At 38.1% G+C, this 288,358-nt stretch overlaps 3 protein-coding genes and 1 non-coding gene across 6 annotated transcripts; 2 read left to right on the top strand and 2 right to left on the bottom strand.

Moving 5' to 3' along the window:
• Positions 1 to 87,776: 87,776 nt before the first annotated feature.
• rspo3 (R-spondin 3) lies at positions 87,777 to 139,818 on the top strand. Of its 2 annotated transcripts, none has more exons than XM_028797680.2 (5): positions 87,777 to 88,610; positions 96,505 to 96,696; positions 104,696 to 104,842; positions 110,774 to 110,965; positions 138,674 to 139,818. In XM_028797680.2, exons 1-5 carry the CDS (start codon positions 88,514 to 88,516, stop codon positions 138,865 to 138,867), a joined length of 822 nt encoding a protein of 273 aa, XP_028653513.1. In that variant the 5' UTR covers positions 87,777 to 88,513; the 3' UTR covers positions 138,868 to 139,818. The 2 variants fall into 2 exon arrangements, with proteins under 2 accessions (XP_028653513.1, XP_028653515.1); XM_028797682.2 differs by lacking the exon at positions 87,777 to 88,610 and adding an exon at positions 89,490 to 89,651.
• A 21,717-nt stretch (positions 139,819 to 161,535) lies between these two features.
• Positions 161,536 to 161,607, bottom strand: trnae-cuc (transfer RNA glutamic acid (anticodon CUC)). The gene has a single exon. It is a non-coding gene; the product is annotated as a tRNA-Glu (tRNA).
• A 558-nt stretch (positions 161,608 to 162,165) lies between these two features.
• Positions 162,166 to 178,998, top strand: rnf146 (ring finger protein 146). Its single transcript, XM_028797676.1, has 2 exons — positions 162,166 to 162,280; positions 177,188 to 178,998. The coding sequence occupies exon 2, from the start codon at positions 177,189 to 177,191 to the stop codon at positions 178,266 to 178,268; it is 1,080 nt and encodes a 359-aa protein (XP_028653509.1). The 5' UTR covers positions 162,166 to 162,280; position 177,188; the 3' UTR covers positions 178,269 to 178,998.
• A 15,212-nt stretch (positions 178,999 to 194,210) lies between these two features.
• Positions 194,211 to 226,070, bottom strand: echdc1 (enoyl CoA hydratase domain containing 1). 2 transcript variants are annotated; one of them, XM_028797675.2, is made up of 6 exons: positions 225,981 to 226,070; positions 220,571 to 220,797; positions 215,310 to 215,452; positions 211,906 to 211,958; positions 211,281 to 211,361; positions 194,211 to 198,064 (listed from the first exon to the last, which is right to left on the bottom strand). In XM_028797675.2, the coding sequence occupies exons 2-6, from the start codon at positions 220,794 to 220,796 to the stop codon at positions 197,659 to 197,661; spliced, it is 909 nt and encodes a 302-aa protein (XP_028653508.2). In that variant the 5' UTR covers position 220,797; positions 225,981 to 226,070; the 3' UTR covers positions 194,211 to 197,658. The 2 variants fall into 2 exon arrangements, with proteins under 2 accessions (XP_028653508.2, XP_051780509.1); XM_051924549.1 differs by having other exon boundaries at positions 225,886 to 226,022.
• Between the last annotated feature and the right edge of the window lie 62,288 nt (positions 226,071 to 288,358).

The raw sequence follows: 288,358 nt of genomic DNA, 5'->3' as shown, positions 1-288,358 counted from the left end.
GTCCAAAGAGTGTAGTGCTCCAGAAGTCAATCCATAAAATCAAGGTGCTGGTGGAGGTTAAAACCATCCATTAAAATAATCCAATAAAATCAATGAGACACTCCATGAAGACAATGAGCCTCAATGCTTCCTTCTCAAATCTGATGTCTCCTCCCCTTATCCTGTTTGGACCTTGCAGAAAGAGGAGACATCCACCCACAGGTTCAGTCAACCTTCATACAGTGTATCCCAGCTCAGGTCCCCATTCCCTGGCCTTCAGCAAACCTAGAGTGCCACGCTCAGCCACACACATCTCCCACTGCCAGTGCCTGCGTATCCACGGAAACACCGCATTTTGGGCCACTCCTACTTCCAGGTAAACACTCAGTAAGAGCGCCCTTTCCGTATCCTCTGACTCCTACAGCCCCGAGACTCACACTCAATCACCTGCCTCACTCCATGCTCTCTCTCTCTCTCTCTCTCTCTGCTTCCTTTTTATTTTCCTCCTATTCTTTTAACCCTGTTCGTGTTTCTTTTCTCCCTTCTCTCTTCCTGGCCTCTCTCAACGGCCAGTCTATTGTCTCCCCTTTCTCTGTGCCGGCTCCCCCTTAAATGCCTTTCATGGGCGCAACATCTCAAGTGCGTACCACAGAAAGCCGATGATGCAGTTAAGACAGAACAGACCCTCACGTACAGGTGAGTCTCACCCCAATTACCTCACGAACCTCCCGCACCTGCATGTGCACGCACACACATGGAGATCGAGCCGGCTATTCAGTGATTTATTTATTTAAAAACGGACCACTAAACTGTTAGCCTGCACACCTGCTATACCACATATAGGCATTTTATCTTTGCTATTGCCTTGCTGGCTATACAGTTGGAGCATTGTTGATGCTTTTTTATAACATATGAAGTTACAGTATCTGTTAGTTTGCCCTCTGATGTGCAGAAGGATGTTCCTTGTCTCTGAACTCTCACAGTTCCAATATATTGAGGATTCCATCTGGGACATTTTAAGCTTCCAACAAGGTGAATATTGTCCTCACTTTCACCATTGTAGGCCACTGTCTAGTACTGTGCCATCCTGGCCAGGCCTTTGTTTTTGGTGAACCCTTTACATTATACAGTAGCAGAGAGGATGTGAAAGGTGACCATCTGAGAAGAAAATGGAGTAAGATTTAAAGATTAGTGAGTTACTCATGGCTTCTTATAGAAGAGTGAGTAATAAAAACACATTAAATTGAGACAAAGTGCCTAGAGGAAACTCATAAGGAAATGGGAAAACGTGTAAACTCACACAAATGGTGAAAGTGTTCCCAGGTCTATGGATAACACAATCAGCATTGCACTCTGCTGTCATGCTGCCCATGTGATACTGTCCCATCCTGTGGTGCAGTACAAAATAAAAAATTAAACTATGTCAAGTCAGTACTTGGGAAAATATAGTAAGAGAGAAATAAACATGTCTAGCTTCTGTTGTAATTCTCTGATAAGTGCCTTTGAAATCTTTTTGACTAGAGACAAACATGCCATGATCAAGAGGTATGAAATCTACCATAGTAGGCCCAGAGGGGTCTATGATTCTAATGGCTGTAATATTAAGCCTGTTTAAATTGCTGGACAAGTGTAGTGCACAAAATACAGTAAACAAGATTACTGGCCCCTTGAGTGTAAAGTAGATGGACTTGTTACACAGTATCCATATGGTTGGAAGAGGAATTGTAGCCATAAATTATAAAATGAGAGGTGCTCAAGAGGTTAGGCGGTTAACAGTAGGAGACAGCACTAGAAAAAAAAGCCCCCTGTGATTAGACTGGCAATGTAATGTAATTCACAAAACTCATTTTGTGTAATAGTGTAGCATACTGTATATTAAATCATAAGATGCAACACCAACAGGCTGATCTTTTTGAAATACTTTCTGTTCGATTTGTGCACCAGAACCTAACCATGTCCTTAATAAACTTAAATTCTTGCTTATTTATCATGTGCGTCTTATAACTGTAATAAATCTGCTTTGGTTTAATGTAAAATGACATTTTCTTACCCACTTAATACAGAACATACTGTAGGTTGCAAGGCAGGAACAAAGCCAGTCCATTGTAGGACGAACAGACACACATACAATAAACACACACTAAGGACAAATTGCCATCACCAATTCACTATTCACTGTCTTTGGACAGTGGGAGGAAACCCACGCAGACATGGGGAGGACATGCAAATTCCATGCAGGGAGGACCTGGGACACAAACCCCGATCTCTTTACTGCACCACCCTGCTGCCTTTAATGTAATATGTAATATAATATTAATTAGAGATGACTTGAGTTATTGAGTTATGCAAAAAATTACTTTTAAAATACTTCTTTTTATAACAATTTGGATTGTTTGAAATATTAATATTTAATACAATTTCGTATTTTTACAATATGACTGCAAACAGCAAATTTGGTTCCAGTTGCTATTGTCTTCTGGGTCTAATCTCACCCTTATTTGTCCTGCAGTGTTTCACTGCTTCACCTCTGCAATGGGTCTCCCTCTGGGGCTCTTAAATTTCCATGTATTGGAGGTTACCCACCCAGGGCTTCACCTCTTGAATATAGCTTTAGTATTAGTCTAAGGAGGACCCCAGGGCCAAAAAGTACATTAAAAACTAAATCCGTAATTTTCTATGTTCTTTTGAGACCTCTGAACATCTAAGATTAACAAGAGAGTGATACTTTGAAAGCAAAAGACTGGCTTAGTAATTTCTGTAAAGAGTCTTGTCATGGAAAGAAATCTGCCTAAAGTGCTGAAGCCCTTTGGCTATTTTCCCAGGTCTTGAAATAAAAAAAAAACATTAATTAAATTTTAACTTTCGATCATAATTTTATTACTGTATCTGCCTTCAACATATCTACTAAAATGTCACATTTATAACAATATATTTTCTGTACCCACTGATTTTAACTAGGCACAATATAAATTCACATGGAGTGGATCACCCAGTTGTCCACCTCAATATTCCTCAAAAACACAATGACACTCGCCCATCTCTTCTTTATAACTTTTGCTCCTCTAATTTCCAGTTGTCCTCCCTTGCAAATATCTCGCTGTACATGGAGCAATGGGATTACTCTGCGGCAAGAGATGGAAACCCAACAGTCATGAGGAACCAAAGAAGAAAGTTGGTGTCACATCCTAACAGAACTCTGTTTACTTCTACAAAAAGACTCCTATACTCTGTCTCATCCCCTTTATCAATACACCCCAAGAGTGCAGAATCATCAGAGAATTTCTGCAAGTGACACAACCTGGTGTTATATTTATAGTCTGAGATGTACAGAGTGAAGAGAAAAGGAGACAGGACTATTCTTTGTGATGCTCAAGTTGTTGCTCACATCTGTATCAGAAACACAGTCCATTATTTAGGACACCATAGGTCCATCCACCTGTTACAATGAATCATTTATTTACTATGAAAGTTTCAGTACTATATGGTGGTGGTAGTAGAAGTAGTAGTAGTGCTAGTAATGTCACAATGAAATTCTCACATGTAAACCAACATACAACACATCTTAACTGTCCGGCATTATAAATAAAAAAGAATGTGAGCCTATAAGAGTTTACTTCATCTATCCAGCAAAACCAACAACAAATACAGTAGCTCATGCAAGAACAAGAAAGTAATGGAATTGAAAGACACAAAAATGAAGGCACAAGTTCAAGCTATAATGGTACACAAAACCAAAAGAGTAACAAGCGACAATATGTTTCTGTTTCCACAACCAAATAATTCTTTACTGCTTACCTTGTGACAAAATCCTATTTATCCAAACATCATTCTCAACCAAATACACAGGCACATGCTTGTGCCACTGAAGTTGCACAGTTGTATAAAGCAGAAAGTGTCAAAATAATTGTCACCAGCTGCAATCATACAAAGCACGGAATAGCTGCATAGGGAACTCAATTACACAGCGACCATAAAAGATGAAATGTACCACTAACAGAATCAATTAACATGAAAAAAATAACAAGAAAACTGAATGTGATTCCAGCACGGGACTTATATAAATTCCTGGAGCTACTGAGCTGTGATCTTATAATTTCTGATTCCACTTCATCCATGAAATATGTCTTGTAGTTCATAGGACAAGGACTTACAATTGCTTCAAGACCACTGGCCCTCTATTACTGAAATGTAACCCTGACTCTTTTTTGCTGGACATATAGCAGTTTCAGGAAACAAAAATAGATAATGGTGATAATAAAAATAATGGTGGCATGGATCGTGGACTATCTTACAGACAGACCTCAGTATGTGCGTCTTGGGAACTGCAGGTCTGACATTGTGGTCAGCAACACAGGTGCGCCGCTAGGGGACTGTACTTTCTCCGGTCCTGTTCAGCCTATATACATCGGACTTCCAATACAACTCGGAGTCATGCCACGTGCAAAAGTTCGCTGACAACACTGCTATCGTGGGCTGCATCAGGAGTGGGCAGGAGGAGGAGTATAGGAACCTAATCAAGGACTCAAACCACCTACAGCTGAACACCAGCAAAATCAAAGAGCTGGTGGTGGATTTTAGGAGGACCAGGCCCCTCATGGACTCTGTGATCATCAGAGGTGACTGTGTGCAGAGGGTACAGACCTATAAATACCTGGGAGTGCAACTGGATGATAAATTGGACTGGATTGCCAATATTGATGCTCTGTGCAAGAGAGAAAAGATACCTCCTTAGAAGGCTGGTGTCTTTCAACATCTGCAATAAGTAGCAGTTCTATCAGACGATTGTGGCGAGTGCCCTCTTCTACGGAGTGGTGTGCTGGGGAGGCAGCATAAAGAAGAAGACGCCTCACGCCTGGGCAAACTGGTAAGGAAGGCAGGCTCTATTGTAGGCATGGAGCTGGACAGTTTGACATCCGTGGCAGAGCGACGGGCGCTGAGCAGGCTCCTGTCAATCATGGAGAATCCACCACATCCACTAAACAGTATATCTCCAGACAGAGGAGAAGCTTCAGCGACAGACTGTTGTCACTGTCCTGCTCCACTGACAGACTAAGGAGATCATTCCTCCCCCACACTATGACTCTTCAATTCCACCTGGGGGTGGGTAAACGTTAACATTATACAAAGTTATTGTCTGTTTTACCTGCATTTTTATCACTCTTTAATTTAATATTGTTTTTTATCAGTATGCTGCTGCTGGAGTATGTGAATTTCCCCTTGGGGATTAATAAAGTATCTATCTATCTATCTATCTATCTATCTATCTATCTATCTATCTATCTATCTATCTATCTATCTATCTATCTATCTATCTATCTATAGATTCCTGCAAGTTCCTCACAGCAATGCACTTAATGTGGCATTTTTAGGGAATTTTCTTTCAGTACACACTTTAGCATATTATTATTATTATTATTATTATTATTATTATTGATGGCAGCACAGCCCTGTTACTGTTAGTGTGGAATTTATACATTCTTCCTCTGTTTCCTTGGGTTTTATTCAGGTACCCAAGTTACCTCTCAAATGGCAATGACACGCAAGTTAAATTAATTAGCAATTCTGAACAGGTTCTTTGGTAGCGTGTATTGGTGTATGCACAAGTGTGTATGTGATGGACTGTTGTTTCAGCCTTTTTCCTAAAGCAGTCAGCGTAGTCTTTGGTCTCTCATGACCCTGATTTAAACAATATTCATATTGGAAATGATCAATGTGATGCTATTTGTAATACTATCATTACCACCTTCAGGCATATGTTTACCATCACAATTTTTCAGAAAGTTTTTTCTTCACCACATTAAAACTTATTTTCTTTTATACTCCTTTGCCATAAATGTGACACATTTATCTAATTTATTTCTATTAAAAAGTTGTCAGGCCAGACAATCAACAGTATATATATATGTATTGTTGTGGGTGGCCAGGACTTTTGCCCTGCTGGGAAGCAAAGATTACAAAGGACCAGGGGAGAGAGAGCTAGATGAAAGCACCCCAAGCTTGCAGTGGTGACTGAGACTCCCACATGGCCCTAAGGGAGGTGGAGTTTGGACTTTGGGGTCTAGGGGGTGCTGCAGAAATGGCAGAGCACTTTGTGGCAGCACTCCCACCACAGCCAGAAGTGCTGCCTGAAGAAGATCACCAGATGCCTGGAGCACTTACGGGCACTCTATGAAAGGAGCCAGCCACAACTACTTGGGAAGTTGGGAGGAAGGTGGACAAAGTGTTCTGGAGAAGGAGTGGAGGTAAAAGAGAGAGAGAGAGAGAACAAAAAGAAGAAAGCAAAGAAAGTAGTTTGAGACTGTGCATTTGGTGCTTTGTACTGTGTTGCTGTGGGGAGTGAGGGAAAGCATTTCTGCACGTGAATAAAAACGTGTGCTGTGCTGGAACTTGTGCCCTGGCATCTGCTTGTGTCGGGTTTGGGTAGCTGGAGCATTATATATAGTGGCGGACGACTGGGCCAAAACCCTAGTCGGGATGCCTGGAGGATGGAAGAAGGGACTGAGCAATAGTGTTGGTAGTTTGTGCACTGTGTGGGCTTTGCAGAAAAAAAGAAAAATAAACGTGTGTGCTTTGAACTTGAGTGTCCTGTGTCTGTCTGTAGCCGGACTGATCTTCCACTATACTACAAATAACAAAATCAAGCTTTCACCAATTTTCTTTTGCTAGAGCCACATACATATTCAGAAACTCATTCTTGCCTTATCAATGTTTATCAAGACTTGTCCCTTTGCGGTAGAATTCTGTTGTGGCTTTATGCCTTTCAAAGATAAATTGTGCCTTTTCTTTGACATCGATGATAGAAGAAAATGTCTCTATCATGGGATGAATTGTACAGCAAAATCAAAGAATTGCATTGTGTCACATAGTGATAACTATAGGGATAGTTATAGGCATTCATGTATAATTAAACATGAGCAATGTTTGCACAATGGTTTGCAGGGGATCTCCAATGATGAAGATATCAAGTGAGCTACAAAAGAGTGGTTGAAGAAGTCAGACAAGATGGCTTATTGAAGTGGCACTGAAGAGCTTTATGAATGTTATAACAAGATAGTATAGTACAGTGCAAGAAATAATTGCTTAACTGTTTCCTTTTCAAAAGATTTACATGTTCTTCTGACAAAGAAAAATCCATTAACTTAGTTAAACGTACACTGGTATTGTCAATAAAAGTACTTGGTGGCATAGCCTTACTTGAATACCAAATTCCATAATTCAGTTTCCATCTGTAGTAGCACCCACTTGAAACTTGTTTGCATCTCTTCCCCCTGCAGGTTCAGTTTAGCATTTTCAAGTCCAATACTTCCAACATGAAGATGGGCCTGGTATACCTGTAGTCAAGAGTATATGCTTTTTACATGTGTACAGTAGGGGTGAGTGGTTAAAACTTCAGGAAATCCCAAAAACAGAAAGAGCACAGGCAGTTTGGGTTGAAAGGCAGATTTTCTTCATGCGTGCTTTAAATGACAAGAAAAACAAGACCTCCTCCATCACCACTGTGGCATTCATGCTTTCCACTATATTCCATCCATTAAAGAATTTCTTGCAATGCAGACCTGCATTAAACCCAGTTCAGTTTATTGTCCATCTGGTCTGACTTTTCCAAAGCATGTGTTTGCCACAGCACGGGGTATTTAATACCTGCGGGGGTATGTTCCAGACAGTTTACAATGATTGTCCAATTATATTTCTTAGCGCTTCAACTAAATCAGGCATATTTTCTTTTCAGAATATTGTCAGCAGTATTTTTCTTACAACATATAGTTTTATGATGTGTCTCCGTCTTATAGAAAGAAAAAAAAACCCCTTGAGAATTGAGTGCACTCTTAACAAAAGCCCTTCGGCACTTGGTGAACTGCAGCCCCACGCTGCAGTCAGGTGAGTTTAATTGCAGGTCACTTTGTCTCTAATTACGTTTTTCTTGATCTTGGAGTTACTGAGGCCAATTAAGGGCGTCTAAATACCACCTGTTAGTACAAAGAGGCTATCAGGAAAATCTTGCTTTACAGGGTTTAGGATATAAACTACATTAAATGTAATTATTTGTACAAGTATGATAAGAAGAAATACAATATCTTTTTTTTTTCCAGACCACCCCTCTCTATTCCTTCATACTGCAAGTGGAATTTTCATTATCAATTTTACTGAGAGAAAAGTAAACCAGATGTGTTTGAAATACAATGAAGAGGTAGCTTCTATAGGCACCTACAACCCAGCCAGTACTTATTCGAGCATAGCTTTCCATTCTATCTAAGCATACTTCATCATTTTTATTAGTTCTGTGGTTTACATGAAGAAGTTCCCCAAAGTTGCATTCTTTTTCAAGAAGTTCCTTTGGTACTGTGCTGCACTCCTCTTATTGTCCGGCTAGCTTCTCCAGTCTGCAGTTTCCACTGAAGCCTTTTCTCTCAATTTGGAACATGCACACGTACGAGTATCCATTACAGTCAAATTATCAGTGACAAATTAACATATGGTGTATACACATATAAATAATCTTTAAGGGTTACTTTAACACTATAAATGTGTATTTAATGTAAGCGATTTTGCTTTTGCTCCATTTCTGTCTCTTCACAGCAATACAGGATCCAGTGCCATGTGGGACAACCTGAGCACACACACTAACAAGCATTTAATAAATGTTGATGCTGAATTGCCAGTTAGCCTCACATGTTCTTGGAATTTTTGGGAACCCTGAATAAACATATGTGAGAGAGGAGAGGTTAGGAGCACGTGCTGATACAGCACATTGCCGCACCCACCACATGACAAATCAACTCAGGATCCCGAGTGCAGCCATGCAACAAGTGACACCTCAGCACCACACTAGTTCAGATGGAATGGAACCAGTGTGAGGTTTTTATGGTGGCTGGAGTGCCAATTCTATCACCAACCCCCAGGTTTTTCCCTGCAGGTTTTAGGACATACATACAGGGCTGGATGCAGATTAACGTCATACCCAGGATGGAGCAATTGCAGGTTAAGGGCCTTGCTCAGGGGCTCAACAGAGTAGAGTCACTTCTGGCGTTTACGGGATTTGAACCTTCCGATTCCCAGTGCAGATCCCTACCTCTGAGCCACCACTCCACCCTATATGTGAACACATGGAAAATGTGCAAAGTTCACATGCAAAGTGAAATCCGGGTTCCTGAAGCATTGACGTAGCATCTCAGTGTCAGTAAAATGTTCAGCAAAATGATTTTAATTATTTGTGATGAGTAAAATCAGTTGTGCATACTATATTATTTACTTGGATTGATATAAAAAGGATAGATTTATTTGAGGTAAAAGAAAATTTGTTAGCAAAAATTAATGATACCCAAGGAAGAATGAATTATGAAATTTCATTATCATGAGGGATAAAGGCAGGCTGTTTAAATGCACCATATAGCTGGCAAGATTTGACTTTTTTTTTTTATGTTTTTCTTGACCTCAGTACACTTCATTTTTGGGAGTCTGAGTTAGGTCAATGAATCCTGTGGTCATATTTGTTTTGCAGTTTTAACATTTTTATATTAAAAAACAGTTCTCTGCAACACCATTTTGAAACAGTTGACGGAAGTTTTGACGGCTGCTTGCCGTTGTTAGACAGGACAGTTATTTTTTATGCATCATTTTGATTCTTGGTTCTGTAGTCTTTGCTGCCTGTTTCACCATGTCTTTTGGCTCACGTTTTGGCTCACTTTACGTGCATAACCTGGTTTTTGACTCTCTTGTTACACCCAATAATTACTTTTCTGTTTTTGCAAACTGAGTTTGTTTTCTAAATTTTCAGTCTCTTGGTAGTTGACCTTGACTACTTTATACTTTTTTCTACAGATTCTATTTCCTTTCAAAACTGTCCAATAGTAAAACTACCCAATCTGCCCACAATAAAGTAATTTGACTAGTGGATGTTTAGAATGAGATAAAATTACAAATCATTGCCATTGGTCAACATATCTGTGTATTGTAGAGGTCATAGAATGTTGTGAAATTTTACATTACTGAATTTCCTACGGAGATGTATTATCTATCTATCTATCTATCTATCTATCTATCTATCTATCTATCTATCTATCTATCTATCTATCTAGACTAATAATTTTATTTTTATGATGATTAATGACACAAAACAAGCCATATTTTTCAACTTTCCAAATAGGATCATGGACTTTCAATACAATTAGATAAAGAAAAATGTCAGAGGGAATCTATATTTGCAATACATTTAAATTCTTACTTTCCTGATGAAAAAAAAAATAACTTCGCAGATTGAATCTAGTCAAACCATTTTCAGTTTCTATATTCCTCTTTAGTACTTTAACTTAGTATGTATTAAGCATTACATAACATTTTGAAGCCCACTTAATTCATTTGAGGATCACAGGCAATATTAATTCATTTGTTAAAAAAATGAATAAAAAAAAGACGAATGTATCTTCTAGTGCATAATATGGACAATTGTATGCCTGTCAGTAAGCTTGAAAGTAATGTTGACATCAAAGATTACTTAATGTGTTACATCCTTCCTTAAATGTGTGGGTGTTCTTTTTTTAAACTTGATGCATTTTATTTTTTTTTATTTTGCATTAATTATTTGTGAAATTACCGACCAAATAGAAACAAATTAACAATGATCAGTGATTTGAGGATATTGATATTTATAATGTAACTTTCTCTTGAGTAATTTTAATGATATTATGACCTCTCTATTGCAAATAATGTCATATCATGTTTTTGTGTATCCTATGACTAGATAGATAGATAGATAGATAGATAGATAGATAGATAGATAGATAGATAGATAGATAGATAGATAGATAGATAGATAGATAGATAGATAGATAGATAGATAGATAGATAGATATGGAGTATTTTGATATTTTATTATGACAGTTTTAAAAGTTGTTTACATCCACTTTTACAGTCCTGTAGTCACAGGTCTTTGAACTTAGAGATCTTTATCTCGCTGGAATTCTCTTGTTCTTTTTACTTCCAAAAAAGCAAAGAAAACACACACTCTTAACATAATGACATGAGAGAAGGGTTTGTCCTAAAAACAGAGGAAATCAGTATAAGTTGTAAAAATGCTAAACCCTTAAAGTGAAATAGTTCCTTTTCATCATGGGTGCCATTCCCTGTTTGTATTTTTTTTCTTTGTCTGCAGTATCACTCTCAGCTGCAAATCTTTGTTTGAGGTTTTTGTAACCTATGGCTTGTGAATCTGAACACATGAGTGAAGTCATAGCAATATGTAAGGGATATTGGACTGAATGAAATGTCAACAGAAATGTTAATGCAAAAAAACATTCTTTTTCTACAGTTAAAATCTCCACATAGACATGGAGCCTAGTCAGTGTTTTCCCCATGATCACGTAGGTTTATCCCAAGAACATATGAATATAAGATTAAATATTTACTGAGTTATCAAAGTGTTTTTGATGGTGTTTGACAATCTGAGTACATCCTTGAACCTCATTCATTTGTGGCTCCTGGCCTTGTACCAGATCCTGTAATGGGCACAACATTTGGATATCAAAACGACCTGGCAAATGTTTAGAGAATAAAAGAAATGTCTAAAATGCCAGTGCTGATCCACTTAAAATGGAACTATTATCTCCATGATAACGACTTTAGTATTCACTCAGTTAAATGAACCAATACTTCCAAAAGATCACATATTCTTGAATATTTTTGTGAAGATTTCCACCCGGGGTTGTCTTTCCATGGCAGCAGCTTGAAAAACACAGGCTTGTTTTCTGTTGTTCTGTTGTTTTAATGTACTTGCACAACTTTCACTGTCAAAGGACACTTGGGAGTTCATGTACCATGAAAACACTTAAAACAACTGGCCAAGGAATCAGGAAACTTCCATTGTTCTGGACTCTGCAGTCTAAAGTTATATATAACAAAATCAACATCAAGTTACCATGGTATGAAAATCTACTGAGGAGTGGAGATTGATGGGGCATTGCAAGTTGAACATGTCGGATGTTGTTACTGGTACTGGGAAAGTTGATGATTTCCTCTATTGTTAAAAAATGAAAAATGGGCTTACAAACAAATACAACAAATTTTTTGACTCCCCGACCACTTAATTTTGAAAAATTCTTCCAAAAATTAAAATTAAAATCTCTTTGCCACAGATGGCAAAATCTTTCCCAGTGGTAAAAGTAAAATGATGGCAGACTGGAAGTAGTTAGAAAAAAAAATCAATAAAATGCAATTGATGAAGTTTTATAATCAATTAATTGACCCAGTTCTCAGGTTATCCATATCACACACACACACACACACAGAGAAAAAGGGTCAACTTGTTTCCAGGGATGTCTAAATTAAATTTCCATTCAAATTTTACCTCCTTATAATATTTTCTCCAACACTTTGAAGAAAATAAAAATGAATGGGCAGACAACAAAACCAGGGGGTGACTTTTTAAACTTTCCATGTAGAGTAAAGGGATGCTATGGTACAATCCTAGAGACGTTGATACACAACCATCTGAATTTAGGTTTCTTTCAGACAAAATCTGTGAAACAAACAAGCTCACAAAAAAAAACCTACAGGCTTACAATTTCATTCTCTGGTGTCAGAGGGCAGAACTTCATGAGAAACATGAAACCCTGAAAATACAGTGTTAGCCAAAAAATGCTTACTTAACCTGTCAAATGATAGATGAGAACTGTACCTCAATGAAAGATAGAACACCTTTAACCTCCCAGAAAAAAAAAAATTCTTTACTTGTATCATCATATACAGTAAGTGAATGTCTAGAACACTGGACTCTTCTTCTTCTTTCATTTCGTCTTTTCCTACTTCAATGTGGGGTTGATGTACTTGATCAATCTTATCCAAACAGCTCAGTGCTCCGCCTCCTCGCCAGACAAGCCCTTTTTCTTTAGATCTTTTACTTTATTCATCCACCTCTTTGGCATCCCTCACTTTCTGTTACTCTGTACTTTCATTCTCATCTCTCTTTTGCCCATGTATTCATTGTTTCACTTCATCACATGTCCATACCACTTCAGCCTCCTTTCCTGTGCTTTCTTAGATGTCTCTGCAATTTTGTTGTACCTCTGATTGTCTCATTTCTTATTCTATCCTTTTTTGTAACTCCGTACATCCATCTTCACAATCTCTTATATACTACATATCTAACTTCTTCTCGTGTGCTCCCTTTACTGGCTCTGTCTCAGCTCCTTACATCATTGCTGGTCTTACCACTATCTTAAAAACCCTATCTTTAACCTTCACCTTAATTCTTCTCCTGGTACCCCATTGGACTGTTATACAAGATTATGGCGATGATCTTCATGATACACATCAGTAGACTGAATGTGATCAGTAATGCCTGCTTCTACCTATATTTATTAATACTGGTTTAGATAATACCATAACAGCATAGAAAAAGGGGCTAGAGGGCGACCTCCTTCTCTTTCTTGTTGCTCACCGTATAGCTATAAAAGCAATACTTTATTTTAAATGCTTTTAGCAATTAACAAACAACTAGGAGTGCATAATTATGACTTTAAACAAAAAATGCCAAAAAATGGGCAAATGCATTCTTTTAAATAAGTCACTTGAAATCTACACTGCTAATTCAACCCAGATCCTAAACTAGTGGTAATATTACAGCCTAAACAGAGTAAACAGATTTCTGTCAGACCCAGGATGTTCTTATGACCTCCGAGTAATGAACATTTTATTTCCAGTTATTTAATTTGTCCAATTACTTTTGAGCCCCTGAAATAAAGGGATTGTGTTAAAAAAATGCTTTAGTTGCCTCACATTTTTATGCAATCATTTTGTTCACCCCACTGAATTAAAGCTGAAAGTCTGCATTTCAGCTGCATCTGAGTTGTTTCATTTAAAATTCATTGTGGTAATGTACAGAACCAAAATTAGAAAAAAGTTGTCTCTGTCCAAATATGTATGGACCTAACTGTATATATACTTACTTCCACCCATCCATCCATCAAGTCTGCTTATTCCTTGTTTCACAGAAGTGGAATCAAGGAGTACTGAATCAAGGGGTACAAGACTGGGGCTAGCCCATGATAGGATATCTGTCCATAAGGTAAAGTTGAGTCTGTAGGAGTCTTGATAGAAAACACCAGGAAGTACTTGGAAAACCTGAAAGCAATACAGAAGGTATATGGCACCAACTCTGAATCAGGGAATCTGAATAGAGCTATTTACTACAAAAACTTAATGTACAAAAGATAAAATTATTTAATATCATATAAGGAACAGGAACCCACCCTTTTGAGTTACGTTCCCCCATTGGTTGCTAACCTCCCCCTCTCCCTCTCTCTCTCCCTCTCTCTGACTCTCCTAGGTCATGAAGTGGAAGTGGATTTTTTTTCCAGTGCACAAGTACAGGATATTACAAAAAGAGCCCAGACTATCATCGAGAAGCACAAGGACAGGTCTGTTTTAGAATATTGTATTCCATGGAGGCATAAATTACATTTGATATTGACAGTTGAGGTTCTAAAGATGGACTTTGCAGCACTAATTTAAGCCACGAAGGAGAGGACCCTGGCTGTGATAATCATCATTTTGGGTCCCTTACCATTGGTTAGAAGGTCGGATGAATCCTATAGTAAAGCGCTGGCATTGAACAATTTGTTGAGAGGCTTCTGTAAGAGACAAAACATTGGTTTCATAAACAACACAGATCTTTTCTGCGAGATACCATGTTTCTTCAGGTGAGATGGCCTGCATCCAAGCAGATTCAGTGTCTGGGTCCTCTCCAGCAATATCTCAAAAGTAATCTGTGTTTCTTAACTACATAATTTTAGTCCTAATGTTTTTTATAATACCATGTGAGGATCTGATAATTCTGTAGTGAGTTCAAATATAGATGTACACTGTATTAGCACTATAATAACAAATCCATAGTCTAAATGAGAAACACAGACAATTCAGTATAAATGAAAATAATTTAATTACCATTTCACCTATAGATATGAACTGTATTAGAACTATAAGAACAGATTATAGATTAAATAAAAAATTTGCAAAAAGCAGCATAAACACAAATAACTTAATTACTATTTCAAGCTGCTATAACACTCCAATTCAGCTCTGCTCTTCTGAGACCTTAAATATGGCTTTACTAAATATTAGAGCATTAACCAGGACACTTTTTACATTAACGATCTTATCAGTGATAGGAAAATCGACTTTCTTACATTAACTGAAACGTGGCTTAGCTCTGAGTGTTAATTGAAGCAGCATCCGAATTACAGCTTTGCTCATTCAGTTCACAAAGGCAAAATAAACAGTGCTTTGGCAATTACTTACTTATGATTTATTTATTTATGATTAAACTGTAAAGATGGCTGTGTTGGTACTTTCTTGTCATTCAAGTATCTTGCCATGATTATTCAAGTAGTTCTGCAGTCTCTTTCGTATTGACCATTTAAAGACATCCAAAATGTAAAGCATCTTGTTTTTGAAGAATTCTCAGACTTGGTATCTATCATAATAACTAACTATGACAGGTTCCTAATTGTAGGTGATTTCAGTTTTCATGTGGATAACCAATGTGACCCAAAAGCAAGGGAATTCATGAACTTACTGCACTCTTTTGATTTTTGTCAGCATGTCAGCCAGCCCAGGACACACGCTGGATTTAGTGATTTCAAAAGGATTTAAAGTTGAAATGATACAGGATGTGGATTTCAGTATATCAGACTATTTTTGCATATTATTTGATGTACAAATACTGATGACTGTTTGGTAATATTTTACACTAAATAATGCTAATAGTATATAACTAGTAAGATAGAAAATTTTAATGCTAAGGTGAGAGCTGCAGCTGAAATAGTGGCCCCTGAAAAGACTTAAGAAATCCTCCAGCATTATTATACCTTAGAAGAACCAAAGGGTGTCTGATTTAAGCGAACATGCCAGAGAGCTGAGCATAAATGGAGAAAAAATTAAACTGATAGTTCAGTATGAAGAAGTGAAGACAAAAAACCTGTGACCTTGGCCCAGTACCAACAGGCTTTTTCAAAGAAGTCTCTGATGTCCTAATTGACAGTGTATTTCACATAGTGAACTCCTATTTAGATATGGGGGTCTTACGTGACTGTTTAAAGACTGCAGTTGTTAAACCCCTGCACGAGAAAAATAATCTCAACTCCTCTGTCTTCAACTACTTTAGACCAATTGCTAACCTGCCTTTCTTAAGTAAGGCAGTTTTAAGCAGCTAAATTATTACTTTCAGTCAGGTTTTAGAGCAAATCATAGTACAGAAACTGCACTGGTTAAAGTAGCAAATGATTTGCAGGTTAATGTGGACAGGCAATAGATCTGTTCTTGCTCTCCTAGACCTGAGTGCAGCATTTTACACCACAGACCACAGTATTCTTATAAATCACTTTAGATAATGGGTGGTCCTCTCGGCAGTGTCTTAAATTGGTTTCAGTCTTACTTAACAGGTAGAATATTCTTTGTTAGTTGTGATGATTGTACTTCGTGATCCATGGTATTGTAAATGGTGTATCACAATAATCTATTTTGGTTCCTTTGCTTTTTTCAATCGACAAGCTTCCATTAGGCTAGATTACGGTATCTCAAAGCACAAGGTGAGTTACCACAGCTGTGCAGATGACACATAGCTTTATTTATCGATAGCGCCTGATGACCCTGATGCTCTTGGCTCTATGATCCAATTTCTTAGAAGTATTTTGGATTGGATGAGTAGAAACTTTCTCAAATTAAATAAGGAAAAAAACAAGTCTTAGTGACTGGTAAATATGGAAATAGTGAGAGGTATTAGAAGTAAACTTGATGCCTTAGGTTTAAAAGTCAATGCGGAAGTAAGGAATTTAGGAGTATTCATTGACTCTGATCTCAACTTTAAATCATGTATAAACCAGATTATTAGGACGGCATTTTTTCACTTAAGGAATAAAGAAAAAGTTAGACCTCTTATAACTTTACAAGATGCTGAAATATTAGTTCACGCTTTGTTTTTAGTCAACTAGATTACTGTAATGCATTCTAAGAAAGACATCAAATAGTTTCAATTAGTGCAGAATGCAGCAGCCAGAATCTTAACTAGAAAAAAGAAAATCTGAGCACATCTCACAAGTTTAGCATCATTACATTGGTTACCCGTGTCATTCAAAATTGACTTTAGAATACTAATAATTGTTTATAAGGCCTTAAATAATCTTGCTAAGTCATATATTTTAGAATGCCTACACTCCAAGTCGTAGCCTTAGATCTTCTAAAGATGGTCCGCTTATAATTACGAGAGCCAAGTTTAAAAGAAGTGGTGAGGCAGCCATTTGCTGTTATGCACCTAAAATCCGGAATACTTTGCCAATAGAAATTCACCAGACAAATACAATGGAACACTTTAAAAAAACTGCTAAAAACCCATTATTTTAATTTGATTTTTTCATAGCTACATTTTTGTTGTATTTCTAATGGACTAGATGGGCATATAATTATCATATTCTTCAGGGACCTGCAATCTTTACTAATCTTAAATCTTCTTTGCTATCTTTTCTGGTTCTTCTGTGGTAGCGACCTACACCACCTGTTCAAGGCACCATGCAGCCACCTGTAATGATGTAATGAAGGCAGGTGTCCCAGCTGTCCATGAGACCAACTTCATCAAACTCAATCTCATGAAACCTAAAAACAAAGAGGAATGAATTGGTTAGAATGCCTAGTGGGAGCTGGGCGGGTTTTTTGGCCTTTAGTATCCCTGCAGATTTTGTTTTTTTTTCTCCAGGCTAACTGGAGTTTTTTTTTTTTTTGTTTTTTCTGTCCTTGTGGCCATCTGACCTTATCATCAACTCATATATTTAAGTATATAAGAACAGTACTCTTCTGCTTGATATTTACCTGTTATAATATTGTTAGGGTTCATTTGTTTGTTTCTTTTTTCTTTAATATTATTGCCTTAACTTAATTGTATTTCTTTCTTGTAACTTTCTCTTTGACATCATGTAAATCACTTAGAGCTAATTTGTATGAAAATGTGCTATATAAATAAATGTTGTTATTAGGTTTAATTATAATAACACTGGCCACACTATCTTCTCCTGAAAATTATTTTTAACTTTAAGTACGCAGAGGTGTATGAGCATATCACAGCCCTCATATTGTGCTTCATCTCCCTCATTTAGCTCCTGAGTAGTGAACTCTGATTTTATAATTTGATTTGCACACTTGTAACTCTCAGAAGGTACTGCTTTGGGATATAATGTTCCATTAGAAAGCGGGCTACACATTTACTCTTAAATTAATGAGTGCTTACATAATTTTTATCTGTTCAGGGTGTACAAAAATCAGAGTACAGAATTAGGAATATAACAAAAGAGAGGCACACTGACAGCTGTTGTTATTATTATGGGTACTCAACTGACAGCAACACAGTTTGGCAATATCTTCATAAAAATGAAGGTTATGGCCAACAAAGAAAGCTTTTAAATTGTACTTCTGCTTATCAGATCTTCTACATGTTCAAAACCATGAGAGTGGATTAGCACAGCATTAATCATACTGTCAAAATATTGACAGTAGTAGACAAAACGGATTAAGTGGCTAATGTCGACCTGCAAGCCAAGTAAGATAAACAGCAGCACTTATTGCAAAACAACAATTAATTTGCAGAAGGGGGCAGGTGTGAAGAAAGTCATTGCTTCATGTTCTTCTGTTGGTAGGCTCCTTTTTCCCATAAACATCACTTTTTAAACCTATATGAAACTAGCAATAGCCGCAGCACAATGTGCAAAGTGCTTGAAAAGTTACTGAAAAGTCAGAGGGAGCTGGAACCTACAGTATATATAAGGTTGCATTGGATATAAGGAAGCCACCCTGCATTGGATGCCAGTCTATCACAGGTCAATGTGGCACACACTCTCACAGCCACTCACACCAGGCCAGTTTAGAGGGAACAGTTAATCTCACCTCCATGTTTAGGATGTGCAAAGATACCAGAGAATGGATACCTGCTTGATCAGGGTGTTCTCCAGTGTGTTCCTCGTTTCCAATTTGACCTGCATCAGACCAAGGAGATTTATTATTTTATCCCCAGGACAGACAGTATTTCTCTACTAGTTGTTGATTACAGAAATGGGCCAAAAGGGTTCACATCTACCCATAAAACAAAGGTTCATAATAAGTTGTATTCTGAGCATAGTCTGATCAGACTGAAGATTATTGGTCAGAACAATAACGCCACCTGTTGCAGTTTGGTTTTTACTCATCATAACTGGCAGGGTAGGCCTGTCCTAAAGGCAGAGCAAAAGTGACAACCAGAATTAATGGAAGTGATCAGGAAAGGTAGCAAGCAACAAATTCATAACCATAAGTGAATGCTATTGATCATCAAAACTAAATTTGAATCCATTAAATTGTAGTCTTAATTCAGAAACAGGAAGCAGAAACCAGGAAACCGAGAAATTTAAAGAACCCTGAAGTGCACACATGCATGAAATTTTTTTCTTGGAATATCCGCAGACTTGGATAGTGGTAAATCTGAAGTGGTGATCCTTATAACATCGCACTAGAGACATCAAACACGTGACTTCTGGAGACATACTCCATAACAGCCAATGTCACTTCATGACGATGCTGACCCAAATGGCGAATAAAATGGTGACCAAAACGACACAAATAATTAACAATTTCCAGGTAGAAAGTGAATGCGGAAATTGGATTGAAAACTCATATATTGGAAATAGCACTTAGAAAAGAAATTTACAATAAACGTTCAACAAAAACAAACATTCAGAAATCATAGCTGGGCTATCTTCTAGGCATTGTTTTTCCAGACTAATCAGAGAAATGGAAAATCACATTAATAGCAGTTCCATAATCTGACTTTGCCCCAGTGTACTGTCCCTGTAAGAGACTCACAGTGCTAAAGTGTTCGACACGTGGAGTAAGTGCCAGTGGTAGTCTAGGGCAGTTGTCTGAATTTAGTAAATGGGAGACAAGGATGTGAGTTTCAGTTACTGAATGATGTCACTTCTCATTTTCCTTGGGAAGTCTATGTCAGGACACTGGAACTGAGACGCTGACAGAAATCAAACATCTTATGCAGGACAATTTTGACACAGAATACTATTCCAAATCTTTTGCAGACATGGTTGAGGCATTGTGCAAGTTTGTCAAAAAATATAATATATATGTATTATATTATATTTTAAATATATTAATTTAAATTAAATCATATTATTTTAAACAAGCATCTACACAAGTTGTATGCAAGCCAAATCATAATTAATGTTTGCCAACAGCAGTAATAAAGTTTATCACTGCCCTTTGAAGAAAAAGCATAATTTGCCCAGTCTTTCAATGTACATGTGTCTAGCGCTCTTGTCAAGGTTATCTCATACTTTGTTTTCGGTTTTTACTTAATGGTTCATGGCAGATAAATTGAGTATGTTCAGGGATGGATTGAGTGCTACGTCCAGAGTTGGAACAAGCCCTGCTCCCAATGCTGAGGGATTCTGAGTGTGAATTAGGTAAATATAAAAAGTCGATAGAACGATGAATGAATGTATTAAAATAAATTACATTTTTTGCTACTTGAGTATGCAAATTTTGTTATCTGAGACTAGCTGCCTGAGCCACCCTACATTGTGATCACACTCTGATCAATCTGTTATACATTGTTGTTAGTGTCCTCATCCACACTTCTATTTCCATTGTGAATTGTCCTACACCCACTTACAAGTTCACTTGATCTGTTTTGATTTTGTCACCACCACCCACACTTCACCTTGTATATGGTGAAGCACTACACATCACTATTACCACTGGCTCTGGCTAGCCAAAGGCAACTCATCCCTGTCAGCATAGGGCAGAGATATAAATGGAAAAGGTGCTTTATAAATTATTCCAATGCCTGGAAAGGAAGGGGATCCTCATGGTTAATGGGCATTGCGGCTTTCCTTCACACTCCGTTCATTTTCACTGCAAATAGTAAAAACAAAAAGAAATATTTCTGAGTTACCTGCCTGCTTTATGATGAGGTAAGAAATTCTGGCAGGATGTTGGCCTTTTCTGCTTTAAGTTAAAATTACAGGTTAGAGGCATAGTAACAGCTGGGACTGCACAAAAAAAGTAAAAGACCCTCTCATGGAATTAGGTATATCAAAGCCTACCCCAAGAGCCAGACCTGGAGTTGGTGTTTGTCAATGATCACCTGACCCATGGAGACCAGTGTAACTGAGCCTGAAAAAGTCATGTCATGTCCCCATGTGAGCTCACCACCCACATCGTGAAGGGTGGGAGCTAAACGTGATGGAATTAGCGGGACAGTTATGAGTGATTTGATGGACTACAGCAGGGGTCGGCAACCTTTCAGCAGTGTTGTGCAGAACCTATATTACAAAGTTATTCCGCGTGCCAACATCATTCTACCAATTTTGTATATATAGTACCAAAATTGGTCCAGTTATAATGGGCTTCAAAAGTATATACTTTTGAAGCCCATTTTAACCAGATCTCATATTATTGGTCATTTAATATTTTAAAATTCTTAGGATCATATGTGAAAAGAACATTTTGTCAATTTTTTTATAACTACATTCAGTGGCTTTATTTATGGTTCCAATTATTTGACTAAAATAAGTAGTTTGTTTCTTAAAGCCAGAAACAGCCCTTTTCATAGCTTCACTTTTCTCATCAGAGTTTTTAAACATGGACTGATGTTTAGTTTGCTAATGTCTTTGTACACTTGACATATGACACACGACACTCTCACAGCATAACGCACGTACAGCACAATCCTTTTGTTATACAAATTGATCTTCAATCATCCAAGAGTCTTCAAAAGAGTGAACATCAAGCTTTTGTCTTTTATGAGTCATTTTAGGGCAGTATATTACTTAATAATAACAAGAGGTTTGTTTTAACATACCACGGCCTGCACTGAACACATGGTTTCCCTTTACATGTGAGTCGCATCCGCAAAACGTAGGTGGGGATGAGGAGCGCGAACGCATGCGCTATTATTAAAATATAATAACAAGAGGTTTGTTTTAATGTACCACGGCCTGCACTGAACACATGGTTTCCATTTACATGTGAGTCACATATGCAAAACGTAGGTGAGGGCACGAATGCATGCTCTGTAATTAACATAATTTTTTACTATGTTTCAATTCAATCAGAGTGCCATTGAAAATTGTTCTGTGTGCCGTAAGTTGCCGACCCCTGGACTACAGCATTGGAAATGGAAGTAAGCACTTGTAAGAAAGGAATGACCTTACTCCGGGAGGAAAGAGCTGGAGCCCAGACATAAAGAAGAAAATTGCAGATACTGCATGTATATTTATGTAACTGTCTGTGCATGGTGGATTGGGTTAAGTTGGTGGCACATTTCTTGATTTCTAGTCAGACAGCATGTCAAAATGAACAACTGCACGTGATGGATATCATTGTATGGAAGATGTCAAATTACATGGCAGAATCACTGTTGATCACATGACTATCTCATGATTTCTCAGCACTGTTTCAAAGTATCACAAGCTTACCACATTCTGGCAGCCGATTAATGTGCTGCTCAACAGCGCAGTCCAAATCTTTTCCAGGTCTGCCAAGTTCAGCCACAATCTCTGCCTTTTTGTTCCTTTCTTCATTCTGTTGTATCACGGCATACATTACACGTCAGACAGGCAAGCCCCTTTGCTGTTTGCATGGTTGAAAATGACCATTTTCTGTGCGGCTCGATTATATGCATTATCCATTATACTTCCAAGTGAACACCCATTTGCTGTCAGCTCTCACGCACACACATTTGCCTGCCCCTGGTTGCGTAAATGACATCTACAAATGAAAACCACTGGAAAAGTCATGTTGTTTAATGGGGCTTTAATTGCTGATACTACATTGGCTTCATGTTAGTATGAGTGTGTATATGACTGGGAGCTAAAATGGACTAGTGCCATGCCCAGGGCTGTTTCTACCTTGCTTACAATGCTGCCAGGATAGGTTGCAGCCTCCCACAGTCTGAAAGTACATTTAGTGGGTTAGATAATGTTATGCTATTTTATGTGCATGCATGGTATTGGTCCTGAAGCTTTATTTTTTAATCAAGAGATGGGTCTCTAAACTCAGGAGCTACCACACTGTATTTACATTAGTTTATTTAAAAGCCCAAAATTTGCTTTAACTGCATGCTGTCAATGTTTCACTTCCCTATTCACTTAAGTACAGCATTTCTTTGTTTTAGCAAAAAAAAAAATACACACTCACTTGGGCTTCATTTTTTTCATCTTTATACAACTCCATGTGATGTCCATACCGTTGTTAAAACTCTGTTACACCTAAAACACACAGAAATTATAACCGCAGACATTGCCCACTCAAGGAAGTCTACCAAGCTTATCAAAGCAAATATTACCAGCACAACCATCCAAAACAAAATGCTACCCACTCCTGAATTAACAGAATGACTTGCAATGAAGCCTCCCAGCCTCCCACACCAGATTTCACAAGTGCATAGGCCTGAATTTAAAGCAACCCAAATGTCTTGAAAAGAAAAAGACAGATGCTGTCTTCCAGACCTGAGACCGATGTCTTTGGGCTTCATCACAATTATCTCCATCACTTGCCCTCTTTGACAGAGGGTACTAAAAATGAAATAAAGAATTCCTTTAGGCATTATTTCTAGCCCCATAATTCTGATTTATTTGATCTGCAAAAGGTAATTTATCCTTAGTAAAATAAACACTTTGCTTAAATTGCTTTTCCTTTCCTGGCCTAAGGAATGCAACCGCCTTAGCTTGATTCATGCCCTTTTGTTCAGAAGTTAATTACTATGGGTGTCCCTTTCCAGACTTTATCTAGAACTCTCCTGCAAGATGAAAACTAAAAAAGGTGCAGTGGCTCTTTGTGTCACTGGAGAAAAGCAAAGAAATTGGGACTTACATTAAAAGAGAAACATCTTTGCAGGGAGGGAATTTTCAAATTTACAACCAATCTGGGGTCACTCCAAGTTCACATTTTATAATGTTAGGAGCCTAAAAGTTTAGATAGATAGATAGATAGATAGATAGATAGATAGATAGATAGATAGATAGATAGATAGATAGATAGATAGATAGATAGATAGATAGATAGATAGATAGATAGATAGATAGATAGAAATATTGTCTGTTCACTTTAGAAACAATGAGGAGGACATACCATGAAATCCTTTATCTAGCATTATTCTGCTGCCTGGGAAGTTTGCCAGGTCCACTCAGACTTTTGCTTCATAAGTATTACTGGGACCTGTTCAGCTGTACCAGACCTTGGCAATGAAAACTAGCTCCTGCCATGTTTAAACAATTGCATCAAAACCAAACTGCACAAATGAGAATATTGGGTAACAGGAGGTACACAAAACATCAGAACCCTCATATAAAGTGCCAAATGTTGTTGCAATTACCACTTCAAGTGTTTTTTGTGCATAAACTCAGATTTTATTTGGGATTCTAACTGAGATCAGAATCACGCTAAGTTCCCGTTGAGGCTGGTGCCCCATCTGGGTTTGAAATCAGAGTCTTCTGCTAATAGTCCCATCATGAGTAAGACAAGCAGTTTTTGTGGACGATGGGGCAGTCTCAGATTTGAACCCTGAGGACAAAAGACTCTGTAATTATGTTAAAAAAACCTTTTCCAGGACAAGCTTTCTTCAGAAACCAGTAACTTTCTAATATACACAAGAATCTTCATCTTTACTCTTCTCCATGCCATTTGAACTTTGTGCTGCTCTACTCTAATCTTGATTCTGACTGACATGGCTGAGGATGGTTGGGCTTCTTTCGAAGGTATACCATAAGCATTTCCCAGAGGCACCTTAGAACACTAACAGTGTTTGCCTGTTGGAGCTACCACATCTCATGCAGTCCTGTGGGTGTCCTAACAAGAACAACACCAGAGAAGGACTATCACCCAGCAGACTCCCACTGTCTTTTCATTCCTGTAGCCTTCAAAGGTACCACCAAACAGGTCTGCCAGAATGTCAGCCCATCTGCATACTTCTTTAAATCAGATTGATAGATAAAACCAAAGAGTGAAAAACTGCAAAAGTGCAACACCCAAAAGTTTACACACAGTTTATCAAGTGTGCCTTTAATATATGTAATGTCCCTAAAGGAATATTTTAATGTGCATAATTTAATGGCACAATAATAAGGAGGCACCATAGAGATTGTTGGTTGTTGGCAAAAATAACAACCTGGAATCAGTCTTCGGAAATTTTGAAACGTATTACATTAATTTATGGTAAACCCACATCTGATGTTTTGTTTGATAAAATGTATAGGAGAATCTAATATATATTAGATGATTATAAATTAATATATATATATATATATATATATATATATATATATATATATATATATATATATATATATATATATAATTAAAGTAATATTTATCTTTGGTCTTTCCTTATTTTTCATTAGTCACCATATAAATCCTAAGTTCAGAAAAAAGACAACTATCATATCTATGTGCTATGTATTTATTTTTAAACAGCAAGTTTAGTACTTCTTTTTTAAGTTAGTAATAGGAACAATAATTGAAACAACACAAACTGGTAAATGTTTACAGTAGCTTTCCTCTTGCTGTATGTTTAGCACAGATTCCACCAAATTAAGTCTGAAGGGTTCATCTGTTTACTCAACCTGCATGCAACTGCACTGAGCTCTTGATTGCTTAAAGATTTGTTCTAATATTCTAAGTTCAGTATATTCTGTTTGAAAGTGTGAGAGAAAACATAAATAGTATCCCCATCTAGTGGAAATAATATGATTTTTTTTCTGTCTTGCAGATTTTTTCCAGCTCCCGACTGGGATATTAAAGCACTGGTTCCCTACCCTGTGGCTTACATAATATGTCTGGTATTTACAGCTTTTTCAAATGAAAAGTGCACTTGTGTGTTATTGTTTAGAATCAAATTTGTTGTTAATTATAAATTTATACCCATGTTAAAAAATGTTTATTGTGCATATATTCACAGCTGTGTGGGCAATACTCAGCTCTGTAAGAAGCTGTTCCCACACTTCCAAAATGTGCTTAACAAATTTCCAGTTCTCATTCTAATTGGCAAACTCTGCATTTTATTATCAGGGCCAAACCACTATCTGCAAGCCATGCTGAAAATTAGTCCAACTTGTCAGAGTCAATCTTGCATTTTTATACTATATTTAATATACTAGCAGGGGTTCCCTATCTCAATTCCAGGATACATTTGGCATGGTGAGGTGGTTGCTGTGCCTATTAATTTTTATTTCAGTCAATTTCTAAATCAACAGCCAACACCCACCTCTCTTTTCCCTCGTGTTATGCCAACATGCTGTTTCATCTTCTTGCAGTAAGAATCATACCAGAGAAAATGCTATAAGAAAGGACTTTTCACATTGGGAAGCTTCCAAAACTCCTTACATGAAAAATTCCTACAGAGAAGCCACAAAATACCAAAGTGTTATGTTCTGGTAATGGCAGTGTACTGTAAGTCACCATGCTATTGCAAATAGATGGACAATGCCAGAGTGTGATATACCCTGTGTATGTGTGAGTGGTACATCAAATAATTTCAAGTAAGGGTACAAACATCCAAGATAGATTAAGTCTTCATTGGGGTGAAATATGCAATGCTCCTTCAGATGACACATAACGTGATGGAGATGACAAGAAAAGTCATATTTTGGCCCTTTAAGACTTAAAGAAGGCTTGGGGTTTAAAGATCCTAGGGTCAATATAAAGTAACTCTTGTCTGATCTCCATACAAATGTGGAGTTTCTGCTCACCCAAGAAGTAATTCCAGGACTTGCCTAATGTGACCCCGGAATGGGATTCTCAACTCTTTGGGTTTGAATTCAAGAGGAAGAGAATGACAAATACTTACCTGGCAGGTGAAATCAATGGCAAATTTTAGAGAGAGATTGGAGGTAATATGGAGTTTTGTGAAGAGGTCATTTGAAGTAAGTCAAACCATTTGCTAAACATGGGTTCAATACCCATTCAGGTAGGCTCAGGGAGGTAGTAGGGCTTCGTTTCCTTTTGGTGTATTAAAGTATTTTGTGTTAAATCTTTGCTGATAACACCTTGTTAGTTACTAGTTTCGTTAAACAAATCTTGGCATTTGGCCTCCTTGGCATTATTTTGTGGTTTGACGATGCCATGAGGGACATGACTATCATGCATAGTCTAAAAATATACAGCTAGTTTCAATTTACTTTTGTAAGGATTTTACTGTAGGTGTGTAACACACAATAATGAACTTGTTTTCCTAAGTTTACTGGATAAGATTTTTGTGGTATTTTTTAAAATAAACATCCAGCCATCCATCCATCCATTATCCAACCCGCTATATCCTAACTACAGGGTCATGGGGGTCTGCTGGAGTCAATCCCAGCCAACACGTGGCGCAAGGCAGGAAACAAACCCCGGGCAGGGCACCAGCCCACCACAGTTAAAATAAACATTTGTATTTTAAAGCAACCATTTAATGATGAATGAACTGCTACATTTTATTTAGAATTATTAAATGCATGCTGAATAAATATCGGCATACACATTGGTATAACATCATATGCTGGGTATACTAGAATTTGCCTCAGGTCCTTGGATCACCATTTCACTTTTAGAGGTCTGACAAATTCCATAATTCTGAGCTGAGTTAAATTGGCCACAATCTTGTGAAAGTCCTATGGGTTTGGATTTAGCCTTTGGCGGTTACCACTCACTCCAAAATATTTTGCCAAAGCACCATTTAGTGAGGTCATTGCATGTAGATTTATGTGGAATAATTGATAGTTGAGTTGAATGGAGGACAACTCAAGCCAAATAAGTTTCATCTATTTAACATCTTCATAATATCCTTTCATCGGGCCCAATTACTGCCCTTTTTAGTAGAGGCTGGTCCAAAAAGAGTTTCTGATAAAAAATTAAATGAGTCTCCACCTCCTCATACAGAGTCCATTATCTATGTTCTGAACTTATTAAACATTCAGTACTTTGTCATTTGCATTTGAGTCTGTTTTTGCTATTTCTAAGTAAAGGAGAAAACTTGAATCAAGAACATAGATTAAAATTACAGTGAACATAAACAAAGCCAGAAGAGTAGACATTAGTACATGTCTAGAGCGCCACAGTTGAGTCCTAAATTTGAAAAATTTGCATGTAAGCTTAATTGAGACTCCATATTGGCCCATGCGAGTGCTGGTGTAGATGTAACCTGCAGTGGCCTGTTGTCCCACCCAGCATTGGTTCCCACCAATGTTTCAGGGACAGCCTGCTCCTTCCCATAAACCTATATAGGGAAAAGTAACTAGCAACTAATGAATGAATAAAGAGACTGAATACATACTATCCATCCATCCATCCATTTTCCAAACCCACTGAATCCGAAGACAGGGTCACAGGGGTCTGCTGGAGCCAATCCCAGCCAACACAGGGCACAAGGCAGGAACCAATCCCAGGCGGGGTGCCAACCCACCGCAGGACACACACACACACACCAAGCACACGCTAGGGCCAATTTAGAATCGCCAATCCACCTAACCTGCATGTCTTTGGGCGGAAATCGGAGTGCCCGGAGGAAACCCACGCAGACACGGGGAGAACATGCAAACTCCACGCAGGGAGGACCCGGGAAACAATCCCAGATCTCCTAACTGCGGGGCAGCAGCGCTACCAATGCGCCACCGTGCCACCCGAATACATACTAAGAATCACAAAATATCTGTTACTTCTTAATTCCCATAAAAGTAGCTCCTATGAGTCTTTCTCAGTCTACTCACTGAAAGCAGAAATAAATAAATTCCACATGTAATTCACATCCATTCATTAAGAAATTTACTTGGGCAAACTAAAACAATTTCCCAGTCACACCATGCTCAAGGATGGTGACCCCATAATGTACAGAATTTACTTTTAATTAATATCAACAAAATGCGTGTATGCTTCAAAAAAAGGTAGGTGCTCTTTTTCTCACATTTACTGCACGTGCTGTGTTTGTAATATTATATAGTGTTCTGCTAGAGCTTTTGGAAAATTGGAAGGCCATTGGAGCAAACGAGAAAAAAGGATCGGGAGATTTATCTTAACCTAAATAATAACGAGGGTTGTGACCTGAAAGTTAAAACTACCACATGACGATCCAAATCTCTATATATATAAAATGCAACGTCTGTCTGTCTTTATATCTGTCCGCTTTTCGCAAGAGAACTACTTAATGGATTTAGATTGTTTTTTTTTTCTATAATTTGTTTGAACATTCCAGTTGATTTTGTGACTACTCTCATCGCGCTAAGTATTATAGTTAGCTTGCAGTACCGATTATTTGCACGAATCCGAGAGAGCGGCTGCGGGCTCACTCTTCGAGTCGGTCTGCCTCTCACCACGTGTTGGAGCGTACCTTGCGTCTGCTCAGCAAGCAATACCTGTTTGTTCAACAGACATTATCATCTATAGATTGTTAAGAAGTAACGCTTGATGTTTTTGAGAGGGAGTTCAGAGCTACGTGTATTTTAGAGGGTAGCTGTTGGTTGCAAGAGTTATGGCTGCCATGTGCTTTTCTCCCCACACGGGGACGCTCTCCCATCGGAGCTGAACACGATCAGATACAGTGCCAATGTTTGATGTTGGACCGTACCTATCTTCCGCTTGGCCAGAATTACATTTTTTACACTTTTTTTATTGATTTTTAAAGTTTGTCCTGTTTCACTACTATGTGGGCGGAGTATTGGGAGACAGCTAGTTTCAGATAAAAGAATCAAAGTCTAAGAATCACAACAGATAGGTCTAAATAGCAGTTTGAAATGAAAAGTAAAGGTTTTTATATGAAGAATGGCTGGTGACATCGGCTTTAAATAACGTTATACTGATGACCTGATGCTTCTAGGGGGGTCAGGGTACTGGATGTCCTTGACACCAAGTGACCACATCTTAGCAAAGGGAACACACAATGGTGATGCCTACTAAATAATTAGATGGTGTCACAGTAAAACTACAGGTTCCAGATCAAAATGAAACTAAATGCAAGTATTTTGACATCGGTATAGTTTAGCACCTAGAAAAAAATACAAAACTCCAAAGAAAAATTTAAAGAACCAAGGAAATAATTACAAAGATAAAGAGGATCATAACATACAGGAACTCAGGATGAGATCCCATCAATTGCCATTATCTTGTTGTGTGGATTTTGTACTTTTTGAGTTTCTGTCAGTCGTTACACCTTGAAACTCAAAACTTTACAGGCGAATGAGCGACAGTCATTAGTCACTGTAGCTTAAAAATAAAAAAAAACCTGAAATATTTCTTTCAAAAAGAAAAAAATCATTCTAGCAGTCTCTGAGGGGCTGATCAACAGGATCAGGGTTACACGTGCTAACATTTTTTGATTAATTCACCAAAACACCTCTCTTGTGTTCTGCTCTCCATATTTATGTGTTTAAACGATGTGGTGACTGTGCCTCAATTTTGCAAGGCTTTTGATTGAAAACATGCCACCACCAGCATATGTGTAAATAAAATACTTTTTAATCATATGCTAAACCATAAAACAACAGATATGGTGCCAACCCTTATGAAAATGTGTCACTTTACAACTTAAAGGGTAAGAAAAAGAAAAGAATTAGGAACAAAGAGAACATACATCTAATGTGGACCGCATGGTCCATCAGGCAGAAATAATGTTACAAATGTGCAAGTTACAGAGATTATTAATGAATTAGTGATTATTTTGATGTCGATTATAGCAGTAAAAAATAATACATAGATAGTGTGAAATTTAATGACATGCAGTAGTATTGATAAAATAAACTGTGAAATAGTGTGCCAGTGTTCAACATGTGTGCCCATTATGGTGCAGTGTGGGTGTCTCTCCCACAGATACCAACAGTGTTAGCTGCCTGATCTACAAAAGTTCTTCATTAGCTCAGCAGGTTGAGTTGCTTGCCTCACTCATGGTGGGACTATTAGCAGAAGACTCAGATTTCAAACCCAGATGGGGCACCAGCCTCAACGGGAGCTTAGCGTGATTCTGATTTCAGTTAGAATCACAAATAAAATCTCAGTTTATGCACAAAAAACACTTGAAGTGGTAATTGTGACAACATTTGGCACTTCATATGAGGGTTCTGATGTCTTCTGTACCTCCTGTTACCCAATATTCTCATTTGTGAAGTTTGGTTTTGATGCAATTGTTTAAACATGGCGAGAGCTACTTTCCATTGCCAAGGTCTGGTACAGCTGAACAGGTCCCAGTAATACTTATGAAGCAAAAGTCTGAGTGCACCTGGCAAACTTCCCAGGCAGCAGAATAATGCTAGATAAAGGATTTCATGGTATGTCCTCCTCATTGTTTCTGAAGTGAAGAGAAAATATTTGTACATTCTATCTATCTATCTATCTATCTATCTATCTATCTATCTATCTATCTATCTATCTATCTATCTATCTATCTATCTATCTATCTATCATTTTCAAACCCATTAGTTATATGTGTCTACAATAAAGATCTTTTTAAAATTCAAAATGAAGAACAATCCAAAAAAGTAGGAAATGTTTTTAATCTGTGAACAGTATGGGGCGCCACTGAGCCCCCAAACCCCAGACATACATGACCCATTACTACTCCAGTTCTAAAATAAAGGACTCTTAAACCATTCAGCTGAATAGAATTACAATTACAGCCAATATACAGACTTTTAAATTCCCTCTTCTCCTCTCCTCCAATGAGTGTCATTCACTGCCTCCCAAATCTGACTTCTCCATGTGTGACATTGGGCTACTTTTATGCTGGACATGGGAGCACTTCCAGTGATGTGACGTGGCCATTTCAGAGTACTTCTGGGTCATGAGAAAGCCAGGGAGGTCGTCACCTAGCAGCAACCAGGGATCCCCACAGGACTACACTTCCGGACTCCAACTCCCACGCAGTCCTCTGGGTGTCCAAACTGGGACTCTGCATGAGGGACACTGCCACTTAGTATAGTGGGAGTTGAACTGCTCCCTGCTGTCCTCTCTTACTGGTTCCTGTAGCTTTTGGCCATCCCACTCAGGACAGGAATCATAAGGTGTCCCGGCTGGGTATTGCCCACACTTAATCCATCCTTCCATTATAGGCATCCTGGACGGGTAACGGATCCATCTCCATCTTATATGAAGTGTTTAAATGAATAGAAAAAAACACAAAAAAAAACAAATACAATACTAGCAGTTGAAGGATAACTTTGATTTTTTTTTTTGCTAATTGTAAAGAAATAACTTTGACTTGACTTTATCCTTTCATAAATGCATATGAACTTCATCTCAGTCCAAACTATCAATATAATATAAAATGTCAGCAATCACAACTAAATAATGAATAATATACAAAAATTAAAAATCAATAAGAAGAAATAATAGTTTGTTATCCATAACATGTAAAAAAAGGTTATATTTATATACACACACATAGTTCTGTTTTTTTCTGTAATGTATGATGTTTTCATTTAGTAACAGAATTGTATTCTAATATCACATTTGCTTAGTCCCTTAACTGTATTACCTTTTCACAAATTCAAATGTTTCACCTAATTTCTTTTAAATTTTGGGGTTATTCTATTTAAATTAAAAAATATCCTTTTGCTCCCCTGTCTTAAGCTACATAGGCTCAGTTCCCAACAGCCCTCAAAAGGATTAATGGAAGAATGGACACATGGATGGATAAGGTACTGTAGGTATATTCTAGTTGAGGATATGTTTTCTGTTCTGCAAATAACTGGAAACAAGGGTGGCAGTGACCAGAAAGCAGGAGACAGAGCTGGAGGTAGCAGAGTTAAAGATGCTAAGATTTGCATTTGGTGTGATGAGGATGGATAGGATTAGAAATGAGTACATTAGAGGGTCAGCTCAAGTTGGACGGTTGGGAGACAAACTCAGAGAGACGAGATTGCGTTGGTTTGGACATGTGCAGAGGAGAGATGCTGGGTATATTGGGAGAAAGATGCTAAGGATAGAGCTACCGGGTAAGAGGAAAAGAGGAAGGCCTAAGCGAAGGTTTATGGATGGGGTGAGAGAGAACATGCAAGTGATGGGTGTAACAGAATAAGATGCAGAGGACAGAAAGATATGGAAGAAGATGATCTGCTGTGACGACCCCTAACGGGAGCAGCCGAAAGAAGAAGAAGAAGGTATGTTCTGTCATCTTTCCCTTTTTCATTTTCTGTTTAAGTCCTTTCTGTTGCCAGTTAAATGACATGTATTTATAAGTTTGATGACACAATAGTTAGCAATGATGTCTCACAGATCCAGTGTCCTGGGTTTGGATTCCATCCCCAGTCATTTAGTATGTTTACATGTGCTTCAATAACCCAATGATTCATAGAAACCTGATTTTTAAAATTACAAGTAAACCCTTTTTCTGATTAGAGAAATCAGATTATGGCTGCTGGTTAACAGAGGAAGATCTTGCCACAAATAACCCAATTATGTGGCTATGTAAACCTTTAACTTGGTTATCATTAAGGATTTTGTAGTCTGCCTGTCCATTGCACTTGGTCAGCCTGTGCATGCATTTGCTTCACACACACTTTCAACAGCCACAGGTCATACTAGGGTGTTGTACTGTGTTAGCCCTTATGGATGTAATGAGAAGTAAAGTAAAATGACAACTTTTATTGGCTAACTAGAAAGATTACAATATGCAAGCTTTCAGGGCAACTCAAACCCCTTTTTGCTTCGAAAGCTTGCATATTGTTATCTTTCTAGTTAGCCAATAAAAGGTATCATTTTGCTTGACTTCTCATAACAGCCACAGGTAGAAGTATCCGCAAAATAAATTTCCAAAAGCAAATGTTTGGGCAATCGCATAATTCTTTCTTGGCAATCGCAAGAGCAGTGGCTTAACACGGTAAAAATATCGTGCATTAAGTAGTCTGATTACTATTTAAAGTTTTGAGTAACCTAATGCAGTATTTGAAGTAAAAATACCAGTATGAATATTCCAGCAGCAGTCGGTGTAAGGCAAGAAGTACACATATTGGATCCTTAGCAGGGCTTAGTCACACAGTCATGCATAAAAGAGTGTGCTGTGTGCAATCCAGTAACAGAAACACATACAGTAAATAATTTGTCAATTTGACAAATTTGACATATTTCTAAAACACAAGAACATTATCACAGGTGTCATGCTTATTTTGAGATTCACAGTAACCAATGACGATGACATTTTAACTCTTTTTTGTGCAGTTTAATGCCGTTGGTGTATTTTATCAAAGAAGATAAAACAGGAACCAGACTTAACTGGGATATTCCCCCTAACCTGATTATGTGTATGCATGTAAATGCACTGACTGTCTTTGTGCAGTCTGCCTGTTCTTCTTAGTACTCCAGTTTTTCTCTCACGTTCCGAAAGCTTGTGTGTTGAGTTAGCTAGATTGAACACAAGTCTGGGAGTGTGTAAGATTGGGTCTTCCAATGGACTGACACCCAGTCTAAAGTTGGTTCTTTACTTGCACATTAAGTTGCTCGTATTGGCTCTGGCCACGTGAGAGTCTGAATTGGATTAAACTAGTTTGGGGAAAATATAACCTGCTAAAAATGATTTATAGACCTCCCGCCAAAAACCACAATTTTCACCAGCAGACATCAACAAAGCAAGAGACCATTTGCAGAGAGGTTTTATCTGCATTACAAGTCAAAAACATTTCAGAATATTTCATTTTCATCCATTTTTATGTTAGCATTTTCATATCACAAATCACAGTAAACTGATACGGGATAAAGCCTTGATTGATAGGCTTCTTATTTTTGGCATAGTATAAAATCAGATTTATTGTGAAAGTGATAAATGAAGATAAATGTTATCTGCCTTAAAAATCAAACTCTACATCCGCTTGGGAAACCGGCACTTTGATTAACTGGTTTGATGTGCACGACAGTGCAAGAAATGTACAAAATCTTTGGACTTCTTCATTTACAGACAATAACAAATTTATAAATGGTAATCTTTATATCAAATGTCACAGAGTGGCATCATACCATGTACACATACGGGTGTTTACTGTATTTGCCTTCTTGATTGTGACCTGCCAAAAGTGCATTCCACTTTTAGTTTAATCTGTTAGGTGAGGAGTAGCCAACAGAGGATATTCATAATTTCTTTGTGTCATCATATTCAGCTTGGGTTGCATAAAGGGTGAGGCGTTCTTTATCATTAGAGAGAGACAGAGGTGTTGGGGTAATGTGAATACGGCTCAAAGAAGACATTCAGCCAGGCAGTTGTGTCCCAGCTTAATTTTGATTAGTCTCATATTGTGTTACCTGAACAGCGCATGCAGAATTTAAACAATCTTCAGCCTACAGATGGACTGACATAAGGGGGCGATTTTTTACTAACAATATGTCATCATAAAAATGAAAGAACAATAAACTGGGAGAGAGAATTATGTGAAAATCAGCAAGAAATGTATTTATTTTTTTATTTATTTGCTCTTTGGCATATGAACAGAACCCATGGTGTTATTATAAAGTCAGCCTGTATTTCAAAACATTCTTTATGGCTGTTCCTTTCAGCAGAATTGTAAATCTCTTTAAAACTGGAAACAAATTATTACATTAAAGGAAAGTAAGTTGAGATGGCAGGCGTGAGACTACATTAAAGAAAGTCGCAATGAAGCTGCCTGGGCCTGTAGATTTCATCAAGTACAGATTTCTCATTTACACGATGACACAATCAATGACCACAGTTTTTTTTCTGCACAATGACTCTGATTTAATCTTCTTAATTTTTCCAGTGATCTTCAGTTGATGACTTAATTTACATAATCTTAGCAAGTTAGAGACATTTGCAGCACACTCTCATGAATGACATTCGTGTACTTTGACATTTCTGAAGGCTCAGTCCAACCAGTCTGCAACTCGTTACGACAAAATCAAATAGGTTGGACTTTGTCTTATGTTGTACAGGCAGGCTATGTGTATGTGATGTTGACAATCCGTGAGCAATCACCTGGACGTACAATGCATGCAATGCATCCACAAGAAAAACAGCATCTAAAAAACAGAAGAGAGGTGTACCATGAAAAAAGGAAACAAAGGACAGAGATTGCAATACTTTGGAAATATAAAGCTGTGCTGGAAAATCGTCATGGAGTCAGGTAGTGTGTCATGTCTTATGATTCCTAGTCATGGAATTCGATATCCTCAGGCAGTCAGCAACTGCAGTTGTCAAGTTTGACATCCCTACCAACTAGAAATCGTGTAATGTCACTGCACCACCACAAGAGTCCTGATCCAAGGCATGCATTACATAGTACAGCAGCAAAATTCCACTGATGATTACAGGGAGCTTTGGTGAAAAAAAACACAATGGAAAACGGAAACAGTGTGGTGCTCGTGTGAGTACTAATAGACAGTTTTCTAGGACAACATGGCAGAGGTCAGTTCAGGTCTCTCTTTCTTCTAGGGATTTTCAAGAGAACAGTCAGGCACAATAGCAATGGTCTAAAAACACAAGTCGACAGGTTGTTTACAAATATTCAAAGGCACAAGTTGAAACATAACAAAAGTCATAATCCAAACTCTGTTCCTAAATAATCTCTTGGCTACCATTAAATCTTAAAGTCAAGATTCTTCTCACAGCCTTCTTGTATAATTTAGCCATGATAACTTTATAAAATAGGACACCCATTAAAACACGTTATCCACACTTTCAAAAAATGATCACTCAAAAATTATGTCAACGAAGAAATAATAAACATGTAAAACAAAAATGAATATAGTGCATAAAGTCAATGCAAAGGTAAGTCAACAAAATATCTTCAGACTGAATGAAAACCTGCTTAATTCACCATTTAATCTTCAGATATATTTTTGCTCTATGGAATTTGTAACATTGAAACAGCGGAGCTGTTCAGGAGCCACTGAGAAAGCTTGGCAGACTGATACATGTTGCTACTTCATCTCACCTGTCTCCATTTCTCCTTTTCATTTGCTTATACAATATTAAGTGCTCATGAATGCTGGGGCACACAATGACCAACATGTCTGACTCTTATTTACTTGCTTATACAGTCTTCATTCTGACTATGACATTTAAGTGCTAATAATAAGTGAAATGCTTAACTCTTATAATAATAATTTACCTGCTACGCCTCAGGCAAAGCTATACCAAGACCCCTATCCCAGGTCACTTTTCTGTAAGTATTTATTTCTTCTTTCTTTTTTGAAGCCTTTCTTATTCTATTGAGGGCACCAGCTGTACTCATAAAACAGAAACTGGTCATCACAACTGAAAATCCAATCCATTTTCAACTTTGTCTAAACAGAACCTACTCCTCACCTCTTCCCTAATTCTATTCCTGAAGAAATCTTGTTCAGTCTTGAAGACTCAGATAGCATCTCTACAATATATAAAAACATTTTCAAGTCCCTCCCTTTCAAAAATCCCAGAGTACATTGGGACAAGGATATTCCATCTACTATCTCAGAAAAGGAAAGAATGGCAGCCATGCACAGAATACACTCTAGCTCCATATACACAAAGCATTCAATCATCTTATTGAGCATATCTATTTCATATTGTTCTTTATCAGTATGCTGCTGCTGGAGTATGTGAATTTCCCCTTGGGATTAATGAAGTATCTATCTATCTATCTATCTATCTATCTATCTATCTATCTATCTATCTATCTATCTATCTATCTATCTATCTATCTATCTATCTATCTATCTATCTATCATTTAAAATTATCCAAAATGTATTCAGGCCAAGATTCAAAATGTGAATGTTGCAATTTAGCTCCAATCTCACTGGGCCACATGTTTTGGACGTGCACCAAAGTAACATCTTTCTGGTCAAAAATCTTTGAATGGCTATCAGACAGCCTTGATGTCACAATCACTTATGATCCATTAACAGCTGTGTTTGGTGGACTTAAAATGGAGAAGGACAAACGAATCATAATTGCCTGGACCTCACTACTAGCATGTAGACTTATGTTGCTCAATTGGAAGAATCTCACCCAACTTCTTTTAAGTCAGTGGGTAACTGATGTTCTATACTATTTGAAATTGGAAAAAATCATATTCTCACTTAGAAGATCTGTTCAAAACTTTTTAAAAATATGGCAGGAACAAATCAATAACATTTTAGAATAAGCCTTCATATTATATTGTGAATTTCCCATTGGGATTAATAAAGTATCTATCTATCTATCTATCTATCTATCTATCTATTAGGGAAAACGATACTCTTCCTTCCTTGCTGCTTTTAAAGATTTGCTCTGGTTGTTGGCTCGCCTGTCTTTCTCTTGGTTGTGGGCTGAATTTTGGTTGAAGTTTAACTTCATTGTATGGAGTGTTATTTGCTTCAAACTAAAATCAATTAAAATATTTTTAAAAAAGAGAATCAAATCCAATGATGTGTACAAACACTTGAACACACTGAGGCAATTTTGTCCTGCCAATCAACTTAACAACATGTCCTTATATTGTGAGAGAAAGATGGAGTCCCTGAGGAAATGTATTTGACCTCAGACAGCAAATGCGTACTCAACATGTTTTGATTCACATTTTTTATTCATTTTAATGTTTAAAATAAACTTTGAACCTGATTTGCTCAATATGAATGCTTCTAGGCTGACTTGCAGCCAACTGAGAAATTTCTGTGCAGCACAGATGGAGTTGTATGAGGCACCTTTTAAAAGAATGATTGTCATGAAGATATTCAGGAGCAGTTTGTGATGAGAAAACATTTTGGAGGAAAAGAAAACGAGTCACCAACCTAAAGCCTGATCAGTCTTAAGACTGGCAGAGCCAACAAGATCAAACATTTGAATGGGGTACTTGAACTGGCCATAGGTTGTTAAATGACTTGTGAGTTCTAAAGAAGAAAGCAAGAAATGAAGAAGAGGAAGAAAATGCCGTGAGGGAAAAGGAAAAAGTTAAGGGGACTACAAATAGGGCCTACCTTCTTTACTGGATCTGCTGCATATCCACAGAGGCTTCACAAAGAAAACCTGCAGTCGCGGAAGCGCCTCTCTATAAATTGCACATAAATTCATTCACAGTGCTTTGCAATAAATTGAAAGATAGATGCTTCACCAAGATCTAAGCTTTCTTACAGTAAAAAAAAAATTAATGATAATTTTCTTGCACCTTCTTATCCTTCAGTCAGTTGCTCACTAGCAACTTCCTGATATACAAGCTTACACAATCTATATTGTTTGACTTCCTTTTTCCTACCCCTCTATTGAATTTGAAATGCATTTTAGACCAAACACTTACCTTTTCCTTTTCCTTATCCTTCTGTTAGGCTCTTTTTTGATCACGTGGAACTGCTATTAGGACCAGTCCTCTTACTGGAGATAATAACCAGAACAGAGCTATTTAAGACTGCATTTGCTTCAGCTTAGTGTTGTGGCTTCAGTTGGCTTTAGCACTTGCCCCCTGCTCTTGAGTAAGTCCTTGATTGGTGTATATTTAAATGAATGTACAAAATAATGTTTTCTATGTTACTCCATGTAGTCTGTACTGATGGCCAACAACAATTTTTTTATGGATAACGGACATATAAACATTTCTGATTGAATAGGTGCCAATGTTGACCATCACTAGAAAATAGTAAACAACTATAAAAATATCCTTTAAAAATGTTCCATAATCCATTTGTCAACTCATCCAATCATATGCTCACAACATGCAAAATGTATGTATTTTTTACAAAAATGTTGTTAAATTAATCACTCAGGAAAATGAATGTAGTCCATAAACAGGAAGCTTTCAAATGGGTTTTCACTTTTCAATTGAATAGCTGGCCTCTTCACTTATTGATTGGTCAAGAGCCCTGTCTTTCAATTCAAAGGCATAACTCCATATGATTGAATGACTTGACATTTGGACATTTTGCAACAAGAGTAAAGTGTGATTTTTTTAATAAATGTTTTTATATTGTTTACTGTTGTTCAGCTTTGGTCACCATGGGCTCCTGTTCTACCAGAATCGTTGGTACGCCCTTTCTCTGCAAAAACACGAGATAAATATTTTTTCAGTAATCACTACAAACTACATGGTGTAATTATCATGTTAATAAATTACCATTTTTGCATGTCGTTGAGCTGAGGTTTCGACTTTTTGACATTTAGTTCACATTTTTTTGTATTTTGCATCGTGGATCTTATTTTTGGTTCAGTTAATTAATTGCTTTCATTTTGTTTATTCTTTCCTTTTTCTTTTGTCTGGTTATTAGTTCATTTTTAATTTTCTTTAAATTTTATTTAGTTAATTAGAATTAAGTTAACTAATGTAGTTAATTAATTAAGAATTTTGGGAGGGTTTTATGGTATTGGCTTAATTTAAACCCATTTTAGGGTTAAATCATAACAGAAATATTTAAGAATTTCAAGAGAACATTGAATATACAATTTTTGCAAGACTCTAGATGTATGTCCAAGCCTATATTTCATTCTAAATTTATTATTTTAGAAACCTTTTAGTCATGGAAAGTAACTCTGAATCACTGGCCTGCTGGCAGCTTGCCAGCTGCTGTACCCTTTAACTACTTTTCTTGGTTGCTTATCTTACTGATTCGTAATGCTTCTTCAACCATTTTTTTTATCACGCTAGTGTCCACACAAATTTAATTTGAGCTTCTGCTAACCCTTCATGGCAGTAAAAATGTCTGAAATGAAATCTTTATACTGACTTACATTCGGCTAGTTTGAGAACCAATAAAGAAATAAATCTCCAAAAATATTTTCCCTCCTCAGATAAGCTATTAGGTCCCAAGAATAATTGCAAATAAAGTTTTGGATAAAATAGATTTTTAAATACTGTTATTTCATGAACTTGTTTGCATTTACAGTACGAATGACAGTAATTATGATAACATTTGCAACTGTTTTCCATTAATTAATGAAAACAAGACCCATATGTAATCGGGTTGATTGTCAGCGTAAAACTCAACTGCTTTCAAAATGCTTGGCATCATAACCATCTCATGGCACAGGAGTTATGGGTCTACATCACATTTCTGTGTGATTGATGATCTAAAAGGCCACATCCATTTTGATTGTGAAAGACTGAGATTGATGATGAGACCACCGAATTGGGATGGCTGCCTACAGAGATATCTGTCCTTAATTTGGTCATGCATTACATTTCCATTATGTTTATCCAGCATGTGTTTTTCAAAGCAACATTCAATTTAAAACATCATTATTTATTAGTGCACTTCCAAATTTGTGAGTCATTGATGGATTTTAAACAAACTGTTTCTATGATTTGTAATCAAGCACCTTAACCATTAAACCACCATTTTAAACTGTCTATTAAAGACATTTTGTATTGTCTTTACATTTAGTATACTGTATATATAAAGTGGCATAAGGAACAATTTGGTCTCATGCTACTATACTTTATATGGTGACATTGAGGAGAGTCCTTAAAACCAGAATGAGCATTAAGGAGACCAAATTGCTATAAAAAAGTGACAGAAGTGGATAAACGAGAAAGAGGAGGATAATGATAACAAACAAACAGACGGAACAATACCTTTTCCACTAAGCATTACTGTGGGTGAAAACACCTTTTTAATGACAGCGGTTAGAGGAGAATGTCCACTCGTTCATGCAAACAAGTCTCAAGTACTTGAATTACAGCTCTTTATAGCAATGATGTGCAGGAATGTGACCGGCCTTAAGGCGGATGGGCTACAGCAGCAGGAGGCTCTTCTAAACTGAGAACAGGAAGATGAGGCTGCAGTTGACATAAAATCACTAAAACTAAACAACTGAAGACTGGAAAAAAATTCATGAATTTTATCTTAATCTTAAATAAGCAAATTATTATATGTATCCATCAAACCTTGTGTCACAGTACAAACAGATGGTGCTTGTGTAAATGTATTGATATTTTTTTTTGGTTTATGTTAGGCATCTTAAAAAAATTGAATGTGATTTGCCCGCCTCATCATACCTAATCATTGTTATCAATAAAAGTAAGCATTGTTGCTGATCATGTGCATCATTTTATGACCACAGTCCAAGTTGTTTCGAGTGGATGCTTCCAGTAGGTTAAAGCACCATGTCACTATCTATCTCAAGCTCATTCCATGGACACTTCAGTTTGCTCCAATGGCTGGCGCAGTCCCAAGATCTCAATCCAATAGAGTTAAGGTGGAAAGGAGGTTCTGTTGAGTCAGCATAGACCAAAATTTCTAAGGAATGTTGCCATGTTGTTTAATCCATGTGACAAAGGACCAAGGCTGTTGTGGCCAAATGGATGCTCTATCATGTACTATACAGATATACCTAAAAGGTAAATATATGTATTATATGTTATATAAAAGCAAAAAAAAATTCTGGTGTTGTTGTGCCTTTGTGACATATGAAAGCAATTCACCTAAATCTAAGCATCTTTAGTAAAAAAAAAAGAATTAAAAAAGTATTACATGGACTTCTACCCACCATTCTGCAGTGGTTGAAGTTGTATAGAATTGCTCAACTCAAAAATGATAAGAAAATGAAACCTCCATGGTGTTGAACTCAGAAGACTATATGAGATTAAGGTCTTCAAAATTCTCAAAGCCACTGATTCAGCAGAATTCCTTCTGTCAAATAGATAATATGTGAGGACTCTAGCTGGAAATAGTACAAGTTCCTTTTCACACACTGGATCAAAATACTAAAGTAATATTGCTGAAGCAAAGACCATCAGAGCATTTCTTATAAATACCGAATGAGATATTGGGATATCTGACAGCTAAGCAAACTAGCCAGATGGACTCAAGGTGCTCTTCATATTTTTAAAATTACATAAGTTTTTGAATCATTCTCAATGCAAAAACAATGCCCTACCATAACTTAGCTGAGGTCATGGCACACTGATTCTAAATTACTAAGGCAGTCATCTGCCAGAACATCAGTTTTCTCCTTTCTTTCTTGTCATTTACACTGTGAATAGTATATCTTAAAAAAGTTACAAATAAAGGTAAATGAATATTGTGCAAAGTTCACAAATACACTAAAATTAATAGGGTGAAACTTATTGGTCAGCTTTCATTTCAGTAAGAAAAAAATTCCCAAGCAATTGTTTAGCCACAGCTATTAATAATTGTCAGCATCACATTTTTAAATTAACATATTATAAAAGAACTCTTAGTAATGTACAATCGTCACCTTATGCCTTAGAGAGTCATTTAAAAAAATCTGAATTTCAAAATGGTAAAAGAATAATAATATTACCATAACAATCAGTAGGAAAAGAAGGGTGACCAACATCAAGGTAAACCTGAACATTTCAGGAAACAAATAGCATGGAGATACACCTGAAGGCAGATTTGTGAACGAGCAAACCATTCTGCTTTCATTTGCACATGTTTGAGAAAGGCCTTTCAGTCATACTTTATTACCCCACTTAACCAGAGAAGTTAACCTTTTTCTTTCTTAACCATGTTAATTAAAATGCATGAACAAAAGAAAGGATGTATACTACCTGTTGTGGGTGAAATGTGCACATCAAACAAACGAGCTGAGAATGTGAGAAAGCGACTGAGTGACTGAGACCCGATGCATTCAACCACCCATTTGCAATAAACAACCCAGTTAATCAAAGCAAAGGAAGACTGAACCCATCAGCAAGGCTACCCAAGCCACTAAAGCTTTCCTCTTTAATGTAGAATAACTGCCACCAGCGTTATAAATCTATAGAAGCTCAGCATGCATTTGAAGCCAATAGTTCAGAATGCTGCTGCACCTTCTCGTTGCCAAGCGACAAATGGTTGAAATGAATTGTAGAGCTCAGATGATTAAACGGTTGAGGCCAACTGCATAAAGGTTATCCCAAAGATCCCCTGCCATTCTTAATCCAGCCTTCCCAATACATTCACATATGTTGGGGCCAAGAGGGATAAAGCAAAACATTTTTTAGTACCTCTACCACATAAAGCTGTTGAAAGCATTAGAAGAGCGTGTAATATGCTAAAATAATTGGAACTTTTTCAGATCTTTACAAGCAATAAGAGCCTCATTAAGTTATGGTGATTTTCAGGAAAAAATGCAGCGAAGCGGATGCTTCATTGGTACGTTGTGTCAGGCGTTTAACTTTTACAAGGAACTGTCTGGAGTAATTTCAAAATGTTTGGGTTTCCATTGTCCATTTTTCCAATTTCTTCTTTTTATAACATTGAGATGATGTGGAAGACTTGTGGAAAGTTTACCAGATGTTTATTGGGCTTTATGTGCATGAGTCTTTTAACGCAGTGAGATTCTCAAACAAAAAAATGCCATTCATTAGTACATCCATCCCATTTTTTGCCTTTCCTGCTGCCATCAATCTGAGTAAGATTTATGATAAAGAAAGCACAAGTAGAAACATCAGAATTGTATTGTTTTAAGCACAAGTAGGATGTTAAATAAGGGAAGTTATCTATATACTGTATAATTACTTTTGAAGAAGCATCATCAATAACTGCCAGTGGAGTGAGAATGTCTTCTTTCCTGTACTGTTACACAGCAGGTACACAGTCATAGTGCCAAGTTACACTGTAATTAAGTGAGTAAGCAGAGTGTGATAAGAGATGTATAATATGTATTACATTTGAACATTCCATCCATTAAAACATTGCGTCATAGGAAAGGAAGTTAGAGCAATGAAGGTCACATAAATAAATATACAATACTAGTTGTGTAAGGCTGTGCTGTAAAAAGCTTGGGGTCCTAGAAACTATTGAAATCGTCAGAAAAAAAAATTGAAATGTCAGGTAATTGAAAGGAACTATTCTGGGCGTCTCTCTCCTAGGAGGTTTCGTTCTGCCGACGTGCTCACATCGCTTGTGTATTAGTGGCGGGAGGAAATGTAAAAGGGATACCGTTTTGCCGATGTGCTCGCCTGGCTTCTGTATTAGCGGCTAAGTGACTTTGTCATTCTTCGAAGATTTTGTTTTGCCGACATGCTCCTCTTGCTTCTGTATTAGCAGCAAGAAGAAAAGTAAAAGGGATACCGTTTTGCCGATGTGCTCGCTTTGCTTCTGTATTAGCGGCTAAGCAATTTATTTTCTTCTGAGGTTTTGTTTTGCTGACATGCTGGCCTCACTTGCGTATCCTTGGAGATGGAGCCCTTAGCCCGACTCCACCTTTCACTTCTGGGCCGGACAGACACACACATTTCCACACGTAGACGTTTATATACAAGATTAGGACAACAGTAATCACCTTCCCCAACAGGCTGCAAATCACCAGTTAACAAAAACACACTTGGACAGAAGAATACATTCAAATGTAGGTCAGTATAAAGTTTTCATGTTTTACCTATATCCTCATGGATGTTCTCTTCCTACTCCCATTTTCATCCCAAAAAGATTGGCAGATGAGTTTCAATTGGTCCACTATAAATGAATGTGTTCTCTGATGATCTGGTGCCCCATCCAGAGTCGGCTCCTGCTTTGGCTGGATAGAAATTCAAGAGAGGACCCACAATAACAATGGTGTAGTTATCAAATATCATGCTAGGTATCATATGCCTACATTCTGGCATGAGTTGATCGAGTGCGTATTTCTGGTAATCTTGCAAGTACTTGGACGATTTTTTTCCCTACAAGCTACCATGGCATGTTTTCAAGAGACAGTGATGATCGTGTTCTTTTGATGCTGACAGGCTTCTTTATAAAGAGTTTTTTTCCTTGCATACAGATGGTTAATCATTGACATTGCTTACAACTGCAGAGGTGTCTACAGGAAAGCTTAGGGAAAAAAAATTTGGAGAAATGGCACACCCAAAACTGAATTTTGCACCTTGCACACACCGAAATGTCAGTTAAAGAGTGTTTCACCAAAAGAAATGGAGTTGTTCCTTTACACCCACTATATTCTCTAGATCTCACTTCCTGGGACCTTTTTGATCCAGAATTTAAAATTGAGACTGAAGGAAAGACCATTTGCTACCATGGAAGAAAACTAGAAAATAAATGCTTTCCTCACACATTCAAAACATTTCCATTTCATTTTAAATGGTATGAGAGAGTTTAGCTGGCTTTGTGAATGTGCCCTAAAATAATGTGCAGGGTTGCTTCCTGCCTTGGAGCTTATACTTCAGAGATATGTTTAAGCTTTCCACTGTTCTGGAATGATTTCAGAAAATAGATCAACTGATGCATGATTGTTTAAATTTTTTGCATAAATCAATTACTTGATCTTTAGTGAAGGTAAGTCAAACTGTATTTATAAACCACATTTAAAACAGCCTTAGCTGAAACCAAAGTGTGTACAGAACAAACTAGAAAAAGAATAATTAAAATATATAAACACAAAATAACCAAATCACATCCAACGATACCTAAAAATATACTCACAATAGTCACACACCGCCATATACACTGAAATCATGAATGTAGGCAATATATACAACATAATATTAAAATAATATTAGGCCAGCAAGAATAATAATGACCTAAAAGTGGCCAATGTGAGAGCAGACTTGATATAATAAGGTAAACGATTCCAAACGTAGGGAGCGGCCATGACAAAACCCCAAGCTAAATGTCTTCAAATTTGAAAAGGCTGGAAAAAATCACAGCTAAATTCCTAACTGAGGATTTATGATGTATGGCAAGAGACCCAAGAGCAACGTTGGGGTTGCTTGAAATTTCTGAGCTTTATATTATATAATGCCTTCTTCTCCAGAAGTGAACAAATCAAAAAATGACCCATAAAACAATTTCAAACAGATTTCATGATATAAGGTAAAAGTAAGGGCAAAGCATGTAACATAACATAAAACTCTCAAATTCAAGAATTAATGAATCCATGTCCTAGCAAAACTAGCAGACATCTTCTGGTCTCCATTGCTCTTGGAAAAACATAGAAGTTGTCGTTTCAGGACTGTCATTCACTTTCAGCTAATCATTCAGTTCTCTGTTTACAGTTCCTGTGTTTTTCTTCTACAGCTGTGTAATGCAAGTAATTGCCCGAAGAGCAGAGCAGTAAAATCAGTAGTATTTATGTCTCTCATTCACATCGCATTTTTTAAAAATGTCACATGCAGCACATTTTAAACACAAAGACACAGCAAAATGCACCATCATCTATTCTAGCTACAGGGGAACTCATTACATGAAACCTGCTTGCTTCCCCTCCAGCTGTAGCCTAACAATTGCCCTTTCCTGCTTCTTGATTCCTACAGATGAGAGATCACATTCTTCATATACCATGCAGCTTCCAGTTTCATTTCTGTCTCTGATGTATTATTAGGATTTTGATCGCCAAAATTGTAATCATAATTGGCAATATTACATAAGAAACGTAAGTAGTTTATTCCAGAGTCCCACAGCTCTTTGTATAGAGAAGTGCTTCCTGGCTTGAGTCTTAAATGCACTTTCCCTTAATGTCCACAAGTGTCAAGTATGTGATTCACCCTAAAACAGAAAGAAAATTGCAAGACCAACTTTATCAATGCCTTTGAGGATTTTAAATACCTGGATTAGATCCCCACGTGGTCTCCTCTGCTCAAGATTAAACCATTTTAATTTTTTAAGTCCATCAGAGTAGGACATGTTATTAAGTCCCGGGATGCACCTGGTTGTTCTCCTCTGCACATCTTCAAGTGCTGCTATGCCTGTGTTGTACCATGGTGACCAGAACTGCACAGAATACTTCAGATGTGGTCTTACTAACACGCTATATATTTTAAACAAAATGTCCCTTGACTTATATTCAACAGTTTTTATGATACTGTATTACCTAACATTTTATTTGCCTTTATAATTGCTTCTGCATATTTCTAAGCTGATGAAAATATTGTGTCAACATGTACCCTCAAATCCTTTTCAGAGGTTGCTTCCTGCAGGGCAGTGTCCCATCTTGTATTTGTAATTGATGTTCCTTTTGCCCACGTGTGGCACTTTGAATGTTTCTACATTAAACTGCATTTTCCAAGTATTCACCCAGTTCAGAAGCTTGTCCAGGGGCCTCATGTATAACGCTGTGTGTAGAATTCACACTAAAACATGGCGTAAGGACAAAAGCGGAAATGCGTGTACGCACAAAAAAATCCAGATGCATAAATCTGTGCGTTCGCCAACTTCCACATTCTTCCGCTCCATAAATCCCAGTCAGCGTGAAAAGTAACACATGTGCACCTCCCTGCTGCCACTTCCCAAACTCTTCCCAGAATTACACCTCTTTGAATATGCAAATCAATATAAATAGCCGTTAAGCTCAGCATTCTGTGAAAAGGCAATGGCAAAAGCACAGGGGAAAATAAAAGAATTTCAGCGAATACCAAGTGGAGGCAAGGAAAAACTTACTATTTGTTGGTTTAAACAGTGATATAAACAACAAAAGGAAGTTGATCGAGTGACATAGAGCAGGGGTCCCCAACCCCCGGTCCGCGGCCCACTACCGGGCCGCAGCCGTCTGACAGCCGGGCCGCGAGAGAACTGCCAGCAACGGAGACTCACTCAGACTTTTCAGAATGCTTGGCGGGCGGGGCTTTGCAGCGGCGCAGAGAGAGGAGAGAGACCGAGGTGAGAGAGTATTACAACAAAGTTATTTTTATGGTCCCAACAGTTTCCCCATATGACGCGAGTCTATAGAAATCGCGTTACTACGAAGTACATTCAGCAGATGCTTTCATTACAACGAAGTGACCTTGAAATGCTTGAACGAATCATCCACAGAGCAGTTAGATCTGTGGTCACAGCTCAGTTGTGCACGTTTGCACAACGATCCCCAAACAGAAACATTGTAAAAAAAAAAACTCTTTCTTTGAACTTTCCTCGTACTGGTTTTTTTTTTTTTTTTTTTTTTGCTGTTTTTGTATTCTGTGGTTTTCAGTGATACCTTTTGCTTATTGCTTGTCAACATCTGAAAAACATCCATTGGAATTTAACTCATTGTCACCCTCCTATAGAAACGGCAGACACGAAAAAATGATAGCAGTGTTAATGTTTGTGATGTGCAATCTGTTGGAATGGCAAATGCAAAGCATATGTCTTTGTTATATGCAAAAAAAGAAGAAAAATCTCGGGTTGCAAATGTATGCGAACTGCTTAATAACTTAATAATAATAGAAATGTTATGTAAATTGTGTATAAAACTGCCCCCCCCACCCCCCACCGACTGGTCCGTGGAAAAATTTGCATCTAATAAAGTGGTTCTTGCTGTCAAAAAGGTTGGGGACCACTGACATAGAGTGTCGGAAAAACCCGAAAGCTCAAGTTCACAAAGTCGCACAGTGCCTGAAAAAAAAAGAAGTTGTCAGATATCAAAGTCTCCGTGAAAAGGCGAGTCATAGCCCACCGTCTGAGTGTCATATGAAAGCTTATTAGGGTACAGAGAAAAAAAAATAGGCACACAGCGGGAAAAAAGCACAAGATGTAAACTTTAATCTCAAAATCTCCACTTTAATCACATAGTTTATTTTGTCATTAAAGTAGAACATCATAAACTTCATTTTAAAATCGTTTAATTTCACTAGTTTCTCAAATCCCATCGTAACTAAAGTAGCACGTTAAATGTTTTGTTTTGTATTTGATCTTCTAAGTGCTCTATGTGTGTGAATCACTATGTGTTTCTTAAACAGGCTTTCTCTTCCTCCGACAGGACACATTCGTGATATTACAGCTCTCTCAATAATTAAAATATTGAGATGTATACTTGATATCATTTTCATGATGATAGGAGTGTTATTAAACATGGGAACATGGTGGCGCAGTGATTGTTCCTGCCTCATGCAAGATGCTTGCTGTGCTGTGTGCGACCTTCGATGAAATAATTTATTGCAGCAGTACTGTCTCTTTCAAACGTACTAACCCCCAATTCCTGTCCTTACTTTTCTTTCTCCAAATACCCAATCGCCACACAATCAGCTCTGTATTAGACATTAAGCCATCTGTAAGCTTAGAACACAGACTCTTCAAAATTTTTAAGGAACATTGAAATATCTTCATAAGTACATGTTTAATTATTCTATCTATCTTTCCTTCCAGTGTCGCACCAGCCCCAGCAAGAATACAGCGCAAGGCAGGAACAATCCATGCACGGAGCTGCTGCAGCACCGTGTCCTTACATATTTAATTATTAACAATATAGATTATTTAAATTAAGTTAAAGTTTTATCTGTATAATATAATAAACATATTTTGCTGCATTTCATCTTAAAAATGATATTGTCATCATATGTAAATACACGCTTTATAAAGTGCCGCAAGTTGTGCAATATTATAACTGTATCGCAAGTTTACAGTGAGGTAATTGTACTTATAAGTACAAACAGTTCTACAAGGAGCACTTGATGGACTGATTGAGTGCATTTATAGTTCTTGGGATGAAACTCTTTCTGAAATGTGAGGTCTGTACAGGAAAAGCTCTGAAGCGTTTGCCGTATGAGAGCAGTTCAATAGACGGAATGGCTGAGGCAGCGTGTGCTTGATGCTGTATACCGATAATCTCTTTCCAATCATCTGCTGTAGAGCTGTGATTCCCCACTCAGATACAGTGATATAAATACTCCAAGTGGTGCAGTGAGAGTAATAACGCTAAAGCAGTTATGGTATTGGTAATATGGTAATAGTTTGACCATTCTGTGGACCATTATATTGTTACAGGTTAATTACAATCAGATGCTTTAAACTAATAAACAATATACGGTTAATTCCAGTGTATTTGTAAAGCCACGTCAGGGTTGTGGATCTAAAAAAGAAAGGGAAACCACACTGGAACAGTAGCACTCCTTTGACGCTGGGTGCCGCCAGTTTGCAAAACCAAGCAGAGAACTTGCGTACACCAAGCATTTAGCTACGGTGAAAATGTGCGTGGCTTTACGCCAAGTTTAGGTTTCATACATCGCGATTTGAGCGTGGAAATGGGCTTACGCAACATTTTTGTGCATACTCACCATTTATACATGATGCCCCAGGTCTTTTTAAAATTCTCCTTATTATCGGCCATCCCTCTAGTTTTAGCTTTACCAGGCAAATTTATATTGATATCCTCTTGCCAGGACAAACACACGTCTGCTGACTCAGCAAAATGTCTACAGATCTCTGTTTATAAAGTAAATGACAGGTAGGCGTATGCTGAGTTAATGCATGACAATGCTACCTGGCACATACTAAATAATAATATTATAATTAATTACATTTATATAGAGCTTTTATGAATACTCAGAGTGAGTTTACATAGAGAGAGCAGAACCACTTCAACCATGACCAATGTGTACCACCCACCCGGATGATGTGATAGCAGCCATTATTGCGCCAGTACTCTGACCACACATTAATTATTGAGTGGTGAAGGGGTGAGGAGAATTTGCCAATTAGAGACAAAGGATGATTAGAAGGTCAGATTGATGGACTATGATGGGCAATTTAGTCAGGACATCAGAATAAGCACTTCTCTTTTTCAAAGATGCCCAGGGATTTTTAATGACCACAGAAAGTCTGGACTTCGGTTTTACATCTCATCCGAAAGACAGCACCAGTTTCACAGCAGTGTCCCCATCACTGCACTCTGGCATTGGGATCCACACACACACCACAGGGTAAGGCCCCCCTGATGTCTTCACCAACACCTCTTCGAAACAGCAACCCAAGGTTTTCCTAGATGGTCTCCCTTACAAGTAACTTCAGGTGGTTAATCTGTTCTAAAGGACAGGTGGTATGGCTGCAGACTTTTCTTCTTGTGTTAATGGCACACATTTCACTGGAAGTAAAACACCATTTGTTTCATTAATCTTTTGAGAAGAGAAACATTGAGTTTTGCTGCAAATTCAGTTACCAATTTGGCTAACCTGCATGTTTTTGGAGATGTGAGATGAAAGCCAGAGAGCCCAGAAGAGAATCCACACAGAATCAGGGAGTTAAACTTCACACAGACAACATCTGGGCAAGATATTAATCCTAGGATTCTATATACTTGATGCAGAAGCAACACCCACCATACTACCCACAATGCATGTATCTAAAAGTAAATATAAAAATCACAGGTAGAACACAACAGTAATTCAGCATTATATGTAGGCAGCTCAGTGTTGCCATAATTAGCATTGCTGCATAACAGCTACAGAAGAGTTTAAATCCCAAGATTCGTGTTGAGTTTTTCCTCAGGTACTTCCCTACATGTGCAGGTTAAATGAATAGGTGGGACTGATGGGAGTGGTTGTGTGTGAGAGTGCCTTGCAAAGGTCCACTCGGCCCATCCTGGGCTTGCTTCAGCTTTGTGTCTGAGGCTTCCTCCTCATGTCTCTGCAAACAACTAAACAGATGGACATTAAAGCAGGAAGTTCAGTGTTTTAAAGGTGAAATTGTAACCCTTTTACACATTCATTTTACTGAAATTCAATGGAAGAAACATAAATTCAAAGTTGTCCTCCAATTGTAAACAGTGTTTTTCAACATATTACATAGATAGATAGATAGATAGATAGATAGATAGATAGATAGATAGATAGATAGATAGATAGATAGATAGATAGATAGATAGATAGATAGATAGATAGATAGAGATCTATCTGAGAACACAATACAATATAGTATTGCATTATCTGAAAACCTCTATTCTTTAAAAGTGCAACGAAATTTTAAAAAGAGTTAGATCATTTCCATTGCCAATTTCTTGATGCAAAAAGCTTATGTAGCATACAGAGAATTTTGAAAATCTATTGGCAAAAGATAAAGTAGCAGGTGCAAAGATCTTAGCCTGTTTAGTTGGAGCTGATCCAAGCTTATGACATAAAAATCAATATGCATAGGCAGTCTTGTGCAGCTGACACAACCTCTGAATTGTCTGTTTTTAATGAGTTGCAGACTCCAATCAGATATGCCTTTGCATGCGTGATAAATGCAACTGGTATATTAATACAAGTGTTTGTCCAAACATATGAAGGAGACCGGTCTTCCTTATTTTCACAGTACTCGTTTTTTTTTTTTTCGCTTACATAAAAGATTTCAGGCTGACTCACACATTTTCCAAACATGATCTCCTTAAGTCAGGCTGATCAATAATAACATTCAGACCACATCTTTCCAGCTGATGCACCTGTTTTAATGGGAAATGAGAGACATCAAAAAGCAGCTCCATACTGTAGAAAGCAAGCGGATACCACACAATGTTATAATGTGTGAAACACTGAGCTTTAGCTTGCAAAATGTACAGATGCATAACAAATATTAGAGCAAGACTTTGTTTTTATTTATTCCATTTTGGTGGCCATTAGTCACCACTGCTTTTTTAATCAGTTCTAAAGCTAAAAAGTGGTGTCTAATTTTTTAAAAGAGTTTTCTAAAACAGCGCTTCATAGTCTTCCTACATTGAATGTGCTGTTTAAATCTATGTAAATAAAATTGTAATAGTTTGTCTGTTTTCTTGTTTGCCTATCACACAAAAACAGCTAAAACTGATTTTCACAAAATTTTATGTATGCATTGCTTTTGGTCCATCTTATAATATACTCTATATCAAGTATCAAAGACAGAGGCTGTAATGGGGTGAACAACCCAAAACCACATTTATCTCTCAGGAGATACGAGGACACTGTCATGAGCACACCCAAAGTTTTCTACAGGCCAAGTCAGTTTCTAAGACCTGCAGTACAGAATTTTCTTCTCAACTCATTTGGATAACAATTTTATTGTTTTGCTGAATTACAGTTTTTGTCAAAGAGTACGGCATTTTGTTTCAGTGCTGAAAATTTACAGCCCCCCCCCCCCCAAAAAAAATATCTGAGTTGAGGACCCCTATCTGAAAAAAAACATTTCCAATGGAACACCAATTTAATGTCTCAATATTTAGCGCTTTCACATTTTCTGGATGCTGTTGTTAAACATGAAACAACCATTGACTGAAGAAGCTTGACTTGTTTAAGGCTAAGTTCACAATGCAAAAGCAAACTCCACTGTAATTTTTGCCATGTACCTTTTTTTGGACTGCTCAAATGAATATGAGTACAGATGTCCATTATCCATTATCCAACCCGCTGAATCCGAACACAGGGTCACGGGGGTCTGCTGGAGCCAATCCCAGCCAACACAGGGCACAAGGCAGGAACCAATCCCGGGCAGGGTGCCAACCCACCGCAGGAGTACAGATGTCTTATAATAAAAAAATGCTCTACCTGCACAAAATGAATGAAACAATTTTGTCAGACAGATACTAATTGCTGTGCTACTTTATGTAACAATAACAACAATAACATTTATTTATATAGCACGTTTTCATACAAATGATGTAGCTCAAAGTATTTTACAAGATGAAGAAAGAAAAAAAGAAAAAATATATAAAAATTAGGCAATACTAATTAACAAAGAATAAAGTAAGGTCCGATGCCCAGGAAGGACAGGAAAAAAAAACAAAAAACAAAACTCCAGGGGCTGGAGAAAAAAAAAACAAAATCTGCAGGGGTTCCAAGGAAGGCCATGAGACCACCCAACCCCCACTGGGCATTCTACCTAACATCAATGATCTCAATCAGTCCTCATGGTTTTCAGGCTTCACGTGGAAGAATTAGATGATGATGGTCATGTGGACATCTGGCCTTCAATCCATCAATTTAGGGACTGCATGGTGCTTTGATCAGGTGGTGGTGGCGACAGAAAACCGGAAAGGGAATAGCAGAGAAAGTAGGAGTTAGTACAGATTTTGAGGCTGTTCCCGATTCTAGGTGCATAACAGCAGAAGGCTGCCTCACCACTTCTTTTAAGTTTAGCTCTTGGAATTCTAAGCAGACACTCATTTGAAGATCTAAGGTTACGATTTGGAGTGTAAGGTGTCAGACATTCTGAAATATAGGATGGAGCGAGATTATTTAAGACTTTGTAAACCATAAGCAGTATTTTAAAGTCAATTCTAAATGGCACAGGTAACCAGTGTAGTGACATCAGAACTGGAGAGATGTTATCAGATTTTCTTTTCCTAGTTAAGATTCTAGCAGCTGCATTCTGCACTAGTTGCAATCGATTTATGTCTTTTTTGGGTACTCCTGAGAGGAGTGCGTTACAGTAAGCTAGTCGACTAAAAACAAAAGTGTGAACTAATTTTTCTTGCAAAGTTCTAAGGGGTCTAATTTTTGTTATATTTCTTAAGTGAAAAAATTCTGTCCTATTAATTTGATTAATATGTGATTTAAAATTTAGGTCAGAGTCAATCATTACCCCTAGTTATAGTATAATTGCTCCTAGTCAATAATTACCACGTAGTTTTAGTACAGAATGTCTACAGATTTGTAAGCTCATGATGACAAAGAACAGAAACAGGAAACAAAAGATCAGAGCTGTTGGTTTGTAAGCATTTATTAGTGCCGGTTTTCTGTACATAGAAGCTATTCGCCCAAAGGACAGGTTAAAGTGCCATGGGATAGGTCTGAATGCAAAACAGTTGTTACACAGAAATGTAAATCCTTTCTGAAATGTTTCAATTCTGTCTTTTTTTGCTAATCACACTTCTCTAAAAACATCACATATATGAGTGAAGAAATAGTAATTGAGCTGCAGTGATGATGTAGCTTTTTTATGATTTCAAAAGTCAAATGTGATTGGTTGTAAGCAGCAGTTAAACAACAGTGCAGTTGCTATCAACAACATGACAGCGTTCAAGAAAATGATCTGAAATGACAAAAATGACAATAATAATTTACAAATTGAATTGACCAAATCAGGACTTTTCAGACTTGATCATAACTATTATTCATTGTAAAATTAACAGTGAAAATATAAAAAAAATTACACAGTAAACCCAGACCTGTACTAATGGGATTCTGAGAAATCATTGACAATTTTTTTTTTTGTAAAAAAATGTTACATGGATGTTCTTTCATTCTTTAAACTCGCCTGCCACTTTTCTGAAGTCAGCAGCTATTGAAACAAGCATTTTCTCGCATATCAAATTAAGTTAACCCAGTGCTCTGCCTGGCTAGTTTGGTACAGTTTGAATGGAATTAACATGTGAAACATTTTGACAACCTAATGTTATTATTTGCTTATTTCTATTAACTGCATAATGTTACTTCTACCAGGATCTGTGGATGTCAAGGTGCTCTGCATGTCTTTATTAAGAGGCTCATGGTCATTGACAATGAAAAGAGATCGATCAGGAGGACAAGGAGAAAAAGACTATTCTGTTGAGCTCACCATGATGCTCAATTTGCATTTTGCCAATTCTGTCTTCCACTGATGATTTAAGCAATGATGCTATCATAGATATAGTTTGACAATGGCTTATTAGCCAATTTTTTGCTTTGAGAAGCACTTAGTTATTCCATTTTTTTATGATGATGTAAACTCTATCTTGTCTACTCGCAGATTTTAAGTATTACCATGCCCACCCACCAGCTAGTACTGGAAAAGTATCGAAAAACCCAAATTATAAAATGGTACAATACCAGCATTTTGGGGTTTTCAGTACCAGAAATAAAAGTCAGTTTTCCTCTCAATCCGATCCAACATTAGATGGGACAGTTGCATTTCAGCCAGTGTTGACAAAAGGGTCAAAATTTAAAAAACACATATACATTTTCTTTCTTACCTTAACCCATTACAGAAATATATGTGGGCAGCACCTGGTACTTTGGGTAGTATTAAATAAATAAATACATAATGGTTATAGGTAACCAAATAGTATGCTTTTCTGGTATATTGGTCTACCAAGAACAAGTAAAGGATACTATCTACCTGTGGGATTGCTGGCCCAGTTTCATAAACCCTTCAGTATAAGCAAACTTTACTTCCTACCTCTCATACTTTCCACTATTAAGGCCAGGAGACCTATCTAGGTCTGATCTCCTAATCACATCAGGAGTCATTTCCCATTGAGCAAGAAAATACTTCATAGCCAGATGTAATCATCTCACAAGGATTCCCCTTTAGCCCTAGGTATCCTGCAATAAACCAGACATGCTTAGTAGTAAGAGCCTAGACTACCTTGTAGGAGTCTGAATAAAATAGGCATTAGCATGCCAGGCATATGAAAATATACTAACCCAATGGCACCTCTTAGTGTGGAGAACTTGAAAGCTATTTAGTGTTTTCCTCTCCTGTCCTTTCCACACACAATTATCCTCGGAATCATTATTGTTGGGGGTCCTCCCATTATTTATATTGCTGGCAGCCCTGCCAGGGCTAATTATAATCCATGTCCTGCCCTGTACCACCTCACACACGCTAAACCTGGCCCTGGCCATGACTACTTTTATATTGTGTATATGATATTAGTCAGAAACGTAAGCTGCTGACTGTGAAGACACCAAAACTATGAATATGTTTTGACAAGAAGAGGTCATGCAGCATAACAGCTCATTGATTCCTATTCACCCAGCACTTCCCAAATATTACTGACCCCAACGTGCTGCTTGGAACAGCAGTGCAGAGCAACTATAAATGTTTAAAAATTCTCTGTGTGAGAATAAATTTTTTAATATTTCTATTAAATTTTCCTTTTGTTGGATTCCCATAATGCTCACATTTCCTAACTGAAAAGTGTTTTTAAAGGTAACAGTTAACACTAACTTTATTGACTTCCTTTTGGTTTTGAATGTTTTTTCCTGGTCTCCATTTAATTTTCATTTGCTCAGACAGAATGGAACTGTTTCCTTCAGCATTATAGCAGATATGTTGCAGATGTAGACTTAAACTTTTTTCTCATTTCAGAGATATCTTGAACAATTTTTCTGGAACATAGATACCATACCTATATATTTAATTTCATTTGGAGTATTAAATGTCTTTCATATGGCTTAAGTATACATTTTAAAATTATACTCCCACATTGAGATTTGAAGTACAGTATTTCATTTGACTCATTTTTCTTCATTGTCTGTTCAAGACATTGATAAGTCCACTTATATAGGTCTAGTGTGTTTCATTTCTACCTGTAAAAAATCACCTTTATTAACATTAATTTTATTTTCACATCTGCTCAAAAACTTTTAATTCTTCAGTGAAAAGTAACGCATGTATTCAGAGATGATTCTATATACTCTGGGGTCCCCAGGTACAATATTCTATGGGCCCTCCAAATTACTTTCCCCCATCCCAACTTGATAAGATTATTTACCATTATTTTAGTGCAGTCTAAACTACTAAGATCTATAGAGAGCATTTTATAGATACAAATCATTTATTTCAATTTTGTAAACAAAAGATTATATTAATAAAACAACACAATAAATACATTTGTATCGAAAATAGAAAATCTAAGTAAAAAAGTAAATAAAATGCAAAATAAAAGTAAAGCACATATCCATCCCTGCCTGGGGTTTGTTTCCTGCCTTGCGCCCTATGTTGGCTGGGATTGGCTCCAGCAGACCCCCGTGACCCTGTAGTTAAGATATAGCGGGTTGGATAATGAATGGATAGATGGATAAAGGCTCATATGTAATTTTCAAAATCTCTGTTGGCAGACTTCAGTTCCAGCAAATGCGAACACTATGTCCTCCAAAGACCTGCGAACATCATGCTCTGTTATTAAAGTTATGGCTGAAAGTCTCTTGGCACATGGTAGATCTCACACAACAAATAAGAGTGCCCTCATCAGGCAGTGTACAAATTGAATTTACATTTACCTCCAAGTTCACCATTGTCTCGATCAGGGGCATCCAACTCCAGTCCTGGGGCCTCATACATAACGCTGTGCATAGAATTCACACTAAAACATGGCGTATGGACAAAAGCTGAAATGCTCATACGCACAAAAAAATCCAGATGCATAAATCTGTGCATTCGCCAACTTTCACGTTCTTCTGCTACATAAATCCCGGTCAGCGTGAAAAGTAACGCATGTGCACGCGCCTGCTGCCACTCCCCAACTCCTCCCAGAATTATGCCTCTTTGAATATGCAAATCAATATAAATAGCCCTTAAGCTCAGCGTTCTGTGAAAAGGCAATGGCAAAAGCAAGAGGGAAAATAGAAGAATTTCAGTGAATACCAATTGGAGGCAAGGGAAAACATACTATTTGTTGGTTTAAACAGTGGTATAAACAACAAAAGGAACTTGATCGAGTGACATAGCATGTTGGAGAAACTCGAAAGCTCAAGTTCACAAAGTCGCACAGTGCCCGAAATAAAAAAGAAGTTGTCAGATATCAAAGTCGCCATGAAAAGGTGAGTTGTAGCCCACCATCTGAGTGTCATATGAAAGCTTATTAGGGTACAGAGAAAAGAAAAAAAAATAGGGACACAGTGGGAAAATAGCTTGAAATGTCAACTTTAATCTCGAAATTTCCACTTTAATCATGTAGTTTATTTTGTCATTAAAGTAGAACATCATAAGCTTCATCTTAAAATCATTTAATTTACTAGTTTTTCAAATTCCATCTTAACTAAAGTAGCATGTTAAATGCTTTTTGTATGTGTTCTTCTATGTGTTCTATGTGTGTGAATCTCTACGTGCATCTTAAACGGGCTTTCTCTTCCTCCAACAGGACACTTAATATTACAGTTCTCTGAATAATTTAAATACTGAGATGTATACTTGATATCATTTCAGTATTCATATCATATCAATTAAAGCATGTATTAAACATGGGAACATGGTGGCGCAGTGATAGTGACAAACTGGCACCCCGTCTCTGAGATTGTTCCTGCCTCATGTAAGATGCTTGCTGCACCGTGCGTGACCTTCGATGAAATAATTTATTGCCGTACTACTGTCTCTTTCAAATGTTCTAACCCCCAATTCCTCTCCTTCCTTTTCTTTCTCCAAATACCCAATTACCACACAATCAGCTCAGTAATAGACGTTAAGCCATCTGTAAGCTTAGAACTCCAATTCTTCAAAACTTTTAAGGAAACATTGAAATATCTTCATAGTACATGTTTACTTATTCTAACCATCTATCCTTCCAGTGTTGCACCAGCCCCAGCGAGAATACAGCGCGAGGCAGGAACAATCCCTGAACAGGGCGCCAGCTCCTTGCTAGCACTCCGAAACCGTGTCCTCACATGTTTAATTATTAAAAATAGAGATTATTTAAATGATGTTAACATTTTATCTGTGTAATGTAATAAACATATTTTGCTGCATTTCATCTTAAAAATGATATCGTCATCATATGTAAATGCGTGCTTTATAAAATGGCTCAGGTTGTGCAATATTATAACTGTATCGCAAGTTTACAGTGAGGTGATTGTAATTATAAGTACAGCTGTTCTACAAGGACCACTTGATGGACTGATTGATTGCGTTTATAGTCCTTGCGATGAAACTGTTTCTGAACCGCGATTTCAGTACAGGAAAGGCTCTGAAGCGTTTGCCGTATAGGAGGAGTTCAAATAGGCAGCATGGCTGAGGCAGCGTGTGCTAGATGCTGTATACCGATAATTCTCTTTCCGATCAGTTGCTGTAGAGCTGTGATTCCATACTCAGATACAGTGATATAAATACTCCCGAGTGGTGCAGTGTGAGTAATTTGGAAAAAGATGAACTGCTGTGGCAACCCCTAACAGGAGCAGATGAAAGAAGAAGAAGAAGGTGCAGTGAGAGTAACAACGCTAAAGCAGCTATGGTATTTGGAATAGTTTGGCAGTTCCGTGGACCCATTATATTGTTATGGGTTAATTACAATCAGATGTCTTAAACTAATAAACAATATGCAGTTAATTTCAGTGTATATGATAAAGCTGCATCAGGGATGTGGATCTAAAAAAGAAAACTACACTGGAACAAAAGCATTGCTTTGATGCTGGGTGCCGCCAGTTTGCAAAACCTAGCGGAGAACTTGCGTACGCCAGGGTTTGAGATGGCGTGAAAATGTGTGTGGCTTTATGCCAAGTTTAGGTTTTATACATCGTGCTTTGAGCGTGGAAACGGGCATACGCAACATTTTTGTGCATATGCACCGTTTATACATGAGGCCCCTGGAGGGCCACAGTGGCTGCAGGTTTTCATTCTAACTCTTTTCCTAATCAGTGAGCACTGCTAATTAACTCCTTTTCCCTTCACTTTAATAGCCCTATTTTTAAGGATTCAGTCCTCTGAATTGACATAACATAAATGGCAGCCAAACAGAAATGAGTTGTGCCAAACTGGAACATCAAACTCCGGCCAATTTCACCCCAACCAATTTCTTAATGAGAAGCCAGTTCTTGCTGTTAATTAAAGCCGTTGTTGAATATCATGACTTGTTGCTGCTCTCATTCTGCCACAGAAGACTGTTGAGTTTCTGTTTTTTCTAAGACCACCATCAAGATATTTTTGTGATCTGAGCAGACCAACAGGACCGAGACCTTCACCTTTCTTTATTTTCAGGTTAGCTGGTCATGTGGTGGCTTGTTTTGTGTCTCATTATTGTTTGGCTGCTCATTAAGGAAAAAGAAACAGCTTAGGGGTCTGAGTCTTGTAAATTAAAACTAAGGTAAAACGTGTTATTCAGCAGCAAAAATGGCTCACTGATTAAGAAGATGGTTAGAATGAAAATCTGCAGCTAGTGCGGTCCACCAGGACTGGAGTTGGATACCCCTGGTCATGATGTTTCCAGCTGCTCCTGTGCCTTTGGAGTTTAGCTGGTTCACTGAGAGACACTCGTCTTCAAGCTTTCACTGCCAGCTGAATGATCAACTTCAGGCCATTGGTTTCTTCTCCTAGTCAGATGTTGGTTTTAATTGTAAGTGAAAGTTTTCTTTTACTGAAAGATTCAATGTTTTTTTGCTCCTGGTTAGTTATCAGCTATTCTCCTCTGCTGCTGTAAAACATTCCATTCTTTCTTTTCCAGTGTGTGAGGCGCTCCTGTGCTTCTACTTCCGCAGTTCAGCTCTAGCCCCCTCCAATTAAGCATGTCCATATTATTATGGATAGAAATATTTGAATCAACATTATAGATTCTTACCACCTTTCTGCTTTCCTCTTCATTTCTTTTGGCTTTTTGCATCCAGACATGTAAATTGTTTTCCTGATTTATCAAAAGACTCTAATCACTTTTAACATTGCCAAAAAAGGTAACGTTGATCACAAACACAATCCCCACAGAGGTTGCTCCCTCCCCCCCACCTTACAAGGGTTTTTGAGTATGCAGAGTATTGTGCTATGCAGATTTGTCATTGCAATGAGCGCCTATGTAAACTGATGAACGGAGGCAATTATGTGTCTTTTCTGTCCTATTGCTACGCTTCTGTATATATTAATCAACTTAACTTTGTACATTGTGCAAAATTATCTCTCTTCTTTCTTGAAATGCTAACTTAATTATGTATATAAACCTAAAACAGTGGTATTATTAAGTGTATCTTCCAGTATGCCATCAGTCTCAGCAACCTTTTTTAAACAACTTATCTCACATATGGCACCGTATGAATCGTTTTGCTAAAGTTATGTTTATCCATAAAGAATATAAAATATGTCTGACTTTTGTTGCTTATTTTGAAAATTCTAGTATATTACTTAAATGTTATTGTTCTGACTTAAATTTATGCTGTCTCCTAACATATCTTGACTTGATCGCTGATTCTTGTTTTATTTTATAATTAGTTCTATCACTTTTGACATTGAGAACATAAGTTAAGTTATTTTTCCTGTAATTTTAGTAGATACAGGTAACAGATTAATTACAGAATCTCTAAGTGTTTAGGTGTTTTGCTGTTGCCTGATAAATTCAGCATCCTGAGTTTGAATGTTGGATTTTATATATAGAGACATATTTATATATAATATAATTAAATGATGAATGTTAAATATAATTGGAAACAGTACTAGATATACCCTGTTTTCTTAATGTGACACACATTTCCAAGGCATGGACAATGAAGCCCCCAGATGTCATTTGGCCCAAAAGTTCCCGCCTTTTCCGCCCTGCAGGAAATTTAAAAAGAAAACACACTGGAAGTCAGCATTCAATCTCAAAATGACAGGATAAAGAATGGAGCACCGAGAATGGGAGAAAGAAGGCCTAGGGAGAGACAGTACCAGTATTTTAAATTTTTATTTTCTCCTTTTACTTCATCATATTAAATAACCCTTCATCATCTCCTTTTGTTTCCTTCATATTGCAGAACTCATAGCTCAAAATGTTCTAAATGCCTGCTTAGTGCTGTTAAAATACAATTTAGAAAGTTAGAATACAGTATATATCGTTAAGGTATAACAATATGCCTGCTTGAAAATCTGGCTTGGCTGATTGTTGTTGTTTCACTGATCATCACATTGCTTCTCAAAACCAAAAAGCACATTAGTAAGGTGGCACCTGGGCAAACAAATGATAAAAGTTTGCAATTTGGCCCTTAACATTGATTCCAATAAGTGTTTGTAGAAGGGGTGGACTTGATGTTTTCCAATATTGTCCAGAGATATAATTATGTTATAATTTTATGGTTTAGCATAAAGTATACAAAACACTTACATTGCTTAGAAAAAAAACACTATAATAGTTAAGTAACTGAGAGAACTTAACCAAAGAGATTGTACATGTAAGTTCTTTCACCTTCTTCAGTAAATCTTACATTTATTTCGGTGTAAAGATTATTCTAAATGTTCAACTGCATAGCCACCAATGACATCTGTTTTTATTTAGTAACCTTAAAATACAGCACTGTATAAGCTACAGATTTTTTGGGTTGCCAGTTGGGCCAAACATTACTGAGCTCTTTCTGCAGATAACAACTCAGGAAGTCCCTTTACAGGCCTTCATGGTGTTTTACACCGATAATGTTTTAAGAAAAGAGCGGCTTTTGCGTCAAACTTACTGGAGATAAGGACCTAGGTGGGACTGGAAATCTCTATGCTGTTTCTTAAGCTTTTAAGCTGTGACACATGTGGCATAAGGCACCATCTGCTAATGTATATGCAGTATATCAAAATACAATACAGCAAAGGCAGGCAAGGAACAAGAGCAGAGTTGCCATTTACAGTACTTGATCTTTAGTCAAGGTTTTTTTATTTTCAAATAAGTGAGATTCCTTTTAATGTGATGGATGCCATATCCAACCACATTTCCTACACCCCCAGCCATCCCACTCCATTTCAGCTGAGCTCTTTTTTGTTCCCATTACACACATAAAAAGAACACAGTCACCCTCCTGGATTGCAGACTGGCATCAAGATCCCAAACTGAGCTATTATCATTAGAGCCCAGATTTCTACTTTGACTGCATGATCAGACTATCAAGCTGTTTGCCAGCTGCTTGGGCACCACATGTTTAGTAATCATTCGAAAAGTGAGGGGTTACAGATAATCTGTGTAAAGCATAAGACAGCAGAGAGTGACAGGTGATTTAGTTCATTGCTAAGGCACTGGTCAGTATGACAAACATATAGATGAAAAGGTGAATTACTCACAATTGCAAGCTTTCTTTATAAGAATAGGTGGCACACATCTAAAAGTACAATATGAAAGAGTATTCAACCTTCTCAGCACCTACCTTGCTCTCTTATTTTAATGTGCAAAGCTAACAATACGCTTTCCTCTACCTCTATAACCGTATGGAACATATAGTTGATGAAGATGAACAGTTAGGAGCCAAAGCTTTGCCAAATTGCTATTCAGAATTTCAAAGCAACAAATATATATTAAATACATGGAGCATCAGGTTGGTGTACCTGGTAGGTCCCATGGAAAGATGCCTTCTGCATGGAGCTAATATTTTCTCCTAAGTATTATCACTATTTTTACCCCTCTCACTACATTTGAGGTCAATGGAAAATTTTACTGTCAGCAACCTGCAGTAGGCTTCCAGTTTTGTGCTTATGTCAGCTTTGTTACCTTCTTCATATTGTTACTTGGAATTAAATGAACATATTGATATACAATGGCATGTGCCAGTCTGAACAAGCCCCAGAATTTTCTGCCTACTGTATAACCACAATAGTGCAACAGTACAGCACATTTAGCATTTATGACAGATTATTTAATTGGAGGGAGAAACTTATTCTACTGAAATATTTACTGTATGTATCAGATGCTTTTATGCAAAGAAAAGTAAATGAAAGTAGAAGTGAGGGAACCAAATAGCTCACAATTTTATTATTTTATTTCCAATGAATGTGCAGGTTTGCTGACAAAAATGTAAAAAAAAAATAATAATAACAATAAAGGATATTTAGATACTATTTCTTAACATACTGGCTTTTTACAGCGGCACAAGAAAGATTAATAATGGAAACGTTTAGCTGCTGTTTATCTTTTTCTGTACTGTATACTGTTCACATCACATGTACCACCATGAGGGTGCCTCTTGAAAGCTACTCCTGCCCACAGCTTTGTTCTATCCAGGTGTTGGAAAAAAAAGTGAATTCCGCTAACAACCTGCAGTGTCTGGCAACGATCCTAAAATGCCAAGAGAGGAGCATCTGGGGGAAGGGCAGCATGACTTTATGACAGCAAATGCTAGCTTAGCTTTAAATGTTTCATTGGCTAGTTAATAATTTCTTCTGTTCATCATCAAGCGCATATAATCCAGCTCAAAATCAGTGGCCAACAAACTTCAATTCAGTTCAATTGCATTCAGTTCAGTTCAAAGCCAAATTATTTTTATAAAGCACTCTTCCACTAAAAAACTTTTAGAAACATTTAAATCCTAGAGCACTATAAACTACTTTTATATGTATGTATTGTTATATGTATTATATATATATTATTATTTTTCTTCTGCACAGCACACAGTGCACCAGTTACCCATAAGGCTCAGTCCTTTTCTGCTTCTCTTTTACTTCACTGCTGCCTCCACTCCCCTCTTGTAATATCCGTCCTCTTCCACCCAACTCCGGCTCCCCGAATGGAGTGAGGCGGTCCCTTTTATAGGGCACCCGGAAGAGCTCCAGTGCTCCCTGATTAACCTCTGGCAGCACTTTGGTGTGGCGAAAGCGCTGCTCGTGAATCCAGCTCCTCTTCAGGCAGCACTTCCGGGTGTGGCAGAAGTGCTGCAGATCTTGTTTACGGTGCTGTCCAGGTGCCCCCTGGCAGTTGTCACGGACCCCAACAGGTTTGAGCTTCTAATCCCCAAGCCTGTGGCCCCAATACAACTCAGGGGGACTGCCCTGTCATATCCCACGGTAAAAATTGCCCTTCTCCTGGTCCTATGGTCCTCCATGGCTCCCGGTGCGGGCACAATCCCCGGTCATCCATCACAATATATTTATATATATAATAATAATAATAATTCTTTGCATTTATATAGCACTTTTCTCACTACTCAAAGCACTCAGCAATTGCAGGTTAAGGGCCTTGCTCAAGGGGCCAACAAAGCAGAGTCCCTATTGGCATTTACGGGATTCGAACCGGCAACCTTCCGATTGCCAGTGCAGATCCCTGGCCTTAGAGCCACCACTCCGCCTATATATATATTATATATATATATATTTCTGCGGTGGGTTGGCACCCTGCCCGGGATTGGTTCCTGCCTTGTGCCCTGTGTTGGCTGGGATTGGCTCCAGCAGACCCCCGTGACCCTGTGTTCGGATTCAGCGGGTTGGAAAATGGATGGATGGATGAATATATATATATTTTGTCACACACAAGCGATTTGGGGTCAGCTAAAGGACCCGACGAGCCATGCGAAACCACAAGACGGGGGACTAAGCACAACGCGTTAACACCTCTCTCTTTGTTTTAACAAGAACGATGAACAACAAAAACCCACGGCACCTTGAATGTCTGTCAATAGCCTCATCCAGACATCCGAGCTGCTTCCGTATTACAGTACAGTAATCCCTTGCTATATCGCGCTTCGCCTTTCGCGGCTTCACTCCATTGCGGATTTTATATGTAAGCATATTTAAATATATATCGCTGATTTTTTGCTGGTTCGCGGATTTCTGCGGACAATGGGTCTTTTAATTTCTGGTACATGCTTCCTCAGTTGGGTTTGCCCAGTTGATTTCATACAAGGGACGCTATTGGCAGATGGCTGAGAAGCTACCCGGCTTACTTTTCTGTCTCTCTTGCACTGACTTTCTCTGATCCTGACGTAGGGGGATTGAGCAGGAGGGCTGTTCGCACACCTAGACGATACGGACGCTCGTCTAAAAATGCTGAAAGATTATCTTCACGTTGCTATTTTTTGTGCAGCTGCTTCCTGAAATGACATGCTACACGGTGCTTCGCATACTTAAAAGCTTGAAGGGCACGTATTGATTTTTGATTGAAAAACAAACTCTCTCTCTCTCTCTCTCTCTTCCTGCTCCTGACGGAGGGGGTGTGAGCTGCCGCCTTCAACAGCTTTGTGCCGCGGTGCTTCGCATACTTAAAAGCAAACAGCCCTATTGATTTGTTTGCTTTTTTTCTCTATCTCTCTGACATCTGCTCCTGACTTGAAGAGGAAGATATGTTTGCATTCTTTTAATTGTCAGACTGAACTGTCATCTCTGTCTTGTCATGGAGCACAGTTTAAACTTTTGAAAAAGAGACAAATGTTTGTTTGCAGTGTTTGAATAACGTTCCTGTCTCTCTACAACCTCCTGTGTTTCTGCACAAATCTGTGACCCAAGCATGACAATATAAAAATAACCATATAAACATATGGTTTCTACTTCGCGGATTTTCTTATTTCGCGGGTGGCTCTGGAACGCAACCCCCGCGATGGAGGAGGGATTACTGTATTTCTAAAACCCCCTGATGATGTCACCACCATCCCAAGATCCTCCAGGTCATCCTCCCATCATTCCTACTTCCGTTCTCCATCACGTAAATTCTTCTATATTACTGCCATTCTCTGTCAATTGTATGTTACAAACCTGACTGTTATAGTATAGACCATATACTGTGGTTTACAGTATATGGGGCAGGAATCCCCAACTCTTAAACTGTGTTTCTGTGCTTTCTTCACAGATTGGCGTAGTCGGCAGGATTTATTGTCTGGAAAATGTCAGGAGGACAGGACCTGAATACTGTGCTGAGCACATTTATGACAGTACTCCAAAATGTGAAGGTCGAGCTGGCGGCTACATGGACCGAGCTCATAGAAACAAAGAGTCTGTCAGGTCCTTTAGCTGCCCCCTAATCGCTCATGTGTGACCATATAAATATATATATATATATATATATATATATATATATATATATATATATATATATATATATATATATATATATATATATATATATATACAGTGCATCTGGAAAGTATTCACAGCGCATCACTTTTTCCACATTTTGTTATGTTACAGCCTTATTCCAAAATGGATTAAATTCATTTTTTTCCTCAGAATTCTAAACACAACACCCCATAATGACAACGTGAAAAAAGTTTACTTGAGAAAACCTGGCACCATCCCTACAGTGAAGCATGGTGGTGGCAGCATCATGCTGTGGGGATGTATTTCAGCGGCAGGAACTGGGAGACTAGTCAGGATAAAGGGAAAGATGACTGCAGCAATGTACAGAGACATCCTGGATGAAAACCTGCTCCAGAGCGCTCTTGACCTCAGACTGGGGCGACGGTTCACCTTTCAGCAGGACAACGACCCTAAGCACATAGCCAAGATATCAAAGGAGTGGCTTCAGGACAACTCTGTGAATGTCCTTGAGTGGCCCAGCCAGAGCCCAGACTTGAATCCGATTGAACATCTCTGGAGAGATCTTAAAATGGCTGTGCACCGACGCTTCCCATCCAACCTGATGGAGCTTGAGAGGTGCTGCAAAGAGGAATGGGCGAAACTGGCCACGGATAGGTGTGCCAAGCTTGTGGCATCGTATTCAAAAAGACTTGAGGCTGTAATTGCTGCCAAAGGTGAATCGACAAAGTATTGAGCAAAGGCTGTGAATACTTATGTACATGTGATTTCTCAGTTTTTTTATTTTTAATAAATTTGCAAAAACCTCAAGTAAACTTTTTTCATGTTGTCATTATGGGGTGTTGTGTGCAGAATTCTGAGGAAAAAAATGAATTTAATCCATTTAGGAATAAGGCTGTAACATAACAAAAGGTGGAAAAAGTGATGCGCTGTGAATACTTTCTGGATGCACTGTATATATATATATATATATATATATATATATATATATATATATATATATATATATATATATTTGACAGTAAACTATTTCAACCATTCTATGATCTGCTTCTCACAACTGAGGGCATCGTGACGGATTTTAGCAGGCTTGCTGGCCAACCACAAGCGTTACCTGGTAGGTAACCACCCATATAATCAGATTGTGACACAGACTACGAATGCCGTGAATATATATATATATATATATATATATATATATATATATATATATATATATATATATATATATATATATATATATTTATATTCAGTATGTGTGTGTGTGTATTGTTGAGGGCATGAATAAGGACACACACTAACCCCCAGGAACTAAGCTAAGCAGCATCATATAGAAGGTTCTAAAGAGGCAAGGAGATTCATGTATTTGTGTTCTTCCTTTAAAGCCCAAAAGTTGCAAATGCAGAAGAAGAAGGTACCTGACTTATTACTTTACACCTCTAAACTTGCTACTACTCTCACTATAAGATTCTTTAAAATATCCCTACAATGTGATCACAGATGACCATGTCTACTTCCAGAATTCATTTTGAACTCTGTGAAATAGGTAATGCCATTGTTTGTCTTTCTCCATTATATTAAAAGAGGTTTACCCTAACATCCTAATCATTTTTCATGCTGTCTTGTGTGTTATTTTTATAATATGTAAACATCTACATGATATATGACAAGTCAGACCTGGGGAGTATGTGCAGACTATATAATGACAGTGCTTGGAATGAGGATTCAAATCCAGACTGCTGCAAATTCAAGGCATCAACACTCACCACTGCACCTGTATGCTTTTCTTTCTTTCTTTCTTTCTTTCTTTCTTTCTTTCTTTCTTTCTTTCTTTCTTTCTTTCTTTCTTTCTTTCTTTCTTTCTTTCTTTCTTTCTTTCTTTCTTTCTTTCTTTCTCTATTTATTTATTCTATTATTTACTGCATTAATAATTTGTCAAGAGGTTTACTTACCTCGGCAGTGACATTCATGTCTCCGGTGACTCTTCCTATGAAGTCAGTAGACAGATTGGGAGAGCATTGGGAGTCATGAAGTCGCTGAAAAGGGGTGCGTGGTGCTCCCGATATCTATGCAAAAAGACGAAGGTCCAAGTCTTTAGAGTCCTGGTGCTGCCTGTTTTGCTATATGGTTGCAAGACATGGATCCTATCCAGTGACCTGAGACGAAGACTGGACTCCTTGGGTACTGTGTCTCTTTGGAGAATCCTTGGGTACCGCTGGTTTGAGTTTGTGTCAAATGAGCCATTTCTCACGGAGTCCCGAATGAGGCACATTACCTGCATTGTGAGGGAGCGTCAGTTACAGCACTACAGCCATGTGGCACGATTCCCTGAAGGTGATCCAACTTACACAATCCTCATTGCTATAGACATGAGTGGCTGGACCAGACCAAGGGGATGCCCACATAACACCTGGCTGAGGCAGATAGAGAGTCATTTTTCGGAGAGTGGGACTGGACCGCGTGTCTGCCTGGGTGGCTGCCAACCTGGATCCTGAGCTTTTTTCGTCGTGTGGTGGGTGCGGCAACATGCTGTACCAGTACATGCTCCCCAACCTGACCTGACCTGACCTGACCTGACCTGATTAATTATTTGAGATGCCTGTTTCAAAATACAAGCAAGTTCAAAATATTATTCTCAGATTGCTTTTTTCTCACAGAAGTTGAAATAGTTCAATAATGATTTTGAGTATGAATAGGTGCTGAATATTGACAAGATATGGCACCTACTTTAAAATACACGAATTGTACATATGCACCTATCAGGCATGGATCTCAAACTTAGCAGTCTGCTGTTTGGAACTTTCAGATAAATTCAGTTTGAAGGCGAACTATTATTACAAACTTTACTAATTACATAATGCACATAAAGACAAACAGTAAAACAAAGCCGCTCCAAACTGATTAACATAAACAAATCTTAACAATATATGTCCATTAATAGTATTATTGTGCTTTGGCAAGAAGATTGCAGTCAGGAGCATCCCTGGAGAAAACTTTCACAATTTATATATTTTTCAGAATTTTATGACTGTCCAACTATTTGTACAACCCTGTTACCAGCAATTAAATCTGCAAACTAAGGACACGTTTTTAAGGGGGATTTATTCATATTTTCTCATCTATTCAATGTGCTTATATTAACATCACCCATTCTCTTTATAGTAAATAGACTTCCAGTTGGCATTATAGTCTGCAAACAACAGTCAATAACATGGTATGTGTAGATTTGTATATTTATTAAGTAAATGCCTTCCCAAGGCTCTTTCCAAACAAAATTCTAAAGCAGAAATATTAAGATATTTTGCAGTAGACATGCAGGTAGGTAGAGAGACATCCATGAGATGACACGGTGAGTGAGAGCCACAGATTAAATTGAAAACCTTTTTGGCTTAAAGTCTAATGCTATAATCACTAGGCAACACTGTGCCTAACACAGAGTTCATTTTGTAGAAGTTATGCTAGTGAAAATGGAGGTAAAGAGAAGAGCAGTAATACTAGTATTGTCACGTTTACAGAGTGCTGTAAAATTCTTACTTGCATGTCATACACACAGGCGACCTGTTACCATACTCCAGCAATATAATGATATGATCTTAATTCGATCCATCTACTGATCAAAACGTTATGAAGCAATTATGAAGTTACTGGCAGATTATATTTTTAACATTTACTTTGATCAGAGCTGTGTAAAAAACATTTAGAAAGCATTTACTGTCATACCATAATAGTACTTTTTGCAGAGACAAAAACTCTTTATAACTGGGTTCATTTTCAGAACAGCACAGTTTTGTGATGGACTGGAATGATATGGACCTAGAACCTCTCAGGATCCTTTAGAAAAGAATAATGAGACTGTCTTTGTGTGGTTTCTCAAATTCTGACTGCTCTCTCTCTTTTCCCTCTTTCTCTCCTAGTACACAATTAGGAATATGTGATACCTTTTTTACCCCCCATTCAGCCATGATTTAGGGTAACACCAGCCACAGAAGAAGTGAGCAGACATACAGCTCTGGATAAGGTTATTAAGGTGAGTCTCCGTCCCTTCTGATCTTACATTTAATTCCTTTGCCATTGGTATGTACTACAGGTTATACCAATGACTAGTATTATTATTATTAATAATATAAATAATATATGTACCATATGGATTGGCTTATAGATATACTGCATTCTGATCTGCTTATCATTCATTACCCAGATACAGTATGTGCACCTTTTGATCATCATGCACATTATTACAACAGTCAAATGCTAAATATTAGAAAAAAAGTTTACATGAAGTTTTACATTTCATGGTTACTTTTGCTTCCGCACATACAGTTGTGCTCATAAATTTACATACCCTGGCAGAATGTGTAACATACAGTGGTGTGAAAAACTATTTGCCCCTTCCTGATTTCTTATTCTTTTGCATGTTTGTCACACAAAATGTTTCTGATCATCAAACACATTTAACCATTAGTCAAATATAACACAAGTAAACACAAAATGCAGTTTTTAAATGATGGTGTTTATTATTTAGGGAGAAAAAAAATCCAAACCTACATGGCCCTGTGTGAAAAAGTAATTGCCCCCTTGTTAAAAAATACCCTAACTGTGGTGTATCACACCTGAGTTCAATTTCCGTAGCCACCCCCAGGCCTGATTACTGCCACACCTGTTTCAATCAAGAAATCACTTAAATAGGAGCTGCCTGACACAGAGAAGTAGACCAAAAGCACCTCAAAAGCTAGACATCATGCCAAGATCCAAAGAAATTCAGGAACAAATGAGAACAGAAGTAATTGAGATCTATCAGTCTGGTAAAGGTTATAAAGCCATTTCTAAAGCTTTGGGACTCCAGCAAACCACAGTGAGAGCCATTATCCACAAATGGCAAAAACATGGAACAGTGGTGAACCTTCCCAGGAGTGGCCGGCCGACCAAAATTACCCCAAGAGCGCAGAGACGACTCATCCAAGAGGTCACAAAAGACCCCAGGACAACGTCTAAAGAACTACAGGCCTCACTTGCCTCAATTAAGGTCAGTGTTCATGACTCCACCATAAGAAAGAGACTGGGCAAAAACGGCCTGCATGGCAGATTTCCAAGACACAAACCACTGTTAAGCAAAAAGAACATTAGGGCTCGTCTCAATTTTGCTAAGAAACATCTCAATGATTGCCAAGACTTTTGGGAAAATACCTTGTGGACTGATGAGACAAAAGTTGAACTTTTTGGAAGGCAAATGTCCCGTTACATCTGGCGTAAAAGGAACACAGCATTTCAGAAAAAGAACATCATACCAACAGTAAAATATGGTGGTGGTAGTGTGATGGTCTGGGGTTGTTTTGCTGCTTCAGGACCTGGAAGGCTTGCTGTGATAGATGGAACCATGAATTCTACTGTCTACCAAAAAATCCTGAAGGAGAATGTCCGGCCATCTGTTCGTCAACTCAAGCTGAAGCGATCTTGGGTGCTGCAACAGGACAATGACCCAAAACACACCAGCAAATCCACCTCTGAATGGCTGAAGAAAAACAAAATGAAGACTTTGGAGTGGCCTAGTCAAAGTCCTGACCTGAATCCAATTGAGATGCTATGGCATGACCTTAAAAAGGCGGTTCATGCTAGAAAACCCTCAAATAAAGCTGAATTACAACAATTTTGCAAAGATGAGTGGGCCAAAATTCCTCCAGAGCGCTGTAAAAGACTCATTGCAAGTTATCGCAAACGCTTGATTGCAGTTATTGCTGCTAAGGGTGGCCCAACCAGTTATTAGGTTCAGGGGGCAATTACTTTTTCACACAGGGCCATGTAGGTTTGGATTTTTTTTTCTCCCTAAATAATAAAAACCACCATTTACAAACTGCATTTTGTGTTTACTTGTGTTATATTTGACTAACGGTTAAATGTGTTTGATGATCAGAAACATTTTGTGTGACAAACATGCAAAAGAATAAGAAATCAGGAAGGGGGCAAATAGTTTTTCACACCACTGTATGTACCACACTTTAGTTAAAAGAGGACTGATCAGGCAAAAGACATTTTATTTACTTTTAATAGAATCCAAGTTAAACTATAAGGCATCACAGAACAGCACAACCATTAAACAAAACATAGCAATAAGGAAAATAATGAGATGGTCCCTGTTCAAAAGTTTGCATACCCTTAGTTCTTACTATTATTTGTTGCCCCCTTAGCATCAATAATGGCATGCTGTCTTGTGGGTAAGGCCCTTGACAAAAAGCATCCAGGTCCAGTAAATTCTTGTGTTGCCTTACATGAACTGCACGTTTGAGATCTCCCCAAAGAGGCTCAATGAAACTGATGTCAGAAGACTGTGATGGCCACTCCAGTACCTCCACTTTTTCTGTTGTAGCCACACAAGGGTCAACTTTGCCTTGTGTTTTGGATCATTGTCATGTTAGAAGATCTAACTGCATCCCTGATGAATGCAAGTTGTCCTCCAATATTTTCTGGTAACATGCTGCATTCATCTTGCCATCAATTTTCACTAAGTGGCCTGTGCCGCTGTAGCTCACACACACCGAGATCCACCTCCATGTTTCATAGTAGGAGTGGTGTGCTTTTAATTACGGACCTTGCTGCATCCTCTCCAAACACAGCGTTTATGGTTGTGACCATAAACTTCAATTTTGGGTCTCATCACTCCAATGGACTTTGTTCCAGAAGTTTTGACGCTTGTCTAGATGTTGTTTGGCATATTGCAAGTGGGCTGCTTTGTGGCGGTGGCACAATAAAGGCTTTTTTTCTTGCAACTCGACCGTGCAACCCATTTTTTTGCTCAAGTACCTCCTTATTGTGCATCTTGAAACACCAACACCACTTGTTTGCAGAGAAGCCCATATCTCAGCTGAAGTGGCTTGTCAGCTCGACAAATGATCCTGGCAATTGTGGCTGAAATCTTGGTTGGTCTACCTGATTGTGGCCTGGTAGAAACAGAATCCGAAACTTACCCTAACTTAATCAGAGTCTGAACACTACCAACAGGCATTTTTAGATCTCTGGATATAATTTTTTATTTTTTTACTGATTTTATACAAATCAACAACCTTTTCTCACAGGTCCTTTGACAGTTCTTTTGATTTCCCCATGGCTTGGTATCCAGCAAAGTCAGTGCAGCTCTGCATAAATTTAAATGGACTTTTTATACACAAACACTGATTACAATCAAAGAGGTTACATGTGTCTCCATTAATTACCCATAATTTTAACCTGTGTCTGTCAACTTGTGTTTTTATTATCAGTCCCAACCTTCAAGGGTATGTAAACTTTTGATCAGGCCCATTTGGGTGGTTTCAGCTGTCACTGTTTTAAAAGGGCACACACAATTATGTTATAATAAATTGCCTCACCTGAGCATACTCCTTAATTAAAAGGAAAGCTTTCTGACTGATTTCTTATATTTTCCAAACAATGGCCAACAATTCAAAAACTTCTGCCAGGGTATGTAAACTTATGATCACAATTGCATTCAACATCCTGGATTTAAATCCTGCAGTGATGTCTATGTGCAGTTGGCACGTTCTCCCCAAGTCTGCTTGAGGCCATGTCACATTTTCCATCAATTTTTAGTTATGCCTTCATTTACATAATCATAGTGAGGTTGAGGCATTTGTCGGCACGTTCCTGTGGAGGACGGTCATGTATTGTGACATTCCCAATGACTCATTCCAACCAGTCCATGACTCACCCTGACTTGTTTGAATTTGTTGCCTTTGGTCGAAGAGGTGGGCTGTGTGTGCATGAGAGCTGACAAGCAATGCATGTTCATCTGGAAGTACAATGCATACAATGTAGCAATAAGGAATAAGGAATGTGGATGTTTTGAATCACACAAGCATAAGAAAGCCTTGTCTGTCGAATGTCTCATGTTTAACTTACCATGTTAAAATTGAAAAAAGAAAAAAAACAGGCTAAGATTGTGGGTGAACTTGCCTATGAACCCTTCATACAGCATTGGGTCTATCAGGCAGCTTTCTATCATCAAATGCAGTCAGCAAGTCTGACTTATCCCACAACTATCCATCCATCCATCCATTTTCCAACCCGCTGAACCCGAACACAGGGTCACGGGGGTCTGCTGGAGCCAATCCCAGCCAACACAGGGCACAAGGCAGGAACCAATCCCGGGCAGGGTGCCAACCCACCGCAGGACACACACAAGCACACCCACACACCAAGCACACACTAGGGCCAATTTAGAATCGCCAATATCCCACAACTAGAACTCTCCTAATGTGACATTGAATTTAGACATTCCATTTGTTTTATTATTATTTTTAAATATCAGAATTGAACTTTGCATTGCTTTTGTGTAGCCATTACTTATAATGAAATGCTAATTGGCTTACGGCCAAGTGTCAGAAGTCTTACAGACAGAAGCAAAGCAATAATAATACAATACAATACAATTTATTTTTATATAGCCCAAAATCACTTCTTGTGTGATTTCGGGCTATATAAAAATAAATTGTATTGTATAAGCGGACATTGCATGTTAATGTTAAAAAGTATAACAATTCGGAATGTGGAATTCATTAATATGATGAATCTTGTTAGCACTCTGCAATTGCTATCCCTTGGTTTCTTGTGGATGGTTTAAGCTTAGCTCCCACTGTAACAATAGATATTGTCATGATTACTGTATGCATAAGTAAAACAAAAACATGAGTACAATTTAAAATATAACAAGCTAATGGTTTAAATTGTCTATTTGAAGTCTGATAGCTAACAACAGGGATATATTCAGATACTTACTGTATATGAGTATTTTCAGCTAAGATTGTATGCTTTTACTAACCCCAAGAGATGTTGATTCTTCATGACAATGTTCAATTTTCTGCCCTCTGGTAAAACAGAGTTTACTCTTTTTGTTTATTTAAACCAGTTGCTGCTGTTTTGATTCTGGTTGTAATCAACCAATCATCCAGCCATTCATTTCAAATGTACTGAGTATCTGAGTTGGAGGTCATGGGAGAGGCAGCGGCTGATGTGACAGCAGTGGAAGCATAATAGAAATACTCCCTGAATGAGACACCAATCCATCACAGGCCACCCATGAATACATCAACATTAACACTCATATCAGAATAATTTGGAAATATCTAATGACAGGTCTTTGTTGTGTGGAAAGAATTTGGAATCGCAGTAAGAAACAAAAAAGCAAGCTGTAGATAGAAGGCACCCCAGCCCACAAGAAAACAAGAACTCCAAGTGATGTTATAATTTGATATTTATTTTCAACATTCCCTTTCATAGACAAGGCATTTGGAAATTGTTTCACAAAGAAAGTAACCACAATTTTACTAAAATTATTATTAACAGCACATTCATTTAAGCTGTGTGGAATTACTAAATGCAGAGCAGTCAATCAAATACTATATAACATTCATTCAAGAGTCTGACATATCTGTATTTTCCACTACAGGGTTTGATGTTGCCTGAGCTTATGCCATCAGTATTCTGTATTCAGCTGAATAGCATGCTGAATGGGATGTCAGTCCATTGCAGAGCACACCCACTTACACACACACACACACACACACATATATTCCACACTCACTCAAAAAGAGACAATTAAACTAACATGCACATACTTTGGATTTGGGAGAAAACCTAGAAAACCTGGAGGGAACTAAAATGGACCCTGGGAGAACATTTATATTGCACACGCAGCCATGAATCGAATATAGATCTTGTAGCTGTGACCCATCGGTGTTAACTACTGCACCACCATGCATGAAACTAAATGTAACATTAAGTTTCTTGAGCCTGATTTTTTTAGAGCAGTAACCCATTCAAGCAGCAAGATAGGAATAAACACTGGATGGGATACTGTACATTACAGCTATTCAAATTCGCCACTAAATAAAAGCCAAATGCAAATACACATGTATTATATGCATGAGACTAAAAAAAAACTAATAAATATTAACAAAAATAGTTAATTTGGCAAAATCAGATATACTCATTTGCAATAAGAAGTATTTATCTCTCTGTCTGTTTACTGGTTTGATAAAGCCGTACAGGACATGAATTACTCTGTTTAAGTGTAGGAGCCACATTGTATAAATCTAGTAAGAGTCAACAAAACTATAGCCCTAGCCAATTGTAAAGGGGGGAAAGATAGTGCTTTTACAGTTTGTTCAACAAGACGTGTGATATTTGTTTTCTGTGATGTCTTAATACAGTAATGTAGGATTATTTAGATAAGATGCTGCTTTCAAGTGAATACAACTGTAGAGCTTACAGAAAAAAGTTAAAGAATTTAAAATGGCTGGGATGAGTAAGTGTTTTCCAGGAAGAAAGCAAGTTGAGGGCTGATGAAACGTATTCAGAAAGAGCAATGAATAGGCTAATGGAATATTGTAAAAAACATCCTCAAGTATCCCCATACAAAGGCTGTGGTTAATAGATTGTTCGACTTTAAATTTAAGATAAAATCGAGTGTATAGGCTTGTAGAAGATATGAGATAAGCAACTGAGACGTTTTCAGTTAGTATATCATTGTATTGGCTAAGTGGCAATGTTTGATAAGAAAAACAAAACCACTGATAAGTTAACATTTTTATTATTATGCAACTATTGCTTTGTTTCTGTAAATTGTATGGGACCAGCCATCAATGCATTGTACAAGTGAGAGAGTGTGAAAGCAGTCCAGGGTCTTGAAATTTTTCCAGGTTCTTTAGGATCTCTCTCTCGCTCTCTCTGAGCTGCTTTTGGTTCTCCTGACATGGGTTTCACTGTGTGATTCTTTCAAGTTCCCTCTCCTTCTGAAACTTGCCACCTGCAAAGGCTCATCTGCTCTTCTGGTTTATGCAACCTGCAACACTCACTGACTCTGTAACTGCTCAAGGTGAACTACCTGATACAAAACTAACTGTGTGACATTGATTTGAAACACTCAGTTTGTATGTTTTCACTCGTTTTAACTTGTTTTTTGATATGTCTGGTTTCTCTGCAAATAAACATAGGTTTTGATAAAGTTTATTATGTCAGTGAAACCTGCTTGTTTTTTTCTGACACGAGTAATCACTGAGGAGTTAGTGGATGTTCATGCCTAACCCAGATCCTACAGGAAGGTGGGGTGATGTCCTTGTTAGTCCTCTTAGTAGAAGAAAACTAGGAGCAGACCATGAGCTATGGTCCTAGCACGATGCACTCTGCCATTGTTGATGTTTCCAGGGGTGAATATTGCATATATGGAGTATTTCTTCTTGTTCATCAATGAAAAAGAACCTAAGAGGCTGGTGTAGTGCATTTTGTGACAATGTGACAGTTTTCATCATAAAACATATTTTATATGGATACTGTAAAATACAACAATTTCCATATTACAGTACAATTGATATTTTCAGTTTATGGTGTAATTTGCTCTATTATATGGTGGCACAGTGGTAGCATTACTGCCTTGCTATAAGGAGATTTTTGCTGACGTCCCAGGTGTTCCTTGGGTGGAGTTTGCATATTGTCTGCATGGGTTTCTCGCAGGCACTCCAGTTTCCTTACACAGTCCAAAGAAATGCAGATTAAGTGAATTAGCATTGTTAAATTGGTGTGTGTTTGCTGTGTGATGGACTGGTGCCCTGTCCAGGTGTTGATCCTGCAATGCGCGCAATGATTGCTGGGAGAGGCTGCAGCTGTCCCGTGCCCCTGCTCTGGATAAACAATTTATTATATTGGATGGATGTAATCTACATATGTAAATTACTGTGTTGTTTTCTCACTGTGTTATCATCTATTATATTCATAGTGAGCTCTCATTTACAAGTTTATATACAGCGAATTTCAACATTACCCAGTCCGTGATCACTTTCAGTTTCATTGCCTGGTTTAATAGTCTGACAAACCAAAACTCAAAAAAGCTCCAGCAGATTACGAAGTATGCAGCTAAAGTTATTGGGGCTGATGTAGATGATTTGACTAGTGTGTGTCAGAGGGCAATGCTAAAGAAACTGGAAATCATCTCAACTGATGACAGACATCCATTACATGTAGAACTAAACTTCAGTAAATCAGGAAGGATAGTTGCTTTGAAAACCCACACAAATCGCTCCAGAAACTCCTTTCTTCCTAGTGCCATATGACTTTTCAATAAGAAATATCGGAGATAATGTTTAAGGTTTTGATATATATCCTGTTACTTTTTTTTTTTTTTTTGGTATAAATATGTTTTATCTAACTGCCTTACCTTAACCTTTCTTATTTCTATTTGTCTGTTTTATTTCATTCTGTCTGTTACCTGTTATTAGATGCAACTGAGAAGGCAAATTTCATGTTTTCCTGTGTAAACATGACTAAATAAAGAAACCTAAACCTAAACCTAAACCTATATGTTGAGGCCTTCATCGTAAATTGCAAGCCTCACAAATACTCAGGTACTCAACTAACTTTTTCACCTGCCTTGTTCTGATTATTTAACTTTGGTTTTAATTTTCAGGAGCTAAATAAAATATATAAATACTGTTTGATTGTATTTTATATTAGCTTTAGTATTTATGCAGGCTAAGATGTGCAATAACATAGCTGAAGATATCATATTTCTATGAAATTTCCACCAAAATAGGAATTATAGAAAAGCTGTTTCAAAGTACATCTACAGATGGAAAATATAAAATCAATTGGATACTAGTTTTTTATTAATAGTACAATCAAGACAATACATTTCGAATTATGAACCACAAAACATTCTTAAATGACGATTTCATTTTACGACAATTATAGTAATGAAACTTACAAAATGAGCAATTATTCAATCTGAAGCATAGAAGTCATTACATAGTGTCTGCAGTGCGCACCTAAAATAGACTCCAGTGTAAGCAAGAAGATTTATACTAATTGGAAACAACTCCTCAACTTCTCTCTAATTTGTGCTTAGCACTGACTCCCTCTACAGTTGATTTGCTGAAAGAATCTTCTTTCTTTCTTTTACTTTGTTTAACATTCTGTAGACTAAATTTTAATGCAGTTTCTTGCAGACACAAAGCAGGAATGACTTTTTGTCAAGAGTTGTTCAGTACCCATTCTGTCACAGTGAAGGTGAAATCATATAAATTGTTCAAGGGGAGAACATAAAAAGTCAGGTTCTAGCTGTTTCAGAAGCTGCATATGTCCTACTTGACAAATTGTTAGATATACATTCTTGTACTATAATAATGACTAGAGAAGGGGCGCAGGCCTTGTAATTTGCAGTGCCTTTGAAGACAACTAAGGGAGTAATTAGTCAGAGACCTTTAGCTTCTGCTGCTCAGCTAGTTTCTATCCTCATCTTTTCCTTATAGGGTTTATTATCTGTGATTTATGCCATCACAAACATTAACGGATGCTCTCCTGCCATTCGAAGGTTGGCAGAGCCCCAGAACAAACGTGAAAAGGCAGCGCAAAGTAGTAATAAATTATCTGTTGGTCCTGTATCATACCAAAGTTGGCCTCATTCATTATAGCTCCCAAACTTTGCACACTCTAATGAAGTAAAATGTCCAGTCTTCAAGAAACACATCATCATAGTCTCAAGAAATGCATACTCAGAGTCCAACAACTGTGATTTAGAGAGCAATAGAGATTGTGGCAACAGTGTCACTATGAATAGGCTTGTGGACATAGTTCATTTGTGGAGTACAGGTGTAAAATATGAGAACATGCTCAACTTGATGATGTTTGCCTATTACAAAGGAATATCGTTCCTAAGCAGAAACCATTAAGAGCACTGCTATCCGTTTGCTTCTTGATCAGGGTTTTGGGTGGCTATCACTTACCTCAATAGAAATGGATGAAAGACATCTTCAAACTTTGCTCCTTTACAGGTCACATTCACACACATTTACACACTTGGGTCAGTTTAGAGTGGCCAACCAACCAACAGTTGTAGGACACTTGGGCTCCAGATGAAAACTTAGAAGAACCCAGTGGCCAATATACACACAGCTAAAAAGTGAACTGGGGTTGAACATGTTTTGCCACCAGTACAATAGCAGTAATTAAAAAAAAGTTTAAATCAAAGAGCAAGTCAATATTTTACACAACAGCATTCAGAGGTGATCCATACCATTCAGGCATATCTGTTCCCCCAAAACTCTACTCCCTAATCAATGCTGAGATTGAATCGTTATGTGTGTGTAACATCTAAGTGCATCATCTTAATAGGTAATTGCCACAGAGATCCAGAATTCCACATTCTCTGTATGGAATTTTCCTATGTTCCCCTTGCTTGTGTAGTTTCCTTAGGTCTTCCATTCACATCCCATAAATCTGCTTTATATTAATTGGTGATTCCAAAGCGCAAAGTGTATATGGGTGACTGAGGCATAAAAAGGAACTATCTGGCTCCTGCATTGCACACACAGCTGCCAATACAGGCCTCAGGCCCTGACGCTGAGCTGGATGAAGTGGGTTTGAGGATATTATGTTATCATCATAGCATTGGTCAGAAAAATCTTGAAGCTCCAACTGTAAAAGCAGTAAGAGAGCCGAGTGAATCTCAGCAAAAGAATCAAGTTCTTTTCTTATACTTAAGCCGTTGACTTTCTCTGCAGTTGTTGTTAACATATCAGTGACTGACAGTCATCAATATCTGGAACGCATTAGCTAGTCATGCAATGGGGGCAGACGCTCTGGACATTTTTAAGAAGAAGGCAGGAGTTAATCCTGAGGATAAACAATTTCCCACATGGAAGAGGGTTGTCTTGCTAGTCTTGGACTCAAGAGAGATTTTATTTTGCTCCCTGTTCAGACAACACTCTGAAGTGCCTGCTCTTTTGTCTCTTTGCATGCTGGAACTTGTGTAAATAACAGATCTCCAAAAAAAGTGTTTAGCAAACCCTTTGGTTGATTGAATGTTTTAATGCTATATAAAAAGACACTTATTAAACAAGCCGGTTTGAATTAAAGGAATGGTCACTGTAATGAGATGTTGAATGTAACTGGAAATGTTTGTAATGAATTATACAGTGCTATTAATATGGTAAACTTCAGGACAAACATTTCAGGGTCACATTTAAAAGGTGCTAATCAGATAGTCTTTCCTTAACTCCCTTGAGCCCCTTTAGGTTTAGAAGTAAAACAGGATTAACTCCTGATTGTGGCTGATGGACTCAACTGAGTCTACATTCCCATTGTATTATCTTACAAACTGACACATGCCAATGCATGTCTGTTATGTGGGGAAAAAAAATAAAATCAAATAATAAGAGAATAAATGTAAATAATATAGGATGCAGTGTAAACTTCATTCACTCTTCGTTGTTTCTCATTTATTGTATACTAAGATCATTTTTATCAAGTAATATGAAAGATGGAGTTATATGCAACACTTATGCTAGAAAGTCAGCCATGTTTTAAAGAATACTTTGAGAAGTACCCCCTTTGGGTATTTCATCACTGCAAAAATTTATTTCTTCATTTAATCATATAAAGTCTTAGTTTTAAAAACACCAAATTTAAAGTTTAACTGAAAATGTAAAAGCATGTAACAGCAGCCTGAAACTGTATGCCTAGAATGTAGGTGAGGAAATGGAACGAGGGATTTGAAAATTACAAAATATATAAAAATGGGCAATGAAGTATAAAAACAGTTTGAAATATGAAAATCATGTATTTGACTCCTTTATGGGCTCTGTTGGGTGAGAGGGGTTTCTATCGCAGCCCCGAGAAACCGCCAAGTGAGGGCACCTGACTCCACCCATTCTGGTCACCTGTTCATAAGAATCCCAGATTCCTGGAAGGAGGCATCATTTGATACAAGGACACACGTTAGACAGAGCTCCTGATAGAAAGTGATCTTACAAACTGAATAACATTTTGTTGATTTTTGGTCCAAAATCCAGCATGATACATTTGTTTACTTTTCTTTAAATTTAAATGGGACGACCCAGTTGGCGCCCCAAATTTTGATCATGCAGTCTGTTGTTCCCGCACCTGGCCAAAATATATATGCATATATAGATTTGTATCTCAGGTTGTAAACTATGTAGGATGTGTATGTGTGTGTGTGTATGTACAGTATGTGTAAATTCATCTGTAGTGCAATGAAACTGTAAAATTGACCCCTACCTTGCTGAAGGGGTACCATCTACTCCCTGTACTGCATAGGCATGATTCAGAGAATAGACTGATGAATAAAAAGGTACAGTGTGAAATTGTGAAATTTTCAGCTCTTAAAGTCCAATATTTTCAATGTGTGTACAACAAAAACTGCTCTATACTCTACTTTTGAAAACATGAGACTTTTCAAAATAAAAGGATCTGTCCTTTTGTTACTTTTTAAAGCCTATGCTAAAAACTAATTGTTAGGTCTTCCAAAGGAAAATAATTGTTTAATTTATTACATAATAATTTGGGGTATCTTTTAAATAGACTGTTGAAAATAAGGAAGCAAATTCATGATCTTTATTATATATCTTCTGCATTGTACTTTTGCCTCTTAACATATCAGCGAAGAATGAAAAGGAGTGCTATTCTAGTGACTGTAAATCATAACTCAGTGCCTTAATAGCTGGTTTTGTCCTGAAGTTTCAAATAAAATAATGAGCTCCTCCACCTGGTATAAAGTGGTAGTGCTCTGGAAAAGACAGCTTGAGCATCTCGAACAAGATCTGCTCATGAAAGCAGCAGGTTTGTTTGAATGTTTTTTTTCCTTAATTTAACTTAAACACATTAACTTTTTTCGTCAGATTGAATTAGATTAGAGGGGCATTAAAAACTTTAATAATTCTATTAGATAAACACAATATTTACTTTCAATTTCTACCAAAATGTATTTTATTAAACTACTAAACTACTAAAAATCTGGAGTTTTCTTACATATCCCAAAGATGTGTGTAGTAGTGTTACTCGGCTACTCTGTATTGGCCTGGCATGTATAACTGCCCAAGACAGATAGATAGATAGATAGATAGATAGATAGATAGATAGATAGATAGATAGATAGATAGATAGATAGATAGATAGATAGATAGATAGATAGATAGATAGATAGATAGATAGATAGATAGATAGATAGATAGATAGATAGATAGATAGATAGATAGATGTACTTTACTGATTCCCAAAATTGCTGGGAATTGCAGAATTGCAGAGCTGCATTATTGCTGCAGCAGTAACACATCAAGTCCTAGTTCAAAACAGTAAAAAAAAAATAAGTGCAAAATATTACAAAATACCAAGACTCAGACCTCCCTATAATCATGATGTTAAAATAATATGTAGTGTTGACTCTATGTCAGTGTGTATATCGAGCAGACGATGGGCACAGTGGAAGGAGACATTACTGATGGTTTTGGGCAAGAAGAGCACCTCTTAGCCCTACATGGACTCGGTGTCTAAATGTCCTCCAACACTCCAATACTTCTTCAATGGCATTTTATGGTTCTTTACTGGGTTGTATTGTTCCTTGTAGAACTATTGCTTAACAAAGCACAATTTCATTCTGGGAAAGGTTCTTTGCATATGAAGTTGGTTCTTTGTGCTTTGAAAAACTTACTAATATGTAGAAAAACAAAAAAATGTCTTTAATGTATAATGGAGTGCCTAGTATATATATAGATATATATGTATATAGAATAGTACCTATTCTCTCTTCTGTTTCCTTTTCCGGTGTCCTTTTGGTAGCCACCATCTACTCTAAGTACCATGATGTTCCAAAAATGATGGATGGATTAAAAGCCAGAAGTCTGTATGACCATCAGCATCAAGTGACTCCGTGAGAATCCTAACTACAAAGAGGACTATTTCATTTATGTTAGGTGGAATGCCCAGAGGGGACTGGGCGGTCTCGTACCCTGGAACCCCTACAGATTTTATTTTTTTCTCCAGCTTTCTGGAGTTTTTTTTTGTTTTTTCTGTCCACCCTGGCCACCGGACCTTACTCCTTTTCTATGTTAACTAATGTTGCCTTATTTTAATTTCTTTTTTTGTCTTTTATTTTTCTTTTCTTCATTATGTAAAGCACTTTGAGCTACTTTTTGTATGAAAATGTGCTATATAAATAAATGTTGTTGTTGTTGTAGCAAGACACAAGCAAAGTAAGAAACTTAGCATGTGTTAATTATTGTATGCAGCAAAAGTCCTTTTAAAATCATGACCCATTGGTATTTTATATGTCAGTTACCATCTATTAATTGTTATTTACTCTATGGAGCCTGTTATGGATCTAAATAAACAAAGTTTCTTTCTGGGACCTTCATGTTGATGGGCCATTTGGGAACCCAAATTGGTTCTCCTATGGCATTGCTTCGAAGAACTATTCTGGTATCTTTTATTTTTTAAAGAGAATGCAACCTGTCATGGAGAGGATGGCTAGTATTTCAATATAAGCTGTATATGTGTTTTTGAGTTTTGAATTTATTTTTTTTTAATCCCAAGCTATACCATTCTAAAAGAATAACACAGTTTACATAGTGGTGTACTATTTCATGTTCTAATTTGTAAAGCTATGTTGCCCCTTAAAATATTATTAAAATGTCATTTGTATGTAATTCTTCCCTTTAATTCCTTGTTCAATATAAATTTTATAGGCAAAAGAGGAATAATACTGGTTAGAATGCTATACTTGACAGTACATAAATAATAATGATTTTGCCTGAATACTGTTGCTTTTGTTTTTTACATTTATTTTCATATGCCTGTAAGTATGTATTTTCACTTCTTGTTAATTGTGGTCATTTCTCTTGCCTATTACGCATGCACATTCTGTAGTTATCTGAATCCCTGCATGCATCGTGAAAAGTCTTCTAATATTTTTTTTTTTTGTTATTTGTTTTGTTTAACTAATTTTTTTATGGTTTTTAAAAGTACTGACTCATTCTTTGAAGTAAGGCACCTGACAGTTTACTGTTTCCACAGATGTTTAATATGATGGGTGAAATACAACTAGCTGTTGAGTGACTGAAAAGCTGAGTGAGCTCCCCCCCCCACCCCCCCCACCCCCAATTTAACTTCAAATTGAAGGTATTATATTCAGTCTAAATGATTCAAATGAGAAATTTGCCTGTTTCAAATGTGAATTGATAAATTAATGGCCGGCTGAGTCATTGATAAATACAACAGGGTTTCAAAACATTTTGGGGAAAAAAACAGCTAAAGTGAATGGTATGGTAGCAAAGTGTGTAGTGTTGGGTTTGATTCTTCACTTGTGAGCTGCCAGTGTGAAGTCTGCAAGGTCTTCCTGGGCTTCCCTGTAGTGATGACAATACCCTGACAGTCCAAACACGCAATGCTCCGTGAGAGCTACAGTATATAGATCCGGTGTGATGCCCTTTCCCTGTCAGTACCACAACAGGCTTCATTTACAACCACCTTTTTTCCTTCAGTGTTGATTTTGAGAGGCAAGGGTACACAGACAGATAGATAGATAGATAGATAGATAGATAGATAGATAGATAGATAGATAGATAGATAGATAGATAGATAGATAGATAGATAGATAGATAGATAGATAGAAATGAAAGGCAAGACATCATAGATAGATAGATAGATAGATAGATAGATAGATAGATAGATAGATAGATAGATAGATAGATAGATAGATAGATAGATAGATAGATAGATAGATAGATAGATAGATAGATAGATAGATGTTTGTTTGATGACCAAACTAAAAAAAACAATGCCACTTGACAGATACAAAGGTTAACTGCTACAGATCACTTCTCATAAGCCTTGAAGGTTAAAATGTAAGGGTGATGATTTTCGTCTAAGCAAACGGGAAAGCGTGTCTAACACCACCGTGGGCAGAATTAATACACGTCGCCGGGAAAGAGAACGGCATATGTAACTGTTTTCCCTTAATGGCCATTTAAAAGTAAGTGAACTTCTCAGAAGGAGCGGAGCTCTTCTGGAGATGTGGATGAGCTCTGGGAGATGTGGGTGTAGGTCTAAATGACGTGATGGTCTCGCCCTCCGAATAAACTTTGGATTGTCGGAGGGGAGAATGACTTCTCGTGCAGCAGCCAGTTTCTTCAGACCGCTGAGTCCGAGAGGATCAGAGAGAGAGAGAGAGAGAGAGCGCACATCAAATTCTTTGCACGGAAGGGAGACCCTCACATAGATCTGCAGAAAGGCGTGTTGGGCAATAACTGACACTTTCTATTAAATATGATCTGCTGCACTTTTTCTTTGACCCTGCTGATATATTCTTTTTGAGATCTAAGTTCACATCCGAGACACGCATGCTCATTACCGGATGATAAATTATTAAATTCCATATCATTTAAAAAAAAATATATATATATATATTTGCTCAACAGGAAAAAAATATGCACAGAATGGTGCGTTGCTTTAGCCTCAATACGACTTCTTCATTCTTGCTGATGTAAGTCTGGTTGGAAAAGACCTGGTAAAATCTCACCTTGGATGTCTAAGTTAAGTCGCATTACCTCTCCGGCACTTCAAGAAAGAACCGTATTTAATGGAGCACAACAAATCCTGAGGGATAATCTCTCATGCTCTTCTACATTACCTGGCCGTGGATTTTCAGACTTTTGACTGCAAGATGTTACCAGGAAAAGGACCCGTTTATTGCGGGGTGCTTTCTCTCAGAGTTGCAAAATCATCGGGCACTTTGCACATGTGCTCTTATTTTAGATAAATAAATAGAAATATATTTGTACTTTAGTCGTTGCCGAGGACATTGTTGTAAAGAAGAAACAACCTGTGGTTACTATGCAATTGCGACTACTCTCCTTGGTTTTAATCTTTGTGCACTTTATGGAGTATAGTGACAGTCAACACGCCTCCAGGAGCAGGCGGCAAAGACGGAGTGAGTAGCTGGATGCTTGTTGGATTACTCAGTTATTTCACTTTTTAAGTATTGTGTGGGGTTATGTTCTAAATATCTAGTACTGATGTGTCTAAAGTGTTTGCGTGCTGCAAATCTCACCTTATTATAATTTATTTTTTAAGTAATCATGTCCTTAAAATGATATATCTATTAAAATATTATACTGTTTAGTTCTAATTCCCTCTCTTATAAATACACGCAATTCACTGGCTGTGCTGAGCCGCAACTGCGGGCTGCTTATACCGCGCGCTGCCCCTCCGGCAGCACACGCAGTGTCGCTGCTGTCACTTAAAAAACATTTTGCTATTCTTCAGTAAACTGCCGCGTTTCGATCGGCTAACTTCGACTAACACGTGATTTTAGGAAACTTCACGAGTGTCTGTCTATACGAATAAATCATAAGATGTATGTATGTATGTATGTATGTATGTATGTATGTATGTATGTATGTATGTATGTATGTATGTATCGAAGTGCTAGTGCTTGTAACGCGTAAAATCGGAACAAGCCGGTTATTCAGCGTGTAAGAATGTAATTAGTAAGGATTCACTTTTTCTTAATATCTCATCTGATTACTGTTGAATGGCTAGCCCATTGCTTCGGAGAGGCGCACGTTATTAGTCGTTGAAAATCGTGGTGGGTGTTAAGAAGCGCGTTATTCACCAGGTATCGCTCCAGTACAAGAAAGTGCGCTTTTAACAAACTAATTATAGGCAATCCAGGGTAACTAAGAAATTAGATCTGAAGCAACAATCAAGGAAATTACAGACTCGGGGAAATCGAAGCAGGTGTTCTTCAAGTTTAACTTAAGACATCATTTAAAACATCATTTAGCGTTTCTACGTGAAATGTCGGCATGTATAACCGCTATTATAACCATTTTTTTCGGGGAGCAAAATACATGTTTTCCCCACACACTCATTGATCTGTGGCATTTACAGAACCCTTCCATCAATCCACTGAACCCTTTTAATCTGGTGGCTGAAAGACGGAGCCTTTGCCGGTAAAATCGACCTTAAGGTGGGTGCTAACCGTGGACAGAGATTAAGTCTGTGCCGTATAATGGTAGTTTAAGAGTTTTACTTGCTGTATAAACAGAGCACCTAAACCACTTGGATGATCAGATAATAATAAAGTAGTTAATAAACGTACATTTAACTTATAGAAACTGGCATTAAACTTAGTAGATGGTACCGTTAGTTATCACTGTATAAAAACCCGTTTTAGTTTGCAGCCATATGCAGACTCGATACAGTCTGCATAGTTACCACAGCCGATAATAATGTATTTTAATACAACAACAGATCTAAATGCAAATCCGTCAAGCGATTTTTTGTTCTTGTCTGATATAATTGCAACGCGGACTCATCACTCCGAACGAGAGACCGACTACTGCTTTAGACTGTTCGCGTCTTTGGTGGACTGCAACACGCAGTGCCACGATTCGGTAAGAAACTAAATGAATTGGCCACAAGACTAACAGACAAGGATCGAGAGAAAAAAACACGCTGCAAATGAAGCGAAAGACTATAAAATGAATATAGGGCCAGTGGAAGGGAATAAATTATAGCGCGGGAAAAGGAAAACAAGAGATGCTCGTCAGCACACTTTTTTCCAGACCACGAACTTTCGACGTCTGTTTCTGAGACATTTAAATAATATAATATAATACGACAATCACAGAAATGTGTATCCACTGTCATAATGCATACTAACTACATAGATAGATAGATAGATAGATAGATAGATAGATAGATAGATAGATAGATAGATAGATAGATAGATAGGATCAGACCCGTTATTGTCTGCAAAAATGTGAATCAAATTAAAGTGCTTTTGGATTTGGCATATAACTGCTAATGCGCTTTCGTAATGGGAAGTGATTTTAGCTTCTGGACCAAGACATCATGATGCAGGATGTAGCAGCATAACGTGATGTTTGAGTACGTGTAATTTTACACTGTAGTTAAAATGTGATCTCACTTGAGCAAGTGGTTATGCGAGTTTTATAAATGCGCTTACTTTAACAACCTCGCTTTTAGTCGCCAATTCCACGGCGAATCCCCCTTTTCCATTTGTTTGCATAAGGCGACATCTATCGGTCACCTGCAGCAACGCATTTCACAAAACAGCTCAATCACTTCTCCGAACTTTCCATCACCGTATGTGGAATGGAGAGGGTGAGGGGGGTCTTGGATCCGGTGACTTTTGAGCACTCAGTGATAGCGATGTAACGTTTGTCATTCCACTAATTAGACTCTCCGAATATGATCACCAGTATACGTAGCACGCAAAATTATCAGAAGAATTAGTGTCAAACGCTGATAATTTTAAATTAAAGGGGACTTGATTGATACTGTATGACTATTTTTTTTTTCATATAAAGGTACCACCATTTTTAGTTGCGATGTGTTAAATTATACGCTCTACAACACCGGGACAGATTCATTAATTGGAATACGTTGGTTCAGAAAAAATTCTCTGTTAAGAATCACGGTGACAACAAAACTTAAATATGATGATAATGATGATCAGTATTATTAGGGCCTGGCCTGGTAAATGTAAGTGCGAGTGTGTGAAAGTAACTGCGCCCAATTTGAAATTTGCGCCCGCCGCTTCGAGTAAAAGTTCAGACCTAGCGCGAACGGTAATGGAATAAATCGGATTAAGTTTTATTATTCAGTATTCAACCTACCGTTCTTTCTTAAACTCTGTGAAGTGCCTTGAGCATGGGAAAGGCGCTATATAAATAAAATGTATTAGTATTATCAATCATTTTGTATTAAATCAGTTGTGCTCGTTTGATAACTAAATGTGGCGCAGTGATTAGCGCTACTGGCTCATGACAGCAGTCTTTGTAAGATTTTTTTTTTTTTGCTTTATCCACGATGTCTGCTTTTCCTGCCCAATTCGAAAGTCGTGTATTGAGGTTAATTTGGTGGTTGTAAACCGACCCATTATGTTTCAGAATGTATACGTACGTGACTGTGCCCTGCGATGTTTCTGGCATAATGACCAGCCAAACCCCCCAGAGAACCTGGATTAGATTATGCGGGTTCGAAAAAGGACCTATTCATTTGGCTACTGAAATTTAAACTTCCCATTTTACAGAGATACCGCTATGTAGCAATATAACACAATATATATTTTGTTGGGGAATTAACATTCATTGAACTCTCAGCAGGAAATCTATTTCATTTCTTCAATTTTTTTTATAATAAAAATAATTCTGGTTTTGCGACTTCCTCTCTCCTAGATGAGTTCCAGACGCCCGGTGCACCACATCATAGAATAAAGAGCTTCCTCTACTTTAATTTGGGTGGGGTGGTTGCGGGGAGGTGGGTCTCTAACAGGCTGAGTAAAGCAATATATTCCCTCCTCTACCAGCCCACTCCCCAGCTTTTTTTTTTTTAGATTTTAACTTCCATTGCAGTTTTAGATGTTAATTGTACTATTTCGCGCTCCTCTTATCATGTACTAGAACCGTTATACTATTTCTAGACTGTCAAAGGACGATTGTGGTGAATAGTATTAACAAAAAGCTATTAGCATACAGATGAGTGACTGTTCCTAATACTTAACGAGCGGTTACTTAAGACCTACTGAGACTGCTGGAATTGGAATCTCAAAAAAAAAAAAAAAAACGAAACAAAAAAAAAACGGATGAATAAGACATAAACACCGCATTTTTTTATAATAGCGTAGTTTAATATTACAATATAGTTTAAATTCTTTTGGACGAGGTGTTCAAAATAATGTCAAAAGCATCAGCACGCGAGTGCTCCTTAGCCGGAGCCTATTATCTAAATACGCTTTACAGACTTGAGACAGAAGTGCGCATCCATCCAGGAATGGGAACGCGTCCATCACGAGGGCACAGCTCGGAGATGAGGGCAGGGCACGTCATTACTCGCCTTGTGCTTAAGGTCACGACCAGTTTGGTATGAAAACACTGTAAACGAAAAAAAAGTCGTGTGTGAAATATAGCAGGGCCTATCATGCACTCTACTCCTTTGCTAGAAATGATTTTTGAAATGTTCATGACTTAAAAACATGTCAACCGCTCGTGATTAAGCAATTCGTTGACAGAGAGTCTCTGCACTCGAGATAAGCGGAACAGACTGCAGTGAAAGATTTTCGATAAAACGGAAAAGTACAAGAGCTAAGGCGTGTTCCGTCGTAAATCGAATTTTAGTGCGCCGTTTCTTCACGGAAATCCTGCAATCTGAATATGTGTGTTCAATTCCTTGTGCAAAATCAAGTCCTTGAAGCGTTCAGACCAGACGACATTTTTCAGTTTACATGGTTATGTGAAGTAAGGCCCGCTCTCACAGGTTACATTTCCTTAAGGAAGTACGATTGTCATTTTCGATTCTTCCTAGTAACTATAAACTTCATTCCAAAAGGTTTGCCAACACTCTTAAAAATAATGGCTCTTGAATGGCACTTTATGGTTCTTTACTGGGTCTTGTGGTTCCTCAAAGAACTATTGCTTGACAAAGAACCATTTCATACTAGGAAGGGTTCTTTGCATATCAACTTGGCTCTTTGTGCTTTGAAAAACGTAATATCAATAAAGAAAAACATCACAAAACTTTCATGTAGAACACTAACAGACTCAAAAAAATGGACTTAGCCATAGTATTTCACAAATTTATTACCATCTTTTAATGATTATTTACTATCTGGAGCCAGTTACGGATCTCAATAAATAAAGGTTCTTTCTGGAACCTTCATGTGGATGTGTGTTTTGGGAACCAAAAATTGTTCCCCTATGGCATAGATTTGAAGAACCACTCTGGTACCTTTATTTTTACGACTGAAAGGTATCTATCTATCTATCTATCTATCTATCTATCTATCTATCTATCTATCTATCTATCTATCTATCTATCTATCTATCCAATTTTATTTAAAGCTCTGTCCAGACCAGTGGTGCTTTCATTCTGCAATAAATCCTCTGCTGCCCTTTCATTCCTAGGTTTGTGTGAGTTCAGAATTTAACTAGGGACTAATGCCAACATTTGGACTCCAGTTGTAAAAGTGTCTGTGCACCACACACAAATATGTCAAAGCGGCTTGGAAATGATTTGTTTCAAATTGTGAAATGAAGTACAGTATCAAAAGACCTTTCTGTATTTGAACAAAATGAAAAAAAAAAACAGAGACTAAAAGGTCTTTTGAGCATTTGTTTTATCCTACTATGTTATTATTACTTTTATTTTAATCTGTACTCTCTTCAACGGCCTTCATGATAAACATTCAATTTAAATATTTCACACTGAACACTATTAGACCCAAACATCAATCCTTAATTTCAGTGAAGCAGGCCATGATCATAGTAAATTTTTAGTAGTACTAATTTAAACTCTTACAGAATAACTGTGATGCCTTTTTCAATGAGTGCTATAGCGTTTGTAGTATGTAATAACAACCCCTAACCTCTGACTTCAATGATTTCACATTAAATAACATAGCATAACATATCAAAAACAGATATGGACTTCAGAGCCTGTTCTAGCAGCACTGGGCGCAAAGCTGGAACCAATCTGGATGTGGTGGTAGTCCATCTCAGGGCCCACTCCCAGACTCACACCATTCATTTAAGAAAATCCAGTGGATATACAAAATCTTTTTCTACTTAAACAATATGTGACTGTTTGTTATGAAAGGTTATTTGTGCCAAAATTAAATACAATCCAACTTATTAACTACATTGCAATGTACATACACGTGGTATATTTAATTTTGTGTCATAATTAAAAACATCAACCAAATGATCATTTGCTTTTCACCCTAGCATGCAATTTTTGTCAGTTTAAAATTCAATGCAAAAGCTTACTGTGTTTTAATTCATGTGCATACATCGCATTTTGTAACTAAAAACAAAGCAATTGCATTTCACTTAGTGGTTTCTCTGAGTGTATTGCATTTCGATTCAAGACCATGCATTAAGAATTGAATGTAATCAAATGACCAATCAGCATCAAAGGGTGGGGCAAGGGGGGTAAAGATTTGGGGTACGAGACATTCCACTGCTAAATAGGCCTCTGTTCTGGCAGCAATCATACCTTTTTTTAACGTGAAATGATTAAACGAAAAAGTGAGAAGTGTGTTTTGTGTCTCGCTGAAAAAGTTTACTCTCCTGTTAAGTTGTCTAAATAATGTGTCATGCTTGCCTACTATCATATTGTTACATTCTTCTTATGATAGTCCTGACCAACATCTCAAGAAAGTTAGCAATAGCTGGTACGATCACCAACAGCTACAGGTACTGTATCTGGAAACCATATTTAGGAGAATATTAAGGTACGGATACCTCAGTTCATGATCTACATAATTGTATGGTATAGCTCTTGAATGCATTCTAAGAATGTTACTATAGCACTTAGAAATTCTTCTCATGTTATAAAATCATCAATTACACTGCCAGCTTCCACATGTTCACTGAGATGGCAGATCTCCTGCCTTATCAACTCCCTGTTCACCATCTATGGCACTCGTTGAACACACTCGTGATTGAACGCCAAACTGTTGACTCACTTCTTAATGCTGATTGGTCATTTGATTACATCCAATTTTGGCATGACTAATGTATATCTTAAATCGAAATGCGATCCATTTGGAGCAGTCATTTAGCAAAATGCAGCACGGTTGCATTGCTTTCAGTTATGACATGTGATCTGTGGACATGAATTAAAATGAAATATGCTTTGGTATTGCATTTTGAACTGTCACAAAAATTGTGTGCTGTAATAAAAAGCAAGCAACCATTTGGTTGATGTGTTTTTAATTGTGACACAGTAAAACTGTGCCAAAATTAAATGCACCACATGCATTTGCATTACATTGCAATGTAGTTAACGCATTGTATTGCATTTAATTTTGGCATGAATAATATTTCATGGTTTATAAGCATAAATGTTATCATAAAACTGTCACTATGTGTACTTTTAATTTTACTCAGTTTGCAGACTGAAAATTAGCTTGATCTGATAACATTTTACAATATCACATGAATTTATTTTGAAATGTTATGAATTAAGGCAGTGATTTGACTTTGACATGCATTTAGAACATTTATCTTCTGCTTAAGAATTAAGCTTAATCTGTTATTTTTCATAAAACCAGGATTTGAATTTTTATTGCATTAACATATCTACTTAAAAGCAAAGAGCAGGATATGAAATCTATCTATCTATCTATCTATCTATCTATCTATCTATCTATCTATCTATCTATCTATCTATCTATCTATCTATCTATCTATCTATTGTATAGTGCCTTTCATATCTATCTATCTATCTATCTATCTATCTATCTATCTATCTATCTATCTATCTATCTACAGTTCATATATATACAGCAGTATGTACATTAAATACAGTGTTATTAAACAGACCCAGAAATGTAATAGGAGAACAATACAAAACTATAATGTGTATCATAAACTCGAAAAAATGTGTACAACAGAATCCATGTTTTACCTCTCAGTGTCCTAAAGAAGTGCTTATAATGGTCCTACTAAACTTGAAATGCCACAATGCTTACCTCTATAGCTGGATCATCCTCTTGCTGTTTAGGTCACAAATCAAACTAAAACCAGCTGAGGGGAGAAAAAAAGAAAACTTTGAAACATCTTTTGAACTGGTAATAGCCCTTATTCTAAGCATAAAAGCCCCTCCAGGCTTGGCAGTATATTGCACAGATTCCAGCTGCCCTGTCAGATGTTATTACTTGCTAGATAAATGCTCTTTTTTCTACATTTGCTAATTAAAATGCTTCTTGAAATATGAAAATTATGGTTCTCATGTAGAAAAGTGGGAAAGACATTCCCAAAATTTAGAATAATCTTGCTTGTTTTTACTTCCAGCACACCCTGGAGTAAGTCACGGTTGCCAAGGGGGATGTGCGACGTGTTCTGACTACAATGGGTGTTTGTCCTGTAAACCGAGAATGTTTTTCTTCTTGGAGAGGAATGGAATGAAGCAGATTGGAGTGTGTCTGCCCGCATGCCCAAGTGGCTACTATGGGACGAGATCGCCAGAAATTAACAAATGTCAAAGTAAGTTTTATTGAAAGGTGAAAGACTGATGGACTCTCCTGGAAAAATGAGCTTAGGTAAACAGAGAGGTTGAGACAGGCTGTTTTTGCATTAAAAAGTGGTCATAAAAATGGACAAAGCAATAACATTTATTTTGCCTTCCTTGGAGCCTTCTTTTGGGATTTCAATGTTTGGTTTTCTGATATGAAGCACATGCACCCCTGTAAGCAAAAAAAAATAAATGTTTTAAAGCAATAAACATGCTGAATTATAAAGTTAAACACTTTTGATCATTCGTAAAAAGGCAGATTAAAAAAAAGAAACGTATATCATGTTGATCTATACTTCAAAACACACTTGGGAGAAATATCCATCAACTTTTTACTTTAGTAGTTTGTCTGTCAATGCACATGCAGAGACACACAGGAAAGAAGTCAATGTAACCATATCAGCCTCCTCTTAATACCACTGACTGTTTTCCTTTGTCTTCTTTTCTTTCTTGTCACCCACCTTGCAATTACACCCTCACAGAGTGTGGCCCAGAGCTAAGGTGCTGAACTCTAAGCTATAGGGATGCTAGTCCAGTCCTCACTAGTGACTTAGTATATGACCCCTGAGCAAGGCCCATAATCTGCCTGTGCTCCATCTGTGGAAAAATAAATGCAAGCAATTATATGGTTTTGTACAGACCTTGGAAGTGTGTACACTTGAGATTTTTTTCTCACTTTTGCTAGAAAGCACCTTGTCTTCTTCAGAATTCGGGTCTTGCTACCTTCTTCTAAGTGAGTCAGACCAACTTCTCAGTGAAGTTTGTTATATTGACACCAGTAGAACTGCATGACTGGTTATATTTTTTGCATATGACTAATGTAAAATTCTAAAAATTGCCATGGGGCACTGCTAGTTGGTGGCTTTACCCATTACTTTACTAAAGAGTACCTTCTGCCACCTCTTCTATTCTATTGTCAGTGGGAACCCATTAAATTTCAGAATGACATAATCACTTTCACCTAAACATGTCTTAAGTCGAGTTCTGTTACTCCAACATTGTTTCAAACACCTAGCATTTCCCCTCAAGTCTACATCTCGGCCTTCCATTATCTTAACTGTTAGCAAAAATAGGCTTAATTTTGGTGTCGCATAGTGATTGTCACCTGCATACTAAGAACAAACAGCATGTACACTGAAGAGTGCCTTTCTGGTTTCCTTATGGCAAGAAGAGGAGTAAAATGTTGCTCATCATACTGAACTGTTTGTCTTTATTGAATATCATGCTAGCTTTTGATAACAGGAAATTTAGATTTGGAATTACAAAAATATTGACCTATCATTACATGGAAATTTGTGCATTTGAATTACAGCTGTCTACTCCAGATATTATTGACCTATTCTAACATACAACCACTCATACAAATAAATGTAATCAAATAAATAAATACATTCAATGCTATCATATTTAATGAAATGAATGTTTGCCAAACGTCTCCTGCATATCTTAAGAACATTGTCTCCCTTTATTCCCATTTTTTGTTATCAGCAATCCTCCCATATCCTCTTTTATTACCATGACCTGATGTGGCATCAGGGAACTCGGGTGGAATAAGTATTATGGATTTGGTATGGAATTTTCCTTTTTCAAATAACAGGTTGCTTCACTACCCACAACTTCAAGTAATATACGTGTAATTCTTACATGATCACTCATTGGATGGAGAGATAATTCAATTTTGACTTTGTAATTCTTTTTGACAGCTTTTTAATGTATGGACCACCTAGATGTAAGTATGCATTAAGAGGAAGGGCTATAAAATAATTGGTGTTAGTGCACAGTTTGAGGTTCTTTGTAAGCTCATATTCACTCCTTTGGACTGTTTATAAAATTTTTAATGATAATTCTATAGCCTCTATTTGATTTCTAACATGTTTTCATTCTGATAGTAAAAAAATATTAGCCTATAGAAGAGTAACTTTATATAATGCACTAACTTAATGGAAAGATAATTCTCCTTCCATTATCAAAAGATTCACACAACTCTTGATGATTAACTCCCATATTAAAACAGTGGCTATTGAACTCCAGCTAATTATTGGGGTTGCCGAAAACAGTCTGCAACACTTTCTAAAACTCATTAAATAAAGAATAAGAAATTTGTGCAGCTTATTCCATGCTGAGTTTTAAAATGTCCCTCTTGTTGCTGTGGCACCGTTTCCTTGCACAGGCACATTTGGCCCTCAAAATGGCATTATACAGAGTTATGGTTGAAAAAAATTGACTTATTGAATTTCTTGCAGCAGAGTAGGCAAAGGTAGCAAGAAGTCAGACGTTTGGAGTCCTTAAAGATTCCATCTGTGAGAACAGTTAGACTCTTGGGGGTTGATAATGAGATCATTGAAAAAGTGAGGAAATGGCTGTGAGTTCAGGATTTAGACTGGTATAAGAAGTGAATAAATTCTCTTTATTTCCTGCTGTTGATGTTGATGGAGATTATACAGAAGAAAGGTGTTTAGCAAATGCATTTAGTTACTGTATATTATGCTTATACTAGCTGTGCTGCTAGTCTGAGATGGTTTGAAATCTAAGTAATCAACAGAGATCACAATGTTGCAATACACCATGCGTTGCATACAGTATGTCTCTGTTATATGCTATTTGGTGTGGGATTCGCAAAAACAGTGTTCATGTTTGTGATGCTCCGTCTATTAGAATGACAAATGCAATGTATTTAACAAAAAATGTCTGTGAGCAACCAAATGGACACACAGACATAATAATAATTCATTACATTTATATAGCGTTTTTCTCAGTACTCAAAGCACTATCCACACAGGGAGGAACCAGGAGGCGAACCCACAATCTTCCACAGTTTCCTTACTGCAAAGCAGCAGCACTACCACTGCGCCACGATCCTTTTGTAGCTCTGTAGTGAATTATTAGAAGGAAAAATAATGTTCCAAAACTTTCTGTCCAAACCTACTGTTATTTAAAACTTTAAAGTCATATTGGCCATATGTGTGGCTTTGTGGGTATGGAATGTCTGATGAACAAAGACAAGACATACAAAGAGAGGGGAACATAAGGCAACGGTGATGGTGAACAGGGGTTCCTAAATGCACAAGGTGATCAAAAAACAGAAGGACTTATTGTATCACAGTGTTCATTGTACTGAACAGGCATTTTGCTGTGCTAGTAGTATAATAACCTCAGTCAACATAGCATTTTCTTTTAAATCTTTTTGATTATTTCTTGGCTATTAAAAATAATTAATCCAGCTCAAGATTGCAGCATCAAACGCTAGCGGGGACACCAATCCATCATAGGGCAAACTCATCCACATACCTACACTCATTTCAGTGAGTGCAAATACCTAACATGTCTGTCTTCGAGATGTGTGAGGAAAGCTGGAATAGAACAGCAATAAGTCCCACACAAACACTGGGAGAACATATAAACTCCATACAGGCAGTGACCTGGCTAGGATTGGAACAGAACAACCCACTTTGCTACTGTGTAATATGTGAAATATTTTTTTTTTCCAACTGAGAATCATTTTTTATTTTTCTGTCGGCAATTAGTACTAGATTGCTTCTTTAGCACTAAGTTCTAAAACGCCATCATGTTTTTTTGCGCTGTGTTGCATGGGTAGTTGTTATGTACTTCAGATGAGAATGAATGTGTATTGAGGGACGCATAATTATCTTGATTAATATTATAGCCTAGGCTTCTGGAATGGTTGTATTTTTGTGTCGAATGAAAGATGTGAGGGAGACATTGTAAAGTGGGGATAATGATAGGGTTAAACAATTTAGATGGCTAAATGCTGTGCTTCTCCCCCCTACACATTTTCCCATTTGTCTAAATGCTTTCATGGGGGAAGGCTGACTGCCATGTGGTTCAAAGGAGCGGCATGAGTATTTCAGTAAATAGTGAAACAAACAAGCCAAAGAAAAAGTTATCGTGAATGGATGTAATTAGTCTAGACTAGGTCAGGAAACCATGACAAATCAAAAGAAGGTGACAAAAGTGTGAAAAGGTCTGACACCGCTGAAGTGCAGGGAAATCTGCTGTTATGATGGAAGCTGAGTCTAGCTTAAAGAAGATTTCCAGTTCTAACAGTTTTAGAAATTTTGTGCAACTAAAAAAAAAACAATGAATGAGATCTAATATCAGACCACTAAAGCTTTGTGATGATAAAATGAAAGAAACATGACAAGGGGATTGTTTAAGACTGTGTGTTGATATACAATTAGAAAAGAAGGCATTTTCCTCTTTATGCATAACCACTACTTAGCTGATTTCTTTTTAAACCATGACAAAATGATGAATAACTTCACTGGATCCGTACCAGCTTACCACTGAAGGAGACCGATTCTACTTCTATATTTAAAGTGTATTATTTTATTTGCATATATTTGAATTTACCTGTTGCGTTTGTGGTTGATAATTATGGTATTAGTATTGAGATGTTGAAAGGGCAATTATTTTTGCTTACAGAGTATCTTCTTTTTATTATTATAATTAATAATAATAATAATCATAATCATACATTACCAATCCTGCATAATACATCACCAACTTGTTGGAATCCCAGGTAATCCTAGAATTATAAGGCAAAAGGTAGAACTCAGTCATAGATAAGGCACAAGTCCACCATAGTCAACATGCATCCACACACCAACACTCACATAAAAACAGCCAATTTCATTGTAGGCAATAAGTTATGTATTATGATTTTGGTTAAAAATTTTACTACCGAGAGAAAAACTCATACTGACACAGGGGGAACAAGCAAACTCCTCATAAGCAATGACTAGGCTAGGATCTGGATCCAGTATCCTGAGGCTATGAGGCAACAATGCTAGTTACTGTGCCATCAGTTATTATTATCTGTAACCGACTCATCCATTTCATGGTTGTCCATCATAGGTCACACTCACCACTCATTCTGGGCCAAATCAGAGTTACCAATTAACCCAACCTGCATGTCTGTGAAATGTAGGAGGAACACAAGAAAACCTAAATCCATGCAAACATGCACACAGGGGAGGCAGTGTCCAGACAGCCAGGATTTGAATCTAGGAGTTATGAGGCACCAGTGCCAGCCACTGTACCACTTTCCCATGCCTGGGTTTAATTGATACATTTAATAATGCAGTAACTTCTTCAGTCATCTGGCTAGCCCGCTGGGACTGGCAAAGCTCCCTAATTCTTTCAGTGTTTTGAAAATGATGTGCTGATTTTGATCTACCATACATCCATGTATAGGAAAAAAAATACATCAAAAAAGGGAATAATGCAAAAAAACATCAAGACACTATTGTGCACTGTTCTTGTAAACCTTTGTTAGCTTTCCCTTGTTCAGCTAATCACAAGCCTTTTAGGCCCTCAGATGTAACACCTATCCCTTTGGTTCCTGTTAAAGTCAGTTTTCAGAAGGTTTACAGGATTGCTTTAATAAAAAGGAGAGAAGGTGTAAAGTGTTTTATTTTCTGGTTTCAGTAATCCTTATTATATAATGATACACCTTTGACATTCTATCACTGTTGTTTTGTGGTGATGCAAATAAAACAAGTTAATTATTAAAACATATTCAAGTTAAATATACCTCCAGAGACCTATTTCTTTTATATATGTGAGTGTGAGGTGAGTTCCCAACATCACTCTGGTTATGACCTCCCTCAGATTAGCACCACCTTTGCCTTATCACCTCACATTTGCTCCAAGCACAGATATCAGTAACACTGAAGGGTGTTAGGATCCAGTGGTGATTGAGACTTGTTCCACTATATTTTTTTCATAATTTCTTTATAATAGGAATGATACATCTTTAAATATGTTACCTATTCTATCCCAGAACCTAATGTACCAATGGCATCATTTGCAGAGCCAAAAGTTGGCTTGTTGCTGGGCTATACACACCATCAGTAGACACTAGGCACTTCCAAGTGTGTGCCAGCATGTAACACCAATTTGTGTGCATTCTGTACTAAAATAATAGATCTGTAATAGCATTTTATGACTATTTTCTGGGTTATGTGGTTCATCATTGAACCATTGCTTGACAAATCACCATTTCATTCTGGGAACAGTTCTTTGCATATGAAGTTTTTTTTTGTGCTTTGAAAAACTTCCTAATATATGTAGAAAAAAAATAACGGAAATCTTTAATGTATAGTAGGCTAAATAGTTTGACACTAACAGATTAAGAAAACCTTGGACTTAGACTGTGTTATTGTATGTAGCAAGAGTCATTTTAAAATCATAATTTACAAGTATCTCACAAATCTGTTACCATCTAGTCATGTTTATTTACTGTAAGGGGCCTATTATGGATTTTGGGACTTTCATGTGGTCGGGTCTTTTGGGAGCCAAAAATGGTTCCCCATATGACATCGCTCTAAAGAACCAGTTTGGCACATTTATTTTTAAGAGTGTAGTTAGCACCTGTTCAGGTTTATATACAGAGGAGGTCAAAAAATTTTATACACACTTCAACAAAAGAAAAACCTGTATTAAAGTTGCGATATTAAATTTATAGAGATATAAACGGATGAATTTAAGTCACTTTTGAGTTCTACATTTCCAACAGGTGGTAGAAGTCCAGCGGTGTCAAATCAGAGAACAAGAAGGTGCACCACCACAATACCACTGAGACATGAGAGCTTACCTTGATGAGAATTTGCCAGGACAATGGAGAATGGATAGAATGAAGAGGAGCAGACGAGTTTCCTCCACACTCTACTGATTTAACACCACTGGACCTTTATCTATGGAGGACCATAAAGGATGTTGTGTATCGTAGAAAACCTGATACCCTGGTCGCACTTCGAGAATAAATTGAAAAAGCATGTGCATCAATCTCATTGGGCACGTTGGCCAATGTTGTTCAGGCAGCAGTTCGCCATAATTAGAAGTGTCTGGACGCTCAGGGTAACCATTCTGAGCACTTGTTGCAAATGTAGAAGTCAAAAGTGACTTAAATTAATCCCTTTATCTGTATACATTTAATATCACAACTTTAATACTGGGCTTTCTTTTGTTGAAATGTGTATACATTGTTTTGCCCCACTCTGTAGACAAGTTAATGATAAGAAAGATGAAGGCCAGCTTATGGTCTAGCCAGCGTTTCTTACGCTATTGTGCACAGCTTGTGTTTCCAACCTTCTTTATTTTCTTGCATGCAAACCACAATATTCTGTATGTATGCTAGAGGAAGTAGCACCCCACAGATAATAAAGTAGCATTTAAACAGATTTAAGATCAGCCACACAATATTGGAACTCAGTCACTCATTTGTCAGATTATATATATTTGGTGCCAGGAGACAGAAAAACACACCATAGCAGCAACACTCATATGGGTGAAGTTCAGCTCAAACAGAACACATGTCCATCCCAGGCAACACATCAAAATAATAAGAGCAAGCTTGGGCCTGGGACCCATGAGGCTATTCACTAAACCATCCTTCACACTTCAGGGTTGTGTTTTTACCTATGGAATGTTTTTTACATTAACATATTATGGTGGCTCCATGCCTTTATTTGCTGCAAGTCTGAATATTACACATCCATTGTAGAAACTAATTCTGCACTATCAAGATGGAGCATTACAATGTGGAAGGAAAACTGGAATACCTGGAGAAAATCGCACACTGACAGAGGAAGACTCCTGACCTGTGTTAACTGGGATTTGAACCCAGCGCTCCAGACTTGTTCTAATTACAGCACCCAAATCTGAAATCCATTATGCAAAATTATTTCTATGTATATAAGAAGGGGACAGTGTTATAAGGAAATGTACCTTCTATACTTTACAAGTTAAAGATTCATTAGTGCATTTGCTGCAGTTTCTTTTTCTCTCAAAGAAAATGGGAAGAAGTTCAAGGTTCTGCTGTGATGACCACTTTCTCACATTTTCAAAGTTATTTTTGACCAAATGTATAATTATTTTCTATTTTTGTCACCATTCTGGTGTACTTTATAGAATCATTAACTGTACATATTTTTTTGCTATTTCTTTCAGAGTGTAAAGCTGACTGTGATGCCTGCTTCAACAAAAATTTCTGCACCAAATGTAAAGCTGGGTTTTACTTACATAAGGGAAGATGTCTTGAAATCTGCCCAGAGGAGTTTGAGCCTAATGATCAATTAATGGAATGCATCCCTGTGGGTGAGTTACAGTTCACTGTCTTGTACGTGTTCCTATGAAATGTCATTTTTGGGGCAGAATGCTTTACACAGCTGACTCACATTTCTTTGTTTTCCTTATTTAAACACAAATATACTTTCTGGAGTGAAAACGTTTCTTAGGAAAAAGAATTTTACAGCTGACCTAGGTATCTTTAGCTGAATGTGCAATTGCATATAAGTTCCTTTTTGATATATGCTACATTTTCAAAAAACAGTTAAAGTGATGGGAGGGCTAAGGCTAAGATTAGTTAAAAAAACCTTCTTATATACAGTAGAAGAGTAATTATCAAAAAGTACAGTGCTTATGTTTATATTTCTACAAAAATATAAGCCCCCATCACACTGCATGACTTTCCCAGCTTTCATTTACATAACCTTAGAGAAAGACATAACCAGCTATCGTGAAGTGTGATATCCCCCAGCAACTCAGTCATGGTGGTCTGTAACAAGCCAGAATAAAATCAGACCTGTCTTAAGTTGTAAGGGCGCATTCCTGTGTGTGTGTGAGTTGACAACCAATGAGGGTTCAACCAGACGAAGATGGCGCCAACAGGAAGGAAGAAAAACGTGTGTCACAAACTGCACAAACAGTTGTCAGGCTTGTTTGCCTAATGTCTTGTGTTTATTGTACCATGGCAGAATATAAAAAAAGGCAGAAACCATGGCTAAGTTCACCATACCTTGAAAACATTAGAACAGCTGCCAGCAGTGTCCAGCAGTGTGTCAGTTGCATGTCAAAACGTGTTAGGCTTGTGATATTCTGGAAGTTTAAAACTGTGCTGAGAAATCATGAGGTAGTCATGTAATCTGTCATCCACTGTGTTTAAAAATCTGACATCCTCTAGGTCAGGGGTGGGCAGATTCAGTTCTGGAGGGCCGCAGTGGCTGCATATTTTTGTTCCAACCCAGTTGCTTAATAAGAAGCATTTATTGCTCAAGTAACACTTCTGCTTCACTTTAGTTGTCTCGTTCGTTAAGATTTTGAACCCTTATTGCTTATTTTAGTCTTAAACAGCTGTATTCTTGGTTTTTAATTGCTCCTAATTAGCAATAACATGCAAATGACAAAAGAGACCAGCATTTCTCCATTTAGCTTGTTTTCATTTACACCTGTGTGTATTTATCAGGCACTATTGGGTTTAATTAAATACTTTAAAGGACAGTGAAGAGAAAAAAAGTAAAGCACTGAGAATTACTCATCTGTTTTAGACTTCAAATCATTTGGATGATATCCTTAGAAAGGAAAATAAATCTAGGATATGAGAATGACCTGACATGGCAGAGTTAAAGCACTAGCATGCCATGCTATTAAATAATTGACAAGGATTGGTTTTTAATTAAGCAACTGGGTTGGAACAAAAACCTGCAACCACTGCGGCCCTCCAGGACTGAATCTGCCCACCCCTGCTCTAGGTGATGAGATCCAGTAACAGCAGTTGTTACATTTGACATGCGTAATTTAATGTGTCATTGGTTTAAATCCTGGCTCAGGCACTGTTTATGGGTTCATTGAATATTTTGGTTCCATCTTCATGAGTATTCTTATTACCTCCAACATTCTAAGGTTAATCAGATTTTTTTTTTCTTTTTTCTTTATTTCGCCTTATACAATTTGTTGTATTAGGAATTTGTTAGTTTTCGCATACCCCTTGGGGTCAGAGCGCAGGGTTAGCCATTGTACAGCGCCCCCTGAGCAATTACAGGTTAAGGGTCTTGCTCAAGGGCCCAGCAGAGTAGGATCTCATTTGACAGTGGACGGGGATTCGAACCGGCAACCTTCTGGATACTAGCGCAGATCATTAGCCTCAGAGCCACCACTCCTCCCCAAATTAGGTAGACTGGCAGCTCTAAATCTGGTCCATGTAGGAATGAGTGTTGGTGGAAGGTTCTGCTATGGACTGGTGCCCCATACAGAGCTGATCCCTCCCTTGCATCTAATGGTGCCATAATAGGTCCCTGAATTGGAGTTAGCATGTTTGGAAAATGGACGATTAATGAACCACCTAAACCTACCTGTACGTACCTAATTGTCCAATGGAATGGGACTCACATAAACTGGCAAGGTTTTATATAAAAAAATAGTTGGTAAGGTTGAATTAAAACTTAATGAAAAGTTAAACCTATTGCTTGCATTCAGTATCAAGTTAGTATACTATAAGTGTTAATAAGACATTTTGTAGGTCTTATTAACCTTTGACACGTCTTTGGAGATTTGGCTAATCCCTCGATTTCATTAAAATGCATTGGATAAGGCCATGGGGATAGGATGGGATTCACTCCCCCTGTGATCCAGAATTGACCCTGCTTACTTACCGATTTTGAAGAAGTTGATGGACAATGAGAAGTGATTCTTTTCTTCGTTTTTAGTTTTAAGATTATTGGTTTAAACCTTCAAGTGGTCTTTTCCAATGGCGTATCAGGAAAGGATGTTCATTTTCTTTCTGATCTTACCGAGTCAATGACTTAGACAATTTACAGAAGATAAAGTGCAGAAAGAAAAAGAATGGATAGATTTAACATTAAACACAGAAAATTTTATTTTACTGCATACTGTATTAAAGAATCACACTGTACAGTATGTATTTTGAGTGACTGCAGTTGCCTGTATGCTGCACAAGTGACTTGAGCAGGCTCAGTGCTTTATAGTGGGAAGGTTCTCATGAAGCATTTCTGGATTCTAGATAGATAGGTAGATTGATAGATAGATATGAAAGACTATATGACCAGATAGAGAGAAATGAAAGACTATATGACCAGATAGATAGATAGATAGATAGATAGATAGATAGATAGATAGATAGATAGATAGATAGATAGATAGATAGATAGATAGATAGATAGATAGATAGATAGATAGATAGATAGATAGATAGATAGAAAGATAGAGAGAATTACTTGTCCCCAGTAGGAAATTTGGCTTTTTACAGAGGGTCTTTAAATAAGTAAATACATAAATAAATAGAAAAATAAAAAAGCTTGTATACACACACACACTATGGGTTTGGACACACACCAGAATGACTTGGCAGTCACGGTTATAGTGAGGCATTTTATTTTATGATGAAAAGGTTTGTTATTGTTTTTTAAGTCAATATTAAACTATGACTAGTCAAAACATTCATGAGAATTAATAATAATCTACCAAGGAAAACTTGCAAAAGCAATAGGCTTTCAGCCAACATTCAGTGTGACAGTTTTTGCTTTCTGTTTTTTATCAAAAACCTTTTATTTCTGTGGCAAGTTTGAATTGCATTTAATTTAATTTCTGCCTTGGAGTCAGTTTATTATTTATTTATTCCTCTATGCTTACTATACTGTACATCTAAGTTATTATACTGTACATCATATTAAGGGTTACAGTACTGTTTTCTGCAAACAGTTCTTACAGAAAGCAATCTTTCACTTAATTATTATATTTTATTTTTCTAACCAACTTTCAATCAGATTTTCTATTAGTTTAATGACAGTTATCCAAACCTGATAAAAGATAACAAACGGCAAGAGGCTATCATCAGTCCTCAATGGGGCGTCAGGCCCTTTTAAGACACATTCACTTGGATCTGGGTGACCAGTAAACCTCCCCGTCTTTGTGATGCTGCAGGAAACTTACTTCTCAAACAATATCTGTAAAAATATGGGTGGAAAGTGCAGACTTCACACAGACAGGAGACATGAGACTTTGGAGGTATAAGGCAATAGTGCTTTCTTCTGTGCCACCATATCACTATAACTTTAATATAATTGGATTATGAGAAATATTATAGGTGATACCATTACAAGTCATTTATAATGTCAATAAAATCTATATACAATTTAAGGACAAGTTATGCGTTTTTTAATATGTTATCTATCTATCTATCTATGAGACACAATGTATGTACAGTGCCAGAATGTTTTCAACTATCCATCCATTTTCCAACCCGCTGAATCCGAACACAGGGTCACGAGGGGTCTGCTGGAGCCAATCCCATCCAACACAGGGCACAAGGCAGGAACCAATCCTGGGCAGGGTGCCAACCCACCGCAGGACACACACAAACACACCCACACACCAAGCACACACTAGGGCCAATATAGAATCGCCAATCCACCTAACCAGCATGTCTTTGGACTGTGTGAGGAAACCGGAGCGCCCGGAGGAAACCCACGTGGAGAACATGCAAACTCCACGCAGGGAGGACCTGGGAAGCAAACCCAGGTCTCCCAACTGCAAGGCAGCAGCACTACCCACTGCGCCACCGTGCCGCCCATGTTTTCAACTAGTGTCACTTAATTGTTGATCATTTATCCTGAATTAATATTAATAAACAGTATAATAAATATTGAAAAATAAAGAAACAAATACATTTTAAACTTGTAGCATATTGAAAGTAACATTAATTTTGACCTACATGCATGTATGCTTGGATTTGTGTAGAGTAAATTTGTGTGTTATTTTACCGTAATCTTCATATGAGCTTTAACATTTACATTTATTCACTTAGCAAATGTCCAAACTGACTTCCAAAAGAGGTCAACATTATTGAGTAAACATAAGTCAGGGAGACTGTTTGGGAACAAATGTTACAGAACAGATTACAAAATTGATCAGCACAACTACAAAACAAAATACAGGCTAGTTACAGTTCTTAGGGTACAAAACCTAACAGTTAGACAGAAATTCAACAAACAAGAGAGTCTTCAGATGCTACTTAAACATAGTCAGGAGGTCAGAATTTCTAATGGAGGTGGGCAGCCTGTCCCACCAGTCAGGAGCTACACATGAAATGAGTCTGAAGTCAGATATGATGCCGAGCAAAGGTGGCTTCACCAGATGCCATTGATCAGTAGACCTGAGTGGTTGAAAAGGAGTGTAGAACATCACAGGTGTCTCCATATATATACAGGGAGCAAATGTAGTGATCTGAAGAGAGGAGTGACATGTGCCTGCCTCAGTTGGTTGAACAAATGAGAGAAGACCTTTCAGTCCATCAAACTAATTTGATTAGCCACTAGCTATGGACTCCCCATATCTTATCCAGATACTTTTAAAAACTTCTCAACGTTTCTTCTTCAACTATAGATGTTGGTTTGAAATTTTTGTAACTATTTCTATAAAGAAATAGTTTTGGCTTTAGTCTAAAATGCTGAGGTTTCCTTGAGTTTGTAATTCACTATTTCATGGAAAGAATTCAACTGAATCAACTTTATCAATTTTCACTAGTATTGTATGTTCAGTGTTTGTGTTTTTATGAGTTCTCTCGTTTTTCTCCCACAGGTTATTCTGATTAGGCTGTTTAATAGAGAGTGTGAATGGATAGAACCCATCCTCTGTAAACTCCATGACCCTCAAATCAGTTCAAGCTATTTCATTTTTTTTAGTTTAAAAGTGTAAAAACGGACTTCAAAAAAGTAGAAAATAAGCAGTATTAAATCAAATTACAGTAGTTTAAGCCTAGCCTAACACAGAAAGTCCACAAAAGATGCAATGTGCTTTTTCCAACAGAAGGTTATTTTGTCTGCTGAATAACTGAAGGACATAATAACATAGAACACAACAATATAATACAGCTGGACATGGTGGGATAAATCAGTGGGTCTGTCCCAAATATTATGGCAGAGGAAAAAAAACATTAAACCTAATAAGACAGCCAAATGAATTAATTTAATTAATTATTTTGAAACTTTCGCCCTTTTAGCTTATGGTGTGTGATTGATTTTACTTTGCTTATTTTTGCTGTGCCTAAAAGAATGATTTAATTTTCATCATATTTTAAGTATGGAAAACATTTCTCCCTCACTTTTCATGTATCCTATGGGACTCTTTAGTTTTAAATGTAGAAGATATCCCAATGTACTCTTTTAAAATGTATATTTTTCTGTCGTCCCATTGTTTATGTCTAAATTCTTCTTCTTTTTCTCTTGCTAACAGTGCACTGTATAGTGGGAGAATGGAGTCAGTGGACTCCGTGTTCAAAGAGAGGGAAGACTTGTGGCTTCAAAAGAGGGGAGGAATCGAGGAGTCGGGAGGTGGTCCAGCAGCCTTCAGCACGTGGAGACACTTGCCCTGTTACCACTGAGAAAAGGACATGCGTCGTAAAGAGGAAAAAATGCCGCAAAGCAGGTAAAGGAGATATTTGGTTAACATTCATATCTCAGAGCTATTCAAAATGAACTTAGATCAAGGAAAGTGTTCAATGTCACAAGTTAATGTTAAAGAAGGTTTGAAAATGTTAAAGTTTATTTTAAATTTAAAGAAAATTTATTAAAGAATTCTTGGTGGAGGAATATAAATATATATTTACAGCAACTCTGACCCATGTGTACGCAACATTTCGGAGAAACTGGGAAGTGAAGACACCCCTGACCAATCAGGGAAATGGAGGCAAACCAGATAAACTAAAGCATAATAATTCATATCAATGAGCTGTTTATTATGATGTGCACCGACGTGACATATTAAAGTTCAAATGTGATGAATATGATATACAGACTGTATTTTTTGTCTGTTTAGACTACCTGTTGATACTTCTCAAGGAACTCACCGACAGGTTGGAAATATCTCAGCCAACCTTCATACCGTCATGCCTGTTCTGCTAGAAGTCATTAACCTCCCACAGTCCAAAGACATGCAGGTTAGGTGCATTGGCAATCCTAAATTGTCCCTTGTGTCTGCTTGGCGCGTGGGTGTGTGTGTACGTGTGCCTTGCGGTGGGCTGGCACCCTGCCCGGGATTTGTTCCCTGCCTTGCGTCCTGTGTTGGCTGGGATTGGCTCTAGCAGACCCCCGTGACCCTGTGTTAGGATATAGCGGGTTGAATACTGACTGTTGTTACATAAAACAAAAAGACAATTTGCAGCATTGTCTGTTTTTCTTAACCTAATTGGAGCACTTTAATGCACTCATGTTGCTATAATGTGAGAGAATGAAACTGCTTTCATTAACCAAAAGTTGTTACATTCTACTAACATACAAGTCATCTGTGATGACTGTTGGGACTGCTCTAGCGTAAAACTGCATAAAAAGGCATCTCCAATTGCAGATGCCACTTGCAGACTGAAATCAGAGAGTGTAGATGTGTTATTTCCTCCTCCAACTTCAACTCCAGAGATCAGATCTTTTTTGTTTTTATTTGAGGCATGGTGTGGCTGGAGCTCATGGCATTTACAGCTGCAGTAACATGGTGCCATTCAAAATATTTGCGCTTGTTGCTGATACCTGCACTTAGGTGTAAATAAAGGTTCCTGTAATTTAGAGACAAGAAATTCTATATCATGCTATGGGATGTGTCATGTGGCTGCACTACCAGCCAATGAAGGTCTGCAGCATTGTGATTGCATATGTATGAGGTTAATTAGCATGGTTCATCTACGGTTGTTTCAGGGTAGAACTGGGCCGGGTTTGAGGCACATTCATGAATGCACATTTACAAGATGATTGTCATTTCTAAAGGGTAAATTGTATAGAAATGAGCATACACCAGGTTTTATAAGTCTGATTTTTTTTTTTTTGGTGTACGCATTTTCCTGTTTTTTATCATACACATATTTTCATGCTTCAGATCACGCAAAGTTTTATAAATGATGCCCCTGGAACCCTCAAATCGGAAACAAGCACATATGGGACAATGACCAGTACTCTCATTTACTTTGCTCAATATCACCAATTCACCAATTTAAATAAATAAATTTTTTGAAATACAATGCTTTCCAAAAAGACCAAATCAAGGTAAAGGGTGCTGTAGTGTTTAAAGAAATCACCAAGAGGACACGTATGGCTATCTGTATTATCCTTAAGTAAAGGTGTTGGAGGTAACATGATCTAGAAGATAAAGGGACACTCTTTGCAGAGGCCAGAGGACTGAAACTGGTTTGGCAACCTGTGTATGCAAAGGAGTGATGGATGGAAAAACTTTGGGGTTTTTCAGTGGGTGAGCAATCAGCCAAAAGTATTTAACAAGCAAATATTGTAGTTTTAATGTTTCATTTGTCTTGTTCTTGGTGCACTGGGTTGTGCTTTTTGACTTTTTACTATTTTACTGATATAGCTAAGCTGCAATTAATTTGTAAAGTGAAAAAATCCTAAAAAGACATCCTCTGTTGGAACCCCCTTGCCTAGATAAAGTGTACAAGAAGCTAGAGTCCATCCTGGCAGCATTGGCCACAAAGCAGGAGCAAATCCTGATTGGGGCCACTGTCTGTTTCACATGCACACTTGCCTCACAATTCCCATACTAACATCTCCCAGACAAATGCAGAATTACTAATTAACCAAACAGGTATGTATGAGGTGGGAAAGATCACACATAAACAGGGAGAACATACAACCTCCACACACAGTGACAGGAGCATGAAGTTCTCTAAAATGCTGCTACCATATTTTCTTATGAATAATTAGGGAATTTACCTCTAGGAGACTAGTTGTGAAGTAGAGCACTTTAAAGTTTGGTGAATTAGGGTAAGGAAACAGTATGTGAGTCACTGCAAGAATAACATTTGAAGGGTATGTTGATTGTTATCCTTGTTTCAGTATTTAGGGAGCATGATACTGAGAAGAATCTTACAGGCAGTTCATTTATATAAACTTATAATTAAAAAAATAACTAAAAATGTTTTAAAAACAACACATACACTATATTGACCGATGTCTTTATCCAAGGTGGTTTACAATGTTTGTGATAAAATTGGTTATGTTTTTCATGCTTTTCCAATTGGAGCACAGGCAGATGAAGCAGATGAATAAGCTACCAAGTAGCTTGGTAGACAGTAAGACTTTAGGGACTTTCAAAACTCTGCTTGATGTTTTTTAGAAGAATTAAGTTGATAGGACTGACAAGCTTTGTTGGGCTGAATGGCCTGTTCTCATGTAGATTGTTCTGTTGTTCTAGTGACTTGCTCATAGTCGGACAGTGTCAGTAGTAAGATTTGAACACAAAACCTTGGAGTTTGTAGTCTAAAACATTAACCACTACACCACACTGCCTACCAATAATACTTTCCTTTGATAAAAACTCTACAAATATTGTATACAGAAAAGTATGTGTTACATAATACTTCAAATGTACCTCATTAAACAATGGTACTATAACTGAAGCTGATTATCTTACAAAATGTCTTGGGCAAAGCCAGGAAACACAGCTAGTATATACTAATATATATATATATATATATATATATATATATATATATATAATATAATATACAGGGTGTCCCAAAAACTGTATACATACTTTGAATGATTGATTGATTATATTGCAAATGAAGAGATTGTTTGGAGATATGAGGCCTCATTTAAGTTAAACAACTCAATTAATCACCACAGTTGCAGCTACTGGGCAACTTAGAATCCACATTTTACAAAGGGAAACCATGTGAACTTAGACGGGGGTTACAGTGTGGTCTGAATTGTCATCATCCACACTTACTTGGACTATTCTTTTTTGACAACAGTGTAACTGGTGTCATTTATTTGAAATTGCTGCAGGAATCTGTCATGATAATTTGTAATAAAAAAAAACTCAGCTCTAGCTTATAAACATTTTATTTATAATCATTCAAAGAAATTTTTTCGGACACCCAGTATTTTGTGAAGGGCGAGGGGTACCTTTACTGACCATGGAAGAATGCTACAATTACAGCAGGAGGTCATTCATGACCCAGTAGGTCATAATATCAGCTGTTATACAAGGTTTGAAGTTCACCAGACTGCTAGGAGGATATGTATTTTAACCTCACATACTGACAAACTGTGAAAGACACCTAGTCTGGCCCTCTCCAGTATACATTAGAGGCTAATGATGCAAGAATGTCTGATCATATGATATCAGAGATTGATGATGTCGGCCAGCACCCCAGAAGTGCTTACTGCTGGGTACCCTGAAAGGTGGTTGTGGCACAGTATAAAAGGGCCTTGCTTCCTTTGATCAGAGAGCTTAGAGTTTGGATGCAGCTGGTGACAAGGGCTTAGCTAGTCAGAGGGAGGAAGGAGAGCCACAGTAGTAGAAGGTGAGCAGGGTGAACCTATAACAGAATAGCCAGGGGTTACTGCTTTTTAGTTAGATCCTTGGGGCGGATGTGTTTATTTTTTTCTGTCTTTTGTTGTACTTTGCTGCTCCCCCTAATACTCACGTCTTTGGGGACATGGCAGTAAAATCAGAGTACCCAGAGGAAAACTAATACAGACATGTGGAAAACAGACAATGATCTGTGAGACAGCAACTTTAACTGCAGTGGCATTTTAACATCCTTAGGAGTGTTAACAACAAGGATAAATCACTATAAACATAAGTCACTATAAGGGTTTGAAGTAGGAATTATGGTAATGGTAAGAATTATTTTGTATTGCACAATACAAAAGGGTCATCAGTAAGATATAAATTAAATTAAAAGTGCATCAAAATTGTACATTTATAGTATTAGAAGTTCAAAGTTCAATTTTAATAACAACCATCAGAAAAGACCAGTGTGGTGTTTTATGAGAATCAGTAGAAAAGGCACAACTTAGTATCCAGATTCAAATTCCACAACAATTGCAATGATGTGGTCATATATGCTACAAAATTTAGGCTAATTTTATTTTCTTATAAAAGTCTGTAGGCCTATGTTATATTCCTGTTCTGAATTAATCAAAAATGACCAGCTAGATCTTTTTGTAGAGTGTGGAGCGTGGTGTTATAGCGAGACAGATATTAATAAATTCTAATTTTTTATGACATTGTTCACTGTAGGATGCCGTACTATTGAGATTAGTATTTCCTGCCTTACAGCTCCAAGATACTGGGCTCAAATTTCAGACCTGTCAATTTCTGTGTGTTTTCTCATATTTAAAGAAGAGACCTTCTCCATACCCACTATCAATTTATTTGCATCTTAACCCCTTTCTAGTGGGTAAAAATGAGTACCTCCTGTTCCATAAGTAAACTGTGACAATGGTTAAGTTGAACAACATAGCATGACTTTCTCAAACCCACTTGATCCAAATCAGCATCACAGGGGCAGCATGCAAGGAAGGAAGGAATCCTACATAGGGTGCCAGTCCATCACTCATATAGAATTGTTATGATCCGATTATTTCAACCTCTTATGTGGCAAAGAAGTACAGCAAAGATAAGTAAGGTGTGCTGTTTAGCCTTAAGGATCAGAAAGTGATGGGTTAAGGAATAATGTAATTCATTGTGAAGAAATGGTGATGCAGTGGTTAGTGCTGCTCCCTCGCAGGTCAAGGACACTGGGTTCATATTCCAGCCCTGTCACCATCTGTGTGGAGCTTAAACATCCCTCCTCAATTTGCTTTGGTTTTCCTCCACATTGTTCCAGTTTTCTTCTAGTGTGCAGATTAGTTTGATTGGTGGCTCTAATTTGGCCCAGTATGAGAGTGTGTAATTCTAAGTGTACCACTGATGAATCTGATCCCCTTCCAGGGGTTGGTTACTGCCTTGTTCCCAATGGAGCTAGACTAGCCTCCAGCTAACCCCAACCTTGAGCTGAAATAAATAGATTTGGTAAAGAGATAGTAACTAATTCAAGACTGTGAGCAACCTTAATGTAATTCAGTGCTTCTCAAACTATTTTCTTCCAAAATCCCCTAAGCCAAAATCAGGATTCTCCCAATAAATTTAACCTAAAAGAAAACAAAATTGTAATGAAAATTCTTTGGGAGTGACAATCAGCCTTGGGTACTGCCTGGTGTAGAACTAATCCTCTCCAAATGGGGCTTTAACTACACACATTATTTTACTTTTTTAGTGAGACTAAGCTCTTGAACTGTGAACTGAAAAACTAAAGAGCACTTTCCTCCACAAAAAAAAGCGAGGGAACCACAGACATGAAAAAGGGGGACACTACTAGAAAAGGAAATTAAAGAGTAGCTTTTTCTGGGCTTCAAGGAATGCAATGTCCTCATATTATTCAAGACTATCAGATCCTAGAAGTTTCTAATCAAGCAACTTATTCTGTGGCCCATATGGTAGGTTTCTGAGGTTCCCCCAGGGAGCTACAGGCCCACAGTTTGTGGAGCACTGGTTTAACCCATCAAAAACTAGAGAATGGCTAGAACATTTCCATGATGGGACAGAAGTGTATAATGTCAAATTATTTACAAATGATCCATCCTCTGTCCATTTACTATACCTGTTTTCTTGAGTTTTAAGCATTCGTGTGCAACTAGGCTGCATATCGGCAACATGAGAGCCAAACCTGTAATGGAAAGACTTGGTGATGAGAAAGAAATGCAACAATAATGTTTAGTCATTTCCTGAAAGACAGAAGAGTATACACTTGAAAGTAAAAACGACTGGGCAGTGTTCTCTGGACTCCCACTACTTTCATGTAAACAAGCACTTCCTGTTTTCAACCTTAACTACCTTCCCTTGAGTTCTCATTGGTCACTTCAAGTGCTTTTTTTCAATGTTAAAAATTATCTAAATCAATAATATCCTACTGCTGCGGTGGGCTGGCGCCCTGCCCGGGGTTTGTTTCCTGCCTTGCGCCCTGTGTTGGCTGGGATTGGCTCCAGCAGACCCCCGTGACCCTGTACTTAGGATATAGCGGGTTGGATAATGGATGGATGGAATAATATCCTACTGTCTATATAGTATGTGGTTAAACATTTTTGGACTATAATACAGGAAATACTTTTGTGTAAATGTGTTTGGTCATATATGTTCCTTCAGAAACTTTTTGGAGAGTATCAATATCAGACACTCAAGCTGTAAAGTCCACCTTACCTTTATTTCGCTCAAGATTTCCATTAACATCCATACTTCAAAAAGCACAATAGTAACGTTTTTATCACCTAGGGCTAAAGGACAGCCTAATGCTACCAGGTAATCCTTCCAAGGTAAAGGTAGCCCAGGGGCACAGAAGCCAGACCTACAGCGAGAAGTTTAATGTTTTCCTGACAGGTGGATTTTAGACATAATTGAGAAATGTTAAAGGAAGCTGAGAATGCGGACAATGAAGAGCTTTGCTGTTCAAATGTCTGACAATGCAAGTTTTAATAACAGGTACAATCTCCTTCCAGGCAGAAATAATTGTTTAAATGTGATGCCTTTAAAATGCTGAAGGGTCAGTCAGGTCTAATTGGACTGCGTTTTAGTGTCATGCTAGCCCATTGTTTGAACAGCTTATTCATGCTCTGTGTGTTATTTATCTCCAATTAAGTGTTGTCCCAGGTTTCTTATACAGGTCTGAAGGCCGTTCATTGAGGGATTTTACGTTCATGAGGGAGGTTGTAATATGAGGCTGTTTTTGTCTGCTTAATTTCTCAATATCCTGAGTAATCAACTTCTATTTGTCTGGCACTGTCCAAAAATTCTGAGTGTATATTTTGTTTTGAAAGTGTCCCGTTGTTTTACCATTAACAATATAGAGACCTTTAGTAATCTTTCAGACAGAAGATTTCTCTTTTCTTTATTTCCTGCATACCATGGAGTACAGTGGTGAATCACTCTGTGACTTTTTCATGGTTTACTCAAGAGCCTTTGAGACATTACAGAAGAATAGCAATAATATTAAGCATGTAGTTTTTTGTTACTGGTTCATTATTGAAGAATAACCATTTTTATGTCATGCATAATCTTCTTATAGCATTCATACTACACATGCTAAATTTAAATGTATAAAGTTCATAATATTAAAAGAAAGGACCTCATTTGTAATGCTTCTTTATGTTTACATACATGTCAGACACAGGGAACCCCATACACTGTATATTTAGCATAACATTCTCAAATTTATTTAATACAATTATAGGTCTCAATGGGCCTGAGATTATCCCAGCTGCACTAGGCATAAGGTGGACAAAGAATTGGACAGAGTGCCAGAACATTATGACACCCACTCATTCAAACACCTACATTCACACAGGGCCAAGTTGGAATTGCCAGTTAACTTAATAGAGATATCTTTGAATATTATGGAAGAAATTTGGATTACCTATAGAAAAACTCATGGAGACTCCATAAAACAACATCCTGACTTGGGATGCGGGATCTGAGAGTCAGGAATATAATGATTGTGCAAAGAAATATTACAGTTGATTTTCTATCTTTTATTTACACATATTGACACAATGTTGCAAACTGAGATGCAGACATGGCTACGGCCTGTGGAATGATTTCTGTACCAGCAGATCTTCTATGGGGTGTAGGTAGTAATTTCACATAACAGATTTAAGGTGACTCCAGAGGAAATAAGAGAGTGAGGTGTAATGTCTAAGGGTCTCACTTAGGTGGTCCTTTTTGCCAGTCCATCAGCTGAGAAGAATGTCATTCAAAAAGCTCTGATCTCCTGGCTGAAGTCAGCTGATGCTTTGACTAAATGCTGAAAGCAAAATGTTAATAAAGTTTTACAGTTGTCTATCATTGATAGAGGTCAGAGGCATGCAAAAGTTCATTAAGTGTTATCTGGCAAAAAGGTAAAAAAGGAAACATATTCATACACAGACATGCTGTACTGTATTATATAGCATCTTTGAGATATATTGGATAGAGAAGGTATCTCAGAACCAGCCTGGAATCGTGGCCCTTTAAATAAGTGTGCTGGAGTTCAGAGATATTGTTCACTCAAGGACCCCCAGGAGTTAGTGTAGGCATAACACTTTGAAAGTGACTTTTGACTGTGGAAATAACACCTTCATTGACCTGAATGACTGCCTCCTGAAAATGAGCTTATGGATAAGAGTTGGTACACAATGGCTCACTGGCATGGAAGCAGGGTGAACAGTGCCTGAATGTCAGACGGAAAGAGCTTTAAAACTGTATAGGAGTTGAACAAACACTCTGAGAAGAACGCATATATTACAGGTTTTCATTCTAACACCAGTTCGAGAGCAGGCATTTATTGATTTCAGAGTACGCTGCACACCATAAGTACTAGAATAATGCAGTTAAAATTGATATTTTTGTTGTACATTTCAAGCTTTTCAGATATGAAATTAAAAAAAAAGATGAATGTAGGATCAAACTTTAAGAATGTTGCTATAAACTTCCAGATACTTTTCCCATGTACGAGTGCATTAATACTTCAGCATATTACCACCTTTTGAGTTTCTGTCTTGAATTCAAAATATTCAATTCATATAAAAGAATATCTAGGAATCTGTTACAGGGTGACCTGGCCAGAATGAGAAAGTGAGATTCTGACAACAAATAAAGAGGAAAGGACTATCAGAGTAGATACACATAGACAAAAATAGATAGATAGATAGATAGATAGATAGATAGATAGATAGATAGATAGATAGATAGATAGATAGATAGATAGATAGATAGATAGATAGATAGATAGATAGATAGATAGATAGATAGATAGATAGATAGATAGATATGAAAGGCACTATATAGATAGACTGACAGCATATATATATATAGGCTTACTAAACTCTATAATAGGATGTACAACTGCAGGACAAAAGCCAACTATGCTGATCTGGCCAGTCTAGAATCAAATATCAGACAAATCCAAAAACACAAAATCCACACAAACCACACTGCAGCCACAATTCCATTTAGAATGTTATGGTAAAATTAATATTCAGGTTTAAACATTAGTTATTATGAAAAGAAAAGTTATTTTTTTCACAGTTCTTCCATGTGTAATAAACCTTAATAAAGGGATAAGTGTCTGTGTGTCCGTCTGGTTGTCTTTGTCATTCCAATAGATGGAGCATCACAGACATTTTTAGTAATAAAATTCATTGTATTTGTCATTCCAATAGATGGCACATCTCAAACATTCACACAGCTTTTATGAATCTCATACCAAATGGCATATAACAGAGACATATGCAATGCATGGTGCACTACAAACATTAACAATGACATCTATATTGATTACTAAGTTTTTCAAACTTGTCTTAGATGGGTTGCACAGCTCATTTTAACATAGTTTAATTGAATTGACGTATGTAGTTTTGTGGCACGACAGATCTAACAGTGAATTTCTCATCTGAATTCTTTTCATGAGTGTTTCACTATGCAATGATAACATGATTGCTCAAATGCTTCCCAACAATACTTTCACTTCCTATATGTGGTGCAAGCTGCACTGATCCAAGAGTGTAACTTGCGTGTCCATTTTTTAAGATACAAGATCAACAATGCCCATTTGATAAATGTACTCTTGGCTTTCATTTTTAGTGATTCATCAAATGCTTATGGGAGGTCCATAAACAGTCAGCCAAATCCCCAAAGTTTCCCAAGTCTTACATTAATGATAAAATGGCTGTTGTTCAGCCAGAGACAATGTAATTCAATACCATGGCTCCGCAATCAAAATGTATTCTTATTATTTCTTTAAACAGTTCGGATAAACTGCAGATGAAGTAAAAACAGCTACCAGCACAGCACTGCCAGCTTATTTCCCAGAGGTGCACAAGAGAAAGTCAATAATTGTGCAGCTGCTGGACGCCTCATTTTAGCCTTGCGCTGTGGAGCAATGGGCAGCGATTTGTAAAGAAATACCACAGGATGTTTTATGTCTGCAGTTTAGCCCCACTGAAAGTTAGCTCTTGCCTTACATTTCCCCCCTCCCTCGCCTTACACAAAAGAAAACATTTTCCAGCTCCCAGTGGGTTCTCTGGATTATATTTGAGAGTCGAGACGTTCTGCTGGCGGTACACTGGTTTGCAGCTGTGAGTGCGTGTTTAAGACATCAGTGTTGGTTAATGACCTTCCTTGTGTGATTATCCAGCAGGCTGCTATTCTTTAACATGAACTGTAAACTAATTACTATATCCTCTGGACCTGGAGGGGGGAGTTGTGTTTATGTTCTGCAGTACGCCATGAGGTCGAAAGAGTGACCTCAGAAAAAATCGCCTCCTATTTGTCCAGAGCTCTTTTTTTTTTGTGGCTGTCAGTCTCTCGTGTTTATTTGTTATTTGCTTTTGCCAAACAGCTCTTGAGTTTTTTTGTCAGCAGTTGGGTGCGTATCTGAGAGTTTAAATATTAAATTATTTGATACCATCAACAGATTCCAAGTTTTCTCCATTTCTAACCACATGTAATCCACAATCAAATGTTATCAGACTGCTGATCCTGGAGTGCTGTTTATGCAGGACCTTTTTTAGCCAAGTGCTTTAAAATAGACTGGTTGGAGCAAAAGCAGTGAACTTCAGCCAAACTGCAACAGCTAAGAAGAAAAAAAAAAAAACTTTCTAAAGCCTCATCCGAAAAAGCAGGGGCAGCGCACATCCTGTAAAAAAGGGCTGAAACCCAAAGAACAGAGGAGCTATAAATATTTACACTTGTGTGTCTTGTAGCTGCTTTGCTTGCATGTTTATATTACATTTCCTAATTTGTCCTACAAAGTGTCATTTTCCTATCAGCCTCCGATGGCTTTAGTTTAAAAGAAAGCAGGCTTTCAATAGCATTGCAATGCCACGGCATCACTCAGACATGACAAGCTAAAGCCTTTAATCTTTGTGTGGCTCCTGAGGAGCAGAGAGATGACACCAAGTCTGCCCTGAGGATGTTACCCTTTGTCATTGGCCTAATTGTGCTCCACAGCATGGAAAGTGCCAATAATTGGGGCCTCACCACGGTTGCAGGCACCTTATTCTGATTTCCGCCAAGCTACATTTGTTGTCGACTATCCAAAGGAGCCCATAACTCTTTTTTATGCAAACTATAAACAGGTCAGAATTGGAAGGACCCCAGCTGCTATAGTAGCATGCCAACCTGTCTTCATAATTAATATTAATTAATACCAGATGACAGCTGTTTATTGGCTGTGGAAAAGCGACTATTCTCAAATCAGAAGCAGTTTACTTCAGCTGTTGAAATCATAAAAATGTTTCCTTAGGCAGGCGACGTCCCTGAGAGCTCATTCGTCGTGACTAGAGTTCTTCCTCACGTTTTAGCACATCGTTAGCACTGAAATGTCGACAGAACTCTCCAGTGGATTTATTTATCTACTGTGTGGTCATTGTTGTGTGTGCTTGTTTTGTATATACGTAGCTACTGAATATTCCAAAATAAGGCTGGCCTTTAAAAGTTGTGACCCTGAGTCTTTTTTGGAAATAAATTATTTAGCGGGATATACTCTGGTCATGCTATTGCATCTGGAGTTCATTTAGAAACCTCTCAGAGCATTTAAATCTGTCACTCTGTTCAATAATCAGTGTTATTTGTAGTTTTATAAACTTGCTCTTACTTTTGGAAGCAGAGTTCTAAACAGGAGAGCTTTTAGTAGCAGCAGGTTCATATTGACATTGGGGTTTTGCTGACATCCATCTATCCATCCATAGCCAGTAAATTCCCTTATTGTCAGGTTAAGAATTTATACCAACACATCTCATATTAAGACTCAGCAGAACTTTACATAAATCACAAACTAAGAGTCCAGCTTTATTTGCTTTTGTTTCTTTATTTTTCTGATCTCATCAGGATCACATAGTTTGGTCGCTGGTCACTGTCCATGGTGAGTGTGCATATTCTAACCTTAGCTTGTAAAGATGTGTGAGTGCGGCCATCCACTGTTGTTTCTGATCTTGAACCCAATATTTCTGTATAGACGTTGCCTCCTAAATTCTAGAAAACAGGGGTTCCGAAAATGTATACATTTTATGGCTTCCAGTTCCTTCTCTATTTCTTTCACTTACTTAAATTTGTATTCTGCCCATTTTTATTGTAAGATTCTTTTCCTTTGTTGCAGTGATTTGCAACAGGACCATCTATGAAGGCTTCTGAATGGTAGACAGATATGTCCTGCATCACAAAAGTTGGCTTCCAAATTTGGATATAAGCTAGAATTCCTCATGTGAGGAGTTTGCTGGTTTGCTTTTGTTTTCTCTGATGACTTCACCTTCCTCACACATACAAAACACGTTTCATTAAACACATTGCGCTGCTACTATGGAGGCTCAAACACACCCTCACAGACAGGCGGCTACATTCCAGATAGTTTCTAGCAAGAAAACACGTATGCATGTAACCAACTAATAAACCAGAAATCCTGAAAAAGTTTTTAAAAGCCATTCCAGAATGTAATAATGTTTCCTTGATATTCCTTGAATTTAGAAGTTTGTGCTCTCTATAGAGAGAGAAAGAAAAAACAGTCAATTTAAATTTCTGTTTTGTTCTTTGGTTATTGTCCTGTGTCTGTATATTTTCATTAAGTCTTGTTTAACATGGTGCTGGAGAGTGGCGACATATTGCATATTGATTGCACATGCTAGTAAGAATTTACCAGTATTCTGTACACGTAACAATACTACTACTACTACTACTACTACTACTACTACTACTACTACTACTACTACTACTAATAATAATAATAATAATAATAATAATATTACAACTACTACAAGACTGTTTACCAACATAGCTACAGCAGACTTGAAATTTGGTACACCAGTACTTCTTACCATAAGTCAGGTTTCTGACATATAATGTTTGGTGTTGTCCACTTGGCTCAGGATTGTAGCAAGTGCCAAAAAATAGTACAGTGTGATCTGTTAACAGAGAAATAGTGGTGTGATGGTGTGATGGGTAGCAGACGTGCCTTTCAACTAAGAAATTCAAGTTTGATCCCTCATTGTTTGTGTCATAGCTCTAAATCATCCAAGGTAAGGCCATATTATCTATGTATTATAGTTTGGGGTCTCAAGTGTAACATCTCACCATTAGACCACCGTTGCTATCTGACCAACACAGTTTGTCTGTCATATTTGATGCTGCAGTAGTCAGGTTTGTAATATAAAAACCTTTGGCCTTGACTCGTGGTCAAACCAAGTGGTCATTAAGCAGAGCTGACTGAAGTCTCATAAATATTTGACGTTATAGTCAGGTTCAGTGTAAACACAATGCATTTTTTTATTTTAAATTAACAGTGAAGCTTGTAAGTAATACACAGGTAAAGCCAGGAAAGAGAGCTACAGTTTCTGAATTGTGAGTGGCATGAAATACTACAGTGTGATCTATCAATACATTAATTGCACCATGTATGGTGTGGTGTGGTGTGGTGCGGTGCTATATGATGCAGTGTGAGTTCCTGCCCATTAAATTTAACATTCTCTTTAATCATGCATTTCCATCCCTTTCTTTGTCGTGGTTTCAAGCCATCGTCTCTGGACTTATTAACTACAAAGTGGTATTCTTTGCATCAGAAGGATAAATGTACAATATTGTATACAAAGGAAGATGATTTATAATACTAACAACAGCTATGTACTAAATTCAGTAATATATTTTGATAATATATAATTCATAATTACTTTTTCCATTTACAAGTTTTCACCTTCTTACTTGGGCAACAACACATAGCTAGTGCAATTCTAACATTGTGAATAGTCTCAGCATAAAATATCAAAAGTCGTCAACAATAGATTCACTGGTCATGAATTAAGTTATTTTTAGTATAAATTAGCCGATTTCTATTTGTATAGTGTCCAGTGAGTGCCAACTACATGTTATTTCTGATTTACTATCAAAACTACTGATATTGATGCCAATATTGATACCAATATAGTAAAGAAGCTTTTCTGATGAACCATTGTTTCAGAGAGTGGTGATGTCTTGCATGTTAATTAGCATTGTGCAAGTAAGAATTTTATTGTACATGTGACAATAATGACTATATAAACCTAAAATTTAACACCAGCAAAACCAAAAGAAACCCTTTTACATCAACTGTTAATGTAATAAAGCTACTCTAAGGCTATAGAAAATCACTAATATCTTTGTCATAAAGCAAGTTATTTTCAAAAACTACTAAATTGCCACTAATACATATTATGCGCAAGATTTTTTTTTCACTGAGGACAGTGAACTGAGCTAAGTATCCGTGTGTGTGTCAGGCTGTTTCTATCATTCCAAAAGATGGCGCCTCACAAACATTTTTTGCAATAAAATGCATTGCATTTGTCATTCCAATAGATGGCACATTACAAACATTAACACTGCTTTTACAAATTCCATACTAAATGGCATATAAACATATGCATTGCATTTGTCACTCCAAGAGATGGTGCATCACAAACATTTGTAGTAATGCATTTTATTTCCACATGCATTACAAAATACATTTCACTAGATGGTGCACTGCAAACTTTAAAGCTGAGGTCTACTATGATTGCTTAGATTTCCACCCATCTTAGATGTGTAGCACAGGTACTAATATTCTAAACCAGTAGTTCTTAAATTTGGAGAGGCTCCTCATTCTTCTCTGTGACTATTACATTAGTGTGGGCATTTCTTTTTTTCATTGTTGACAAAGCAAGTTCACAATTATAAATTATTTTATATAGTGTCTTTAATAGAATACAACATCACAAGCTGAAACTCCAGAGAAAAGAGATTTTAGTCAGTGGAAGTAGCTGTATATGTTGGTGTAAAAACTGCCAAGCCATTTAGAAAAGTACTTAAGCCTGGTCAAAACTAGGAAAATCACCAAAACCAGTATGGTTTGGCAGAATTAAAACTGATTTACAATATCTCCTTCCCATACAAATGTTATAAGGCATAGCAAATATGCGTGCATTTATTAAAGAGTAGTGCTTAATGAACATTTCATATTTCTCGTTACAAAGCAGTATGTACAGCACTGTATGTGTATGAGTGTAAGGATAATAGTAACAGGCGTGTTGCCTGGGGTGAGGACACCAAGTAAATTACAGAATGAAACCTAGCCTATTGTTTTTACCTGTACAGATTGGTAATCTGTGCATAGTCTGAGATTAGAGAGGTGCAATAGTATGGATCAGTATACCATACAAACAACACATACAAACACACATTCAGTTTACTGTATATATTATACTAGCCATCCCCCATGGCTTCACCCGTGTATAAGTGAAACAGGACAGACAGGAGGGCTCTACGCAACTCCCCATTCCTGACGTCACGTTTCATCCTCTCCTTGGCCCACAGCCTCTGTCTCAGGTTAGCGTGAATATACTGCTCCTGCAAGCGAACTATGATTCTTAGCGTAGTGAGAGAAGTTGCAAAATCAACCGGAATGTTCAAGCAAATTCTAGAAAAAAGCCTGATCTAAATCCATTAAGTAGTTCTCTCATTCACTAGCTAAGCTGATGTAAGATTTGCCCTAAGACTGGCACGTGAGTAAGGAGGGTCATGCACCCCTCCCCTTGGCCTGCTGCGTCTCTCTCAGATTTGTGAAAATAAATTGGTACCACAAGCGAACTATGATACTTAGTGCGACGAGAGAGATCACAAAATCAACCGGAATGTTCAAGCAAATTACAGAAAAAAACCCAATCTAAATCCGTTAAGTAGTTCTCTTGTGAAAAGCGGACAGACAGACAAACAGACAGATGATGGATTTTATATATAGAGAGAGAGTCCTGATTATGTTTTTAATTGGTCTATGTTTCATTTACTGTAAAATTATTTAGAAATTCAATAAAATATTGAAAAAAAGAAAACTGAATTTAGATTCAATCCCGCCATATCCAAAATGAGCCACAGTAGGTATTTAAAATACATTAAATTTTAATTTTGTACCACTGCATTCATACAACACATGTACCATTGTGGGAGAGCTGAAAATAACATCCCACCTGCATCTTGTTGGATAAGCAGTAGAATGCAGTAAGAATGTGAGAAGTTAAAGCCAACAGTGAAGGACCATCTCCAATACATGATCACAAGAACACTAAGAAAAATTAATATTATTTTTCAGCTTGTACTTGTTCCTAGCCTAGTTTATGACATGCTGTGGCTTAGGCACCTGACTTATTTTTTATTTATACACTAGAAGTCTTATTTCTTTTTATTATATGTGATGGGAAGTGGCTGCTCTCTTCTCTAAATTAAAGCTGGGACATTTTTTCAGCTGCATAAGTGAGACAAACTAAAACAGTGACTTTAATTTGACTTACTGGGTGAATATGAAAAGAGATTTACTGTATCTTCTGACTTAATGTATATGTATTGAAATACACAATATATAAAATACAAATATTGTAATAAATAAAAATAAATACACACACACACACACACATATATATATATATATATATATATATATATATATATATATATATATAAAAATATAAAATCGTTTTTGTCCTACATGCAGTATGTTGGACATTGAGGTTATCAGCATAATAGTTCAATGAAAAGCACTGTCAGTGTGAAGTTTGCATGCCCAGGTTTGCCCATATACACCAAATGTCCTCCTACATCTTAGTGAAACGGACGTTGGGATGATTAGCATGAGATGTGCATGTAGTAAATCCACATTTTCTTTACTTACACAGTATTCCTCTTTTTTTCTTATTTATTCTTCCATTTGAGCTCTGGTAATATCTGAAGAATAATTTTCATGTGTGAGTATCAATGTATAAATAACATCACATTAATTCCTTAAGCAGGTGTTTTCACCCAAACCCTGATCTACTGGAACTGCTGTTTTGGCATTTTGTAAAAGACTTGATTGACACTAATGTGTAACTAAATATCACATTTTAAGAAATAAATCCACTAAGTATCGCAGCAATAGAAAATGGCAGGTCCTGCTTAAAAGAAGAGAGGAATTGGCAAATCTAATATCATATCTTTTTAAATAAATTACCGAATAATTTTAGAAATATCTGCTAAACACTAATTTCATTAATAAAGCATTGATACTTATTACCATTTGGAAAAAAAACATAATAATAAAGACTAGTTATATTATTTTATATATTTCATGTGTAGTGTAATGGGTATACTTTTTTGCTGGAATCAGCAGTACACATTTATATGATTATTTCAAAATAGTATATTTCAAAGTATTTGTGTAATTCTGGTTTTGCAATTCATAACTATATTCAGTGCTCAAGCTTCATATTAAACTCGTTTATCTACACAAATATAAACAGAAACTACAGAGGTGCAAGTAACTTTGACCACTGTCATGCAGATTATGAAAACATGGTTAGTTTATCCATCCATCCATTATCCAACCCATTATATCCTAACTACAGGATCACGGGGGTCTGCTGGAGCCAATCCCAGCCAACACAGGGTGCAAAGCAGGAAACAAACCCCGGGCAGGTCGCCAGCCCACTGCAGGGCACACACACATACACAACCACACACCAAGCACACACGAGGGACAAATTGGAATCGCCAGTCCACCTAACCTGCATGTCTTTGGACTGTGGGAGGAAACACCCGGAGGAACCCCACACAGACACAGGGAGAACATGCAAACTCCGTGCAGGGAGGACCCGGGAAGCAAACCCAGGTCTCCTAACTGCGAGGCAGCAGCGCTACCCACAGCGCCACCGTGCCGCTCAATGGTTAGTTTATTATTTTTAGAATTCAGCATTCAAGATTTTAAAATGCTAAGAGTAAAAAATAATGTATATTTAATAATATTTAAATATATAATTAAATAATTTACCTGTTAAGGGTAACATTTTCTCACTTTTGTGTTATTATTTGTCATTGCCAGTTAATTAATAACTTTACAGATGACTAAATGAAAAGGATTATTTCTTATGTCACTCATTCATGGCAATCAACCAACTGTATTAATAAATAGAAAATATTTTAAAATATATCAAAAAAAGGTTTGTTTTTTTCAGATCAAGGGATGTCCTATGACCCTAATATCCTCCATTCATCCATGTTCTGCAACATGGTCCTAAATCCTGGAATCCATCATGGAACACACTGTGTTGTATTGTGCCAATTTATAGTTGTTAGTTCACCTAACGTGCAAATCTTATAGCAGAAATCCCAGACAAAACCTCACATACATACAATGAAAACATGTAAACAGCATACAGACAGCGACTAGCCTGGCATCTGAAAGTCTGAGCCTTGGATGTGTGAGGCGGCAGCAGCAACCTATGCACAACAAAGTGACCCATCAGGCTAACAGTTTGTGATTTTTGTTTTCTTTTTTGTTATTAATAATTACCCACAATACAAAACTAGTTTGAAATGTCTCATTTGGAAGTAATCAATATTTCAAATAAAACACATTTTTTTAAATATATTGTTTTTATTAAATTTATATTTACTAGCCAACCCGCTGCATAGCATACGCCGCATAATTATGTATTGATGGGTGAACACTTCCTGAAAGACACAGTTGTCCAAATGGGGTGGGTTTGAGGATACGACTGTAATTGAATGAAAAGATGGAACTCTGGAGAGAGCAACATACAATTGTCCGTGACTGAAAACTGGGTTTGGCAGACACAGGCATATCGTTTTGAAAGTTTGTCCCTGCGCCTTATTAATTGTCATTGCAAAGGCCAAACTAACAGGAAATTGTCTGCGTGTAAACGTAAAAGGCAAATTTGTATCTGATGGGGTCAGGAATTCTCTCTCTCGCGCCTGTGTGTGTGTCTCTCTCTCTCGCGCGCGTGTACCTGTGTGTGTGTGTATGTGTCTCTCTGTCGCGCGCCTGTGTGTGTGTGTCTCTCTCTCGCGTGCCTGTCTGTGTGTGTCTCTCTGCCTCGCGTGAGCCTGTATATGTGTGTGTGTCTCTCGCGCGCGCGCCTGTGTGCTGTAAGTGAATGAAAAGATGGAACTCTGGAGAGAGCAACATACAATTGTCTGTGACTGAAAATTGGTTTTGGCAGATACAGGCATATCTTTTTGAAAGTTTGTCCCTGCGCCTTATTAATTGCCATTGCAAAGGCCAATCTAACAGGAAATTTTCTGCATGTAAAAGTAAAAGGCAAATTTGAATCTGATGGGGTCAGGGAAATCCGGGGAATATGGACAGTTTGTGAGGTAGGATCTGCGATTGTTTTACACTCCAGTATATTGCAGTGAATGCTGAGAACAGTCAGTCTAGTGCCTTTACAGAGACTTCTTGCTGGCATGAGGTTTCTGAGAAGCATGACGACTGAACCACTTTTAAGCTTGACTTTATGCGGAGGCATGCCAGTGGGAGTAATGGCTGCCCGGCAGATCATGGGAATAACGCTGCCGGATTGCCAGTCTGCATCATTTATGGTCGGAACTACTACGGTATGTGATCTTCTTCGAACCTCCAACTTTCGTTCTTGATTAATGAAAACATTATTGGGAAATGCTTTCGCTCTCGCGCGTATTGTTGGCTCTGTAGTGCTTGTGCCATGGTCGGCTGCTTAGTGAATTGTTGGTGGGCGGGGCTCGGTCTTGCGTGCGTCTTGCTTGCCATGGACTTAGTGAATTATATATATAGATATAGTCTCACAGTAAGGAGACCAAGGTTCGTGTCCCAGGTCCTCACTGTATGGAGTATGTATATTCTCCTCATGTCTGCATTGGTTTCCTCCTACTGTCCAAAGACTTGCAGGTTAGGTGAGTTGTTTAGCAATGCTAAATTGGCTAAATTGGCCCTAGTGTGTGTTTGTGTGTGGGAGGGTGTGTGTGTTTGCCCTCCAATGGCTTGGCACCCTGTCCAGAGTTTGATCCTGTCTTGCACTCTATGACAGCTGAGATTAGCCTTTTTCCATGACCCTGGCTGGTTTAAGAGAGTTAGAAAATAATATGACATATTAATATTTTATTGTTTTACAAAAATGTATTTTACTTTGTTTCATCTTATGTGGCTTAGTATTGCCTCGGTGGCGTAGCTAGCTTGCTGAAGGCTCCTGTGCAGTGCCCTGAGGTGGGCCCATCCTGTTTAGCATAACTGTTAGAAATTTATTTGCAACTAGATCTTAGGGGCCGGCTGCACAGTGGTGTCCACGACCACGACACTATCAGATCACATGCTGGTGACAAACAAACTGGCTCTCTAAATGGAATTTGTAATAACCTTTTTAATCAATTTATTAGGGCAGCTGTAAGTTAGCAAAAATAAAATAAATTGTGGGAATGGAATGTGGGAGGTGTGGGTAGTAGTAGTAGTAGTAGTAGTAGTAGTAGTACATAAATATACAGTATGTAAGATGTGGAGCCGATTGCTTTTCCAAGACAACTTTGTGAAGGAAGATGATTAAAATGTAACGTCAGCTAGAAAGTAGAAACTGTTCTGTGCTATAAAATGAAGCCATTTCAATTCGTAACAAATTAAAATGACAACACCGGCTGACAGGATACTACTACACAATGGACCTGTTTTACACAAGTTCTGAGAAAATAGACATCATAAAGTGAGGTGTCAATGGTTCCAGGAAATTTGCCTTGTTGGCAGGAAATTGCTTGGTCATATATATTGCTTGTTTGTCTTTAGTAGTTTCTCCATTTTTAGTCGGTTCTACCAGAGAGCACCTGATTTGAACCCGTTGTATCGCTACTTCCAGACTCGGTAGTTGCAACCATTTCACTCAATGCACTGACTGTATAACCTGCTTGCGACAGTTGCAATGATTCACCAGCATCAGCATTCTCAGTTACCATCGCTGGCCCTCGCTCAGTTTTGAGGAAGGTAGAAATCTTGGTAAGCTTGGCGTTTTTCAATTCCTGTTGCAGGCGTGCCTTACGTTTAGCAGCACCACTCTTGTAATGTTTGCTGGATCCGCTGCTACTGGCTGTCATGGTGTTGTTTTGCAAGAGTATAAAAAGCGTCAAATTGTTCTAATATTCGGTGTTTGCCAACTAACGGGGACCATAACTTAACAACAGAATTGCTATGATTTACTGTTTCCGAGTTTGAATTTCGAAAACTGTTGACATCAAATCAGAGTACAAAAGTAACAATTATTTACGATAATGTATTTTTACATTATTCATGTGACGTCATTCAAAACTTCTTCTGTTCACATCTGCTATGGCACGCCAAAGGTCGCCAAATTTGGGAATGTGCACTTCTCTGTAAGGCGGACTAGTAGGCCTGCCGAATATGTAATATCATCATGGATTGGATTGGACTTGCCTGGCGATGGTGCAAACATGTCACTGAAACAGTGAATTATTAACACAATGAACTGTGCAAGTGATTTTAAGTCATTCAATTTTTTTAAAATCTATACGGCCCCAAGTGGGCCCCTCAAGCTTGTAGGCCCTTGTGCTTTGCACAATCTGCTCAGTCCATTGCTGCGCCACAGTATTGCCTATTGACCAGTCAGGGGCATGTAGAACAAGATTTCTGGCCAATGTCCTGCAGACAGACCAAGCAAAATTTAAGGTTATTTATATTTCTATACAACTAAACTATATTGGGGGGGGACCAGAAACTGCCATTAAGGAGAAGATCCTTCAAGTGGTGTGACTCTTGTGGTGGCAGAAATAGGTGGTCAGAAATGAGATCATGGGTTAAATGCAGAATGTAGACTTATAGCTGGAGCCCAATAAAGGCATTAGTTCCCTATATAGTAATGTAAGAGCAATGTAAGAATTCAAATTAGCCATGTGCCTTAGTGGCTAATGTGTTGGACCATTTGTCACACTGTTGCCAGTTCAGTCCTAAGCACGGTCTCAGCGAGTGACCTTGAGAAAGACTTTTCATCGTGGCAGTTCTCTTTTCATTTACACTGTGTAACTGTGATTTGTAAATCACTTTGATGCACATGTTAGTTAAATAAATCAATTAGCACTGTAATCATAAGCAAAGGCACAAAAGGTACAAAGGTTGCCTTGTGCTGTTGCATTACTCAGCTTCATTGCCCATTTTCTCTATTAGCCTAAGTTTCCTAGTTTGCTAAAGTAAATTTCTCATTTTTTATTATTTCCTGCTGTTCAGTTCTTGTTCATTTTTAGTGTATATTTTTCCAGCACACTTAAAAAGTACATTAAGTTGACCTTGTGACACATTGTCAAGAAGCTGCAGCCATTGTTCATCATGTGACACTAGAAGGAGAAAAAAACACAAAAAAATTAAACATAGATCTATAAATTGTCAAGTTTAGTCAGGTGGTGCAGGGAACACTTTCTTTGGAATGCAATTTTATTTGCTTTTTTTTGCAATTGAGGATTTGGGTTTCCTCACGTTCACCCCACTCCTTGTGTGCTTCTGTATGTCTTAAACAAATAAAATGAAGTACTGGGTAAGGAGTGGAAAAATCCAGCACTCCATAATGAACTCTACAAGGGTAGCCTGATGCCAAGTATGCTGCGCCTTACATCTTTTCAAGTCAAAGGCTCGGCACTTCATACTGCAGTCTAGTCTAACTGTATGTCCACACTGCATTTAAAGCAGCTACCGCAAATGATCTTTAGTATAAATATACCCTTTTGTTTTTGTATTTTTGTTCAGGAGTAAATGTCACATTCTAAGTGCGCCCAAAAGCCGGTAGTTACCAGCATACCTCCAGTTGCATTATTTCATAGAGAGGTTTTTTTTTCTTGCCTTGTTTCTCGAGAGCAGACTAAACATGCAGCTGTGATATGCTACAGTGTAACATAATTTTTGATTTCTGGAATGTTTTAGCCTCTGTTGGCTGATGTGACTAATTATGGGTCAGAATTGTTACCCTATGAAGATTTATTTCACTGACTCAGCCGCTACAGTTTGGATCTGGTGGAGGCCAATGTCAGTCTTGAGATAATGAAATGCTTTTCACAATACTGGCCTAGCCCCGAGACTCCACTTCTAGTCTTTTATAGTATTATCTGAATTGTATTCTCTTTTTGCATAGGTTGTCTCCTGATTTTATACTTCTGAAACAGCTAATTCCCATTATTTCTTATCAATTCAGTTTATTTACTGAATGTCTAATAATCAGTAATCACTGACAAGAAAAAGCCCATTTGTAAAGTAAACAGCAGTGCTCAACTATAAAAAAACAACAATATATAGGTTTGCATTTTATTAATAATCGCACAAGCACCACCTCATAGTGAAGTATGAACTATGGTAAAGAAAATAATTATGGGCAAAATTCAAATACAATATTCTTTTGCCTCAGAAGTTATATTATCTTTCCAAGTGGCTTGTGAGTTTCTTTATGAAATTAAATAAATACCAAAGTCACTTTAATGAGTGATAATGTCCATTTATCATTTCCTGAAACCTACTTGGTCAAACCCAGAGTTGTAGGTGGACTAAAGCCTCTCTAGACTGCATGCGGCACAAGGCAGGAATGAGCCTTAGATAAGGTGCCAGATAATTATAATATTAACTCTTTACATTTATATAGGACTTTTCTCACTAATCAAAGCACTTTACATAATAAGTGGGGAGTCACTTCAATCACCACTTGGATATTGCAATGGCAGCCATTTTTATGCCAGTAAGCTCACCACACATTAGGTGTTAGGTGGTGGTGAGAGAGCCCATTAGAGACAGGGAAAGAATAGGGGGTCAGAATGACTAGGCTGTGGTGGGAAATTTAGCCAGGACATCTGGATATACCCTACTTTTTATGAAGGATGCCCGGGAATCTTTAATGACCACAGTGAATCAGGATCTTGATTGTACGTCTAAATCCAAAGGATAGTGCCATTTTTACAGCAGTGTATTGGGATCCACATTCAGACCATAAGGTAAGCGCCCCCCCTTGCTGGCCTTGCCAACACCTCTTCAAGGAGCAACCTGGTTGGTCTCCCATCCAAGTACTGGCCAGGGACGAATATGCTACGCTTCATTTAAACTACCTGTTCTGAAGTGCATGTAGTATGGTAGCTGGCTGCTAGTTCATCATGGGAGACTCTCAAGTCCACACCGACACTCACTCGCAAAGAAATCTATGGGTGGATTTAATGTCACTGGCATTAATTTTTGTAATAATGATGTTATTCATCTAATTGATATCACTTTTGAGACTGATTAGTATTGGAATAGGTGAAGCTCACTATGACAATGTCAAGGGAAAACTGGATAGAGAAAATTCACTAATGAATAGATGGATGAATAAAATAGAGATCAAATGTTTATTTCTCATCTGTCCTTAAATTATTTTTTAATCTAAAAATCTTTTTTTAATCTTTAAAAACTTTATTTATAATGAAAAAACTAGGTTCAGTAAATGAAAAAATGCAAATTTTCTTAAATTATTTTGCCTTGACCAATTCTAATTATAGAACAATTAAATAGTACCCCTCAGTGGATGAACTCTGTGATTGCAGCGTTGTTATAGAGTTGGCAGCTTTAATCAAATATCAGTTCATTTAGCCATCATATGAGCTTGTTTGTTTCCATTATGGGGTCATAAGTAATCAGAGATTATCTCACCAGCACTGGATTCAAGGAACCTTCCCTGGCATTATACAAAACACTCGTATGCTTTCAGTCAAATATAGTGCATCCATTTAATGTAACATATATGTCTTGAGGATTTAGATTTTTTGATTTGATATACTATATTAATCAATAATTGGAAACTGACTTTTTGCACAACCTTTGGGGGTCGGAGCACAGGGTCACCCATTGTACAGCACTACTGGAGCAATGTTCAGGTTGAGGGCCTTGTTTAAGGGCCCAACAGAGTAGGACTCCTTCTGGTAGTAACAGGATTTGAATCGGCAGCCTTCCAGATACCAGCGCAGATCCTTAGGATGTCAGTAAACAGGAGAACCTACAGAAAACCAACAGAAAGAGCAACAGGACTAAGGAATGAACTTAGGTTTGGGAACTCCAGAATCCATAAATATTGTGGCCAATCCTTCATCAAAGCCGACTTAAGACTGTAGATGTTAAATATCCTTAGAAGGTAGTTCTGTTCATTTAAAGGTGGACATTGGAAATCCTGGATTTTGAATTTTTATATAAGACAATAGTGTCTGAAGGCAGTTAGAGCTATTGATTGTGGATGTAGCAGTTAATAAGAGTCAATGACAAACTATTAAAATAATTATAATGATTTAGCACATTTTTCACTTTTACTTTCTATTACTAAGTTTCTTATTTTTAACCTATGGAGTTCATAAGGTGGCTCCTTTCTTTTGGACTTTTAGTTAACCTGGTGCATGTTTGTTTTGGTTTGGGTTGTTTAGTTTTGTCTGGTGGAAAATTATCATCATCATTTTCATTCTAGCATTCCTGGTGCAGTGGAAAACTGTGGTGGTGGTGTAAAAAAAGTCTGTAGAATTTTATAAAAAAGGCATTTGACAATGCTAGTTGCTGAGCAGACACATGCTCAGTGTGCGGGATGAACAATTGAAATGTTCAAGCTTTGACCTTCTATTGAAGGTGGATGCAATAACTTGTATGAACTAAGGTTGTGTCTGAGTGGATGGAATTTATTTCATCCATTCTGGTAGTAATCACATCATACGTGGTAATAAAATGAATTCATTTTTTCTGTTATGGGGCAACACTTAAGCATTAATACTTTATTTCTATGTGTGTAATAGGAGTTCACCTCAAGAATTTACTCACTAAATATCTTGTAAAGTTTGTGATGCTCTTGCATTTTATCAAAACATTACTTACTTAATTAATCCATCCATTTTCTTTATATAACCAAAGTCTATTTTGGTAGCATAAGTACAAGGCAAAAACATGGATGAGACGTTAATTCATTGTAGAGTACACTTAGACATACACACACTAAACTACTCCAGAGTTGTAGATCAACTTTTACGTAAAACACAGGAAACTAAAAAGACAAAATATTGTAGTACATTATTGTGGATTATTTGGGCAAAGTTTTAAAGAAAAAAATCATTCTATTCAGTTAAGCTTATTTTTGTTTTGCCCTCTTTTCTAAGTACAGGCTCAAGGCACTTGTACAAGTTTCCAGCTATCAAGCAATGACAAAAATTATTAACCAAACATCATTATATTTTTATAACAGCAAAAACGTAGGCCTCCGGTCATCATTGAAAAGTGGTTCATGTGCTTCTCACAAACACAGCACCCTAGGTCACTGTGCCGAGGGTGCTGCCACCCTTGTCATGCCCTAGAAGTCGGTATGACCACCTTTAGATACTCAGACTGTATGACTTGCATTTGCGGTGAGAACAATCAGGCAGCCTGTGCAATGTGCTTCATTGTCATGAGATTTAACGGAGGTTCTTCTTCTGCCACTTACTGTGAGAAGTAGCTGAAGTCCGATAATGTGGTAGACGAAGCCCACACATCCAATTTTTTGGTTGTGCATGACATTTTTTAGTACTTGGAGTGTATGACTTGCATTTGTGATGAACACCATCAGGCAGCCTGCACAATGCGCTTTGCTGTCATCTCCTGCCACTCGCCGTGAGAAGGACCCAAAGTCTGATAACATGGTGGACGAAGTCCACATGTCCAATTTTTTGCTCGTGTATGACTTTTTGTAAGTCAGCAATGCTGCATTGCCTGTTCTTTTCTAGTCAGCCAGTGTGTGTAACCACACGTGCTACTTGTTGTGACTACGACCCTAACCCAATTACATGGGTGAGGTAGCCTGCACCTCCAGTTCCTGGGTCATGTTTCACATATGTCATAAGCTGTAAATTAAGATCAAGATCATGGTTCAAGGTCCAGTGGTTGGCAAGGTTTTACGTGACAGACAACCCTTAGAATTCTATACTGTATACTGTATACCGATAAAGTTGGATACAAATGAAGTGCACAATGCTTACTTTTATACTGTTAAATCAGTGATATCACAATAATAATAATAATAATAAATTTTATTTATATAGCGCCTTTCCCACGCTCCAGGCACTTCCTGCCATCTGTGCATGGCACCGTCACAACAACAGTACCCAAACTGTTAATAAAATGAAAGTGTACAAGAAAACTAACATGGTACCATGGTGAAATGTGCAACAATTCCAACAACCTGAAAACCACATTGAAACAAAAAAATAAACAAAACAAATGAATTCTACATTTCTAACAATCTTTAGAAGGAACAATTTTTTTTTTCTTCAAAACATTTTTTTTTCTTCAAAACATAAGGGGGATAGCAGAAAGCATTTTTCAAAACTGAACATGTCAAAATAAAACAAAATTAATGTATAACCAGTATGCAAAATGTATGGCATGCTATCTAAGCAAATCTTCTGCCTTGTGTTTCTTCTTGAGTATTTTGAAAAGCCTTATTTAAATATGTCTTATTTTATTTATAGAAAAAAGGGGAAAAGAAGAGAGAAGAAAAAGACCAGCAAAAGAAGAAAACCACGAGAGCAGACAAGATGAGAGAGACACCAAAAGAGATACAGATACAAGAGGGGCATCAGAAAATAAAAACAAAACTGAACACAGGAGAAAGAAAGCGCAAGGCAAACACCACACTTCTACAGCTGGGAGCTCTGGACACTAACATCCTCACTGGATTGTTACGATTTAAGATGCTGCTACCTGTGTGAGTGCATGTGTGGCTGTGTGTGTGCATGAGTGTGTACGGGTGTGTGTGTGCAAGAATGTGCATATGGATACAAAAATGAACAGTGCATCATGAGTGGAATTACCGGCAGCGAGGAGTTCTCTGCCTAAAAGGACCCCAAAGGAAGACCAAAAATGGAACTGCTATAACCGCTTTAACAAATACATGTAACTTTTTATCCTTCCACAGACAATTTTATCTTTGAGTTGATATTGTACAAGTCATTGTTTTCTTTTCGGGGCCAGGTTCTACATCCCATCCAAGTCTGAATGTAGATGGTGTTATAATACTTAGATTTGCTGTTTAGATGTCTAATTATAACAGAGTAATTTAAAACTGTGCTTCAGACTTCATTTATGCAAATTTTACACATTTCTCCAACTGCATGCCATCCAGTAAACCCTCTTGCAAGAGAGAAAGACTATTATATCAGCACAGATTCAACAAATGTTATTTTTATGTGGCATTTTCTTTAACAGGGTGTGCTGTGCTTTTTCCCCTTCACCGTTATGCCCGTTCATCATGAAAGCTGGTGGTACTGATGGCATAGATAGTTGTGTGCCTTTGAGCTACTTCTCATGAAGTTAAATGCCACTAAACAGACTGAATTACCTGTATGGCAGATAAGCCATATGGGATCCATGGATTTCCTACACATGCGTATTCTGTGTCTACATCTTAGACTGGCATCAGGACCAAATTTTTGCCTTTTTACAATCCTCGTATTATCTAAAATTCCCGGTTTGTAACATTTCGTTGGCAGCTCAAACAAGCAGTACATTTTTAATAAAGCGTTTAAGCCAATTACAACAAAGTAGACTACATTGTGCTTGCAACCAGTATTTAAATAAAATTAAATAAATAAATAATCTTTATATTTTTTGGCTATATATTGTTTATTTTCTTTACTTGTTTAAATTGGTTTAACTGATATGTGGTACAAAGTACTGTTTACAAATTAAGTGATTCATCAATCAGTGAATGAATTCATTATTTACAAGATAATTCATAAGGAAATATTGACATGATGGAAAGAACCTGTAAATCATACTTTCAAAAAATTAAACACTGATATGATGGAAACAGCCTGTAAACCATACATTCGCAAAATGTGTTCATAAACAATCAATAAGCTGCATGTACTTACAGCAGGAGTTGGTTGAGAATAAGAATTCCTAGGTAGGTAGCAGCAGGGACAGAATCAATATTGTTACATCTGCGGACCTCAGAAAAGGAGCAAAGCCATAAGGAGAAGTTAGCTATAAACTGAGTCCATACAGAGCATGGCAAAGAATGATAGATATAAAGCATTTGCTTGCTAGATTGAAGCACTTACAAGGTATTTTCCACCACTAAAATCCATCAGCCTTGGTGAGAGGTTCTTGGGAGTCTTGATCCTGACATGGATGAGTTCAGGGTTGTGAGGAGTAAGTGGGAGCCATTATCTTTAATCCCATGTGAGCAAAGTTTAACAGCTGATCTGTGCGGGTGGAGGACATTGAAGAGGACTGTAAGGCCAGGTTTGCTTACTGAATAACCAACATTGTTTTTAAGCCCCACCTTGCTACCAACATTGTTTGAGTGCTAGTGAATTCCTCTGTTTCGCACTACAGTCTTTACGGTATGATAGCCCCAAAAAACACATGGACAGAGCTACAGAGGGATACACTAACTATAAATCATCCAGCTAATTTAAAATAGAGACTTCAGAGTTGTGCTGAAGGACTTAGGAGAAACAAAAGGTCTAGAATCAGGAGATGTTGGAGCTTGAATATTCCTTCCTGACATGATCTGAAGCTTTAATAACAAGTAGCACAGTTTTATACTGTTACTAGCTGTTGCATAGTAGTGAAACTGGGCAAACTTTACAAATCAATAAAAAAATTAAAAACAAAAATGTAATAATTTGTATTGAGAAAAATTTATATTAATAGCTTTCTTTTCCAAGGGCCTCTTTATGTACAATACAAGGCTATTCAAAATGAAAAATTTATTTCAAACAAACTGTATAAGACAGAAACACATTCTGCACATCACTGGATAGAGGAAAGTTTAAAGTTTGGTCCTATGGTTCTTGAGGTTGCATGCCCTCAACATGAGCACCATGTGTAGCATGACAAACATCAAAACGGTAGACCATTTCTTGTCACACATGAGTCAGATGGTCCCTAGTTACTGAATTCACAGCTTCCTCAATTCAATGTCGCAAATCTTGAAGATTAGTGGGCATAGGTGGAACAAACACTCTTTCTTTAATGTACCCCCATAGATAAAAATCACAGGGGGTAAGGTCTGGAGACCTGGGAGGCCATAGACAATGAGCAAGATCTTGTTGTCCACCTCTTCCAATCCATTGTCCTGGAATGGTGTTGTTGAGGTAACGCCAGACCTCCAAAATGATTTTTCTTGTGTTGTTGTCGCCATTTTACTATAAACAAGAAACAGGGCTCAGTAGCAGTCACTGGTACTTTTAGGTGGGCTTTTAAACTTTGAACTTTCCTCTATCCAATGATGTGCAGAATGTGTTTCTGTCTTTATATAGTTTGCTTGAAATACATTTCATTTTGAATAGTCCGGTATTTTTGGTTTAACTATCAGGGACGAGAATGTAGCTGTGATCTTTTGCCAAAAATGTAAAAAGTTGGCAAGGTATCTTTAGCCAAGCGGAAGGTAGGTAAGCTCCAATGTGAAACGTTACCACTGTATCTGTATCTGATCATGTTCAGCTGTGATGGGGGAGCATCCCCCGCGTGGCCGTGATATCTCTGGCAATCAGTAGCTCTGATCTCTCTCTCAAAAACGTCAAACATTACTCTTTAACAATCTGAAGATGATAATGTCTGTTTAACAAACAGGTATTGCTAGCTAAGCGGAGGCAAAGTATGCTCCAACACATGGCGAGAGGTACAGCGACTCGAATTGAGGCTGGAGCGTGAGTGAGGATGGCCCTGCCCGGCTCCCTACTCCTGAGGTTCTGCCTCCCCCTTCCCTTGACCTGCAGTCTGTTTCTCAGATTCACACGAACCAAACTATAATACTTTGCACAATGACGGAAGTTGCAAAATCAACTGGAATGTTCAAGCAAATTATACAAAAAAACCTGATCTAAATCTGTTAAGTAGTTCTCTGATGAAAAGCAGACAGATGTTGGATTTTATATAGCTAGTCAGTCAGTCAGTCATCATTCAACCCGCTATATCCTAACACAGGGTCACGGGGGTCTGCTGGAGCCAATCCCAGCCAACACAGTGCGCAAGCCAGGAACAAATCCCCAGGCAGGGCACCAGCCAACCGCAGGACACACACACCAAGCACACACTAGGGACAATTTAGGATCGCCAATGCACCTAACCTGCATGTCTTTGGACTGTGGGAGGAAACCGGAGCACCCTGAGGAAACCCACGCAGACACAGGGAGAACATGCAAACTCCAAGCAGGGAAAACACGGAAAGCGAGCCAGGTCTCCTTACGGCAAGACAGCAGAACTATCACTGCACTGCCCGGATTATATATATATATAGAGATAAATACGCAACAAAGTATTGATTCCATTGAGTTAGGATGTGTTTATCGTGCTTGGGGCAGAGGTCTAGCAGCAGCATTTTGTATGTGCTGCTGTCTGTCAATACTTTACGTAGGAATATCTATTACAGTGATCTAACCATATTTTGGCAAAGACAAGATAGAATATTTCAGATTCAAAAATGGAAAAGTACAAAGTCAGACTAAGGCTATGTTTCTTTTTACAGTAGAATACTGAAAGAAGCTTTTGCTTCCCAGGTATAAGAATAATCTTTAGGCTTCTGTTGAGAGTGTCTGCAAGACTGTTTGACAGAAAATACTGACAAAAGTAGAGAGGATCTGGGGCTGAATTGGGAGGATTACATAGGAGGTTCCTCTTTTAAGTGCTCAACTTTAAAATGTTCATGAATTGATGTTTTTGGGACAGACCACAAGCTTGCTTGAAACAAAGATCGATCTACATATAGAGCTGAGAAGTATTAAGAAATTTGAAGAGCATGAATCATGAGTAAAATGAATGAAATCATCCATCCATTTTCCAACCCGCTGAATCCGAACACAGGGTCACGGGGGTCTGCTGGAGCCAATCCCAGCCAACAAGGCAGGAACCAATCCCGGGCAGGGTGCCAACCCACCGCAGGACACACACAAACACACCAAGCACACACTAGGGCCAATTTAGAATCGCCAACCCACCATGTCTTTGGAAGGAAACCGGAGCGCCCGGAGGAAACCCACGCAGACACGGGGAGAACATGCAAACTCCACGCAGGGAGGACCCGGGAAGCGAACCCAGGTCCCTAGATCTCCCAACTGCGAGGCAGCAGCACTACCCACTGCGCCACCGTGCCGCCCTGAATGAAATCAGCCACCATAAAATCCCAACACTGTATTTCAAATAGCATTATTTAATTTAATTTAATGAATCTACCCAACCATTAACCAGTTTCAGGTTTATGAGGGCCAGAGTCTGTCCATCATAGAGCATACGTAAGTACATTCAAACACTGATAACTCAGAGTAAGAGTAATAATAGTAGTTGTTGTGTTATCACATACAGAGAGTACAGATGGTTTCTTTCTTACTTGAGTTACATCTTGAACTGATTTATATGTGTTTAAGGTTAAAACCAAAGCATTCTGGGAAAATTCACACACAGACAAGGAGAGAAAATGTTAACACAACACCCAAAGTTCACAGATTCAAACCCAGGACTCTTGGGTCTGTAAAGCTATCCAAGTTCCACCTGGCCACCCTTTTATTAAATTGATCCATTTGTGTACCTATCCATTTCCAGTGGTAGACCTACATTTTTGGGTCCCTGAAGTTTGTACTGTTATGGGGCCCCTTTGCGACCAGTAAAAAGGTCTGTGTAACCACTGTTATCTTCTTTAATGGGGTTGTTCCACGGCAGACCACAACAAATTTTTTAAGAAAAGATTTTAAGATTACATCTAAGATTTAGATTAAAATTGCCTTAGCAGTGAATTATACTATACTAGCAAAATACCCGCGCTTTGCAGCGGAGAAGTAGTGTGTTAGAAGTTATGAAAAAGAATAGGAAACATTTTAAAAATAACGTAACAAGATTGTCAATGTAATTGTCGTAGGTTTATTTTAGAATTGACAGTGAATTTGATGATTGTAAAGAGTTTAATGTATGATTGTAAATGATGTATATGAGAAATGCACATTTTTAGGATGTAAGGATCTCTTTGTAAACGTCGTTTGCAGTTCTGCCTTCGGGCTGTAAAATGACCAAGCTGTCTGCTTAACTTACTCTTGAGCATGCAACATACAATTGGCCATGTGAGAAGCAATCTTGTGTCAAGTCAATGCTGACCATTTTTAGAGTCTGGCCCTGTGACTTATTTATTGCCATAGCGAAGCAGATCCTTACTGGAAATTGGAGAAGTTTGAATTGGAATGGGAGTTCAGAGTGTATGAATAAATACAGTCTCCCCTGAGCCTATTCCAGTGAAGACAGTTGCCTCGATGAGGTTCTTGTGCAGAGATTTGATCTGAAGCCTGGTGCCGTTACAAAGTTTTGGTGGTTGTAAGTTTCATAGTAAACGAGTAAACGAAAAGGCAGGAGTCACCAGCAGGAAGACATGAAGCAAGGCCAACAATAACAGGCTTGAAGCAGTGGAGTAAATTAAAAGGCAGGAGTCACCAGCAGGAACACATGAAACAAGGCAAACAATAACAGGCTTGAAGCGGTGGAGTAAAGAAGAAGGGAGCAGTGAGCGCAATGAACAGTTGAGGAAAGTAAAGAAGCGAGTGAGGTGGCACATGAGCGCGGGATGTCGTTAATGTATATAGGCAGGGAGCCAACCACGTGGTAGGTGCGCGGACAGCAGCCGTGTGGAAAAAGGAAGGGGGACTGGGGGCAGCCCTTGTGCGTCTCTGCCATGAAATAAATCCTCTATTAATGGAAATAAGGAATGAAACCGCCAAAAGGAGAGGTCAATTTCAAAAGTTCCTTACAGCATAATGGTGAGAACCCCCAAAAAGAAGACGTTATTTTTGAAAGTTCGTTATGGGGCATGGCGCGAAATGAAACATACTTAACATTTGTAAGTACAGTGTAAAGGATGAGCATGAGAAATTTGGGCTTCCTACATATATTGGAAGTTACAGAAATAGTGAGGAGTGGTTTCCCCTATCTATATATGCAGTTTAGGGGGTACACCCATTTCCCCCCCTTGGGTATTGCAATAGGACATGAAACATAACCAACTTTTGTAAGTACACTGCAAGGAATGAGCAGGAGAAATTTCAGCTTCCCACCTATATGGAAAGTGGGAGAATTAGTAATGAGTCAATGAGGGCTTTGCCTTTTATATGTATAGATTATTAATATTGTTATTTATTAAAAACCCTTTCTCATACAACAGACACCCAACATTTTTAACAAATGTCCCTTTTAAGACCCCTCCAGAATTAGGGGCCCTGAAGCTCAAACATCACTAGTTTCATAGTAGATTCACCCCTGTCCATTTATCCCAGCAGCACTGTGTGCAAGCTGAGAACTAACCCTGGTCTGGGCACCAGTCCATCGTTGGACATATTGATAAATTTAGTTTATTTTTATTTAACATTCTTTAAGTCAGAGATACCTCAGAATGTAGGACACATAGTCAAGATTCAAAGTAAAGAGAGAGAGAGAGATTAGATAATCATTTTGAAAGTAATCAATTACAAAGACATACGTAGATTACAATGCATTTTAATTTTAGCCCATCTCTATGAACAGGCTGAGTGCTTCAGCTAAATCAGCCATATGGGTTACCACCAATTTGAGAGCTTCCTTGGGCAGACTGTCAGTAATGTACAGTACTTCATGCATGGGACTAGCTTAAATAAGAATGAAGGTCATGCTAGTAACAATGAGCAAGAGGCAAGTCAAAAAAGCAGATCGCAACTGCTTGGATAAACTGAGTTCATTATCAGGGATGGAATTATTTATTTTGCATCTCACTTAAACAGCTTAGACAACAAACTGAGTTCATTGTCGTGGATGGAATTATGTTACATCTCACTTAAATAGCTTAGACAACTTTGTGGTAAAAAAAAATAATAATAATATAAGTATTTCAGCAAGACAAAACAAACAGGGCAGCCAAGTGCACCGTCAATCCCAAGAGGGTGACGGGTCAGCTCTGATCAAAGCAGTTTCCGAGCAGCTGTACACAAAGCCAGATACAGTGCATCAGATTGTGAATATAAATAAATAAATACGTTCATCCTGTTAAAACCATTCCAGACAGGGAATTTCTTTATCTATACCTAGGGAGCATTCTGCAGCTGATGTTGTCCTTGAAATTCAGGAGTACTTCAAGTTCAAACCTATTGTCAAGTGTGCATAATACAAATGGGAACACAATCTGAACATGTTTTTTTTTTTTGCCTCTTGGAAAAAAGAAGTTGCAGAAAAAAAGTCTGAAAATCTCTTTCTGACATATTTGGATATTGCTAGAATTCTTTAAAGGTACGCTGGGTAAGACAGTGCTTAGGCATTTGCCTTCTTAGATATGAACCCTCATTTAGCCAATCCTAGTGGCTTTGTAAGATACAATGTTTAAACTTCTTTTTTTGTTTTCTGTGGGCAGAGGATTGACAAAGAGCTTTGGACTGAGATCTTTTACTTTAAAGATTCATTGATTACATAATTATTTTATGTTTTCTTTTATGTAGGTTTTTAAAGGTCCCATTAAAGAAATGCACATGGGGCATATCCACCTTAATAAAAGGATGTGTCAGTGTGTCTGTGTGTCCATCTGGTTGCTATGTCTCTGTCACTCCAAAACATGATGGATCAGAAACTTTAACACTGCTTTTATGAATCCCATACCAAATGGCATACAACAGAGACATATGCCGTGCATGGTACACTGCAAATATTAATGCTGAGGTCTATGATAACTACTTAGATTTTAACCCATTTTAGATGGGTAGCACAGCTATTCCTGTATCTATGCCTTGTAAAATATGACACAAACAAAGATAAAAGGGTGGGGCACCAACTTCATCTATACTAATAAAAGGCAAAGCCCTCACTGACTCACTCATAACTAATTCTCCAACTTCCCGTGTAGGTAGAAGGCTGAAATTTGGCAGGCTCATTCCTTACAGCTTACTTACAAAAGTTAAGTAGGTTTCATTTCGAAATTCTACGCGTAACGGTCATAACGGTCGACAACATCTGCCATGTTAAACTTTCTTATTTATGGCCCCATCTTCGCGAAATTTGGTAGGCGGCTTCCCTGCGCTAACTGAAACCGATGTACGTACTTATTTCAGTGGTATGACGCCACTGTCAGTTGCCATATTGAACTTTCCAACGGTCTTTGTTACTTATGGGCCCATCTTCAAGAAATTTGGTACACAGGTTCCCAGCGCTAACTGAATCCTACGCACATATATACGTCCATAGCCTGCAGCTCGGTCGCCGTGTGAGGCGGCGTTGGGCCCCCCCATCCCCATGCCTCCCACGTAGTTGGCTGCCTGCCTATATAAGGCCGTCCATTGCTCCGGTCTCTTCATTCCCTTCCTTGCTTCACCACGGTATTCACGTCTTCCTGCTGATAACTGCAGCCTTTTTATTTAATCTATGGCTTCTCCGCTGTTTTATTGTTTGTTTATTATGATTATAGTTATTGTGTAGGTATTTTAGACTTAGTTTACATTGTTCAGGTACCCATTTCCTTTACCGTTCCAACCGTACCCCCATTAACATGTCTATCGAGGTGATCACCATCGATCAAACAACTGTCACTTACCGAGTGGTTTCCATGCCCGGAGATGGCGACTGCCTTTTCCATTCTCTGTGGTACATATTGCACGGCCATATCAGGCTCACTCTTGATATCCTGAGGAACATTGTGTCTTATGTATTGAATGACTGGGACAGGTTCAAGGTGTGGACTGATGATGGTACAGGAGATAATTATACTACACAGGAGCACTATAAGGGTGAAATGGTTAAGCCCTTCACCTATGGTTCTGCATGTGAGTTGACGGCTGCCGCTGAATTGTTTGGTTGTCACTTTCAAGTGTACCGAAATGGCCAAATATTTTACACCTTTGGACAACCGCCAATGCCTCTTAAACATCTTAGATTCACAGGTGACGATTTGAGTAGTGGACACTTTGATGTTTATGAATGTTTAAACTCTCAAAAGCTGGATGCGAAGTTATCGATGAAGCCCATTTCAATTCAAACGCCTACAATTTCCTGTAAGGCTCTGCTTCGCAATAACAATTAATAACTCTCAGGGACAGACCCTACAAAAGCTTGGCATTGATTTGAGGCAAGATTGCTTTTCACATGGCCAACTATACGTTGCATGCTCAAGAGTAAGCTTAGCACACAGCTTGGTCATATTACAACCGGAGGGCTGAACTGACAACGTGGTATACAAACAGATCCTTAACAAATAATTATTGGTATATTTTCCCTCAGTTTAAAAAAGTTTACTTTTCATCTTAATAAAAATTTTAAAGCAGTACTTTGCCGCTGCGAAGCGCGGGTATTTTGCTAGTAACCTCATATATTTGGATGAGAAAACAAAGAAAACACACGGTAAATGCTAAGTAGTCTTTTCAGACTGGAGTTCTAAATAGGACCTGAATCAAGATGGCAGATTATGTTAGGTTATGTGTTCAAGTGGCAGGAAAGGGAGGGTCCAGGCGGATGGACATGGAAATGACGTCAGATGTGGAGTGGCTATCAGTCTCCCGTTTTGCCAAGGGAGATGAAGAGAAGGCATTAGTACACAGTGCCAACCCCTGGTCCGGTGAGTAATTACCATCACTAAATCCCTTTATCTGTCTCCTATGCGCATGTGCATGACAACCCAAAGAAAAACAGTTTTCACTAAAGGCTCAATCAAATGGCCCTGAGGCCTAGAAAAGTTCAGCCTCACATATACATAGAATTTAATCATGAAAAACATCAGTGAAAACCGTGATGACGTTTAGCATTTGCAAGTCGGGAACAGCGACCACAGCAGTGGCAGAATAGTGCAAGTGGTAGTGCTTCCTTTCCATCTGCAAATCAGCAAGTAGTAGTTTGAGTCCCACATGTACCCTTTTCTTGATCTTGTTTAAGTTTCATATATAAAAATATACAGTATGCAGAAATGTAGTTAACACTACTCAAGTAATATCAAAATTCAAAAATGAATTGTATATTACTATAACATTATCTCTTATTACAGAAAAAATATTCTCACATTATTCTAATAACTTTAAAATATTTATGCTCTTTGTTCTTTCCTTCTTTCTGTTTTATATGTATTAAGATGTGCAATTAATTTATATTATTTTATTGTGTGCTGTGATCTTCGCAGAGTCAATGGAGGCTCTGATTGAGGCTCGCGAGAGACTGAGCGAGGAGTCTGAGTGTCTGGGCTTGTGAGTGTCCTGGATAAAAACCAAGATGCAGGTCTTTAATGACCTCTTTGGCACAGCCATCAGCAGTGTGTCTGTCTGCGGAGAGAATGTCAACCTTGTCAAGAGGTTTACTTACCTTGGCAGTGACATTCATGTCTCTAGTGACTCTTCCTATGAAGTCAGTAGACGGATTGGGAGAGCATGAGGGGGGTCATGAGATCGCTGGAAAGGGTGTGTGGCGCTCCTGATATTTATGCAAAAGGACAAAGGTCCAAGTCTTCAGAGTCCTGAGGCTGATGGTTGTGACACATGGACGCTATCCAGTGACCTGAGACAAAGAAAGGAGTCCTTTGATATTGTGTCTCTCCAGAAAATCCTTAGGTACCGTTGGTTTTACTTTGTGTCCAATGAGCGGTTGCTCATGGAGTCCCAGATGAGGCACATTACCTGCATCGTGTCAGTTACGGCACTACGGCCATGTGGCATGATTCCCTGAGGGTGATCCAGTTCACAGGATCCTTGTTGTTGAGGATCCGAGTGGCTGGACCAGGCCAAGGAACACCCATGTAACACCAGGCTGCGGCAGATAGAAGGTCATTTCCGGTGGGTGAGACTGGTTTGCCTGGGGGATTGCCATCTGGGGTCCTGAGCTGTTTTGTTGTGTGGAAGGGTGCGGCAACACGCTGTACCAGTGCATGCTCCCCAACTTGACTTGACTTAATTGTGTGGAACCATAATATCTTTTGATTTCCTTTAAACTTTCTTTTGCAGTTTTTTGTATTCTGATTACATTACCAAAGTCCCCTATCAAATCAGAACCGTCACCATCTTTATTTAACCAGCATTGTTCTTTCCTAGTTAGCATGTCTAGCTCCCAGTGACCCTATAATAAAAAAGAAAGTTCAGAAAATGGATGCTTATAGCATCTTTCACAGACAGCACTACAATATTCTAGGCAAGCCCTTCACACAAATTATAAAATGAATACATCATGGGTTGGTAGATTTTAGTTGAAATGAACTGAATAAACAAAACTCAGCAAATATACAGTTATCCATTAAGGTAAGTTAAGAAGAAGAAATGCATTTTGAAGCTGAAGGTAAACAACTTGCTTTAAAAACTTATAATCTGTTTTTGCCTTGTTCTCTTTACCTTAACTTTTTAATTCCTGCAGTCAGAGGATTATGCCTCTCCTTTTCACTTAAAAGTTATTAAAGTATCCACTTGGATGGAAATGCATGATACAGTATATATGTTGTATTTTACATGCCTTTCACTATTGAATTGTATCAATTAGAATACATATTCAAGCTGCAATACTGCTTCCTGTGTGCCACAAAGCTGGCTCTTTATTATACAACTGTGTATTCATTATCCAAAACCCCTTATTCCGTTTGATCAGGCCAGGGAGAAAGAAGACGTTCTTCAAGCAACAACAAGCACCCTGAAAGAACCAGCCTGGATGACACAATAAGTTCATTCTTCTTCTTCCTCTTTTCCCACTTCTATATGGGTTCGATGTGCTCGATCAACCTTCTCCATACAGCTTTGTCCTGCACCTCCTCGCCACTCAAGTCCTTTTCCTTCAGATAATCTTTTACTTTATCCATCAATCTCCGCTTTGGCCTCGCTCACTTTCTCTTCCCCTGTACGTCCATTCCCATCAGTCTTTTGCTCACATATGCATTGTTTCTCCTCGTCACATGTCCATACAACTTCAATCTACTTTCCTGCATTATCTTTGATATCTCTCACACTTTTGTTATACCTCTGATTGTCTTATTCTGTCCTTTTTTGTAACTCCGTACATCCGTCTCAACAGTCTCATTTCTGCCACATCTAACTTATTTTCCTGTGCTTCATTTATTGCCCATGTCTCAGCTTCATATATACATTACAAAAGAATATAAATTAAAGAGTAATGTTTTTAATTTTTCTAATGCATATGCAGTAGTATAAACTCAAAGTATAGAATAGCACTGAGAGGTAATAGTCATTTATTCGAATAGCTTCATAGTGCGGATTACCAGTTTAACAAAAATCATTTGTAGAGAATAGCATTTTAGCCCAAATGGTGCATGCTACAGTGCTTAGTGTCACCTGGTGGTCAGAGGTGGTCATTGCACAAAGCAAACTAACACTGAACAAAAAAAAAGTGTTTTACCTTGTAACACTTACTTCCTGTAAAATGTTAAAAACTGCATCCATTAATTTTCCAAACCCACTAATCAAACATATATTTGCAAGTAGCCAGCAATCATGTTGCCTAAAAAATACACAGGGCAGGAACAAACTCCGTGTGTCCCTGTGTCACACTCACTCTCAGTGAGGTCACTTTAGAGTCAATAACCAAGCTGATACTATTTCTTTGGACAGTGAAAGGAAACAGATTAGTGCACAGGAGAACATGCAAACTACATAGAGACACCATAACCAGGAGCTGGCAATCACTGTGAAGTCACATTGTTACCTACTGCACCAATTGGCTATCTTCACAGTTTATCAAATAAGGTACATTATATGACATATTTGAAAGTAGTAAGTCCAAACTATGGTCACATCATCAAGATCATTTTAGGTTCTTTAGTAACTCTAATTTGTCCCGCAGGTATGTGCTTGAGTATGCTCTGTGGCATCCATCCAGAGTTGAGCCATGTCATATGCTTAGAAAGATGCCAGCTCCCTGTGACACTGAACTGAACTAGCAAGAAATTGGATGAATGTGAATGTTGGAACTTTGAATATAGAGTACTTCATACTTTATAGGGCACATGTATTTGTGTATTAACTGCATATTTTCAGTGAAATAGACAATAATGTAGTGTCACAAAAAGCAGACACAAGAGTCATAAAAAGGTTTGGGGCAGCCACCCATATAACACTCCCTGGCTGCAAATGGGTAAATTGCTAATACTGATGTGTTCAGAACGGAGTCCAAAACAGAACAGATTAGGTTAGTCAAATATGGCAGCTTTAAAGGCCAGAAAAGGAAGTGAAATCAGAGGGCGGAAACAGAAGGGTCCTCTTCCATAGGTTTGGACTCAGACGTGAGGTCATCAAAAGGGCCAGAACCGGAAGTCTCTTCGGTCATGTGCTCTTCACCGGAAGTGACGTCATCCAAGGGTCCATCCCCAGAAGTGATGTCACGGGCCAGGCGGAATTTCCCATGAACGGTCTGCAGGAAAGTGAGAAAAAAGGTCAGTGCACTCCACCACTCCCTGGTCTGGCATGGAATTACTCTCATTTAGACCCTTTAGCTGCCTCCCATGCGCACGTGTGTGACAGCAGCATAATATTTGTAAAAAAAAAAGTTACATAACACCAGTTTACTACATTTCATATAAATTAGTATTAAATTACAGATGCTTTCATGATAAGTTGTTAAGATATTCATGGCTAATAGTAATAGAGATCCCTCATCCACAGAAGCACTAGAGTGCTAGACCTGGGCAAATATTAAAATAACATATACAAAATATGTTAAAAATTCAGATAATGCCTTTGTTTCTGAATAAAGTATTTTACAGCACTCACTGTGTTTTTTTTTGGAAAAGACTCTGACAATGCTGTCTCTTCTGGTGAACGCCAGGGCACATGCTGGTTGGTATCTGGGATTTGGGCAAAAGGCATGATAGTAAGTGACAGTAGTACACACACACATTGACTTTTCCCGGCCTGTATAACGGAAGGATATCTAAACTAGCTTCATCCAGTTTATAGTTGTAAGAGCCATAATGTGTTTCAGCAGCATTTGACACAAGTCATGAACCTGCCTTAGGCCGAACACAAGCACAGTCACACCATTTAAAGCCACACTAACGCAGAGTTTCTAATCAACAATTTGAAATAAGGAAGGAAAAGTGAAGCTGCCAGATAAAACCCCACAGAGACATAGGGTACAATAAGGGAAAAATGTGCAGGCTTGTTACTTTTACTCAAGATATCCTTAATGGGCCAAGTGCAAGAGGTAGAAAAGCAAGTCTTTCATTTAATATCCACACCTGTCTATTCCAATGTAGTGGGCCGATCCAAAGCAAAGGGCAAAGACTGAAGTAAGTAAGTCAAAGAAATGATCAGCATTTGAGCACCTCTCTTATCTATTTATTATTGGTGCAGAATATAAGGCCAATTCACTGAGTGCCTATTTAAGTGAGTCTGAAGGCCATTATATCACCTCCACATAATACCAACATCAATAGTTCTGACCTTGACAGCACATTAATTCCACATTACTTAGCCCTCTCACCAAATGACTCACAGTCGGTTCAAAGCCAATAAATCATTTAGCTTGTACATCTTTAATCTGAAAGTGACAGTATGCTGATCAACTCTAAGCATCTCCAGGACAGACTCGGCTCTCACAGAAAAATACACATTATTCAGATTTTCTTCTGTCTGTTACAAGGACTTGAAAATGTAATGGCCTTAAACATCCCTAAAAATGTGGTATTACACAGAGACATAAGTTAATTGTTATCATAAATCAATCTATCTATATTTTATATAACACTTTTCATAGAATACACCTTCACAAGACTCTTCATATAGAAAATAAGAATAGATTTTAGTATAAACACTAAATACATGAGCTTTCAAATATAAGTTACAATTATGGGCTTAATGGCTCCTGCAGACCCCCGTAACCTTTTTTAAGATATAGTGGGTTGGATAATGACTGACTGACTGAATTATGAGCTTAAAGAGCATGTGAACAAACAACAGACTGAATGGTATAGTGGAGCAGCTGAACATCCTGAGAAAATATGGTACATTCAGGATCGGCACAACTGTTACAGAGGAATGGAATATACACTGATCAGCCACAACATTAAAACCACTGACAGGTGAAGTGAATAACATTGATTATCTCATTACAATGGCACCTGTCTAGAGCAGGGGTGGGCAAATTCATTCCTGGAGGACCGCAGTGGCTGCAGGTTTTTGTTCCAACCCAATTGCTTAATAAGAAGCACTTATTGTTCTAGAAACACTTCTGCTTCATTTTAGTTGTCTCCCTCATTAAGATTTTGAACCCTTATTGCTTATTTAAGTCTTAAACAGCTGCATTCTTGGTTTTTAATTGCTCCTTATTAGCAATAAGATGCAAATGACAAAAGAAACCAGCAGTTATCCATTTTGCTTGTTACCCTTTACACCTGTGTGTATTTATCATGCACTATTTGGTTTAATTAAAAACTTGGAAGGAAAGAGAAGAGAAAAAAGTGAAGGATTGAGAATTACCCATCCATTTTACACTTCAAAGTATTTGGATGATATCCTTAGAATGGAAAAAAAAAATCTAGGATATGAGAATGACTTGACATAGCAGAGTTAAAGCACTAACAAGCCATGAAATGTAATTATTGGCAAGGATTGTTTTCTAATTAAGCAACCGGGTTGGAACAAAAACCCGCAGCCACTGCGGCCCTCAAGGAATGAATTTGCCCACCCCTGGTCTAGAGGATGGACATATTAGGCAGCAAGTGAACAGTCAGTCCTTGAAGGTGAAGTGTTGGAACAAGAAAAAATGAGCAAGTGTAAGAATCTAAATGCCTTTGAAAAGAGCAAAATCATGATGGCTAGACAACTGGGTCAAAGCACCTCTAAACCAGCATGTCTTATGGGATATTCCTGGTGTGCAGTGGTTAGAACCTACCAAAAGTGGTCCAAAGAAGGACAACTGGAGAACCAGAGACAGGTGTCATGGGCACCCAAGTCTCACTGATGTGCATGTGAAGTGAAGGCTAATCTGTCTGATTTGATCCCACAGAAAAGGTACTATAGCACAAATTACTGAAAACGTAATGCTAGCCAAGAGAGAAAGGTGTCAGAACACACAGTGCATCAAAGCTTGCTGTGCATGGGGTTGCATAGTTGCTGACCAGTCAGAGTGCCCATGCTGACACATGTCCACTGCTTAAAGCGCTTATAATGGGGCATGTGAGTGTCAGAACTGGACCATGGAGCAATGGAAGGAGGAGGCTTGGTCCGATGAATCATGTATTCTTTTAGATCACGTGTGCATCATTTACCTGGGTGAAGTGATGGCAGCATAATGCACTATGGGAAGAAGGCAAGCCAGCAGACGCATTGTGATGCTCTGGGCAATATTCTGCTGGGAAACCGTGGGTCCTGACATTTATGTGGGGGTTACTTTAACACATAATACCTACCTAAAAATTGTTGTAGACCACGTACACTCTTTCATGGCAACAGTATTCCCTGATGGGAATTCAACAGAATTCAACAGGATAATGCGCCTTGCCACACTCAAAAAGTGTTCTGGAATGATTTGAGGAACATGACAAAGAGTTCAAGGTGTTGAATTGTCCTTCAAATTCCCAACATCTCAATCCGATCGAGCATCTAAGGGATGTTCTGGAAAAACAAGTTCAATCCATGGAGGCCCCACCTCACAACTTACAGTACTTTAAGGGTCTTTTGCTAACGTCTTGTTGCCAGATACCACAGGACACCTTCACAGATCTTGGGAAGTCCATGACTAGATAGCTCAGAGCTGTTTTGATGGCATAAGGGGGATGACACAATAATAGACAGGTGATTTTAATGTTGTGGCTGAATGGTGTATATTGTGCCACAGACAACATATGGTGCCTGGCATCCCGGCCAGGATGGATATTTCCTTACTTGACCAGGAAGTCTTTGAAATGGAAGAACACTGATGGATGGGCATCCCAGCTGGGTTGGTTGTTGGTATTTTTCCCAGCCTTTACAACAGAAGGACAATGGGAGACTTCCTCCCAAAGACATGAATTCCCCTTGCACGCTGGGTGGCAGTATCCCCTTGGTGGAGGAGGATAAAAGGAATAGGAATTGTGACCGTGATTGTATTCTTCAAAAGGAGAATAAAATACTAATTTGAAACCAGGACTGTTTCTTGTGTGGTTGTGTTTGGGGTTTGGGCACAACAGTTACAGTCACCTAATGGTCACAATAGTTACAGTCAAGCTGATTTACAAATTTTTAAATAATCCATCAATAGAGGTCTACAGACACAATTCCATGACATTGCTTTCAATTATCGCTTCTTCCTTTTAGCTGTTCCATAAGCTCAATGTTCAGAGCATCAGTGGCAGTATAGAGTGTCAGTATCTACTGTATATGATCAGGAGGAAATATGATGATATGAAAGCTATAAGTGATTTCAACGAGAAAGCCTTTTACAGTCTGGTTTTTCTTCAGTTCATTTAAAAACAGAAAATACTTTCATTGGATAAAAATTGTTTATCCAGTGCCTTTGATCTATCTTATACATTTGGTAAATGACAGCTAGAGATGGAGATAGTTAAAAAAGAAAACCCCTGCTTAAGGCAGGATATTTCTTAGCCAATGCCCATTGTTTAATAAAGAATGCTTGTTGTTTATGTATGGTCCATAAAGTTAAATCACTGGATTTCAAGAATCACTTCTTAACTTGTTTACTGGTAACAGCAATGCTGCTGACAAAGCTACTTGATTAGTGAAACTAGCTTGTTCATTATCATCTCAATGTTTCTTCTCATGTTTGTGCCCATCCTGATTGGGGAGTGTGAAAGATGTTGTTATACATGGCACAATATGCTATGGAGGTGCCTTCCTCTATTCTCCTTTTGTCTTGGCACCTTCTGGTCACTAGAGGGCACACAAACCTAAGGGGGGATAAAAAGGCACCCACTTGCACCTAATCCATTATTTTATTCTGCTTAAAAACAGAGAAGAACTTATCCTAGGTAATTTTTTTCATTTAAAAAGCTTTACTTGAGTTTTGCTCACTATATCTCTAACATTAACAATTAGAAGAATTTGTTAACTGTAAAATGACAGCAGATTTATTTCTAAGGTTGATGTTATGGATGCTCAACAACCTCTTAAGGACTTTTAGTTTTCTTCAACATGTACCCCTTGGTACCTGTTTTAGGAATTTGATGATTCAAACCAGGAAATAACACTAAACACTGTTTTACATAGAAGCCTGTTATCATTTATTCATAGTATATTAATCATTTTCTTACATATGTTCTTCTTCTGCTCTCAGTCTAGAAGACCACGAGCCATAAGAATTATGATCCTCAGATTTCCTTTCCCATCCTTCCTCTTCCAAACAAACTTTGCCACAACCTAAAGATAGTATAATTTAAAAATGATGGACTGAGAATGCACATTGTTGTGGTCAGATTCAATTGTTATTCAACAATTTATTTTCCATCATTGCCTTTCCAATGGCTATTAAATAGAGAATACCATTTTATACCCCAACTTTTTATCTGTGCCTTCATTACTCTCTTATAGACAGACAGACAGACAGACAGACAGACAGACAGACAGACAGACAGACAGACAGACAGACAGACAGACAGATAGATAGATAGATAGATAGATAGATAGATAGATAGATAGATAGATAGATAGATAGATAGATAGATAGATAGATAGTGCTTTATTTGTAGGTATTCAGGTGGTTAGTCATTATTTTACTAGATCATTCATCATGAAGTCTAAGGATACAGTTTAAAACTGCTCTCCACATGACTGTGCAGTTCCTCCAGCAAAGTGTTGTCTATTTACTGTTAGAATGCCTAGGGATAGATTGAATCACAAACTGCTTTAAGCCTAGATTTTTTAGACATTTACTTAATGCTATGGACTTGAATTTTATTAGATTTGTATTTCTTTAAGATTCAGTCATACTGGTGTTATATTTCCTTTGTTTTTCACTCTTCAGTAAAGCATCAACAGCATACTAAGAGAGAATGACACAATCATTTCCAAATCTGTGGTTCAGAGCAGTTAATAAATATGTGTGTGATAGAGAAAACCTTCCAAACTTTTCTTATCCTGATGAATTTTGTAGCATAATCAGATATGCTATATATATAACAGACAGTTTTAAATATGTATAGTAATTGACTACAAAAAACCATGAAGTGTATAAAAACTTACACAGATACATTATGTTATGTATTGGGACTGGTAGGAGATTTTATCAGGAGATGGCAGAAGGATTTCTGGCAGTATAAGTGGGATAAACTGTATATTAAAAAGTAAACCTGGGATTTCAAAGTTTAACGTACTTTCACATGTGGAAACTATTTTTTATTATGCTATGCAAAAACTATCCATCTAGCTTTATTTATAGTGAACACAAGGTGCCACTATTGCAGCACTTTCAAAGTCAGAATGACACCAAAGAAGTTTATTTATAAAGTTTAAAGTTTTATCCATCCATTCATCTTGCAAACCCAAACCAAACATTAGGCGCAAGGTAGGAACAATCCCTGATACTAGCCCCTTTTTGGGTGTTATGCACACAAATAACAGGGAGTAATGAATAAAAAGAGAAAGCAAAGTTCTGCACATACAGAAAAGAAGCCAAAATCATGCCGGCTCTCTACACCTATATGACCTGGTTTTAACCCCTGCCTGTCTAACAAGTGTTGTGGTTCAGTCACTTGTACAACTAAAAGATCCCTCTAAAGATACTTCTAATCACCCACCTCCAACCTGGCCATTCTTCCACCTGTAACTGTGAACACTTCTCAATACTCTCCTCCCAACTCCACACTAAATAAGCCACTCGGCTTGGACTGGTTTTAAGCCCTTCCCAAGATTGTTTTAAATTGATCCCAAGAACTAATCTTAGGGTTGTTCTATAATTGCAATAAAGATGCCAATCTTCTGTTGTCATAAAAGGACCAATCATCCAGGGCAACTTCCCATCTGCTCATTTACTTAAAAGTTAAGCACAGCCCTATTTTTGATATTGTAGTGAGTCAAATACATTAAATTGTGTCTTTATGTTATGCTGCTTGGTTATAAGAAACTTGTTCTGAGTTTTTACAGGAAATGAGGACAGGAGTTTCAAGGTAATCTGGTTCTACAACTACTCATGGCGTTGGATAATGACAATGTTGCTTGTTGACTAGCAATTAATTGTAAGTGGGAATTTCACTGTCCTCTTATGCATGATAATAATGTCTCTTTATACCCACTTAGGTCTGCGTGCCCTTTAGTGACCAGGAGGAGCCACATCTGGTAGCCCTTGGTTGACCTCTTTCTCCCTCTAATCAAAAGTTCAGGTATTTCTTCCCAATGATGAGTTATTCACATTTGAACATGTTACTCAGTCACACACAAAAGCAATTTAGAAAAATTACATGTGTTTGGGAAGGTCTTTCCATACAACCGACAAATAGGTTTTGTGGCAAATTTTATCAAAGGATTTTTAATACTGTTTACAGTTTTTCAAGCTAGACCTCCATTGAATCCCACTGAATCATACATTTTGTGATTTCCAGTTTCCATGAAAACATGGAATTTGTTTTTTTTTTTTGCCAGCCATCACTACAAACAACATGGAGTAACACAAAAAAAATTATCATTTTTGGGCAGAGTATTCCTAAGCAATAATGACTGCAAGATACCGGTGATATCTCAGCCTCCTTTCTTAAGTCCCTAATTATTGCATAATGATTTATAAACACCTAAGTGTTAGGAATTTAAAATTGCACACTAAAGCATCAGCTCTGTCACATTATATTATAATGCAAGGAAGTACATTATTAATTCAGCAGTCTGTTTTGTACTTAACCTGTTTTTTCCTTTATCAAGTTAAAGGTGAGACAAAACCTAACCCAGCAGGTTAAACTTAAACTGAGTATACTATCTCCACTCTGTTTAAAGGCATATCTTCTGAACTGTTAGAGAAAATAAGAATACCCTGAGGATATTAGTGCGAGACTTTTATACCTTTATATAGTGTGTGTGCCGACATTTTAAAATTAGCATATTGTCTTCTGCCCAAGGTTAATATTTGGATAAGAATAACAAGTCAGAGCGCAGGAAAGTCAGCCTTTAGATTTCAAGCTGCCCACCTCAAAACTGTTTATGAAATGAAATACAGACAATAGAGGCAAAAATGGTTGTTATAGGTCACTGGTTATGAATCCAATCAACCCACGTGCATGTTCTGCTCTTCTTGTGTTATAATGTGACCAGTTGCCCACCAGGAAAAGGTCTGCCAGAGATCGAAGAGATCACTAAACACAAAAGGTTCAGGTGCCATAGGAAAAAGGAGCACACAGACTGTAAAGAGAAATATTCACCCCAAACACAGTGTGATTTATCAGGGGCCATGATGACAGCAGGTCGGTGGCATATAACTGACGTCCCAAGTCCTATTAAGCTAAGGAAAGTGGTATCAGAGACTGGCATGGCACTTGCACATGTAGTGAGAAGTGTGCCATTAGATGGCAACCATAAGCTCCAGTAAAGGAAACAGGGTGGAAGGCAGACAGTCAGGAGTAGCACTGGAATTGCTGGATCATGATGATGTTAGCTATTTAAGACACATATCTGAGGCTAAATGCCAAACCCAGTGAGCCACGCTTTGATGTTGCAATATCAGTTGCCAGACATTACATCTAAGAACGGCTTGTGCTCAATGCTAATAACAGCCTGGATCATTGTAGTATGCCACAGACCGTAGGTCTTGTGTTTAAGTCTTTACAACTGAAGGTAAGTCAGATCTGTCTACTTCTGAGGTGATGTTAAAACCCAGTGTCCTGTGTGCCATTACATAAGATGATCCAACTTCCCCAGCACAGGTGTTATAATTCAGCAGCAAAAAATAGTCTGATTGAAAATAAGGGTGCGAAAAAGTGTAAGCGGTTAAAAATCAAAATACCATTTTACTAAGGGGCAGTTTCAGGGAACGAATTAACATCTTTTGACAGATGTTTCGATCAAGGACAGATTGCCCTCTAGGTGTCGCTCTGTTACACTCTTTAAGAGTGAGTGAACTACGTCAGACCCTTCTAAAAAATGACTTGTTGAGCGGAAGTGAAATAAGACATAATAAATTTCACCTTGGAAACGTGGACAGCATATTATTGTTAAGTGAGGATTGTGTCCAAGAAATGCAACAATGCTCTTTGTTGACAGAGACAAGCGTGAAGGGTGCTTGTTCTTTTCCAATTTTTTAAACTGACACCGTATTAATTTTTGCAGCTTGATAATAAATGTTCAAAAAATCTTGAAATATTTTATAAAAAATGAAAACGAGTAAAGCAATAAGTTCCTACATCGAGAAGATTTTTGCCTTAAATTATGGTATGAGCAGTTGACTGCATAAAAGAAAACAGAACGTACATCACAATCACCGAAGGCAAAAAAAAAAAAAATGCTCTTTCCCTGACCGGGAATCGAACCCGGGCCGCGGCGGTGAGAGCGCCGAATCCTAACCACTAGACCACCAGGGAACTTGGAAATGAGACCGATAAACGAACCTTTTGAAAAATATTAAATTAATTTATAATTGTTTATATATTTATTTAAGTCAAGCCCTAGTGCGATTACCATTATCAGATTCAACAGGCAGCTACACTATCTCCCGATAATCATGAGTGGGTCTCTTTCTGCACATTTAATAGGACTGTATGATAGGCTGTGTCGGCGTCGACACCCTCTCCAGGATTTGTTCCTGGCTTACGTCCGACGATTCGTAGTATTGGCACAAGCTTCCTTGCGACGCTGCTCTTGATAAGTGGGTTAGGAAAATGTATGGATGTACGCACGGAGTACCATAGAAGCAAAGACAGTTGGTTCATCTGATAAGATGAGGGGAGACTTAATTGTATGTCGATTTATCTTTTAGAGCTATGCAATTTCGGCATCCTTTTCTGCTCGTTTCCTTTCTTGACAAAAAAAAGAGTTCAATATCTGAGATAATACTACGATACACAGTGCCTACGCACGCAATAGTAACTGTCAAACTACTATCTGTCTTCACTGAACGTTGCGCCTACTTCTCGCCACCATAACGTAAGCGTCGACACGTTACGCCTAGCTCGAGACGTCACCGCGCAACATTCGGAGCAGTGCGTCGAGTTGCAGTCGTCGTTTGTTTTGTTAAGAAGCACAGGCAGGGGTCTGGTAAGTGATTTTATGCTTCCTTCATAGTCTGAATTTTCGCAGAAAAATCTGCGAAAACGTGTGCGAGAAAAAAGGTGACAAAAATCAAGCTGCCGTGTTTCGTAAAGGTTGTTAATAGTCGGAGGAGGGTCGTGGGGTTTTGTTGTTTCTTCGAACGCTTTAAGCAGGCAGTGGCAAAGGAGCGGAGACGTCGTGGCGGAAGGTAGCGGGATATTTTCGCTGTTGTTTAAAAGGTCGGGAATACATTTCCCAGTGGGTGGCATTGACGGACATCGATAGTGTATTGTGATGTGATGATAGCAGACCATATTACAATCTGTTCTTCCACTCCCTCACTGCATACTTCTGCAGCCACGCAGTGGCCTACTATTGTAATGACTGGCATCTGTAGTGAAAGCTGAACGGGTACCACGCAAGGCCTTTCTCGTTACCGAGAAATAGAGACCTACCTGTTACAGCGAATTTGGTAATATATTGAAAATAATTTCGCTGTATTGTCAGAATTTGTTACAGACTGAATACACCAGTAGCTTCGTAATTTGAACCAGTTTTAGACTTCATTCATTACTGCTATAAATGTGAGGGAACAGATTCGAATGTGTCGGTTGTGTGTACAAATTATTACCTTATTGACTAAATATTAAGTGACGAAATGCGTCTTTAGCACAAAACTGGACATTCATTATAAAACCCGTTAACAATGGCTGCAAAATATGAAGAAATCCAGTGAACTTGGAATTGTGCAGCAGCTATGTCAGAGTAAGGCAATCGTGAGCTATTGATGTGAAAAGATTCACGTTTAAGGATTTATACTGGTCAGAAATTCTAGGTACCCCGTTTCCGGTTTTAATTAAAATTTAAACTGTTCAAGGCCGTATTATAAAGTGGCAAAGATTTAAAAAAGCTACCAAAATTTGAAAAATATGTCATTTTCAGACTTGCACAAAAAGGCCCATTCCAGGGAATAAGTAATGAGTTAACAACTTACAGCTTTTCAGCAGCAATGGAAGTTTAGCCTTAACAGTTCCTGCGGGTGTCCCAACTTTTGCTTATTACTTACTTACAAACCTACTTTATAAAAGCGGTGTTGGAACAAACTGTATTTGTACATCCTGTGTAATTTGTGAACAATATTGCATCATATATTGCTGTCATAATGGTAGGAAAAAGGCAATTAACAAGGGACAACAGATGATACAATTGTATTCGTTAAAAATGCAGGTATTCTGTTTAGAAATTGCAAAGATAAGCAAAGGGGTCAGGGAGTATAGTTTCCTGTGCCATCATAGAGAACTTGGAAACTCTGAGAGGAACATGTCTGGCAGACCCAAAGCCACAGCAGAATCAGTAGATGAATTTCTGAGAGTCAACAACTTGCGTGATAGGCACCACACAGGAGAACAGTTTCAAGCACATCTTAACATCTAGCTGTGCAGTATTTTTGTTCTATCCTTCAGTTGCAGAGTACACTTTTAAGGGTTATAAATTCAGAGATAACCAAGCAGTTGTTATAATGTGTGTGACAAACATATTAAAGCTCAAATGTGATGAGTATGATGCAGACTGTATTTTAGTTCCCTTTTAAGAGAGCCAATGCTGTATATTTACACTGAAGAACATTTTTTTTATTTTTTTTTTTTTTTTTTCAGTTTAGACTACCTGTTGTCACTTTTCAGGGAATTGGCTGCCTGCTTAGGAATATCTCAGCCAAGCTTCACTTAGCCATGTCCGCTGTGCTGGAAGCTTTCAACTGACCAATGAAGTGCTACATCCAGTTTTCATATGGTGTGGTGCATATACATATAACATGTTGTTACCAACATATAAAGGCAATTTGCACCAGTGTCTGTTTTCCTGGTGTAATCAGAGCACTTCAATTCACTCATAATGCAGTAAGGGCGAGAACGGAGTTGGTTTTGTTAACTGTAAGCAGTTGCATTCTATTAACATGTTAGTCATCTCTGATGCCAAGATAAGACTGACAGTCGTCAGGACTGCTCTGACATAATGCTGCAAAAAAAGACATTTCCAATTACAGATGCCATTCGCAGATCGAAATCTAAGACCATAGATGTTTTTTTTCCTCCTCCCATTACACACACACTCTGCTTGTGAGTAGTGATCTGCTTCGTCGCCAGAGATCAGATCTTTTTTGTGTTATTTCTGGCATGGTGTGGGTGGAGTGCTGGGCATTTACAGCAGCAGTAATATGTTGGCATTCAACATATTTGCATTTGTTGCTGACACTCTTCCTTAGGCCACCAAATAAAAGTTCTTTGTGTGCCTCTGATTTAGAGATGAAAACTTCTACCTGGCACTACTGAGTTCATCGTATGGCTGCACTACCAGCCAATGAAGGTCTGCAGTATTGTGATTGCATATGTATGAGGCAGCAGTGGTAAATTATGACTACCACTCATAATAGGAGACATCAATTTCAGACTACCACTTGTAATGGGAGACTTCAGTTTATCCAGAGAGCTCAACTGATGCTTTATGGCTGATTTTGGGTCAAAATACTACTAAAGGCTCGGCTATTCACCAGTTCTACAACCTTTTGTATTTCACCCTCTTTCCCATTTTGTGTATGTATATTTGTTTATTATTATTTTGTTTAAACTATTAAAAGAATAGGAAAAAGCCTTTTCCCAAAGCATGTACTGACCAGTCATGTAAATTGTCAAAGTGTTTGTCTGTTGGGATGCAGATTTCCTTCCGGCCTTGAGTGTTATTGTAGCGTTAAGCTTCTTAAAACCTAGGGCTGCACAATACAGAAAAAAAAAAAATCTTACTACAATAATTTTTTTTCATATCACTCTATAAATCAAATCACTGTTTCTGTCAAGCTTAAAGGTTCCTTTTTACTCCTAAATGAGATGTGAGGATATCATAAGGTTAATTTTGGTTTAAATATTATTTATTTTCTGTCACAAGTTGAACAGGACAAATGTATTGTTGAACATTATACAATTGTATTTAAATAGATATAACTACTGTATATTTTATTAATTCATAAATGGTATATAATTCTGAATAATCAAAAGCTTCAGTTGTTAAAGGACAACACAAACAAAATGCACAACTAAATTCTTTGGCCAATTCCAAATAAATAAAGTTGGTATTAATACAAAATTAAGTTAAAAAAAAAAAAAAAAAACTACCTCTTAACTGTATCCTTTCTTCTGTATCGATTTAAGCGGTTTTAAATGGTTGGGAAACAACCCTACACTGTATATATCCTTGGTACAGATTCAAGCAGCTTTTAAATGTGAACGAAGGAAAACATAAACAAAATTGATGTATTTACTCAATTGTTGTCAGCTTATGCTTGAAGGCAAAAATAAAATATTTGCGTATAATTGTGCTCACCAACTTTACTGATAGTTGAGTGAAGAAGATGTCCAAAGCAGTGCAACTGTATCCAGTTGCTTAGTGATGTGGACTTTGTTGTATTCAGCCCAACATCTATTCTGATGCAGACTTGTTTGTCTTCATTCAGTCCCCAGAATACAAGTGCTTCTGTTAGTGCTAAAGCAATGACTTCACATGCGTTGACTTCAGGAAAGTAGGCAGTTGGAAGATACTTTCTTTTCAAATTCCAATCTTGATCAATGCAGTGTTTAGTGTATATGGTTCAGATGTGTGACTTGACCATAAATCCGATGTGGTAGCAAAGTATGACACACTTTGCAGCTCCTTTTCAACTGACTCTCTACACTCCATGTATAGCTGGGGAAATGCCATCTGAGTGAAATGTTTATGGCTAGGAAGTTGGTAATGGGACTCAGTTACTTTAATCAGCCGCGTAAATCCAACATTTTTGACAATGCTTATTGGCATCATGTCTTTTGCAATAAAGTGGGCTGTTGCATTTGTGATATCACTGTGTCTTTTCATTTTTGTTTTGTTGTAAGGTATGGCACCGAAGAAAGTGGACATTATGGTCTGTTGTTGCGCATGTGTCACACACTGGTTGTTTTTTGGTGACCACCAGCACTTGCTTGGGTCTGGGACTGTAAAGTCTTGAATTATGTGTGCTGTAAAGAATGGCACTGATTCAGATGGTACAAAAGATTAGTGGTATTGCCTTTCTTTGTGGGAATATGCTTTCAACACAATTTGCAGTGCACTCTACTCTGCTTCTTGTTGGACTTTAAATAGCCAAAATGTCTTCACACTACTGAATTCCTCAGACCCTTCTTTTCAGCAATGTCCTCGTCTTTTGAGTCTTGGGCTGTGTCTGTTGAGGTGTCTTCTTCGGTCATGTTGATTTTTTTTTTTTTTTTTTTTTGAGTTTTCATTAACATTTTCTGTAGCCATTTTCTCTTTTATCTCATTCTCACTCCTGATGTACTCGTGTGTGCGGCTGCGCGTGTACTGCTGACAGCTGCTGCTTGTCCTCCCAGTGCTGTGTGCATCAGCCTAACCTGACAAGGCTGTAACTCTATTTCAGGCACATGATTGGTTCACCGTGGTACTGTTCTCATAATCATTGGCTTTTTGGTTTGTCTGCCAAAACATGGACAGAATGAGTCCTGTTGATGTTATCAATCATGTCCGATATTTTTATAGAGGAAAACTTATTTTTGCAATAATTTTCTTTATCATTTTATCACCCAGCCCAATTAAAACCTACACCATTATTTTTTCAACATTGTTCATCTAGTCACACAAATATATTTAATATGCATACATTATGAAACACAGGTGACATTTCAAGGCAAGTGTCAATCTCAGTTCTTTGCTAGAATAACATTGAGAAAAAAATATTAGATCAGAATTTTTTTCCTTTCCTGCCATTTTCTTAATTTCCCGTTTCATTGTCTGTATTAATGTTAGCATTCCTTCTGCAGAAATTAGGTCTTAGTTGTGTTTTCTGTTTGTTTGGCTTTGTTCTTGTACTGAAAGATTTTTACCAATAAGTCATTTTCCTGCAGGTACAGAATGAGTCAAAGTTTTAATTCTCAACAGCTATTACTATGTTTATTTTGACTAGATTATCTACAATTTAGGTTGAAATGTACCCCCATGCTGCAATATTTCTTAGAAGGCTGCAGAAAGGTATCAGCAAACTTTTTCTCAAACCACAAATTTTACACCGTAAGAATTTCTGCTATTAGTTGTGGCTCAATATTTTATGATCTTTTGAGTACTGCAGTTTCTCAGGTACCATGATAGTGGTTTCTTAGCTGCAGGACCATATCTTTTAAGACTTATTTACATGGTTGAAGTGTGTTCTTTGGTATCAGATGCTAAACCAGCATTTTATTGCATTTCTTTGCGTCATTTAAGAAGTTAACCTGAAATACCGGATGTAGGGAGTTTTTTTGGGTGATTTGTTCTGTTTTGTTTCATCAGCTTATGCATTTTTTTCACATTTCTTTATGATACCTTGAACACCCTATATCAGGGGTGGGCAAAGTCATTCCTGGAAGGCTGCAGGTTTTTATTCCAACCCAATTGCTTAATAAGAAGCACTTATTGCTCAAGTAACACTTCTGCTTCGTTTTAATTGTCTCAGTTGCTAAGATTTTGAATCCTTATTGCTTATTTTAGTCTTAAACAGCTGTATTTTGGTTTTTAATTGCTCCTTATTAGCAATAAGATACAAATAACAAAAGAAACCAGCATTTCTCCGTTTAGTTTGTTTCCATTTACACCTGAGTGTATTTATCATGCACTATTTGGTTTTATTAAATACTTGGTAGGAAAGTGAAAAGAAAAAAGCGAAGGACTGAGAATTAGTCATTTGTTTTAGACTTCAAACCATTTAAGTGATATCCTTAGAAAAGAAAAAAAATCTAGGATATGAGAATGACCTGACATGGCAGATTTAAAGCACTAACAAGCCATACAATTAAATTATTGGCAAGGATTGTTTTCTAATTAAGCAACTGGGTTGGAACAAAAACCTGTACCCACTGCAGCCCTTCAGGACGGACTTTGCCCACCCCTGCCCTATATGCATCCTCCCTGGCTATGGGCTTATTAACACTAGAATCCCTGAAGGCTACGAAAAAACCCGTAAAACTGGCCCACCTTAAATCCCTTCCCACCTCTCCATCAGTGTCTTTTGTTTTGTAAATATGTTGATTAGTACAAGCAGCCTGCTGTCCTATCCCCCGCCGGGCAAAAAGTTCTCCCAGCTCAAGCCAAGGCGCCGTATCTGCATGTGAAGTTCCTGGAGTTGTATAGGGTAAATAATACAGTTTTATCATTATTTGGAATACATTTTCTGTGTGTTCCGTGTCTACAAAGATCTGGGCAAGTGTAGGATGAAAGGAAATAAATGTGAGGCAAGAAATGCTGAACACATACCTAAAGCAGAAATTTTTTCCATATTATACTAATAATGACATGAAGTGTATTGTGTGATGACATTAGTCCAAATATCAATTAAACACGTGCACTTTTATTCAAGAATATAACCAAAGGAAAAAACAGCATTTGATTTACATGTTGTTGTCAATGAGTTAAAAACCCAAGCTCAAATGTCAATTGACTGGAAGTTTAAACATGTACTTGAATGGTGCAGAGGTAAGAACCACTGCCTTATAACCCAAAGGTCCCGGGTTCAAGACTGAGCGCTCCGCAAATAACAATATACTGTATTATTTACCCTATACGACTCCAGGAACCTTGCACACGGATAAGGAGCCTTGGCTTGAGCTGGGAGAACTTTTTGCCCATGAGCTCCATCAAGGCAGGGAATGGGACAGGAGGCTGGTTGTGCTGATCGACACATTTAAAAAAACAAAAGATGCTGATGGAGAGTTGCAAAGGGATTTAAGGTGGGTCGGGATTGTGAGGTTTTTTTTGTTGGCTTCATGGATTCTAGTGTTAATTCAAAGCTGATGAAGTAGATCGAGAAGGTACCATTTTTGTTTTTAGTAGTGAAGCTCAAAACATTGTGAGTCTGCATGTGTTTAAGAGCGACAAACTGCTTGGAGTTTTTAATAGGGGAATGTGCAGATTAAGCATTCACATGCATAAGAACAATCTGCTCCACCATCCCTCAGTAGTTCACTGATGATTGTTTAGTATACCTACACTCAGTGGGCATATAAAAGCTCTAAGTAGAAAAGATTAGGGAGGGAAAGGAAAACCAAGAATGAGGAAACTGCACAAGGAAAAGAGACAATTTGGCATGCAAGCCAGTGATAGAGAGGGGTAGGCAAAGCTGTTGGGACACCCCATGAACGAGCGTAGTCAGAGGTGTTCCAGCGGACAGATCTGCCATTGCTCAAGTTGTGAAACAGATGCTTCAGGTGCCTGCTTGGAATATCAGTAAGTGGCAGGAATAGGTAGCTGGGCTTGGACTGTCCCAATGGTTAATGACAGAAATGGCTGGGATAGGTGTTGAATTTTGGATGGTGTTCCCCAGCATCTAAGCCCTGTGGAGTATACCAAAGGGTGAGAGGGGAAGATGAGTGAAAGAGATTAGATTAGCGCATTGGGAACGTGGTAAAGGGAGTTGATTCTTTGATCTCATTTTTGGTTTTAACTTATTTATCAGTTTTATCCCCACAGCACTATTCATTTTATGGATGATTATTTATTGAGAACTTTGATCTGCACTGCACTCTTTGAACACTTTGCCTTTTTGTTCTGCTACAGTCACCCAGGGTATCACAGTTAGTTTAGCTGAGCTATCTACAAACCTAACCTGGAGGCTCCCTGGTATTTCTGGTTATCTCAGTACACCAATTTATTTGTTAAACTTTATCACTAGCACATCTAGTTTTGCTAATCACAGTAAATTGAAGCTGAGAAATTTAATAAAAAACAAAATAGCTGGAGTGGCCTGAGGAGAAGTTTGCCAACAGTATTTTTTTTTTCTTGTAGATTTATGTCAGTGTTTCATAAGCAAAAAACACTGCCGGAAATTAGTAGCTTTAAAATTATTATTGGGGTTCCTTGAGTCTCTTGCACAGCACAATACTTTCTTAGTAGAATGAATAGAAAATGAGGTTAAGTAATGATTTTTCCATACTGGTTAGATAATGATGCTATCCCTCTTTTGTTATAGTAAGAGAACAGATCATCAAATTAGTAACCTGGAATAGTCTCCTAAAATGATCTCTTGTAAAATCAGTCTTTAAGTAGGTAGTTGTGGCTAAATATAACAATAAGGTAAATAATACAATTTTGTAACAAATGTTCATTTTATTGATGATTAATCACTAATGATGATCACTAGAGAGCTATTTAACTGAATTTTGTAACTATTGAAAAAGTCTCTGCTTGGCAATATGTAGCCAGACTTTCCTGCTGTATTATCAATTCTGACCTTTTTCATTAATATCTGCTTGCAAAAGCAATGGTGTGGATCTTCTAGCCATTTAGAGCAGTTAGGTGGTAACTGTACTTTTAAAAGATTGATTTCTTTAGTAATTTTAAACCATTCATTATTTGTATCACCTATGTTCTAATATTAAATAGCTAAAAATGTGAAGCCATAGTAATTTTTGGGTATACATTATTGTTCTGTTTAGGAGTGTGAGAGTTCACTCAGATCTTACAATTCCTGTGCAACAGGAATGTCAGTTAAGCTTGTGAAGGTGGTCACCCCAAGTTATTCCTTGAATGAACTCAGTATCTTTAATTCATTTTATTTTGTATAGCACTCTTCACTGAGTATATGCTTAGAGCTCTGCAACATGTTTACAGGCAAAATTCAAATTACTACTTTTACAAAGTACTTAATATACACATAAAAAGTACATATTAGGTTAAATGTTTGTATGAGGCAATGCTGTCGTTCAGTAATGAACTTTTATGGTGGGCAACCCAACAGTTAAAAAAGGTGTAATAATTTGCACATGCAGACTATCGTAGGTTATTTATATTCTTCCAAATGTGGGTTGTACAGTGTTTTTCTTTTTCTGAAAAAGATGAAATGTGCAGGTTATGCTCAGGAAAATATGGTAATCAGGTGTTTTTTATCTATATTTGGTTTTGTTTGAAGATCTAATGCCTTACTATGAAGAATATGCAGTAGTGAAAACGAAAAGATTGGAAACTGTTAGCTGCTAATTATGTTTGCTGCTTGTTCTCAGGTTTGACAGGCGGGATCTGCAGTATCAATATCTAAATGAGAATATGTCAGCTTTTAAAATGAAATTAAAGCTGGCTGTCAAATCATGATGTTCTACTGTGAGATTTACATGAATTGCACAGCTGCCCTCTTCCCTGAAGATGGAAACGAGCTAATGTGTTAACATGACACTAGGCATTTTCTCTTATAACTACCAAGCTGCCTCCTATCATGTATGTTCGTTACCAAGTAAGATGGGCAAATGGGTATAACCCCTGGCAAAATTATGGAATCATTACTCTTGGAGGATGTTTATTCAGCTGTTTTGCTTTGTTGCAAATAAAAAAAAAAAAAAAAAATCACAGATATGACACAGAACGTTTATTTAACATTTGATCATTCTGGCATTGTAAAACAGTCATCAAAAATTAAATAAAATTGTAATTAATGGCACAATATTTAAAAAATAATTTTTTTAAATTATGGAATCGCTCAACAGCGAGGAAAAATTATGGAATCACCTTGTTATTTTAATTTCTAAAACAAATACCTGCACAAGTCTAAATAAACCAATTAGTCTGCAGTTCAAAGCAAGTGCTTGCAGACCTGAACGAGCTGTTGCACCTGGCTAATTGACAGCAAACATGGCTCCAACAAGAGAGCTGTCAGTTGAAACAATGGAAAGGATTATAAAACTCCTTCAAGAAGGTAATTCAGCACCTGTTTTAACAGTTCCTGAATGTGCAGTATGCTTGTAAGCATGTTCATGTGGTAAAAGATGTTGGTTGTTCCCAGTCAGCTGTGTCTAAAATTTGGAGCAAGAACAAACAAAATGGGAAAGTTGGAAAAGGGAAACATACAGGTAGACTAAGGAAGATGCCAATGCATCAGGACAGAAAATGCAAAGCAATATGTGTGGAACATAGATAATGCACAAGAAAAGAAATGAAAAAATAAATGGGCAGAAGCAGGAGTCAATGCTTGTGAGCAAACTATAAGAAATCTGCTGATGGAAATGGGATTTACATACAAAAAAGCCAAATATAAACCATAACAAGGGGGCTCCGCCCCTGCTCGCTTCGCTCGCCTACCCCCGGTGTTGGGTAACCCGAAATACATTGATGAATGTATGAGATATGTTTGTAGCTCCATTAGTCGAGCTGTTTGGTTTTGGAGCCGAGACAGTTTTGCTTCCGTGGTTTCAGATGCGCGTTGTAGGCACTGACGTCTATTGGTTTTGTCCATGCGGGCTCATGTTTGTACCTCCGTTAGTGGAGCTGTATAGTTTTGGAGCCGTGATCGTGACTCCATTAGTTCTCCGTTGTTCACTCTTAGTAATATGAATAATTGCACTTACTGTTAATATGGAGCGGTTTCTGTGGTTGTACTGTTAATAATGCATCACTGTAATGTGATTCACTTATGCTGTATAGTTTGGACGTGTGAGGATGACGCACGTTCAATACGGAGCGTTCGTTTATTCTTATTACAGTTTGGACGTGTGTGGGTGACGTATGTTTAAAACGGAGCGTTCGTTTATTCTTATTACGTGTTGTAGGCGCCTTCGGCTTTCGTACTAACTTGCGCCTTCCGTACTATTACGCTGTGTATGGTGGACCTTTGTGGACTCCGTACTTTTTCCCGTTTCACTCTGGGGCGGAGGGCTGAATCCTCTTTTTTGTGTGGCTGTGTCGTTACCTATGGGCGCGTTGCCTCATTTCTTATTTACGTTAGTTGAGCTCCTTTGTTTTTGAGCCGTGACACGTTGTAGGCGCTTATTTACGTTAGTCGAGCTAATATTATACCTGCGGTGCCGTGTGTGTGTTTCATGTGGTAGTCGTTGTAGGCGCATGCGCCCTCCGTACTCTCGGGTTTGACTATGCTGTGTTTTGTGGACGTTTGGGGACGCCGTACTCTCTCCGGTTTGATTGTGGGGCGGGACGCCGAAGCCTGTTGTGTTTGTTTTGTTTGTGAGTACTCATATTATTGTATTACTGTAATGTGATTCACATATGCTATGGAGTCTGTATCTCTGGGGCTTCTGTACCATCTCGGGGGTCTGCCTGCGGCGTGTTAGGCGCGCGCACCTTCCGTACTATGTCGGGTTTGACTATGCTGTGTAGTGTGGATGGTTAGGGTTCCGTATTGTCTGTGCTCGTTGCTTTATTTCGTATTTCCGTTAGTTGAGCTGTCGGCGCCTGCGCACTATGTTTCCTGCATCCATGGGCATGGAGAGTTCGTTTATTCTCATTACCCGGACCATGCTGTGTATTGTGGACGTTTAGTTCAGAAGCGCGTCGTAGGCGCCTGCGCCTTTCGTACTTTCCTGCGCCTTCCGTACTATCTTTGTGGACCTGTGGGGCCTCCGTAGCCTCCTCCGTTTGACTCTGGGGTGCAGCGCAGAATCCTCTTTTTTGTGTGGCTGTGTCGTTAGTTGTTAGCTATTTACGTTAGTTGAGCTCTTTCGTTTTTGGGCCGTGACTCCTTCATTCGCGGTGGATCAGACCTCGTTTGCGGTTTATGAGACGCGCACTGTAGGCGCCTGCGCAATATGTCTCATGGTCCCATTGCCGTGTACCTGCGTCCATATCCGGTTTATTCTCGGTTAGTAATATCGATTAACACATAAACAAAAGAAAACAAGGTTACAGTGGACTAAAGAGAGCAGTCATGGACCGTGGATGATTGGATGAAAGTAGTATTCAGAGATGAACCACAAATTCGCATTGGCCAAGGAGATGATGCTGAAATGTTTTTTGTGTTGCTCCAATGAAACATATAAAGACGACTGACTGAAGAAAACAAGTAAGTTTCCACACTCATTGCTATTTTGGGTTTGCATGTCTGGTAAAGAATCAGGGGAGATGGCAGTCCTTACTTCTACAGTAAATGCGCAGATGTACCTTGAAATTTTGGACACTTTTCTCCAGGGCTGTGGAGTCGGGGTCGAGGAGTTGGAGACAATTTTGGGTACCGACTCCTAATAAAAATACATCAAGTTCAAAAGACCCATTTCACAAACAATAGTCATAATTAAGTACTTCTCTGATGTAAGAATAAAGCCCAGTACATAGTTGTGTTACTACTAGTGTGAAGTTCAGCTGAGTTATTATACAACCTGACATTCACATATTGTAATTGTAATCTGGAATATGGTACATTACAAAAAGTGTTTTCATTTTATTTCAGACTAGGGGGCTTCGCACCCTGCTCGCTTCGCTCGCCAATCCCCGTATTTGGTTTTCCGGATACACACTTTTTTAAGATTTTTTTTCTTTGAATTGTTGCTATTTCATTAGTTTCACTTTTATTTCAGAACTTATGTAAAAACAATATTTGTAATCTTGCGAGTCCCAATATGCTGAATCTTTTTAATGAGGTCAGGATAGGTTTCTCTGTTTGGAATTTCAGTACAGACAAAACGATCTACATCATCAGCAGTTAATAATACTTTTTACTTTGTAAAAAAAAAAAATTATTAAGTTAGAGTTCTGCATTGGACTCCTGTCTGTAAAGTCGTGCTATTTTCCTCTCACAGTTCCAAAAGTACATGGGGTTACCAAGGTGATACCCCAGCTTTTGTCTAGGTTTTGTACAATGGCTAGACAGAACGTTTTTGACTTTTGGGATAAATTTAGGTTTTTAAATAAGCAGACAGATAAATATATATACATTAACAAAGTAACCAATAAGTGCATGTGTGGTAAACTCCGTTTTTGAAATTGTCAAGATTCTTTATTTTTCACATGCATAGTTATACAGGACAACACACAGTGAAATGCATCCTGATCCGCTTACCAAAAACTGTGCAAAGTTAGAAGAACATCAGTTAGATTAACAAAAAGTCATAGATTGAAAGATAACATATTCATGTATCGTAGACTTGCTTTTTGCTTTTCAGGACAGAATTTCTTTTTATAATAGATAGATATAATGTGTTTAACAAGTTCATTTGAGTGTAAACATGTGTAATGGTGTAGGTGTGTGCTGTGGCCTTATGTGTGTTCAGGGGTTCTTGTCTTTTGTTTAAACTGGCCAAAATCGTAGAGAGTCAGCTTCTTAGCCAGTAGTTCTGTGGTTAAATGATGTGTATATTGCCTTCCTTCAATCAACATGGAAAATAAATTAGCAAATTAAAATAATTTTTCATGATGATACATCTTTCCACAGAACAAAGAGTGTTTAAACATATCAGCTCACTGTCACGGCCAGCAAACAGTTGGATTTCAATCCGATTGAAAATTTATGGTGGAAATTGAAAAAAATGGTCCATGACAAGGCTCCATCCTGCAAAGCTGATCTGTCAACTGCTATGCAAGAAAGTTGGAATCTGATAGACTGTCATAAAAGCCAGAAGATGGTCAATAAAGTGGTGATTGTAATTTTTTTCAGTTAATGATTCCATAACTTTTTCCTCATCACTGAGTAATTCCATGTTTTTTTCATCTACTTGGTCTGAACAAAAAAAATGTCATTAATTAAAATAATTTAATTTTTTGAGACATGCCAGAATGTCCAGCTGTTAAATAAAAGTTGTGTGTCTCATCTGTGTTGTTGTTTTTTTTTTTTTGTTCTGCAACAAAGTAAAACAGCTGAGTAGGGATTCCATAATTTTTGGCAGGGGTTTTACTATTCATATAGTTATTAATGGACTATGTCAGGTTGTTCTTTTTTACTGAAATACTGTGTGATTGGGCAGTACTGGGAGTTCCTGTTTTCTCACTTCATTGTATAGATTGGTCCGCCGATACTATACTTGAAGTCAGAGAAAAAGATAGCCACTTTTATGTTAATCAACAGTGGTGTTCAAATGCTAATACATTTTTAAAATATCTAACTTATATAAAATTATGTGACAAGAATATTCCCTTGCCTTGTTCCAGTGGCTGTTTACATTCTACCACATGTCAGTCTGGCCTTGACTATCCCAGATGTACAATTAAAATTTGTAGCTGTTGTAATATATATATATATATATATATAGATGTGTAAATATATAGATGTGTAAATATGTAAAAGAGGTATATCTATTTTTTGTATACATGGACATCGCCCCGCCTTTCTTTTTTAGAAGACAGACCATGCTAATCTACAAAGTGTTTCTCTTAGGCACAAAAATTAGATTGGAATTGTGACAAGAGATAGTAAAACACTTGATCATTTTACAGCATTGTCTGGTAGGGTTATCTGGCATATGCCTGCCCCATTCTCTCAAAATCCGATCACAAAATGATGTTTCTCATCCCCAAATACAGACTTAAAGGAACCAGTCTAGTTCCTGAAACTAAGGCAGTTGACAACTGAGATGGGAGAAACCTGAAGGGACTCTTTCACAAAACTTGTTTGAAGTATTTTTAAGAGGACTGTGTGGTATAGCGGGGGGGGGGGGGGGGGTTCAAGGGCTCCCTAACAGCAGATGGGAACATGGAGTCGAACCCGCATCGTCACAGACTGCAGTGATCTTTAAGTTTAGACTAACCCTGTGATGACTTGTATACTGTTTAATAAAATTACCTTTCCCCATTAATCACTCCTTTCATATCACAGTTAGCAGCCCAAAATCAACAGAAAATTAAACATTTACAGTGTCTATAGGCCTTGCACGTTTGGTTCTATGGTGGAAAGGACACCAGCATAGTTAGCATATTTTAATGCTTCCACTTAGAAGAATCATGACACTCTATCTGGTTATATCGTTCAGCTGGCCATGTATGCATAGTTGACCTTTTTTTTTAGCTGCTTTTAACCTGTGTTAGCGGTGGGTTTGGACCAAGGGTTAGATTTCATTTCATTCTAGATGGAACAAGGGAGTGAATCTTCCAAACCCCTAAAACTGTCTTTTTTTTTTTTCTTTCTTTCTTGTTCTACAGGATGGCTAGTTGTGGTGAAGTTGACCATACAGTGAACATGCTTTCCAGTAACAGAAAGGTGAATGAGCCTTGTTCGAGTGCAGCACCTGCTTTAACAGTTCCTGAATGTGCAATATGCTTGCAAACATGTGTTCACCCTGTTAGACTACCATGTAGACATATTTTTTGCTACCTTTGTGTGAAAGGAGCATCATGGCAAAGCAAGAGATGTGCTTTGTGTCGGCAAGAAATTCCAGAAGACTTTCTTGACAAGCCTACTTTACTCTCTCCTGAAGAACTCAAGGCAGCTGGAAGAGGGAATGGGGAATATGCATGGTACTATGAAGGCAGAAATGGCTGGTGGCAGTATGATGAGCGTACTAGCAGAGAACTGGAGGATGCTTATGGGAAAGGTAAAAAGACCACTGAAATGCTTATTGCAGGATTTTTATATGTAGCGGACTTGGAGAACATGGTTCAATACAGACGAAACGAGCATGGTCGTCGTAGAAAAATTAAACGGGACATTGTAGATATTCCCAAAAAAGGTGTAGCAGGACTCCGATTAGACAGTGACTCCAGTGCTTTACAAGCTGCTCGGGAGAATTCAGCTGATGGAGCAGATATCACATCGGTAACATCAGTAGTGGTACCTCAGGGTGCCTCTTCTGCACGACCACCTACTTCATTAGGTGGTCAGCCAACAAGTCCTTCGACCCCGTCTTCTGATGCCAGTAGTTCTTTAGAAGCCTCCTTTTCCCAGTTACAGATTACTGATCAAAACACAATTGAGCGTGGGCACAATGGTGAGGGAGAAGAGGTAGAAGAAGACGTGGCTTTGTCTCATGGCTCATCAGCCCCAAATACTTCTGTGGATGAATCAGAAGCAGAAATAAGTTCCGAAGACAGTGCGAATGATGGAGAGGAGGAACTGATAGACAGCCAAGTTCAACACATCCCAAGCAGGAGGCAGAGACTTAATCATCCTACTCGAACTCAGGAGTACCAGGTTGACAGGCCCGCTCCAGGTGGAGAGAGTGTAAACAGCAGAGGCGTTCAATCCAGAAGACCGGATGGACAGTGCACTGTAACGGAGGTCTAAGCAGTAAACAGTCTGCTGCAACCTTGTACTGGAATGGTAGCTGAGGTTATCGGCTTGAGTTGCACTTGGTAACAAGCAAGATTAACATTTTTTTTTCTTCTTATTTTTAAAGTTTTAACAGCACTCCCTTCATTTAAATTTAACTACAGAATCAAGTTTCAAGGAGGCCTCTAGGATGTAGCCACATGCAAATGAGATAATTATGGCTGATTTTTTTTCAGCTATTTGAAACTGTATTGTCAGCAAAAATATTTTTTTTATGCTACCACGGCCCAGATAAATCTGAAGTCTAATTAGTGCGTTCCATAAACAAAGCATGGTCTTTGGATGTTAAAATCACTTTATTGTAATATGCTTGTCTGTATCATTACTTGTGCATGTGTTGTTGTAATATTAAACACTAATGGCAAAAAGATAGTGTTCATTAAAGGCAGTCTGTGATCAATTTGTATGTAATAAAAAATGGATGTAGGTTTTGTGATTGGCTCTGGTGGATGTCTGATTAGCCTACATGCCTAAAATGTTGTCTCTCTTTCTTGTTTTTGTTTTGAAGTCATTCATTGTAATTTTTAAATTTTGTACCAGAATCCATAACTACACATCCCCTTCCAGCCTAGTCGTCTTAGTTTTAAAATTGACTTATTTTGCTGTATTTTTTTTTGCTTTATTATATTTTGTTACAGAATTTGTAAGTTATAAATAAAGTATTTGTCAGTTTACCAACCCAAAACTTTGCTTTCTAGCTTCTTTTGATGGGTAATTTCATGTCCAATCATCACACCTTTAGACCTCTTCATCACAAATTTTGATAAAACTTGGCATGTTGATTTGGTCATATAGGTAACCCATGAAACTAAAATTGCATGTGTCTTGGATTATTGAGGGAGATTTAAAATAACAAAGTTTGAAATGATTTGGGGTGGGTAGAGGTTATGACTTTGACTTGCTATATCTCCCTAAATATACTGTAAGCTGACAGAAATGGTCCCCATATTGGTTTAAAGCTTTTTTATTATATTTTGCGTAAATACTGTGCTATCCCCAAAATGAAGAATTACCATGTTATGAGTGATTTATAATGTTAAAAATTGAATAGTGATAAAAACTTATTTTAAAAATTTGTCAGTTTTTACTAAAGCCAGCTTATAATGTCATGAACATCTCCAGAAAATGTGGAGTCGTTGTTGAGATATTACTTTATCTGAAGTGTGCATCAAAACCACAATTCCTTACAGTGCTGTTGAATAGCAGTTTAGTGATCAGTGAACAGTACAGGGTTATTAGGATTCATGAAAACTAAGACTAACACCAGAAATGGCAGTGAAAATATAATTTTCATTATAAAAATAATTTACAGCTAAAATTGAATAAAAATGACAACAATGAAAGTAACTACAACAAAAGAGAATTGATGATAAAAAGAATCATTTTAGTTTTTCTCTTCAGTTCACATTTTTGGCTTATTGAGAGGCACTGCCCTACTAAAAGGTCCTTGAATTAAGTAAATCATATTTGAGTATTTGAGATCATGCACTCTTTCAATGTTTTCAGGAAATATAGATCAAGACTTTCTTCATAAACCTGAAAAACTCACACAAAAACCTAAACTGAAACTAGATATGCTTTTAGACCACTAGATTGAGGAAAGAAATTCAATTTTGGTGGAATCATGAATAAGTTTACATACAAGCTGCACTGTCTGAATGGTACGGTGGGAATGTAAGGACATAAACAATGGCTACACTCAGTTTATGCTCCATCAGAGCCTTTGATGCTGCAATTGTGTCTTTGCTTGAAATTGCGTATGTCTATCCTGTTGTTGTCACAGGTTCAACTACTAAAAACACGTCCTGATGATCCAATGACAGGTCTTATCAGGATGGTATGGGAATGAGTAGGATGGAGATGGTCCACAAGGATGTAAAAAATTCAGTCTCCACCCTCCAGTGCTGGGCATAGTTTCTTCAACACATCCTAGCCGTGCACCTTCATCTCCAGATGTTGAGGAACCAGCATTAATTAGGTTCAGGATCAGGAGGGTCTGCTAAGTCACTATTGGAAGTCAGACTGACAGATGTTTGTTCTCAGGTGTAAGTTTTGGTAGTCTCACACAGCAATTTCTGCAGATGTGCTGACCTGACCTTAAATGAAGATTTGGGTGATCCTGTATTGCTGTCTCAGGCATATATCTCTTAAAGCACAAGTTATCTTCTTGAGATGATCTTGAGTCTAAACAACTTCTCTACTGAAGACATTCTGACAATTTGTGCTGCAGCAAAAAGAATGGTTATTCACAGCATCTGCTATTGATTGATTACACCTGACCAATTTGCATACCTCACTCCCCTCTGATTAATGCAGGGCGGAGCATTGGCATTTCTTAGCCACATTGGAATGGGCCCTTGTCACAGCGGCCATTTTAACATGAAATAGTATAGCAAGCACAGGTGTCACTAATGAAGCTTCTGTTCAATTTCAGTGTAGCATAATTGGAACCTTAATTCATGTCATTACTTACACCTGTGCTTGAAATAATATTTCATGTCAATATGGCTGCTATGAAAAGGGCCCATTAGTGACATGAAACCATGTAATGCCACCTATAAGTAATGATAGCTCAGCAACGACTCAAAAACCAAAGACCAAATTTTTGGGAGATATCCATTGCATTATAAGTTAGCCTTATTAAAAAAAATTGATCAATTTTAAAATAGTTTTTTTTTTTTTTGCCTTTGCTGAAGTTTTAATACTATAATCACTCATAACATTTTTTCATTTTGATGGTAGTATAGTATTTATGCATAATATAGAGCTGGAAAAAATCTTTAAAATAATGTGGGAACCATTTCTGTGCTATTTATATTTAGGGAGATATCACCAATCAAAGTCATAACCCCCTGTAAGTTAACTTTGTTAGCTTAAATCAACCTTAATATTGATCCATACAAGACACGTGCAATTTCACTTTCATGGGTTACTCATATGATCAAATCAGCATGCCAAGTTTTGTTAAAATCTGTTACGACGAGGTCCAAAAGTGTAATAATTTGACACGGAATTACCCTAACGTATCATTTATAGGAAATGTACAAAACAAAAATAACACACATTGTTTAGATACATTTCAAATTACATTATTCAGAAAGATACAAAAATGAAACTATATCCTTTTTTTTTTTGTGGAAAACACTGCCGTTAGAAAACTTATCATTTAAGATTTTTCTTATTACATTAAGAAAGAGCTATTTGTACCCAGAATCTTCACCAGAGCCCCCCGCACACTGTAGTAGTAGTAGTATTGTCACATGTACAAAGTGTAATGAAAGTTGCAAAGAAGCGAACCTGGGTCTCCTTACTGCGAGGCAGCAGCGCTACTCACTGCACCACTGTGCCGCCCTGGTCGTAACATGGTACTGTTAATTTGAAAGTGTTGCATAAATAAACTTTTTTTTCCATTTGGATAATATGCATAGTATGTGAGGCATGTGACCTTTCCCAGAAGCGTCCCCATGCTTTTGTGTTTAATTCTCATTTTTTAAAGCAGTAGATAGAAAAAATGCTAGTGAGGTAGAAATGGAGAAGGCATGGGAACACAATGCCACAAATATTACTGAGACAGGGCTGTTTATTGTTCCCCAGTCCAACTCATCTAGAAGAGAACCACACATCATCAGCAAGTGTTTTTTTTATTATTATTACCTCAAGGTAATTCTCATTATTCTTATTATCCTCTAAAGTGGCACACTGAAGTGAACCCTTCTGCACCAACGGACAGGTCTGGCTGTTCTCTTTTGTAGGTGGTCGTTCTATCATTGGGTGACATGGAAAATTTGGGGCTTTCTGTATTGTCAGCCAGGAAGAGATGTATGCCCATAATGGTAAGATTTTTTTGACGACCAGGGACCTTTCCCCACCAGGATGCCTGGAGAAGGGAAGGACTGGGAGAGGGGGAATATCTTCCCTGGGGTGCAAGAGGGCAGCACCCCTGGATAGCATCAGGGCCACGGATACAGAGCTGGGAAGCTCAGCCCTGTGGGGGTCCATGGCCAATGCCAGGAAGAGCCTGGACAGCTCAGGAGCCTTGGCATGCAGCAGTTCCGCCACACCTGAAGTGCTGCCGAATGTTAATTGGGAAGCACCTGGAGCACTTCCAGGTGCATTATAAAGGAGGCTGCCTCACTCCACTCGGGGAGCCGGAGTTGGGTGGTAGTGGACAGTGCTTGCGAGGCAGGAGTGGAGGCGGCAGAAGGAAAGGAAAAGGACTGTGAGCTGAGTTTATTGTGGCTGTATTGTGCTGTAAAAATAAACGGTGTGTTTTGGATTTGGGCTGTCTCAGTGTCTTTCTGTGTCCAGGCATCTTTTACAGCTTACACAAAGTAATACGCTTGTATGTGTTTATGTAATTAACAGTTTACAGTTTGGGTCCATTCTATGGTATCAAGAGGTCTCAAGTCAGTATTTCATGCTTATATAGTTCACTTCTATATCTGCTAGCCTTATTAGAAACAGTAATTCTATTAACATAGCCATTTTGTGTTTCTTCACTTACGTTTCCGAGTCCACTTTACAGGCATTCCCAAAATGAAAGAATGAACAAATTCTTGAGTAGCAGATTAAGAGTGCCATTTGCATTGGATGCCCCCTTGTGTTACTCTTCATTAGGTAAGTCATTGAAGTTTTTATAAGGTGGAATATTTCAAATCCCACCACATATTTTCTTTATATTGTTAAAGTGACTTGTTTAGGGTTATGCAGTGTGTGGCTGAATAGGAAATAAATGTGAAAGCCCGCTGTTTACAGTCCATAGAATTCACAGTTGGTTTAATTTCTAAACACAGCTCAAGTGAGACAGAGTGAATAATTAAAATGGGCACAACCTTACTGTCTTTAATGGTTTCCTTGATGGGCTGTTTTACAGTTCAATGTCATTCACGAGGTCACACTATTTACATTTTGCAGTGACACGGTACTTTTAATTTTTAAAGTGTTGCTTCAATAAACATTTTTTTAGCTGGATGTGATGTCCACTATTGAATCGCTCCGTAATTGTCCGTCTTAAGTGGCAAGCCCTGCTGAGTTTGTGTGCTTTTTCACTGTATACTTAGTTTATATTCTAGGCATGCACTGCACTAAAGAAGCTTTGCTTGTTGCCATCTTCGATTGCATCAGAAAGAGCGCCTGAGAAGTTGCCAAGGAATTAATGGCTTTTGTTGCTGGACTAGCAGCTCAGAAACAAGTGTTTTGTAAAATGTTTCCATGACTTGGATGCAAATACAGCATTAGACAACCAAGAAACCACTCATTGTTTGCATGAAGGAAAAAATAGGCTGTATACATCTAATAATACCCTTTTTTATTTTTGTGTGTGTTTAACAGAAGATGGATATCTGTTTAATTGCAGAAACAAACTGATTCGCATAAAGTAAGCTTTATCGATAGTTAAAATGTGAATTATGTGTGTTCATACTGCCCCGTCTGAAGGACTGGACTGTATGTACTTTACACAGTTTTGAGCATTTCTCCTCTTGGGGCATTTGAAAAGGAGCTGAACTCTGCTTGCAGCATTAGCTTTAAATCTAGGTCATACAAACAGATGTCACTGTCTCACATCTCCATGGCCTATCTGGTTCATATATTTCAGGCTTTTTAATTTCCAGATAGTGGCATAGTGGTGAGTGCAGGCAGTTTATGGCTGTAGGACTCGGGTTCATCTTTGGTCTCGTCACTGTCTGTGTGGAGTTTGTCAGTTCTCAAAGCTTCCATGAGGGTTATCTACCCTTTGCTTCCACATCCCAAAAAATATGTAATTCGATAATGTCCATGATAAATGAATGACAACCTGACACCACATCCAGGGCTCCCATCACCCAAGACCATGAATAAGATCCAGTTGTTTCTGGTTTTGAACATTTTTCTTTTTTTAACTGTGATGAAAACTGAAGTTTCAGTACTTTATTCACAACCTTTCAATAGTGATTTTGGTTCTACAATCAAATAATTATTTCAATGTGAAAAAATATTTATGGATAACTTCTATTCCCATTCATGCTTCAAACAGTAAATGTTTATAAAAATAATGTACATAGTATGAAAATACTGTGATACCTAAGCTTTTTTCTTCTAAAGTTACTGATCTATCTCATGTAAATTTTTCTCATAATTAAAAAACACAGAACTTTATTACTAGACACTTGGATATATTTGAACCAATTGGTATTTAAGTAAAAGAACAATTTTATAAATTGTTATTGATGTTTTAGTGAGCAAAATTCCTGACACAGTGGGCTTTAATGGGTGCCAATGCTGAACAGCAGCACACAATATCAAAACATCCATGAAAAAAGTCCAGTCTGATGCTTCACATGCGTACTTTTGCTTAAAATATTATTAAACAAAATACTTCTAGAAAATGTACACTTGCACAACAGGAATGCATTCAAAATTGAGCTCTTAAACTGACAATTTGCCTCTCCCCTCATTTGTGATTTTTTATTATTGTTGTTATCTATTAGTCTAGAATAGTAATCCTAGCAGGCTATAAACCAAGCCTTTTTATCATTTTTAACACTTTCTGTCCATGGAATTTTGAAGACTTGCAGCTTTGCTGCTGTCCATTTATGCTCCAGTTTTCAACACTGTAATTTAAGAGCTTGAGTATTTTCATTAAACCAGGGCGAGTCTTTATGTGCTTTAATCACTTTTATTTTAAGGGAAGCTACTGTGACCAAAGAATCTTTTATGGTCACATGATAATTTGATGTTAGCTGATCTAAATTATTTTCCACATTAATGCTCGAGTGTTTCGATACTCCTAGAAATGTTGATGCAGATTTACAATCTAGATGTCACATTTGTCTTGTTTTAATTTGTGGTTGCATTGGTATAGGCAAAACAAAATCAAACATAATTTAGTGATCAGAAATAACTTCATTTAAAAGTGCAATATTTAAATTTTGAATCTCAACTCTGTAAGTAATAATTAGATCCAATGTGTGGTAATGACTATGAGTTGGCCTATAGACAATCTGGCAAATCCCTACTGAATCTGACAAGTAAAACATTAGCTAAAGTGTCACTTTCCACATCAATGTGTAAATTAATATCTTCCAACATGACCTGATCATAATGTATAGTTAAATTAGATAAAAGGCTGCCAAAAGCAGTCATTAACACTGAATATGACCCTGTTGGTCAGTATACAAGCACTACAATTGTGCTGGAATCTGTTTTAAATATCTAATACAAGTGCCTCAAAGGATGTAAGTTTGTCTAAATGTTTAGAGGTGGTTTGTAATTTGCCACATAGAAGTATCCCAAGGCCACATCCTCAACCAGTATCTCTAGAGTTATGAAGGAATGATTTACCAAGTCAGGTTTCAGTGAGTATTCACAAATCAGATTTTATATTTAATATAATATCATTTACCAAAGCAGCTTTATTTCCAAGAGAGTGAATGTTTAGTAGCCAGTATGTTAAACTGCAAATATGCTTCTCTACTGGTATTACATTTTTTGTATTAATTTGAATTAAATTACTAATGTAGGTACCCCAAGTTGAGTATCTTATTTTAGCTCTTGGTCTAATTTTGCTGTTTATTCCTTGCTTATCAAGTCATACAGATTTTGTTTTAAGAAAAACTCTATAAGATGGCCAACACCCAGCATTCTGGGTAGCAGCTACAAGATAGTAACAGGTGAGATAAGCAACAGCCTATGATTTAATCTCAAAAGGCTGCACTCTGGATTGTGCTCTGATCAGTCAGACAGACAGTTTTGCTGCCATACAACTGGATAAAAGAAAAGAGTCCCTCCAGTTAGGATAAAGAGCATTGCTCTTGAAAAATGCTGCCACTTCCCAAAAAGCATCCCAATTGTTCACAAAGGCTATTCTTTTATTTACACACATTTTTGCCTCCCTGAACAAATCATGTAATGGAATAAGCAGGTTTGGAAAGTTCGTAATTAAAAATTTCATCACTAGCCAACCACTACTAATACCTGATAATATAATTTTTAATTATCACTGACCATATTCTTTATTACCAATTGGTTCGAAAATCAAATGTTTCTCAGAAAAAATGTCAGGAGATACTGATTGCAAACGTGCTCATCAGTGTGTTCCTATCGTATGGCCCTGCACCTTCCCTCCATGGGTTGATTCTTCATTATTTATGCTCCCTGCATTCTTGAATCACCTGTTCCAGTAAAGAACACATCACATTACACACCTTTTCCACAGATTTTTTTAGTCGTAGACTTAGTTTACATAATCTTAGTGAGTTGGGGGCAGTCTATAGTCTGACATACCCAAAGATTGTAACATTCCACCTTATCAATTATTGACATATTTGCTAGGCTGCAGGCTTTGCGTTGACTGGGTGGGCTCTTCGAACTGTTGGATAGTCTGTACTTAAAATTTATTTCATTTTTTTTATGCAAAAATTCTTTTGGGGTTTATGCTTTTGGATGCTGCTGCTCCAGACGTTACTGCTGCCATGGAGATGAACGACTGTCTTAATGGTCGTGCTGCTCCTTGTTCTTCTGACTGTTCTGCAGTGTAAAAATCAGTGTCAATGGATATCTTACTATCTAAGAAAATCAGTGTGACATTTTGAGAACTGGAAGGGATTAAAGCCCCCTCAATCTCAGAACATTAATATGTCTTGTTTGATTAGAAGAGCTATTAATGATAAACATGCACACTCACACAGGCAGTGTTTATAGGCTCACACATGTAATGTTTACTCACACCTGCAATGTTTATTGTGTCTGCTAGTTCAGAAAAAATAATTGGGAGTAATTAAAAATATATGAATACAAATTAAGCAAAAATGAGAAACAGGTGCTTAAAGACTAAAAGCTGTGACAACAGGCCTCTTTCTGAATTGCAAAGGAACTACAAATGGCACTACAGTATTACTAATTTCAGAGATTGCACACATTTAGCTGGAGTGAACCATCTGTTCAAATAATAAACTTGACGTCAAATTTAAGAAACGGACTTAATCAAAATTCTGCACCCACTGGAGCCTTTCTAAAGAAGTAATGGTCACTGTAGAAATGGATGCCTAATGCAGTTATTCATACTCATTTGGAAATACTGCTTATTCTTAATTTTCAAAGCAACGTGATAAACATTGTCTATATTGGTTAGCCTCATTGCCAATTTCTTCTGAACTTTTCCACAGTTTCTTATGCTGCAGCACTTCTGATGAGACTCTTTGTCGTGTTGTCCACAAAATGCTGCTTTTTTCTTAACACATTTTCACATTTGGCAAGAAATAAACTGTACTATAATCATTTCACCATGGCCTTTGATTATGACCTCATTCCTTGGGCAACAATTGTTATTTTTATGACTGACATAAGCCTCCTTCAGCTCAGTAATTCTAGATTGACTGTTACCACTTGTGTTGCATGGCAGCCATTCATCCCCACAAGAGATGCTTCTAGGCTTAAAGGATACGTTTGGTATTTTTCAAGTCATTGTTATTTTTTAAAAGTTAGTTTTTCACAAACACAGTATACAGTATATACATTTGCTACATGAAACTGTGCTCTAAAGTCAAGCGTTTTCTATAAATTAAAAAAATATATCTTGCCTGCACTGGTGTTTTATGCTAGTCATGGGGTACAACTGGTAAAAAACCTAAAAACTTACTGAATACGTTCATTTTTCAAGTTGAGCACTAATCCGTATCCTGAAATTAAACACACATTATAAAATAGCCTATACATGTCACTTTCTAACCAAAAAAAAAAAAACTAAAGCACAGATATTATGAGATTCAGTCACTTTAAAAGAAGACTGTACATCAGGGTTTGTCTTACTCGGCAACAACCTTTCAACCACATTGACGTGGTTTCTTAAGACAGACAGACAAACAGATAGTGGAAAATGTGGCTTTTTATAGAAACTTTTTAAAAAATACATAAATTGATAAATAAATGTGTATACACAAACACTATGGTGTGAACACACACCACTATGACTAAAATAGAAAATTTAAAAAGAAAAAAAATGTCTGACTTATCAGTCACAGTCATGTGCTGTTGGTATAAGGAGCCTCAGTAGCATCTCTTGACACACATCCGCTGAATAATATCATTGGCTGAAAGTACTCAGTGTGCCAGAGAGAGGGTGAGCAGCATTGTTCATAATGACACTCAGTTTTTTTTTTTTGTTTGTTTTTTTTTTAAATTCCTTTGTTACTACCTTCAGGGGGTCCAGAGTGTGTTCTCTAACTGAGCGTGCCCTTTAAATTAGCATGTTATTTCAATGGGCCCCAGCACACCACAGCGTAGAATATTGCACTGGCCATCATTGAGTTATAGAAGATGTGAAGGATATCATTTCCCCACTAAGGAAACAGGCTGCTCTGCTCATTCTTATAAAGTTCCTCTGTGTTCTTAGACCAATCCAACCTGTCATTGATGTGGACCCCCAACTTGGACAGACTCACAAAGGGAGACAGAATGAAGAAAAAAAGGAAGCAGAGTATTTCACTGTTTTGCTGATTAAATCACTTATGTGCCCTCTGTACCCATCCAAACCTTTTCCATCGTAACAATATTGGAAAATAAAGTCAGTTTCTAAATACAAAGGAGGCTGAGAAATGAGTGCACTTACTTCAAGTAGGACCCATTAATACAATGGATTATTCACAGGCTGTTCAAACCATTCTATGTGCAGCTTTCAGTTAATTTAAAATACTGCTGCAAAAGTAGAAAATCCAAAACATAACTCCTGTTCTCAAGTCTTTACACTAGTTTCCAGTTAATCTTAGGGCTAATTTCAAAATCCTCCTTCTTACTATACATATAAAGCTTTATATGGAGTAGTCACTGCTTACCTATCAGAGGAATTCATTGCATGTAAACCAGAACATGCAGTATAATCTTAAGATCTTAGCCTACTAAAGTTTCCAACAATAAAACAATACTGAGAATTGTAAGATTTCAGCTACAGGACCCTAAAGCTGGTGAATAATCTGCCCGCTTGTGTTAGAGATGCCCCTTCAATCTCAGGTTGTATGTACAGTATAGGCTGAAGATTCATTACTTCGTTACTTTATCATTTCCTGAGTAGAGCTGCTGATTAGCTGGTCAAATCTGTTTGTTAGTCATCTGTACAAAAATATGAGTAATACAATAATAAGTAATTGTTCCTAACCAACTATATTCTCTTTCTCTTCATGGTATCTTATTGTGACATTTGGTCTACTGCTCAATCTCTGAGCTGTTTTTCCTGCCCATGGGAAAAGCACACGAGATACTGAGAGCCTTGGAATCAAAGGATGAAATGATTCTGTCATCATATTAGACTGCCCAGCACAAACCTATACTGTAAAATGCCCAGGAGTGGGAGGGTGGCCAGTTAGACACACACAGACACAGCAATTGTACAAACACAATCCTTAAAAATATAAGAAGGCTTAGTAAGCTTGAACAGCCATTAAAGAATCCCGGCAGAAACAGCGACAACACAAGAACTAAAATGAGTGCTTACATTTTAAGTCACTTCTGCTCATAAAACAGGAGCCAGCTTATTAAACATTCACAGTAAAGTGACAGAGTACAGTCAAAGTAACTTAACACAAAGACATAATCTAAATTCCAAAAATGCTGTAACTACATTCCACATGTTGTTAAGTCAGGTATATAAAGAAAAAGAAAACACAAATGAACTGCCACAAACCATATTCTGCTATGCACAGTAAACATAATGATGGACAGAACCAACACACTATCTGCTAAACGGAATATCCTCTTTCAGAAATCTCCAGTCCTTTGGCTTTCAGGCCCTCTCCGGTTACATTTCTTGCATAACATTAACTTTCATCACTAGATACATAATAAAACACATTGGAAACATTATTCATCTTTCTGTTTTCTGAAGCTACTATTCCAATATATGGTCAACGTTGTGGACAGAAAGAAGGGACCAACAGTGGATGACATGCCAGTCCATCACAGGGCACAACTGCCTACACTTCTTTAGACCAATGTATAGCTACAAATCAAAACTATGCATCTTTAGAAAGCAGGAGGACAAATGCAGTGCCCAGAGAAAAAAGTAATATATACACACTAGGGGGCCCTGCCCCCTGCTCGCTTCGCTCGCCCACCCCCAGGTTTGGTTTACTGGATATACAATTTAAAGAGATTGTTATTTTCATGGGAATTGTTACATATGCATTATTTTCACTTTTACTTTAAAACTTTTGTAAGAACAATACTTGTCCTTTATTTCTGGCCCCAGACGTGGTTAAATCTCTTTCTCGCAGGACATATAATGATGCTCGCGTTGTGAAGGGCGGGCGGCTGAACGCAACTAAGGAGATGCTGTCGGATCAGCTGCTGTCTTTTTGCTGCTGCTGGCGAGCTGCATGTTCTGTTTGTCGCATTGCGCATCGATCATTTAAAAGCCTGTACAGAAGCTGTCCTTTTGCCACTTCGTGGCTCTGCCACTTGCATTGTGAGGGGGGCGGGGGGCTGAACACATACTAAGGAGAAGCAGTCGGGTCATCTGCTGGCTTGTTGCTGCTGCTGCTGCTGGCAAGCTGCGTGTTCTGCTTGTCGCACTGCGCGTTGATCATTTAAAAGCCTGTACAGCAGTTGTCCTTTTGCCACTTCGCATCTTTGCCGCTCATGTTGTGAAGGGGGGCGGGGGGGGGGGGAGCTTAACACACACTAAGGAGAAGTGGTCAGATCATCTGCTGGTTTGCTGTTTGCTGGCAAGCTGCGTGTTCTGCTTGTCGTGCTGTGTGTCAATCATTTCAAAGCCTGTACAGCTGCTGTCCATTTGCCCTCTTCGTGTCTCTGCCGCTCGCGTTGTGAACTGGCTGAGAGGGGCTGAACGTATGCTATGAAGAAGCAGTCGGATCATCTGCTGGCTTGCTGCTGCTAGCGAGCTGCATGCTCTGCTTGTCGTTGTTTTAAGAGCTGGGAGCACATGAAGTGTGTCTGCCAAAAGCATTCCAACAACTACTAGGTTAGATGTCCGTGAACTTGTTTTAAATGTTCACTCACTGCCTTGTCTCGCGTGACATTAAAGTGTCTCTCGTGGGAAGTCAAATTGTCTTCCGAGAAGATCACGTCTCATCTCCGTAGTCTCCCTTCCAAGATTTTTTTTTTTTTTATAATAGAGAGATATGAGAACACTTAAACTAATTACAGACAGAACGCGGGTCGGGAACTGAGCCTGGGCCTGTGGAGTTGTCATATAACTCAACTACAAGAGAAACAACATAAGTATATTGGGAAGTGCATGTCAATAACCTGGCAGCAGTTAAATGTGCAAAAGAGTTTAGTAATATTAACAATTGATGGATAGCATGGGGTGGCGCAGTGGTAGTGCTGCTGCCTCACAGTTAGGAGACCCGGGTTCGCTTCCCGGGTCCTCCCTGCGTGGAGTTTGCATGTTCTCCCTGTGTCTGTGTGGGTTTCCTCCGGGTACTCCAGTTTCCTCCCAAGGTCCAAAGACATACAGGTTAGGTGCATTGGTGATTCTAAATTGTCCTTAGTGTGTGCTTGGTGTGTGTGTGTGTGCGCCCTGCGGTTGGCTGGTGTCCTGCCCAGGGTTTGTTTCCTGCCTTGCACCTGTGTTGGCTGGGATTGGCTCCAGCAGACCCCCGTGACCCTGTAGTTAGGATATAGTAGGTTGGATAATGGATAGATAGATAGATAGATAGATAGATAGATAGATACTTTATTAATCCCAATGGGATGGATAGCACAGCACAGTCAACATCATAATTAATATTATTAAATGGCATTTAAATTTAAAAAGGTCATCCTTTTACTTGCAGTAAGACTATTTAGGTGGAGCCATAAAGTATCAATGCCGTTACTACACTATTGGCATGCAGACTTATTTTGCTAAACTGGAAGAATCCTACCTCTCCTCTTTTAAGTCAGTGGGTAACTGATGTTTTATATTATTTGATATTAGAAAAAATCAAATTCTCACTTAGAGGATCTGTGCAGAAATTTTTCAAAACCTGGCAGGATCTAATCAATAATATTTTAGAATAAGCTCTTAAAGCACTGAGGAAGTAGATTCTCTTCCCATTTCTTTTTCTTCTCCATTTATCTTTATCTGCCTATTAAACTCATACATTTATTTATTTTTACTAGCTTTAAGTTTTACTCCGATGGCCATGCTCTCTTTCTCAGGGGTGGGGGTTGATTTGTTTTCAATCCTATTTTTTGTAAAAATTGATCTATTTGTATGGAATGATTACAATAAAATCAATAAAAGAGCTTGGTAATATTAACAACTGATGGATAGCACAGCGCAGTCAACATCATAATCTATCTATTATAAAAAGAAATCATGTCCTGAAAAGCAAAAGCAAGGCTACGATACGTGATCTTCTCGGAAGACATTTTAAAGACCCGCAAGACCAAAGAGACTTGCCACGGTGCGTCTCGCGGGGAACCATAAACATGAGAAATTGTGCCAAGAGATTGACCCAGGACCGTCTCGTGATGACATAGAACATGAGATTCTTGCAAGACACGCCCTACTTACAATCTATCAAATCGGACAATAGGCAGCAAAACATTAAGTCTTGTGAAGGATTTGAGCACACACAGATCCAGGGCTGAAAGTGCACATAAAGTGTATAAGGACAGTACGTTTTAAATTAAATGTTGACATCTAAGCGAAGAAGAAAGCAGCGTGGAGAAAAGAGACTCAAATGCGTTGGAGAGAAAAAAGAGCAAAAAAGAATAATCGAGGTGCAAATTCAGAAAATAAGGAAAGTAATTATCAGCCTGGAACAAGTGGAATTGAAAAAAAGCACATCCAATCCAGCTCAGAATTAAAAGACAATGAGTAAGAGACAAAGCAGAACTTCATAAAGACGTTTACAAAGAGCAGGTTAAAGACTACAAAACCAGGGAAATTAGAAAGGCTCAAAAAAAAAAAAAAAAAAACCTTGGCGCTATACACATGTGGAGAAAGTTAAAGGATATGAAAGTAGGAAAATTAGAAAATATAAAAAAAGAAAGTAAAGATTGCAGTGGCGCAAACAAACAAACTGCCTCATTTAACTATGCACCAGTCTAACTTTGGTTTTGCACAATAATTACAACACTATTGCACCTTAACACTTAATTCTACTTTATTCACATAATTTTACTTATTTATTATGTTCTACTATACTGTTATCTTTCAATCTATGACTTTTTGTTAATTGAATTGATATTCTTCTAACTTTGCACAGTTTTTAATAAGCGGATCAGGATGCATTTCACTGCGTGTTGTCCTGTATAAACTATACATGTGACAAATAAAGAATCTTGAGAATTTCAAAAACGGAGTTTACCGCACATGCATTTATTGGTTACTTTGTTAGTGTATATATATTTATCTGTCTGCTTATTTAAAAAGCTAAATTTAGCCCAGGAGTCAAAAACGTTCTGTCTAGCCCTTGTACAAAAACCTAGACAAAAGCTGGGGTATTACCTTGGTAACCCCATGTACTTTTGGAACTGTGACAGGAAAATAGCACGACTTTACAGACAGGAGTCCAATGCAGAACTTTACTTACTTTTTTACTTTGTAAAAAAAATTATTAACTGCTGATGATGTAGATCGTTTTGTCTGTGCTGAAATTCCAAACAGAGAAACCTATCCTGACATCATTAAAAAGATTCAGCATATTGGGACTCGCAAGATTACAAAAATTGTTTTTACAGAAGTTCTGAATTAAAAGGAAAACCAAACACAGGGGTTGGCGAGCGAAGCCCCCTAGTTATTAATATTATTAAAAGGTTTTTTTGTCATCCTTTTACTTGCAGTAAGACTATTTAGGTAGAGCCATAAAGTATCAATGCAACCACTGAATTTTTAGTTTTAGGAAAAAACTAAAAGAAGGTTGAAAATTTCACTATAGTATACTTTATATTAATCTTAAAAAAAGACAACACAAATAATATTATTTCCTTTAATTTGTAGTTGGTATACTTAATAACAAATATATGTTTGTAATGAATTGTGATGAAATTTTACATTGTAATTATTTATATGCAGGATGAACATATTAATATTAACATATTAATGGGCATGGCAACATTTAAAACTTGTACTGTCATTGGTGTTTGACTGTATTTATTTTAAGTTCATTTCTATACCCTGCAATTATACAATTTAATACAGCAAGTACGCAAAGTGACAAAAACACATACAAATATGTTAATATCAACAGCCTAATAAGGAGCTGAGCTACTCTGTCTTCACAAACTTCTTAATTACTCATTGGAATGCAGTCATACAAGTCCTGAACTGGGTGTAGCTGGTTGTTGCACTAGTCTTCATAAAAAAAAACCCTCCAGATATTTGAGCAGTGACAGAGGTGGAAATCAACTCCACACTCTACACTCCAAAAGCTCTCATAAAAGTCCAATGATGTTTAGATCTAGTGATTGGGGAGGCCATGGCAGGCAGCTGCGCTCATTCTGGTGTTCATGTCTCTATGTATCTGGTGTGTCTGTCTCTATGAGAGTATTATCAAACTGGAATACGGGAAATCATGAGGGAAATGTGTTTGCACCATAGGGGGCACCTGGTTCTATAAAACAACCTCATATTCCTTGGCTGAGAAGACCAGGAAGAGCAATGCACATCCAAAGCATTATAGATCCCCTCTATGTTTGGCATATGGCAGCAGATATTCTTTGTCCTTCTCCAAACATAAATAGATTCTAATCAGGACAAAAAGGGTGAAAGGTTACACATGAGACCAATCCTACCATTTCCCATTGTTCCAGGGTTCAGGTTGTGTGCTTCTTACACCAGATTGTGTTTGTGCATTGGACTCTGATACTGTACATGCAGTTTCCAAATGCTCTGACATAAATTCAAACTTTATGAAGCTCACAGCATGCAGTATTTGTAGAGAAGTGGTCAAAGAATTGGCGTGTGCCAACAATCCTGTGAATTGCTCATCTATCCCTGTCAGTCAGCTTCAACTTTGCTGATGCAGTTTGTGCATATTTGGCATGGGTCAACAGATTTTCCAGAAATTCTTTCAGTCTCAAAACATTCTGACAAAAATGCCAGGTGTACCCATGTTATCCAGGAGACACTCTGTAAAATTATTTTGAAGTAAGATCAGTACTTTCTAAGATACAACCAATTTTGTGAGGAAAGTGTCAATTGTGACACTGTTTTATTTTTTCATCAATTTCACAAGGCCACATCTCAAGAACTAAACCACCTAGGAGGCTCAAAACTTTCACACTGGTACCTTTGTAGGTATAGTTTATAACAAAATCAAAATGTTTGGTCCAAATGACACCACTTGGTAAAAGCAGATCTTCTAAAATGGAAAAAATAATATTTTGTATCTTTGGCTTTGCCATGTTTAGATTTTCAGAAAACATACTTGTAACTGACACAGCCTGCTGAATTTTTTTCCATGTCTGGATACATACATAGGACTTTTCAAAAGGTTATAAACAAATAAACTGCATCAGGGTTTGACCAGCAGACCTCTCAAATGTGAAAAAAATATTTTGGGTCTGATTTTCAGACCAGCTTAATGCGCTGTGGGAATGCCCAGACATTTAAAAAAAAAATGTTCCCGTATCTTACACGGTCCCTTCTTTCTCAAAAAACAAGTCTTACTTTTCTTATGTGAATCTTTCATTTTTACTTTCCATTCTAAACATGGGTTAAATTCAACATTTGTCAGTAATGATAATCATCAAGTTTTTCATCATTAACTTGGGTATTGGGTTAGTGAAAAAAAAAGAAAATCACCAAAGGCACATTAAGTACAACATGTGAATAACAGCTGCTTGATTTATCCTTAAATATAACACTAGTTATAATGAAATGTAAACATAATAATTCTAATAATAATTCTTTGCATTTATATAGCGCTTTTCTCACTTCTCAAAGCGCTCAGCAATTGCAGGTTAAGGACCTTGCTCAAGGGCCCAACAGAGCAGAGTCCCTATTGGCATTTATGGGATTCGAACCAGCAACCTTCCGACTGCCAGTGCAGATCCCTAGCCTCAGAGCCATTTTGGTATTGCAGCTGCAGGAATGTGACCCATTTCATTTCTGTTTAAATGAAAGTGCAGAGTGTAGGGCATCTTTGTCTTTGAAATTAAGGTAGTACTGCCTCCCATTGACTATTGTAGGTGCACTAAGAAGTGTAATGACACACTGTAATCGCACCTAACAAATATTGTCTTAGGTGGTCAATAGAAAAATTGTGCAGGATAGTTTGGATGCTGAAAATGAAATCCAAAATGTTTTTTTGGATTTGAGAGGTTTGCTGTTCACACCCTGATAAAATTACTTTTACGTTTTTTGCTTTTTCAGAAAGCCAATATATGCATATGAATAAGGAAAAAAATCAATACTCTGTGTTGGTTACAAATATGTGTTTCTTAGGCCTAAACAAGCCAAACACTCAAATTAAATTGTGGTCAACTTTAAGGGTCTGCTTTGACCATGCAGGGTCATTTGGACCAAATGTTTTAATTTCGAAACATACTATGCCAACTAATGTCTCAGTGTGCAAAGTCTGAGCCTCCTTGGTGGCTTAGTTCTCGAGCCTGTGGAATGGTGAAATTTGATGAAAAAAATTAGGTTGAATAAAATCGACACCCCCTTCCCCTCAGTAAACTGGTTGTATCTTTGAAAGTATTGATCTTACATCAAAAAAAATTTACAAGGTGTGTCCTGACTAACATGGGTACATCTAGTAATTTTTCAAGTCCGAAGTAAATGGGCCATTGGTTGATTTGACTTGTAATGACCCGCACATTATTTTTGAGACTGTTTGATGCAAAAAATACTCTTGCATTTTTCTGATCTGCAGTTTAAGCACCGACTATATGGCCTCTTTGGAATTCTGTTGGTTGCCTAATGTTCCTTCGAAAACTCAGATATTCAAGTGATAACTCTGACCTCTTTTATAGCTGACACATACTGCTAACTGGCAATCAACCTAACATGACTGACCTTTGCTTCTGTATTTATAAATGTGATTTAGATGCATCTAAGTTTAACTCTTTTTTCATGCAATGTTTCCATTATTTTGTCTGCCCTTACAGGCTTACTTTATGTTGTGAACTGAGCACTTTCATATCACCAGACTTAAAAAAAATAAAAAATTTTAACTTAATACTGTACCACTCTTCAGCTGGATATGTACAGGATACCAATGAGAATTTTCTTCACAATGTAATTAAAAACTTGACAACACAAATATTAAATCCTGTTGAGAATGCCAAGATGACATGTTTATTTATGATTCCAGGTGGCTTCATAATAACCATAATCTCTGTAGTGAATTTTCTTCATTGGCAGTATCTTTTTACATTGGCTTATAAAGTTCAGGATGTGTTAGTTATAAATTCATTTTCACTTGTGCTTTGAACCTTGAGCCAGAGCCTCAAGGTTTGCAGGTGCTCCCCACACATTCCCAAAAATAGTTTTTTCTGCTTTTAAGGATTCCTCTAGGTCCAGTTCCCTCCCAGACAAGACAACCTGTTTCACAGCTCTGACGACTGTGGCCGGTCCTTTAATATACTCACTAAGCCACTTCTCAGCTGCTTCTAAGGATCCACTCTGATCAGACGGCGTTATTACAGCATCAGCTAACCCTATGGCTAGTCCATATTCTGGATCCACTTTTCGAGCACTGCTTAAAAGTATCAGGGCGTTTCTGCCTCCAATTATACGAATCAGCCTAGAGGCACCACCCCAACCTGGAACTAAGCCCATGTGTTTATGAACAAATCGAATCTCACTTTGTGGCATCATTAACCTAAAAAAGAACAAATGATAATCATGTCAGTAAAATGTATGAACAAGGTTTACTTTCATGCTGCACATATAAACAGAGGCAAGTGCTGGTTCAACAACAACTACCTGTCCAAGTTTCAGTGGTGTAATACTTATTAACCAAAAAAGTTAAAAGCACTAAATTAAAAACCATTTCATCATAGTTGAGAGGAATTGAATTAAGTGTTACATGCACAATATACAAGGTGAGACACAAAAATAACCGGACTGGGCTTGGGGCTTTCCTGGAAAACTGTCTGGAGGTCAGCTGAACGTGAATCATTGATCTATATCCCCTTCTACACGCCCTCTCAAACCGCCGACCAGCTAGGTATATCCTGTGAATAGCCAAGTCGGTATTTGCACAACAATCGCTACACGAGTTGCCGCTATCAACATCAAATGTCTCGCAAAACTGAACAAAACAGCCACAGAAACAGTGTACGGTGATAACAGTTTGTCTCACACAAAAGTTTTTGAGTGGCACAAACGTTTCAAGGAAGGACAAGAAAATGTGAAAGGCGTTCAACGCTCAGGTCGAGAGGGGGTTGAGTGCTCCCACACACAATGCTTTTTCCGTAAAGCAGTTTTTGACTAACAAAAACATTCCTGTCCTTAATCATCCTCCTTATTTGCCCGATTTAGCTCCCTGTGATTTTTACTTTTTCCCGAAAATTAAAAGTGACCTGAAGGAAACACATTTTTCTTCAATGGATGAAGTAAAGACAGAAACGGCAAGCCTGTTGAAGAGCCTCAAGCCAGAAGACTTACAACACTGTTTCAATCAATGGAAGATACATATGGAGTGGTGTAGAGATTGGGAGGGGAAGTACTGTATATAGAAGGTGACAATGTTTAGAATGCTGTAATTCATCAATAAATATATTTTTTTTACCAATCCGGTTATTTTTGTGTCTCACCTCATATCAATATCGATATGAGAACACAACACAATATGTGACACATCATAGCAATATGCAACAACAAGACTAGATCAAATACTGCATAACACTTAATAAATAAATAATACGTGTGAGTGTTGTATGCATGACTGTGCCTTGCAATTGACTTTCACTCCATATAAGTTTGCCTTGTGCCAAAAGTAGCCTGGTCAGATTCCGGCTATCATGGTCCCATACTGGAAACAGTCGGCTGGAAAATGTATAGTGACCAACATTGCAATGTGAATAATTATGTTATGCAAGCAATGACAAAGTTAAAAATGGGGAGGGTTTTGTGTAATTTTAAGTGAGGCAGAGGAGTATGAAACCTTTTGATTGATTTAAGTAGCAGCTTTAGAGACGAAACTACCGATATGTTGAGTAAACCATACAAGTGAGAGAGATGTTTTGATTATATTGATTGCTACATTTCTGATCATAAAGGTTTACATGGCCTAAATGCATTGCAGAATCAGGGCAATATTCTTCCTGTGGTTTCCAAACAACTTGTTATATTTTGTGATTTAAGTGATGGTTAATATTCATAAGCTAAGCCATTATGTGGCAATTGTGGATTCTTTTGAACTACTCTTTCACAGATGAAAATTATTATTGACAAACTTAGACCTACCTTTTGCTCTGTTGATTTTGTTCCACCACAACTTTTATCAGATGTCCTTGGCTCACTATTGTTGGCAATTATTAATGGTTCTGTTTGCAAGGGTGTTGTACCCTCATTTTTTAAACATGCAGTGGTGCAACCTTGTCTTAAACAGGCAGAGCTAGCTCAAGGAGTATTAGCCATTTTTGCCTAATTTCTCAATTGCCATTTTTGGCTAAAATATTAGAAAGAATTATTTATGATCACGGGTGGCACAGTGGCGCAGTGGGTAGCGCTGCTGCCTCGCAGTTGGGAGACCTGGGGACCTGGGTTCGCTTCCCAGGTCCTCCCTGCGTGGAGTTTGCATGTTCTCCCCGTATCTGCGTGGGTTTCCTCCGGGTGCTCTGGTTTCCTCCCACAGTCCAAAGACATGCAGGTTAGGTGGATTGGCGATTCTAAATTGGCCCTAGTGTGTGCTCGGTGTGTGGGTGTGTTTGTGTGTGTCCTGCGGTGGGTTGGCACCCTGCCCGGGATTGGTTCCTGCCTTGTGCCGTGTGTTGGCTGGGATTGGCTCCAGCAGACCCCCGTGACCCTGTGTTTGGCTTCAGCGGGTTGGAAAATGGATGGATGGATTTATGATCACTTGATTGATCATCTTAACTCTAATAATTTATAATAAGATCTCTCTCGCTTTAGGCGTTATAATGGGGTTGAGAGTGCCTTCCTGAAAGCATTTAATGACAATTCTCTTATAACTGACTCAGGTGGGACAGCAGTCCTTGTCCTTCTAGATCTTTCAGTAGCTTTTGACATTATTGATCATGAAACCTTGATGTTGCGGCTTGATCATCTGGTGCTGCAAAGGGACTGTTCTTAACTGGTTTGGGTCATATCTCACTGGTAGACTTTTTCCGTGACTCTAAATTCCTCTTTATCGTCAAGTGTTCCTCTTGAATGTGGTGTTCCTCAAGGATACATTTTGAGTTTTTATTTTATTTTCTATAGATCTTCATCCTATAGGAACTATCTTTAGGAAATTTACTGTTACTTTTCATTGTTGTGCTGATGACACGCAGGTTCATATTCCTGTCTGCAACTCTGCAATGAATTGGTTGTACAATTGTCTTGATGAACGGAGATCCTCGATGGCTAACAAATTTTTTTATCTCAATCATAATAAAATGGAAGTGCTGATAGTTGGTCCAGCAACCAAAACTCAAATTAGTTTTGAACATCTTGGCACTTTCATGCAGTTTTGTAAATCTCAAGTTTGGAATGTTGGGGTTATTTTTGACAGTAACCTATCTTTTGAGAAAGAGATTAGTTCTGTGATCAAGAGTTGCTTTTTCCAGCTTTGTCTTTTAACCAAGGTTAAGCCTTTTTATTCTCCTAGGGATCTTGAGAAAGTTACTCAAACTTAATTTTTTTCTTGGCCTGATTACTGCACCTCTTTTTTCTGAGATCAGCAGGTGTGCAGGCTGTAAGCGATTCAGAATGCTGCTGTTCGTTTTTTGGTTAGTGCAAGAAAGTTTGCCTCTGTAACTCCAATTTTAGCCTCTTTACATTGGCTGCCTGTTAGTTTCAGAATCGATTTTAAAATTTTGCTGCTAATTTTTAAATCAATACAAGGATATGCTCCTGCCTATTCATCTGAATTGTGTGCTCCACACCAGCCAACCAGATAGATTACAGTTGAAGTCAGAAGTTTGCATACACTTAAGATTAATTCTTTATAACCCCTCCAAACTATACATTTGGCATATCAATTAAGATATCTACTTTGTGCAAGACAAAAGAAAAGTATTTTTTTCTAACAGTGTTCATAGACAGAGTATTTCACTTTTTAATGACTATATCAGAATTCCAGTGGGTCACAAGTTTACATACACTTTGTTAACTGTACCTTTAAACAGCTTGGAAAATTGCAGAAAATGATGTCAAGCCTTTAGGCAATTAGACAATTAGCTTCTGATAGCCAATTAGCCTAACTGGAGTGAACATGTGGATGTATGTTAAAGCCTACCATCAAAGTCACTGCCTCTTTGCTTGACATAATGGGAAAAGCAAAAGAAATCAGCCAAGACCGAAAGAAAAAAAAATGTGGACCTCCACAAGTCTGGTTCATTCTTGGGAACAATTTCCAAATGCCTGAAGATTCCACTTTCATTGTATAAACAATAATACACAAGAATAAACACCATGGGACCACACTGCATTATACCGCTGAGGAAGGAGATACATACATTATATTCTGTTTCTTAGAGAAGAATGTACTTTGGCATGAAAAGTGCAAATCAATCCCAGAAGAGGACCCAGGACCTTGTGAAGATGGTGAAGGAAACAGGTAGACAAGTATCTATATCCACAGTAAAACAAATCCTATATCGACATACGTAACCTGAAAGGCTGCTCAGCCAGGAAGAAGCCACTGAGCGAAAGCCGCCATAAAAATTCCAGACTGCACTTTGCAATGGCACATGGGGACAATGATCATACCTTCTGAAGAAATGTCCTCTGGTCTGAAGAATCCAAGATCAAACTGCTTGGCCATAATGATAATCACTACGTTTGGAGGAAAAACGGTCAAGTTTGCAAGCCAAAGGACACCATCCCTACCGTCAAGCATGTGAATGGGACCATCATGTTGTGGGCGTGCTTTGCTGCAAGATGGACTGATGCACTTCAACAAAACAGATGGCATCATGAGTTCAACAAGGAACTTGAAGCTCAGTCACAAATGGGTCTTCGAAATGGATAATGACCCCAAGCATTCCTCCAAAGTTGTGGCAAAATGTCTTAAACACAACAACATCAAGGTATTGAAGTGGCCATCACAAAGCTCTGACCTTAATGCAATTGAAAATTTGTAGGCAGAACTGAAAAAGCATGTGTGAGCAAGGAGGCCTATGAACCTGCCCCAGTCATACTAGTTCTGTCTGGAGGAATGGGCCAAAATTCCAGCAGCTTATGGTGAGAAGATCGTATAAGGCTACCCAAAACATTTGGCTCAAGTTAAACAATTTTAAGGCAATGCTGCCAAATATTAACAAAGTCTATGTAAACTTGCGACCCATTGGATTTATGATATAGTCAATAAAAAGTGAAACACACTGTTGTCTGTTAACACTGTTGAAAAAAATTACTTTTGCCCTGAACAAAGCAATTTGTTAGTATAAAATCTGGGGAAGGGTTTTAGAGTGAGTTTTAAAGAATTCACCTTATTTGAATGTAAACTTCTGACTTCAGTTGTAGGTCTACCGGTCACCTGTTTCTTGTGGTCCCTCATACTAAGTGTAAAACTAAGAGGGGAGTTTTTACAGTAGCTGCACTTGGTTCTCTGCCTTACTACATTAAGGATGCACCTTCAATTGATGAATTTAAAACTACTGAAGGCTCATTTTTATTGTTTAGCTATGTTTTAATCTGTTTTTTCATGTAACAAAAGTGGAACTGCTTCATACTGGGTAAGCTGTTCATAAAACTTTTTGAGCTGAGGAAGGGAGGGTTGTTCAATATTTAGTACGAGTTAGTTTAACTTACTTTTAAACAACATTTAAAAAGTTATGATCTATAAGCTCAATAAAACTTAAATAAGGATCAGAGCCATTAAGTGATAGTGCCCTCTGGCAGCCCTAAAAATTGCTATATCCTTTAAGCCTTTCTATAGCTCTTAAAAGGACAGATATCTTTCAGGTAGCCTCAGTAAAAAGGGACACAAAGTCACACTCTTTCCACTCAGGGACCATGTACTGCCACCTTCTGGGCTGTGAGGTAATGATCAGCCTTCTGCCTGTACTCCACCTTTAAAAGGGCAATATGATTCCACTCCTGATGAGGAAGCATCTCCTGTCATCTATAGCAGTGGTACCCAACCTTTTTGACAGCAAGGACCACTTTATTAGATGCAAATTTTTCCACGGACCAGTCAGGGGGTTGGTTGGGGGGGGGGGGGGGGGCAGTTTTATACACAATTTACATAACATTTCTATTATTATTAAAGTTATTAAGCAGTTCGCATACGTTTGCAATCTGAGATTTTTCTTCTTTTTTTGCATATAACAAAGACATGCTTTACATTTGCCAGTCCAACAGATTGCACATCACAAACATTAACACTGCAATCTTTTTTTCGTGTCTGCCGTTTCTATAGGAGGGTGACAATGAGTTAAATTCCAATGGATGTTTTTCAAATGTTGACAAGCAATAAGCAAAAGGAATCAATGAAAACCACAGACAACAAAAACAGCAAAAAAAAAAAAAAAAAAAAACAGTACGAGGAAAGTTCAAAGAAAGAGATTTTTTTACATTGTTTCTGTTTGGGGATTGTTGTGCAAACGTGCACAACTGAGCTGCGACCACAGATCTAACTGCTCTGTGGATGATTCGTTCAAGCATTTCAAGGTCACTTCGTTGTAATGAAAGCATCTGTTGAATGTACTTCGTAGTAACGTGATTTCTATAGACTCATGTCATATGGGGAAACTGTCAGGACCATAAAAATACTTTGCTGTAATAGTCTCTCACCTCGGTCTCTCTCCTCTCTCTGCACCGCTGCAAAGCCCCGCCCGCCAAGCGTTCTGAAAAGTCTGAGTGAGTCGCCATTGCCGGCAGTTCTCTCGCGGCCCGGCTGTCAGACGGCTGCGGACCGGTAGTGGGCCGCGGACCGGGGGTTGGGGACCCCTGATCTATAGGACAGAAAGTATTCCACCTGGCCTTCCTTGACCTGAGGGGAGCCAGGCATCCCTGGTACCTGTTGGGCACATTAACCTCCATGGTCCTAGGGGAATAATGTATGGCACTTTGGGCACTGGAAATATGCTATATAAATAAAATGTTTTATCTTTTTTCCAGGTCTCAGTTTCTCTCATTCACTCTCTCTGCCTTCCTGGGCCCCGTTCTGTGATGTGATACCCTCCTCTTCATGGTAACCTCTTGCCCACTGGGCAAACCATCAAGATTTCCACAGAACAGCTGACTGGTATGAACTGAGCACAGTTTGAATTAATTTTCAGACCAAACTTTATTAGACATTTCATTTCAGGACTGCAACCTGGTACATCATAAAGCACCTTGAATGAGAAAAGTGGATCAAAATATAATTAATAGTGTGAAGCAGTTTCATTCAGTAATGAAATTAAAAATCTTTTGATACAAGCTCCAAACAAAATAATCAGACTTACATTAATATTACAGTAACTTTAAACAATATCCCATGTACCAATTTGACAGCCAGATTTACAAAGAATGAGGTTATTTTGACTGTAAATCAAGTATTTTTATAGTGTTGGTCAACTTTCTATGCTGAAAATGTCATAATTCATCAGTACATTGGATTTAGTTTTGTAGTGGAATTGATTGATTGATTAATTAATTAAAAAAGCAAACTAGTCTAATTTTATCTGGATATGGTGACATTTAATGAGATTTGAAGGAACCCTCCTAGTATCCAGTGCAGACTATGAATATGGTTTTACCTCTAAACTTTAAATCACTATCTCAATTACAAATAGATCTTTTATAGATAGTGACTTGCTTTATTACTTATTGGTTTAACAATGGCGTAATAACTGCATTTAGTTTGTTTTCAAAGCAAATGAGAAGATCAGAAGGGAAATGTTAAGAGATATGTTATTTATTTTTGCTCTTTAGTTTTTATTTATCCTTACCATTGGTCTCTTTGGACACAAGTCTATTAGAGCAGCTATAAAACTTAACTGCCTCTAAAACAGACTGCCTCTGAATTGTGATTTATTGTAGTTTCATTTGTACTTACTGAGCTGTTTGGAATTTTAAAGTTAAAGACACAGGTATTGGAACATCCTTGTTAGACTAGATATACAGATAATTCTTTATTTGTCCCAAGGAGAAATTTATGTTTTACAGAATTTATATCATAAACAATAACAGAGAGAACTACAAGCTTCTGTAATAGGTTGCTGCCTGCACTATTTAATACTTGTTAAAGTCTGTTTTTTTATTATCCAATTACTAAACTATACATAGTCATATTTGCCTGTTCAAAAAGATATATGATTTATTTATATATATACTAGGGGGCTCCGTCCCCTGCTCACTTCGCTCGCCAACCCCTGTGTTTGGTTAATCCATCCATCACCCAACCCGCTATATCCTAACACAGGGTCACGGGGGTCTGCTGGAGCCAATCCCAGCCAACACAGGGCGCAAGGCAGGAAATAAACCCCGGGCAGGGTGCTAGCCCATCGCAGGGCTCGCACACACACACCAAGCACACACTAGGGACAATTTAGAATCGTCAGTCCACCCAACCTGCATGTCTTTGGACTGTGGGAAGAAGCACCCGGAGGAAAGCCACGCAGACACGGGGAGAACATGCACACTCCACGCAGGGAGGACTATTGAAGTGAACCCAGGTCTCCTAACTGCGAGGCAGCAGCACTACACACTTTGCCACCGTGCCGCTGTTTGGTTAATCGGATATACAATTTTAAAAGCTTTCTTTTTCTTTGGAATTGTTTCAGTTTCATTAGTTGCACTTTTTACTTTAAAGGTTTATTAAAAACAATATTTGGAATTACCTTTTCTTCAAGATCGCATAGAATTTTGAATCCGTTTTTGGTGATACATTGTGACAACGCAACGTATAATCACCCGTGATTGAATATTGTTTCTGTTTCTCTAATAAATAATCCGATGTTTTCTAATGGTTGTCCCTGTGATTTGTTAATTGTCATAGCAAAAGCTATTCTCACGGTAAACTGTACACATTTTAATACGAATGGCATATTACGATCTCCTTTGGTGTCTAATGTTATTCGCGGAATATATATATCACCTTTCTTGTCGCCTGTTAAAATTTGCATCACTTCTCCATCATCATAAATATACACCTGACCGAATTGTGTATTCTTTGAAATTAAACTTGTGGTTGCTTTAACTGTTGTGGGACGACCTTGCTTTGTCCTGCTATTTTTTCAATTACACCTGGCTCTGATGATTAATTACCTTTTGTTTGCGCTAATGAGATCTTTACTATCTTTTTTTTTTGATACTGTAGTGACTGACATAATAAAGTGTCACAAAAGTTTTACTTGAACAATCGCCGACTTCGTAACCCCAAACACAACTGTCTAGCACCCTCTCCGACCCTTCCTCCCCCAGGTATCGCCTCCCCCTTACCGCATCAACCAGTACCCTGCTATCAGTCTTCCCGTGCTGTACTCTGCCCCCCTCAATCGGACCTATCAGTCACTTAAAACAAAAAAGGCTTCAACCTGCTGGCGAGCTGCCTGTTCTGCTTGTCGCATGTAGTTGTTTTAAGAGCTGGGAGAACATGATGCTTGTCTGCCAAAAGCAATCCAACAACTGCTTAGTTAGATGTCTGTGGACTTGTTTTAAATGATGGCTCACTGACTTATCTCGCGTGACATTGTAAAAACAATAATTGCCCTTTATTTCCGGCCTGGGCATGGTTAAATCTCTTTCTTGCAGGACGTATAACGCTGCTCCCGTTTATTAATTCTAATCTTTTAATTCTGAGCCCTACTGGACGTGCTTTGTTTTCAGTTCTACTTGTTCCGGGCTGATTATAACTTTCCTTATTTTCTAAATTTGCACCTAGATTATTGTTTTTCTTTTTAGCATTTTTTTCTCTCCACCACTTTTGGGTCTCTTTTCTCTGCGCTTTTCTTTCTTCTTCGTTTAGTTGTCAACGTTTCATTTCTACCCTATTCATTTCTTTTCTACCATATTGACCTTATACACTTTATATGCACTGAGAGCCATGGAGCTGTGTGTGCTGTGTGACTGCCTTTACACTACTGATTTTTTTTTTCTGCCCGTGGTCTTATCTTGCAAGTAGGGCGTGTCTTGCACCATGGCAAGTCTCTTTTTTCTCGCGGGTCTTTAAAATGTCTTCCGAGAGGATCACGTACCGTAGCCTTGCTTTTGCTTTGCTTTCCAGGATTTCCTTTTATAATAGAGATATATACAGTATATATATACTAACACATCTATATATATAATTCACTAAGCCGCCAGCGAGTAAGACACCCATGGCGCACGCAGGACGGAGCCACGCCCACCAACTCCAAGACCATTGGATACGACGACAACTCGTAGAGCCACGCCCACCAACTCGGACGCGACGACTCACAAAACACGGCGTCATTCATGTTCGTCTGTGCTACAGTCCACATGCATCTCTGAGCCACGATGACTTTTCGGTTCGTCTGTGCTACAGTCCACATGCATCTCTGAGCCACGATGACTTTTCGGTTACAACGTACGACCACGTCCACCATCGCAAACTGTTTTACACACTACATACAGCGATTCGCATCCCCGACAAACATGCGTCTTCTTAGATGGTCCTGCAGGAACACGGAAAATGTTTCCCCGCCCACCAACACTTCTTATTCCCCGGCCCGCGTCCACCCTCGCTCTCCAGGCATTCACACTGTCTGCTCATGTGCCCGGACGCAACAACTCACCAACCACCCCGTAAGTCGCTTTCGTCTGGGCTACAGTCCACATGCACCTCTGAACCACGTTGACTTTTCATTATTCTTTTCGGTTACGACACACGACCGCATCCACCATTGAAAACCATGGGAAATGAACAACGAAGCCCCACCCACAAACTCTAACCCTCCTTCCACGTGATAGGGAACGCATCTCAGAGCACCGCCCGCCAACTCAAAACGTCCTCCCACGTCCACCCTCGCTCTCGAGGCATGGCTTACTCATGTGCCCGCCCCCAACAGCTCACCAAACACATACTCACTCGCTTTGGTCTGTGCTACAGTCCATCCAGCTGTGAGCCACGTTGACTGTTCATTTGCCCTCCATGGCTACCGCTTCAAATGTATTTCATGGAAACAACACTTCTTTCAATGTTATACAAATTCCTGCATCCTGTAACTGTTTGTTTCTATCAGTCGGGTTTTTCTGGAAAAATGTCATTGACGAGACTGTTGCTCTCAAACTTCGCAACATGGCTGTTGGTTTTGTTTGCCAACATTGGGATAACTTCGACGACGTGGTGTCCGTTGTTGGTAGTCACAGAAGCATTGTTATACAGTCTGCTTAACAATACGCTAACTACATGAATATGTCCGGAGTCTAAGGTGGCGAGGCAGAAAATTGTGGCAATGTCCCAAATGCTTCCAGCTACTATCACTATTTACTTCCGAGACCGTCCTCATGCCTCTCCTCGAGTTTACAATCCGGCCCAACGTCTCTCCATATCCCTGCTCTTTAGCGGTCCTTTGGATTATGGGCATTACGAGGTTCTCATGCCTCTCAAATACACATGTGATAACCTTCTGGTGACATCTTTTGACGCTGTCAGTATGTGCACACAGGGTGCACACCCACGTGCTCGCCACACTAATGTGACATCACCTGTATCTGCCAAAACCAGTTTTCAGTCACAGACAATTGTATGTTGCTCTCTCCAGAGTTCCAGCTTTTCATTCACTTACTGTTGTATCCTCAAGCCCACCCCTTTTAGACAACTGTGTCTTTCCGGAAGTGTTTAGCCATCAATAAATAATTATGTCTGAGATTGAGCATTAACAGGTCTCTGATGCCCTTGGATGTCCCGTACTGCATGCGCGCTACACTGAATGGATCAACGTGTGTCTACTCAGCGCCAAGAGACGTGGGTAGGCCGTTGAACCCCATTCGTGCTGGAGACCGGGGCTTGCTATTGCTCCCCACGAACAAGGAATACCCAGTAAGTGCGGGTCATACGCTCGCACTGATTATGTCTCTGCCCTTTGTACACCCCCCCCCCCCCCCCCCCCCCACCCCGCTACTACCATGGTCCGGTGACTTGGTGGATTATATATAGAAAAGCACCCGGAACCGCAAAGAACAATGAAAAGACAACGTGGCTCAGAGGTGCACAGATGAAAGCGACTCAGGTTAGGAGTTGGGGGCGGGCACATGAGCAGGCACTGCATACTGAACGAAGATTGTATGTTGGTTTGTAGCGTGCATTATTGCAATGTTAATTTTCTTGGTGGTTTATTAAATTACAAATTTTGCAAATGTTCATTTTTTTCCCTGCGCTTAAAAATCATTAAAGAAGCAGCGTGATTATGTGGCGTATGCTACGCCGCGGGTTGGCTAGTTGTAAATAATTGTTATATATTGAAACACATATATTGTAATTTTTAAAACTTCACTTTCTTTGGTAAAAAATAAGTATTTAAGAAAACTAAATTCTTAAAATAAAACAAAGTTCCTAACTTTCAGATTTAAAAACTTACCCAAAAAGACATGGTTACTTCAGCTAACACTAAAATTCATCAATCCAACCAACCATTTTCTAAACTGAGTTTATCCTGAGTAGGGTTAACCTGGAAGCTGGAGCCTATCCCAGCAAGCATAGGTCATAAGTCAGGAACAGTCCCTGGATAGGGTGCTAGCCCATCACAGTGTGAATATTAATATCCATTTGAGCAAAAACATGTGAAGGACTACACAAGCAAAAACTGAAGGAACCACAGTACCCTCTTGTGTTAAGCACTATGCACTACAACTATGAACATCCTACTACTTGATAAATGACTTGCCTCCTTAAAACCAACACTGAAATATTCCTCTGGGCAGCTGTATGATTCTTGTTTACTTGTACATTAAATACTGACTTCCACTATATCTCTGGTCTGCAAGTACTACAGACACTGAATGTGTTATTCAATAATAACTCAGATCAATTTAAGTCATCCAGCAACCATATATTGAATTCTTTGTAAATAAGCCACAAAATGTGGCACTTTCCCAATTGTCTACATAATGAATGAAAATGATAAAAATCATTCATCAATGGTAGGCTTTTGTAAAAAAGAGTCAGTTCTTTTAGTAATGGCTGAAAAAAGCAGTACAAGAATTTGAGTGGCTGGATAAGTATGACAAAAACTGCTAACCCATATACTATAGACTTCAAATTAACATGCATATGTTCCATATAGACCTGGGTTCACTTGCCGGGTCCTCCCTGTGAGGAGTTTGCATGATCTCCCCGTGTCTGCATGGGTTTCCTCCGAGTACTCCAGTTTCCTCCCACAGTCCAAAGACATGCAGGTTAGGTGCATTGGCGATTCCAAATTGTCCCTAGTGTGTGCTTGGTGTGTGTGTGTGTGTGCCCTGCGGTGGGCCGGCGCCCTGCCCAGGGTTTGTTTCCTGCCTTGCGCCCTGTGTTGGCTGGGATTGGCTCCAGCAGACCCACGTGACCCTCTAGTTAGGATATAGCGTGTTGGATAATGGATGGATGGATGTTCCATATATTGAATTTACTCAGCAGCCAAGTAAAATAGAATGTATTTTTCTATAGGTTGCTGTATTTTAGCTTTATGCATTAAAAATGTAATAAGCAGGATGGGTACACATTAAGAGAAGAAACACAATTTATAATGGTAAAGCACCCTTTCATCCACTACTTTTTCCCTACCTCTTTACCCAATTCTAAAGCATTCCAAGTAAATGCTGGAAAGGCCTTTGTAGGTAAATATAAATGCATAACCCATAATATTAAACATTTAGATTTATTCTGAAAAATATTATGTAATCTTTCATAAATACATTTCCCAGATGTGATGAGTATTTATTTGTTTTAATATAACCAAACTTTGTCACTCACAAAAACTACTTTGCTCATTAAACCATACCTGAAGTCACAAGCCGTACAGAGTTCAGCTCCACCACCCAGTGCTTTCCCTTCTATTAGTGCCACACTGATTAGAGGCAATCTACACTGAGAACATGGATTTGAATGTGAACAAAAAATTATAGGTTATAAACATGTTTCAGCTTTAGAAATTAGGTATTTTAAGTATACATCTTTAGAAAGGTTTGCTTGCAAATTTAAATAAGTTATACAATGAATACAATAAATACATATAATAAAGTTTTCAGATATATATAGTAATTGCACACTGAAAACACATGGTGTGACTCAGTATGAATATGCAACCAAACAAAGTGGACTAACAAGGAATACTGAAATTTTGTACTGTTTTAGTTTAATACATAAACATATTCTTAATTAAAATAAAAATGTAAAAAAAACTTTCTTATTTGCATCTTCTGCCATAGGTAACAGAACTATTTACTTTTCAAATTATTCTAGGTCACATAATGCAAATTGAAAAGTAATTTTAAAAAACTGAAACATATCACCTAGGAGTCAGGCTTTCAGCCTTAATAGTATTCTACTTTTCATCCAAACTAAACAGAAGTCTGCACATAGTTCTTAAACAGAAAATGGAAAATTAGGAATGGCAAGTAAATTACCTCATGAGATTTGTCAAAGTGTTTTGCATGAACATACACATCTTCATGCCATCCTAAAAAAGTCAAAATTAAACATCATCATTCAACATTTTATACTTAAACATTTATCTAAAAAGCTACAAAATTTGAATATGTTAAATGACAATGAAAATGACCAAATTATTTATGTTTATTTTAATGTACCTGTATGTAATAGTACATATAGTAATACACATAGCAGCTTCAATCTTTGTGTAACACAGTATATTTTAAAGTATATACAAATGTGTTTATACTGTATATAAACAGTAAATTACAAATTCACAAATTAAAGAGTAATTTATTCATAAAGTAAGTCATTAGGCTAATAAAGTAACAGTAAGCCAGCACTAAGATGTAAAACTAAAGGACTGATATTTTAAGTTCAGCTTGACACTACTGTACAGCATCTTCTCAAAAAGGAAGCAGACAGCTTAATAGAGACAGTCATTACAGTACGCATTCTACAGACACTGGGGAAGAATGAGTTGGAGTTTCAGGACTTCTTAGCGAACATCCTATTAGACAACCTGTCCAACACAATCAACAATCTTCTGATTCAAAATTAACTTCCATATTTTTACCTTTAGTAACCTCTACCTGTAATCAGTCCTACACAAAATCATTTGATAAGCTGAGCAGTGTAACTTAGCAATATTTTGTGTAATGATGATTTTGAAATATGATTTATTAGCTATGAATGCACATACTGCTTAAATACGTTCTAGATTCACAAGACTAAATGCTGAACCAGTAAATCGGTAACAAGTCAAAATTCAACAGTATGTATTAATCTATATAAATACACATACACGTATAGTATAGTATAGTGTAAAAGCTGTGGTCAAAAGAATATTGTTAAGGGGGGCGGAATCATTTGTTGGAAGTACTAAATGTGTGCCTGGACTTTCCTCAGTGAAAATAGAAAGGCAAACAACTAAACAGACACCAGTCTGTGTGGAAAACATAATGATCGATGAGAAGGACCATCATGTCTGATTTAAAAAAAATAAATAAATAACATAGAGAACTCAATTGGCAGAGAGCAGCCAAAAAAACATTAGTAAAGAATAGCAACATTTCATCATTACTTTAAGAAATAGAGGTCTGTCAATCTAGAAAATGTTAAGAACTTTGAAAGTTTCTTCAAGGATTGCTTGGTTCAAGAAACACAATCAGTAAACATCAGACCAGTAGAAATCTGCCCTGTGGTCTGACTGAGTTCAAATTTGAGATGTTTGGTTCTAACCAGTTTGTCTTTGTGAGTCATAGACAATGTGAATGGTTGATGCCTGCATAAGTAGTTCCCACTGACATGGAGATGCTTTGCTGATGACACTGTCACTGAATTATTCAGAATGGATGGCACACCAGCATGGCTACTAATATGGCTACTACAGTATTCTGTATCATCACCCCATTCCATATGTTTTGCATTTATTTGACATGTTATTTTTGTTTTGCAACAGGACAATGACCCAAAACACACTTCAAGGCAAAGTAGGAAAGGGATGGAGTACTGTAGCTGAAGACTTGGCTTGCAGAGTCATTCAATCTAAACCCAGTAGAGATGGTTTGGGATAAGATGGAATGGAAAGTGAATGAAAACAATAAGAAAAAATGCACAGCAGCATGGGATGTCCTTCAAGACTGTTGGAAAAGCAACCCAGGTGACTCATGAAGACGACTGAGAGAATGCCAGGAGTGTACAATATAGGGTTGCACGGTATACTGGAAATGAAAAAGTACAGAAAAACCCCAACTATTAAAATGGCATGGCACCAGCATTTCATTAATTTCCATAACAGAAGTAAAAGGTAGTTTTCAAGTGCGCCAAGCACAGGGGCCCAAATTATTCTTTACAATAAAAAAAATATATATACAGTGTGTGTGTGTGTGTGTGTGTGTGTGTGTGTGTAAATGTGCAGCAGAGCAGGGAGCCATGTGTGTATGCAGGCTGGGAGAATGAAAAAAAAAGTAAATGGTATTTTTCAAGCATCTTATTCTCTGTTGTCAATAAATGTGATTGGAACTCCAAATGGAACCACCAGCCCCCGCTCTTCAAACATGTACAGTTTAGACTAGAACAGTTTGCTGAAGAAGTGGACAGAATGAACCTAGTCTGAGATAGATTATCCTGAAATCAATGTATTGCTCCCAAAACAAACTGATTTGTCCTAGTCTAAACTAGTTTGACCTGCAACCACACTTTCCTAGGCCAAACTGATTCATTCTATCATGCTTTGGAAAAGCTGGCTTGGCCTAGTCCAGCGGTTCTCAAATTGTGAGGCGCGCCCCCCTAACAAAAAAGGGGGCGCAAATGTTGCCATATGTGGCGTAATTTTGCTGTTCGTAGGGAAATTTTAAACTTGTAGCGGAGTATCAGCAGCAAAAATTATAGGAATAAATTTTATTAGGGTTTCAAAAAACGTTAGGGGGGCGCGATTAAAACTGTTATGAAAACTCAGGTCGCAAATACTTAAAGGTTGAGAAACGCTGGCCTAGTCTAAACTAGCTTGTCTGAAAATCGGGTTTGGCCTGTAACATACTGTATATTTTTAAATAAATATGCTGGATAGTCCAAAGACGAAATTCCTCTCAAGAAGGATTTAAAGCTAGTTTATACTTGACATGTCCGAGCACAAGAGCTACACAGTGAAAATGACGTCAGACACAATGATGTGCTGTGTTTCCACTGTGCACTGCTCAAAGACTTTTTCTAACTGTGGTGATGCGGATGCAGCACTGTGTATCCACACTGGTGAATTTTGAGGACAGGCTGGTTAAGTTGGTGCTTAAAAGACACACATGATAAAGAAATGAATGAGACATTTAAAAACAACCTTTCATAAAAATAGGATTCTCTGCGTGCACAAACTGACGTGATCATAGAAACAACAGAACGAGGAGTATTTGGCAAAGCCTGTAATGCACATATGACCCTCAGATAAAATCGCTTCTGATTGCTCAAATGCAGTGTATTTTACTAATGAAGATACAAGTTAATTGGCTGATCACTGTGACTGTAAAAGCAGATCTGTTGAACGCTGCAGAACCATACAGCAAGTGGGTAGTTACATAATGTCAAAATTGGAGTGAGGTAAAACAAACAATTGTTCTTTAAAACTACACCAGAATTATATTCGAATAGTGACATTCAATCCAACAGCCCTGATATCAGCAGCTGTGTCCAGACTTTTGACAAATGTATTTATACACATTGCGGTGGGTTGGCACCCTGCCCGGGATTGGTTTGTGCCCTATGTTGGCTGGGATTGGCTCCAGCAGACCCCCGTGACCCTGTGTTCGGATTCAGCGGGTTGGAAAATGGATGGATGGATTTATACACATGCATATACGCATGTTTTATATTAACTATAACTTACATGAGGGTTTGAAATTGCTCTGACCGCATTTAAATCTGAACCAGAACAAAATGTATTGCCAGCTCCATGGACAATAAGACCTTTTCCATCAGTCCATCCCTTCAGTTCAGTCACCCTGTCCTTAAGTTCTGTCATCATTGTTCCTGCAAAAACAGATCACAAGTAGTAGAAAGATAAACAAAACATAAAATAAACTTAATCTTATTTTGTTTCTGAGACTCATTGTAAGACTCATCGTAAGCCTCCAAAGTCAACAGACATGATCAAGAAATTTCCTTGGTGCACCATAAACTGAAGGTGAAGTTAACTGAATGAAGTGCTGGTAAGTGATATAAAAATAATGAAATTCACTCTTAAGGATACGTAAAATAAATTAAAGTAAAAGAGGAATCCTGAAAAATGTTAACTGTTATGATGAATAGCACACAAAATGGCAAAACTGTGTAAGGGCCTCTAAAAGACCAAAAAAATAGGCAAGGGAGCTCCCTAGCCAGACCAGAAAAAGCATCACCTAAGGCAGACTTGCCATCAGTACTCTACTGGCTAGCTTCAGCCTACATACTGTAGGCCTAAATGGCATTTTGACTTTGACAAAAGTTTTTAATAACTTTAAATTTTCCATAATACTGACATGCCTATGAAAGGAAAGGAAAATGATAAAAACTGTTAGCCTGAGAATCAAGGATACAAAGAAAGGTATTAAAGAAAAATTTACTTACATAAACAAAAGTGAAAAAACAAGCAAAAATGCAAAGGCAAAAAGGGTCTGCATAACAAGGCAACCCACAGCAACAAATCTTAATCCACAATCCAGTATCAAAATCCAAGAACAGAAGCAAAAGTTTCAAGGACACAGAGACATTAGGATGGCCCCATCTCTTGGGGTTCCACCCACAAAACACAAGGAACACAAGAAACATACAAAATCAATATATACTAAATAATAAATAAACAAAACAATATAAACAAAAACATAATTACAAGAGACATATGACAAATAATACATTAATATAAACAAAGGCAGCACAAAAAGGACGATAAACATAGGCAAGGGAACAAACCCTGGCTGTAAGCTAAGACGAATAACCTATTATTCAGATGTTTTCAATAAAATAAACAACAAAACCTAAAAGGATGCATGCATTATTTCATGTAAACACATCAAAAAAACTGTAAGGATACAATTTAAAACAGAAGCTGCATGTGACCTTATCACCAGCATTTATGCAAAATGTGAAAACCAAAATTTTGTATTACAATTATTTAATTTCCATACATATAATAAGAATAACATTTTATGAATGATTCAATTAATAATACAATAATTACACAGTAATGTACATACTATATAAAAGTGGATTGAAATAATAACTTTAGATATTAAAGAGACTAACAAACTGATTATGTGGGCAGCGTGACTGGACAGTAGTCAGCGCTCCTGCCCCAGAGTTACAGAAATGATAGTTCGAATTCAGGAAGCTCTCACTACCTATACAGAATTTGTACATTTTCTCTGTCTGTATGGGCTTTTCTAGCTATTCCATTTTTACTCCTGATACCATAGACATACAAATGACTGTGAATGAGTGTGAGTAGCTGCATGAATATTCCTTTTAATTGATTGACAATCAATAGTCATATCAATGAGGGTAGTCAATACATTGGGGGGCCTAATATAAATTACATAGGGAAAAACAAGTTTAGAGTTGCAGAGAGGCTTAACTGTTGTTTACTTCAGATAGCCAGTAACACCTAAACCAATCAGAAGACACACACTATCATCCAGGCCCTGCCTCCAAACCCTCTTCTTTTGAGTCCTACCAACATAAAAATGGTGCATATGCAAACCTTCAACATTTGCTGTATGTTTATAAAAAAATGAAAAGGGGTGGACTATGGCACACCAATCTTGCAGTGCTCATGACAAGAGGATAAAACAGACTAGGACTGAAGAGCTGTTTCCAAGAAAAAAGTGAAAAATGAGCAGCAAGACCCATTTCGACCAAGTAATTAGTTGGACAGCAGACATGCTGAGACCAGAAAGAGCACCGCAAACCCTGTATAAAGTGAGCTGGAACTGGTATGTGCATATATGAATATATTATGGTGTACATGGCATCTAGATCTTTAAGTAAGGATCAGAGTCAGGATCACTGGCTATTACCAGAATACATCATTTTCTAGCAACCATGAGAGATTTAAGGTTAGCTGACCCTATAATTATTCTAGGTGTCCTTGAAAGTGACTCCATAATGGGATATTAATATCCATCTTTTGTAAGTAGTGTAGCTGCATTTGTCAGGATTCCAAAACTTCCACAGCTTCTGCTTTCTAATGGGGTTCAGACACAGAGTATACTCGTTGACACATATGCAAATAATTCCACAGTTCAAGAGTCTTCATTTTACAAGTTTAAATAAAAACTCAAAGCAAAACATTTTACACAAAAAATAAAGAGAAAAACTGTTAATACAAAATAAAAGTTCTCATATAAGACGTTTCTGTTTAAGGCTTGTATATCTTATATTTCATTGTATATTATACAGAGAACTTATAAGAGAAACACAGTCTTATTTTCATACCTCAAACTTATGGAGTTGATATACAGTGCATCCGGAAAGTATTCACAGCGCATCACTTTTTCCACATTTTGTTATGTTACAGCCTTATTCCAAAATGGATTAATTTCATTTTTTTCCTCAGAATTCTACACACAACACCCCATAATGACAACGTGAAAAAAGTTTGATATTTTTGCAAATTTATTAAAAATAAAAAAAATTGAGAAAGCACATGTACATAAGTATTCACAGCCTTTGCCATGAAGCTCAAAATTGAGCTCAGGTGCATCCTGTTTCCCCTGATCATCCTTGAGATGTTTCTGCAGCTTAATTGGAGTCCACCTGTGGTAAATTCAGTTGATTGGACATGATTTGGAAAGGCACACACCTGTCTATATAAGGTCCCACAGTTGACAGTTCATGTCAGAGCACAAACTAAGCATGAAGTCAAAGGAATTGTCTGTAGACCTCCGAGACAGGATTGTCTTAAGGCACAAATCTGGGGAAGGTTACAGAAACATTTCTGCTGCTTTGAAGGTCCCAATGAGCACAGTGGCCTCCATCATCCGTAAGTGGAAGAAGTTCGAAACCACCAGGACTCTTCCTAGAACTGGCCGGCCATCTAAACTGAGCGATCGGGGGAGAAGTGCCTTAGTCAGGGAGGTGACCAAGAACCCGATGGTCACTCTGTCAAAGCTCCAGAGGTCCTCTGTGGTGAGAGGAGAACCTTCCAGAAGGACAACCATCTCTGCAGCAATCTACCAATTAGGCCTGTATGGTAGAGTGGGCAGACGGACGCCACTTCTTAGTAAAATGCACATGGCAGCCCGCCTGGAGTTTGCCAAAAGGCACCTGAAGGACTCTCAGACCATGAGAAACAAAATTCTCTGGTCTGATGAGACAAAGATTGAACTCTTTGATGTGAATGCCAGGCGTCACGTTTGGAGGAAACCAGGCACCGCTCATCACCAGGCTAATACCATCCCTATAGTGAAGCATGGTGGTGGCAGCATCATGCTGTGGGAATGTTTTTCAGCAGCAGGAACTGGGAGACTAGTCAGGATAAAAGGAAAGATGACTGCAGCAATGTACAGAGACATCCTGCATGAAAACCTGCTCCAGAGTGCTCATGACCTCAGACTGGGGTGACGGTTCATCTTTCAGCAGGACAACGACCCTAAGCACACAGCCAAGATATCAAAGGAGTGGCTTCAGGACAACTCTGTGAATGTCCTTGAGTGGCCCAGCCAGAGCCCAGACTTGAATCCGATTGAACATCTCTGGAGAGATCTTAAACTGGCTGTGCACCGACATTTCCCATCCAACCTGATGGAGCTTGAGAGGTGCTGCAAAGAGGAATGGGCGAAACTGGCCAAGGATAGGTGTGCCAAGCTTGTGGCATCATATTCAAAAAGATTTGAGGCTGTAATTGCTGCCAAAGGTGCATCGAGAAAGTATTGAGCAAACGCTGTGAATACTTATGTACATGGGATTTCTCAGTTTTTTTATTTTTAATAAATTTGCAATAACCTCAAATAAACTTTTTTCACATTGTCATTATGGGGTGTTGTGTGTAGAATTCTGAGGAAAAAAATGAATTTAATCCATTTTGGAATAAGGCTGTAACAGAACAAAATGTGGAAAAAGTGATGCGCTGTGAATACATTCCGGATGCACTGTATTAATGGTCAGAAAACTGCATGCCTTTGTCACTCCAACAAAAAAACGAGGCAAATTAAACAGTTATGTTTCTGGCTAACTAAAGACATACTAAAATTCTATTACTGGAGTTCAGATGAAACAGAACACTAAGAAAGTTCCATTACAAGTTAAAGTTAGCTTTAGGAGTTAAAAAGAATTGTCCATTATCTACTGTATATAGTCATGAGAAACTCACATTCTAAACAAATTAAGTAAACACTAACATTAAACATCCAAAGATTGGCTACTACAAGTAGTATATCACACATTTAGGGTCAAGGCAGTACAGGGGTACCCATTTTGGAGGAAAGAGGAACAAATGTTTGAATACTCATGTAAAATAGTAAATTTGTTAGCACAGGCAAGTTATCTTCACTTGATAACCATATTGTAAGGCCCAATTGGGACAGGAAGATTATTTTGTTTTTTCTACTTATTTTTTAGGCTACGTTTATTATAACTTTTTTGTATTATGTGCTCTGACACCTTTATTATTCCAGGTATTAGGTGAAGCTATTAAAATGTTTGTAAATATTCTTTAAATAAATGGAATGCATTTCTTAACACAACTTCAGAAGCCTGTATAACTGATCTGTATGTACTCATATGATAATAACTTCTGTAGTAATGCTCTTTTATGAGTGTGTAGTAATGCCTAAGAATACATTTTCTTTACATCTCAAAAAAAAATCAGCAGATAACAGTCCACTAAATAATATACTACTAGGTCAGGATTTTTAAGACCTTATGAGCTTATTGTCCAATTTCAATTGATGGATGAACAAATAGTGTGCAACTACCAATAATATACACTGTACATTGTAATACAAGGATTGTTTATCTTTACTACATGCATGGATCTCCCATTTGATGACCTCTCTAAAATATATAAAATTCATTTACACTTTAAAGAAAACATTTTGCAGAAAATACAATACATTTTTTACTGCAAAAAGATGGTAAAAGTCCCAAAATGCTTTCCAATAAAAAAAAATATACCTGTGAATGCATTCATACGGCTTGGATTATTTATAGTGAGAACAGCAACGCCATTCTTCTGCTTGAGGAGGTCAATTGATCCTCCTGGAAAACACTGAAGTTTTTTTCTGATCTCCTCCTCATCAAATCCATCAGAGACAGAATAAATATTGTTTCTTCTCTGTTGCAATAAGTGCATATTGTGCACAGTCCGCAAACATTTTCGTCCCTGAACACGTAATGCCATCCTACACCAAACAAAAAATAGAGATATTGTTTTATTTCACAAAAGAAGAAAAATCATAGAAGTCTGAAATCTGTAATATTTATAATATATACATTTATATATGGTAGGAAAGTTAAGGTTGAATTTATTTTGGTACTTTCATTACAAAAATGCATTCCTTCTAAAATCCTGCAGATGGTGCAATGAACTCTTAACTTTCCAAACAATTTAAATTTTTTTGTGTAAAAAAAGCAATGGCAACAGGTAAAGTTGGCATTATTGCAGAAAAATACACTGTAGAGTTTTAAATGTAGAATTTGGGTTCATTTTGTCATTAAAATGCCCTGTCATATAAAATATCACATACTCTGACACACTTCAAATATTGGCTGATCCATAATGAAGTTTCATGTAAAACAATATGCATTGCAGTTTAAATATTATAAAATTAATTGATAGCACTGAATGTCAGAATCAATCCATATTATGTTAACATTCTTCAGATCCAAATTTATTAATGCATCTCTTCCAAAAACATCCTATTCCTATTGTTGATTTGAATAACTTTTTATTTATTGTCACCAATGAAACAGTTCTCTTTTCAATGAGAAGGAGAAGCATCTCAGTCTCAAATGGAAAAAATTTCTATGTAGAGTGAGGGGCTTAGTTGTACAAAAGAACTTTAAATTAGAACCACTTGTTCTCTGGATGGAAAAGAGGCAATTGAGATTGTTTTTGAGCATGTAATTAGGATAGTGGCAATCAGAATGGCTTCCCTTGGAAGTGGGAGAAGACACAGGCCACTAAAAGACGACCCACAGCAGACATAGGACACAGAGGGACTAAATCTCCCGACTGGTTTAGGAGGATCTAGAAATCCCACAGTACAAGGATAGAGTGATCTGGTCAGCCCAGCTCAGCATTTTGCTTCTATGATTCTCAACACAAAAATATTATGATGATGATAAAACTGACATTTTTCCAAAACAATACAATATTATTATATTGTGACTCAAACACTCTGATAATATCATATTGTGCAGTTCTAGGCAATCCCTGCCCTTATAATTCAGTATAATGACTCTTTTTGCATGAACTGAACACCTTGAGGTTAATGTTTCAGCCATCATGAAAATCACCATTCTATCATCTTTAAAAATCCACCTGGCACACTTAAAATAACACTGAGATGTGTTGTCCCAGATACAGGGTAAGAATTGCTCAACAATTATTTAAAATATTTTAAGTTCATTAAGTCAATACATTAATAAAATATACAGAAGCTGTACTTTTGTAAGTTTTAATTACTCAGTAAATTATCATTTTGTATTTTTGGGGCAGAATTATGTTACTTTTCTGTTGTCACTGCATGTTTGTTTTGAGGACTTTATTACATGGTACACTCAAACACCTGGGTAGTCACCTCTTAAATTATTACACATCGCTGCACAAAGAGTTCAGGTTTTTATTTTTGTGTTCACTATAGAACCATGAAAACTACTGTATTTCCAGGGCAGGCTACATTTTTTAAGTGATAAGTGTGTCCTTTTGTATGTGAAAATTCTCCCACATAAATCTCTGCTTTTCTTTCACAATCCAAACAACTCTGCCAGTGAAGTGTAAACTGTAAAGTTGCTTGTGTTGTTACATATGTGACTCTGCCCTCTGACAGACTAGCATTCAATCTATATGGGTACCAAGGCCCTATCTAATGTCTATTCATGCAGCTGATTGCAGGATGAAGACCTTTACTGTATTGATAGATTTTGCTTTTTTCTAAAATACTTTTTGTATTCACAGGGATATTCTACTCTTATATTTGCTTCTGTTTGTTCTATATAGCAAATAAAATAAAAATCTGATAGCTGGCCACACTGATAAACTTGTCAACTCTTTTCCTTAACACCTTGGAAAGGCACCTTGTACTAAGAAAAAAGATTGTATGCCATCATTTAGCCAAATGTTTTTACATTTGTAAATGAAAAAGACAAAGCTATCTCAGTATTTTCTCTGTAATGGTTTCTTGAACTATATCTGAGACTCTTAAATTCTACATATTCAGTTACAGTTCTTAGCTTGTAGGTACTTACTGTCATGAAACTTGGCAGTGCTGGTCTTACTAGAACTACTGCAAATAGTTTAATAGATAGGTGGAACACCAATATGGGGCCATTTTTTAATTTAGTATTTACAACTCAAAATGGTAACCACTCAGTAATTAAATGACAACCAGGACTCACTTGTTATTAACAGCCATTTGTAAAATTTTGAAAATTGACCAATATCCATTACCACCACATCTCTCATGTTGTTCTATGATACATAGCATCATATACTGTACATTTCCCTTATACTAGAGGACTTTTGCATATTTAAAGAGTCGACTTATCTTGCTTGATAATGTTTTTTACTCATAGGTTTTGAAATGCAGATTATCTGTAATTTGTTTCTTATACCTGTTCTTGTTACAATAAATAAGAATAAAACAAACCTATCATTTCAAACTGAACCAAGCAGGTTTAAGAATGTTATGACTGAACAAAAAGTATACATTTGTTTACAAGTGAAATCTTAACTAAATTGAGGCAAATGAGACACCATCTTTCTCATCACTTACAGTTTTCAGTAACTATTTTTTATTGTCTCATCTTTAATGAACATGAAAGGAACACACATTTACTTAATAAAATACTGTTTACTTTCATATAATAATGGAAACTTTTTTCAGGAGAAATTTTAACTCAATTAACCGTGAACCTATCTGTGCATACAATCTTATTTAATAAAGAAAAACAAATACTTCCAAAACGTTTTTATCCATTCATCTTTCTAAACCACTGATCCACAGGGAGGGATGTGAGGCAGCAGGAGCCTATCCCAGCAATCATTTGGCATAAGACAGGAATAACATCTAGACAAGGCACAAACTCATCACTTATTTTCATTAACTTCGATTTTACTATGTTTGAATTTATATTTTGGTGGTTTCCCAAATTTAGTTCTGTTGGACCCTAAAGTTTCATTCCAACTAATTTTCTAAAAAAAACGATGAACTCTGCCAATACTGACGCTCTGTGTAAGAAAGGACAGTGCCGGTTATACTTCCTTAGAAGGCTGGCGTCCTTCAACATCTGCAATAAGATGCTGCAGATGTTCTATCAGACGGTTGTGGTGAGTGCCCTCTTCTACGCGGTGGTGTGCTGGGGAGGCAGCATTAAGAAGAAGGACACCTCACGCCTGAACAAACTGGTGAGGAAGGCAGGCTCTATTGTTGGCATGGAGCTGGACAGCTTGACATCTGGCAGGCTCCTATCAATTATGGAGAATCCACTACATCCACTAAACAGTGTCATCTCCAGACAGAAGAGCAGCTTCAGGAACAGACTGCTGTCATTGTCCTGCTCCACTGACAGACTGAGAAGATCTTTCCTCCCCCAAACTATGCGACTCTTCAATTTCACCCTGGGGGGTAAACGTTAACATTATTCAAAGTTATTGTCTGTTTTTACCTGCATTTTTATTACTCTTTAATTCAATATTGTTTTTTGTATCAGTATGCTGCTGCTGGAGTATGTGATTTTCCCTTTGGGATTAATAAAGTATCTATCTATCTATCTATCTATCTATCTATCATTACCTACATGAATTTATTAAAGAAGAATGCAACAGGGCCTGTAAACCTTTCAATGATATTCGTTATATCTGAATTTTATACATCAGCATGTAGAGAAAAGCCAAGCAAAATGACACCTTTTATTGGCTAACTAGAAAGATTACAATATGCAAGCTTTCGAGGCAACTCAGGCCCCTTCTTCAGGCAAGATGTAATGATTACATCTTGCCTGAAGAAGGGGCCTGAGTTGCCTCGAAAGCTTGCATATTGTAATCTTTCTAGTTAGCCAATAAAAGGTGTCATTTTGCTTGGCTTTTCTCTACATTCATAATGGCTAACACGGTACAACACCCTAGTACTATACATCAGCATGTATTAGAATTTCTCATTTGACCGAGATTTTGCCCACCATTGTTCTTTTTCTGTTTTTGGTTACTAAAACAGTTGTTAGCTAAAGGTCACTTAAGTGCAAGTAGAAACCAATCTATGGCTTGTTGCCATTGTACATACATTTAAAGTCTTTGAATAACTTAAATGAAAATAAAGTCTGAATAAGTGCAAGCCACCTTAATTCACAAAAGAAATGTAATGATTTACTTCATGAGGTAGAGCTACATAATAAAAAAGAATTGTTGCTTCTAAAATTTTAAAAATTAAGTGTTTGCATCAATTTCAATATGGTTTTTACAAATTTCATTTTTCACCCCCTGATTTGAGGTCCATGAAGGGTTAGATGCCAAACAAAGGATCAAAAATAACATCATATTGGCAATCAGTGATCTTGAAATAGTCCAATTTGATTCTGACCACAGGTCCAGAATCAAATATGAGAAATATTATCAGATTCGTGGTCAGCAAACTCGAAATTGCATAAAACGACACTCCAAATGCCTATGATACTGATTCCGATTGTTTCGATCTTTTGTGATATAAAATTACTTTGACTTCTTGAATCCCATGGGGGTGAACCCCTGGGGTTGGTTGATGTGGCATGTGCTATTTCAAGTCTTTCTAGTCATTTTTTGCTAAAACACCTACGGCCTACTCTTTATCATACGAGACTGAAGTTGGCTACTTATTCGCAGCTCCTTATACGTTTAAATACACAACCTCATCCTCGGAAATGACTTATGAACACAACAATGCAAGTATAGGCAAACCTGGCTAGCGAATGCAGGTGTACAATCCGTGACATTAAAATCAGCCTGAACAAAAGCCTAACCCCGCCCCCATTCTAGAAATGGCAACAGTGTCTTTATAGCGGAGCTGTTAACAGATGAGTTTTATGTCGGCACTTGATAACAATGCGCAGGTATGAAACGAGTGTTCCGCTTGTGTCACGTTAAACTGGGGTTTGTTAAATGCCCTACTTTTGACAGTTCTATTACGAATGCAACTTCATTACGCAAAAAAAAACTAACAAATATTAAAAAGAAAAAAAAATATCGCTACGTTTGCACACTTTGGCACTTTATAATCAGGCAGTTAACCATTCACCATCAACCCTTGCAAAATAGTTAAAGGGTAGCGAACAATAATTTGTTCGGCTCCGAAATCAAATCCCGGAAATTAGGAGCTAAGTGTTTACTTACACCGAGAGGACATTCAAGTCTAAGATAACCAAACTCCTCTGAATTAAAACACACTTCAGTCACGTTACTCGGATGAAAGTTCCGATTGGCTGTCTCTTTGCGTCATATCCGGTTGTGTCGTTTCTACCATAGACATATATAGATAGACGCTGCGTTCACTGTGTTGCCCACTGCCAGTCGACACGATTCGGCAGCGCGTCCGCCCTATTGCGAGTGGCAAAAGTGCCATTTTAAACTAATACAGGTAGACGTTTAAAACAGTATCGTTTACATACAACAACTTTGGCGAATCGTTTAAATGCAATTAGTTATATCCATTTATACACTAATAATGGTAATTATTAAATAATAATAATTACTATTAAATAATTCCTCCCATATAAGTAACATTTCTCGGACTGCCTTCCATCTCCGAAACATTTCTAGACTTTGTCCTGTTCTTATGCAACACAGTACTGAAGTTTTGGTTAATGCCATAGCCACCTCACGTATAGATTACTGTAATGCTATTCTATCTGGCATCTCACAAAAACTTATCCATCGCTTACAACTTCTTCAAAATTCTGCTGCCAGGATAATAACCTGTTGTTCTAAATCCACTGAACATATTACACATATTGTCTCTCAGCTTCACTGGCTCCCTGTTAACTACAGAATACAATACAAAATACTGCTCTTAAAATTTAAAGCTCTCCACAACCTCATTGATCTCCCACAGACTTGCACTCCTCATCTGCAGCTCGACTTTCTGTACCACACATCAAAACTCTGTGCTATGGGAGCTCGAGCGTCTCTCATTGTGCTCCTCAACTCGAAATTTCTCTTCCCTCTCATATACATCAGCTCGATTCAATAACACATTTTAAAACTGCCCTCAAAACTTATCTTTTCAAACTGGCATACTAATTATGAATTCTGCACTTTTATTGCCAGTTATCTTTGTTTGTTTGCTAATTATTGCTTTTTGATTGTCATTTTCTTTTTTTAATTTTACTGCGGTGGGTTGGCACCCTGCCCGGGATTGGTTCCTGCCTTGTGCCCTGTGTTGGCTGGGATTGGCTCCAGCAGATCCCCGTGACCCTGTGTTCGGATTCAGCGGGTTGGACAATGGATGGATGGATGGATGTTTAATTTTATTGTAAGGTGATCTTGAGTGCTAAGATTATAAAACGGGATTTTCTAATGGCCAAATATAACCAAAACAATTGTTCAGCCTTACCTATGAAATGTAATCCCCCGGGGTCTGGTTTGGAGCGTACAGCGATTTGTACAATCCCAAGCAGCACATTATTAATTACATCACTCCACAGCAGTGCCACTCACAATATGGCGGCGACGTTGACGTACGAGGCGGCTGGTCATGCGGCGTCTAGTAATTCTATGTCTATCTTTTCTGCTTATCATTTTAAGTGCTATTACTGTGTATTAACTTTGCTGCGTTCAAAGTTATTTGTTGTTCTTACTTTCCAACTTTATTGCATTCACTTGTATTTCCTGGCGGTGGATTTTTTGCAGAAATGCGAGGTTCTTGTTGTTAACTTAATTTAAATTCAATTAAAGAGAAAGTGAGATAAAAATTAAACGAACTGAGCGCGATTAACGCTTCGAATACAAACCGAAAACCGCATTTTTAGTTCTGGCTGATGTTATTTTTTCCAATATTGTTAACTGTAGGGAAAGGTCAACATTACGCCACAACATGTTTCATTTTTTACGAATTGCCCTAATGGGAGATAACCCTTCTAGGGGCTTTCTCGTGAAATTCTGCACTGGGAAAGTCGTAATTTAGGTCTGTTACGTTACGTGAACACAGCCTGTGACCCCTGTCTTACACAGTTATATGCAGGAGGTGGCGACGCTCGTCTACTTGTCGAGTAGTTTAAATTTAAACACAGCATGTTAATGAATTCGCGGGGCTCTTTTGAAACGCACGCTGCAAACAGAACGGTTTACAAAGATTTATTGAACATCTTTAATGTTTCTGGCTTTATTTTATGGAATAACAAACACAACCAACTCAGCAGTTTCTGACTTGTAAGTCATACAATGCTGTATGTGTTTACAGATTTCGTTACACTCTCAATACAGTATTAATGTAATCCGGAGAATTTAACGTGCAGACTGTCTTCGTATTGCATTATACGGTATTTTGTTATACACTTTATTATTTTAAAAATGTTGGGGTAGAAAACTGCCTAGTATTATGCCAAATACGTCTAAAAATTAGGACAATCTGATCTGTTTGCACATCCTTGCTTAATTCATTTATCAGGTTACTCCTTCTAGAGCAGGGATTCCCAGGTTCAGTCCTGGTGTACTATTTTGGCAGCAGAGTTTCATTCCAACCAGTTTCACAAATCAGTGGGTCACTGTTATGTTTCATCAATCTCAGTTTTAGCTGTCTCTTATCTTTTCTTCTGTTACATTCAGAAAACTTCTCTAATATGATAATGGCAATTAGAAAAAAATCAGAATTGTGTTTTCTTTGTCATAGTTTTAAACACAACTTTCTTTTATCATTTTCATATCAATTCACCTTATTTGGGTCAAGTTTGCTCCATAAATTGTATCCAATAATTGAGAATTAGTGAGGAGTTTTTCAAACAACTTGGGTGCAGATGACACTGAATGTTAAAGCAGAGCCAAAAGCTACAGTACATTCATTTCTGTGCCAATTAGTATTAAAAGGCTTAACTAAGTGGATCTCTAGTTCAGTCATATGGACTTTTAACTGGACTCCTGCCTTTATTAAACAGGCTGTTTGTTATGTCCCAGTATCTGCCTTTTTGTGTCAATCCAGAAATTGCAAAATTTTGTACAGGAATGTAGCGGGCCTTTTTTCTTGCTTTTTAAGATTTTGCTCCTTTTATGTTTCTTATTAATTAGCTCACAAGTGAATTTTATACTGAATATTTAGTATATTAGTTTAGTATATTAATTTAGTATATTAGTTTAGTAGTACAGTATTTTATACTGTAGCTGGTTCCCTTTAGTATTCAGTGTCATTTGCACATATCTTCTGCACTGTTTGTCACTAACTGCCAATATTTATATACAGTTAATATGAATGCCAGAGCAAAAGGTGAAAGAAAAAGAATATGGGAAGCAAAAGTTAATATTTAAAGATATGGCAAAAATGCAAATTTCTGAATTTTATTTACATCTAAATATATTACCACTTATTACTGAATGCAAAATAAGAGAAGATAGAGACTAATTAGACAGATTGATCATTTAAAAGTAAGGTTGGACCATTTATTAGTGAAACTGATTGGAAAGAAAACCTGCACCCTCAGTGGTCCCCCCTTTGGATCTTTGGAACCTCTTTATTAGAGGAAATTCAGATCTTGGAGGACTGCAGCAAATTAAGGTTTTTCTTACAGCAACTTTAAAATGTAACCAGTTACTGCTGCTAAATGAACATATATCTTTTTCTTAATTTTAATTCATCTTGCTTTTTAAAATTATGATCCCTCAATTGTTTCCTTTTTCCTTAAACAGCATCCAAAAAGTTATTAGATGCCATGTGAGCCTACAGATGACCAGTTAAACCAGAGGTTTCAAGCTCAATTCCTCAGTTTATGTTCCAGCCAGAAGTCATTTTTCGCTGTTAATGGATTATGTCATTTAATTTAATGATTTGTTAATAACCTAATTCTGCCAAACCAGACTTTTCCAAAGCAATTCATTTTCTTTTTTCTGAACGCACCACCTAAATGTTTTGTGGACTAGAACAGATCATTATTTCTCAGTCCTCTGCTATTGTTTATGTTTTATTGAAACAGATATTGTGAGATGGACACATTGGTGCAAATGGGATCAAGTTAGAAGATTATCTGTTGATTAAGGGAAAGTGAAAAAAGGATTCTCATCTTATAAAGCAAGTCATTTAAAATGGAGGGAAAACAACTATGTATGTTCCATTTGTAGCAGTAATTGCTTACTAAATTAGAAAATTGCTGAAACAAAAACCTCCAGCCCTACAGGATCTGAGATTGACACCGTGTGTGAGAGACTCCTAAATGTTCCTGGAGCCCTGTGCCTTTAGTTGCCCTTAAATTACCAGGTCTTCCAGGCGTTCACAATACTACCTACCTTAAAAAATAAATATTTTGGGGGGATTTCCTGCCACCTTCTGAGCTGGAGGTTATGAACTAACATCTCGATGATCCCCAACTTACTGGAGTGTAGAAGAAAGATGTTCTCCTGAGCACCTTGTACTCTGTGTATTTGGTGACTAAAAACTTTCATTTCAGCAATGCTTGCAAGCCCTGGCTATGAACTGACAAAAATATATTGTGCAAGGGCTCAACAAAATCAGTTTCTATATGATTCAAACTGTTTTCTAGGTTAACTTCCTCAAAGTAAAATGAGACAGGGTGAAGAAGTCACAAGGTCGCAGGGGGTACGTAACATTTGTCTTTGGCTAATATTGGAGACTGTAAGAAAATGCTTAGTTAGAGATATAAGAAAAAGCTTAGCTTTTATATATTGTTTTAAGGAACTAACCGTTGTTGTTGTTTTGCAGTACTTGTGTAATTAAAATCACAAGACAAAGCGCTATAAAAATTTTGGGATACCCTGACCGGGGGGCAGATGAAGGGCGGTGTCCTAGGACTGCGCTTCTCTGTCACTTTACCTTTGCCTGATGTGTTTGAATAAAAGATTTTTTACTAACTTTAAATATATCTCTCTGTCTTCAGTCACGAGAAACGACACCATAGAAAAAGTGTCCACAGGAGCTATTTCTTATTGCTTAGGACACAGAAGTGAGCCCATTGCAGTCTCGTAGTATTTCCATCTCTATTCAACCCTCCATGCTCTCTCAGTCTCTCTCACAAAAGACTGGTACACCCTTGGTGTCCATGCAGTAGAATGCGCCATAGTTCCCTGGTTAAACATTAAATATTTACATTGACATTGCACCTCTGTTTCTTATTTGTTCCAACACCCATGCCTATTGTCCTTGAGCACACATATGGCCTACTGCTCCCTAATAGGCCCTTTGTTTCCACACTGGAAAATACATACAGGATTTCCTTCTGCACTGTGCCAACCATCTAGTGCTCTTGCCCCAGCAACCTTTTCACCTCAAAAGGACCACTTCACAGTTATTAGACTATGGTTAGAGTCATAAAACATCAGTTACATAATTATGACAGGAGTGGGACAGAGGTTGGAATTGCTTCCTCAAAATTCCAAAATTAAGAGATCAAATTCTTGCCTGGTCTCTATTGTATAGAGATTACATGTTCTCCTGACATTCATGTGAGATGTTTCAGGCTACACCAATTTCCTCCTACATTTCAAAGATGTGCCTGCTATGTTGATTCATTCCTTTAAATAAACTCCATGTGAGGAGTGTGGCCATGCTCTTTAGAGTGTCCTGTCCATGTTTAGGTTTCGTGTGGTGCTGGTATAGTCACTGACTTTTCTCAAGCTGGCACTGGGGCATGCACATTAATGAAATGAATAAATAACAAAGTAGGAGGACTTGATCATTTTGAATGTGAATGGTTCTTTTTTCATTCCTGTTATTTGCTATTCCAAGTTCTAGCTTTTCAATTTCTAATTCAATTTTAATTTATTCTTATTAAGCATACTTCCATACTTTAACTTAAGAGCCGAATGCTGTAAAACAGATACAAAATGTAGTATCAATACAAGTAAAACATAAACACTTAATATAATATTCCTCAAATATAAACTGAGAAACATAATGCAATAGATGCAAAAATACATGTACAGTATTTACATATGTTGGGTGATTGTAGATCGAGATTCCAACTGTCCTCAGCAAGTCCATCTCAAACGGGTGAGCAGGGAGGTTTTGTGTGTTGCTTATATTAAATTTTATGTTTTTATGAGTATGTGGAGAGGAACTACTGATTATGGAGTCGGTGGAGGCTTTTAGCTGGCACGGTGACCACCAAGCTTTCTGGGCAGCCACTAGCTTTGCTGCCAACACACTGTGCTGGTATTAGGTCCACCATATTTCAATATGGATAAACCCACGGGCCAAAAAACAAAAATTCAGTTGAATAAATGAAACATTAAAAATGGTTACAGCCCTTATGTTGATGCATTCAACATTGACTCCAAGGCATACTAAGTGCCTTCACAGACAGTTAAAGGTGGAAAAAATGGAAAAAACTTAGCACGCACTATTCAAACCAGTTGCTAAAGTTATTTAACAAACAATGTGAACAGCCCCAGCAGCGTTAAGAATATTTGCTAAAATATTGAGCCTTCAGCCTTTGTTTAAATGCTGAGATCAATGGGGCTTCTTCAACATTGGTAGGCACAACTAGGGCTGCATCTCTGACTCCACTCTTATGCTTGGAACATTTAAGAAATGTGTTCACTTGACGGGGTCACATTATTGTGTAAGGTAATGAGAGGCTAAACGGTTTATAAGTGAGAAGGAGGATCTTAAAATCATGTGGAAGCTGGTGAAGTGATTTGATTTTTTGAATTATATGGTCATACTTCCTAGTTATAATCCTCACTTGCACATTTTTAGTTAGCTGCACACAAATCAGAGAATAATTTGGACACCCTGGTGCTAAAGCATTAATAGCGAAATCTGCTTTAGACTAATAAATGATTTGGAAACATTTTTAAGTTAGATAAAGCAATCTTTCGAAAGCACAGATATGTAATGAGTGTGAAGGGTTTAGTCCATGTCTCAAATGATACCTCAGATGAATTTAGCCGAATTAAAAGCACAAGCATTTCAAGTTTAGTGTATTGCCTTACAATTTATAGTTAGCACCCAGTAAAAGAATTCCTGTCTCTTTTGAATTTAAAGACAAATCATTCATTCATTCACCCATTTAATGATAAGCCCTATTGAGTGTGATCAAGATTTATTGAATGTTAATACATTATTGTGTTTCTGAAGTTCATCTTCTGCACTCTAATAGGCACTCTGTTGGTCCCAGCACCCTTCCCTGAGGGTCACCTTGTCTTACTGCAAACTCTCTGGAAGCCCACACTGGCTTCTGAATAGGAACTCCTCTTATTTAAGTAACACTACTATAGATTCCTTCTCCTGTCTTTGTAGTCTATCATGATTGAATAAGCCAATTAAAAAGTGAAAGTTGTTTATTCATGTTTTAATTTTTTTCTTTAATGTTATAAAATATAGGTTGGTTGGATATCAGTACAGTTACTGATTGGGAAATCTAGAGTCAGTGCATATGAAGGGCATATGAATATATCAGTCAGTCATTGTCCATCCCGCTATATCCTAACACAGGGTCACGGGGGTCAGCTAAAGCCAATCCCAGCCAGCACAGGATGCAAGGCAGGAACAAACCCCAGGCAGGGTGCCAGCCCACCGCAGTAAAAGACTATTACGCAGAAGAGGTACTGGGAACATCTGCTTCATTTTCACACGGCCTTTGTTTATTTATGACCTATTTAATTGGAATTATAAAAGAAAGGCATCAGTGGTCAGCCTGGGTGTGAAAACCATGCATCAAGGTAAACCAATAAGAAAAGCTACACTACAAATCTTTTCAGTACCCCCCAAAAGCACTGCAAGTGAAGTCAAGATTATGATATTTACTGCTTATTTTAACATTTCAAATAGTCTGAGATGACAAAAAGAATATTGGTGAAACATACAAGGGACCACCTTGGTTTTCATTATATTTTTGACATACATGATTATTTGTTTTTAAATAATAATATGACTTTATGTGTTGCATTCCTTATTTCTGGTGAACTTATATACTCATCTGAAGCAAGGAATGGAACACAAATACAAAAACAAATTATGTGAATGTAAACTGAAATAGTATGAAATATTTTGTTTAGTTGCATATCCTTTACCCAATATAACTGTTTCAAGCCTGTAATCCAGTACTGCATTTCTAAAAAGTTGAATCATTTGTCTTGGTTAAACGCTCCCAGTGTATGGTTCAAATTTGCTGTATATGCAGAATATAGAGCCCTCTCCATGCTAACATCAGTTTTACATTCTTGTTGTTAAATCTCTTATAGTTTAAAATTTTGTTCAAGTTTTATTTTTTCCTTTTCTGCTTACTTTTTGTTGTTTAAATTCATTAATGATGTAAAAATTCTCTAATTTAGGGTCATGGGCAGGCATAGCCTATTCTGGCACTATGAAGCACAAGGCAGAAACCATTCCTTTAGTGGAAGGCGGCTCAAAACAGGACTCATTCACCACATACCCACATCCATACTCACACTAGGCCAATTTAGAAGCACCAGGTAATCTACCACAATAAATTAAAATTTAAAAAAATGCATGTTCTTTGAGGACACAACTATATACTCTACTTTTTAAATTCATCATGTGCTTTGTCAGAATTAATCTTTGTCAAAAACATTAAAAAATGTATTCCCTTAGACTTTTTGTTCACAAAAACAACCTGATATTACTATGACAGTGTGTCAGTTAGGTTTTAATAATTTATTTATTCTTATAAACTTGCAAAGAAAAAAAAGCAATAATTTAACACTTTAAGTCTTTGTTATTTATAAGGTATTGCTGTGCTACAGATGTGATACAGTGCCATCTTTGTCAAGTACACAAATGTATGGCCTACTGTGGTCTACTATGTTATAGCAGAGCAATGAATGGTCAGATAATGTTTAACATTTGGAAATTTGAATACACAATGGGTGGTCTGAAAGTTAAAAGTACATCTTATGAAAAGGTTTTAGGAGTTGTAGTGGACTCAACACTATCAGCTGCCAGACAGTGTTCAGAAGCCATGAAGAAGGCTAACAGAATGTGTCGAGTACAAGTCCAAGGAGGTTCTGCGTAAGCTTTAAAACACACTGTTGAGGGCTCATCTGGAGTACTGTGTGCTGTTTTGGTTTCCAAGCTACAAAAAAAAATATAGCAGCACTGGAAAAAGTCCAGAGAAGAGCGACTAGGCTGGTTTCAGGGTAACAGGGAATGAATTATGAGGAAAGATTAAAAGAGCTGAGCCTTTTCAGTTTAAGCAAAAGAAGATTAAGAGGTGACATGATTAAAGTGTTTAAAATTGTGAAGGGAATTACTACAGTTTGTCAAGACTGTTACTTTAAAATGAGTTCATCAAGAACTTGGGGATACAGTTGGAAACCTGTTAAGGAGAAATTTCTAACAAACATTATAAAGTTTTTCTTTACACAAAGAACCATAGACATATGGAATAAGGTGCTAAGTAGGTTGGTGGACCATAGGACTTTATGGACTTTTAAAACTAGGCTTGACATTATTTTAGAAGAATTAAGTGAATAGGACTGACAAGTTTTGTTGGGATGGATGGGCTGTTCTTGCGTAGATTGTTCTAATATTCTAATGTGGGCTTTTAGTATTTTTTTCCATTACTTTATGTAATTTCTACCAATATTCTTTACACAAGGCCTCTTACGGCCTTATCACACTTGACATTACTTTTGTCAGTTGTTATTCCATAGTCTATAGATATACGATGCCTTCTTTTTCACTAAGTAAATGTTTGTTACTTTCATAAAATATGTTCTGATTTCTTTATGATTAATAAAATAAACAATTAAGTTATCATTTCATTTTCTTCATGGAGCCTTAGGTGCCCATTTCATTATTACCAGACAGCAAGGGTTCAACTGTGCCATCACAATCTGAGATAACTGGACAGCTTTGGTTAAATAATGCAAGCAACTTGACTAGATCCAACAGAATTTTTAGAAAGACAGCAGACCTCCAAAAATTCATTTTGCCCAAATTGTCATTTTGTTCTGGTAATTTCTTACTGTCTAATGTATGCACTGTCCTTGATGTTACATGATGTTAGAGCTCCAATACAATATCCATAATGCAATATTACAACTCCAATACAATATCCATGATGTTACAGATACAAACAATGTTCAATGCAATGCCCATAATATATATGTGCCTTTCGTTTTCTTTACATTTGAGGAGCAAAAGGTGGCAGTGCTGGACAAAATCAAAACCTAGTCAACTTACAAGGGCTGGTTGAGAAGTCAGACTTTCTTAATAGCCCAAAATAAAATTCATAGTGTGAAGGAGCAAAACCCTAAAGCATGAAATTCTTGAGCTTTAATTATTACATTTTTGAGACAAGTCTTTACTTGTTTACAGTTTATTATAGATAGTGTCACACACGTATTTTTGGGAGACAACTTCAGTGCTTGTCGACTGCTATCACCACTCCGTGGTAAGGGTTGGCGCTGTCAACTAATGTCTCTCCTCTCATTCTGTCTGTAGATTCTGTGATTGGTGACGGGATGCTAAATGATGTCACTTCCAGTCCCAGCTCACCAGGATCTGCCTGCTCCACCTCGCACACCTCACAGCAGGGCTACCGCCATCATGGAGTTAGTCTAGCTGTAGACTTGCACCTGGAAAGACATTTCTTCAATGACCTATTAAATCTTGTTTATTTTTTTCCTGTAATTATACTGGGTTCACCTTTAGTTCCCCAACTCTTCATGGCTTGTGTTTTTTATCCACAATATATAGAAATGAACAGCACTACATCATAGATAGATAGATAGATAGATAGATAGATAGATAGATAGATAGATAGATAGATAGATAGATAGATAGATAGATAGATAGATAGATAGATAGATAGATAGATAGATAGATAGATAGATAGATGGTGCAATGGTATTGCTGGTTCCTCGCAATAAGAACACTGGAGTTTGCATCCTGGATGCTTCCTGTGTGGAGTTTGCATGTTCTCTCCTTGTGTGTCCGTTTCTTCTGACAGTCCAAATATTTGCAGATTATCTATACTAATTAATAAAAGGCAAAGCCCTCACTGACTCACTGACTGACTGACTGACTGACTGACTCATCACTAATTGTCCAACTTCCCGTGTAGGTGGGAGGCTAAAATTTGGCAGGCTGATTCCTTACAGCTTACTTACAAAAGTTAGGCAGGTTTCATTTCGAAATTCAACGCGTAATGGTCATAACTGGAACCTCTTTTTTGACAATATACTGTAATGGACGGCAGCTCGATGGCCGTGGGAGGCGGAGTTGAGTGTCACGTCATCACGCCTCCCACGTAATCACGTGAAAAGACTGTGAACGCAGTAGGGAGAAATGAAGGAAGAGCCGCAAACAGCGAAGAACAAAAAATTCATTAAACAATTGAGAAGGGAGCGAAACAATAAGAAGCGAGCGAGTGAAGCATACAAGCATCTTCATAAGGGAAACAAAGCACGGTGTAAAACGTAAGTTTAAATTAAGTTTATAGAAACGCTCCTGCTGCGGACTGCAATAACATATTCGCGAGATAAAAGTTTAATGAGAAGACACGAGGTATAAACGAACCACACGCCGTAGCGCAACGTTAGGGGCAACAGTTTCAACCATTCTATGATCTGCTTCTCGCAACTGAAAGACGGCACATGGCGGATGTTAGCCGACTTGCTGACCGCAACGTTAGGGGCTTCAACTCTGGCGCTGACGATAGAGATTCGATTCCCGAGAGGGGATGCAGTGAGTGTGTATGCCTGATGAGCCCAGAATTACGGAGAAACACGTGTCGCATACTCTTTGCATTATTTGAAAGTAAACTATTAAAACCATTCTATGATCGGCTTCTGGGAACAGAAAGAGGGCACGTGGCGGATGTAAGGCGACTTCCTGACCAACCACAAGCGTAACCTGGCAGGTAACCACTCATACAGTCAGATTGTGATTCAGAAAACGAATGCCATGAATGTAATTACCACGATCTACATACTGTCAAATAAACGAAACACACGCCGTAGCGCGACAGCTGTGAAAAGCAAGGTTCACAAAAAAACAGATCCTTAACAAATTGTTATTGGTATATTTTCGATCCGTTTATAAAGGTTTTCTTTTCTTCTTAAAAAATTAAAAGCAGTACTTCGCCGCAACGAAGCGCGAGAATTTGGCTATATATATGTGCTTCTCGCAATTAAAAGAGGGCACGTGGCGGATTTTATACGACTTCATGACCAAACATAAGTGTTACCTGCCAGGTAGGGTTACCACTTTTAATACAAAAAATAAGGGACGCATACTGCAGCGGGGGCCACATCCCAGTGCCAACACTTTGCAGACTCTACTTAAAAGACCCGCCCTCCTCACTGGACAGTTAAAAAGACCAATCAAACTAACGATGACATCAAGTATTACCCAATCAAAAGTAGGAAAGGAGGCATCTTCATAAAATGCGTGTGGGATGATTTGCATGAGACGCTGCTTTAAAAAAAATGATAAAAAAAATACGGGACAAATCCCGTCCCGTATTGATTCAAAACGGGACGCGCAATTTCATTCTCAAATACGGGACAATTCCGTATTTTAAAGGACGGGTGGCAACCCTACGAGTGCCAGTTAACCACCCATACAATCAGATTATGATTCAGACTAGGAATGCAATGAATGTAATTACCCCGATCTACATACAAGGCGAAAGTCTTGTAACATTCAAAGATGATGGTTTGGGATTAGTACACCACAGAACATAAAAGAGCTTATGAAGCCTTGAACCGAAAAAAGCAAGATCTCAGAGATCGTAAAAAAAAAGAGGAGGTAATGTCGTTTTACTCGCTGTAGATTTTAGTCAAACATTACCAGTTATTCCACTAGGGAGACCAGCAGATGAACTCAACACGTGTTTAAAATCCATGCTTCTCCCACGCTCGGTTATATGTCGCGTGTTCTCAGGTAGGTACACCAAAAAATGTATACATTTAAGCATGTAATGGGCAAACAAAAAATGAGGTATACCCGAAGGCACTGCAGTAGTACTTAATGTAACTTTACTTCTTAAATGTTAATGTTTTACTGTTTAATAATTTATACGCTTCTTATATGTTGTTCAAATTCTTTTATCAAAATACCAGTGACAGCGCAATGCACGATAACATGGAGTGAATACACCATACGCATCCGCCCACGGCCGCCCTGGTGTGCACAGATAGGAGTTGATTCTACAATAAAATAAAATAAAGATAAAAAGAGTAATACAATCATCACCCATAAAGTGGATAGTAGACGTGACGTACTATATGTGTACCACATTTCAAGTCAATAGGTGAAACGGTTTGCGAGCTACAGGTGATTTAAAATCCTGGACAGACAAACGAATAGCCACGGTAACAAATTATAGAAGAAGATTTTACTGTTTAATAATTTATATTTATATGAAATGTGCTTCTTATATATTACTTCATATTCTCATATGATAATGATGTTAATGTTGTTTATATTGATTTCTATGTTATTGAAACTGCATGTATGTGTGTATATGTATGTATATATATGTGTATATATATATATATATATATATATATATATATATATATATATATATATATATATATATATATATATATATATATATATATATATGTGTGTGTGTGTGTATACATATCTATGTGTATATATATATATATATAATATATGTGTTTGTGTGTATATATATATATATATATATACATACTAGCAAAATACCCGCGCTTCGCAGCGGAGAAGTAGTGTGTTAAAGAGGTTATGAAAAAGTAAAGGAAACATTTTAAAAATAACGTAACATGATTTCTATGTTATTGAAACTGCATGTATGTGTGTATATGTATGTATATATATATATATATGTGTGTATACATATATATGTGTATATATATATATATATAGTATATGTGTATGTGTGTGTATATATATATATATATATATATATATATATATATATATATATATATATATATATACACTAGCCAAATACCCGCGCTTCGCAGCGGACAAGTAGTGCGTTAAAGAGGTTATGAAAAAGTAAACGAAACATTTTAAAAATAACATAACATGATTGTCAATGTAATTGTGTTGTCATTGTTATGAGTGTTGCTGTCATATATATATATATAGATGAAGTTGTAAATGGTGCCCCAGCACCTCCTTTGCTTTGAGTGGATTCATCAATACCAGACCTGTCCATTCAAAGCTGGAAGTATGGAGGGCTTGGATACAAAACAGTGAATTTACAATCTGAGAATGTCAACAGGGCGGTTGATTGCTTATAGAATTAATGACAAGGATTCAAAACATGGAAGAAATATTCCAAACTGCTGACACCTGTAGATCTTGACACCCTTCTCCTTTGCTTACAGATGTTAAGTGCATGCTGTTATTAAGTTTGTGTATGTGTTTTCTTTCTGCTGCTTTGCATCTTGACAATCTGAACACTGTGAAGTAAGTTATATAACATTGTTTTAAAAGAATTGCACTGTAACAATCAAGATGTTATTTTTGCAGAATTAGATTATTTTATATTGTGTGAGTAAGTCTGAATAAGTGTGTTCATTTGTTCTTTGTGGAGTTTGCACCTTCTCCCTGTATCTTTTTGCTTGTATGCCAACTTACCTGCCATGACTCAAAGATGTGCACATTAGGGCGACTGGTAACTGTATGAGTGATTGTCCCACAGTGCACTGGCTCCCTTTCCAGAATTGGTTCCTTTCTTGTAGCTGATGGCACTAACATAGGCCCTGCTTGACCCTGAACTGAATAAAGCAGGCTCAGGAATGTACAGCTGGGTGTTTATCTGAGCGCAGGCATGTTTTCATCCAGAATGAAGTGGAAATACTCAGACAGAGTTAATTGTTTCCTTGTTAGGCCTGCTGATACAACAAGTAAGTGAATGTGCTACTGAGTTTATTTGGTCTGCTCAGTCTCAAGCCACAAATTGAGAGGTTCAAATCCAATACTTAACTGGCAGTTGTGATACACAACGAGTCGGTCAGATCTGAGTGGCTTACTTTATCAGCTCTCGCAGCAGGCTTCTGACAAGCTGTTTGAGTTATTTACATGACGGTGCCCAATTTAACTCTGTCACTGGCGCCAACCCATCAGAATTCTGTGTGCTATTTATTCTTAGCAGCTCATGAACCACGAGTCCCACTTCCCCTCTTCATTGCATGTCAGGAAAGCCCAGCTAATCGTCTTGGAGGCCAAGGACAGGGAAGGCAAACTCATGACAATAATGCAGCTGTTTAAAAACTCACATCAGATGACACAGTGTGTTAGACCCTTCTGATCGCTGCCAGGCCTTGGCTAGGCCATTTTTAATTTAATAGGTCATAAACTTTATTTTTCTTGTTGTCAAATCAGTAAGAGGATATAAGCAGACAAAGCAGTATTTTTTAATGCTTTTTGTACTAGGGGGTTATTTTGCTTGACTTCTCACTACATTTTTAATGCTTTTGAATGGTAAATCTGATTTTCCTTTCCATCTGCCTCCAAAATACACTGATTCCCAGAGTCCTAGGTATAGAGGAGTACTTATTGTGGGGAGTAATATGTTTTAATGTATTTTATACGTTTTATGGATTGCATTAGTTAGTACATTGTGTCATTAAGATATTCAATATCAAATCTTATTCCCACAGATTAGACATAGCCACTGCTATCCATCCAGAGAGCAGAACATCAAAAAAAATATATACTTGTGAATAGTATTTGTTGTACATTCCGAACTTAACACAACATCTGTATCTTTATTTGTAGGATGCATTAAGTAGAGCATTGATTCAATGGTTGATGCAATGCAGAGTCATTATTTTGTCCATCACATCCCAACAATGGGTGACTCAAAATTTCCCAAGTGTAAGTGAGTGTGGATGTTTGTGTGAATGTCCCCTGCTGTGGCTCACTTACCTGATTTCTTGATGCTGCCTGAGTAGGCACCAGCTCCTGGATCCCTGAACAGAGTTAAATGGAGTTTGTAGCAAAGGGCAAGATTATACAGTCAAAGCTGCTAAGCTCAGTCACTTTTTATTGGTTATTAGGAAAGCGTTAACTTCATCGATACTCAGAAATCTGCAATTTTAATTCCAGGCATGCAACCCTTTACAGTACTTTATTAATGTAATCATCTGGATACACCTAATCTACAAGATTTTAAAGCTTTCAGCCATTAACTGAATTTATAGATCCATTTTCTGATCCAACTTAATCCAGCTCAGAGTTACAGAGATTGGCCACAACATTGAGTAGGCAGATTTACATGTTGTCAGTTACTGTTAATGGTGCTTGAAGTGGAACCAAATTACTGGAGGTGCTCTTTTTATGATGATACAGTGATATTCAATCAAAGATTCGGGATTGGGGTTTCTCTATGAAGCTTCCAGGGCCAGGGTATGTTAATACTCGAGAACTTAGATTTCTTCCACAAAGATTTGCGAAAAACTGGCTGTATTAACTGGTACATTAAGAAAAGGTGCTGGTGGTCAACGTTGGAATTGGAGTACCAGTTCACTTCAAGCACCAACCATTAACATGCAAAAAATGTCCTTGGTTTGTGGGAGAAAAACCTACACAGACATATGGAGAACATGTAAACTTCACAAAGACAATGACTTGGCCAAGATTCAAACCTAAGGCTGTAATCCCACTCTTTTCAAAAAATATTTAATTTGAAAATTTTCTAAATCATGATCTCACAAGCATACTAATGGAATTAAAGTTTATTTAACTTATGCAAGTCTTTAGAATAATTGTATCACAGTAATTAAGTATCTGAGCTGACACTGAGCAACACCACAAGGCCTTATGACTCTAGGGGATCAGCTCTGTTTCACTAGCTAAGTATCCCATGATCCTTTAACAAATCTCTGTAGTGCTTTATTTCAGTTCACAGAAATCCACTTGCTTTTATAGACCATTTACAAAAAGTAGTCCATTAAGAATTTAAAGCAGTACCATCAAAAAGTGTGCTATTTCAACAACTAAAGAAGTAGATTTTCAAGATCTCTAAAGGGTGGAGCCCATCACAGTAGCACAGGGTTCAAAGTGGAGATCAAACCTGGTAAATGAAGTACATGCTAGGCCGATGCTGAGTGAGTTAACATCCCACCTTTAGGGGAGACTCTCCAAAGTCAATCTCTTCTGACTCCCTTTTGGAGACACATATGCAGGCCTGGCTCTACCATTTAAGTAAACAAGACTCACAGGGCAAAATTTTGGGGGTGAGGGGTGACATTTTTTTCCAACAATGTGAGTACTGGTACTCCACATGACTATGATTATATTGTTTTATATTATTTTCACATATTAGTGATGTTTGGTTTGTAGGTCCTCACATCTGCACCCTTTTGACCTACACAATCCAACAATAACATAAACAACAGAATTGATAATTCTAATAATAAAAATAATCTTCGGACTGTAGCACAGAAGACACAGATATGGCAAAATAGAATTAAAGAACAAAACAGCACCAGGGCTACAACTCTTGATTGCATTGCTAATGGCTGATTTAATTCAAACTGTAATCATCTCTTAAATGGGCTTACATTAAAAGTTGTGTCATAACTTGGCAAATATTGTCGTCTGTTGTTCGCCACCATCTATGAGACTCACTCTCGGCACACTGAAGCAGTTCTGGATAGTCTGTCTGTCACTGGGAAACTCCCTGAGGTCGTGCATTGAGTGGATGGATTCTATTGCAATATTTGAATACATGAGGATAGAGAAAATATGAATTGTGAGAAAAGATTCCTATATAAAGATAATCATTATGCTTCATTTTCTTTGATTTTTGTGATTATATTAAGTTTTTCAATTTATTTTATTAACTTAAATGACATGTACGTGTTATGGAGCTGCCTTGGTAAGATTATAACTAGAGCTACAGCAGCCTCATAAGGCACATGTTTGGCTGGAGAAACATATATGAGATCTACTTACAGTTTAAGCAATATCTTAATTATGTAAAAAGAGAAACGTAAAATACAATAAATTCATAAATAAATAAAGCCTGAAAAAACGGCCAAATTCCTACTTGTTTTTTGAAATGCCACCCCTCAAAAGTGTATTTTTCTAAGGCAGACTTGTAAACAGATGTTGCTATAAGCAATCAACCGCCCCGACGACATTCTGAATTTGTAAATTCACTATTTTGTATCCAAGCTCTCCATATTGTGCTGTCCCCAGTCCAGCTTTCAATGGGCAGGTCTGGCATTGATGATTCCACTCAAAGCAAAGGGGGTGGTCGGGTACCATTTACAACTTTGCCTAGGGCAGCAAAAATGCAAGAACTGGCTCTATGCATGTCTCATATCCTGATTAGTTAACAGGCAGTTTGGCATAGTAGGTAAGACATTAGACTTAAAACTTTGATCTTGTGGGTTAAAATTCCATTACTGACACTGTGTGACCATGAGCAAGCCACTTCACCCGTTTGTGCAGCAGCTGGAAAAGCAAAATAGTAACCAATTGTATCTCTCGAATGTTGTAATAAAAAAATGTTAAATTATGCTGCTCTCGCAAATAAATTAATTTTTGTACCACTGATGGAAGGGACACAAGTCTACAGTAGATTGCGGAGAGCCATACTAGGCTTGCGAGACACATTCAGATATCCAGACATTTCACAGTGACTAAGCTGAGATTTGAAAACTGGTCCTTAAGCTGTGAGAGAATAGGACCTCTGTTCCACCATACTGCCCATAATTTGAAAATTAATATATAAAATCTTTATTAACATTTATAAATATTTAATACAGCATATTAAATTATTTTTTAACATACAAGGAATGTTCACATTGTCCTCTTTTAAGGAGACTCTGGTTTTTTACAGTATACAGACCTCTGTTACTGATGGTGTAGTAGGTGCAATCTTCAAAGCAGTAGTCTGCTCAGACAACAGTGTTACTTACAGTAAGCTGGACATGTCCTGGGAGTCAGTGTGGAAACTCTAGGGCAGTATTTTAAAAAAGGCCAACTAACGGAACTGGCTATCATGGTCAATAACACTCATCCTGCAAGTAGGAGTATGGCTAAACGCAGCAGCATTTTCAGCAATGGACTGCCATTATACTCTATGATGAGTGTCCCTATAAAAGAGTATTGATTTTTATGTCAATCTGAGTTACTGCCTTATGGATATAGTACCCAAGGTTCATTTCTTTCACCCAGGTGTTGTCTGTTTGAAGTTTACATGTTCTTCTTGTGTGTGCATGGGCTTTCCTTCCAGTTTGGGGTGACTGGGAACTGTAATTTTGTCTGAGTCTGATGTGTGCTTCAGTGTGCACTGTGATGGACTGACACCCTGTCTAGGACTATTTCTTTCTATCTATCTATCTATCTATCTATCTATCTATCTATCTATCTATCTATCTATCTATCTATCTATCTATCTATCTATCTATCTATCTATCTAATTTGCATTTACACCTTTGCAAATAGAAAATAAACTCTATGTAATAATTGCAAAAATCCATCCTATCTGTTATACTTTCTTTGCACTCTACAAAAATTCTTCAAAAAGTCTGTTTAATGAAGAGAACCAAACTTTGTATTAATAAAACTTTATTTTTTCATTATTCATTCATCCAGTCATTTATGATTAAGCCCCAAGCAGCACTGGGCATGAAGTAGGAAGCATAACCATTCATCCATCCATCCTTCCATCCTTCCATCCATCCATCCATCCATTTATTTTCCTACCTGCTCTGTGCAAGTAAAGGACCAGCTCTGGACAGTGTGGCTGCCAGTCATTGGGCATTTCACAAACACTCAAACCAATAATTTAGGGTTGTGAACTAATCTGTGTTATGTGGAAGGATGAGTTTAAAACCTAAAAGAAACCAATACAGACACAAGGAAGCATGAAAACTGCACACTGACAAAGCATCACTGTGCTGTCCAAATTTTTCATTATTTGGGAAAAATTGTATTCAGGTCAGATATACAGTACCTACATATTTTATATGATGGTTTTGATTGGTTTATTAAATACAACTCTGATGTTCCACAGTGCACAGAACAGATCGAACCATAAAAAGAAAATCCTTGTTCCGTGTAAATATTACTGGTGTGTTTATTTAATCTTTCCCTTATTCAGTAAAGACAGAGAACTATTATTAAATGGACAGCCAACAAAGGCAGGTTAAAATAAACAGTACAGGAGAGACAGAGGCACAGGGTCAGCCACGCAGTATATGTCGCTTGCTGGTTCTAGTTCAAACTACATAATACAAGTATACAATTGTAACTTAAAAAAATAAAAAGAATCAAAGATATTAAATGAAAGACACATTCACCAATAAAGAAATCTTCATATAAGTGATTGAATTGATTGAGTCATTTTGATGACTCAGATGCCACCTCGAGTGGCAGCCTTTCCAGCAGCTCCGTGTATGACTTTATCTTTTTCACCTTTTCTCTATTTTTCTCTATTTCACTGATCACTCCTACCACTTTCTTTTATGTGGAGTCGCTCCCTGGATACTTTTTACTACTTTTTACTACTTGGACATGGATTTATTTATTTATATATATATATATATATATATATATATATATATATATATATATATATATATATATATATATATATATATATATATATATATATATGGATTTATTATATCTGCTGATACCAGCATAGGAGAGACATCCCCACCCACAATTACAGCAGCCCAGATAAGCAGAGAGCTGAGGAGACTTTGTGCCAGCAAAGCAGTGGGTCCAGATGGAGTATCGCCACAACTGTTGAAGGCCTGTGCGCTGGAGCTGGGGAGTCCTCTACAGCACATCTTTTACCTGAGCCTGGAACAGGGGAGAGTCCTGAGGCTTTGGAAAACATCTTGCATCACCCCAGTCCCAAAGGTATCACATCCTAGTGAGCAGAACAACTTCCGGCCTGTCGCTCTGACATCACATGTAATGAAGACCATGGAGTGGCTGCTGCTTTACCACCTGAGGCCACAGGTCTGCCACGCCCTTGACCCTCTGCAGTTCGCATACCAGGAGAAGGTGGGAGCATAGGATGCCATCATCTATATGCTACACCGATCCGTCTCCCTCTTGGACAGAGGCAATGGTGCTGTAAGAATTATGTTTCTGGACTTCTCTAGCGCCTTCAACATCATCCAACCTCTGCTCCTTAGGGACAAGCTGACAGAGATGGGAGTAGATTCATACCTGGTGGCATGGATTGTGGACTATCTTACAGACAGACCTCAGTATGTGTGTCTCGGGAACTGCAGGTCTGACATTGTGGTCAGCAACACAGGAGCTCCGCAGGGTACTGTACTTTCTCCGGTCCCGTTCAGCCTATATACATCAGACTTCCAATACAACTCTGAACACCAGCAAAACCAAGGAGCTGGTGGTGGATTTTAGGAGGACCAGGCCCTTCATGGACCCCGTGATCATCAGAGGTGACTGTGTGCAGAGGGGTCATCAATAAGATGCTGCAGATGTTCTATCTGATTATCACAGATAATCAGTATTGGCAGTCCAGTCCAATTTATCATCCAGACCTATAAATACCTGGGAGTGCAGCTGGATGATAAATTGGACTGGACTGCCAATACTGATTATCTGTGTAAGAGAGGACAGAGCCGACTATACTTCCTTAGAAGGCTGGCGTCTTTCAACATCTGCAATAAGATGCTGCAGATGTTCTATCAGACGGTTATGGCGAGTGCCCTCTTCTACGTGGTGGTGTGCTGGGGAGGCAGCATAAAGAAGAGGGATGCCTTACACCTGGACAAACTGGTGAGGAAGGCAGGCTCTATTGTAGGCATGGAGCTGGACAGTTTGACATCCGTGACAGAGCAACGGGCGCTGAGCAGGCTGCTGTCAATCATGGAGAATCCACTGCATCCACTAAACAGTGTCATCTCCAGACAGAGGAGCAGCTTCAGCGACAGACTGCTGTCACTGTCCTGCTCCACTGACAGACTGAGGAGATCGTTCCTCCCGCACACTATGCGACTCTTCAATTCCAATGGGTAAATGTTAACATTATACAAAATTATTGTCTGTTATACCTGCATTTTTATCACTCTTTAATTTAATATTGATTTTTATCAGTTTGCTGCCGCTGGAGTATGTGAATTTCCCCTTGGGATTAATAAAGTATCTATCTATCTATCTATCTATCTATCTATCTATCTATCTATCTATCTATCTATCTATCTATCTATCTATCTATCTATCTATCTATCTATCTATCTATCTATCTAAATATTGATATTGGCAAATGATTAGCTTGCTGTTGGTTTATTCCCTCACTAGCTCATGGTGTCAATTACTCTACCTGAAAGGCTGCTCTGTGTACTCCAAATGAAGTTGTTCAGCCATGGCAGTTCAGCTTTAGCCTTAAGTCAATTTAATTACTGTAATACAACAAAGCTAAAATAAAGACTTCTAGCATGGTTTGTGCCCTCTGATTGACTTGCTGAACGCAGTCACAGCAGCATAAAACCAGAGAGGTAATCTTGAATAAGTGTGATATTTTACTAATTAGCTTCATACTTTCACTTTCTGACAAGCTGAATTATTGTTTGAATGAAGTCTTAGCAGCTTGTGGCTTATGTGATATAATAATGCATCCACAGGAAGTATATAATACAATAAGCATTTTTTTTTTACTTATGCTATAGTTCGCCCAAAAGAATTCATGTCTCAATTTGGTCCTTTCCTGTGTGCAGTCTGCATTTTCTCCACATGTCCATGTTGGTTTTTCTTTGGACACTCCGGTTTTTCTCTGCCATCCCAAAGATTCTCATTTACCAAAGGTTTGTAGAGATTTTCCTATTTTACAACTAAATCCCCTACCTACAAAAAGTTCAGTTTAGATATTGTATACTAAAGTTGCATATCTCTCTATTATAATAAAAAAATCCTGGGATCAGATGAGACTTTTTAGTCCTGGGACGAGACGTGACATTTTCAGAGAGATACTTTCATGTCCCTTGAGACGAGATTTTGTGCCAAGAGATTTAACCACGCCCGGGGTTAAATCAAAGAGTAGTTGACAAAGTAGAACATCATAAAGAATTCAAAAACATTGGTGCAATACACATGCAGAGCAGGTTAGAGATTATGAAACTACAGTAATCCCTCGCTATATCGCGCTTCGCCTTTCGCGGCTTCACTCTATTGCGGATTTTATATGTAAGCATATTTAAATATATATCGCGGATTTTTTGCTGGTTCGCGGATTTCTGCGGACAATGGGTCTTTTAATTTCTGGTACATGCTTCCTCAGTTGGTTTGCCCAGTTGATTTCATACAAGGGACGCTATTGGCAGATGGCTGAGAAGCTACCCAACTTACTTTTCTCTCTCTCTCTCTCTCTCTCTCTCTCTCTCTCTCTCTCTCTCTCTCTCTCTCTCTCTTGCGCTGACTTTCTCTGATCCTGACGTAGGGGGTGTGAGCAGGGGGGCTGTTCGCAAACCTAGATGATACGGACGCTCGTCTAAAAATGCTGAAAGATTATCTTCACGTTGCTACCTTCTGTGCAGCTGCTTCCTGAAGCGACATGCTGCACGGTGCTTCGCATACTTAAAAGCTCGAAGGGCACGTATTGATTTTTGATTGTTTGTTTTTCTCTGTCTCTCTCTCTCTCTCTCTCTCTCTCTCTCTCTCTTTTTCTGCTCCTGACGGAGGGGGTGTGAGCTGCCGCCTTCAACAGCTTTGTGCCGCGGTGCTTCGCATACTTAAAAGCCAAACAGCCCTATTGATTTGCTTGCTTTTCTCTATCTCTCTGAAATTATCTGCTCCTGACGCGCACTCCTTTGAAGAAGAAGATATGTTTGCATTCTTTTAATTGTGAGACGGAACTGTCATCTCTGTCTTGTCATGGAGCACAGTTTAAACTTTTGAAAAAGAGACAAATGTTTGTTTGCAGTGTTTGAATAACGTTCCTGTCTCTCTACAACCTCCTGTGTTTCTGCGCAAATCTGTGACCTAAGCATGACAATATAAAAATAACCATATAAACATATGGTTTCTACTTCGCGGATTTTCTTATTTCGCGGGTGGCTCTGGAACGCAACCCCCACGATGGAGGAGGGATTACTGTACTAAATTTCGAAAGTCTCAAAAAAATGATAGTAAAGGTCGCATTAGCGCAAACAAATGGAAATTATTGCTCAATGAAATAACGGAACAGTGAAAAGAGATCAAATATATTGTTCAGATTTAAACTTTATGTCAGAGACTTGTAGATTGTCTAATTCATGTTGCCATCAGGGAAAGTAGTGTTTCTTCCCAATGAAGAGGTGTATCCGTGAGAATTAAAAGATTTGTTGTTTGGTAAAAGTGGCTAGCGCTTAGTGCAGGCTGGGGGGGGTTGGCGAGTGAAGCAAGCAAGGGATGAAGCCGCCTAGTTATCCTTAATTAGAAATTTTGCTAAATCACAACATGCATATGTTTGAACAAGTCTCGTGAACAAATGATAAAATGCATTACAGCAATGAAAAGAGAGAGAAAAATCACCATATGTGGCCATTTTTGATACTTTTTGAAATATTATGCATTGGCCAAACTTTTGAAAACTGAATTCAATGAATACAATGCTGCAGAGTGCCACAATCATCTACTCTGTTGCTAACTTGGCTTAAAGTTTTAATGCACTTGTATTCATACTCAATATACTAGTTCATCTAAGGAATATTGGAAGAAAAAGGTTCTTACAAATATGTGAACACTGAGAAATATAACCACTTCCATCCACCCATTTTCCACCCAAGTCTCCCTACAAGGTCATGTAAGGTCTGAACCAATTCTGCAGCATTTGGTACAAGGCAAAAGTAAAACTTGGAAAGGGCACCAATCAGATGGAAGACCTCACAGCATATACATAATTATAAGTTTATCAACAAATTAAAAGAGAAAGTCACAACAACCTCCAGAAAAGCCACATTCATATGCACACTGCACAAGTGGAATTACCTTTCCATCTCCTTTTAGCCTTTGTCCTATTTCCCTACTAATGTATTCTTTCCCAGTTATATGAAATCTGGCTACCATCTTATCTTTCAATTAAACTTCTAGGCAGAGTGTTGGTAACTTGCTGGTTTTGGGGTTTTATGTGAAGTCAAAGGCTTAGGGTGAAGCTGGGTTCCTCTGCAACAGTTCCATGGTATCAGCAATATAAATAGAATATATTTAGCCATTAAGAAGGCTAACAGAATGTTAGGTTATATAGCACGATGTGTGGAGTACAAGTCCAAGGAGGTTATGCTCAACCTTTATAATGCACTATTGAGGCCTCATCTGGAGCACTGTGTGCAGTTTTGGTCTCCAGGTTACAAAAAGGACATAGCAGCGCTAGAAAAGGTCCAGAGAAGAGCTACAAGGTTCATTCCAGGGCTACAGGGGATGAATTATGAAGAAAGATTAAAAGAGTTGAACCCTTTCAGTTTAGGCAAAACAAGATTAAGAGGAGACATGATTGAAGTGCTTAAAATTATGAAGGGAATTAGTACATTGGACGAGACTGTTATTTTAAAATGAGTTGAAGAAGAACACAGGGATACAGTTGGAAATTTGTTAAGGGTAAATTTTACACAAGTTTTTCCTCACACAGAGAACCATAGGCACATCGAATATGCAAGTAGTGTGGTAGGTAGTAGAACTTTAGGGACTTCCAAAATTCAACTCAATGTTATTTTAGAAGAATTAAGTGGATAGGACTGCTGAGCTTTCTTGGGCTGAATCGCTTGTTCAGCGTCACTAAAATCAAGGCCAACACTAATGCCTGCTTGGGGCTCCTATTTATTTGTTTCCAATGAAAGTCTTGAATCCCATTGAGACTTGTCCAAAGATGTGCTTTCTTCCCTGCAGGGTGGATTTCTGCCACTCATGCATTTAACCCAACCCAGTTTTGTAATGGACTAGCAGACAATTGCCTTCATGTCAGAATAACATGTTTTAAAAATGTGTTGTCTAAGACACCTTTCAATTTGATTTCAGGCTTTCATGTGGTCCAGGTTGTTTAATTAGAATTTTGCAACCTTAAGCTTAATTAAATACTGTATTTTATCACTTAGAATCCAATGGATTGTAAGACAATGCGTTTCCAGGTGAAAGATTTTGGATAATTTTAAATTTTTCTGTTACAGTATAATCCCCTATTGAGTTCTAGCCTTAGTAGCACCCAATTCTCAATATTTAACTGAGATCAAAATTTGTACTACCCTCAGAGGGTCTCTCATACATGTTCCTCCCTTTAATGAATCAGTGCTCTTATGTATGAGAAACACTACCCATGTGAAAGTGACAAATCTAACTCAGCCATCAGTCATGCATGCATCGTTTCAGCTAAAGCACCAATAAGTGGCTGACATTGTGGTCACAGGGACATGGGGTCCGCCAGTTTTATCTGGTGAGGACCTGAGAGGCCTGACAAGTACGTAATAAAGCCATCCCTGTAACCATGTGACCGTCAAACACCTTTATTTCTTTCTTGTAACTCTAGTGCTCCTATCAAAGTTACTTGCACCTTATTAGTTTACTCTATTAGTTTATACCTCCATTGATATTTGGTGTCGGCAGAAGCAGGAGTTTGTGGCACATAGTAAACTCAGATGCTTCTGGGCAGGCGCTGTTGACAGCAGCGAACAACTGACTGAAAAATGTTCCCTGAGTTATCTGCTGGGACGGCTAGGCACAACTGTTCAATGTCATGACTCACTTTTTGGAGTGTTGTTGGGCTAACTGCAAATGCACTAACTGCGTTTGTTAAATTAATCTGACAGTACTGAATGGCCCATTACATTTTGTTTTGATCTAAAAATGCAAACATACAAACATCATGTTAAACTTCATAATTGATTTAGATATTTATTATGATGCCCTTTTAATAGATTATATCCCTTTGTTGATCTCAATATAAATATATATATATATATATATAGTGTATATATATATATATATATATATATATATATATATATATATATATATATATATATATATAGTGTATATATATATATATATATATATATATATATATATATATATATATATATATATATATATATATATATATATAGTGTATATATATATATATATATATATATATATATATATATATATATATATATATATATATATATATGTATATATATCCATCCATCCATCCATCCATCCATTGTCTCCCGCTTATCCGAGGTCGGGTCGCGGGGGCAGCAGCTTGAGCAGAGATGCCCAGACTTCCCTCTCCCCGGCCACTTCTTCTAGCTCTTCCGGGAGAATCCCAAGGCGTTCCCAGGCCAGTCGAGAGACATCGTCTCTCCAACGTGTCCTGGGTCTTCCCCGGGGCCTCCTCCCGGTTAGACGTGCCCGGAACACCTCACCAGGGAGGCGTCCAGGAGGCATCCTGATCAGATGCCCGAGCCACCTCATCTGACTCCTCTTGATGCGGAGGAGCAGCGGCTCTACTCTGAGCTCCTCCCGGATGACTGAGCTATCTTTAAGGGAAAGCCCAGACACCCTGCGGAGGAAACTCATTTCAGCCGCTTGTATTCGCGATCTCGTTCTTTCGGTCACTACCCATAGCTCATGACCATAGGTGAGGGTAGGAACATAGATCGACTGGTAAATTGAGAGCTTCGCCTTGCGGCTCAGCTCCTTTTTCACCACGACAGACCGATGCAGCGCCCGCATTACTTCGGATGCCGCACCGATCCGCCTGTCGATCTCACGCTCCATTCTTCACCTCACTAGTGAGCAAGACCCCGAGATACTTGAACTCCTCCACTTGGGGCAGGATCTCGCTACATATAAGGTACACTGGATGAAGGCTATATAGCTGAAATCTTTCAGTGTGGAAGTAACCTTTAGCTTTTTTCTCTCTATATACAGCATACTGTATATTTGTGAATTTCCCATTGGGATTAATAAAGTATCTATCTATCTATCTATCTATCTATCTATCTATCTATCTATCTATCTATCTATCTATCTATCTACTGTATATAATATATGCACATAAATAAGCTTAAGTAATTTATAAAATTTGACATCACACTCTTTAAAAGACTGGCTTTAAGAGTGCACTCTGCTGTATCTGTTAGTCATTTATTGATATCTAAAACAAGAAAGCCTTTCATAAACTTCTGTTACAGAGCATTACATGACTAATAATAGATTCCCTATAGGACTTCCATATTCCAAATTGTTATCAGTGCTTTTTAAATCTAAAGCCTTTCTTAAGATCTCACCAGATGGTACTAGAGATACACATAGAACATTTTTATTGTATAGTCTTACAATTTTCTTTTTTGCTAGAAGCATTTTTCCGTACAATAAAGAAGAAAGTAGCCGTCTCCTTAATTGTAATGCGATGGCCTCTCCTTCCTCACTCAATACATGCTGTTATATATTGATGAATTACATGCTGGTGAAAGGCGACAGCCAAAATATTCTCTCTTCAGTTTCCATCGTGTGGGTAGATGCCTTGGTGCAGAGTTTCTTTGACATTCACACATCTTCCTTCTGACCCTTCACTGAGTCATGTCCACAGCGCTGTACTGCAGATGTATCAACTCTTTATACAGTAAAATGTGAAACCTAATTGCAAAAGATCAGCTATCTTTGTGCTAAATCTTGATCACCCTGGAAATCCTGGATGAGTACTGGCCAGGCACTTCTCTCTGTCAAAAGTCTTTCTTTTATGTTATTCTCGGTAAAACACGAGTGAATTATATAAAAGTGTGAGGCAACACAATACAAATGTAAAATAAAAGTGACCTTGACTGAGTTTGGGTATTAAAGTATTTTGATTGCCAATTGCTCTAGTTCTTCAAAACACAGAATTAAAATTCATATCTCCATTACTTTTTTCTTTTTTTTCCTGCCTTTCCTCTTGCTGTCATTCATTGTCCTCCAAGACAGCACCAATATTTCTAGCAGCAAACTCTCCAGTAAACATAACTGAGTTGGCATGAGACAAGACTATAGGATTAGTCTGACCCCTTGGCACACCCACCGTTTAGGAGACTGGACACCCATGGCTGATAGCTAAGCTTTAGTACCAGAGAGCCACTTCTCAATGACTAGAGATTTTACAGTGCTATGAAGGATTGTTCTTCTGCTGACCTCAAGATATCTAAGATATCTATCATTTTATCCTGGTTTTATCCTAACTCTGCATTCATTCATGAAATGGTAATTCAGATTTTAAAATATAAGAGTCAGATGTGTTTTTAGTCCTCAATAGATTGAAAACTAATAAAACCCCCAGACCTGTTGTTTTGAAATCAATGAAAGACATGCTTTATAAACCCTTTTTTGGCATATGTGAGCATTCACTTCAGAAAGGAGAACTATCTGAAGACTGGAAAGTTGCAAACGTGACTCCACTCTTCAAGAGTGGACAAGATATATTCTGATAATCACACACCAATACGTATTACTTCTGTAACATGCAAAATTATGGAAAGTATAATAAGAAATAAATTCGAAAAGGACCTAAATGGAAATAATATATTAAATCACAGCAAGCGTGGGTAAACGAGAGGAAGATCTTGCTAAACCAGTCTTTTAAACATTTTTTAAACATGCCACTGCAATAGTTGAAAAAAGCAAAGCCTGCAGCATAATTTACTTAGACTTTCAAAAACTGTTTGACTCAGCCCCTCACTGAAGATAATTTCTAAAACTAGAAGCTGTAGGGATCAGAGGTAACCTCTAAAACTGGGTCTCAAGTTGGTTAACCATCAGGGATGAAGGAAGAGGAAAATGCTCCCCGTAGAAGAAGATCATCAATGGAGTCCCCAAGAGATCTTCCCTTGGACTGTTGCTTTTTCTGATTTATATTAATGACATGTTAATTCATCTTCTTCTTCCAGTATGAGACCTATAGGCATGCAGGTGAGACAACAGGGCAATGTGGAATTATGTGCGAGTGTGACCTTAGATGGACTGGATGTCTGTGCAAGTTTGATTCCAGCCTTGCACCTGATGCTTCTAAGAATGATCCCAGTTCCACAATCTAAATTAGATTTAGCAGATCTGGTAATAGATGAATGGATGACTCATAGAACTTTTAGCAAATTCATTTTAAAATCTCTATGGCATGAAATACACTGTAACAAAATACACTCCACCACCCTGTAATGGAAAAAACAATTTCAGTAAAATGATGCTTGAATGACTGTAATAAGATATGAAAATAGAAAAAAAGCAATAATTGGCAGTGTGTAACAGATACAGTATTACTGTACGTAAGACTTGTTGCGCATACCCACATTACTTCATACAATATATATTTAGTAAGTATTTGTTTTAATTTAGAATGGTACATTTGGGCGTCTGCTCCCGTAACTGTAGCTGAAAGAGTTGAACCTTTATGGTTCACAAATAACCACTGAGACATTTTCTAATTCTGAGTATTAGATCATCTTTATTTGAGCTATGTAGACCATATAAAAGTGAATCATGGAGACAGAAATTCTAAACTTATAGAGGCAGGCATCGTGATTTACAGTACTTCATGGTGAGCCAAACATGTGGCGGGCCAATAAAGTTTGAATAGGCATCATTCACATGGATGATAATCAAAGTGTATTTAAAAAAATCATTCGACCAGTCAGCCAACATTAATATTTAGAGATTCCTCCATGTTGGAAAGAAGGGAACACATCAGAATCACTGTGGGTTATGCTATTTAGAATAAAATTGATAGTAAATTATAAGATACTTTATACAAATCTAAGCTTTACAGTATATAACAGTAGGGGCAGTGGTCAGCCTGGTAATGTTACATACTGGGCTGTAGTATGGGAGAGGAGTAAGGGTAAGGCTTCACTTAACATAATTTAGGGAAATGTCAGCATATTGGACAAGCCTAGATGAAAATGTTTGTATTGTGAGTCCCAGAGTACTGGTTCCATAAAAATAAATCAAAGTTTGCTGCGTTGAAACACCAAGTAGGAAAGCTTCGGAGGATCACTTGTCTGTGCAATGTCTATAAAACACTGAAAATCGTGTCGAGCATGGAATTGATTTGCTCTACGAATGGACCTGATTCACTGATGGGAAATGCTCTGTGGAAAGGTAGTTCTGCTTACAGTACAGCCTCCAAGCCAAAATGGTGACAAATAGCCACAACAGAAATCAATCATGACACAAACAGTGATTTTATACTTAGCTTGTATTAAATTATCATTCAGAGCAAAATGGGCAAAACCCATTGGAATTATAGCACCTTCAGCATGGGAAAGGCACTATATAAATAAAATGTATTATTATTATTATTATTATTATTATTTGGGAGGAAGAATGCTGCTGTCGTGGTGAAGACACATCTCTGTTAGGACCTCAATTGTCTGTTAGTTAAGGTCCTCTCTATACTCTAGCCGTTTTCTTCTCTAGGTGGTGTTATAAGAAAGAATATTCTGGATAAAATAAAATAAATGAATAAATATGTGAATATATAAAAAAGTACTGTGAAATGTGACAATAAATAAATAATAATATCTTGAAATGTGAGTATGAATAATTACAAGTGTCACTGAATATATTTTTTCTTTTGGTACTTATTTTAATTACTGCTATACTTGCTAGAGCCCACCCTCTAAACTGTGATGAGTGAAAGTGACAGTTTTCATTTCAGGGCTTATTTTATGTTGCATGTGTACCACTTGTCACACACGTGCACTTGGGAGAAGTTTGATAGCCTCAAATGATGTTATTTCTCAGCCAGACCGGGGGTTGCCACTGTCATCTGATCCTTTCTCCTTTTGTCCCTCTGCAGATCAGCAGAAGAACCGACCAAACATGACGTCACATGACACGTGATATTCTAAATGGTGTTCCACAAGGATCTATCCTGGGTCCACTGCTCTTTTCGATCTACATGCTTCCATTAGGTCAGATTATCTCAAGGCATAAGGTGAGCTACCACAGCTATGCTGATGACACACAACTGGATTTATCAATAGCGCCTGATGACCCAACTCTCTTGGTTCACTGACACAATTTCTTACTTGTGTTTCGGAATGGACGAGTAGTAATTTTGTCAACTAAATAAGGAGAAAACAGAAATCTTAGTGATTGGCAAAAATGAATATAGAGAGGGTATTAGAAATAAACATGATCATTAGGCTTAAGTCAAGACAGAGGTTAAGAATTTAGGGGTTATTATTGACTCTGACATGAATTTTAAATCACATATTAATCAGATTACCAGGACAGCATTTTTTCACTTAAGAAATATAGCAAAAGTTAGATCCATTATAACTTTGTAGGATGCTGAGAGATTAGTTCATACTTTTGTTTTTAGTCAAGTTTTAGTCAAGTTTAGTCAAGACATCACTTCCACTTCCGACCAGCCTGATCCATCCCATTCCTGTTTCAGCCATATAAATGTCTCTGTATCAACCTCATTACCTCTGTTCTGTTTTGAACCCCACTTGGTAAAAATATGTTTCTTTTGCTTTTTTTCAATATATGGGGTGGCCATCCCCAAATCTTTTTGTGTCTCCTGCTTTCCTTATCACACACTGAAATAAATACATGAAGAAATAAATAAATGAAGAAATACACTTTGCCAGCTGCCTCCAACTTACTAAGAATATGTAAAGGAAGGCTATGACTGAAAATCACTGGAAATGTTGGCTAACGTGACATTGTCTTTAGTAGGATAGAAGAAAACAAACGGGGTTTGTTTTAGCCATAACTGCAGTCTTATTGTAGACTTTTAAAATTATGGGAGGATCAGGTCTTGGTCTCTAGTAACCCTGGGGTCAGATATTCTCCCTTATAACTCTTGAATGTATTTGTAAAAGAAGGCACATCTTACCTAGAAAAATTGAAAACTTATGCAAAGAGCCTGTGCCCTGATTGCTGAAATGGTCCTATATACTCATGATGCAGTTGTAGTAAATTAAAAGAGGAACAAAGAGATGCAGTGATTAGTTTTGCCACTCCAGGAACTATGGAGGTTTTCGTGGTTTGAATTCTCTGGTTCCTGCTGCCATCAAGAGATGTGAGAGTTAGATTAACCATTGACTAAGTTTACCCAGTATTGTAAAGTGCAGGAGTGTAAGCAAGTGTGTATAATACACGGGGTCTTATTCACATTTTGCTTTCTACTTTTCTCCTCATGACTTTGTAAAAAGATTCAAATAACAAATGCATATCTTAAGCTATTTGATCCACCTAAAAGGCAGCGAGGCCCTCTGTTTCAGCCTCTGTCATTTTCACTGCCCTTATCAATCAACTGTACTTTCACCTTCACATTAATATAAAAATGAACTTAATGAGAAGTATCTTCAGATATTTTCCACTCACCTCCAACCTTTAAGAAAGATAGACAAGGAAGGAAAGGAGGAGGCATGGCACTGTATGTGAAAAATGGTGTTCAGACTCATAAATTCAAGATGGAAGGAGAGAAAATGTCAAAATCAATGTGGGTTAAGCTATTAAGAAATCCAGAGATTTGGTCACTGGAGTTTTATTGGAGTTTTCTACAGGCCATCAGAACCTGATATTTCAAGCCATAGCATATTTCTTAATCAAATAAGATACGTACAAGAAAGAATATATAGTGATAATGGGTGATTTTAAGTTTCCAAACATTGAATACGAAACCCCTACTGGAAATACAAAAGAGGAAGAAGAAATAGCTTTGGCAGATGTGATGGTGCTGTACGTGGTGGCAGGCTTGTTGGTAAGGGAACTGGTAGAAGCCTCAGTTTTTCATATATTCTATACTATACATTGTTACCCAGTAGGTAACCACCTAATAATCAGATAATGATTCAGACTTAAAAGAACTATATTCATTGTATCAGCAATCATGTCATTACATGTGCCAGGTAATAGTGGCTGCCCTCTCAGACGCTGGCACCTTACACCTTTCTCAAGAATGCAGAGGAGAGGAGCTACAATGCCACACATGATCTTGTGCACTCAATTGTGGAGCACAGCCAGATACACTTGAATACAGGTGGTGGGGTCTCAACACATCAGGAGGGATGTTGCTCTACTAGCCAGTGAACATCTGGAGTATCACAAACGCACATTAATAAGATGATTGTTATTTATGAAGATAAATTGTGTAGGAACTTGCGTACACCAGATTTTATAAATCTCATTCTTTTAAGTGTACACATTTTCCTGTTTTTTGATGTGCACATATTTCCACAATCAAATCAACGCAAAGTTTTCTAAATTAGGCCCAAGGATTGTTTGAGAATTAACTGGTCATCTTTTGGCTTGCTTTGCAGCTCTTTATAGTTTGTATCCTGGATAAGGAAAGAAAAATAGTTATTTACAATTAAGGCAAAAGAAGAATGGTAAATTAGCAGCAGTAACTGGCTACTAAATAAGAAAGTGGCTTGAGTGAAAACCTCCAGGATCTGAGACTCACACCCTGTCCTAGAAGCAGTTCAGAAAAGGGATATAGGAAATTACATTTGATGCCAAATGAATTTAGAATTGTGTCATTTCCTTTCGAGTTTGAAGTTCAAGTACTGTATACCTTCACTAACTTCTGAGTCTCTCATATTGTCCAGATAGAAATCTGTATTTTGCTATCTTTTTAGAGGCTGTTGACCGATTCCTGCAGAGCAAATCAGAAGAAGTAGCTGCTTTTAATTGATTCAAATGCTTCAGGTAATACCCCAAGGTTAAAGACTCCACTGGACATCATTAGATATGCTGCCGACATTACGGCAGTTGTAGGAATAAATTTCATCCAATGAAACAAGAGGTAAACAGAATTAAATGATCTCTTTTGTAAAAGACATAGGAGCAAATGTAAAATATAATCAACAAGTTACACAATGTACTTATGCGTAACAGTCCGGTGCATACAGCCGGATAAGTTAACTGATATGAAAGTTGGAGCAGTTCATTTTTTTATTTACTTCATCCAAGAGTCAGTATATTTTACGGAAGCCAAAAGAGGATGTGTATGGAACCCCACAGGTGTCAGGCAAAAAAAAAAACTCCATAGATGTTTAATATCATAATTTTTTTTTAAATTGTTTTCTTGAGATAACAGAATAGCTTTCTCATGATCTCAAGAAAAAGAAATTTGTTAGTGATTACATTTTTGTTTATAAAATAGTTTTGTAACAATAAGTCATATTCAAAAAGAATAGCAATGATAGAATACATTAGTTCATTAAATACAGTGCATGATTTTTAATGGCAGTTTGCAATTGAGTTCAAAACGGAGGACAAATAAGATTGTGGTCGCTCAATAGCTTTCATACACAACAGATTCAAATCAAGAATTGGAAGTCAAGTTGGCATTTTAACAGATTAAGATCTAATATATTATTGGAAAGTTCATATATTTGAACAAACTCTAAGTGCCAGTGTTTTATGTTAGAGGTGACAGAGGGATTAACTTAAACATTATAAAACATCGCTGACATTTATTAACACTTTGAAGTCTTCATTAACACTTGGTGAACTTAACATGGAGGTGCCTTCGTTATGATTCTTCAAAGAATTCTCCTTGTTAAGTTTTAAGAGAACTTGAACTTCAATCTAGAGAGGGTGCTGGAATTAACAGTGGGGAAGACTTCAAGATTGTCAGAGAAAGTAAATGTTGTTCACAATGGTGGGTCCACCACCTCCAACTCACTAATTCTGCAAATTCCTAATAACAGTTCAATTTTATTAAAATGTGGCTATGCATTTATCATGGCTCCTGACATGTTTGATTTTATGGACAGGCCCAGTGAGACAAAATAAAATAAACCATAATGGTTGTGGAGGAGGTCACATGGGTGAAGCACGAGCACTACCTCATTAAGGCAGTGTCCCAGTGCCAGTAGGGTGCATGGACACAATGGGAGGCATATACAACTAGAATTGTCAGCTGAGCAGACATCTGAAAGACACCACAGCTTCCTGATAATGGCGAAATATGACACTCTTCCTTGCCCTAGGAACCTTGCTCTGTAGTTTAGGAGTGAGGAGAAGTGCCCACTGTGTAACAACAGCAACACAGGTCTCCAGCACATCTTGCCAGGATGCAAGGTTGCACTGACACAGGAGCGCTACAGGTGGTGGCATAACCTGGTATTGAGGAAGCTGGCTGAGTTATTAGAAAGGTGCAGGGTGTTGGCAAGTAATGCTTCAGAACTCCATCCGCCTGAGACTGTATTTGTTAAACAAGGTGAGACTCATCCAAAAACAACAGTAGGAAAGTCTCAGTGAGTGCTGACCTCCAGGAAAGCATGGGAGTTGAGGATGCACTTGGATAAGCAGTTGGTTTTTCCATCAAAAGTTACTCAATCGTCAGTAAGACCAGACGGTGCTTTATAGCTGCCAGGAAGGTCCTCATCATCAAACTTAAAATCCCCTGTGATGAGGGACTACCAGTAGCATATGCACACAAGCGCCTCAGGTACTCTGAGTTGGCAGCAGAGTGCAAAGAGGCAGGCTGGGTGACTTCCATCTAGCCAGTAGAGATCGGATGCAGAGGCTTTGTGGGCAAATCAATAATCTGGTTCCTGTGGGCTACAGGTATGACTGGTTCCAGTGTTAAAGAGCAGGCAGAGGAGCTGGAGAAAGCTAGCTGTTGGTTGTGGCTGCACAGTAAGGCCTGCTGTAGGGAATGGCAGGGAAATATCAGTGAACAATGGCACCAGTTGACAACCCTGCAGCTGACCTAATGGGCATTGGTGGAGGTGCGTCAGGCAAATGCCAAGCAGGAATAACACCACCTGATGGTTATATCTGAGAAAAATCTAAGGTCATTAAAAGGAATTATCTAAAAAAGGCAATCAGGTTAATAACACTAACAGCTAGCTGAAGAGTAAATACCAAATTACTAAGAAAGACATTGTGAGATCAAGAAACCTTCATTCAAAAGTTGAAGGCAGTGGGAAAAATATTAGGGAAGCATTCCAAATGAATGCTAAAAATATTTCCTTCTTAACGTTAAATGCCACACCTTATCCAAGATGAATCAGAGCAAGAAGAACTGCATGGATGCATTGGGCATAAGAAGAGAAGAAAAATGATGCGATTCTTAAATTAAAGTTAAATTTAGACAGTCCTTAACAAATGTCTACTTTTGAATATAAGAGTACTGTCAGCAGATAAAGAACTCACTGCAGCATGGCATGACTGCGTAGTGATTCAAGGATTCAACATCCTGCACTTGTCCATCACGTAGCTGTTGTCCGTGAGGAGTTTGCTGCATTTTCCTCCACATTTCCAAAGACGTGCAACTCAGGTTAACTGATGACTGTAAAGTGTCCCCAATGTGAGGGCATATGGTGTGTGTCCTGCAGTGGTCATTATTGTACCTTGTGCCCGATGCTGCTGGTGTGTGCTGCACCGCTCCTGAAGTAGATTAAACTCATTTAGGAATATGTGTGTAAGAACCCTCTAAAACAGAATTCCATAATGACAACATTACAAGGTAAATGAAGGTCTACACAAAACAGAACTTTTCTCTATTTATAATTTTAACTTTCAAGTTCCTTCCAGTGGCTCATGTGTCCACTTTTTCTTCACCAACATCTTTATTCTTTCTTTTAAGCCTGTGATTTATTCAAAATCCTTTAGAATATAATGTGTAGTTTTTGTCCTTTCATGGCTTTACATAGCTTGATGTATGCTTTTTTATAGCTGGTCTGCAGGGTATGTCTACTGTGAAATTTTTGTTTTTTTTAGGAAGATATTTAAGAAAACAATCGAATGCAATGAAGTTGAAGTTAGCAACATTTTTGTAGTTAATGTTAGGAATATCCATCCATCCATTTTCCAAACAGCTGAATCCGAACACAGGGTCACGGGGGTCTGCTGGAGCCAATCCCAGCCAACACAGGGCACAAGGCAGGAAACAATCCTGGGCAGGGTGCCAACCCACCGCAGTAATGTTAGGAATAAGTTTGATTAATTGTTTTTGTGGGGTTTTCTTTATCAGTTTACGGAATTGACACTTATCTTAGGGGGTTTACTAGCTCTGTAAATCATATTTGTTATTAACTTTTTGAATATGACTAGTTTTGATTCTTCTTAATTATTTGCACTTTTTGACTGTCATATTGGCCACTTAAATTTAATTGTTCCGTTGTGATGTTATGGGGGTATCTTCAGAGGTAGAGACCTGATGGAAACAACATAACGGTATAAAAAGGTCTTCTCAGGTTCATTTCATCATCCATTTGCAGAATTCATAAACTTCTTTTTTCCTTGTGCACTCTTCTCAAACTAAAATTTTGTCTTTAATCTTTTTAGCCCTGACTACTATCTGAAATTTTAGACTTTGATTTTTCTCACTCTATTTGGTTTGGTGCAAGTTCTGCTTGATCTTCAGGTTTCTGTCATGATCAGGGCTGATTTTTAGGGTCCTTTTAGTATTTTTCCGTATTAGAAGGCATTTCACGTAACCATCATTAGGGTAGAGGCCCATGTATATAGGGGTGTGGTATCTGAGGTCGTGACCTCAAGTTTATCAGTGTGACCAGATAAAAGGTCAGCGTAATGTACCAGGCTGTGGATAAATCCTTAAACCAAACAAAAACAAAAACTCTCATTATTAATCATTCTTCGTCTCTTGCTTTATTTTGAGTTCTTGCACAATTTTTGACTGTGATTCTTGACTCTTGTCTGGATTTCAGTCGCTTCATTTATTTGTTATTTGTTTTGTTTTGTCTCTTTTGCTCATTTATCGGTTCAACTCAAAAATGAGTTACAGTAATCCCTCGCTACTTCACGGTTCACTTTTTGCGGATTCATGACTTCGCGGATTTTATATGTAAGCATATCTAAATTCATAATGCGTATTTTTTGCTGCTTCGCGGGTTTCTGCGGACAATGGGTCTTTTTACTTGCTTCCTCAGTTGGTTTGCCCAGTTGATTTCATACAAGAGTTGCTATTGGCGGATGGCTGAGAAGCTACCCAATCAGAGCACGCAGTTAAGTTCCTGTGTGCTGCTGATTGGCTCAGCGACGGAGTGTTGCATTAACCAGGAAGTCTCATCTCACTCATTCATCATTAACGTGCTAATGCTTCAGGGGCCGTGTCCAAGCACCAACAGAAGATGCAAATGATTGCAGAAAAGGTAAAAGTTTTGGATATGCTGAAGGAAGGGAACAGCTACACCGCTGCAGGACATCGATTCTTTTTATTTAAAAATAGGAAAAGCATATAAGATCTACGGCCGCAGTGTCCTTTAACCAGGGTGCAAAACGAGTTGCAAGTGGACGTGATAAGGCAGTAGTCTGGATGGAATCTGCTTTAGGAATCTTTGCAACAAGGTCGACGACGTCATGACCGCCTACAAGCTGCTACGTGTACTTCGCTATACAGTAAGTGTAAACTTATCTACCGATTTCATATTGCTTAGCAGTTTGCCCTGTTTTTAATAGAGTAAATGGTGGGTTGTAAACAATACAGGGAGGATTTAAAAACATCCAAATACACGTTAAATAATTAAATAAATATAGTGTCCCTACTTTGCGGAAATTCAGTTATCGCGGTCGGCCTTGGAACCTATCTCCCGCGATAAGTGAGGGATTACTGTAATAGGTTTTCTGCCGATATAGAGCAGTTACAAAACTATGACTTTTTAACTATGCCTTTCTCCTGGTTTCTCTCCATTATTATGTTAGCTCATCTAAAATAACAGTTAAGGTAAGTGCACGCCACAAGCCATCAGATCATATTAAATCAGGATTTAAAAAGTACTCCTCTTACCCAACATATTTTTGTCGTGAGTTTTTGTGTTTTTTTAATGTAAAATTGTAAGACAGTATTTAATTGACCAGAACAAGGAAATGAGACATAGTCAAAAACATTCAAAGACGGTAGGCCAAAAAATCAACCTGCCCTTTAGTCAAAACCAATACAAAGCCCAAAAGTCTTAGTTAAACAATCATTGCCAAAAAATTTGTTTGATAAAAAGCAGATGAAAATCACACACTAGTCTTTTAGAGGTAAATGGGTGGTCCTTCATATGGCTTCCTCGCTGACAATATGAATCCTGCATTTCAGTTGGCCATGCGAATAATGGTAAGGTTACCAGGAAAAATGGAGACTTCCATGAAAACCAACATTGTTTTTATTTGCAAAAATTAACCAGAAATTTTAAATCATTACTTTTAAAAACATCATGAGCTACAATAAAAACTGATGCTGGCATTCACTTAAGAAACAAAACAAATTTTAACGCTTGTTTTGTTGCTACTGTTTTAGGTTGATGTTTTGTTTTGATAATATCTGGCATTTTGTGATAATTTTTTGTACAAGGATTTTAAAGAATGAGTTGCTGGTTGCTTAAAAAAGAGAACCAGCTTTCTGACAGAAAGAATATGAACTAAGTGAAAAGTGTAAAAAAGACTCTGAGGCATTGTAAATGCAGAGTTTTTTATTAAAGCGTGTTTTCACTGACAAACACCTGCTGCTACACTTCACACTTTTACAAGAGGTTCACTACAGTACAACCTGCCACCACATCTTGTCAAGTGAGTGTTTGTGAGTGTGTTACACCTCTGATGTAAGCTTCATAAGCACCACTTCTGACTGCAAAGCACCTTTGACATTTTTATTTCAGGAGTAAGGGTTTAATGAGCTCCTTTTAGAGACAACAGTTTATGAGCTCCAGGATGAAAGACTTTCGGAAAGACTTCACTGGCATGACCAATAGAAAAAAGCCTGGGGAATGGGACAGGAAAGGGTATTAGACAGCATGGCAAATTGATAAGGGGTCAGTGCACCACTTCAGAAGGAAAGGAAATAAGCTTTGTAAAATCAGAAAAAAACTGACTAGAGAGAGAAAGAAAAGTCTTCAAGGCAGAGAGAATTTAAAGAGAGCAACACTCATTGAAAATGTATTAAGGTGCTGAAGAGATTTCAAGTGACATACAGTAAGTTTAGGTGCTTAAGGTGTTTTCAGAATTGCAGGAATATCCAGGTTGTTTGGTGTGGATTGCCACTGTGAAGGACAGCCGGGTCCCATGCCCGGCAGGGACGCCCCTGCTGCATCTGTTCCGGGGGAGCCACCATGGGCAGCTCAATACCTCCCCCGGGACGCTTGGTGGCAGCCTCCCTGGTGGACGATGATTCCCCAACCTGGCGCAAGGCTCCATGGGAGATGGAGTCCTCCACAGCCTGGTTGGGGGCTTGGATGGCCACCAGGGGGAGCTGCATGGACTTTCCAGCCCAGCTGGTCGACTCGTCAGCCCCACCCGGAAGGTCAATTAGGACCAGGTAATCAAGCACCTGGAACGCTTCCGGGTGGGGTATAAAAAAGGCCAGCCACCACCACTCGAGAGAGCCAGAGTCGGGAGGAGGAGGAGGACGAGGACGAGGACGAGGACTAAGCCTGAGGAGGAGGAGGAGGAGTGATGGTGCTGAGGTAATTGAGAGAGAGTAATTGTGAGTGTATTTGGGACTGTGTTGGGCCTGTGGGACACGGGGAAGACGTGCCCCACAGCAGAAGAAATAATAAAGCGTGTTTTATTTAAGTACGTGCCTCTGCCTGAGTCTGTGCCGGGTCGGGCGCTATATAGCGCCTTTTACAAGTGGCGTAGTCGGCAGGAGCTTCTGGACGGAGAGGCACAGCGGGGAAGGTAAGGGAGACAGACCCCGTGAAGCTCCGGACACCAGCGGGGCTGGGTCTGCCCTCTTACAATGGGCAGATCCGAACCGCTGTGGCGTCGCAAAGTAAACGGAGGAAGCGGCTTGGGGAAGCCAGTTCCTCCGATAAGCGAGGACATGCTGCTGGGTGCACGTGTCCCGCAAAGGGCCGTCCTCTGCGGAGGCAGAGGAGAATCCCGCAGCTGGAGAGGTGGAAACAGAGCGTGATCCCACTGGTGATTCCATGGCGGGGAGCATGGACTGCTCGGGCTGGGAAGCTGAGAAAGGGAGCATCGGGGTGCCGATCGGGGCCGAGAGCGTTGGCCCAGCTGAGGACGAGCCGAGGGGCTGCATCAGGGCAACGTCTCCGCCCTTGTTTTTCTTTTTTTTTGGCAGGATCGGGCCCTATCCTACAGTGTGTTGGCTTGCTGCCGAGGGGTTCCCGTCCTCTCGGAATGGTTCGCTGGTCCCAGGATGTCTCAGCTAGCGGGGGTGTATTGTGGCAGGTGGCCGGATGCGGCCCTCAATCAGCTGCCTATATAAGGAGCCACCGCCCTTCAATCAAGGCTGGAGTCAGGTGAGGAGGCGGACAAGGTCTGAGGAGGCGGCAGGAGGAGCCCTGAGTGTGTTGTGTAAAGGAAGAAGAAAGTGGCTGTTGAAAGCCTGGACTTTGGGGACTGTGGGGATTTGGTGAGGTGCACATTAAGGACATTGTAAATAGTAGTGGACATTGTAAAATAAACGTGGTGATGGAGGAAACTGTGTCTGCCTGTCTGTGTCCGGGACGCACCCTTTCACACCACATTCAGTTTGCCTTTCTTTATGGCACTAGCTATAAAACTGAAATAATAAAACTGTCTTTCTACTTGCACATTTTGCTCTATTGTATCACCATAGGCTGGAAACAAGCTAGGTCAATCAAGGGAAAGGGAGAGAGAACACTCCTAAGAAATACGCTACAGCAGCAGTTATAACTGACTAAAGTCTGAGAGTGAGCTACAGACAGAAGTGGAATGCAGTCCTGGGTGCAAGTGCAACGCAACTGTGAACTGTATATGCCTAAAGGATGGTAAGTGTAAAAGTAGGCAAACAGAAGTAGCAACAGAGGTGTGACAAATAACTGTGGGTCTACAGGAAAAGAATCTGTACATTATGAATACTGTTAATGCTTCAAGGAGAGGCTGCCCAAAAAAGCCTTTGCCACGACAGAGCACTTGGCACTGCCACCAGGGCTTTGCTTTCGTAATATGATAAAGCACATGCCATATATTCATAATGATTGAATTTGTTTTAATAACAAACCTTATCTTGTCCAGTATCCACAGAGCTATCCAGGTTAGGTTAATCGGTAACTGCTGTACTGTCCCAGTATAAATGTAAGTGCAAGTATGCCATCTCAGTGGGCCCAGAGAAGGACTGGCGCCCTCTATAGGGCTGGTTTGTGCTGTTGTCAGAATAGGCTCCTGCTTCCCATGTCCCTGCCTTCAATTTGGAAGGTTTGAATCTGATACGTTATAGAAATTAATGTTAAATGAAAGCCCTTTGTTTTAAAGAATATGATTTAAACCCTATATTTGTACAAATTAAGTGTTTTACTCTGAATTATCTTTGTTTTTGTGTTTACACCTTTATACATTGCGTTTATTTTGTAAGGGTTAGTGGTGACACCGTCATACAATGGTAAGCTTTACTGCCTCTCATACACAGAGTTCCTGGATTACACCCTGACCTGTGCACTATCTGCGTGGTGTTTTTATGTTGCCTTTATGTCTGCCTGGTGTTTTCTAACACATCCCAAAGACGTGCAGGTTAGGTTAACTGGTGACTATAAACTGGTCCAGTGTGAAAAGGTTGAGTATGTACTGTGACGGACACCTCATCCATGGAAATCACCTTCATTGGGCCTAGTCCTGTAAGAAGGGACACTGCCCCCTACAACTCTGAGCTGTATATAATCAGGTTAAAAATAGATGGATTCTTATTCACATTTTCTCAAACTGCATTTCTTACATTTAAGTTTGCTTGCAACTTTTTCCCTTTGTGTTGCAAGCTGTCAAAACTTTTGATGTTGTGCATTCATCTGTAGTACATCGAAAAGGTGTAAATACAGCTAAATAAGCACAAGTACAATGCAAAGGACAAAAGGAAGAAACTGATCCTGGACAGGGTGCCCATCCATCACAGTGTATATTCAAATTCTGACTATTTAGAATTGCAATTTAAAGAAACCTGCATGTCTTGAAGATGTGAGAAGAAAATCTGATCACACAGGGAAAATCACAAGGGGTGTGTGTGCATTCCATATACAGTAGATGGTATAAAAGTAAGCACATTGAAACAAGATTAAGTGTTGGGGAAACCGTCCCCATATAGTATCGTTTTAGGGTCAGTACAAACAGCCTAGCTGCAGACATCAGCATGGACAACATTCTGGTGGCAAGATGGCGTATTTGTAGAGGCGGGGATGGCGAAAAGGATGTGACTATGCGATGCGGATGGAGCCCGGTTGTCTGGTTGTAGAACGGGAAGTAAACTCATGGCCCCGGGCTTTTTTGCAGATCGTCCTTCCTGTGAGAGAGCAGAGAGATAGGTTAGTACACTGGCTTCTTCCCCTGTCTTGCAGGTTCATGCAACACATCAAGTCCTTTGGCTGCACTGTATTCGCGCATAAGTGACCAAGCTAGGATCTGAATCCTGGAGCTGTGAGTCAGCAGTCCTCAGCACCATGCTAGCCGATATATGAAAAGTCAAAACGTATAAAGTGATTTATAACATACAGTGAAAAAGCTACACGTTCATACTCTCTATATACTGAGACGACTCATACAGTCTTTATTGAAAACTATGCACTGGAACATAAAAATTAATGCGAATGAATGCCAGCTCTGACACCACAATGAACTGAGTGTTCTTCTTCTTGTTTTAACTAAAAATTTCTTGTCATCGGAGGCCTAATAACAAACAATAAGCGATTTGTTCAGCTCTTTTAAAAACTTGGCCTTTCATACCTTCCAGACTGAGCAGAGTTATGTTGTGCTGAGAAATTCTTTCATTTTCCAGATTGTGAAAAGTAGATCACAGCTGAAAAATTGACTCCGGGCATGTTGTTATTTCACAAACAGTATCTGCATCATTAGAATGAATTAAAAAGAAGCATATAGTCAAAATACAAAGGCTTGCTGAAATGACATTTGTCAAGATGACCAGTGAAAAGTCCTCTTCATGGCTGGTGACTCATTTTGTCATTCACTTCTAATTTTAAGCTTTTTTCTCTAACACGTCCTACATCTTTTTGCGCAGGTATCTCTCTATAATAAAAGAAAATCTTGAGATGAGGCTATTGCCAAGAGATTTTTTTCAAGTCCCTCCCTCCTCTCAGCCATTTTAAACCATGCCCATGGTCCTCTTACTTCTCATTCGTGTGAATGCTTTTGTCAGACACAGTTCCTGCACTCTCAGCTCTTATAAATGTTTATGTTTTCCTCACTTTATGTTCCCAATAAAAGAAGACTAATTATGTCCAAATGTTATTGAAGAATTTCATCCCGAAGGGTTATCAACAGAAGAAATGAGTACACGGGCAATCCTAGCACTGAGAAATGATGAAGTCAAATGAGTTAACACGAAATTGTTGATTGTTTACATGGCAATGACATGTAAAATTTTAACAGGCGACAATAAAGGTAATGTAGTACATCTTCTGTCGATAACATTAGACACCAAAAGAGTTCTTGGAGGTTGTCAAGAGCCCCCTAGTATTCATTTAAAGCAAACTTTTCATCCATCCATCCATTTTCCAACCCGCTGAATCCGAACACAGGGTCACGGGGGTCTGCTGGAGCCAATCCCAGCCAACACAGGGCACAAGGCAGGAAACAATCCTGGGCAGGGTGCCAACCCACCGCAGGACACACACAAACACACCCATACACCAAGCACACACTAGGGCCAATTTAGAATCACCAATCCACCTAACCTGCATGTCTTTGGACTGTGGGAGGAAACCGGAGCGCCCGGAGGAAACCCACGCAGACACGGGGAGAACATGCAAACTCCACGCAGGGTGGACTCGGGAAGCAAACCCAGGTCCCCAGATCACCCAACTGCGAGGAAGCAGCGCTACCCACTGCGCCACCGTGCCGCCCCAACTTTTCATTTATATTTATATTTATTTACTTCTCAGATGCTTCTTTCCAAAGAAAATTACTAATGAGATCAACATAATGAAGTAAACATCAGCATGGTGGACTGTTTTGGAACAAGTGTTACAGGACAGGTGTTTTGTCTTGGTAGAGTAATATATTTCTCTACTTTCCCCTATTGTATTATTAATATGTACCCTTTGTCAGAATGCCTAATCTAACAGACTTACCACTGTTTATAAGGTATTATTGTATATAACTTATCCCCACCTTCCCTTCTATGTCTATAACCTCAGGCAATTAGATGTAGTAAAAAGACAAGCAGGAGTTAAGTTACACATAAAATAATGTATTATTGATAATATTCATAAATAATAACAATATGCAAAGTTCATTTGAATATTGGCAACCATACAACCTGATTAAATGGTGATGTGTAGTTTCAGGCGGCACACAGACTTGTAGTTATTTAAAATGTCTCTAGTTAAGGCATCATTGGTGCTCAGCTTTCTTCAGAACAGGCCATATGCCTGTTCCAATATGGCTGTTAAACTGTGCTCTTCATTGTGTTGTCTTCATCATCAGAGGTTAGTAAGAGATGCTTCTTTCAGATCTTAGTAAGAGAGAGAGAATGTGGTTGAGCAAGCAGATTTATACATTCTCTGTCCAACCCCTACAGCCAATAGGACATCATGGTACTTAAAAGCTTCTGATCCAAGCCAATTCCAAACAGCCATACTTCAGACCAATGGGGGAATACAACATCTTAAAACCTGCCACCCCCCAAGACCATATGTTAAAGTAACCTGGCTTCCTTGCAGGGGCTGAAAGACTTTAGCAGAGAAACACTCGCCAAACTGGTTTAAAGCACACACCCCCAACTCTGTCGTAAAATTCAAAGAAACTCAGTCGTAAAAGGGGGGGGGGGGGGGCAAACACGAATGCCTCTCACCAAAGTAACACTAAATTACATTGCTTTGCCTAAATTACAAATGAAGACATACAAAATATTTATCAAGTTATATGCAAAATCTCACATCACAACAACAGGTTACAAAGTTGATTCCCACAGGTGAAGAGCTCAGATTGAGTTTCAGCTCTTAGGTTAGAAAAACCTAACAAATGCCAATGTCAGACAGAAATTCACCAAACAAGACAGTCTTCTTGATCACCTTGAGGGAGTAAGAAGTTTGAATGGAGCTAGGCAGCTCTTTCCATCAGTGAGGAGCTACATATGAAAAGAGTCTGGTTTGAGATTTGGCTATCACACTACAGAGGTGCCATCATCAGACACCATTGATCAGCAGACAAGAGTGGTCGAGAAGGAGCAAAGGACCTCACCAGTGTCTGCATAAGTATAGGTGCTGACCTGCTCACTACTTTGTATGGAAGCATCAAGAATTTGAACTACAAGGTGCCAATCTAGTGATCTGAAAAAAGGAGATATATGTGCCTGTTATTATTTGTCATTTAGATAGGTAGATAGAACTTCATTTGTCCCCATGGGGAAATCTGACTTTTTTTTGAAGCCTTTATCAAAGGTGGTTTGCAAACCCTAGAACAGGAGTTCTCAAAGTCAGTCCTGAAGGCCTACTGTGGCTTCAGGTTTTTGTTACAACTAGATTCATAATCAGTGACAACAACTGGTAACACTGATCTCATTTAATTAGCTGGTATTTTTTTTCTCCTCTTATTCTACATTCAGAAAAGCAGCGCATGATTTTTACATTTATAAGAGCTGTCCCTTGCAGCTCCACCTGCGTAGTAGTAAAACAGGGCAAACTTTAAAAATCAATAAACAAACAGGTATTGCTAGCTAAGCGGAGGCAAGGTACGCTCCAGAACATGGCCAGAAGTAGACTGATTCGAACAGAATCTGGCACATGAGTGAGGAGGGCCCTGCCTGGCTCCCCACTCCTGACGTCATGCTTCCACCTCCCCTCGACCCGCTGTCTCAGATTTGCACAAATATATCGCTCCTGCAAGTGAACTATGATACACGATGAAAGAACTCACAAAATCAACCGGAATGTTCAAGCAAATTATAGAAAAAAACACGATCTAAAGCCGATAAGTAGTTCTCTTGTGAAAAGTGGACAGACAAACAAATAGAAAGACAGACGTTGGATTTTATATATTGTGGCACGCGGCTGGGGGTGGTACCCAGCTGGGATGCCTAAGAGGACCGGAGGAGGGTTCACACCTCCTCCAGACCACAAAGGGGCAACCGCCCTGGTTGCTGTGGGGGCCACGGGTACAGAGCTTTGAAGCTCAACCCTGTAGGGACCCGTGGTCACTGCCAGGGGGCGCCCCAATGCCTGGAGAGCCCTGGACCTCAGCACTTCTGCCACACCAGGAAGTGCTGGGGGGAAGAGGAGCAGGAACACCCAGAGTGCTTCCGGGCATGCAGCCGGCACTTCTGCCACACTGGAGCGTGTCGGTGGAAGATTGCCGGAGCACGCCTGGAGCACATCCGGGGCACAATAAAAGGGGCCACCTCCCCTCATTCAGGGCTGGAATCGGGTGGAAGAGGACAAAGTCTGGGAGAGGAAAGAGGCAGTCTGAAGTGACGAAATTCATTCGTGTTGGCCTGGACTATTGGGGTGATTGGTGCTGCGGCACTGGGTTGTGCTTCACTTAAATATTGTAAATAAATATGTGTTGGACCTTAAACAATGTCCGTCTGTCTGTGTCCGGGCGGCTTCCCACAATATATATAGATTCTTAAATATTTCTATTTTTGCTATAGATTTAAATGCTTAACTCTCTTCTTGTTGATTTCATTATATTTTGCCTTTTCTCTGTGAAGTTTGCACCTTTGTTTGTATCTTATCAATGACAATTAAAAATGAGCAGAGCAGACACCCAGGGAAACAACACTGAATAATCAAAGGCTGCAACTACTTTAGCATCACACCCACTAATTAGTAAATAATGGATTAATTAAACAATTAGGACACCTGGAAATGTAGAATGAAAATCAAGATAAAAATATTGTTAAAAAGAAAAAATACATTATTCCTATATAACTGCTTAGTACATTTTTATATATTTTTTGCCAAAGTTAATTTTGTAATTTCTATATTGTTCCCAAAACACAGAATCTTAGAAATAACAGTTCACTTAATTAGCCCAATAGCCCAAATAAAAACAGAAGCTAGTTGTAATAAAAACCTGCAGCCACAGTGGATCCCCAGGACTGACATGGAGAACCCCTGCTATAGAAATTCAACAATTGTTTATACATTTATGTATGCATACACACAAGAGTTGGAAAGAGACAGGTTAATAGGCTTATTCAATGTCATAAAATATGCCACAAGCAGGAACTGAATCTTCATTCTTGTGGCGTAACATTCAATACCTTAGCCACAAAATCACACTGTTGGTCTACAAAACATGCATTTAAGAAATTGTCTTCAGTTTTTAAGAAAATGTCAAAACAAGCTATGATGTGAAGATGTGCAGGGGTAGTCTTAAAAAGCAGTTCTGTGGAAAACATATTTGCCCCTTCCTTAATCATTGCATATTTCTATCACTGTTTTCAGGGCCTCAGCCAAAAACTAATATATAATAAGCACCTGAGGGAATAAATAACAGTTTGCTTCACTGCAAGTTCAGGAAAATCACATAAATATTTGTGAACTTTGTAAATTGTATTGAAGTCAGTGGGAAATGTGGAGCTGATTTAGTTTTGAGTGGGTTATAAAAGTGTGATGGTGTTTTTAGTGTCTCATAGAACTAGGGAAGCGTCTGTCAACTCTGCTGGACTGATTATTGTGGCCAAAAATGTGATCTGAGCTGTTAGGCAGCAGAGCTAATCACAGCACCACCGTGCCTCAAACAACAAAAGACACAGATGGAACAATAACCACAAACAAAATATAACAGCTGCCCATAAAACAGCAATATGAAAAAAATATTTATCATTGTATTCCTGGAGTAGTGGCAATGTGGATCTGGCTTGTTCCATTGTTTGAAATCGCCTCTCTGGACATAACTGGAATGTCTGTCGTGACCTCACGTATGTTTGTAGCTGACGGGGCAGTTATCTTAAGTACACGTGTGTGAAAGTTCTGTACATTGCTGCTACAGCTCCATGACGTCATGCTGGTGTTGGAAAGCATCATGGGACGCTGGGAAAAAAAAGTTAATCTAAGCTCGCTGCACAGCAAATTTCCAGGGAAATGTTCGGCAAGCAATGTCAGTGGTGAACATAACATATTCGTTTTGAAAAACACTGGCAAATTTTTCCGATCAATACTAGTCATCTATTAAAATAACAAAGTTATCCAATGACAATTGCTCCTTAATACCACACAACTGACTGTGCCCTCTTTAGGTACAATGATTGTGACCAAACACTTTAATTTCAGTCTTCAGTTAACAAACATGCATGAACTGCTCATTTCACATCCTGCCATAGCATCTTTTTTGGGACGATGCCTGCCCGGACTTTGACTCAGCCAGCCTGTAACTTTTACTTATTTCTTTTTAGCCTTTTTCATGTGTACTTGCTTTTGTGTTTTGTTTAATTTGCCTTGCCGAAGGACTCAAACATACTCAGCTTTAGCTCACATACAGGTAACTGAACATTCCAGTTAGTAGTTTTCTGATATAGAGATGAATTCCTGAATCCTTCACTCATGGCAAGTCATTCTGCTTGAGTGGTAGCACTCCATCATGTTGCCATCACAATGTTTGACCATTGGTATATTATGCTCACTTTATGTGGAACATGTCGTCCAAAAAATTCCACTTTTGTCTCATCTGTTCATTGATCCTCCAGGTGCTTCCTAGCAAATGGGAAATGAGTATTTATTGTTGTTATGTCCTTCTTCATCAGCAGGGGCTGCTGACTTGCTACTCTCCAATGAAGCCCTTATTCTGCCCAGTGGGTGTCTAATTATTGAGTCACGAAAACAGATCTTTGTAAAGGAAAAGATGTCTGCAGCCCTTTGAAAATTATCAGGACCCTTTGTGACTTCCTTGATGACTTTATAGTTCACTATCAGAATTATTGTGGCAGACAGATCTCTCCAGGAAAGATTTAGTACAATTTCAGGTATTTTTCATCTTCCATTTGTAGATTATGGTGGAGTCCCATATTTGTAGAAATAAATTACTTTGTAGCCCATTCCAGACTGATAGATATCAGCAACTTTATTTCTAATCTTTTGAGGGACTTCTTAGATCATGTGCTTTTGAATTTTTATCCTGACAACTTCAATTGGAGTCGAAACAAAAGAGGTTTATATTGAGCAGGAAGGCATGTGTTCAATCAGCTGACTTTAAGCATCATTTTGATTGGGCGATTTAACTAAGTGGCAATTAATGTTTCACAGTGACAGTTGTTCATTAGACAAGTTAAATACAGTAAGTTATTTGCTCACTCAGGTGCCCTTTCTTCAATATTAGATTTTGGTGGAAGACCTGAAAGAGTTTATTGTCAAAACTTTGCAATAACAGAGGAAATCTGGGAGGGAAGTGAATCATTCATGGCAATGTATTTACAGGTGAGGTCAAAGTCTGCTTTTCAGTCCTGTGAGCAAGCAGAAAAAATGTTCCATCTGGGTATTAGTTCAGGGTGGGCTGGAAAGTGATAGCACAACAGTATAGTAATCCTATACAGCAGCAAAGCTGGCCATCTTGACAATAGATCATGGTGTATGGGTTATATTGCAGAAATATTTTACTTTACAGATAAACATTTTAATGACAAAGAAGAAAGAGAAAATGCTACTTTGTACTGGAGCTAGCTGAGAGTCAAATAACTGTTAGCTTTTACAGTTTAATGAAAAAGATTGTACTGTCTGAGTTTTAATATTTGACCTCCGGCACTCAAGGATTTCTCACAGCAGTGCTAAAGTCTTGAAGTGTCTTCACATCTGAGTGAGAAGAGGGCCGAGAGGGAGAGTAAAGAAGAAGCACTTTCAAAGCAGGACAACTTTAATTTAAAGCAAATGTCTCCAACTGTGGCCCAATACACTTCATCAGGAATTAGCCACTTACCTGCTTTTAAAGATGGAGCAACTAGCAGGATCACTTAATGCTACACAAATTTCACAATTTACCATCGTTTCTGATTTTTATTTACAGGATCACATTCAGGTGTTTGCTAATGAAATGCTGGAATGCTTGTTGTCCACCAGATGGTCCTAAATGGTAGCTGTTCTACTTGTATGTCAACAGTTGGGCCAATAAAGAAAAAGAAATTGTAGCAGGGACTATGGGAAGGTTATGTATCCTGTTAAATGTTACAGAACTGGTGAAAAGTGTCTTCCACTAGAACACCCAAAACTGTGTGATTCATCATTTCAGCGATCACCAAGAAATTAAACTTTGCCGCCAGACTCGCTTAAATTGATTCAGTATTCAATACTAAACAATATATTTTATGAACAAGATCCATCAGGCTTGTTTCATTTGTTGTCAGATAACTTTCTGGAGCTTTCCTTAAGTTTAAAAATGATCTTGACATCTATTCTGGGGGTTTCTTATCCACATAATGCATTTTTTATATTTATTTTTTCTGTGGGACCTTTATTTAATAGCTGGTATTTTAAAAACATTACTTTCAACACCATCTTGTTTTGATAATGTGTGCTGTCATTTTTAGAGCTTCATGCTGTCGATTGCCTCGGGAACATTCCTCTATCATCTATCATTGCAATTCTACATCAATGATGTCACCAAGAGCAACAGTGTAGAAATTGCTCCTTGTAAGCCCCAAACTACCTGTAATTAGATAAACTCACTGGTGATTACATGTGTTATTCTCTTGATCCCTCTATTCATATTTCCTACTCTGTCCTCCATGATAATACAGTCCTGATTTGTCATTTAGCTATTCTTATTATAATTATTTATTTAGCAGATGGCTTTACCCAAGGCAACTTACAAAGCAAGTTATAATACATAGAATAATGAAGGTGCAAACATCAAAGCAACAGAGGACAAGATAAAAACACGAACACAAGGAAGTAGAACACCTATATATTTACACCTACAACTAGACCTAAAACAACAATCAATATCCTAAACTCTTTGTCAGTACAATGGCAGCTATCTTGTAGGAGAGAAGCTAAGTAGATCCAAAATGTTTAATGTTATCAAAAGACACCTAAACCACAAGTAAGATGGGTGCATTTTGAATGGATAAAGGGAGATCATTCCATAGCTCAGGAGCAAGAACAGAGAAAGATTGTCCAATCTTGGCATGTCTTGCAATAGAAAGGATAGTCAGAAGACAGAGACAGAGCGGTGACTTTTTGAAGGGACATAAGGAGAGACCAAGGATTGGAGATACTGAGGAGCAGAACTGATCAGAGAACTGTAGGTCAAGACAACAGTTACTGCAAGATTACTGCAGAAGCAGAAAGCCAGTGGAGAGACTGAAGTAGAGGATTAGAACACCATTTGAGCAGTTACATTCTGGAGGAGATGGAGAGGTCTGATAGCAACTGAAGCAAGTCCTGCCAGGAGAGAGTTGCAATAGTCCAGCCAAATGTGAGCCAGTGCCTAAACAAGGAGTTGGGTGGCATAATTAGTGAAAAAAGGTTGAATCCTATGGATTTTATGGAGAAAGAAACAAAAGGATGGGTCATTGAAGATATCTGTTCAATGAATTGAAAGCAACTAGTCCAGAGTCATGTCAAGATTCCTGACAGTAACTGATGGTGAAAGGGTGACCTCTTTAAGAGCAAAGCTTAACAGCAAATCTAAATAAGGAGAATCAGATGGAATGTACAAGATATCAGACTTTGAAAATTTAAGCTTACGATGACGATCATTCTTCCTTAATGAGATGGCAGAAAGACAACTGGCGATTTGGGCTGAATCCTGTAGGTTGCAAGAGGGAAATGAGAGGAGGATCTGTGTCAAGTACAGAGGGAGTAGTAGAAGCCCATGAGAAGAAAAAACATTGCCTAAATTGTGAATGTAGAAAAAAAAGGGAAGCGGACCCAATACTGATCCTTGAGGCATATCTGTAGAAAGCTTCTATGCAGAAGACAAGGAGTTAGACGAGGAGACTCAAAAGGATTGGTCCAAGAGGTAGAGCTTGAAGCAGTCTAAAGCAGAACTGCTAATTCCAAGATTCTCAGGGAATCTGGGAATTGTTAATAATATCAAAAGATGATGAAAGGTCAAGGAGGATAAGGACAGAGGAGAGAGAAGCAGCTCAAGCAGATCTAAGAGCATCAGTGACAGAAATCAAAGCAGTCTCAATGCAGTGACCCTTGTGGATTCCAGATTGAAGACATCTATCTTCATTTCTCTCTGACAACAATCTACTAGATCTGCCTCAAGCTGGATTTAGTTGATTTTTAAAAGCCCATGAAAGTCTCTGCTTCAGCTGCAGTATAGGCCAGTGTCCTTGATTAAGTGTTACCCTGCTGTAAGTAACTTGTTGAATTCTATGCAATAGGTTATACTAAAAACTTCAATAATGTTACAGGGAGCCAAAACTTATTTAAGTTTCCAGTCTGATACAGTATTATAACAATCACTGATTTGATTTCATGTATCACCTTTCATGGTGAGTAATATCACAAAACTGTTTAAAATTTGCAACTCAAATGATAATTTTGACATGTGGCGAATCTGTGGCTGAGCAAAGTTTTAGAAAAAGCAGTGTAGTGAAGTTCAGTGGTGGGCAGCATGCAGGTGTGGCATCGTGTGGTGCAGCGGCTTTAGAGTGCGGATGAAGTGGTCAGCAGGTCATGTATTCACATACAGACATGTACGGTCTGGCTGATTGTCTCATAAGCAAACCAGAACACGTAATCTCGAACCTGCACCCATCTTTTCTAGACACAAGACCCAAAATGTTTGGATAAAAGGGAAGAGTTCTTCCCAGTTCTAGAAAAGGACAGACTATATCCTACATGGGAAAAAGAAGGGGCAAAATCGAAGGTTTGGAATAGTTGTTCTTTATTGTGATTTTATTATAGTTATGATAATGAAAACATGGCCAAAGAATACCATCTTTGTATGAGACAAGACTGACCAGACTTCCCTGATGGATGAACATGGAAATAATCATCCATATCTTTACTTTCAACACAAGATAATAGGTAGATTTTACTTTTAGGTAAAACTGCTCCATTTACAACTTCTGTCGCACAATCTTAAAAAGGAAGGGGTTTGAGATGGAATTACTGCTACTTATTAACTCTTTGAGGGCTGAATATTTTTCTTCATACAGGCACCAGCCACCGGAGCTAAAGGCGGATGTGATGAAAGAGCGAAGCGTATGCACAAAGCAAAATACTCCGTGGACAATGTTTTGCGTTTTATAGCTAAATCGGACTGAGATTTTGATGCAAGGGATCTGTACCAGCATCAGCTGATTGTAGTGCTGAACGCTTTGGTGTAGCAGCTGGTCACTGCGTGAAGACACTACTGTATGTTATTATAAGTTGACAACTGCCTCGAAAGAGTTAAAACACATTTTCAAAGTCAGTGTAGAAGTGTGGTAGCACAACTACCTGATCACAGTAAACCAGCCCTCTGGTGAGTAGGCAGAGTCATGCACGACTGAAAACATTTGTCCTCCCAAATAATAATAGGAGAATGCCTTTTCAACCACAGGAATCCCAAGATAATCTGTGGTTTTGAAAATAGCAAAATAAAAAATAAATTGTCTTCCGATTGGAGACTTCCAACACATAACATAGCAGGTGAAGTTATAATTGTTAAGCCCTTACCAATTGGGCCACCATCTACTGAATACTAGTGATACAGAATGGTAATTTTAATAGCTTGATGTCTGAAGAACACTCCTTACTAAAATCAAAGCTGAAAAAATTCTCTGCGATAAAGGTTCATTTTTGGTTGGGTTTGACTACAAATGTGCATTCTACCAACCTCTTTATGAGGTGTTTTAGTTTCCCTGGAGCTTAAGACAATCAGCTACTAAGTTTTCAGGTTCATCACAATAGAAGCATAGCCTAGGAGTGGCTCTGTGCCGATGTTCCTTGTGGCTAATTCCTCCTTTCCCAGTCTCCATGGGTTGTAGTTGTTCTACTATGGTGGAGTTGGGCTTTTAAACTAATAGAAACCAACGTTTTGTGCTCTTTCTCTTTCTTCAGTACTCACACTGATTTTTTGCGTAAAACTCGAAACATTGTTTAATTTTCCCTTAATATCATAGTTGGCCATTTCATCTTGAATTCCATCCTGCAGTCAACTTCTAAATACTGTGACCAAATTTATCCCAAGTGGAATCTGCGACTAAAATTTTGAAGGAAATAATACATTCTTTAATTGGTTTATTTCACTCTCTTAGACATCACAAAGCATTACATGTAGTATGTGTTCCAGCAGGGATATCACATATTTTGGTGAATTCCTTCTAAACAATATCCAAATCAAAGTACTGGGTTCCTTATTGGTGTATAAAGTACATACCTATTTAAGAGGCTTATTAGTAAAATGTGTTCCTGACTGAATTACTGAAATAACAATGAAAGGCAATAAAAAATGGGAATCAAAAATAATACACACAGACATAAGAACAAGCATCAAACCACAAAATCCTGGCAAAAATAGGATGTTATTTACTTAAAGATGTTGAGGTTTTATTGTGATGAACTGCTGTCCCATGCAGGGTTTGTTCCTAAGGGTACACTTCATCTCCTTTGACCCTGTAAGAGAAAACAATTAAAGAGTTGCTTACACATTGGAAATACTCGCCTAAAACAGATTTGGGCTTTATGGCCTTCTGGTCGCAGTTCATCAGATGTCACAGACGATGACAGCATGAAAATGCTAAGCTAAAAAAAAAACAATCTTGTCACGAGGTGCTTGTGACTAATGACCAACAAAAAAAAGTGTGACTTCAGAATAAAAATCTGGGTTAATAAACAGCACAAATCAAAGGCGCATAAACAAATCAACACAAAGGGGGGCTTGTCGTCTGCCCTAGCTTTGAACTTGAACATTCTGAGGTTAAAATGAAAAAGCCTCTGAGAATTTGACTTTGTTTTTTACAGCCAGGAGAAAGCATCAGAATGTTGCTGGTATGTATTGGAGAATGAAAGCCTGATGAGAACAGGGGCCTCTGCCTTTAAGACATTCTTTCCTTCATATCTCATACACTGTTAATAAACTACCTCTATCATGATGTCAATGTACTGCTCAGACTGCATCAGCGGGAAAAGATGGAGCAATGGATCATCACAGTCTAAAAAGTGACTTTTACAAATTGGATCCCCTGTTAATTGCAATAAAAACTTGGAAACAATATACTCTGGGATTACCTGTGTAGGTGGATTGGCAATTCTAAATTGGCCCTAGTGTGTGCTTGGTGTGTGTGTGTGTTTGTGTGTGTCCTGCGGTGGGTTGGCACCCTGCCCAGGATTGGTTCCTTCCTTGTGCCCTGTGTTGGCTGGGATTGGCTCCAGCAGACCCCCGTGACCCTGTGTTCGGATTCAGCGGGTTGGAAAATGGATGGGTGGATGGATTACCTGTGTTCCCCATGATGTAGCTACCTGTCATCCTGTTCACTGTTACAATGCATTTAATATTTTAATTAAAGAAAGTAATTAAAAGTTAGCAGTCAACATCCATCCATCCATCCATTATCCAACCTGCTATATCCTAACTGCAGGGTCACGGGGGTCTGCTGGAGCCAATCCCAGCCAACACAGGGCAGGAAACAAACCCCGGGCAGGGCGCCAGCCCACCACAGGGCAAGCAGTCAACAACATATTTAAAAAATTGTCAAACATAACAGCAGATCCATCTGCAGAAGTGTTTCCCATGTGGACATACAGAAAGGTACACTTTACATGGGTGCGATATGGTATCTCCATGTGGTCAAACAATAGTGAAACCTGGGTTCAAGGAAGAAATATTGGGACAATGGGTTTGTCCCGTTTAATTTTTTTAAAACACAAAATAAAATAAACGTGTGATGGCACTCCAAACCAGAAAATACAAGTGATTTCCCATTTTCTAAGGTTTTCATTGCTCTGCTGGGCAGGTCCTTTCCTTTTGTGAGGCTCTGTCTTTCAAGTTAGGTCAACTCAGAGTGAGACCCCTACCTTTGTGGGCTTTATAGGAATAGTCCCGGTAGGGGGAGGAGTCAGTTAATCCTCACTGAGGTGGATTGTCAGCACTGTGGAGTAGTGATGGGAAGTTCGGATCATTTTACCGACTCGGACCTTTGAGTCTCGTTCAGCAAAATGAACGAATCCTTTTTCGAGTCATTTCGTTCATTTCGTTCATTTTAGCAAAATATAATTAAAATGTTACCTGTTACCTCCCTAACACATCTACTGCTTACACAAATGTTGATCACACTACAAACAAGACAAAACTATAATGCTATAAGAAACATAAAATATTAATTCATTGTTTACCTGGGTCTTTAGTCTATGATTCGCTCACCTCGCCTCTTATCTGATTATTTATTTATAAAATAACACACCACAGATCCTCAAGAAACAGTAACAAAATCATAGTGACAGAAATTGACAGACCTTTTTTATTTATAAGAAAATGCGTTTTAGATATTTTTGATAATTTTATGATAATTTCTAAATATGATCCAACATACAACAAATGGAATTTTACGTTAGTATTTGACTGAGGTACTGAGCCGGTAAGTGGTCACGTGACAAAAGAACGAACGACTCGAAAGACTCGAGGAATGAACTAATCAATTCTCTTTCCGGCTCAGACTGCATAGGTTAAGCTTATGGGGCTGTCACGTGATGAACGAATGACTCAAACCCGAAGACTCAAGAGATGAACTACTCAATTCTGTTTCCGGCTCAGACTGAGTTGGTTAAGCTTATGAAGTTGCGCAAATGAGCATGCGCGACTGAACGAATCACTCCCACAAGACGACTCGTTCTTCCCGAGTCACATTAAAGATTCGTTCAAAATGAACGAATCGTTCAAGAACGACCCATCACTACTGTGGAGGCAGAAACAGGAGACAATTTTAACAACAGTGTCCGCTCTCGCTTCGGGGTGGTACTACGTACCTCAATAGAGGCAGGAAGGCGACCCCCTGACGTTCATGCGTGACGCTCCAACTAGTTAGAGGAAACCCAAGTTCTTTAGAGGGCCTTAAGACAGAACACAAAGTGTAGGTGTAACGTCCACCCCGTTATGGATGAAAAAAAGGAAATTGAAATGAAAGGCTGGAAAACAAAACAAGAGTGGCTACTGGGAGGAGAAAATGATCAGAAGTACAAAGCCAAAAACGTAAAGCACAAAAAGTAAACTCATAGTCAAAAATGTCACACCGGAGAATCGAAACCCAGAGAATTAGACTAAAGAAGTGCAATATGAAGCAAAGGTTGTTTCTTTGCTTATCTAAACATGGAAAACAAGATGAGCATAGTGCCGTTTTATGACGTGTTGCATCAATGATTTCACATGTTGCATTGTGTAAAGTCTCTCCCCCAACAACTGGCTAGCATCTTGAAGAGTTTACGGTGAAACACACGTAAAAACAACAAAACAGAGGTGCATACACACACCAACAAAGCAAAATAATTTAGCAATGCTCTAAATAAGGTAATCTCACAACACATCCACAAAGCAGTCGTGTGACAGAGTCATTGTGGTTATCAGAAATCCCGGATTTGTTTTCCTTTAATTCTCTACTGCACAGAACAAATCAAACGAAATGATTTTAAAATGATACAACACTGCGTTGTTCCAAAGTTTCTATAAAATATTGTCATATTCTGTGGCAACGGCATCTCATCCTTGTCCTAAATGTTTCAGAAGCTTCACACAACTGCCAGTCAACACGTTTTCTCCATCCTCATAGGCAGTGTGTATAAACAGGAAAAGAAAAATATGTTGGAATGGAAAAAAAAGGTGTATTTATATTACTACCAGGCTAAGATTTCTGGCACCATAACAAAGTCTCCTTTGCTATTTCAGGCCATGGTGCAATATTTCAGTTGGAGATAATATTGCTTGAAACCATCGCAAGCAGCGCCTGGCTGTTAATTGAGTCACCTTCACAGACGCTTTTAATGGAGTTCCCTTTCAGTTTCTACTCTCCATAACAGGGGGCTGCCAGGTTAGAGAAGGAGATGATTTAATGCATGTTCAGAACATTACTTAATTATGTTGGATGATGCGACTACTTGTAAAATGATGTTAATCACTATAAAATCCAATATATTTCATCATGTGCAATGTGATAAAAAATGATCTGAGGCTATTTTCAAGTTGGGGTGGTGCTATTTGTCAGCTCTAGGGTGCTGGGTTCACATCTCAGTGTGGAGTTTGCACATTCTCCTTAATTCTGCGTGTACCCAGTATCTAAAGATGGGCAGCTCTAAATTGGTCATTGGCAGTTTGTGAGTGACTGGGTACTCTGATGGACTGACAGGCCATTCAGGCTTTGTTCACTACCCTGGACCTGATGCGGCTAGGATAGGCCAGCACTCTCCACCATCTTTGGATTAAACTGATTTGAAAATGTTATTCTGAACTGGCCCAGTGTACGTGCGCCCATCCTGAGTTGAATCCCACCCATGCCCGATGCCGCCTGAACGGACTGCAGGCCAAACAACTCTGAATGTGATTAAGCGACCCTTGATAATGGATGGATGTTTCGAAAACCTTTTCAAAGTGGATTCCAGTTGTCAACACCAGCATTTTAAAAACTGACATATTGGGTTCTGTTCCCAGCCTAATTTGTTCTGAGAAGAACATCTTTTTGTTCCGACTGAGCATTTTGTTGACTTTTCTTGTACATCAATGAGCAATTACTTGATTTCCTTTAAAGAATCTCACTATCTATTTAAAAATAAACATTTTGGGGGAACACTGGGTGAAACGTGGCCCTTGGTTATCTGCCATGTTGGCTGATCTGTTGGATTTATCATCGTTTGTGTGTCTGTTTGCAACAAATATGGTTGAGCTACTTCAGTGGATATTTGCTTGTCTCCATCGTTCATGGGCTAAAAATCGATGAACCACCAGGGCACCAGCTGATAAGTCTGTTGTCACATTCAGTACTGCAATGTGGCACATGGAAGCCAAAATAGATGCCCAGTTCTCTATGCAAGTGGATAACATGCCATGTGTCAATAAGGAGAATAGCAAGGGCTAACACATTTATGCCTGTGTTTGTTTTAGTAGCTCAGACTCATGGTCTTATTGTAATTTAAACATTAAAAAAAACATATTTACAGTGACAGACTAACAGCTCCACATTTACTTCTTATGATGTATTTGTGAGTAAAGGAATTGATCACAAAATATTATATGGAATTCAGTTCATTAATTTCCTGAACAGTGCGGCTAGCAGCATGAACATGTTCCAGCAGCACTAGGCTCAAGGCCCGGGATTCAACTCTGTGCACAAGGCCAATCTACCATAGGGCACTCCCTACCACCTATACACACTCGCACCAATCAATTTAATCTGCACATCTTTAAGATGAGGGAAGAAAACAGCATTCTGGGAGAAAATGCATACATGAACATGGGAGGAACATGCAATCTTTACAAAGAAGCTGAGTGATTAGGCCAGGAATATGAATCCAGCTCCTTGGAGCTGTGAGATACCAGTGTAAAACACAGAGTTCCCAATATTTCTCACTGATGAGGAATTCACAAATGTAATGTTGTAGCCCTCACTTATTTAACTAAATACACACATACATATATTCTGATCTGCGGTGGGTTGGCACCCTGCCCAGGATTGGTTCCCTGCCTTGTGCCCTGTGTTGGCTGGGATTGGCTCCAGCAGACCCCCGTGGCCCTGTGTTCGGATTCAGCGGGTTGGAAAATGGATGGATGGATATATTCTGATAAAACAGAACCTTATGACCACTCTCATGTGAAGCAAATGACATTGCCTATCTAGTAACAATGGTGTCTGTTAAGGTCAGTAATATATTAGATGGTAAGCTGGCATTAGGTCATTATAGTTGATGTGCTAAATGTAGAAGATACAGTATGGGCAGGTGTAAACACCTAAATGTCTTTCATAAGTGTCAAATGGTTCTACCCAGATGACTGGGTCAAAGTATTTTTGAAACAGCAAGGCTTATGAGATGCTTACAGTCAGCCATGATGAATACCTACTGTACCGACAATAGTCTGAAGAGGGAAAATCACAAACCACAGACAGGGTACTAAATGGCCAAGACACATCAATGTGAGAGGCCAACAAAGGCTATCTCATCATGTAAGAACCAACAAAAGGGCTACTGTGGCTCAGATCTCAGCTGCTTTTATTGATGGTCATGGAAGTAACGTGTCACAACACACAGTGCGTCAAATCCTACTGCATATGGGACTGGGTATCAGCAGACCAGTCAGAGTGCCCATCCTAACCCATCTACCACTGGAAGTGTCTACAATGAACATTCAAGTGTTGGAACTGAACCTTGGATTAATGGACGAAGGTTGACCTGGGCTGATGAATTACATTTTCTGTTGCATCATGTGGATATATGGATGGGTATGCATGTGTGTGTGTCATTTACCTGGAGCAGCAGAGTGCACTGTTGGAAGAAGACAAACCCATGGAGGGAATTTGATGCTTTGAGAAGTGTTCTTCTGGGAAACCTTGAGTCCAGGCATTCATTTGAACATTACTTTGATGTGTACCACCTATTTAAACACCACTGCGGAACAGGTGCACGGAAACTGTATTCCCCAGTTGATGCATCCTGCCACACTGCATAAATTGGTTGAGAATGGTTTGAGGAACATGATGGAGAGAGCAAGTTGTCACCCTGGCCTGTAAGTTTCTCAGATCTCAATCGAATCAAGCATCTGTGGAATGTGTTAGAACAACAAAATCGATCCGTGGCCAGTCCACTTCTCAGCTTACAGGAGTTAAGGGATCAGCTGCTAAAATCCTGGTGTTAGATGCTACAGAACACCTTCAGAGATCTGGAGCTGCTTTGGCAGCACACACAGGAGCAAT

The sequence above is a fragment of the Erpetoichthys calabaricus genome, chromosome 3 (assembly GCF_900747795.2).
Source record: "Erpetoichthys calabaricus chromosome 3, fErpCal1.3, whole genome shotgun sequence".
Classification (NCBI taxonomy): Eukaryota; Metazoa; Chordata; class Cladistia; order Polypteriformes; family Polypteridae; genus Erpetoichthys; species Erpetoichthys calabaricus.
Note: the sequence above shows the minus strand (reverse complement) of the source record. Positions and strands in the feature narration are given on the sequence as shown.

What these genes read in the sequence shown, in the direction of transcription:
- echdc1 (XM_028797675.2), bottom strand. Translation starts at nt 220,796, where the DNA reads ATGGCATTACGTGTTCAGGGACGAAAATGTTTGCGGACTGTGCACAAT. An exon ending in GAGCAATTTCAAACCCTCAT is followed by an intron (nt 211,959 to 215,309) that starts GTAAGTTATAGT and finishes TGACTTTTTTAG; the next exon opens with GATGGCATGAAGATGTGTAT. An exon ending in ACTTTGACAAATCTCATGAG is followed by an intron (nt 211,362 to 211,905) that starts GTAATTTACTTG and finishes TTCTCAGTGTAG; the next exon opens with ATTGCCTCTAATCAGTGTGG.
- rspo3 (XM_028797680.2), top strand. Translation starts at nt 88,514, where the DNA reads ATGCAATTGCGACTACTCTCCTTGGTTTTAATCTTTGTGCACTTTATG. An exon ending in AATGGAATGCATCCCTGTGG is followed by an intron (nt 104,843 to 110,773) that starts GTGAGTTACAGT and finishes TCTTGCTAACAG; the next exon opens with TGCACTGTATAGTGGGAGAA. An exon ending in GAAAAAATGCCGCAAAGCAG is followed by an intron (nt 110,966 to 138,673) that starts GTAAAGGAGATA and finishes TTTTATTTATAG; the next exon opens with AAAAAAGGGGAAAAGAAGAG.
- rnf146 (XM_028797676.1), top strand. Translation starts at nt 177,189, where the DNA reads ATGGCTAGTTGTGGTGAAGTTGACCATACAGTGAACATGCTTTCCAGT.